This window comes from Nipponia nippon, unplaced genomic scaffold (assembly GCF_047370975.1).
Source record: "Nipponia nippon isolate SJK-2023a ecotype South Korea unplaced genomic scaffold, ASM4737097v1 scaffold_5, whole genome shotgun sequence".
Classification (NCBI taxonomy): domain Eukaryota; kingdom Metazoa; phylum Chordata; class Aves; order Pelecaniformes; family Threskiornithidae; genus Nipponia; species Nipponia nippon.
The window spans coordinates 21,428,627-21,716,984 of NW_028262369.1; the positions used below are offsets into that span (position 1 = coordinate 21,428,627).

The following is a 288,358-nucleotide window of genomic DNA, read 5'->3' on the forward strand; positions in this document are numbered from 1 at the left end:
GAAAAGCTACTGGAAGAATAAGTAGGGTGATGGCATAGGTCTGAATTCCTTAAATTAATCTAGAAGCCTCGTTTTTTGGCCATTTGAAGCAAGACGATCAGAACATACACTGAAACAAAACACAGACTGTGCTAAAAATCATGTGATCTTATGTTAATCAAACACCGTGCTGTTGCTATGAGGTCTCTCTCTCCCTTCCTTCCTTCTCACTGCCTCCTTCCTGACGCTCCGGCACTTGAGACTCATTTGTCAACCAATTCAACACACTGAGCCGTCAGAGAACTTATTTTTGTGCTGTCTGCATCAAGCTAACACAATAGTTCACAGAAGGATCAGATGTTCCAGAGCCAGCATAAAAGCAGCAGCAAGAGCATGTAGTCAAGAGCAAGGGAGCAGAACCTTCCACTTTTTGACAACGAGTTTTTCAGTTAGCTGATCTCTTGGAACTGTATAGGCTTCTCCCTGCAGTCTCAAAAGAAAAAGCCACATTCCCACACACTGATTTTGTGAATATAAACTACAGCTCTAATTGTTTTTACTGAGTTAGATGTCCAACTCCCAGTAACAGTCAAAAGGAGCTACACAACAAGCTTTCAAGATGTGTTTGAAAAAAAATGACCATCCACCACACTTTTCCATAAAATGAATGTGTTAAATTCTACCATTAAGTGGATTGGGAGTAGGCTGGGATTCAGAGTCACAGAACCAAAATTAAGGTGGTTCACCAACCATTTTCAGGAATTAATATACATAGTTTTTGCTGAAAGAAATCTTTAAGACGGTATTTGTTTCTTCCATCCCTTTCCTTGAGTTTCAAGTTAAACTTTAGACTTTTCCCTGTATGTATGGTTAAAGACCTTCTGAACAACTTAATGGCAAGTATATCTTACATGCAATCAGAAATCATAACAGAAGCTACACAAAGAAGAGCTAAAGCACAAGCTGCAGAAGTAGATTTGGGAACTGCAGAATTAATGAAGCTTTATTCTTATTAACTTGCCTCTTTTACTTTGAGTCTCTGTACTCTAATAAGAGATGTGCTCTGACTGAAACTCCTCCCACAGTGTATTATTCTTACTGCTCACCTTCCACACGAATTTTTGTGTATTTAGATAACGAGCAAATACAGGCTACAATTTTTTCCCCTCAGAGTATTAATGGAAGGTATCTCCACAGCATGTCAACTCCTTGAACTTCACAACTTGAAAATCTATGAGATCTCTACTGCTTGTCAAATATGTCCGTAAGCGTACAATGGATAGGAGAGGGATGAGAGAGAGATATAAACACAGAGCCCCTGAGATACCAGAAGCATCATATTAAGGAAATACAAGTATCCCATCTAGCAACTTATCACCGTTTTGCCACAGTTCATATCAGATAGCTGTAACAATCCATCAAGGTATACAAACTAAAACACTCCAGGAAGCAGCATTAGCTTATCAGCCTTTGTCCTGAAAACATCAACAGAAAGTAAGTTAGAACCTAACAGAATACATCTAATCGTTTCCCTTGACTTCAGTCTGACTGGAAAGCCTACCTGAGAAAGTGGGTTGGGAGTAGGCAGGAGTCCACCTCCAGGCAGCAGACCTGCCACAGCATTAGCTGGTGCCAAGAGAGACAAAGCCTTAGTCTCATCAGGAATAACTCCTGCAGAGAAATAGCCTTGCATTAGAATGCATTCCATTTCAAAGGCAGAAAATACACAAATACACCCAGAAAATGTCTCCCTGATACACCACCTGAGTTTGTTGAAAGTACTTATGTTGGCTAAAATACAAAGCTTGATGTCTATTAATATTTATCATTAATTTTTTTGTCAGAATGAAACTTCAATGTGTGAAAATTTGACTGTTCCTTTTTCTCTACAAATGGTTAAGTTTCTAGAGCAAAAAAATAGCACAATACACACTACTTTTTTGTTAACACTGCCAAGATTTCATCACCTGTACTCGATTTTTAAGTCATGAACCAAACGTAAGCAAGCACAGTCGGTTCTCCAGGGGTGTGCTCTCAACTTTCAAAAGCTGTTTTATGAACAACGACTCGTGTCGGCTGCTTCACTATAAAGCACACAGAAAAATCAAGATACACAAGACAAAAAAAGTTTGATTTAGGGGTTAATAATATGGTACAGTTCACTATGTTTTCTTTTACACCTACCATATAAATTTTGTAAAACTTAAGAGAAGGTATGGAAATATTTTTTGTTGAATCAAGCGTAGGGCTTTTGCTGACTTGTCAAATGAAAATGAAAGTCTCTGCAGATCTTCAAATACACGCTGTGTATGTGTGTCTGTGGGTGAATGGGTGCATACATACAGTATATTGTGGCACATTCCTTACCTGTGCAGTAAAATGCATTTGTTCCAATATGTGCCATGCTTATTGTACCAAGAATGCTGCTACATACTGCCATTTCAGAAGAAACTTCTGGCCCAAAATCTTGCAGCCAACTAAGACAAGTGTCTTATTTTACTGCCTGCTCTGCACATATAATTTTAAGGGTCCTACTATGAAACAAGTAATTATGTAGGTATTTTTATTCTATCCAACAGCAAAAGCCCTATACAGATGGATTAATTTGTTAATGTGCCCAAGCCCCCAAAATGAGAGTTCAATAAAACAATTTTACTATATATTTGCAAATACCAGTAGTGTTTCTGTAATACATATTAAGAAACTGCATCTCATCATAAAACATACAATATGTACAGGGCACTTAAGAGAAACTGGATAAGCTGCAGAAGAAAACTGTTGGGTGGTATTTTCAGCAGGGCCTGGTATATAGTTCAGGCTGAACCAGGGAAAAGAACTGTAAAACACAACAACAAAAAAGAAAAACCACTGTTAAATAAAGGTAATGGTTCCTTCCACCTATACTGAGAAGTGCCGATAATATAAACAAATGTATAATACACAGCACTGTTATCTTGCTTGTGTCATTGAGCTGTCATCAATTTAGATACCAAAAGTTATGGAGGGAGAGGGGGGAAAAAGGTCATTTAGATAAAGGGCATTAATGCATAAATATATTAACATACCTACAGAGAGATTATGGGGTAATTTTGCATGCAAAATTATGTCTCAGAGGATATTTATAAATTATATCTAAACATTTCAAATTAGTGCAACTACAACATTTCTGGCATCTAAATACAAATCCTCAGACTTATCTTGAGACACCTCATAGAAGATCTGCATCCATTAAAAAAATCATGCATCTGATCCTCTAATTGTTTTTTAAAAAAGTATTTAAGAAATAAATAAACTACAATTTTAAAAAAAGCAATGAGGCCCCTCACCAGTTAATTTTCATGCTTCAAGAGTTTTTTTTACTGCTGCTTTGTTAGAACCATGAAATACTGCATGAATGTGTAGAAATGAAAGAAAAAGAAACAGACAAAAGAAACAAACATTAACCAAAGAACCTAAATACCCCCCCCAGCCATCTTTAATCTTAGAGCTCCTTCCAAATCTAGGAATATCACAGTGAAAATTACAAATACTAAACCTTACCGTAGACTTTGTGTATAGTTCTATAACACAAAGCAACAGCCAACACCAAAATGTCTGTGTATGCTAAAACTGGAGTGCGCTTGTGATATAGGGGATAATTATTGCACTAAACAGATAATAAACATTTACTTTAGTGACAGGCAATATTAATACAATATTATCACAACAGAAAATAAAAGATAAAAGGGCCCAGTTCAGCACAGTAGTTAAGCATATGCCTGGCTTTAAGCACATGAGCAATTTCAGTATGGTTTTAAGAATCTTGCTGTATCGTGCTTAAACAGCTTGTTGAATTGGGACCCTGGCAGTATGCATTTGCAGGGAAAACTATACTCCAGTACAGGGACAAAAGCATATCATTACAAAACCAGGGGGCATAACTTTATTGGCTGAACATATCTCTTGTGATACGCCACATCATTATGCCAAAACCATCAACATTCTGAACTGCTAGAACACCACAAGGAACAGCCCATGAGGAACTCCTTGATTTAAACAGGCCCATTAAAATATTCTACTTTATTAATTTTATTTTCTTTACACAATCTGAACCAAAACTAGTGGGCAGATTTCTCTATGTGCCAGATTTATCCACCATCAAGCACAATGGACAAAGTCAGACTGACAAAGAGAAAAATGTTTTTATCCTTACTGGAAAAGTTAAACACTAACATTCTTCACCATGGGCCTTGGAGAATATTTCAGTACTAACTCAGATGGACTGTTGCTATATCATGCTTTAACACAAAGACGAAAACAAGATGCCTTTCAACTATACTATTATACCTAAACTAGTGAAAGCAGAAGCAGTAACTCAATGGCAATTTCAGAATGCGTTCTGTACTCTCAAAAAGCAGCACATCTCAATCAAAGGTCATGCTGCAGATTCCTACATTCCAGAAACCAAGTTTTCATATCTTTTAAGTTTAAGGAATACAGAGATAAGACAGCTCCCCAGGCCTCAAAAGACAGCCTACACATTACAATGTCTTGATTATAAGTCTGAACCCAGGCTGTGTACCAAATTTATTACTGTAGTATGACTTAATCTGCAGAGGTTTTATTTAATTCAAGCGATCTGGGAAAATTCATTATTTCAGAAGTAAATCAAGAAACAGTACAATGGAAATCAATTACTTCTAAAGCAAGTCTAGAAGAGTTTAATAAGACTTCTGTAAGAAGAGGTGTCTTCTCAGCACTTTGTTTTTAAGGTAAGTTCCAAAAACCCTGCTCATTGCCTTTCAAATTACTGTAACACCCTAAAATGTAAAAATAAAAAGAAGAAGAGAAAATGTAGTTAACAAGTGGTTACACCAGGAAAACACTTGGGGACTTGAGTGCTTGCTGGCCTTTAGTTAATGTCTAGAATCCCCTGTAGCTGCAGAGGACCCACTGTTTTTCAGTCATCTGGAAGGGCTTTGCATTTGCCTTCTCCACTACAAAAATCACACACACAAATAACAGAGAGAAGAGTTTATTATTTAGTGAAATTCTATAAAATATATCAAGGATGAACAAGAAAACTTGGAATAAAAAACTAGAACCAGTGCCCATTTGGCACCTCTTGGAAGATCTCACTTTCAAATTAAACCATAATTATTCAAACCCTTGGTATACTGGACTTCACAATGAGAGTGAGTGCCTTTTCAGGGAAGTTCCCAACTAAATGCAGTGGCAGCATATCTCAAAGAAATGTTAATCTACTCTCCCATGCACTCTCAGGGAGGGAGAAACCATTCTCATGAAGAGATTTACACCTATATGAAAGTGGCAGACACTTAATTATTAAGGCAAAATTTCATTAAAATGTTGACCTGTTTGCATAAGTCTGTTTAGGAAAATGTCTCATGGAGAGTGATAAAGAGCAAAATTTGCAAATAATTCTGCCTAAAACGTTAATATTCTAAACTTAAAGACACACAAAACCAGTAAGAGGTAAACTTTCCACTTTCAGTCAGTGTCACTAGATTAAAAAAATTCTTTAATCCATGGGCCAATGGCAATATACCAAGGGTTTCAAAATGTTAATATCTTATATATTTGACATTTTACTAATATTCATTTTTGTGAACTATACTGGAATAAAATGCCATCATACGGTGGCTTCATAGGCCATTAAACAATTCACAAACCTTCTGCATATGGTACGACTATCAACGCTCTGTCAACGAATACAGTGTTTGTCAGATGCTGGGCCACAACTGCCGAGTCAGGATCATGGAACTTTACAAAACAGACACGCGATGAAACAGGCAAAGGAGAATCACTGAAAAAGAAAGAAATAAATTACTTGGATGGAAGCAAGTCTGACAGTATGAAACTGTTATCTCCCCATTTCACCAAACTAGGAAGTCATAAAGGACTTCTCTACGCAAGAACACGATTTCAGGTTTTGTATCAAACATCATTTTGCATGACCACAGATACAAAATTACACAGAATGAAGCCAATTCACCGTAAAATTGCAGGAATAGTTTTATTACCTCATTTACAGCCGGACTTTAATTCTACTATGCACAATATATCTATGACCAGTCACCCAAATGTAAATTAGTTTTCATGACCTGTCTGTGAGAAGGGAAGGAGATGAAGAAAAACTTTGCTCAAGAAAGATAAAAAAGTTACCTACTACGTATACTGCGTAAGTTAACAAAACCAGTAGTTTTACACTCTCTGCTTCAGGCCCCAAATTAGTTATTAAGGTAAATTATGAAACGAAGTGGGTAATGATTAAGAGACCACTATGATTTTACTTATCAACACAATTTCATAAAAGCTTCTAGACCAAACTTCATCATGCTTCTTCTCACACATACAGAAACTGCCAAGTTCATTCTGATGGGATGTACACTGCTAAACATGTCTATCATTCAGTCGTAACAGAATTAAACACAAAGAAATTCAAGAAGCTCAGGTAGGCAACACTACAGTTGAAATCTCACTAATAGGTGAAAAGTTCCTAAACAACCGATCAGTAAACACAGACCTCTTTACAAGATAGGTCTGTACCTACTCCACAGCTCAAAATGGGCATCTGTCAGCAGAGCTGCGTAAAAAATCCCAGACATGGAAAATCCAAAAGAGAATACAGAACTGTTGAGTCACTTGAAAAAAAAAAAAACAGAAATATCTACTTCCTAAAACAACAGGAAAGAATTGTAGGCCATACAACTGTGTCCCCTTCCCTGAAACAAAACAAAACCCTCCAAAACCAGAGGCAGAATCAACCCGGTAAAGGTCCAGAATGGGTTTTGAAAGTCCATATATCCTGAAAATGGTGCAGATTTTACTTTAATCAGACATATAAACTAAAGACAGCAAGAAAAAATGGTATGCAGACACAACTGTGCAGCAGATGAGTTAAAAGCTGCCTCCAGAAGGCACAGGGCAGGTACGGAAAGTAATAGCAAGTCCTAAAACCCTAGTTCCTAAACAAGGCCAGGGTACATGTGCTGTTCAGTTCTGCCCTCAAGTACCAGAGGTACAAATTAGCCTAAAGAGGTAGCTCTGAAAAATATTCATTAATTCTTCATGACAAAGATCTGCCTCTACCTCTACTAACCAGATTCCCCAAAACAGGTATAAGACTAGCTCTTCAAAATGCATCCCACTGCCAAAACAATTTTATCTGCGTTGAAGAACATTGATCAAGTCTTCAAGCACTGAAAGCGCAGAGAGTTGTCAGAATTCAGAAGAACGGAGAATGACTTTGACATCAACAAGAAAGACATCCAAGATCTATTTTTGTTACTGCAAATGCCAAAAACTATCTAACCTTCACCACCAATGAGCATAATCTCAGCCCAACATGCAAGTTATGCAAATTCAAGAACTGCCCTAAACGTCTATTAGATCACACTTCAGTACACTTTAAATTTAACCTGATGTTAAAAACTAGATTGGAGCCAGCGCACTGCAGCTTTTAAAATATTAAAATTAGAAACATCTACTTCAGCCACCACCTTGCAGATTTAATAAACTGGAAAGTAACATTGTAGCGATAAGCTGCACAGAGATAGAAAAATTGAAACTATTAGCTCTTTTGTATCTATGAATACACAGTAGCTTGCCAAAATGGTGCCTTTTCTTAACCCATGTGCATAAAACCATCAAAGAAGCATTAGCAGTGTTTAACAAAATGACAGTAGTAAAATTTTAAAGAAAAGTAAATCAAGGAGTTATGGCACACCTGAATGGTATACTAATCTAAGTTCTAAAAAAAAAAAAAAAAGAAACAATTTATTACATAAATGCAGTACAGTATTTTCAAACATTCCTAAAATGTCTGTGATAACATGGGAACATGAAACAGAGTAGATACTGTTTACATACATGAGTACCACTAGGTACTAAATGGTACAGCTAGCTGAATCTACAAAACCAACTGAAAACATATAAGGCTATGCTTATGCAACCTGACATTTAATATAAATCAGTGTATTTCTTTTTGCAAAATGTATTTCCAGTCACTCTAAAATCCAAGCTGTGGCTGAGCAAAATTCATCAAGAACAGAATGTTCTCAACAGTTACCAAAAAAAGGCCATCATTATTCTAATTCACCAGAGATCGAAAAAATTAGTAATTCTCTCTCAGACATCATGCCAATGAATGCTGAGACACACGACAATTTACTGTGGTTGGTGTCTGAACAATGTACCCATTCTGAAGTACAGTAGATTCTGAAATACAGCAGATAAACAAGAAAACCCAACCTTCATATCGTAACCTCTAACTACTCACTCCACCAAAGTTCCCTCATATTGCAACCAACATACTAAATCTGATCTTTTTAAGGGATATTTCTGCCACTTACATAAACATTATTACTGATGTAAAATCAGGCTAGAATCAGGCTAGAGTGAATAGATGGACCATGCAAGAGATGTTCTTCAACATTACCATGTTCATTGGGTGGGAAGAAACAAGAGTTTTTTTTTAAAAAAAAAAACAACCAAAACTAAAAAAAAAACCCTACTCAATACCCCAAAAAAAGAACCAATGCATGTGCTTCACTTTGAAGCAGAAGCTGTCATCCTTTTCTCAGCAGACCAGTGGCAATTACAAGGTGTTTCGATAGAGTCCTTGTATAGCTTTCATCGGTGGTTATTACAGATGGCAAGAGATTTTGCCAATTACTACGCCATCCAACATACGAAATTATTATTAAGTATGCTCCTAATTTTATCAAGCTTCAACTCTGTAGACTGTATATTCCATCAGATGTGCTTTTTTTCTTGGTAAAATTCTCTGTCCACAAAAATTTGACTGGATCATTCTTATCTAAAGAGCAAGACCAGAGAACACATTGGTTTCTCTATCAAACACCACTGGCATAAGACCCTTTATGTCCAAGTTTCAGAGCAGAAACTTAAGTTTTGATGGAAAGGCAGTTTTCATATGCTAAACAGAATATGCTGAAATCAGCTTATATATATATATATATGTATACACACACACCCCCCTTTGGGGGGGAAAAAAAAAAAAGAAGAGGAAAAGGAAAAAAAAAAAAAGCACTCTCAAATCCATTTCCTCCCCTTTTCAGTTTTGCCTATCATGGAGGATGAAGCTATATGGAATACAATAAAGATAAGAACCAGGCAATGGAGTTGGGGAAAAGCAGAAGGAGGGAAGAAAGGGCTTGGGCAGGAAAAATGGAAGAAGTCACAGAGCTGGTTGTGGATTAAAGATGTAATATGAAGCTGAGGTATACATAAAACATGCAATAGGTGATTAAATAAACTGGGATAAGGAGATGGATGAGGGGAAAGAAAGATAAACAGAAAAGTAGAGAAGCTCAGGAAGTTATATCTGGTCTGGAAGGCTGGGAGAATAAGGAACTTCTACAGAGGACAGCAGAATCAGAGTAACCAAGAGAAAGACCAAATAAGGAGGTAGAGCAGTGGAAATGGGACTTAGAAATACTATATGGAAGAAAGTATCCCAGTATAATCTAGGACATAAAGAGATTTAGATTATGGAGAGAATTTATGGATTATAATTTATGTCCTGCACCCCCCCAAAAATGTATGAATACCATGGGCAGGGAAAAGTCAAGACCTGAAGTTTAAAGGAGAAGGAATGGAGAAGGCTTTAGAAGAAACAGATGAAAGAACCTGCCACTATTAGAAAATACACCCCTCTTTGGTGTGAAATGACATCAGAGACTCTAAAGCATCCCGAGATCAGACCCCTGAGCACCCCAGCAGAGACCTGCAGTGGGTCTAGAGGTGCCAGAGCCCTTGGCATCTCTGTATGGACAGCAACATAAAGGAAATGACATAAAACCTCCTTAAAATAGTAAGGTTAAAAATTAACCCCAGTCCAAAAAATTGCCTGGTCTAGTATCAACTGCGCAACCTTTTTATATAGAGTTTTCAAAAATGCTTTTTTCCATTCCAGAATGAAAATATATGATAATGTTCACTTCAACACCTATTCAATATTTTCCTACATCTTCTGCACAAGGCCTATTTAGTTACGCTATGTTTCCTGTTCCATATTAATTTCTTCAGTAGCTTTTCTATAGTTATAACTTTTTTATAAATACTAAGAAATCTTCACAATATCCCTACAAGATGAAAAAATATTATCCTCCTCTTTTTCATTTAGGGCACTGAAATAGAGAAGAAATTGAGGCCAAATGTTTTAAGTAACTTCCGGTCATCCAACTCGAGATATCTGGCACCTGGCTTACTGGAGCCATTTGCATCTTGTTGCCTTTTCTCCCTCGGTGCACAGCCTTCATCAACACACCTGTGAAGGCAGCCAACTCGGTATTTTTCTATACCAAAAAATGACCCAGCTGAAGTGACAAGAACACCAGTGCCAGAACAAAGGAGGTAGAAGTCAGCAATCAAATGCAGGAGCCCAGCCTTTTTGCAGAAACAAACTTACACCAGGATACAAACCAGTAAGTTTGCCCTAAAGACTGGTATCTACTAGTATCTAAGTAGTATCAAACATTACAGACACAAGGGTACAACACAAATCTCCCTGAAGCCATCTCTTCTCTTCCCACAGCCCAGCTCTACAACGTATCCATCACAGACTTCTCTCCAGCGCACAACCCCAAGATAGATCCAAGGCTTGTACCAAGTAGGGTCCTGTGGGGCCAGTATTTCACTACACATTTCTGTAAAGGAGCCAAATTAAGATTGTATAGACAGTCTGGGGTACAGTAAAAGGAGAGTTGCTGGGCTGGGCTTTGGATTTTGGGATTTCTTTGTAGAGCACTTCATGCTGATACCAGAAAAGTAATCTTTTAACAGATTAGTTAATACATATCTAAAATTACAAAGTTTCAGAAACAGAGTTCACCACTGATAATCTTCCTTAAAAACTGGGCAAAATATTAAAATACAGAGCAGTACACCAAATAACCGCATCTGTTTAAAGGTGAGTTACTTTGCTGCCTGCCAAACATTAATGGTTCTGCCATTTACATATAGTTATCCCAGCTATTAACAATGCAACTCTCATGTCTGGAACTGTCCGTCAATTTCAGTTACATACACATTCCACTTCCTTCTATGCTTCAGTTTCCAACATGAAACTGCCAAAATGCAACCCAAAGTAAGAAACTGCAAGAACACCAGAAATACTGCTTCTGAAATTGCATATATAACCAGCTGGCAGGATGGGGGAATTTTCCTGTTTTTGTGCTAGCAGGGATTGAAGCCTGAATGACGGAAAAAAAGAACGCTTTGTGACAGCGTTTTTTTCCTAAAATAAAAAATCCAAATAGTCTTGTATATTAAAAATAATTGACTGTGTTCTTGTTTGATTTTTCTCCAGTCAAAGCACCCTCATTCTTCATGGCAAAAAGAAACATTTTTACTTACATAATACACAGGCAAAAGATGAACATATAATATGACATTAGGTTATGTAAAACAAATGAAATTGACGTGGCCAAAAATCAGTGTTATCACCTAACTACGATAATAAACGTGTGTTATTTGTATATTAGTGATTACCTGCCCATTTCGCACAGAATTCTCTGCAAGGAATGCATATTTATATAAAAATTTTAGTTTTACGGCCAACTGTCCATAAACTGCTTACAGTTCTGGAGGTTTGCTAGACAGCAGAGGTTAGCTAGACAGCCCGGGAACAAACAGCTCCTAGGCAAAAATGCGCATTTGACGGGAGGAATCTCGCGTGGAGCTGCATGCCGTAAATTACTGCCTTTTCCCCACACATGTGCGTGACGTAATTATATGAATAATTACAAGTGTAATAAGCACGTAAACTCTTACAGCAGCTCTATCCGAGAAGAAAGACGGCTGCAGAGGCACAGAAAGCAGCTCGCTCGGACTCGACTCGCTGAGATTCCCCGCCGGTGCTGACCGACGTGGGCTAGCGGGGATCTCGCCGCCTCACGATCGGGCGAGCTCCTCAGCGAGTCGGCGCCGAGCCGGAGGCGGGGGCAGCCCGAGGCCGGGCCGTCTCGCCGCGGCGGGAGCCCGCCGCCGGCCGCCATGGAGGCAGGAGGCGGGCCGCTGGCCTGCGCTGGGGGAGGGGAGGGGAAGGCGGAGGCGGCGGCCGGGCCGCGGAGAGGCGGAGGAAGGGGCCCTCTCCTCGCGGGGGAGGGGAGCGGAGGGGAGGGGAGCGGAGAGGGCCGCCACTCACTCGGGGGGGAAGAGGCGCAGCTCCTCGATCTTTCCGAGGAAGCCGAAGAGCGTCCGCATCTGCTCGGAGCTGGCGCTGGGGGAGACGTTGGTGACCTGGATCACGTCGGTGCCGCTGCTTGAAGCCATTGCGCTGCCGCCCGCTCCGGTGCTACAAACACATCGGGGAGAGGAAGAGCGCGTTAGGCCCGAGCAGCTCCTCGCTGCAGCTCCTCCCTGCGCCTCCTGCCGCCTCCGGCCCGGCCCGGCCCAGCCGCCGCCGCGCACAAACCGCCGCCCGCCTCACCAGCCTGCCCGGGCCGCAGTATCCCACAATCCCCCGCCGCCGCCCCCCGCGCAGGCGCGCTGCGCGCAGCGCGCGGCCCCACGCAGGCTCACAGCCCGGGGCCCGCGCCCAGCCGCCGCGCCTGCGCATGCGCGTGTCCCCGGCCTCTCCCGGGAACGCGCGGGGACGGCGCGTGCGCAGCCAGCCCGCCCCCCCCCCCACCGCGAGGAGGGAAGGGGCACGGCTCCGCCTCCCTCACGCGTGCCGCCCGCGCCGCGCATGCGCAGGGCGGGGGCGGCGGGAGGCGGCTGCGGGCGCTGCCGTGGTTCCCCGGCCGCTCGGCTCGGGGGCCGGGGCGCTCTGGTGCTAACGGGGAGCGTTGCGCCCCAGCTGTCCTTCGTGCCGGTAGCGCCAGAGCTCGTCAGATGGCGGCTGGGGTTCCAGAGTGCTTCTGGTCCGTCTTCAGAGGGGAGGGCGGGCCTCGGAGGCCTCAGCGCGTGGCTAACAGTGCCCTGCCCGAGGCGTTCCGGGTGGGCTTGGTCATGGTGCTTGTCCTTCGGAGCTGTGAGCTTAAAATTGCCGCATTCTAGACAGGCTAGGTCAATTGGTACCTGAATCAGTGGCATTCACGTAGGGATGAGTGGAGTAGGTGTTTTGTTGCCTGGGTTCACCGAGATGAACGTACTTTGAGTGCTCTCTACATTTTCTGCTCTATCGTTCCTGGCATCAGATTGTAAATAAAGCAATCGGTTATTTCCAAAGTCCATAAAAGCAATTTTTGAGTGGTGGATATTAATCATTTCAGGGAGTTCAGCCCTACCCCCAGCCCTTCCCATCCATTGTCATGATTTCTGCCTGTTATCAACCCACGTCAGCTTGCTTAACTCCTGCCCTTCCAAACACATCTTCCTCTTACAGGAACAAACAGAACCTTAACTTGAAGAGTTCACACAAAACTCTGGGATTCCCAGCTCTGTTTTTTTAATACTCCGTTGAAATACTCAGCATTTTCTTACGGAGTGCTGCCTGGCGACTCCCAAAGAGAGAGGAGACAGAAAAAAAGGGGAATTAAAGAACAGTGGTAAAAAACCAATGAGGCCAAAACCCTTAGTCAAGAGCTAGTGCCTGAAGTATCTTGAAGTTTCTTGAATCACATGCTTATTTACCCAACATAGTATTTGGTCCTTAACCAATTACTTTTAAGTTCAATGGAGCTACTAGGAGGAGCTTTTTTTCGAAAAGGGTACTGTTTGAAACACAAACGTGGTGTTTGAAAATGAAAAGAGCTACAGCTAAAAGGAAGCGCCCCATTTTCATCATTTACTTCTCACCAGGAACTGCTGGAAGGATGGGGCAGACATCCGTCTGACTCACAGATTAAATGGTCGAAGCGGTGACTGGTCCCTGTTCAACTCAAGTATTGGTAGGCAGACAGAATTTTGCAGTCTGCAATATTTTTATTTAGTTTGCAAACTCTGCACTAAAGGGAAAAGGAAAAGCAGTAAGTTGATGTAAAAGTGCCTTTTTATTTGGTATACCTCGTGCATATGTATAAGATATTCCCAGGTTATTTGGTCTGGATTCACACTTGTGACAAAGGTGCAGACCGCGGCAAAAAAAAAAAAAAATGGAGGGGAGGAAGGGCGGGAAGCAAGATCTGCATAATATGGTGTGCGCGGCTGCAGCTGATTTGTTGCTGAGCCTCCTTTCTAATAATTAGTAAGAATTTGATGTCGTCAGTTGTGTCGTCCACTGCAGTTCCTAGGCTTGCTTCGTGCACAGGCTGTGTGGGTTTGTACCAGATGTTGGGACTGCTCTTCAGGGCAGCGCTGCTTGCGGGGACGGGACTTCTCCTTTGTCCTCCCGTTGGTTGGAGGGAGTTACGGCCGAAACGGCAAGCTGATCTGGATGATGAAAACCATACGCGGTCCAGCTGTGAGCTGAGATCAGCATGGAAATGGCAGCTTTATTCTTGCACAAAGGTGACAGTCCGGCTGTTAGGTTTTGCAGGCTCGTACCCCAACATCCCCCTCCCCCGGGAGATGCAAACGGCCCCTCTGGGCCTGCAGCCCCAGGCGCTGGGGCGACCCCCCTCCGGGGCGGGGGGCAGGGTTTGCCGGCCGGCCCCGCTCCCACTTCGGGCCACCGTTTCGCCGTCGTGGTGTCCACCCCGCGCCGCCGGGCGGGAAACGGCCGGGGTCGGGGTCGGGGCCGTGGCCTCGCCGCCGCGCCCAGCGCTCCGCGGGGCGGCTGCCAGAACCGCGTCCCCGCCCGAGGGGCCCCGCCAGGCCCCGCCTGCTCGGCGGGCGGCGGGGCGGCGCCGGCCCGGCTCCGGCGAGGGATGGCGGCGGCGCGGAGGGCGCGGGCGGGGGACCCCCGCGCTGGCTTCAGGCGGCCGGCGGCGGAGCCGGGCCCCGCCGTGCCGCAGGGGCTGATCCGGGCGGCTCGGAAGAGCGGGCAGTTAAACCTGTCGGGCCGGAGCCTCACGGAGGGTGAGCGCGGGGCGGCGGAGACCCCGCCGCGGCTGCTGCCGCCCCGGGGCGGCGTGGGCGAGCTCGGGGCCGGCGGGGACGCGCTGCTCCTTGCCCTCCCCTGTAGCTCGCGGCTACACCCGTTCTTCCCCGCACCTCGGCCACGCTAAGCCGGGCTCGCTGCCTCGCTGGAAGCGGCGGCGCTGCCGCGGAGGGCCGGGGCGGCGCTGGGCCTGCCGCCCGCGCCTTTCTGCGGCGGGGTGGGAGCGCGGGGAAGGCGGCTGCGCTGGTGCCGGGCCCTCGGCTCTCCCGAGAACCTCACGACTGCAGCTGAGGAGCGGGCGCCGCGTCGGCAGGCGGTTGGTGGCCGGTTCCGCGGGCTTCAGTTCCTCCTGTGCCTCGGGCTTATGCTTGGCAACGCCGTCCGGGCGGGACGGGAATAATACAGAGAGAGCAACGACCACGAGTATTTCCTGCCATCTGTTTGCAGCTCAACTTACTTTTGGCTGTTGCTGGCAGGTTTCCATCAGCTTGTTATTGTCGGCTCTAGAAAAATGCCTCTAGAAAAACAGTGGACTATATGTGTGTATGTATATATGAAAAGCACTATGATAGCGAAAGTTTGAGAGTAAACATCGGAAGAATTTAGTTGATGCGTGTATGTTTGTGTATGTAGTGCCTCAACATGTGTGGCGGATAAATTTGGATACTCCAGAGGAAGCTCATCAAAATCTCTCTTTTGGCGCGGCGGATCGCTGGTGGGAGCAAACAGATCTGACCAAGCTGATACTCGCCTCAAACAAACTGCAGTGTCTTTCAGAAGATGTCAGACTTCTGCCTGCACTCACTGTTCTGGATGTAAGTACAGTGATCCTGTTATGGTAGGACTGTACTCTCTCTGTAGGAGGTGGGAAAACATGGTCTTAGATCTTTGGTTTTGATTTCCCTGGCATGGTGGATGTGTAGAAGTGGCGTTGGTGTACTCTCAGGATAAAAGATTGTTACAGATCACTGATAGTATACCAATTTATATGCTGGTAGTGGGTACTGTGCTGTAGGAAGATCTAGGAAGCTTTATTATGGACACTGAAGGAAGAGCTGTTACTGGATGCAGCCACCTTTCCTGCACACCCCCCCCCCCCTCATATCTAATCTCTTTACTGTCAATTCAGTAGAATTTTGACAGATTGGCAGTTGCAATGCTGCTATTGGTAATTGCATTGAGGCATGTGTATAGCTGTTAGTTTTATACAAAATTGTTCTGTGTATTAGGTTAGCTTGATTTGTTTTTGGGGTAGGGAAAGAAAACCTGCAAGGTACAAACTAGTAACTGTATTCTAAACCCTTTATTTTCCAGGTGCATGATAATCAACTGACATTGCTTCCTTCTGCTTTAGGACAATTAGAAAATCTTCAGAAACTTGATGTCAGGTAAGTACATGTTACAGAACTCAAACTTGAGAAATATTGCAGTGACTTTCACAGTGCGAAGAGATTGCAGTATATCCATTTTTATCAATTTGTAACTAGAGAATATTAATATATTGAGAATTGTAAGTTTTGGATCAAAACTGAGGATCTTAGGTTTGTTAAAATTATTTTCACTGATACTCAAAGTCAGTGTCTCACTTGGGAGGTGAAAACAGTGGTATTTTGAATAATCACACAAAAGCAATATCTGCATTCGTGTGCCTCAGTCTGGCAATTTTGTTTTAAAGGAACAAAAATGCTTTTTGTCATGAATAATGTACATTGGAAATAATTGTATAGATCTTGTTCATGCTGGAAAATTCATATTCTTCAGTTTACTGGGGTAATTTTGTTAATTTGTGCGCAAGGAGAAAGAGGGTATGCTGCCACTGTGTGTGTGAACTACATAAAAGAATGTAAGATCCAGCTGGAATATTGTAAATTCAGATGAGGACTAAAAGTATTCTTGAACAAATAAACAAACATAATTAGTTTCTCCTAGGAAACTAATCCATTGTAGAGGGCTGCAACAGTTGTAGGAGACAGATTTTTCTTAAAGGTGACGGTATCCTGAACAGGAAGCATATGTGCATGCTGCAGTGTGAGGATGTTTTGCAGAAGCCTGTGTCACTGCAGGTGTAATTAACAGTTAGTCTGTGCCAGCACGGAATATCCAGTGTATCTGGTGCTGGGTGTGCTTTGTACTTGCTCTAGGGTCTGAAGCGTTTGTGTTTCAACAGGCCATGTGTGACTAAGATAATCCGGCTGACACAAGTGGTGCAACTCTAGTTTGGGTAGCATCATATGTAACAGAAGTGTTCTTCATGTGGTTATGTTCTTAAAACTACTTAGTGATTGCTTTTTCCCTTTGTGTTCCGTGTTTTAATACTAGCCACAACAAACTGAAAAGTATCCCAGAAGAGTTGGTGCAGTTGTCACATTTGAAGAGCCTTCTTCTTCATCACAATGAGCTCAGTCACCTGCCGGATGGATTTGGACAGCTTGTCAATTTAGAAGAATTAGTAAATTACAACTTTTTGAAAAATATTTATTTGCAGAAAGGCTGATATATTCATGTTTTGCTACTGCTAATTAAAATAAAACATAGCGTAGATGGCAGAACTTTGTGAGTATTCTAATGACTTATGTAGGTTGTCAGTTATTACATGGCTTTTTTTTTTTTTTTTTGTTTGAAACCAAGTTTTGCTCTTGATTTGCCAAATATTTTAAGAAAAATCAAATCTCTTGTGATCTGTCAGTCATGGGAGACTTGTTTCTTCCATTCACATTTCTACCAGGGAGATCCTCAAGATGTCAGCCACCTAATTTTAATGTTCTGCCAGTAATTAACTTTGCAGTAGCAGTACTCTTGGGATATTTTAAACATCTCTATTTCTAACCTCTCTCTCTCTCTCTCTCTTCCTCTCTCTCTCTCTTCCCCTCTCTCTTTCTTTTTTTAATCTTCAGGATCTGTCCAACAACCATCTCACAGACATTCCATCAAGTTTTGCTTTGCTAATTAACCTAGTGCGACTCAATTTGGCTTGTAATCAACTCAAGAACCTGCCTGCAGATATCAGTGCAATGAAAAGTAAATCAGTTTCCTCAGATTATTAAATGCCATACAGCCAGTTCTGTAGTTATGTTCAGAAATGTTGTGCATATTATTCAGGATTTTAAAAATAGCTTATTAAAGAGTTACAGTATTCTCAGGAATATTAGTTCAGAATTATTTTAAAAAATGAGCTACAGCTACTGTATATCAAACTTGAGTCCTCTTATGGTTCATATTTCTTTATAAATGGGACACAGAATGATCAGAAAAGTGTGAGGTTAAATATTGTTCTGCTTAGAAGTTGTTAGCCTTAAGACTGCAATAAGCAATTTGACTTTTTTTTTTTTTCTTTATTGCATATTTTGAGTGGCAAATAAAGCATAAATGAGAGAGAGTTGAAATTGTTGGAGTGAAAAACCTCATAAATTAGAGGGTGATAACATTGAATTGTAATATTTGAATGTTAAATATCAAGCTGACTAGTAGTTGATATGAAACGCATATTTTAATAGCCATGGCAGATCTACAGGAACAGGTGGTAGACTGCTAGCTTTTATAAATGCTATAAAAATTACCTGCAGATCTTTCTGAGATGGTCTACAATCTTTGTAGACCAATCAATGTTGTTATATTTATTTTAAAAACCAGGATATTTATGCTTCTGTAGAAAACTACTTTTATTTTCTCTTTCTTTTCTGTTTGTCACTTGCGCGCTTACTTCTCCAGGCTTAAGACAACTGGATTGTACCAAAAACTACCTGGAAACTGTACCTTCTAAATTAGCGACTATGGCATCTTTGGAACAACTTTATCTGAGAAAAAATAAATTACGTTCCTTACCAGAATTTCCCTCATGCAAATTACTGAAGGTAGGGTTTGAAATGGTTGATATACTGTAAATGTATTTGCTGTAAACTTTTAAAATAATAGCTGTTACTTTAAACACAAATTTTTGTGAATTGCTGTGATCAAAAGTTTATAATTCTGTGTGTAGAACTCTATTTAATACATCCAGATTTGCAGTTACTCTTACTGTCCACATTGGTCAATCTTAAGGTCATTTGGAAGACAGATTTGCAGCAGTACTCTTCAGATTTGGAAAATAAAAGAAATATTTAGAAGAGGAATGACTGAAAAACTAGATCTAATATTGCCTGCAACAGTTATTTTTTATCTCTCGGCACATTTTCTGGATAAATTTGCTTTGTTCACTATAATTTTTTCCTTTGTAACTGCAGAGAAAGTATACTTTTTTTTTCCTTTTGGAAAACATCAGAAATTTGTTACTCAACTGATAGAAAAATGTTTGGGCCAATTGAAGGCCTATATCACTGTGTTGTTTCCAATGACCAAATCCATCAAAGAATACAGATACCTTCATAGTTCTGTGTAACTCTGAACTCAGCAGTTAAAATCCCAAGCTATTTCAGCATTTTCTAACAAAATTCATGTTGATATATGGAGTTCAGTGTCTTAATGTGACCAGCAGCACGTGTACACTCTTTTTTGGTCTAAAGAAGCATTCAATTTTTCCATTGTAAGTGAAACATTGCCCTCTCTACTTCCTATAACTTGGAATTTAAGAAACTTCTTGAGCAAAGAAGTCGTTGACAAGTTAAATGCAGAGCAAGTTTATTCCTAGCTTGGAAATGGAACTCAAAGCTGAGGGTTCTGTGATGGTTGCAAAAAAGCTAAGTTCAGACTTGTGTCTCTGGATCTTTGGAGGCTTTGATGTTTCATGTGCAGATGAAAGGGAATCAAGATCTGTGTTTTCTCCATGTCACCATATGTTCTTGCCAGTGCCATGATTTAGGAGACTAGTGTAATTTTACTAGAGTAACATAATTGTAGGTGATCTTTGTTTCCGTAGGAATTACATGCCGGTGAAAATCAGATTGAAATATTAAATGCAGAGAATCTGAAGCATCTGAATTCCCTCTCTGTATTGGAACTTAGAGACAACAAAATAAAATCAGTTCCTGATGAAATTACTCTGCTTCAGAAGCTGGAGCGACTTGACCTCGCCAACAATGATATCAGTAGGTAATACTAAAAACTGCATTATGTCTGTGATGAGGCTAATGATATCTAATTCTATAGCTGATGTATTTCACTTTGTAAAATGAAATTAAAAAAAGACTCAATCATAAAATGAAGGAACCCTTTCTATATTGTGTAAATGCTATGATCAAACTGTGCCTTTCTTAAATGGGCTATATTCTGTATCTTTTTATTTGAACCTGAGCTTTGGAATACCAGGCCATCTGACAAACTATTGCAAATTCTTCAGAATTTGTTTTGAAGCTGCTTTGAAATGAGTTGCTTCCATTTGCAGATTGCCTTATACATTGGGGAACCTTCCTCAGTTGAAATTCCTGGCATTAGAGGGAAATCCTTTGAGAACCATTCGAAGAGACCTTCTGCAAGTAAGCACTGTAGACAATACGTAAAGTTTGGTTATGTCACATATGTACGTTATCCAAATTGTGTAGACAAAACATTTAAAAAAAATTAGGAAACATCCAGATTTCAACTAGCCTGTGCAACTTTAATCCATCTCTTTTGTTTGGGTGTGTTGTTGTTCGGATACTCTTTCCACTGGAGTCTGATGCAGTGCATAAGATCATGAGGACTGTGAAATAAAGGAAGTTGTTACTTTATAGGACCTGTTTCTGATTTGCTACAGAAGTTATAATATATATTGCAAATGAAGCAATGGATATCTGGGAAAAAAAGGATAAGGCAGCTGTCTGCCGCCTAATCCTGTTGCAATCACAGTTCGTCGCAGTGCTAGGCGAGTACTTTACATCAGGCTTTTCCTAGATGAGCATGGATTTCTGTTTTTCATTTCCTACTTGCCTGAATTAAGGATCTAGGATTCAATTTCCAAAGCATATTTAATCACATTTTGAGTCATGGCAATCCGATGTACTACGTTTTCTTACGGATAGCCTATCCCTCAGATGAGCATTCTCTCTGTAGGTAACCGGCAAAGCGAAGGTGTGAATTGTGCATGAGAAAACAAGTACATAGGGCAGCAGGGAGGCTGGAGCGTGGGCACTACTGCTGCTATAAGAATTCCCTTTTATTTTTTCCCCAGCAGGCCCCTCTTCTCGTTGGTGGTATACATTACTTCTTCCTGTGCTTTTGCCAGTGTTATAAAATAAATGTTTACAAAGCACTGGGATTCTCTAAAAATAAGCAACATTGAAGACTCTCTGTTGAAATGAAATTTTGTAATATCTGTCAGAAGAGGGAAAACATTGTATATCTGATGAAGTGAGCATTGTATGCACTAAGTTAATGAGCAGGGATTCTGTGGATGGAAGTCATACATGATTCCAGAGCTCAAAGTTGGCTTAAAATGTACATGCAAAGGAGTCTGAGTTAGGGTTGCCTGGCTACTTCAGTTCTGGCATTCCCTAGCTTCTGACAATTTGCTGTCTTTCAAATGTAAGAAGAGCACAGATGGGTGTAATTTCTTGTGTGTATTCCAAATTTGTAGCAAACAACAGGTACAAGGATTCCATTATGACATTTTATACTTACATTGTCTTGATCCATTACCAACACTGCAAATTCATATAACTGGAATTTTATATGCCTATCTAGATTTTTTTACACTTGATTTGGAGGAGTAATTGGTAAAGCTTGTAGGGTTCCCCAGGCATTTCTTAGCAACTTGTGAATACTGAGATTAAGGATTGGCAAGGACTGGGGGGGTGAGCATAGTCTAGCAGGCACAGATACTTCTCTTGTCCATCCCTGCTCCATCTCATCTTTTCCTTTTCCTCAGACCTCTCATTCAAGTCCCAAACCCATTCTTGCTTCTTGATAAATTTCCAGTCGCCTTCTGTTAAATCCTAGTCTCCCCTTTTTGCGTAACATAGCAACCCGGCTGTTGAGCTTTGTCTTAGTGTCTGCTTTCCTCTCCACACAAGCCACGTGACTGTTACTCAGCTTTTTGTTTGACCTTCACCTTTTCCTTAAAAGTTTTCAGGTTCTTCCATATTGGCTCCTCTTGTCTTGCTCAGCTCAGCACATGCCATGCCTAGCCGTGCCCGCAGTCAGTCCCAGTCTCCTCCGGTCTCTCTTAGTCTTTTGTCTTCTGTTTATAGTTTTGGACATCATAAGTTATCAGAATACTGAATAGTCAGCTTCCTTGACAAATTTTAAATCTCTTCTCCAAAGCGTAACTGGTTTAGACCTTTTTAAAGAGAAGGCTAAGTTGATTGGAACATTTTTTCATTGCTCTTGGAGCTGGCTAACTACTTCAGATAAAAAGCTAAAAATGTGAAGCCTGAAGTAGTGACATGGGATTGGAAATTTTCAACTGGAATAAATTTAAAAAATTGCAAATAAGCAAGTTCATAAGCTGCTGCAAAGAGAGTTTTTCTACGGGAAGCGTCAGGTGGCTTTTATAGTCGGCAGTGCTATGGGCTCCACCTGTGTGACTGTAACGGTCATTCTTCATTGTCAAACAGCTATATAAATACTGGCTGGCAAACGCTCATTGACTTTTTTTTTTTTTAAAGAAAGGCACCCAGGAACTTCTGAAATATCTAAGAAGCAGAATGCAAGGTATGTTGCTCTATTGCATTGCATTTTAAAGAGAATTTTTCTAAGGAATTAAAATAAAGTAGAACCTATGGAGGGTAGCTGTTTCAATCCAGTTTCCTTCAGTTATCCTGCGATAATAGAGTTTTCTTTACTCAACAGTTTGCTCTTGTATTTCAGTGCTGTTTCTTATTCTGTTAGATAATACCAAATAACAAACATTACTGAGGATAATAATTTAGAAAACAATTTTAAGTATTTTTCTCCTGGTCCCTTTATGCATTTTGCATGAGGAATTCCAGTAGCTTTTTTATTTTTCCCCTGAACGTCATGGGAAGTTTACATAAGGGGTTCATTTTTTTAAGCTCACCACCTGTCTGCTGGCTTGATCGCAGTATAGAAGAGTAGGTGAGATTTTGCAAAGGTATTGTGTGTTATTCATTCATGTAATAACATGGTCAGTACAGTCCTGTGATTCCCAGAAAGTACGTGCATAAAAAAAGTCTGCTTTAAAGTCTTGGTGATGCCATGAAGTCTACCACATAGCTGATCAAGAATATAAAAAGTTTTGGGGGAGAAAGTAACCATTTATTTTAAACATCATTCTAATCCTGGCCTGTTAGAATTCATCTTTCTCCTATCTAATAGTCTTGATCCCAGCATTCCCTATAGAAATAATTAAAAAGTCATAAAGCAGAAAATCAGATTAAATATTTCAAGGGAATTACTTCTCTGCACAAATGCTTTATGTTTTTCGCAGAATCCTGTCTTGGTTTCAAAGCTCCGCCTCTGTGGATTAAAAAGCACCTAGATGATTCTGTATCACATTTCTCTAACAGATACAGTACTTTGTAAAAGTGAATGGATAGTATTAAAAAAGCAGACAAAAAGTTGCTAGCTGCTTCTGTGCACTCAAGTCACTTTCCAGATTCATACCTGGGCTTCTAGATCACTGAGATATTTTGGCGGTTGTGTTTTTTTTTCTTTTTGTTCTGTGTTTTTTAAACAAAATAGTGGAGATGACAGTTTATTCTATAGGAAACAGGCTGTCAGAGTCTTTAAATAACTTGCATGCTGAGAAGATTAAATCCTTTCAAAACAGGACTTCAGTTTACCATCTTCAGAAATCTTCATCTTTTTAAGTTTTAAAACATAAAGTAGGCAAAATGACCGAGTTCATTGGTCATGTTAAATATAATATAGAAAGGATTATGCTGCACTTAAATGGCAAAAAATGCTTGACCTCTTAATTTAGGAGAGGCCCTGATAATACATGCAAGCAACTTTTATTGAAAATGGTATGTGTGAATTTTCCTTTTTGTTAAGTGGGTTTTCTCTCTGTCTGCCAGAGGATGGCAGTATTTATTTGGTTACTGCAGCATATGATATTGCTTCAAAACGTCAGGTTCTATGCAAATCTGACATATTATTAACTTGACAAAAATTAATTGGATGCTAGAGTGCATACTCAGAAGCTTATCTGGTGAACTCTAACAGATAATATAATTGTGGATAATAAAACTAGCTAATGTCTTGCAAGTACAGCAATGCTTATGATTTTACTCTACCTGTTCTAGCATCTAAGTTGGAGCTGAACCATTAGCAGTCCTATTTCTGTAGAGGTTTAAACTGGAAAAAGTCCTTTTCTTTTTTTTAAACTCGTTTTTGACCCTTTTGACCTTTCTTAATGAAAGGATAACTAGTTGTGGTTAGGTGCAATTGTTAGTAGACTTTTATTTATGAATGCTGCTGAATTTCCATAGAGTTTTGTTCAATTTCTTTTAGTGGAAGTTGGATTTATTATATGTTTGGACTTCTAGCTAAGCTCCACCGTACTTACATGCATGTGAATCCCTAGGGTGTGATGCCACGCCTCATATGTGCAGAATAATGCTTTTAATCTGCGTTTCTTAAACGTTCAAAATAGCCATGCAACACCAATAGCTTTTTCGTGTGGATTGTAGATAGTAATCAGAAGGAACTCTACAGAGGAGGGTACGATGAATGTTTATAAATATTAACGTTTTAACTAAAATTGTGGTCAGATTTGCTGTTCTGGATATAGGTGATCTGGATCATCACTCCTAGCCCCAATTCCCTGTTTATCATTGTTTCTAGCTCCCCACCCCTTGGAGGCTACTGCCTAACATAACAGCTAGCTGCTGCTAGCGTAACATCTCTAAAGCTTCCTGACCTATTTTTTTCAAAATCCAAGTCAACTCCTCTACCCAGCCTAAAAAAAACAACCCAGAAACCCAAGATTACAAAAAAACTTTACTAGACAATTCTTGAAATAATCTGAATCAGAGTATATTCAATTGAGCCAGAATACAGGAAGAATTAAAAAGGGTGATGGCACGTGACTAGGGACACTAAACATCTCCATCTAGGTCATTCAGAACACCGCATCTGACTGCAGCCTGTAGTTTGTGTGACTACATATGTTTGTTATCTCTAGATGATGTAACTAGCTCAAGTGAAGAGCCTCCTGTGACAGCCATGACTCTTCCAAGTGAGTCAAGGATTAACATGCATGCCATAACTTCACTAAAATTATTGGAATATAGGTATGTGTTTTGAAATATTACCCATTTCTAAAGCTGTAAGAACACTTTCCTATTTTTTGCCTTTTTTTTTTCTTTTTTCCTTCATGATATATACCAAACTGTCTGCAAATCCTGCTGCATTTGTGCATTTTTCACTTTAATTCGTGTGCTCAGGAGTAGGCAGATTTGAATTGCATTTTTTTTTTTAATTATTTCTTTGTATTATCAAATGTTCTGCAGTAACATTCCTTTTACCTCACTGAAATGCTTAATATCTTCAGGTGCTTTTAGTACATTTTAAACTTCTTTAGCAATTTCCATTAAGTCGCAGAACATCTTGTAGTAGGTGAGTATCTCTTCAGGTATTTCTTAAATGTAACCAACAATGTAACTTGTTAGGTTGGGAAAGGGGAAGAAAACCCTGTTTGCTGAGAACTGCCAGGTGAAATACATAGTCCTGCCGAGAGCTGGACCGTGGAAAGGACCTTGCTGTGGTGAAAGGGCTGGGATGGCTTTGGTCACCACAAATGTTCAGGAGCTCCAAACTGAGTCGTTACCCGAGTTACACATCACTGTGCTGGGGATGTTTTCTGAGCCGAGTGGGGAAAATCTGTTTAATGCCAATCTTGCTACACTTTCTGGCCCAGTAATGCAGCATTCAGGTGTTTGTTGAGGTAGTGACACAACTCAGCTCTTACTGGTTTTTCTTAAGCAAGATAACAGATCAGGGTGCCAGTGTGAAATTACATTTTCATCCAGATGATGTGTAGTATGGTGCAGTGATTGGTAGCTTTTTGATTAACAGTCCTTCAAGGACTTCAAATTGTAGATATTTATATACCTATTATCATCTTTTTCTAATTAGAAGATGAAAATGTCTTGTTAATAAATAGAAAATGATGAACTTGTTCGTGTTACTCAGCTAAATGCTTTCCTTTGTTTAGTGAGAAACAGGCAGCTGTGATTCCTGATGAAATGTTCAACGCAGTCAGAAGCAATCCTGTCACCACTGTCAACTTCAGCAAAAATCAGCTGAATGAAATTCCTCCAAGGTACTTTTGTGAAGGTCATTCTCTATTTGTTACTTTCTTTTCTACTTTTGTTCTTCAGCATCTTGTGTTTTTCCTAATCAAGTATGTTGACACTTTATGCTAGGTATGTGTATGTATGCACTCACACACACAAACGGAAGTATAATTGAGGTGCTGAATAATACACTTGCATTTCTAGTATGAGTAGCATGCAAGTGGGTTCATTGATTAGCAGGAAGACTGCAGTAAAAAGAAGCCTGGCTATACTCAATGGTGCTTTCATTACATGTTATTTTTCGTCTTGCTTTGCTAAGCATTGTTGAAATGAATGAGGGGAGACTGATGTGACTTTTCATAATAATGAAGTGCTGTTCTTAACTACAGTGTAGTATTGTTTTCTCTCCAAAGCGGTCTTTTTCCCATATGAAGATAATCTGTGTGGATTCACCACTTTATTGGGTAATAGCTTTGTATTATAGCTGAGGTTCTATTTAAATTCAGTCTCCTCAGATAGCATAATTATTTCTGTTTTTTTTTTTAAGGAAGCCTGAACAATTTCCTTGCCTCTTCTCTTGATAGATTTTGTGCCCCATCGCATAGCATTTGATATTGTTGCACTTGTTACTTCATCCACAGTCAAGGAAAAGCTTTCTGTTGACACTAATGGGAATAAATAGTCTTTTTGTGTAAGGAGGAAGGTTACTGGTAGCCCAAGAAAATCCTGAAAGCTAATTTTTAAGGATACCACCACATATGTGGGGGTAACTTATTTCCATTCTTAGACCCAAGTGTGCTGAACATTTAACTTTTAGCACATAGAACTTGAAGAGGCGTGATCTCTTTCTCATAGGAAAACATCTCTTTTTCAGTACAATTTATAGAAAATCAATTTAGTGAGATAATGCTTGTGCCTCCCATGCTTTTTTACTGTATTAGAGGCTGTTGCATTCACTGAGGAGGAAGGTGTAGGTGTGCAGCTGCTAGGTGCCAGAGAATTTGGTGGCAATCCAGATAGGAGAGATGAGTATTTAGCTCCTTTAAATTGCCTTTTGTTTTTAGGGCTAAAACAGAGATTCTGTTATAGGGATTCAACAGCTAACTTTTTGAGCTCTTAAATATTTTACACCAAAACATCTTAATATCATACCTTCTTACAAGCAGCAGCAAACGCTGTGTTTCCTGGAATTTGTAATAGCAGAACAGTGGAACAGAAATGAAACATGGAAATAAAATAACAATCTCTTTCTGTTTGTTTGACTGCTCAAGAAGATGCATAGTCTTTTTTGTTAAAACATTTACAGGGCAGGAGATGGCAGTGGTGGTCATCTGTGCCATAGTTTCTGAAATACCTCTTAACTGCATTTAAGTGAGTAGGCTTTTGTAGTAAAATTTACTCTCCTAATCAGTGAGAGAAAATTTACTCTCCTAATAACTTTAGAAAAATGATTCTGAGCTTTGTCTTTACATCAAGCGTAAGACTCCAAGACAGGCAGCTTTCACAGGTGAAGTGTCCATTATCTTCACTCCACAAAATGGCTTCTGCAATGTCCAGAAACACAGTGTATCCTTAATTTGTAGAATTAAGCAGGTTTTTTTCAATGACTTAGAATGCAAACATGACCTTACATAATAAAAGTATATTCCTGTTGGGTTTCAGGATTGTGGAGCTGAAAGACTCGGTTTGTGACGTCAACCTTGGCTTCAATAAAATCTCATCTATTTCCTTGGAGCTTTGCAGGCTCCATAAATTGACACATTTGGATATCAGGTTTGTGACGTGTGTTGGACTTGCTTTCTCGGTAACTTATTTTCCTGCCTTTTTAAACCAGCCATCTGTTACAGTGGAATAGCAGTACTGAAATAATTTTTCATTTCCCAAAATGCCTCCCTGACAGCTGAATGACCGGCAGATCTGAAATAGCAAGTGGCCTAGATTTAGGCATTGGTTAAAGAAAAACACAAAAAACAAGTGGACAAGCTCTGAGACTTGCTGTGACGAAAGGTCTTGTCTCAGGCGTAAAAGGGTCTCGGAGTTGTTAAGCTGCTATCTAAACCCAGCCCTTCTTCCTCCCCCAAAAAAACCCAAACCCCCACACCAAAAAATCCTGGAGGATAGCTGGGAAGTAGTACAGTGAAGGTACAAACCCTTTTGTGCTGCCTGAAACTGAAGCTGTCTGTAGGTATTTTACTTGCAACAGATAGTTACTTACTGTCATTTTACCTTCTCTACTTCTGAAAAATGCTCATTGCATTTGTTTAGACATCAGGATCAGCTCGCTGGCATTTATTTTGGTGTTCCACAAAACGAAAAGTAGCAAAGCACAGTTGCAGAGACAGGTTTTTACTTTGGTTTGAAGTAATCTGCCTGTGCCTGCAGGGAGTCCAGCAAGGGGCCACTGGGATGCTGAAAAGTCTGGAGCATCTCCGCTATGAGGAGAGGCTGGGAGAGCTGGGACTGCTGAGCCTGGAGCAGAGCAGGCTCAGGGGATCTCACCCACGTGTATAAACACCTGCAGGGAGGGTGCAGAGGGGAGGGAGCCAGGCTCTTCCCAGTGGTGCCCAGTGCCAGGACCAGAGGCCATGGGGACACACTGACACACGGGAGGGTCCCTCTGGACATCAGGAAACACTTTCTCACTGTGAGGGTGACGGAGCGCTGGCACAGGTTGCCCAGGGAAGCGGTGGTACCCCCATCCATGGAGATGTTCAGAATGCAACTGGACATGGTCCTGGGCCACCTGCTCTAGGAGACTGGACCAGATGATCTCCAGAGGTCCCTGCTAACCTCAGCCAGTCTGTGACGCAGTGACATATGTGCTGCAGGTGGAAGAGTTAGGCTGAAGACTGCAGAAATGGATGGTAATAGGAGATTGATAAGGGCACAATGTGGAATATCTTGGTGATTAAGAATTTAGGTCTGAGACTGGGCATCTTTTAGTGAGTGGTCTTTATTTTCCTGTAATGGCTTTTTGTGTCACACTCAGGACATACCTTCTTTGTCCTTACAAACCCCCGTCTTCCTTGTATTTAAGAAGCTTCTGAATGGGTCCCTGTTGTGGGAAACACTAGAGTAACAGTAGCCATAAAGCAACTTTGTTACAGCAATTGGATACCAGGCTAAATGAATTTTGAAGAGGTTCAGAGTTATCCTGCTGATTCACTTTGGCACCAAGATCTGGGCAGTTTCATAAGCTTTCCTCTGAAACCCAAGGAGCTGAATCGCCAAGCGGGTTTGTGGAGTTGTTAGATGCTTTGAAACACTTGGGAATCTTTAGAGGACAGACTTTAAATCTCCTACTGGCAGAAATGAGAATGCAAACTTGGCTTGCATTAGCAAGCGTCTGTACTTGAGCATGGTCTTGACCCATTTATGAAGCAATTAATTGGTTTAAGACGGCATGTTAGCACTGATAAATGTGCATGTTCTGTCTCTGCTGATTCTTAACTAAAACTTCGTAGAAGTTAGTGATTATTGTTTGTCTTCATTTGATACACAGAAATAATTTTTTGACATCTTTACCTGAGGAAATGGAGGCACTCACGAGACTGCAAATAATAAATCTTTCTTTTAATAGGTGAGTTACTATTTATATTTTTTTTTATATACAATAATAAAAAGAACTGGGCTGAATTCGATACGATTTTCCTGTGATGTAAGAATGAGGAGGGACTTGATCAACTAGCTGTGAGCTTAAAACAGATGAAGTGCATGTACTTCTTTACACAACGGCTAGTGTATTTTTGGAACTTTCTGCCACAAAAGTTTTGGAGAGAGACAGTAGCAGTTGGTTAAAAAAGGGATTAAACAATCTTGTGAACAATATATCAAAAAACGGATACCCACAGGACTACCCTTTGGCATCCAGAACACAGCAGTTCTGAATGGTGGAAGAGCACGAGGGGAATGGCCGGCAGGAGCAGCCGGGCGGTGTCCCTGAAGAGCACCTGCTATTGCTGCTGTTGCTCGCAGCAGGGACGCAGCGCTGGGCTGGAAGCACCGTTCCTCTGACTCAGCAGGGCATTTCTTAAGTGCACAGAGAACAACTGGCCGTTGTTCTCCTTTACACCGGCGAGTCACATTCCGCGTGACAGCCAGCCTGCTTGGCCTGTTAGAGGTGCGGAGCCGTCACGGAGCACGTTTTGTTCACCTTGGTCGCTGTGTGCAAGGTAAAACAAGGGATGCTTTCTCCTGTCAGAGCAGCAGGTTTAAACATTTACCTTAAATAAACAAAGCTAAAATGCTGTCCGATTTTAAAGGCTGCTAAATTTTTTGAATGCCCTTTTTCTGACTCTCATTGGTTTGCCTCCTTTTTCTTGCTGAAGATTTAAAGAATTTCCCAGCGTCCTGTATCACATCGTAGCACTGGAGACTATCCTGCTCAGTAACAACCAGGTTGGGTCCATAGACCCTCTGCAGCTAAAGAAGATGGACAAGCTTGGAACACTGGACCTTCAGAACAACGACCTCCTCCAGGTCCCACCAGAACTTGGAAACTGTGAAACTCTGAGGTGTGTGTTTGAAGGTGTACCTGTTTTATAAAAATGCATTCTGACTGATGTCGCCAGGGCATGTTTTGTCAGAGGAAAAATTACTAATCGGCAGTATATTTGCTTGTAGGTCTCGATGCACAAAAAGGGTCCCTCTTACCATTTGTAAAACAATGCAATTTCTTCCCTATTTCCTCAATCCTGTAGAGAATTGGGGGAGTTGTTTCACGATTTTGTAAAAAAATGGAAAGGTGACATTGGTTGTGTAAATCTAATGTTAGAGCCTCAGTGAGTTACCTTGTCTGTATGTACATACGTGCTGCGGGTGCACCTATAGCCAAGCCAGGTAGGCGAGCCATAGCGCTGTCGGTCAGTTAACACCTTGAGCTCCCTACCTGTGTCGGTAACGCACGTTGCTGCAGAAGAGACAGGGTGACATTCTCTAAATAATGCATGAAGGGACGTGACTGTGCATATCCTTACATAATACACCTCAGAGAAGACACTGATGCGTAAGTGGTCTGCCGTGTCAAAGACGACAAATTCCTGGTCCCTGTGGTTTTCCTCGTTAAGGACGCTTTCCAGAGGGGCTTCAAAAATACAAAAAAAACCCCGCCACCGCCACCCCCCCAAGCAAAAACCTCCACAGAGGTTTATGCGCACCAAAGAAGAGTGGGCTAGCAGCTAAGCTAGAAAGTGGCGGGTTATGATTTAACATAGTTTTTTCCCTTTTATTGTGCCATTTCTATATTTCAGACATTCTTTTTCTTCTGGGAGAGGCTTGCTGAAGAAGTCGGGTGCGTGTGTATTGTGTGTCCACAATAATATACCGCCACTGATTTATTAGCATAAATTAAAATTCAGATGTCTCTAAAGAAGATAAGTTAGTGTGAACTAAGGAAGCAGAAATTAAAATTCTTTTAGTAGAACAGAAGAGGCATTACTTATGAATTTCAAAAGATTCAAAAAATCTATATGCAGTGTATGAATGTGTTGGTACAAGGGAAAGTCTTTATCCAAGTAACTCAGCATGGCTCTGTTTTTCTAGGACACTTCTGTTAGAAGGAAATCCATTCCGCACTCCCCGAGCAGCCATTTTAGCAAAAGGAACAGCTGTGGTGCTGGAGTATCTGAGAAGCCGAATTCCTACTTGACACAATAGCCTGTGTCCTTGGCAGACTCGGGAAGCAAAGTAGAAGCAAAGTCTTACCCCGCCCGACCAACTGCTGTATGGTTTTACTGCCTTCCTCCTCCTTCGCCAACTGTTTGTGAGCCGTGCCCGTGCCATAAAGCACTTACAACACCGGTTGTAGTTTGCATGTTAAGAAAGAACTCACCTATGAAGTGTTTTCCCCTCGAGGCTGCATGTTTCAAGAGTGCATTTTAAAATACCACAACGTGTGTTTACACTTTTTGTAATAAAGAATGCCATTGAAAGCTGCCTTCAGTAATAGTGACAGTGTTTTTCCTACAATTAAGCTAATTTTTAAAAGAACTGTCAGCATTGAAGTATTGGAGCAAAAGGCAGAAGTAAACACTTTGCTTTTTGCATGCCTGTTTTATAATCTAGTCTCTCTTCACTGCTGCCACAAAAATCGGTTACTGATCCGTATATGATAAAATGCGTGAACCCTTAAACTGTGCAGGGCCGATAAGGCCGCGGTGGGAGATGTACTGCAGACGTAAAAGTAAGCAAAGTGTGGTTGATGTTGGTAGCTGCGCTGGAACAATAAATGTTTCCTGTTGGATGTATGTTTTGAGTTGTTTAAGACTACGCTATAATTAAGTTTTCTAGCCAGCAACATTTAGATACTTTTCATTTTTTATTTAAACACACTTCCACGTCCTGAAAGCGATACCTTTATTAATAATAGTAATGCACCAGGGGTATTAATAATCGAAAAGGAAAGGCTGCTTGATGCTGCTTACCCTGTGCCTGCAGAGCCACGGCTTCTCTGTCAGACTGCTCCAGGCCTATGAATTGGAAACGGAATTGGAGCAGAAACCAGCTGGGTTCCCGCTGGTAAGGAGTCGTGTGGTGGGGTTTGGCTTTTGTGTTTTTTCAAACTGCACCGAGTCCTGCTGTGAGCGCACCGAGAAGTGGCAGCCGACTGTTCTTGCGGCCGCGTCGCTGTGCGTGCTGTGTAGGTGCTGTGTGCGGGTGGGTACGCGCAGGGCCCGCAGCAGTGCCGCGAGCGGCACGGTACGTGTGGCCGGGCACAGGGCCTGGCTGGGGGAGCGGCGCTGCTTCTGGTACCTGAGCAGCGACATCTCATTCTTCCCAGGACTGCACTGTCCTCTCCTGCCAGCAAACAAAATGTCATGCTGTCCCTATGTACGACGACTGCTTCTAACTGCAAACTGCTGACTTCCTTGCAATCTACAATTTGAATAAAGAAAAAGCTTTCAAGTAAAAGACATCCTTGCTAAGCTTTAGGAACAGAAATATGCCTCGCTCTTCCATTCAGCCTCCATATGGAGGCTGCCAGGCTGACATCAAACAGGTATCCTTCCTATGGTATGTGTTTATAAGGAAAAGTACGTGTAATGAAAGCATTTTCCTTTCTCCACCTGCCATTTCTGCAACACAGCAAAATTTAATATGGTTCAAAGTTAAACTTTCCAGGTTTTCACGTGTCCAGAATTAACATAAAATGCACTTACTCAACCTCAGGGTCTTCAGATGTAGCGAGCACCTTCCAGCACGAGCGAGGCCGTGTCGTGCACTTACGCGCCGCTGCACTGTGACCCCATTAGAGAAGGCCTGGAACTGGCCAGCGTGGCTGGAGACACCAGGGACCCAGCGCCTGGCGTTAACCTGCTCTAGAAAGAAAGGGACTGGGGGGGCGGCAGGGGAAGGGGAAGGGGCAGGGGCAGGACCTTTCCTGTTAAAAAATATGTGATGGCGTCCTTGTACAGAAAGACCAATGGCTTGTTTGTGCTTGAGCAAGTCAAGAGCTGTTCTGTAGTTACTGGGATGATGGAACTGCTGCTGCTCTCACCTCCCGACCCTCTCTTTTGTTTCCCTGTCTTCTATAATGCATTTGTACCCAAAAAGCAGCAAATGCTAAGCTTTTCTTCGCAGGCTTGCAGTCGCTCCGTGTCCATATCTGATGTCTCACCAGTAGCTACGGCTGAACAAGGGGAGTTGCTCAATTTTCAAGTCTCTTTCTGATGTATCTGGCAATTAAAAGGAGTCTTTCCCTCCAGCACTGCTTGCTGTGCTGGTAGATGCCGTGAATGTTTCTGAAGCTGTAAGTTACATGACCAAGAAGAGAGGTGTAGTTACTAGAGAGCTGCACCAGTTTCAAAGAGATGGGTCGCTAACAACCACCTCGCTTCCCGGACCTTGCAGAACAGTGTTTTTGGACAGCTCAGATCCTTTCCAATAGTAAAAGATGACAAAAATTAATTACAATAAGGTGACATTTTTATTATTTATACAATAAAGAGACTTTTTAATGTTATTCAAAACACTTTTTTAAATACTGAAAAAGTTGGGTACACCAAAGCCGAAAAATGGCTCTGCTATACACTGCACAGCATTGTTTTAGTCCCTGTATTTGTTTTATGTACAGAAGCATCTGCAAAATGCATTCTAAACACAATATGCACCTTACGGATAAGTGTCATACATGAAAGAAAACTGGAAGGATACAACCTGCATGTGCAAATGAACTAACAATATAATTGATTGCACTGAATCAATAGATTTAAAATATAATTTTGAAGTACCTTTTTGCACATAAAATGAAGCAGCTTTCAAGTTCAGTAAGTCTTTATACTGCAAAAAACATTAAGTACATTCACAATCTATGTTAATAAAGTAGTAAATATTTCTTCATTCAGCTTTATTTACATTAATACTGTAATTAAACTGAAAAGTACAGTTAGTCATTTGTAATATAGCAATCTTTTAACACATACAAAAATGACCATTTTCTGTATATAATTTAAGCTCAAAATCACAATTATCTCAAAATATTAATTACAATACAGCCATCTCCATCATAATTAAACATGTCTTTTATAAAATGGTAAAATTTTTAATAAAGTAAGCTGTTGGTTCTGAACTGGATACAGTACTCACAAGTAGAAAACTGAACTGATGAGAGCATTTGTTCTGCCCGGGGGTCGGGGCAAAGCCACACGTGCGAGCAAAGAGACAGAGAAGGCCCCAATTGACAGAGATGAAGCCTCTTGTGCTGCAGGGCTGTGGCTGGGTTGGTGGTGCTGCAGAAAACGCCTACAAGGGCCGTGGAAATTCTTATGCAATGCAATGATGTCATTCACTTCCAGAATATTTGCTGGAATTGTCCAGGAAGAGGATTGGCAAAAGGCTTTTTTTTGTTTGTTTTCTTTAAGAGAAACTATTGAAATTCTACGATTCGCAAATACTGTCTTTTGAAATTTGCTTTTCCATGAACGCTGACGTTGGCCACCCCGCACGCCCTCCGCGGGGCAGAGCGCGGGCGCCCTTGCCTGGCCTCTGGGTGCCACTGCTGTGCCGCACACGTGGCTTGATGCCCGCCATCACACATACCCAAACCCAAGGTGTTCAAAACAAAACCAAACCACCGATTAATTCATATCCTATCCAAACTACTGGCCTGAAAGTTGTATCGTTACGTTGTATTCCACTCACACTGGCAAGACTGACAAGTGAAATAAATCCTTACATCTGATTGCCTGAAGATGAACGGTACATCTTTGTGCGCTTGCTTAAAATGAAACTTTTGAAGGCAGAAGACTGGGGGAAGAGCGCTGAGACAGGATGGGGAGCTGGTACACACTAGCCCGTGGGTAGGGAGCTCAAACCGCAGATAAAATTTTATTCTCATTTGGGACTTCTAAATGTAAAATCCCACCAGTTAAAAATACTGCTAAGGTAGGTGGTGAATCCACAGCTGACTGAGGCTGATCATCCCCTGTGCCCATTTGTGAATTTTAGGAAACGGATACCTGCGTCAAATCCTGTCTCTCTGTTACAGGGCTTGCCTGGCCGTGCGGGAGGGGTAGCACTGCAGGGACGCACAGACCCCCACGCGCTCATGAGCTTAGCTCCCCTTGAGGAGGCTGGGCAGCACAGTCCCCAGGCGCTCACCCTGCTCCCTGTTAGCCGTTAGTTCCCCGGGAATAAACACCCCTGACGCCCAGTCATCCCAGTATTGACGCCTGGGTCTTCTCTTGAGACCAGATCCGGCGGGTGAGCAGATTGAAATGTAGGGTTTTTCATTTAATACCATCTTTGCATTTACTGTTGCATATATCTCTATCAGATATATACATATATATACACAGCTATCTATAAATAAGCATTTTTTTTGATTGCATAAGATAATTAAATGCTATATTACAAGCCAGAAAGGTTTAACCAAGGACCGTCTTTACATTCAAAGTGCTTACTAGCAACAGCAAACCCATCTCCTGACCATTTCATACTGTAATTTTTAGTTGGATTTTTGGCTCATGAAGATTAGTGGTACTCTACAAGATCAGTGATTTCACTTTTCAGGTGTTCCTATATGAGCTAAAAATATGCTACTACAGCGATGTTTCCAAGGTCCTTTCATTCCTGTTCAGAAAAAGGCCACCCTATAAAAGCCTCAGCAGTCTTTCAGGCTGAGTGCTGCCAACGAACCCCTGGAAATTGTTGCATTTGCTGTCCCGCGGCTGCACTGCACTCAGCGTTAGGAACTTACCCTCGGCTTAGCTCTCGGCTGCCACTGGCACGCTCAGCTTTGTCCTGCCCGGGTGCCCCCGCTGAGACACGGCCAGGCACAGCTGTCCCTGGCTGGCACGCCCTGTCCCCACCTCAGGAGCTAGCATCGTGCCATGAAACATAGACGCAGGCATGGACATGCTAGAAAACGTCTTGGAAAACACCAAAACAGATTTGGAGATGTTAAATGATCACTATTATGAACAACTGGCTTCTAAACATCATAGTTTATCAACACCCAGATAAAAACTGCAAGCTGTGAATGGAAAAATGGGTAAATTATTAAGACTGGAGAGTCCCGCAGGCTTCCTGGGGTCTGGGCTTAACTATTTTTTCAAAATAAGAAAAGCATTTTGGAAGCAGCTTTTTTTCCTTTTTTTTTTTTTTTTTTCTTTTTCCCCCCTTTCTTTTTCCCCTTAAGAGCTGCCTTGTAACAAGACTGAAGAAAAGCAAATGAGTTCCTACCAGCGTGGCCACTGGTTTTTCAGCATACCGTGTACTCGGCGGAGGAGGCCCCGCAGTTGGTTACAGGGTACGAGGGGTAGCACAGGAATGGGAGCTCTGGCACCAGCCACCGAGCTCCTTAAAACTTGGTGCAAAATGAGGATAAGGGAATTACATCGCAGGCTTCCTTTTTTAAATGTAGCCCTTCCCTGAGGATCATTAGTGAAGTGTTTTTATTGCATGGAAAAATCTAAAAAAGCCGAACTGCGCGTTGCTATTGCCATGGGAACGCGCGTGTGCTGCAGCACTACAGCGAAAACCTGGCGGGGAGAGCTGCCGGCCGCATGCTGGACTTCCCCATGGTATTTCTAACACAGCCTGTCTCAGACAGTATGAAAATTTCCATTAGCAGCTTTAGAAAGATACTGAGTTTGAATGCTTGTATAGTCAGTGTGGGAGAACATACGGTGTATTTGGGAGTGGTGAACCACCTAAAGAAAGGAAACCATCTGCATTCTGAGGCTGTGCTTGCCTGGATCAAAATTCATTCACACACATGAAAGCGGACCCACATGTGGAATTCACCTCAGTGTGACCTGTCACCTGCCTCCAGCACTTGCCATATAATAATATTTAGTAAAAAAAAAAAAATAATCATAATTATGTGCAAAGCATGCACATAACCTGGTACCTGACCTGCAAACCGGGTTGTACGTGATTGTGTCTGTGAGGTTACGGGACACCTTCCAGGAAAGACAAAAGGTGCAAGTTATTTTGAAGGACTAATCTACAAATCCTAAGTAGTCCCATTAAAGTAATTTTAATTGCTCATAATACTAGTGCTAGCAAAACACCATTTCAGCCAATTCGAATAAAAATAATGCCAAAAAGAAAATATTTGGTATTTTTTGGGCAGTGGGGGTTGATGTTAAAGCTTCGCTACTGTATGTTTCAGCTGGGAGTCCAAACCCTCCCCCCCAAGCCCCTTCCTAGGGTCGGTGGGAGTTTTGGCTAAGTTAAGGATTTAAATGTGACATTCCACTGCACTAGCTTAATTTTATTGTAATTTCCTTTTCATTATAACCCATTAATGAAAGCACTCAGCAATCTTGAAATACAGTTCTGCACACAGCCCCGACTGATTATGCCACTGTGCTTTAGGTTTAATAAACTCAGCATGCAGAAAAACAACTGAGCACAAAATGTGGTATTAACGAGCACTAAAGCTCACGTGCTTTTTTCAGTTTACCAATTTTTGCCTGCAAGTTGTTATCTTGGTTCTAGATAGAGCCCTTTATCTGCAACTCCCTATCGGATTTTTTCACGCTATGTACGTAATAGGTATATTTAATGCTGGCACACGTCTCAGGAGTCTGTCTTGTCATTTTGCTTGCAGGGGGCAGATGGGTGCATCATGTTCTGTATGATGACATCAGACAGCATTACAGCATGATTCAAAGCTGCCGTAGTCATTTACTCCGTTTTCCTGCCCAAAGCAGAGTCACAGGAAGGCTTTCTGGGCTGGGGAGCTGTGCTGTCATGAAATGCCTACAGGGTGTGTAACAACAGACGTGCTGGTATATGCTGCATCGCCGTGTAGGCGTGTGTGTGGTCACATTCAGAAGAGTGATTTTCTGCATGAAAAGACAAAGGCAGCTCCACAGAGGAATTTAGGTGCATGCATGCCTATTAAGGGACCTAATTCCCATTCAACATAATGAACTAAAAGCTACGTAGGTGTCTACAATTTTCTGAACGTGATGTTGAATAACCCCTTATTTCTTTTTTTAAATGGCAATGAGGACTTAGGAATGGAAATTTTGGCCTATGAAATGCCATGAATGTTAGAGAAGTTTTAGATGGGCTCTGCCAGAGCCTGTGTGATTTGATGGCACATTATGAAGTTACATCCATGAAATGGAAAACTGAAAGCTGAAAAAAATTGAGCAAATAACAATCCAAAACCAAATCATGTAAATTCAGCAAGCTTTTTCAGCTTGTGGTATCAAGAAGATTTTAATTTAATTTAAAAGTATTAATTATTTAAATTTACATTCTCAATATCATAAAATCATTTATTCAAATTGTAAATTTTAGGATTAGCATCAGCTATGGCTCACTGTGGCACCTGGCGGTGCGTTGCCACTCCGGTGGTACAGAAGCTCTTCCAGTAGGAATGCTTGCGGGGATAAAGTAAAATTCACGTGATGTGGGAAACTGCTCAGTCAGCTCGGAATTCATGTTTCATTAATATTTATACTAATAAACTTAATCATTCCTGTTGATTGAGGAGAAAAAGGGAGAAGCAAACAATGAGAGAACAGGGAACTTACATGCAAATGTAGAAGTGTCACTTTCCAAACGATTGCTAAAGAAATCCCTTAGCGCAGCCGAGCCCAGGGCTGCAGCTCTGCACTGACCCAGCACGGGTCTGGGCCTGGCCAGACTCTACTTCTCAACAGCTGCCATGCAGTTAAAAAAAAAAAAAAAAAGGAAAAAAATCCAAACACTTTAAAAGCTGGTGCTTCATAATAACATTAGGGGATAGGTCCTACAGTTCTAAGTTGTAATTTAATTTTTATGTATGGGGTACTTTTATCTCTTCTTTCCTATGTGCACAGGTGGTCTTCCTAATACCACCCTGTCCTAACACCTGAACCCAAACCGATTGCTAGGCATTTAGTAACCTCAGCAGATTTCTCTGCCATGAATTTGTCTGGTTTGCCGTGAGCCTGGCGTAAGCCCCTCGCACACCAAACCGCCTGTGCAGGAACTCCGTGTAATGGTGTGTTTCAGTGACGTCAGGGACACATCGGCTAACAGGAATGCTGACAGCACCTTTCGTAGCTCAGGCCTTCCACTTACTGTATGCAGGACTGCAGCAAAACTCCACAAAGTATATTTATACCTCTGTAGGAGGAATACTAGGTCCAAATAGCAGACAGGGCTTTATACATAATGGCAGTTTATATGTATATACATAACTTCCTTTGAAGTTTAGTTTAATTTGAAGTATAATTACCTCAGTCAGCATGCGCTTGATGGGAAGAGAAGAAAGGTTTAAGACTTTCTAGAGGCTCTTGCAAGCAGAAAAGCAAAATGTTCCTAGCCTTGCCCATGCGCTATAGGTACACTCCTCTGACTTTGGTTTTTCAGGGTGTTGCTAATCCAGCTGGACAAGGTGCAAGTGAGCCCAGCCCTCCCGGAGCAGGTTCCGGCTCTCCCTGCAGTCCCTTGCCATCAGTGTCATTCAGGTCAATGGAAACTGCATCCCCTGAAAAAATCTCATGGGAGGTTTTATGTTTTTCTGTCTTGCTGTCAGTTATAAACACGATGGACACCTGAACTGCTGAACCAACAGCAGTTTTGCAAAGCCCTGTGCTGTCAGTATTCTCTGTTGGGAACAGCACCAGGACTTTTACCTTAAGGGTTTTCAAACTGCGTACTTCAGTGGGAAAGCTTTTCCCAGGCTCACTCAGTGTCATTTGCTGCTCCCCCTGTGATGCATTGTATCTTAGATTAAATCTGCTCCCACTCATTTTAAAGAGACTATTACTCAAATAGAGGATTGTATAAAGGTTAAAGCCTCACTGACAGTGAATACAGCAAGCAGGGGCTAGCACAGCCTGGACCAGAGTAAAAATGCAGAACAATGTAAGACTGGAGGAATGAGGAATATAAGTAAAGGGCCTGTAATTTTAAATTGAAAACTTAAATAATAAAATTAGCAGCAACAGAAGAAGTTTTACTGCCACCTATCACAACCTTCTTCCATTTATGAACCATACCTGTCTAAACCCGCTGTTCGTCCATTTAGTGTGTTCACATGGAATCAACTAGAAGTGTCAAACCAAAGGAAGTTAACCAATTTTCATGTAGGTTATTTATATCTAGGTCCCAGAGTTGACAGTATAATTTATTAAGTATCTCACCCTGTATAGTGACATTTTTACTAATTAATATGGAGCCAGCTATACACACTGCATATGTACAGGTATTTTCATAAGGCATATAATATCTTTGCATTGAAAATAAATGAACATTATTAAATTTAATTTAATATATACTTTCTTTGAGGTGTTTATGAAAATATTTTTTCTCTATATTTTTGTATGTGACATGATAGAAATATTTCATGGGAAGTACAGGTTAATATATTTTATCTTTATAAAGGCATATACAACTTTGAGGCAGTGTTTCTGATGGACAGCAGAATTCCTAAAGGATTTGTATGTGCTTCTGTGTTTTGAAATCATATGAAATTGACCTTAAGAAGTAACTTGATTAAAAAAACGCACCAATGCACAGCCAGAGGCTGACAATTAAAACTAATACATAGCCACATGAACAATATATTTATATAGTTAATATATTTTTTTCAAGATGATTGGTACTAACATATAGTATTATACATTTGGCACTACTGTTTGCCATTGGTCCAGCAATTGGCAAAAAATTTGTTTCCTATGTATAAATCTGTTTGAACATTAGATCTGGCTAGACATATTTACTATTTATAAAAAAATATTTAGACAGTAAGCTCACGTTGAATAACTAGGTCTACTGTATTCTGGAAACTCTTCAGTAATAATACAGCTTTCTCATGTTCCATATGTACAAAACTGTGTCCATTCGCCTGTAACACAAAAACAAGAAGAAGGAAAATCAAATGAGATTCTATTTAGTGTCTTCATTTTGGGGGAGCAACGGGATACATGAAAATTAAAAACAAGGCTAAAATAAATAATAATCATATAACTATTTCCCGCAAACAGGAGTTTGACTGTACCACTGAGAGAACACATTTTTCTCTTCCTCCATTGGACAGATACTGCACCCCCCTGCTTCAAGCAGGGGCTGGACTAGATGACCTCTGGGACTCCTTTCCAACTTAAATTATTCTGTGACTCTAGGATATTCCACGTATTTTCTGAAGAAACAATAACTCCGGGATGTAAGAGTTTCAAATACTGTGAAGCCCAAAGAAAGTTAATGCTGCCAGAATGCATTGCTGACTACAAAGGAGGCTCCGGCTCAGATCAGATGCAGATATACTGCATATACAAAAAGGGAAAAAATTACTGAATACTTCTGATTTAGTGCTAATTAAATCTTTCTATAACTTGTCTGTTACAACGCTATTTAAAATAGTCAGATTTTAAACATAATTACCAACAGTTTACAAAGTGTGATCAATAAGCCAAGTAGAAGATCCACCATACTACAGAATAAAGCCAGCCTGTGAAGGTGATCAGGTACCAAACAAAGATAACACTCGCTGCAGACACCTGCCATTTAGCCACCCGTGAAAGCCCTCAGACTCCCATGGCCCTACTGCAGGGCTTGCACACAACTGGGTAAATGGTCAACTGGTTCAAAGCTCCCCTTTCCCTCCCCAAAGACAACAGCAGAAACCTCCACTGTCCTTTACCCGTGAAACCCATTGCTAAAGGCACAGCAAGACGACATGCGGGAACGTGCGGGTGTACAGCTGGGACTGTGGTTATGGAGGCTGCCAGGGCTGAGAAGGTAATCAAGAGACAGGCTACAGGGCTGTCCGTGGCAGAACCTGGTCTCTCCAGCTTTTAGCAATTCTATAAACATACTGCACTTTAACAATGTGTATATATATATGTATTTTAACTAACATTTAAAAATAGGTTAGTGAAGCCTTCATGCTTTGGTTAATAAACCGCTGCTGTGAAATTACATCCCCATAGCAGAACTACCAGACATCTGTTGCACATATCGATACCGTTGCACTTATCCATACCATTGCACATTGGTATCTTCTTGGCCACAACAAAACCATACTACGCCACGTTATATATGGAAGGCAAACTTCAAGAGCCACCCCTTGCCAGCTGTCAGCACGGCTGAGGGATTGGACAAGCAGCACAAAGCGGCTGCCAGAGCTCCCCAGGGTGCTCACATCTCCCCAGCTCACCCGTGCCCACGGCCAGTTGTCTCCTCGCAGAAGTTAAGATCTCCCCCCGGACGAGGCACTTGCTGAAAGGATGCCCCATGCCCTCTTGCAGTATTAAAGGATGCCCAGACCAGAACGATAATTAAAAGAAGTGCTGCGCACACGTCTCTACAGGAACAGGAAGCCCATGAGTGTGGTGATGCTTTCTTGACACTTGAAGGCTTCTGTTCAAAGGTATCAGCTGCTGCGAGTTCTAGCACAGACAACTGCACAGGAATGGCAACGGGCAGGCACAAAGCACAAAGAAAAGGCAGCATCCAAGCAATAGCGAAAAGTAGTTCACTTTCATTCAGCTTAATACAAGAAAATATATTTGCTCTGAGAAACAGGAATACAGATTTCAGGTAGGAAAAGTTTGAAAGACATTCACTTATGTGCCAAAATTATGCAGCCATTTGGCATTCAGTGTGAGGTCAGCTCAGACTCTGATGTAATTCAGAGGGAAACTGAAGAAGTTTCAGTTTATTCACCACACAGCTCACTGGGATCTGTACTGCTCATTCGGAAAAAAAATTAATAAAAGAACCTGAAAAGAAACCTGAGAGCAGGCCAGCTCTGCCTACTCCCCTTCTCATTTTCAAGCTGCGCAGTGAGGGGTACAGGAAAATGTTGTGCAGGTTCAGCTCTAGGTAGTGGAAAAACCTCCTTTCTGCAAGAAAAGTTTCTCAGTGGAAGAGGGCTGTAGGAGATACACATCCAAAAATACCTAAGCAGGCCACACCCAGAGGGATTTGTTATTTAACATATAAATAAATGATAACCGGAATTTACTTCTTTCATTCCTGCTGTGGTCTCACATTCCCCACAAAATATGCTATGAAATCTGCATGCATTTTTACACATTGAGTTATTATTTAGTTCTAATTATTAGACAGAAAGAATGGTTTTAGCTGAATCATGGAGCCACCAAAACAAGATTTGTTAGAACTGAAGGGCAGCCTTTAACGTACGGTAGCAAAATTTTACAACATGGCTGATAGAGCTGCTCTCTCCTTGCTGACAGACTTAGCATCCGTACAACTGTGTTCCTCCTTAAAAGTCATCTAGTAAAACTGCTGCTAATTTTTTAACAGAAAAATCATTCTTACTTATCAAATAAATAACTTAAGAGCTTATGACACAGAAACAACAATTTTGCTCCCCCCAGGATCCCAGTGGGGCTGTGGGCTCCTGGAATTGTAAGGACCAGAATTTGTTCACTGCAGAAGACACACATACACTCTTGTATCAAAAACAGGCAATAGGCAAAACCATGTTTAAGAATGACAGTTTCTCAGTGAGCTGGGCAACTCCACCCAGGGAATGTCAAGCCTTTTAATTTTTAAAGCTTCCCTTCCTCTTTTACCAAAACTGCTTGGGGACACACATAAATGCATGACAGAAACATGACTGCTTCTCCTGAAAACATCTTGCTAAGCAAATTCTTCCATGTAAATATTTAGAAAATTTCCCCTTGGAGTCTTGGTCTGATAATATCTTCTTGTGTATCATCTCAAGTAAACTGAATTCCCTGCATGGGAGCACAAAAGGTGCACAGGCATCGAGGTGCTCCAGTAATGGTGACACTGGGGTTACCTGACATGATAAAACATAAAGGCACCAGCCAGTAACGCTGGGGGGAAAAGTGTCAGACAGATGTGACGAGAGTGAGAGCCCACAGCATGGAAGATTTAGATGATACTAAAAGCAGATAACGGGGCAGACAGCATGAGGACAGAGTGGGCTAAGGCTGAGGAAACACAGGAAGATGGTTCCTCCCTTGGAAGTCCCAGCAGCAACTGGTCTCACAACCAGTACACGTGTGGAAGACAATGAGTGGCGCAGATAGCTACAGACACCAAAGAAGAGAGACTATGGGTGAAGAGGAACCTCCTTCTACATAGTAACTGGTATTACAAAGGCCTAGCCTCTGGCAGGGGATTGTCTCATGACATAAATGCAAACAGAGGTGATGGTAACAGTGGAAAATGGGGGTGGAGGTGAAGTGATTGCCAGTGAGTATTAATAATTTCAAGTTCTTACTGCCTAGGGATCTGAATACTTTTAGCTAAAGGCATTGCTTATATTTGAGAAGTAAAATAACCTTCATCACACTTATGGTTTTTTTCTGTTAATTAATTCCTTCATGAGATTAATGACTGCCCTTTTACTTGCCACAATATAAATCAACACCTGGTAACAGGTATTATGCATGGGTAGAAGTAATTGCAAATAAAAGGAAAATGTTCTTGCCAGAAAATTTGAAATGATATACTGACAGTGACAAATGAGAAACACTGCTGAGACTGATCCACAATCCTACAAGAATGACTGAGAGTGCAAAAAGTCAAACAAACTTCATCAACATAAGTGATGAATAAATCCGGAGAGTGAAATTTACTACCTAAAAAAATGCAGCAGTACCTTAAATGCAATTATATAAATATACATAAATGCTCCTGTTTTAGGAACACATGCTGAAACATGAGAAACCCCAGCTCCTGAAGGCCTGGGCCCATCAGGAGAAATCATTTGACATAACAATAGCTACAAAATAAATGCAGGTTAAAAGTGTACATCTTTGATGAAGACACGCTAGGTACACACAAGCAACAGACCTTTCCCTGCACAGAACAATACAGCTGTCGCACGACTCCCTTAAGACGACTCCCACGGCATATGCCCACTGCTTGCCCCCGCAGGCAACCTTCTCACCTTAGTTTGCTGTTACTTTTTAACACATTTTGCTCTTACGTATTTTTGTTTCTGTTGCTAAGCTCAGCTTTCAGTACAGCGCTTTGATTATTCTAAGTATCTCTAGCTAATTTTGTACTACATTTAGCTTCGCTATTTTCTTTGTTTCATTGTTTTTTGAACATACTAGCAATTAAACATGAGTTGCCCATTGTAGACTGCAGAGCTGATAACTCCTGCAGTGCCCGTGCTGGGTAGGAGGGGCAGGGGGGAGCGAAGGAGAGAGGGAGAGAGGCTACCGAAGACATTTCAAACATCCTTGGTTTGCTAACTTCCTTCATGTAACTGATTAAAACACAGTTAACGTCTTAGCCTTGATCAGTGTGAATGGCTTTAAAAACTGTTATAAGCCTTTCAGACAGCTATAATGACTCTCTTCCTTTTGTCAAAAGTAATACTATTTGCTGCCAGTGGTAACACATTTTCCAGGCTTAACAAAAACAGAAACAACCTTGCAGGTTGGTAGAAAACCTTGCAGGTTTGGTAGAAAACCCTCTCCTACATGGACAGCCGTTACGAATGAGGAATTTTTGAAAGGTATGTTCAGGAATAGCCTGCCTTTCTTTTTAAAAAGTTCACTGGAATACAGGAAATATTTGTTGCAGAAACAAAAAAGAAAACAAAAAGCTGAGATTTCTCTGTAAATTATGCAGATGCTTCCATGATCCAGTAGTGGATCCAGTAGTGGCTGTTTTTCATGTGAGTGCATTCAAAAATGCTGAGGCAGCGAAAGAGAGGCAAAAATATTGCCAGTTACAATTCTGTCAAAAAATGTGACTATATAGCTCCTTACACCAGTGCCACATCAGCTGCAAAGATGAAAATTATAAACGTCTTGCTTTGTCATATACTTACGCTTGTGAAACTGATTGTAAAGTTCCTTTCTCCCTGCACCTTCTTGTGCTGTTAGTGTGGAAAAGCTGGATAGGATGTAAGGATTATTTTTATTTTAGAGTTTAAATTGTGGCACCTGGATCATTCCTGTAACAGACTGTAAGCATTAACCCTTTCCTGCAGTGCCATTCCCTCCCAGAAGGCTGGTGCTGGCATCCACGTGCCTTATTCAGTATCCCTGGGGAGGGAGCAGAAACTGCCAGGCAAAATGAAGGACAGTCCGGCTCCTTGCTGTGCTATGGTCCCTCTGCTCTCAGTGCGTTCCCTGGGTTTAATTCAGCTCCCCGCCAGTGGCAGGGGGGTTGTTGGACAGCACACCCCAGTGCCTCTTTTTCACATCCTCAGTTTGTTTTCAAACAGCTTTATTCCTTCCTTCTGAGACCAGCTTTCAAAAGAACTGCAAGTAACACTGTTCTAAATCAATATTAAAGTACCATAACAACAAAACTAGCAGTTAGCTTGTACTGAAAACAATATCATTGTACTTGTAAGAGGCAAAGACTCAGTTCAGTTACAAAGCAGTTAAATCCATCCATACCTGGAGGATCTTATCGCCAGGCTGGAGCAGGCTGGATGCTGGTCCGTCAGGCTGAACCCTAGTAACAAAGATACCCTATAAGTCAGAAGTAACAGAGGTTAGGATGCTATTACCGAGAACTAGTTCCCAAAATACAGGTGTCTCCCTAACTGGTGTCTCGGGGTTTTATATACTCTGGCAATGATCTAAATACTAAACTCTTTCTTTAATCTGTTTGTAATCAAACAGTAGTACGGGTTTGTAGCAGCTCTCTGTGACCTTCGGCTTGTTATCACCCGATACAAATATAATTGCGGGTCATTTGAAACTAAGATGCCACGTCACAAAATAATGTCCAATTTGAATAGGGCAAGAGTAACAGGGTTACCAGGAGAATAAGTAAAATGGAGCAAGCATTAATTTATTAGAATAATGTGTACCATAATGTATACAGTAATCTTTGTTTACTTCTTCCAGGAAAAAAAAAAGTTTAAAACAATTTCTAAAAAGCAGTCTTGATATTCAGCCCTTAAGATATTCAGTACAATGGTCTGTAGAACTGTCACTTAATCCAGTGTCTGAGGAGCGAATGACTTTGAAAGGGGAAAAATTATTAAGTAACAAAGGATATTTTTAAATTTGTTATCAGAATTTCAGTAAAATATGTTCATAAAATCCAAAACCAAAGATTGAGTTCCTAGATGATGAACACATTTCAAATATTTCCCATACAGCTCATGCAGTCCTGTACTGCTGTACCCTTAGTCTCACTTTTTCCCTGCTGTGCTCACCCTGCTGCCGAGGGTGAATACCTTTAAACAGACTCTAGAACTGGGCATAGACTAAATTTTAGCCATTTACATTGCTCCCAGAGACACCAGAGAAACTCCCTGCTTGGTATCGTCATGCAAATCATGTGCGTCCTTTAGGGATTTTATAGCCTTCTGGAGCAAGGCACTGTCCAGTATTTCTGTTAACCTTATAAAAACCTCAGCTCCTTGAGAGCAGAGTGATGGGCTGCTTCTATTTCATCCACGTGCCATTAACTTGTGACACAAGCCTGCCATTCAAAATGACTGATTGCTTCTGTGCTTTCTACCGCTTTTCCTGTCCTTTCCTCTCACCACAGTACCGTCAGCGTGTCAGGACAAGGGTATATCACTATGCAGAAGAGTGCTCACTGCCATCCCCACTGATTTCATCTTATAGACAGAATGGTACCATATGCGTGACTTAAAACCATCACAAATGACTGGCATGTATGATGAGAGACAATATCACCCCTCTTATCACTTCTGTGATATTTAAAACATGATAAATCTGATTTAACAGTGTGGGAAGCAATGTTTCAGAGTAACAAGACATAAAAAAACTTTGAACTATTAATTCCTTCAATATAACCACCCTATCACTCCCTTAGTACATAATTTTGCATTTCTCTTATTGGTAAAATTAAGTCTATCTACAGCTGTTATTGCACTGCATGTCTAACTGGTGCAGACACATTCACAGTGGGATATAGACTCTTCTTTAATAATTTCAGGCAAGTGATAGACAGTGGAAGTATAGCTTAATTCTAACATCATCAAACTGTGGAAAAAAAGACCATGATGGTATAAAGTGTAATCCCAGTGTGCAGTCTCAAAGAAGGACACCATAAATGAGTATGTTTGAAGGGGTAGTCGTTAAAATGCCTGACGGTTATGTACATTTAATGGAACTATTCTTGAAGTTCAAAACAGGGATTATCAATGAGAAAATTGAAAGGAATTAAATTGTGTTAGATTGCTATTTCCAATCATATTTTACATTTCCAATTAGCTTTCCGTTGTAATTCAGAGTGGTGGGGAAATTATTTTTTTAATTTGCACGCAGATCTCAAATTTTTGAGAAGAGATTAAAAGATAGTTTTAATTTCATCTTTTGCCAAACACTCTCAATATTTATGGAAGTTATGACTGCTGCTTAAAGCTGAATCCAGTATTATCAAAGAATAGAAGAATATGTTTAACAAAGAGGTACCTATAGTACTTGTTTTTCAACAAACTCCAGTCAGTTTTACCGCACAGAACAGATAGTCTAAGAGTCCATTTCCTAATCCTAAAGCCCCAGTGTAGCTAATAATTACCAGATGTTGTATTTTTACTAGGCTTCCTTTTACGGTAAAGAGATTTATCAACCTCTTAAATGTGTAATTCCCAGAATGAATACTGATTCTCCCTGACCATCATGTACCATAATGGTGTGATTTTTAATTAGCATTACAGAACAGAAGACTGCTTGCCATGGTGTTTGTAAGGCACTGCTGATCTCCAGACCAGTTTGCAGGCCAAGCCAATTTTATCTGATACAGCTGCTATAAACCCTGGCATTTCAGCTACCTAGTGATGCTATTACTGGTTTAATATTCCCTCTAATAACTTCAGTGAAAGTTTAATCAGGGCCTATATTGACTCTTAAAGAAAAAAGTGAGAGAGATGATTCTCCAGAAAACAGTCTCAAAAAATATCTTATACATGGAATATAAGGCAGACACCTGCATGATTTCTGTTTTGATTCTCTCGTCTTCATTAACCAGAAAAAAGAAGCAAACAACACTCCCCTAACAAAAAAAAAGCCAAGTATGGGAAAAATTATTTCCATTATCACAACAGAACCACATAAAAGTTTCAATGATATTATCTATGTCTCCACTATATGCCACTCTAAAATAAGGACCATTTAGAGAGAAATTTATAACTTACCTTATCAGAAGGTTTGAATGGATTTCCTTGCCCACTTATTCCACCACTGATACTAAAACCAAGGCCAGGATTCTTCTCTATTCTCACACAAAACTAGGTTAAAAAGAAATGGCAAGATAAGTCAATGCCAACATTAAAGCCTAACTAAACAATGGCATCTTCTTCTCATATATCCCATTTCACCAATAACGAGATGAGTTGACCCTCTCAAAAGCTGTATTGAACAATACAATAAAAGTAGTAGAATATGGTTATAAACTGAAAGTATATTCATGATTTTAGCATGCTGCAATGATACCATAATATTCACAGTGCAGCATGTATTTTGCATATATATTAAAATTTTATTTTCAAGGAGGGAAAAAAACCCCACTCTTTAGACATGTGAGAGAGCAGTTCACCTTGGCCAAATTTTTCACTTAAACTTTGTGATAAAACTGTCAGTGAGGCTTCATCTTGTGCACTTTTATTTTTCCAGAAGGTGTCACACGTGCAGCATCCCCAGGTGCTATGCTCAGGACAAACCCAAGGAATAAGTACTCTGAAGCTCAGAGATCTTCAGACCATTGTCAGTACCAGGGCCACAGCCCTGATAGCCTGCACTGAACACCAACCACTTTTACAAGTGCCTTACTGCAGGAAACAGTGCTGAATCTTATCTTTTAGTCAGGATGACTCTAAATGGCATTGGGTAATTGAATATAAAATAAAAATGATTTCAGTGTAGCTTAATGACTGCTCATTGAGCCAGTCTGAGCATCTACTGTGAGCCACACAAGCAATTGCTTCTGAATCTCAATGCTATACTCGGGGACTTAATTCAGGCAGCTACTTGTGTGGGTCGTCCAACACTTTACACAAGAGAAAGGTTTATTAATGATTCTGAACCTTATTCTGCAAGTCAGGTGCCTCAAACAGTTACTGCAGTCATTAAGGCCAAATATAACGAGGATAGGACCACTTAATGAAGAAACTCATCAGCACCCATTTTGTTAGACTGGGGGCACTGGAGCTATAGCTGGCCTTTCACAGGGCTAAACTGGAGCAGCCGAAACAAACCTGAGAAAATCAGCATCATGTCAAAGATGCTGCACTGTTAGCACTGAACTAGGTTACTGGGGAATTGTCAGAAATTGCTAATTAATGCAGTATGACCCAGTGATGTCAGCTCTGTTCAGGAATTTCAATGCCAAATTGTGTTGCTTGGTCAATCCAAGAAAAAAATGGTATCAGTCCCTGGTGCTGGGGAAGAGGACAGACCTGCTCACCTGCCTCCAGCTCAACCATACCTCCCCCATGCTGTCTGGCTCAGCTGCCCTCTGTTATTGCCCTAGGCTCAAGGCAGAAAAAAACAGAAAGTTTTTGTTAAAGTGTTATTTTATAGACACACTTTCTCACCTGCTCCTGATATGCATCCGTACTTCTCTGACCCTTGGTTTGGATTAAACATCGCCCTGTCTGAGGTGCTCGAGAGCTCTGCGAAGAGGGAATCTGAATGGGGAGTGGTGGCTGAAACTGCTGAATGGTGACTTTATTCATGTTTCCTTCATATTGCTGCTCGCGGCTCCGATGCTGCAGGCTTTGTGATCCCATTAAAGTCTGGATATGGCTACCTGCCTGTGGGTAACGTAACCCGTTAGGCCAGAAATTCAGGAAGCTGAAAAGAAGCAATTATTACAACTTACAGAGTCAAGTAAAAGCAAACCTCTTAAATCATATCAGAGGTTTGCCTTTTGACCACAGCTGGAAACAACCGTGATTAAAAGCAGCAAGGATATGCCTACTGCATTTAGTGACCTTAGGAGGTTTAAGGTAAATTAGCCGTATACAGTAGGTTTTATAAACAGAAAATATTTTTTTCCTCATGTCATGATATATGCTTCTGCTCCAAATGTTTTGTGAACTGAAAACATTTAATAAATTGAAGTAGGGTGGATTATTCATCACAGCACACTCTGAAGATACTGGAATGTTGTTTTTTTTTTTTCTGAGGGTAGTTTGGAATAAGATTTGTAACCCAAATACAGCTATTGGCCAGTATTGTACACTGTGTACGGAAAGCATAATCAATTAAATCCTATTTATGCCTTGTCCTAGGAACCAATGTGGTTTTTACAAAATGTAACTAATCAAATTATCACGTGTCTATGACAATATCTACTGATTTGAAGCTTTAATATTTTGTAAATATAAGTGAAATAGTGCATTTACATTGAATTGGCCTTTTGATATTTTCAGAAAAAAAAGGATGACTGCTATCATTCTTCTATGCCATCCATCCCCATTGCCTTTCACGTTTGCAGGTGAGGTTTGCTTTCTGTATTCTGTTCTTGACATGGTAAAGTTGCATACTTGCTTACTCTTCAATATACAGTCTCTATTTAGGCACATGAATTACATAAACATTTGAGGCAAATCTTCGCAAAATAAATGCAGCTGAGATAATTTTATACTTTTCATATTTACAGGATTCAGACGTTGTTGCTTATAAATAATCACATGCAGCTTAGCAGTAAGGGAACAAGCAAAATTCATGCTCCATTGTATGATCAAATATTATTACCTCCACGAAATCCCACACCATTGCTACTGAGAGTTTTCAGATTATATGCACCCATCAACCAGTGCTATTATCTGAACAGCCCGAATATGAAAGAGCATTATGATTGCATGTTGCAATATCTACAAGTCTCTATGGGCAAAATAGACCTATTTAAACGACATTTCACATTAAATTTACACCAGCCAACAACACAATCACATCTCGTCATGAAGGTCTAATCCTCAGTACTACTGAACATTTATGATCCTGGTGGAAGAGTCACCAATTGTGATACTGTGTTTTAGACAAGATTAAATTTAATACAGCAAAAGATCAAAACATTTCTTACCCGTTGGCCAATCACCTGGCCTCGGAAGTTACAGCAGCCAGGACATTAGAAATAATTGCTTGTTGCCACAGCAAAAATACACCTTAACGGATTTCCAAGATTTGTCTGCACAACATATCATTAATACAGATGCAGTTGGAGCTACTCATGTCACTGAACACAGAATCCCAGCAAGACATGCAGTGACTGTGAGCAAAACTGATCTGCTCTGTCTTATTTTTTTGCTGACTACATTTGAAGAAAGACACTAGGTAGAATACATGTCTGACAGTTCTTCGTTTTAGTACAAGAGGGATAGTCTCAAGGTGAGTAATGACAGAGAAATCTCTTGCTCCTTGTGCCCAAATCTTCAGTCCCCAAACTCTTCTTAAAACACAGCTCACCTGTGTATGTAAAAGCACTTTCCAAGAATTCCAATAGCCTGGTGAAGTCAGTTTGTACTGTGAACATCCCACTTTACAGGTCAGAGAGATCTTTAATTCATCCAAGATCAGAAGGGAAAGAAACGCTCAAGACAGACTTTTTAGCTATTCATTAACTCCCTAGCAGCAACAAGCCATGCCTGCAGCGGATTGCTGAATCCGTGCCACCTTGCACTGCGGAGATGCAAGGTGAGCAGGTGACCATGTGCAGCACAGTTCTGTACTCCATGTCATGTCAGATACTCATCACAGGAGGATCCAAAAAAAGCAGAATATCATAAATTCTGCTATTTGCCCCAGATATAATCCCATAGCCACCACAGCAGTCCACACCAGGTGCGCTGTCTGCCTCAGAGGAAGATGTCTATTTCAAACACAAAAAAAAAATTGCGCTTCTTCACTGAAAAGCCTCAAATCTTTATCAGGTTAAAAGAAAGACCTCTGTATTGAAGAGCAGATGCTGGCAATGAAACAGAAAGAGCCTCCAACCTCTCAGTTGTGGCTAACGGAACTACTCCCAAGTCAGAAACGGAAAGAAATGGTGACTCAGACACTTTTGTACGTCCCAGTTCTGGGGCAGCTGCCTGCTCCAGTTCCATAGCATATGCTCCTTCCACATCCACCAAGACCATTACAGTCCACACAGGGATCTCCAAGAGTTTGCATGGCTTCAGCCGTCATGTGGGCTGCTGCAATCCTGCAGCAGAAGAGGCCAACTAACATAGTCCTACGCATTCCCAAATCTGTGTAGCTCATCCTCTTAGAGGGTCATCACCCTGCACCCAGGTTGCCTGATGTCTGTTCATTTTCCATCTTCATTCTCACTCTTCAACCTCTCTTTTTCATAAGGAGTGATTTCCAGGTTCCCTTTTGATGATGCCCTGCCACACTTCTACCCCTTCCCTTTTTATGGAGGAGCAGTTAACTCAGAATACAACTGATTTAATCAGTCATGTAGCTGACTTGTTGACATGTGTCCTGGGTTTGGCTGGGATAGAGTTAATTTTCTTCCTAGTAGCTGGTATAGTGCTGTTTTTTGGATTTAGGATGACAATAATGTTGGTAACACCCTGATGTTTTAGTTGTTGCTAAGTAGTGCTTACACTGGTCAGGGACTTTTCCGCTTCCCATGCTCTGCCAGGTGCCCAAGAGGCTGGGAGGGGGCACAGCCAGGACAGCTGACTCCGACTGGCCCCAGGGCTATTCCATGCCGTATGACATCACGCTCAGCTGTAAACTGGGGGGAGTTGGCTGGGGCGCAGTGATCACTGCTCAGGGACTGGCTGGGCATCGGTCAGCGGGTGGTGAGCAATTGCATTGTGCGTCACTTGTTTTGTGTATTCTTTTATTATTATTTTCTCTTCCTCTGCTGTCCTATTAAACTGTCTTTATCTCAACGCATGGGATTTACTTTTTTTTTTCCCCCCGATTCTCTCCCTCATCCCACCAGGGGGTGGGAGAGGGTGAGTGAGCAGCTGTGTGGTGCTTAGCTGCCGACTGGGGTTAAACCACAACAACATGACAGAAAAAGTCATCTTCCAGGAAGCATAAATACTGTAGTCTTTTAATAAATCAGTGGATTATTCAATTTGAAGATTAAAATACCCAAGTTTTCCATAAGAGAAATAGCCCATAAATTATGGAATGACCACATAAATGATCATACTTAAAATAAAATTAGCATTTAATCTGTATTCTGAACAGCAAAAAGGACAGAAACCACCACTCATACACCACATAATTATGTAGTGATTACTGTGTAGTATTCCCACCCTACCTAACATACATAAATAGCCATCACTACACGTATAGTAGCTCTCTATGTGTGGACAATTTAGGAACACATATTACTGTGTCCATATATGTACTACATCGGCCTGAGTACACAGTCCATCCATCTATAATACACGCTCTTCCCCTTGGAAGAACAAGTTCCAAGTCTTCTTCCAGTGATTTCCCAAGTATAGCTCTACCATGTAGTGACTCTGCTCTGCAGGAGCCCATTCACACTTGTGAATGTGTTAGTGGAAAAACAAAACATATACTATAGTTTATATTTACATCATTTAATTGTTTGTTATGTTGGAGTTTAATTCTATAGAAGATTTTCTGAGTCTGACTTCAAACAGTTGCTGTATTTTAATCCCCAGATGCTGGGAAACCAAGACACTCTAGGTCACTTTCAATGGAGAAGAGATTAGCATTGTCGTAACGGCACATTGCAAACCACCTCCTGAGGATGGTGGGTAAACAATTTTCAGAATTCATTTTCTCACTCCTGTTAATAGACTTTGAAGAGATCATATCACTACTTCTTGTGCATTCACACTGTGGCTCTTGCTGGAGGCGGATAAGCTGCCTTTCTTGGAAAAGGGAATTATTTATTCTGCAGAAACAAATCTCTGTTATGCAGACTGCTTTCCCAATTTCATTTGTATTCTTTACTTTATTTAACATCCACCACAAAGTTAATTATTTTCAGCTCAGTGTCCAATATTTACAGTATAATTAAAGTAGCTGACAACGGATGTAACAATGGATTGCTCCACTGAGTTAAGCAGATTTCAGTGCGGTTATGCAATGTTTGTACTTACCACATCTGAGCAGCGAGATACTGAAATATTCAGAACGAAACAGAATCTGCAGTTTCTTATTATAGTAACACTGATGATGCACTGATTGTGCGACTGGATAAACGCAGGTTTCATCCGAATATGCCAGTGAAGATAAGCAGTGACTCCTCTTAAATTTCTTATCCTAGTTTCTTGCATATCAGAGGATAAAGAAACCCTTCGAATAACTTGGCTGTCAGAGCCAACTCCATCAAACAATGCCAGGGCACCCTCCTCCTCACCCTCCTGTGCCTGGGAAGGAGTCTCTGGGCTGCTCTAGGTACAACGGCTTTCGTCGCCGATCTTCAAGCAATTCTCTTGTACATGTGTATCTCTTGTCACTACTTTTGTATGAAGGCAAGGGCTACTGCTTCTGAAACTATCTTGGATAAAAAGATGTGAAGCCAGTAGGGAGATACTTGCCTCATCAGTGCTGACAGTTAATTACACTACAGAAGTTATTAGTGTGCACATTATGACTTTCACACCAGTTTTATTCACTCATAAGACATATTACTTCAGGAATAAGCAGGACCAATCTCCATATAGGTAACAATCAATGTAACTATCACTGCTTAGATGTGCAGTTCCACTGTCTAAAGCTGACTGCAAACACAGTTTGGTTTGTCAAGATCCTCTATTCTCCAGCTTTATGATTAGAGCATCTAAAAATGGCAGTTTCTCAGTCGACGAGCAGAGCCAAGTTGGGGCTGGGAGAGAGCAGCCAGTGTTTTCATAGAAACAGGCCAGATCCAAGCACTGTAATTTAATGCCTACCGCCACAAGGTACTAGAAATTAGACCCCTTTCTAGTGAGTCTATCAGCAAATGATGTGTGCCTAGGATGTCTCTGCGAAAATGTCTGTGACTGCCCAGACACTGGGCTGGCCTCCATCTCAACACATTTATTTTTTGTTGTGAACTGAAGAATGTAATTGAAATGAAACATTTGAATGAAGACTTTTCAGGACAAGAGGGAGCTGACGGCTGTCTGATACATGCAGAAATACATCTGCCAAGCCCACTGTGCCCATTTCACACACTATAGATGTAACTACTAGCATCTGCATAAGTAAATACAAAAACAGGTAGCAGGCATGAAAACACCATCCTTAATTCATAATGATTATTACTATAAACTTTGAAACAAAAATATGTGTTCGCCAAACCTGTCCTCATTAACCTGTTCTCCTTCCAGTGATTTGCTGGGAAAAGAAGACAACCATAGCTATGTCAGCAGCTTTGCTCGTGCTGCTTACCTTCTTTGTGACGGTGTCCGGCGGCACGTCCCGCCGCCCCAGCGGGTAGGGGTTCCACTGGCTGCTCACAGACACCTCCTCCTGCCCGTTGTCCAGAATGCTGCTCTGCTGCGATGGGGTCTGTTGCAGAAATGGTAGGGCAGCCTTTAGTCACTGGACACACCATGACAGAAAATTCTCTCTTCATATTTATTTTAATCAACCCAGTTAAACTGTAGCACACTATTGCTAAAATGGAAATCCTTTTAGATTTCTACGGTATTTCATTAAAGTGTAATCATATTGCTGTGGGACTCTCTGCAAGCAGGCGATCTTGAAAGATATATAAGAGAAATAATGAGAATAATGAATGATGAGAGAAAAGAGAAAATTAATTTAACGTAACATTATTTTCAGAGAAACAAATTTTGGCAAAGTTCCATATTTAAACATGCAATCTGCCATTAATCATTTGAGTTAGAACTTTCTTACCGGTCATTGAAGCATCAAAATTTTTTTAATTAAGTATTTGACAACAGGATAAACGATATGCTTATATTTTCTTCAGAAAATATTCCTTAATGGCAATATTGAACTTGAGACTACTGTTACCTCATGCTATGCTCTGTGTATCACTGCGTGTGGTGTGCTTCTCACAGAACGCTCTCTAGGCTACGGCTGGTTTTGTTCTAAGTTAACAGGATATCATATGTACAATATTAGCCAGTAATTAAATACTTCCCTGGATATGAATGGATATAACACACATTTAACGTTTCCTAAATGAGCTTGATACTTTTGTTATCACTTTCCACTTTTCTCTCCTTTTATACATGTTTCTTTGTCATTTTTTCCCCCTGGTTATTTTACTCCTGTTTTCAGTACTTTTGAGGACATGTGTACCTTTTCTGTCCCATCCTGATTTTCTGTTACCTGTCTCTGCATTTCTTTACCATAGGTGGAAATTTTGCTAACACGGGTGTGGCTTTTTGTGTCAGACTTTCCAAAATGCCAACATTGTACTACCACTGACAGCACTTTTAGCATTTTGTAGTGCTTATTCAGTAAACTGCTTATTCAGTTCTGATTAATGGCAATCTGCAAAGAAAAAAAAAAAGTCTGTTCTTCCCCCCTGTCACTCAAGCAATTTCTTCTTTAGCTTAGATTAAAAAAAATCCTGAAACACTTCTTTAGATGACTGATGAACGAATGAAACTGTTGCTTTGAAATATTAAAGCTGGTAACTGGTCAATTAAGAACTTTTTTATGCAAGCTTTAAAATCTTTTAAAAGTAAATAGAAGTAAATTGTGATTTAAATCATACTCCTCACAGGCTAAGTAAAAAAATTCAATGCTAAGTATTTAAAATCCAAGAAAACTTTCATTACAATTCTCTCATCATTCAAGAAGTCTTCCGGAAAAATCAGGAAACGTGTTTTCCTTATATTAAAAACCACTAGAAAAACATTTCCCCTGTTGAAACTACAAGACCTCCCTGTAGAGCTTTCTTTACACACATGAAAAATGGAAAAATGAGACCAGCCTCAGCACTTTTTCCATAGGTTATCCCTGACAGCTCAATAGACACTGGTCCCAGTGCCTGATGCAGCAGTGCTGCTGCTCTCTCAGATAGCACAAGATTCTCGAACGCTGGCAAATTTGGGCCCAGAGCTGTACGCTGGTGTATGGACATGCATGAAACCTGACAGTATGGCTCTAAAAGTCCCTCACACACAGCTAACCCTTTGTGTCCGGACAGGCGTCCAGGACTGTGAGCAGCCTGCCTGAACACGATGCCAGGGGTTAGCCTCTGCCTGAGGCTTCCCAGCCCAGGACACACTGAGCCCTGTTTGTCCAAGGATCAGAATTTGGGTCCCAGTTTGGTCCCAGGTAGGGCTCTTTTTGCCTATGTAAACTCATGAATCAGCCATTGTGTCCTGTTTGCTGCACGTCCCCACATAATCCTCATCCAAACAGGAGGTACCTCATCTGAGACCCGGGGAGCAAACAACTTCTGAAATGAAAAAGTACAATTGCAAAAATTTCTGCTCTGAGTAGTAGTAAAAAACAACGAAAAAGAAAGGCCATCATCTTCGTGATGTGAGTCATCCCTTCCAGAGTCACCCACAGACCGAGGTGCCCAAGGCTGTGCTGGAAATCTGCTCACCTCCCTGTGAGATGAGTTTATAGAACATGCTATGTGCCCTCACCAGGCAGAGACAGAGGGGATTAGTGAGGCAGCTTCCTAAGGGAACGTCTGTTTTTCCTCCTAAGTGATGCATGTGAATATGCTGATTATTCCTAAAGGGAGGTGGTACTGTACACTTCTGAGAATGAAGTGCACAAACCCATAAACTTTTAAAAGAACTGTGAGACGGATGCCAAAAATTGAAAGCATTCTTCTGAAAAATGTTTCTGTTTTGTCACTGCAGACAACATTGTGCCATTTTTGTAAGCGAACGACTAATCTGCAGAGATGAGTTTGCACTCAAAATGGAAAAAGAAAAAATACAAAGGGTGCTTTCTGCTTTCTCAATAAATAGGAAAATTCTGTGATAACAGGTTTTTCTTTTCATTTTCTGCAGTAAAATGAATTTGTCTATTTGCAATATTATTCATTTACAGAGCTTGGACAGACTGCAAACAAACTACATATCTATTAAGTCTAGGTAAAAAATGAAAAGCAGCAGTTAAAACATTTTATACATGGAGTAGAATCGATGTAATAAACTTTCTCGAAATAAGTAATTGCTATACTTGATTTCCTGATCTTCCACTGGACAATTTGACCTCACTCATTACTCTCTTGAATCTAGGCCACAAGAAAAAGAAGAAGAGGTAAACATTAAGCTGCTGTGGCCTGGATTCATTAAGAAATGCAAATTCTTTAGAACATGTGAAGGAATAAAATTAAACAATATTAAGGATTCATGTTATTTGTTCAACAATAATTTTTCACTGCTTTCCAAACAGTACAGTAAAAGAATACACCCCTTTCATGCAGTTCAGCATCACATTTTATATGGGTATGTAGCAATGAAATGCTGGTGAAATATAAAGCAGAATAATTCACGTAAGATCACACCCCAAAACATGTCACTCTAAACAGTTTCATGAATTTCCTCAGACATCTGTATATTAGTATCCATATTCATCTACAGCCTACAATTCTTAAAGTGATATATAATACCTTATTCCTAAATGTGTGTAGAAAAATAGTACCATTATTTGGAGTTGATGTCAAATGGACTTCTTTCAAGGACTTGTGACAAGAATTAGTATATACCCAAGTAGACAAACAAATTCTTTGAAAGAAAAAAACAGTATGACCAACACTGGAAAGATGTCTGTGTCCAAACACACACACACATCTATGGTTAGGATTTGACCTAGATGTCATCAACTGAACAACAGAGAAGCACACACTAAACATTAGGACTTGTTTAAATCCAGGGACAGCTGAATGGGAGGTGTAAATGAAGTTAACAGTGTATGGAAAGTAAGTTACAGCAGAAGAAACCTGACAATGATATGCATCTTTGCGTGTGTGTGCGTGTGTGTGTGTGTGTGTTGTTAACCTATCACAGCTTTGCTTGGAAATCCAGTGTATGATGCATATGCCTGTATTAGCAAGCTGAGCACTGCTAAGGCCTGTCCTCCAGCCAACCAGCACAATCTGGTCATGTTGCCGCCATTAAATTATCTTATTCTTCTAAATAGGCTTGGATCTAAACTCTTAAATCAGGCATTGGAACCCTCCTTTGGGAATTTCTGGCCGGTGCTGACTCCAGCCAGGGATTGTCTGGGAGGGTGCCAGCTGGCCTGGACCAAACCACGCCTGAGGCCAGTCCAGCAATTAACAGCGCAGATGATCACATTTCAGTGCCTGGATCTGTGCTCTGTTACCCTTTAATTACTCACAGAGATGTTGCTAATTTGTACCAACAGCTACCGATGCTAACGCAGTAAGACACTTCACGATGCTCGTCACTTCTAGCACTGCAGTAGCCCCCTGCCATTACACACAATCCCAACGGTGCAACTGCTTGCAAGTGTCTGGCAACTGGCTCCTGCTGGGACTCCAGTGTGGCCACAGGTGACACAGAGTAAGGTCTCAGCACCTCCTCTCTGCTACTCTGAAAATACTTCAGCAATGTCCCTCTCTGGCTTGTCATATGTGCTTTTCCCATCAAATGTTTGTATATAATTGTGTATGTATGTATTTATCAACAATATATCACTAATAGCTGTAAAATAAACAGTAAAAAAATGACAAAATTATTTTCTTTCTATAAGCATTACTCAACAAAAGTTTAAAATTAATTTAGGTGTGGTACGCATGTACTCAAAACTCATCAACCATTACAGCATACCCAACTAATGTCCATATGTTAAAATCCCTGTCTCTTGGAGCCTATTTAAATGCATATTAAACATTTCTACATTAATTTTTCTAAGATCAAACAGTCACAAAACAAAACATGTTCTCCATTTCTGTGCACAGATTAAGTCATTGAGAAAATGATCGCATCAGTCTGTAACACGAGAGCAGAAAGCAGTAATGACAGCCACGTGAGCTACTTAATCCAAAAAGCAAGATTATTGAGTAGGAAAACTGTATTACTATCATCTTTGCTTTTTGGATTGTGTATAGTATAAGCATGAATAATAGGCAAAAGCTAAACCAGGAAAAAGCAAGAAGTATTATTAATTTATTTTGTAATGCTGGTATATGCTGGCTATCCCATACTTACATTCGGTAGAGGTAGCTCTTGAAGCATTTGGTTTTCAAATTTAGATTTAGTCTGCAAGTTTAAAGTCATGCTTCTGCCGGCATGCATTGCTGAAAAACCTCCAGAGTGCAGCATGCCAAGGCTAACTGTGTTGTGTTTGTAAGCAGCGGTCTGAGTAGAGGAAACAACCACGTGACAGGATATGAACACACATGCTCATTGAATTAAGTATCACACATATATGGTTAATTTCACAAAGTTTTAGTTTAAGCAAACAAACAGTACCAAGAAATAAATAGCTTCTTGATGCATGCACTGGGTCACACAGAAGCAAATACATTGCTAGTTATACATAAAATGGATACCATAAAAGACTTCAACGCTGACAGCAGATGAAATATGTCGTTATCTGTAGTTTGAAAATTGCAGTATATAACACGGTAAAAGTCTTTATTTTGCAAATATGGCCAAATTTTGGTACGCCTGCGCAACCATGGATGGGCCAGAAAACATGTATCTAGCATAAAAGAGCATCAAAGGCAGAGGAAAAATCGCTATACAAGAAGGCTCTGCACCATCTTACGAGCTTTGCGACTGCTCCCTGGCTAGCAGCTGCCCACAAGGGACAAGCTTTGGCTGGGCCCAGCACAGCGGGTACGCAGGTCCTGCACAGACCGGCATCTCGCCGGCCGTGGGCAGATGGGCAGCATCTCCTGGAGCAGCTGCTGCACTGCAGTGCCCAAGCGTTCTCATTGGCAATACCTCCACCAGACAGCCCAGCTTCTTAGAGCTTTGCTTATCGTATGTCGCAAACAACTAGAAACTAGCTCGCTGGCACCTGCAGGGATTACTATGAACTCAGTTTAACTAGATAAAATCACCAGTGTCAGCCTTCCATGAGATAAAGTATTTCTTAAGCAAATGCACATTGTAAACTAAGTGTAAAGATATTTCTGAAACAAACAACATCTGGGAAGTGTTTATTTCCACCAGAAAGGTCTCTACTTGGGGTGCACTGTTTTGCCTAGGTATTATGTATTTTCCAATCAGCTTTACACAACACAAGGAAAATAGCTGAAGTAAGGAAAAGGCTTCAGCCTTCAAGCCAGTTTTTAAAGTTTACCCATTTGATCCTTAATGATATTTTAATATGCATCACATCCAAGCAACTGGAAGGTAATGAATATATTAACACCAAACTCATGAGTATCTAGCGTAAAATAGGTATATGGACATATTTTGCAACTAACTTATGCATTTGATGACAGTAATTTTTCACAACCACTTCAGATTATGAAGTAAATCCGATTCATGAAGTAGGTCATTAAATAGTCAAGATCATTATCAAAATCATGCACTATAGTACTGTTTTGTATAGAAGGTAAATAAGCATAACTTCCTACCGCTAAAAGAGTAATAATCATATTCCTTGTTAAAAACAGTGGCAGTGTATATCCAGTGATATTTTTCAGAGTTAAGAGTTACCTTTAAATCCCCTCCACTAACAGTGATATGAAAGCTAAAATACATTATTTTACTTTTTGTCTGTGATGTTTTCCTTTATTCCCTTTTACTGCAAAGATGTATCCAGCATCTTTTAAAGCTCTCAAATCATTACTGAAGTGGTGGACTTCAGCAGCACGTTCACATCTGTTGATAAGGAGAGATTTTTGTGTTTTTTTGTTATTTCAGACAGTGCTGCAGCAGTTTTTACATTAGTAACGTGCACCATGGTGCGTTACTTGTGCAGAGACTCTTTATCACTCATTTACCCCTCACTCCAGCTGCTTTGGAGCACCCCCAAGCCCCTTTGCGGGCCGGTTCCTCTGACACCAATGCAAGAATTTCATTACTGGGAATTCTGGTGGTTACCACTGTACGTGCAAATAGTTTGAAATACCGAAACACACAACTAAAGGCATTAATTGCAGAGAAATGCCAAACATACCCTGTCTAACCTTCTAGCTTCTATATGTCTAAGTAGCTGTTGTCTCCAGTCAGCGGGCATTTTAGCACAGCTCTCATTTCCCTTCACAGGGGTAGGCCTTGTCTTTATATCACTGTTATCGGAAGGCTTGTCGCCATAGTTACCCAAGTTATAGTCTGACGGTATCTTTTCCAGCAGAGCTGCCATTGTAGGCCTCGCTGAAACCGGCCTGGTTTGGGATGTGCCATAACTCTCTGTACTGTAGCTTCTTGCAGACAATGGCCTCCTTTGTGTAAGGTTTTTAACTGGAAAGCTTCCAGTATGGGCTTTCACTTCTTGGTAGGAAGGATGCTCGTCTTCATACCTGCCGTTCCTCTTGAGGAACTGAGACTCAGAGACCGAGATACTGCCTTGGCGCTCCACAGCTCCTCGGTACGGAGGCCTGCCATACCTATCGCTTGGGGGCAGCTCATGGGGTTCACTGACTCTCCTGAACATGGACATCTCGGTGGAGCTGGCCAACGAATCCGCCCTCCTCAAGAACCCCGGACGAGACCCCTGGCTCGCAAAGGGGGCACTGACCGCCTCCTCGTTCACCGAAGGCTGGGAGAAGGAGAACATGTGCTCCACGGGGGGGTAGCCGCGGTAGGCCCTTGGGCTGACCAGATCCTGGGGCAGGTTTTTACTCTGCTGGGGAATGTACTCGGGGTTGAGCTGGAAAGGCGGTGGTAGCCTCTTCTCTGCTGTGACCTCCACTGCTCCCTGCGGGTTGAAGCTTTGGTCGAACTGGTAGACCTTCTTCGTGACGGACGACTTCTGCTGCGGCTGCACCTTGACGCTGCCGTAGGTCAGCAGCTCATCGTCCAGCATGGGGACCGACTGGCTGCGGGACATGCTCAGCATGCCGTGCTCCGGGCCCAGGAGCTTGTCCACCCTCTCATGGGTTCCTACAGTATCATTACCAGATGCATAGTTTTCTAAGGGTATATTATACACTTTGTATGTACCAATGTCTATCTCATCGATACTTTGTGACTTCTTAAATTTGTTAGTTTTTAAATCCCTCATCATTGGAGAAAGCCGTTCTGTACTCTTGCTGATTGAAATAACGCTTTTGGAAGGATCTGGGCGACAGTGGATATGGGAAAAGACATTTGTGAGGCTTCTGTTAGCATTTGAATCGTGATATTCCCATGCTATTCCTGGAGTGAAAGTGCTAGTCATTTCAGGAGACTCTTTGACATGATTTTTCCGCTCAGGCAAAGGGCTGGTGGTGGGGGTGCTTTCCAGTTTGGAAGGAAAAGCTGTCCTGTCTTCAAAAGGACTAGGGGTTCTGGTCCAATTTTGCCAAGGATTGGGAGGAGGCACTTCAGATTCGTGTGTGTTTCTGAGCGTCGGCTGCTCCAGCTCCAGGGGAATGCCAACTATCCTGTCTTGTCTAATCAACGGCCTGCGTCCATGTGCAGATGTGCTTCTGGATTTCGTGCTCAGGAGGGGGTTAGCACTAGGATTCTCCACCGTGCCCTCCTCTGCAACGAACCCTGTGTTATCATAGTGCGAGCTGTCGTTCCAGCTGTCAGCGAAGGTGTCGCTCAGTGGGCGCCTGTCGGTGCGCTGTGGCAGGTTCCCCGCCGCAGCGGATTCCCGCTGGCTCAGCAATGGCTTTGTTTCAAGGGGCTGTGGAAATGACTGTGCCAGCCTGCAAAACCAAAACAAAATGAAAGAAGATAAAATGCCCTCTACTAGAGCACGTAAGCAGTCATCAGAAAGACGCAATTATAAAGTAATTTAATATTCTCCCATCTATACTCTGGCTTTAGGATCATACTATGAGATGTGCAGCTTGTGCCACTGTTTTGGCATGAATGGCTGCAGCAGTTTTTTGCACTGGAGTAGAGATTCTGTAAGTGCATACACAGAGAAACTAAGAAGTCAGTCAAAAGTCCTGGGTGGCTCAATGCCATGTTCATATAAATCCAGCTGAACATATTTTCCTGCTTTAAAAATAATCTTCTATGAGTGCAGGGGAAGATTTTTTACATTTACATTATTCTTTTTTTAAACAAAAATACCAGATTCAGTTTGTGCATATTCTCACCACCAAGATTTTATGCATCTCCAGTGAGCAGGCTCCAGCCGCTCTTTAATGGGGAAGAGCCTGTGGATGGTACTATATTTAGGATGGAACTACATTAGGTGATTTATGGCAGGAATAGACACAGCAGGGTGTTCCTGGTATGGTATGAGAGTGTTTTGAGGTTGCTGATGGCCAGTGCAAATTACAGCTTTCAAAGAACTGTGTTGTTCTTGGAGGTCCAGGGCAGAGTGAGGCTCAGGACAGCAATAATATGAGACATACACTCTGCTATCTATGCTAAACTACAGCCAGCTGCAGCTCAGGACCACACAGAGCAGAATAATTGCAGCTCAATTACTAGGCGCTTTTAATGCATGGTTATAGCACATAGTTGAAAAACCAGCTGTAGAATTACTGACATTTATAGAGCATGAATGGGTGGCCAACTCTGCAGAGCCTGGGCTTTGAATAGCTATGTACACCTCTGCAAAACTGGGGTAAAAACATTGTATTTTTTTAATTGAATGGCTTAAGAGATAGCATACGATCACTTTGAATGCATATGAGAACGTAAGACGGAAGGCAACCAGAAGCTGTGTTAAGAAAGATGATCACACCTGTTCCCCCACAAAGAGTTATTCACTGCTTCTTTAGCCGTTGTCTGCAAGGACCCCATTTTTACATGCGCGTTGGAGGACCCTGAGGAAGCCTGGGAAGGGGAATAGTCTGAGTAAGTGCCTGAGGAAACGCTGTTATTCAGACAATGGATCTTATCTGCTTCAGACTCATCTGTCGATTCTGAAACAAAACACAGCAAACCTTTTCAGGAGGTGGCATTTAAAAACTAAACTCCAGAAAAATATATTTTTTAATCGATACTATGGAGATACATATACATGTGCACAAATATGTATGTAATATGTTTTAAAATCAGAGTGAAGTGTACAACATCTTAAGTAATGTGCCTATCTGTATACGTTACATACGCTTTCATCTAAAAGGTTTTAAGTCAAGTTAGTACCTTTCTTGTCTTTACCCAGAAGAACAAGTTTGGGTGGGTACAACGGAGTCTCTGGCATGGAAGGACGAAGTTCCCCTATCCTCATCTCACTGGCAGGATGTCCAAAGGCATCCTGAGGAATAGAATAATGTACAGTAAACACAGGAAACAGAACCCACTTCGAACTGCAACGAACAAACATTTCACAGCCTTCTTTTCATGAATGTGACAACACACCAAAACCCCACCATACGGGTAGTGTCTAATCATGCTGATTTGTCAGCTGAAAATTCTAATTAGTCCTACATAAATACTTGTAAAAATTATGGTGATGTGTTCATTCTGAAAATGTGGACAAAACAGATGGAACTTGCAAGATACATCAAGGCCATGTAAACATTTTTGATGAAGTAAAGGTCACAAAAATGCAAGCTGCCAGTAGAAATAAATAAAAATCTAGAATAAACAATTACTTCTTATTTCAGGAGTAAGTATTCCTCATTCATTTATTCGTGGCACAAGTCCTTCCATAAATTCAACTGTCCCTATAGCTATATTTAATTAAAATAACTTTGTCTCTAAGGAGTTTTTTGCTAAATGAAAATTATTCAGATTTCATAAACTTCTCATTGAGAGTTCAGCAAATCTTGACCTTCAAAGACTGCCCTGCACAACTGTTTTGCTGTTCTAGCCAGCAACAGGATCTATACTGAAAATAACATGAGTTAAAAAAAAAACCTGGAAAGTGAGATGTAGTCTTAGAAAGAGATATTTTAAATTAGGACATTTAAATTAGGCTCAAAGGATAGCTAGAAGGGAATGAAGACACAAACAGGGAATCTGTGGCATTTCTTATCCCTGGAAGAAAGTTCAGAAATGAGAAAGACGCTGACCTGAAGACAGGTGTCTTGGGGAAACAGGGTAGGTGATGACACTTACTGGAGGAATGATACTGGTAACCCTGCCCTCAGGAGGGGACTTAAGGAAAGGGAGTCAGAAGAATGAGCAATATGGGAAACCCACTTTGTGGGTGTTGGTGCATGGGCTCAGGGAAATGTAATGGAAAGCGACATGATGGAGATGGGCATGGCTTTTCCAACACTGGAAAGTCATGCCAATGCCAATCAAGATCCTTGTGGGGAGGGGTACGAGAAACATGCATCATCTCAGAAGTGAGAGGATGATCTATGATTTTGTAAAGAGGATGGAAGTTGGAGAAGGAGAGTACCTAGTAAAAAAGAGGAAGTTTTAGAGAGATACTAGGAGAAAATCAATAATTAGTAGTATAAATGAGGAAGGGAATGGTTAGGAGAAATATATTTAGGAGGGAACTTACACTAATGGAGACACTATGAGGATCTCTGTACCCTGACATTTTGTTAAAGGTACTCCAGTGATTTTGCAGAGTGAAGTCAATAAAGGAAAGAGATCTAATATTTAGAGAAACAATTTAAAATGGAGTACCAAAACCAAAACCACATTATTAAAATGTAAAATGCTACAATATTTTTAAAATTTACTTGCTTTTACTCATAAGGAGAAAACTTTCAGAGTTTTACTCTCCTTTAACTACTTTTTGTAGCAACAGTGGAAACAGAGATTTGTAGAAGCATTTGCCATGTGTTTTATCCTTGAAGAATATAATTATGTTTACACAACAGATATTTTAATCCTTCTGCATTTGGTGTTCCACTGGAAGTAGTACCATACCAAAACAGCAGAGAACTGGTATCTTCACAGCCCATTTAATTAACCCCCTCAGTGCTAACATTTGAGCAAATGTAGCTACATACTGATTCTTACATGGTGTAATATATTCAAGACTTTAAACTACTTTCACATGCAGAGATCCCTTGTTGTGTATGGTATTTCTTATATAACAGTAGTGAGGTACGTACAACTTAAAGCTAACAATAATGCAACAGCATTTTTCCAGTGCAGCACAATCACTTTCTAGTGCAGTGTAACAAACCATTTTTTGAGAAATAAAAAAGTGCATAGCATTCGCAGAGTGTGAAATTCTCCACCTTTGAAGCATGGTGCATGTTAAGTTTCTTGTTGTACCTCTGAGCTTTTTGTATGCTCTTCTTTCTCCTTCCTGTCTGGGATTTCCAGAGTCGACTTACGAGTGTTGTCTGTATCAGACAGGTGACTCTTTTGGAATTCTTTACTTTCTCTATCTTCAACCTAGAATCCCAGTATTGTGCCATGAAAACTCCGAAAGTTATAAGCTTCAAATAAAACTACTTGCTGTAAGATAGGAAGAACCAGCCATTCTATTTTCGACATAATGATGAACACAGGTTTTTATTTCAGGTGCATGATTTTATGAAGTTTTCTAGGTTATATTCTTTTTTTTTTTTTTTTTTTTCTTTTTAGCCCCTAGTCCAGCTATTCCAACAAAAGTCAATACACTTTTGAGAGAACTAGTCTGGCACTTGTGAATATGTCATGAAAGTGAAATATGTTCTAAAAAAACCAAAATCATATTCCCTTTAAATCTACTCTGTTTAAGAGGACCTTTTTTCTTACAAGCCCAAGAACAAAAAGGTCACTAATAGGAAAAAAAAGTATTATTATAATAGGACCAATTGCAAGAACAAAGGGAAGAGGTAAATGCAATTGTGTTGTGTTGGAACTTGTTCCTCAGGACTAACCAAAGATATAGGTAGAGGACAGAAAAACATGGTGAGCTGTTTCCCAAGAGAAAGTGCATGGTAAAAAACATTAAAATAACTGAGAAAGAGAAATATCACCAATTATTCATGCTGACAACATAAGAACATTACATTATCATCTGGAGAGATGGAATTTTTAAAACAACCTAACTGTTAGAGTCTGCTTGCAAAGAATATAATGCCTCCGAATAGACCAGACTGGGGCTCTGGGCAGATGCCACACGCACGAGGCAGAGGAATGCAGAACCATTAATGATGGATTTATTCCAAAGGAACAATTAAATATACGTAGAGGGTTGGCAGCACTTCTAAACTGGAGAAGGCTAGGTCAATCTGAAGAATGACAAGCTGGCTATAAAGAAATGGAGAAGCAAAGAAATAAACGGATTAAGGCAAATGTTACTTGGTCCAGATTTTACTAAAACTTTAATGAAAGAATAAAGAAGATCACAGAAAGTGTAGGAACAAATGCAACCAAATAGCTGTCAGGATATCCCGAGATACAAACAAGACTAACTGAGGCATAGGCATCTTTCCTGAGCATCACAGTTAGTGCTGCGGTTTCGTAACAAAGCCTCACTGAGCCACTTACCCACATTAGGGTCTCTGCACAGAAAAATGGCAGTACTTCCACCGCTCAGCCCTTTATGTCAATAGTTTCAAAGTCCCACTAAATGGTCTTCTCCTGACAAAATCACAAAACGAATTCTATCTGAAGCTCAGCATGTGAAAGGCAGTCACAGTTCTGGACATTTTGCTGTCTAAGCTAGCAATTATCAGACTGATCCAGGAATCCAAGAGTGCACTGAGAGTCACCTCAAAAATACGGGATTATCCCAGAAGAAAGCAGGGTGGAGGATCTTCCACCTGCTCCTAAATCTCTCCCACTCTTCTGGCTGCAGTGGCAGCTGCCAGAAAGGCCAGTTTCAGTAGCCATTCGATCCGAAGGTTGTCTCAAACAGGATGTTAATACCAGATACAACTGAATTGGTGGAAGGAAAACTTGTGAATGTGGATATGGAATCTGAAAGTGGGAGAACGAAGGAATTCCAACACACTTCCTACCTGCAGAGGTGATACAGCAGCCAGAACAATGTTACAGCACTGATGCAATGAATTCTCACCTTTTCAACTCCAGCAGGCAATCTCAGACATATGATAGAGCTTTAAAAGGAGACATAAGTATATGAGGAACAGACTGGGACAGAGGTAGTTTTTGGGACTCCACATGGAAAGACATAGTAGATCCTGGAAAAAAGTTGTTATCTGCAGGTAGGGCATAATGATTGTTTCTGCCATGTGTCTCTTTGCCTTGCAGTCCGGTGGACGGGCAAGCAGTTGGAGGAACGCACATATTAACCTTGCCTATTCAGGTGATTAGAAATACAGCCAAGGGGATGCATCCAAGAACTGGACCAGAACTGCCTATCACCAAAGAAATCACAGACAGAGATCCCCAGTCTACAAAGATGTATTTTAGAATGAAAATTTCCACTTCCAGTAGTTTAATCTCATATGGCTAAGCCTACTAGCTGGCATGGTCAGGATTCTGCAAAGATAAATTGCAGATGCTTATTCAACCAGTCATCAGTCATGTACTGCAGAGGATGGGAGACCTTCTAACATCATCCTCAGTTATAAATCATGGAGAGGCTCTTGTCCTGCTCTGTATGTGGCCTTCAGTGTGAGGACAGAAGTCTCAGTACTGCCCTGAGTTACAACACCCTGATATGTGAAATGCACTCTCCATGCTCTCCTATCTCTGGAGGAAACAAGCTTCTGTAGCTCTTTATCTAATGGAAGTGCATCCAATTGCATATATCTCACCGAGGTTGCTGCCAATAGAGAGAGTCTCAGGCCTTTTGCAAAAAAGCTACTTCATGGTCCATCAAACATAAACCAGGCCTACATGCCCTGGGTATACAAGTTTGTACAGAGTGCCACATCCAGACACGTAATACTGCACCTCTTGAGTACTCATCCAGGTGGGGACAGACAGAGCAGTGGCCTCAGGGGGTCAAGTGATGTCTTGGACCAATTTTATGGAAGGTAGGCTTTATCTTGGAGGCAGCCCTGAATAATGCCCCTCCAATCCAGACACTTAGATAAGGTCAAACAGAAGTCAAAGTAACTAAAAATGAACTTTAAGACATTTGACATCCTATCTGAAGAAAGGTCTTTTGTGAGTCAGACCTCCAGATGAGTAAATCATTACCTCCTTTCCCCTTTGACAAGAAGGCACCAAGGTCATAACCTCAGTAAAGATCTTTTGTACCATGGAGAAACCAAAAACTCTATAATGAACATATTTCTGACTCCTGGTAAAATATAGGTAATTCTGTTGCAAAGAGCTTATCAAGGTATGGGCTTAAAGCAGATATAAACCAAAAATCTTTAGCATATATTCCTCTCCCAAACAGGAGAGACTGTCACTGTGCATCTTATTAGATGAAAACAGCTCCTGCAATAGACACTTCAACTGAATCAATAGAAGGCAGGCATCCTGGGGGAAATAAAAGTGTGTAAGTCTTCCTGGAAAGGCCCAATGATCTTTTAAGACAGTCTCTGAAACCTTCCCTAAAACCAAAGCAAAAAGAACACTCTTCTCCACCCCCACCCACCCCAAAAAACCCCACAACCCAAACCCACACAGTAACAAAGTCAGAAGTTAAAAGGATTCAGGTCTTATGTTGACTGAGATGAGATGAGATGAGATGAAGGTCTCAGAAGATCCAGTACAGCTGAGGCAGTATTTTTCTAGCTATTAGCACTAGCATCTGCATCAGATCACTCAAAGAATAACTATCTCTCCTTTTTACACAGTATTAATAAACCTGCTAGGAATTAACACAAAGGATGAAATGCTGTAGGTTGAACTAGAAAAGACTTTTTTTTAATCCAAAGCTGAGAGTTATATAGAAGTATTTCCAGTTTATTTGTCAGTCCATACATATCAAGAATATTAACTATAAAGACCTTAATTGCTGATTTGTGTAATTTCTCATTGTTTCTCATGGAAAGGCTACACAATGCACTAAGTTATCACAGACTTCTTTTTGTCCAAAATGCACATCTTTCAAAATGACTTAGGACAACGAAGAGGTTTATTTTAATTGATGATTAATTAAGAAATTGTTTGCTTATTATAAATGAAGGTGGAGGATGATACATGGGACTTGAAATGTAGCTTGTTACTCATTTCAGATGCTCCCTTTAATTATTTAGAAACAGTTTTGTGAAGAGACACGTGTAAATTAATTGCAAGAAAAGCCAAAAGAGATCAGAAAAGAAACCAGCTTATCTGGCCTCTGAGGATGAAAAAGCGAGTATTGCACCTGAAATTAAATTACCATGTTACTAGAAACTGTCTTCAGTCTAAATCTATATCAGAAAACACCTGCATTTTCAAACTGTATTTTAACTTGAGGCTTGAGATCATGTCTCCTAATTATCTGAAAAGCAAATGGAGCTTAATTATGTTTTATTTCATGTGTTACAACTGAAACCATGCTAATATTATTCACAAAATCATTCACACTTTTTCTACAGTTTCCCATGCCTCTTTATCTTCGTGCAGGAAGCCAAAGAGAGTAAAATGTATACATCATCCTGCTTTACAGCCATAAAATCTTCCCAACGCCACTATTTGTATGAATGACAAGAATACTTTTTTCTTTTCTTTAGTTGACAAGATAGTTGTTACTAGTCTTGACTAAGTACTAGGGAAACTAAAATCTGAAAAAGTTCCACCATCTTCACTGTTATAATAATAGAAGATGAAAAATACATCTTCACTGATATGATGGCAATAGCCATGCACTCACATCAGTTGCTTGTGGTAGAAAATTAACTAGGAAATTGCAATCACATTATTTAATTGCACTTCAGGAATTACCACAGGTTCTTCAGCAATTCAACTATTTTTATAGACTGCTTTTTGTGATACTCATGCAATTAACAGTTCATGTACATTCACAGAAAAACTAGATATGATTATTCTTCTGTTGCAAAAGTGAATGCATTTTTACCAAAGAATGAAATGTAAGAATGAAATTTGCCTTAATCTTTTTCTGTGTTAGAACATAGCATTTCAGAGTAACTTGTAGTATTTTACAGTGTTGCTGCCATTTACTCTTTCCTTACACCTCCATAATGGAAGCTTCATTGGGCTCTGCACACTCACGGGACTCTCTGCTGTGGTGCAGTTAACTGGGATGTTAACATTTTAGTTTGACAAATTAACATTTTAACAATTTAGCAACTAAACCAGTACAGCCACCTATTTCTGAAGCCTGCGTCACGAGACACAGCCACAAGACCAAACACCTAATGTCTTTGTCAGAAACCTTGATTCAAATTCCAGATAGGGATAAATAGAGATAATTAAAACCCGCAGAAAGCTATTAAGAATATTCACGTTCAAAAGCCAGATGATACAAAATAAATTGTATGTATTCAGCAACAACTGTAGAACATGTCAATACTCATACCACAAGACATAAGTTGGTTCAAAGGCCAGATTTACACAGTAAGAAAGAATTTAATGAGTAAAAAGGAATCATGGTGGAATTTCAGAGTTAGATAAAAAAATTGAATTATTTAAGTTAAATATTCTAGTTTGAAGTACTAATCGAAACTGACTAGATTTGAAGAAAGTTTTCTGAAGCTATCTTCGGAGAAAACTTCTGGGTCTTTTTTTTAAGGAATGAAAATGTTTAAATTAAACACACAGTACTGACAGAGCAGCGACAGTGACTGTTGAATATGTAAGAACAGCCAATCTGTGTTAAGGATATGGAAAACTGAGGAAGAAAAATTCATGCATACACAACTAGTCAGAGACGGGGATATTTCAAGGACAATGAATTTATCATAATGTTTAAATAACAAAGAAGTGAAAAGATAATGTGATTTTTTTTTTTGTCATTTATTTCTTTTGAACATTAAGACTTCGTAAAGATTTTCAAGAATGCTGGTATTCTTGTAGACCTGTCCAAGCCTATAAACTATCAGTACATACAGCCAGGGTAAGAGATTTCCTTTATTTATAAATTGTGCCTGCACAAAGTCAGTCATTAGTGTGAATGTTAATGAGTAGATGCCCTCTGAGATCAAGCTTCAGCTATTCGTAACAGCTTTGCACAAGACTGCAGTATTTAGCAATTTACCTTTCAGTGACTGTATTCATGTTAGAATAGAAGACTTTGTCACTATGCATACTGATCCACTTCTGGCAAACATATTCAGGGCTAGATTCTGCAGCTCATTGTAAGTCGCTATTCAGGGGGTGCCTGATCTAAAGTTCCCTGCAGTCGAAGAAGCACTCCTGCTGACTTCATTAACTTTTGACAAGGTTAATTGGCTATATCTACTACATGTAATGTGAATAGAAGAAGCAGAACCTAATGGCATAGTAGGGTCAGACAGAACAAACTGATTTGTCATTAACATATTTGATGCAGAAATACACTCACATAAGTCTGAGATGTAAATCGTGATCAGGTCCATTCTCCTGCTAATATGCAAGTTTCTCATATCATTAAAATTTAGGAGAGTGCTTGTATATATTAGTATCAAAATTCAGATCTAGGTAGATTTAAAACCAAAAATTCAGTCTGATAAACTCAGTAGTATTGGAAAAAACAGCAACTCAATATAAAACTAAATTAACTTTACAGAATGAAACTAGAAACTATTAGGTATGAGTTCACAGCAGATGCAGAATATCATTTGACGGAGTTATGTTAAAACCCCATCTCGAACTCTTGAGAGGAACAATGATCCTTTTACATTACCTCCACTGAAATCTCCTTTGGTGCCATGGGCCACTTGTGCTCATACTTTTCTTTCACAGTTTGTTCACTGTTCGCAGTTGGTGTTGAGTTCTCAGGCCGTACTCCATGGCTTGTTTTGCCCACCAGATTTTGAACTGATTTTACCATATTCTTTAAATCCTCCGGGTATGGAGTGGGGTAACGTTTTAGATTTATTTCAACCTGAACATTCATAAAAAGAATTAAAGCACAAATACAAAATGAAAACAGCATGCAAACTAAAACCATGGTTACAGTACTATGGCTAAGTGCAAATTCCTCAAATTTTTAATTAATCTATTTGAGGTAATGTGTTACATACAGCTATCTTCATGGATTTTTGGACTGAAATTTGCTCTCAGTTACACTATGTCAACCTATAATGGAATTTCAGTGACATAAAATAATGGATGGGAATGGTTCCCTATAAGCCTATCTTTTACCCTGTGAGAGTACTGTATTCTAATTCTACACTTTGCTTGAGAGTACTGACATATTAAATCACACTTTTTCAAAACAATACTGGTGTAAATGCAGAATTAATTTAGCTATGTTCAGTGTACTGAATTAATCTGAATTATCTATGTCAGCTGAGAACAGAATCTGATCTACTGGGAGCTATTTGCTCTTTGAGATGTATAATGTACGTACATGTACTCAAGCGTATCTTACTCTTTTCTTATACAGAAAATACAGGAAAACAGACTCAAACCACTACAGAAAAGTCACCCTAAGTCACACTGAACAGTACTTTAACTGACTGATGGACCTACAGATTTTCTAGAAAATTCCACATTTTAAGTTTATAATTTTTATCACTCAGAAGTAGAGAAACGTTGTATTTCCCAAGTCCAAAGCAATCCTAATTTGAAGACAATTCTACAAAATCTCAGGGTTGAGAGTGGCTGAGAAGGCTCATGGATGACATCACCCCCCGTCATCTGGGAAGACATTACACTATCAGCAAATTGCTCTGAGGAGACAGTGCAGCAAATGACCACGTCAGGAATGATCCAAGCAGGAAAGACGACACGCATGATGCTGACCTCTCCTTATACCTCCCCCACTGTGTTACAGACATATTTTGTCTGATGACCATCACACCAGATCATGAGAAGAGATGCTGAGGAAGCTGAAGTGTGCATCCAAACAAAGCATGACCTCAGCCAGGCTGCTTGGGCTGTGTGGAGAGTGTGGGCAGCTTGTATGTCTGTCCCTTGAGCCAAGCCTGCAGCAGATCCTTCCCTCTCAGCAGAGGGCCCTCTCCTCCACAGAGCATCTCCTGCCCTCCCTGCTCTGTCCTTCACGCTGCAAACCTGCCCTGTCTCCACTGGCTTTTTCCAAGCTGTGAAAGATGTTTGTGGCTTAAGCACCAAATTTGATATTCATAAGGTGAACCAGAGAGCACAGCCTGTGGAGTGGCAAGCCCACTGCTGAGTGCACGTAACAGCCACCAAACATAGTCAGCTGAAATGCAGAAGGTGCTGGCTGAGCCTGCCACCCTCTTTGGGCCTGAATTTGGGGTGGAAATGCAATAAAATCCTTCAATGGAGTAAAATTACAGCTCCCAGAGCAAGCTGTGTGTGTCAGGATAACTGTTCCTGATTATGAGGCTGCAAAATTTGAAATTACTCCACATTTACTATGTGGTAAGTATTTGGAGACATTTACCACAAAGAAGCTTTTACCTCGTTGTGTACATGAGGTAAGCAAAGAGAGCTTACTTTTAACAGCTCTCTATTACAGCTGTTGGATTTTAAATTCCTAACGAGTAGGAAAAACACAATTTTGGATTCAAATGAATATGGTCTGTTGATAGGAATATTTTAGAAGCAAAAGCATGATCGATTTGGAAAATAAAACTATATGAAATACTAGCATACAATTCTGAACCACAATAGAATAAACGTTACAGATAATAGATTCTGACATGACTTTAACATAAAACATTAAAATGTATGACTATGATGTCATATGTTAATAAAGAATTTCAACAGAAAAAATAAATTAAGTCTGTAAAGCATTACTTAAGCTCTGGTTGATTTACGGTTGAAAGAAATCGTATTTAGATGTGGCCTAATTAGGCAATTGCTTTTTCACAAAATTCAGTCCACGATTTAAGTGTAAGGTCTACAGAATAACATAGCTAAAAATCAAGTCATAGAGCAAATCCTCAATAAGTACTAGTCAAGGCAAAATTAACTGAAAGGCTTTCATGAGAGAAAGAAGTCATAGACAGGGATTTCAGCAAGAGTTTCATATCACTGTGAGTATTAATATTAAACAGTAAAAATACTGGCAGCTGTGGTAGGTGATATCCACTAAAATGCAGATATTTTCATCACTGATTTACACATATCATTACAGAGGAAATCTGTGCTCCCTGTCAATACAATTCTTGTATGTTTAATACTACATCAAAAGTAGGATGAACCTGAAAAGAGAATTTTTGAAGTTCAAAATTCTTGATGGAAGAAGTTATTGAACAATTTCAATTACCACATCTATTTTAACATATAGTTGGCTGCGAGTTCAGTTTTAACCACGAAAGATAAAAAGCGTATGCTTTTATAAAACGCTACCAATGTTTGCAGTTACTGCTTATTGATAATTTAAGTTAACCTTCAAATTCATCCCATGAAGGTCTGGTGCTACAAACAAATACGTTAAAACCTCCCTAAGACCTATTGCAACACATGGATGGAGTAACACACACTAAGTTCTCAAAAGGTTCCAGCAATTAGCTTTCAGTTCATGTGCATGCATCTAAACACAGGCTGGTGAACAGTTCAGTCGAATAACACTTTACAACACTTTTATGGTCATTCATATATAGAGATGAATTTGCATTACTGGGAAAGAGCACAGACATACCAGAAGGATGCAAATAAGCATTTCTATCTTATTAATAGTAATTGAATTTGAGTTAATTTTTTTTCATGGCTTGGGCAAAAACGCTGTTTTCCATGATAGGGAAAAAACCCACACACACCTTCAGTGGGAAATCTTTTCCTTTCACAGCCTGGCAAGACTTTCCAGGTTTGAACAGTATTATTTCTCTACTTTCAGTTGTCACAAACTACAGGTATTTATGAGTATCTGGTGTACACACAGTGAGATACCAGAGAGGAGAGATGCTCTCTTCAAAGTACACAGATAGGAGGAAATATCTGATCAGCTCCTAGCTCCCTGCTTAGCTTTTCATTTAATAATTCTTCTCTATATAAGCAATAACAATAGCATCAGCTGCAAAATTTAGTGTTTTGATCTGATGAGAAAACGTTAGGATCATTATGGAGGAGAGGAACATTGGACTGTATATGGGAATAGAGGAATCATGCAGAAACAGACTCACGTACTACAACACTGGTTTATACCCACTCTCTATGGATGAGAGGGAAAACAGGTAAGAAAGAATTCCAGGAAATATATTTTAGTGTTGGACTCTTCCACAACTAAGGAGCAGTGACACAAATGGTAAAGACTGTCTTGACCTTTGGACGGCCAAGTCAAAACGTTACTGAGAGGTGCAGCCTTGTGGGACACGGATCACCCACATGATACAAACCACTCCTTCCGCTGGCAGCACGACGGGCCACAGGCTGCCCTTCTTGTGTTCTGCTGCAACCGGGGTGAGACTGCAGCTGACCAATGTACCCCTCTGGGAACGCAAACTCTGCTCCACAGACCACGACTTTGGCAGCAGCTGCCAGGGATGAGCAAACAGCCCAGGTAAGAAGCACTGCAACAAGAGCATCCATTGCATCCTGAACAGCTCTGGTACTGCGTGCCTGGGCCTGGGATCACACCACGCAGAGACATCTGCTCACAGCATGGGCACAGGCCAGCTGTTTTTGTTAAGTGCTGTTTCTAGGAAACCTGAAAATGTGGTACTGTGTCTTGGCTGTGTTTGCCTCCTCATTTTCCAAACAGCAGATGGCAGCATTTGAACTGAAGTACAGGTACAGCATTCAGTGGATGAACAGTTTACTCAAAGGAAATATTTGTTTCAGTCATTCATAGTGTTCTAAATATATTAAAAACAAAATGGCTATCTAAGTGATATAATTCATGTAATACATTTCAATAGTTAAAATAATGCTTGCAAATAAGAATAAATTAAATTCTATGATCTTGGAAATTGATATCTATTTCTCTCTTAATATTTTAATTGTTTTGCACATTTGGACAGCCATATTACCCACAGTTAAAATTCTGATAACAAGTGGTGGAATAAATAAAACTCTCCCAGATGCTCTGTCTTCCATATATGACCCATAAATCTGCAGTTCATCTGGGGTAAAATTTCAGTTTATTTATTGTGAGGCAAAGGTTGCTTTTTGACTTAATTTTCTGTTTTACTAAAGCAGCAGAGTCCATCACCTCTGGTTACAAGAGTTAGATGAAAATTCCTAATTGGGAGAAATATTAAGAAGAAAAATCCAAAATTTCCAAAAAGATCTAAATGGAATGTTAAATAGCTATTAATAATAGCATTGTTAATTTTAAAATTAAAATATGATTTAAATCTCCTCATATGATTTTTGTCTCTGGCAATATATTTTATGTTGGGTATCCTACCGCAGTGAAAAATTTGCAATATTTATGTGTTTGATCTGGGATAATTCCTTTATATTATTCAAGAAATAGAAATTTTCATGCCACGTAAACGCAGATGGTCCTGACAATATCCTTCTAAAAATATAACTGATTAAAAGCTGAACTGAAAACTCTGAAATTGTATTAATTTCAGATAAATGGGGGAGGATATTCATGTTTTGATCTTCATTTTTGGTAGGTTACAAAACTGACGAGAGATACCCTCTCCACTGCACATTCCTATGTCAATCCATGAAGTTGCAAAGCTCTCATCGACTTCCACTTTGAGAGGAATATGGAATCCCCTACGTGATGTAAATATTTCTAAAGAACTAAGTGGTTGGACATTAATTCTAAGTCTCCAAACATTTTCTGTTAATTTTGTCTTCATGACAAAACACCTCTCACAGTAGGAACCCAACATTAGGGTTATGGGCCTGAACTGACTTATGAAATCAAAGTTGCTGACTAGACAACAATAGCAAAAGCAGAAATTGGTAATGTGTACTTCAGGGAACAGGTATGTTATGCTTCCTCAACTGCTGTACTTGAAACATGGTGACGAGTATTTTCCGGGTATTTAGAACACAGAAATAGTTCAGCTCAAGATCTGTAAATTGGAGCCTGTCCATAATATGTAAATTCCAGAATAAATCAAATAGAACTTACCTTAACTTTCCCTGCATTTTCCTCCTCTTCCTTTTTTTCTTCAAATTCAAAGGCAACAGTCATACGTTGCTGTCTCTGCTCCTCCCATAACGTAGGGTTAAAACTATCACTGTCTGACTGGAAATCTACAGTTAAATTGCAAACAGCAATGCACAAGAACAAGTAATTAGTGCACCCAACAGAGGACTGGAAGTGATCTAAAAAGACATGTTCATAGTTGATTCTGTAATCTTGGGTTATTGTTTTAAAACTGTTGAGGGGGCAATGAGAGTAGGAACTGACAAAGCATTACAAATAGAGTTTAATATTAAAACTGACATGAGAGTGATGGGAAGCAACAGGGTTTCAGGGCAGATCTGGAGCTGAGGGGCAAACTCTCTAACTTAACGTGGGTATGTTAGGAGCCAAACCCTCAATTCTGCCAAGCTCAGAGCTCTGAACACGGATGTCTAGGAGGTGGCCCACTCCCCAGCTCTCTCAGAAGGGTCCAGCGTCTGCAGGTTGAGCTGGCTCTGGCCAACAGCCTGTCTGCATGGCAGCAAGGCATATCCTAGAATTTCTCTCCCATGCACGCTCAACTCCCAGGTTCAAACTGTTTATACAAGGCCATTCTTCTGAAAATAAAAGTGTTTAAGAAAATGTAAATCTGATGGCCTGAGAATAATGGATTTGCAAACAGGATTCCTTTGTGTATGACAAAATACAGACTGTTATCTGTGCACCACTGGCTTTATGTGTCAGAAGAGACACTCACACACAGAACCACATCTGAAACCCCTTCCTCTCCCTCCCTCTGTTTTTTTCTCCACTATTTGAACAAGCGCTATTCCTGCCTTTGTAGGAATTGCTGATGGCGTTTTACCTTCATCACTGCGGGGTTGCTGGGGAAACATGTAGTTAGTCAGTACTCTCTGCTTTGTTTCTGGGTGAGCCTCAGTTTGCAGTGGAATGAGAGCCTTGGACTATACAGGAAGGTCAAAACAAAGAACTGTTAACTCAGAGCATGTGTGTTAACCGAGATGGGATTTTAGCATTTGATAAATAGAAAATACAAGATTAACTAAAATTCTGTATGAAAATAAACTTCTCTATGGACTAAAACAAGTATTAATCTGGTGGAAATGCCTCCTCTCCCATTCCTCACTTCTGTAATTCCTGTAATTCCTACTGGGATCAATAGAAGAACACTAAATATCAGAAATACTGACTGCATGTTCAGAGTGACACCAGTGAGGAAGCTAAAAGATCACCAGAACAGAGCTGCAACTACACAGTTAAAACACCCACATTATGGCTGTGATCTGTTTTAAGCTAGGGCTAATGAGGAGTAAATTCGTGATAGTTATTAGTTCATCTGAGGGTAAACCTGGTGCAAGATACTGAAGAATTTAAATGGAGGTACTCTGAATATTCAGATGTTACTGTTGTGTTTTACTTCAATTGATTATTTTTTATTATTGCTTTGCTCTAATGTAGCATCTAGGAGTGACTGTCATAGTTCATAGAATAGAAATTCATCTATGCTATACCATAGAAAAGTCAAAATGCTGAAAAAAGGAAGTGAATGTTCTGTGGCTGGGCTGAGGAGTCATGCAATGTTATTTTTTTAATGGAAATTACAGTGAAAAAAATGAGAATGCTGATTTGAGACATTAAAATTTACTTATGATTTTCTATTATCCCTCCCACTTAGCCTTCCCTCCCTTCAGCTTTAAAATTTTTTGATTAGCTATAAGAGTAAAAAGTACATTTAAGGAGCAGTGAAATAAGCATGTACCAATGTATATCTATTGACTGCATTGCTTTTGGCTTTGCTATGATTTGAGGGCATGGCTCAATGGTACACACTGGGCAAGAGTCAGCAGGAATTTCATCTGATATCTTGACAAAGAAACGACCCCGTCTGCTGGGCTGTTCCCTGTGGACAGGCACGGGCTCTCCTCTGAGTGGTTCTGCAACCAGCAGTGCTCAGCACAGGCGTACGCACACGATCTGCTGCAAACAGGCAGCTGCAGGACCTGAGTCCCTGTGGCTTTTTCATATGGATAAAAGGATGTATTAATTTCCAGTAGCACGATAATTGGCCCCTGAAGAATTATCCTCATCAACTTCAGTTAAAGAGGTATAATATCTGACCATAAGCGTTATTGCAAAGTGAGAAAGATGAGATTATGAGAATTTATTGAGATTATTGAAAACTGTTAGGTATGTCACACATTCCTAACATTGTACAAAACGAGTTTCTCTCCATTTAGAGTTAAATTATGGAACTCCAAAGTTACTCTATCCACCAATCCTGGAAAGTATTGAGACTTATTTTAGTACTCAGATGCTGGTTGAACTGTTACATTTCTCAGTGTTCATGTTACACAATTTATTTTAAAACAGAATCCTAAAGAATATATAGTAGTGAAACTGAACCCCTTGGAACAAAGAAAGGCATACGTAAATTTAAAAGGAACTTAAATTTAAAAGGAACTCCAAAACAAGAATGAGTTCTGGTGCACCTTTTACATGTTTAAACTCCCACTGACTTTAATGGAGTTAAAAATATGCAGAAATAAAAGCATGGACAGGAAAAGGGAAAAGGAAGATGACAAGAAAGGAGGCACAGATGGAGTAAAGGATGGGACAAACTAGTAACAAGTTTGATAACAAAGTCTAACCTCTTGAATTTCTATTTACAAAATATTCTCCTGATACTTTTGGCCTTTGTTTATTACTTTTGCAAGGATATAGAAGCTTAGTTAGATGCAAGTAATAAATCCTGCAAAGGTGATCTTTCCAAGTTAATAAATGACAGCCAGAAGAATCTATAGCTCAATATGAAAGTATAAAGCTGGACTGGGAGCAAACACTTCTAAAGCTCTATTACAATCATGTATTAAATTACAAGTTTCATTTATGGCCCTTGCTAAGACCCCTAGTACTTTACTAAAGAAATATGAATATTGAAAGTCATTACCTGGTTGTCAGAAAGCCACAAAGCTGCAAGTTCTTTAAGTTTAGTAAAAGTGAATGGTAAATTCTTCAGTCTGTAAATGATAATATTGGAACAACATGAATCCTTCATTTTCAAATAGTTTCTTTTAAAGATTTGTATGTAGCATGTTTATTTTGATCATACTGAAATTGGTGTAATTTCATATCTTTATTTTCTCTCACATTTTACTAAAATATAATATTTTATTAAGGGCATTCCACAATAAGAGTGACATTTGGAATCTAAAACTACTGACATCATACCCTAAAGGAACTAAGGAGATACCAATATTTTGCCTTGGCTATAATGTAACCAAAGTTACAGCTTATGACACAGAAAACAGAAAAAATCTTGGTCCCAGGGAGCCTTACAGGAAAGACCTAGCAGGTTTCAGTGTAGCTAACAGAAATTCTTCTATTGGACATTTAATTTTGGAACACAAATACTCTAAGATTATTGAAAATTCACTTTTGCAGAAATGTTAGGAAAAAGATTAAAATAACATAATTATTCATAGTGAACCTAAATGACAAAATTAAATGAAACAGTAAAAACCCCAGCATTTTACTTATACAGGTAAGCGCATTTCCTGTAAGTGATCTGAATGTGGGAATGGGGAAATGATGACCAGATACTTGTGGAAACTTCATTCATGTTTTTCCCACTAACTAATACTGCACATATTATTTTTACTTTTCGGTCTGTACCAACATGAGAGGGCTGTCCTAACCACATACTGAAATTCTCCCACAGAAGGTTAAGGAGGTGGAGGATTGCAGGAAGAAATGGACTGACCAAAGGACTGTCTACAAAGACAAAAGATAAATGTGATTTAACAAAAAGAACAGAGGAAAAGCCCTTTTCTGAGAGACTCAGACAATCCCATTCTGCAGAAAGAAAGGCTCTTACAGATATGGTCACTCACACCTCAGGTAAAGACAGGCAATCCACTGTCAGGTACTCCACCTGCATGGCATCATCAGGAGAATCCTTTGCCCCTCTACCAGCAAATAACCAACAATACTTGTATAGCCTTCTTCATATTAAATATCTATCCGTATTTCTGGGAGATAAGCACCCCACAAGCTTTTGTACCACTTCCTCTATGCAGTGCTTTGAAAGTGTATCCATTATGGAATTACTTTAGATGTATTTTTGCCACAAAGTCATTACCATTAAAAATTGTGTTATTTCAGAAAGCAGTGTGTACTTACTGCAAGTAATGCATTTTAAAGATTTTAATAAGAATACCTTATACTAAGAATGACTTATCTATAAAAATGAAACAAATTGACATTAATGTATACATATACATAGTGTGCTATAAAATAATCTCCAATTAAATACCTGTATAGATTAGAGCAGTTTTACATGTGTGTGCATGTTTAAACCTAGAGTTAATGCCATAAGAAAGTAAGGAGTGCCTAAACTACCTGAAATTTAGTTTTCATTCCTGTCTTATCATCAAATGAATACTGCAATGTGGAATAGTGCAGTATGTGACATTCTTTATAAATTAAGGTTACACACTTAAGCTTTAATAGTTAACATAAAGATTCTTAAATAGTGTTTCTCCAGATGTTTTACTCAGAGCTTTTTTTCTGTATAGAAAAAGAACTTTTGCTTTTCAAGTGATACTTTTATTTCTTTACACTTTAGGATTCAGTAGCTGTGATGTAAGTTTCAAAGCTATACAGAAACTTTTGTCTGCAGAGGGTTACTGGTGATGTTTCCAGTACACTCAAGTTGAAAAGTGTTTATCAAAGGGAGAAGCAAAATTGGTAAGCATGCTTCAGAAATGATGTGTGGCAAGGGGATCTCCAAGCTGGTTTTCTATTTCCATGTTCAAACACAACCCAGAATTTTTTATTTTTAATTCTTCTTTGCCAATAAGCCTGGATACCTGTTTTTAAACATCTGAAAAGGTCTGATTTTAAGGAGTCTTTAAAAGAAAAAACCTCAAGTTAGAGATCAAAGAATGGAGGTACTCAAAACCATTACTGTTTTTTGAAATTTTTCAACCTCAAGCCTCTTTTTCTAATTGCAATTTCCTTTTGCTAGTTTAAGACTGCTTTTCAAACTGTGTACTGTAGGAACATTTCTCCTTCATCTGTACTAAGAATGCACATGTAAACACTCTGACTTTCATGAACAACTTAATTACCAAGTGATTTTGCATGATACCCACTTTCAAAACAAGGCCCATGGTAATTGTCACTTACGCTATATTAGTTTAACCATGAAAGGTAAATATATAAATTTTTTTTAGTTTCATCAGTCAAAATAACGGTATACTACAGCTACAAAGGATCTCAAAGAGTAGTTATGCATGGATGTAGGTTGATTACTTTCTACATACTATAGGCCAGATCCTACTTGGTATAAATCAGCGTACCTGCTGATTTCAAAGAACTAACTCACATCATCCTCAGTAAAGGATTTGGCCTCCTCTGAAGACAAAACTGTTCATCAGTAATTGAAAAAAGTGATTAATCTGCACTGCTTCCACTGATCTAATACATGACTGCAATCAGGTATCAGTACAAAGAACTGTGAAGTTTATGGCTGTGCTATTCAACAGAGAGCTTTTCTTTTATGTTTAAATGCTGAAACTTCTCACTAGACAGTTTGGAAAATTAGATATGTAATTGTTTTTATAAATCTAAGGGAAAATAGATTCACAATACTAGATGGAACTTCAACTGGTGCATAGATAGTTAATTAAGGAGATGGCCAAATTAAATTAACTTACAATTCAAAGGCAAACTATGCTGTACCAAAATGACTTATTCTTACTACGGATGGCATTTTACTCAGCGTGAATAAATAACCTTGGCATGAGGCCATTTACCTACTGGAAGATGCTGTTTGACTGTTTCAGAGCAACTTTAGCCCAGCAGTCAGGACTGGGAACAAGGCTAACAGAAATATAGCCATAGACCCTGCACCCATTCCCTCAGGCATCAGCTGAATGGCATCGAGACATGAAGTCTGTGAGAAAACAGTATCTCTGAATCTTCAGAATAATTACACTAGTTCTTACACTTGGCAGCCACCCGCTGTGCATGCCTTCTTGCATGAGCAACAGTTTCATTCCTGTGCAATTTTTTAATCACTAATAACTTCAATTTACAATCTTTTAAACTGATTTGCAAAAAGAGCTGAAAATGTGATAGCCAAATTAAAGAAATCTCTTAGTCCTATAGAGATTATCGATATTCATATTGATTAGGTTAAATAACAAGTAAAATCATGTATGCCATTGGTAAATATAACAGTTTGAAAGTTATTACTAAAATTTTTCTTTTAAGGTAAATCCTGAAGCACCAACTGATTTTTCAGGAAAACAACTATCCGCAGTAACAGTTTGGAAAAGCGTGAAATACATATGTTATTTTTATAGTGTTTAATTTTCACATAGAAAATGTTTCTTATGAGGAAAAAGGAGAAGAAATTTCCCTTGAAGTTCCTCAGGTGAATAAAAACAAACTAAACAAAAAACAGCACGCTTTTTGACATTACACCCCTAAACATTAAATCATTGTACCATATGACTTCACAACCTCAAAGAAGCTACATGTCAGTGTGTTACACCATTCTGGAATGAGGACTTTAGAGTAATTCCTTCATTATTAATCCTAGATTACATCTTTCGCATAATTTGTTAAGTTCTTAAGGGCTAGATACTTTAAGAGTAAGCTAATGAATATTTTTCATGGAACACAAGAAAAGCAAAGAAAATGTAATTGATACTGTTTAAATATAAAAAAATAACAAATGTCAATATTTGAGGGGTCTTATGGGGCAAAGGTAGTCTTTGCTTTTATTGTAAGCCTACTGACAGACATAATTTTAACTTTTTTTTCCTGATAGTAATTGTTTTTCTCATAATTTTGTAAAATAACCTACTACATATTTGCACCCACTACTAAATTTTGGTTTTGTTATGCCCTAAGTAAGCAAGCTCAGAGTATGAGAAGTGTTTCCACTGATTATTAATTTGAGTAATACAACATATGAAGAGCTTACCAAACACCTACGGGAATACTTTCTAGATTCATCGATGCATATATTATACTTTGGTGACATTCAGAAAGAATTTTCAAATAATACTCCAAACATGAAAAATTTAGGTCAAAAATATGTTGAAAGTTAATCGTTACAAGCAGCATTACCAGTCAGTTGGTCAAGCCCAGATATAGTTATTATTTGTGACAGTTCTCCAAGGTAACTCTCAGCAAATTGATAATGACAGGGTTTTCAGAGTGTGAAAGTTTAAAAGAACGTGATTCATATTAACCCATCAGCATACTGTTCACAAAACCACTTGTGGATATACATGGCCAGAAGTAATTACCTCTTTGGCAATGAGGAATATTGTATAATTAAAAAACTAAACAGAAAAAGAAAAGGTACACCAGGGAACAGTCTTTTTTTTAAATGGATCATGTAATCTTAGGACCTTTTTTCATCTAATTTCTGTGGGTGAGATTCAGAGCAGTAAATGAGTTCTGACCCCAAGACAGAAGCAGAAGCAGTGCAAATACAGAAAGGTGATGATTCTTTCAGCTCTTCTTTAAGAACAATCTAAAACTAAAAGAAAGGTTACTTACCAGTAACCGATGCTCTTTGAGAAGTGTAGCCCAAATGTACATTCTAACAATTCTACCTCTCAATCACAGGACTCATACCTGGAAGGACTCTGAGGAGAGAGGAGAAGCAGATGGAAGACAAATGTATATGTGGACTACACATTGTGAAGAACACCGGTTACTGGTAAGACATCTTTTTTTCTTTGAATGAATCCCATGTGCACTCTTAACAGTGACTGAATCCAAGCAGCTACCCCCAATGACTCATTATGTGGTGGAGGTCTTGATATCTTTCATGCAAGTAGTAACTGCACAACTACTTTATCAAATGCTGCATTGGTTCTTGAAGTACTGGAGACAGTGTTATGCCTGGCAAAGGCAAGGATGAATCTCCAGGCAGCTGCATTGCAAGTATCTGGAATCAAAACTTTCCTGACTGCAGAGGATGAAGCCACCTAAACTCTCATCAGATGCACACTAGCCCTCATTAGACTCCACCTTTGCCATCTGATAGCAAGTCAGGATTCAACCCATCATTGCCTTTTATTGTGTAGAGACAACCGAATACTGCATTTCCCAGGGATGAAGAGCCTCTAACAGGGTTGAAAAGGTTTGGACCTGTAAAGATAAAAGGAGAGAGGACTCCCAACTATGGAGATGAGAAGTATATAGTCTTAGAGTGTATGGCATGGGAAAGAAAAGCTGGAGTCTAATTCCCTGGTCGAAGTGGAATTCTAACAAGAATATTTGAAGAAAGTCCTGGAACTAAACCAGCTTCTGATCAATTAAGATCAGCAAAGTCCATCTTAGAGCAATGAGGGCCGTCAGAAGATATGGAACAAGAGCAAAAGCCTGTAGTAGCTGAAACCATAGTATTAAAATTGCACTAGAGAGGGACTCCAAACACTGACCCATCTTTGAGCAAAATGTGTCAACTCACAAAAATTTGAGATTCCTGTTGGTCTGAGTGGCAAAGAGGTCTATGTCAGGTTTGGATGTCTTTCAGGAAGGAGTCAATCAGGATTTTACACCAAATCTCCCAAAATATTTCTGGCTTTCATACCCAGATAAGCTCCTCCCAAAGAGGGAGAGCTCCTCTTTTCCTCTTTACATGCTACATCACAGTTGTCCGTCACTCCATATGCGAGTGACCATTCAGAGAGTAGACTGCAAATTTTCCATGCACTCTGGCAAGGCAAGTTCAAAGCCACCAATATCCCTGTACTCTACATGCCTTGAGCCAGAGTGCACTCCCCATGCCATGAGGAACATGTCCAGAATGAAGATTTTTGGTGGCAAAAGGGCATCTCTCAATAAACACTTGAGTAGTCCACCTACTAGCAGAGAAAGTCACTAGGATAAAGGCAATGATGTAAGAGGCTAATGGATACACAAGTGCACCATTTACAGTCACAGTTGTAGACACCGGAGGTGAAATCTGGCATATGACAAAGTAGAAGGAGATGACCCTGAGGTATCGTTGACTGGGATGAACCTGCAGTGGACAGATCCCCAATGGAAGACTGTTTTCCCTTTGTAAAACTATACATCCATGATGATCAGTATGGATTGACAGTCATGGTGATGGAGTCTGTTCCCTCCACAAGGAAAGTAACATGCAAAGATGCATGAGCGACTGGACACCTGCCAGAATGGACATGGAATCCTCCCTGGTGTCAGGAGGAGAAAGGTATCAAGGACTGACCAGAAAAATTCTGAAAGAATATGCGATCATATGCACAGTCCATCCCCATTTGTTATTCAGTACAGGGAGTAACAGCTGCTCTTCAGAAGATTTGTGCAAAGGTTGGAGCTTTCATGCCAAAAAGGCTGCATCAGCAGTGTTTGGTGCGAATGGGTCTGCCTTAGCAGCGGAGCCCATAGAGGCCAGGGCTCAGGAGGTCTCATAACAAGCTGACAGGGAAAAGGCTGACCACATCCCAGGACCCAGGAGCCCATCACCATAGGGTGAAGCACATGCACTGACCCCTTGGCTCTAGAATTGCCTTTCTGCTCTGCTTGCATATCTGTGTCTCTTCTTCCAATGGCTTGAAAGGGTATCCAGGAAAAGAGTTGGTGTGCTCTACCTTCTCTGTCATATCTGAAGCAGGACGAGTAGAGGGGCAAAATTGTTGTGGCAACATGGAAAGGTTCCTAGCAACAAGCGGAGCCCAAGTACACTCCTGATCAACATGTACATGTGGACTCATTCAAAGAAAGAATGGATATTGCCTTAATGTTAATATGAATGCGAAAATGGGAAAACAGAAAAGTAAAAAAAAAAAAAAAATTCAACATTAGGATGGTATCTGAACTTTGTCCAAACTCGTTGGTATCAAAACGTTGAAACTTTTTAGTTTCATTAAGGTGGGAAGTTCCATAACAAAAGCATTATCACAATGTCTCAGCAGGGCAACATTTAACCTCAGCTGGAACTGATATCAACAAAGGAAGAAAAATTTATTCCCCAACCCCCTCAAGAAAAGTACATGACACAATTCCACCAGGTTTAAAGGTTGAAGGTCTACAGTCTGAGTCAGTTCCTATCTCTCCCAGTCTAGACTGTGCTCTCCCACTAGTTCTATAATGCTTATAACTCACTCTACAGTTTTTCAGGTGGACTTGAGAGAACAGCTTCCCACCCCAACAGGCAAAGGTCCTGTTCTCCTGCCCTCCTCACACCTGCTTTGATGCACAGCCACTGTTTACCGTTAGCTGGCTTTGGTGTTTGCCAGAAACCACGGTGAGCAAATGAACCATGAGGAGTGTCATAAAATGAACACAACAAGAAGAACAATAGCTTCTTCCATTTTCAGTGAGATAAATCAGTTCAGTGACTTGTCCAGTGAGCCCTGAGCAAGCATAAGGGCAGATGCAGGGCTACAACCCAGCACTGAAGGGGGAGTGGGAAGGAGAGCAGACGACATCCTACCCCAAGGAACATCACATCACTGGGATGCTGGTCCCGTAATTACCTTCCTCCACAATGGAAAACCCAATCCTCTCTTATACCTGGGCACCTGGGGAAAAAGGAAGGTGGGGCAGGACTGCTGTTCTGGTGGCATCCAGCTGTCAGGTCAGCTTGGTCAGGAAACCTGGCCTTCTCTTACCACCTCCACTGCCTCCTCCCAGCAGTGAGCCACCTCCTCCCTCTCTTACCCCAGAAACAGCACTCACAATCAGTAATTACACATGAAGTCATGTGCCTGAAATCAGCAGTTGACCTGACTGAAAAGTTACTTGGCAAAAAGCAGGGGGGGAGGTAGACTAGTTTTCTGCTTCCTCAACGCAAACTCATGGCACAATTACAGGTTTGAAAAGAGGGCAGAGTGATCCAGCTCAGATTGGTTTAATGTGCCAGGGAAGGCACCCTGCAGTTGCAGCTCCTTGGACTCCCAAGAGACCCTGAACCAGCACTGTCCTGTTGCCTCCCCACTCCTATGCCCACTCCGTGCCTCCTCCTGCATGCCACTACAGCTGGCTGTGCAGCAACAAGGTGGACCAGCCACTGGAAACGTCCATCTGAAAACTCACCATATTCCTGATAGGCTGCTTTCATCTATATCGCCTACGTATTCAAGATCACCATACGCCTGGACAAAATTGCACTGGGACAGGACAGGGTATGTGGATGCAGGAACAGTGAGGGGAAGCTGGACTGCCTTTGTTGGCAAGAATGCCAGCCTAGGGAGTTTAAAGTGTTGCCTGAAATAGTTTCAGACTCTAGCTGTACAGATAAAAGCACAACCATAGACTGCTGTGGTGACATACTGATGGGAGTGTACTCCCTGTCCCTGGGAAAGCACTGGAATCTGAAACCCAAAATCGAGAGACCCAAGATTTGACTCTGGGACTTGGACAGTTTCAATACAAACTAGAGTTAAGTTTAACTTTACGTTCGGTTTCATACATAATGTATTTTATGATACACAATTGTAATGCGGAAATCATCTAACAGAATTAAGTGAATAATTTTAAATAAATATATTACAGGGATTTCTACATTACTTCATTTTATATTTTATGGTCAACCTTAATTTCAACAACGAAACTGCTGAGTAAACAGTAAATCAGACACAGATGTATAAAGTCCTTCCTCTAATTTTTACTGAGTATGGATGATAATTACTGGAAACAAAATGGTATTCACACATCATTTGTTGCACTACTGAGCAAACTTGTATTTCTGTGGTTATACTGAAAATTAACATATTCTTGGCACATATGTATGTAAAAATTTCAAGGAAAAGTCAGTCTTTTCTGATGCCTATGGCAGCATGGGATAGGTGTCAAGAAAGGCTCATTTTAAACATTCTGTTTCTCATAGGAATAGTCATGTGCATAAGAACAGAAGAATCTGGTTTTTTGACAAAACCTTTGCTCTGCTGAAGGAAATAGAAAATTTTCTTTTGATTTCAGTGGAGTCAGGATAACATGCTAGTGTGCTTCCATTTAATGATTTCCTATATATCAGCTTGTCTCAATTTTTTAATCATTAAATATTACAAAGTTATCTACAATTTTAAAGCCAAATATCACACTTTCACATGAAAACACCAGGAGATAAAAGAAGTAAACAGGTTTTAATCTATTAAAACACACTGAGACCCAGATCTCAGCCCCATTCAAGTTTTTCTTTGGATGTCAGTGGAACTAAGACCAAACCATAAAGACTTAAAAAAAAAAAGGGATTTTTTCCCATGTAAATAGTTTAAGTAATTCTAAATATAATTTTTATATTTTTAAATGTATTTTATATACATGTATTTTTACAAATACCTAAAAAGAATAGTTTAAATTTTTTTAAAATAAATTCTTATAACGGGTTAGAAAAATTATGTGAACTATACCTGTTATCGCTCAGATTTAACACTCTCAGCTTCTGCATCTGACCAATTTCATCAGGAAGAAATTCTAGCTTGTTAGAGCGCAGAGACATCACTGTTACATTTTTACAGCTTCCAATCTATAGGAATGAAAAAACCAAAGATGTTAGGATACCTACTTTGATAAAGTTTTTTATCACTAACTTTTTATGTCAGGAGGTGGCCAAATCGTGTTTTCACTGTAACTGACAAAAAGCAGAAAATACAGAATCTAAAGTCAGAAAATAATGCCCTCCTGTTGTCAGTAACACCAGGGAAATGCCTAGGGTTACTTGCAATACTCTTCTGAGTATTGCAATACTCTTCTTCCCTCATCTTTACATCAATTTACTAATTTACTGGTTTTACTATTTTACTGTTGAGTATGTAAGAAAGATTTGGTCTTCCACATTGTGCAGAAACAACTGGTTTAACAGATAGTTTGTCTGAGTAGGGATGAAATCTTGGGCCTACCACAAAACATTTCAATCTGTAATTTAAAAACACAATCAGCTTCTCACTTCTCTGGGCAGTTCAGGAAGGAAATTCTCATCCACAGCCAACGTCCTCAGGTTATGAAGGTAGCCAATGGTAGAAGGTAAGGACTCCAACTCATTACAGCTGCAGTCAAATTCTTCTAATAAAGATAAACTGAAATTGTAAATACACTTGTTTTAGATGCTATACAAGGACTAGACAACAAAAATTAAGAATCTAAAACCTTTGAAAGCTTTAAAGCATCACACTGCTACAGACACCATGCCCTGAAGAGGGAACCTTTATTGCAGATTTCCCTAGGAGAAGTCTATAATAATATGATTTTAGGAACTATTAGGGACACTGTTAATCAATCTTATCCAGGAAGGCAGTTTAAGAAAGACCACTTAGTTTCCCCACATTATCATTCTTAACTTTTGTAGTGAGGAAGTATTCCAAGTACTTCAAACAGACAGTGATCAGGGCAATTCATACTAAGCTGCAGAATCAAACCACAAAGTTTATAATCTTGACACACAAAGACAGACAACAGGTAAAGAAATAGCACTGGTGAGAGCAAAGGAAAGGGAAGCAGAAATTGCCTCCAGGGTATATTCCAATTGATGCACTCGACATCATTTCTAATACAGATCAGTAGAGAAAAAAGATGAACTTGGATCCAAACTCTGCAAAGTAATCTCAGCCTGCTGTAGTGAGACATAGCTTTTGTAAAAGTGCTTATGTTTCACATGTTGAGAAAACTGGCTAAAAAGTGATCTTGAAAGGGTATCTGTATGGCAAGGACCGAAACAAAGCAGACCAAAGTAAGTAATCTTCTGACACTCAAGGCCTCTCTTTAAAGAAAATTAAATAATCTCCATTTCTGTCTTGTACCCCTTTTCCTAGATTGTTGTATTGTGTCAAACTGTGGAAAGAAAGAGACCTGACCTTTCTTTCACGTAATCATGTTTTCAGGAAAGAGGATGAAATAGAGGCAGCTGACAGAAGCTCCCCTGTTGAACTGAAGTCCAGGTTAGCCATAGCCCACAGTACCAGAGTGCAGTACGTATAGAGAAAGCACACCTTTCTAGGGCACGGAATTGGCATTCAGTATATTCCTGCATTTTATTATCCATGAAGAGGTTGTGAAATGAGTTGGAGGTTTTGTACTGAGTCCTAAACGAAAGGGGCTCACATCATAAAAGCCACGACCTTCTCTGACAGCAGCTGGCACCTATGCAGAATGAAAGCCAAGAAAATGCCAAGAGAGCTGACCCAACGCAGAGCACTGACAGTCAGCACTTGAACCTCTCCACCCACCACCGCTCCAGTATGAAATGGCCTTCAGAGGCATTCTTCTGCTCTTCAGGACCCTGTCCTAGCCAGTCACACAATCCTCAGGACTTTTTTCAGTGTTTGCTTTTCCCTGAAGACAGCAGGTGGTATCAGGCAACACTTAAACATCAATCTTACTTTGGTGGTTGAGAATCAACAATTTGACCTTTGCTAATGCAAATAACACAAACAGGAATATATATGTAATACATATTATATATATATATAGATATATAAAAATATATACACGTTACATATATATTATGCACATACACACACACATATATAAAAATATTCTGAAGAAATATCTACTGAATCTCTTAAAAAATTAGGCTGGATATAAAAATTCCTGAAATGAATGCTGTACTGCACTGCTTATTCAGCTCATGGAATAAAAATTTTGGCATTACAAATTAAAATTTTTGGCATTACAAATGTCATTGTTCCCTGCTTCTGCTGCCTCTTTTTTGCTCCACATGTACTACCTTTTTCTCTCAGGTGCTTTAATTAATAGTAAGGTTAAATGGTAAGCAATTATTTCTTCCTCAATGTTTGCCATCTCCCTGTCCACTGACGGAAGGGACTAGGTGCCCAGAAGATTGTCTTTTTTTTTTTCCCAAATGTTTTGGTAGATCTGATAAAAAGTTTACCTCTGCTACAAACCTTGCTCCTTAGTATTTACATGAGTCACAGCTGCAGGACTGAACCTTCACTGTATGTCTAACTTACCTTTATTCCAGTTTCTTAATCAAAAAAAGGTCTTTCAGCCTTCAAATTTTATGAAACATGAAACCAGAAATAGCTATTCCTAACATGGAATTCTCAGAACTTTCCTGTAATTGCTGTATTTCAGTAGACTGAAAAGCCAAAGTGAATCATACAGTGATTAGTGAAAGAGATGCATGGCATATATCCAAAAGCTCTTCCAGGTTTGGTTATAGCTTTTCGTTAATACAAGCTTTGTATCCACCACAATTTATTTCAAACTAGATACAAAACAATTTCAGTAAAGGCATAATTCAGTCATGTTTACCTGCTTCATACAGAATATGTGCTTGACAGAGTGAAGTCCAACTGGAAAGCTTGTTAAATTGCAAGATGCACACATTCTTCCTTTTACTGATGATAACACAACCAGAAAAGCTTGAAAATAGATAAGCTAATTGAAAACTACTATGTTTCCAATGCCAATCAAAAATCTGATACTCTGATCTGTAACTGTGGAAGTTTCCCTGATAGTGAAGAATGACTTTATCAGACAACAGAATTTTATTTGAAAGGTATTGTCTGGCACAGACATTCTTAGCTTCTTTCCTTCCTGATGACATCAGCAGCAGACAAATGAAGATGGCCACAATAAAAACAACAAAGTCAGCATGAAACTATATTTTATCTCTATAACTACCACAGTTAAAAGAATACGCACTTCGGAAAGTGACTTTTCATTCATCATGGATTGTGCATGAAAGTAAGTTGACAATAACAGCTATAAATGCAACAATGCTAATTTAGTTAAAATATCATTAACCTTACTGCCTTCTTGGGCTAAATTCAGATCACTCTTGATAGGTTTAAAGAAAGGCAGACAAAAATCAGGTATGCACCTGCTGTTCAGTTTGGCACCCACTGAAATGAAGCAGTTCACAGTACATGTCCTAAGGTAGATGAAGAATATTTTTAGACAGATTAGTAGAGAGCGATTCATGGAGAATGAAGACTGCCATGAATAAGAGTAGTTCCAACCCATCTCAGCCCCATTTCATACAGTCACAGCCCTTTTCTCCCAACAGCCACAGCACCCAGATAACTGCCAAAGCAACCTAAATCCTCAGAGTTAGCTACACCCACTATTTGGCAAAAGGAATTTTGCAGACCCAGGGATACAAGTTTACACTTTCCTTTGCAGCATCTTGTACTGTCAGATATGGCATAGACTAGACACATGCACAAAACACTCATCTAACATAATACACTGGCTCTTGAGCTACTGCACCATTACCTATGTATGGGTCACGACTTCCCTCATGACACCCTCCTAACCACAAAGTAGGAGCATGGGCATTCACTGAGGTCCTACAGATAAAATCTCCAGTCTTTGGGTCTGACATGGTACTTTTAATCAACGTGAATCCACTGATTTTATGAGGAATGTTTTATTAAGCTGGGTCTACTGTCCATAGTATCTTGCAGGGTCAAACTCTCAATGCCACTGACAGGCTTGCCCTTTGAACAAGACTGCCAAAAATGAGGGTGGCGGTTCACTATTAGCAACATGAACTCAGACAGCGTTGAAGTGCTCTGTGTCTCATCATGAAATTGGTCCCTGGAGGGAGAGTTCCCTCCTCCACATTGCTAATCTTTGTATGACAATAATATACTCTGCAGTGGGTACTACGACTATCATTTTGGAGAAAGAGACCCAGTAGGAAACTATCCAAATGGATGAGTCAGAGAAAGGAAGTTCATTCTGATGTGGGAGACACTGTCCTCATTAAATGAGAGAAAGTACTTCATTTAAAAAGCACAACCAATCACTCAAAAATAATGTGATAATATTAGGTGATTAGCATATACACCTTTTAGAGTTGCAGTATGCGTCTTTAAAAATGTAATCAAGGCTCAATGCCAAACAATACGGAACAGATATTTATTAAAAACAAGAGGGGTTCCCCTTCAATTTGAACAATTCACTAAATAAGAAAGCACCTTCATGACAGGTTTTAAAAATTGACCCCAAAAGTTGTTAATGTTGGACATTATATCAACCTTTTTGCAGTGTCCAGTACAGCTTTGAGCCTTACAAGCTTTCACTGCCTATCAGAATTTACTGCTACAGAATATTTATAAGATTTCCCCTTTTGTGATTCATATAACCAACTTTTAATACTCTCCATGAATATCACATAAATGTAAAGATACTGCAAGAAGTACAGCGTGGTAAGCCAAACCTGAGCTTTCAGTTGCTACAGTTGCAATAGTTCACAAATCTGGATTTTTTTTCCTGACTGGCACACCAGTAAGTAAATTATTATTGAAATTATTACTATAAAACAGGTGCAGAAGTAGTAAAGCACTGGCTGTGCAGGTTAGAGATTATTTCTATTCTAGAGACCTCACTGTACTATCATATTTCATAGAATCATAGGATCATTTAGGTTGGAAGGGACCTTTAAGATCATCAAGTCCAACTGTTAACCTAGCACTGCCAAGTCCACCACTAAACCATGTCCCTAAGCACCATATCTACCCATCTTTTAAATACCTCCAGGGATGGGGACTCAACCACTTCCCTGGGCAGCCTGTTCCAGTGCCTGACTACCCTTTCGGTGAAGAAATTTTTCCTAATATCCAATCTAAACCTCCCCTGGAGCAACTTGAGCCCATTTCCTCTCATCCTATCGCTTGTTACTTGGGAGAAGAGACCGACCCCCACCTCAATACAGCCTCCTTTCAGGTGGTTGTAGAGAGCGATAAGGTCTCCCCTCAGCCTCCTTTTCTCCAGGCTAAACAACCCCCGTTCCCTCAGCTGCTTCTCATAAGGCTTGTGCTCTAGACCCTTCACCAGCCTCACTGCCCTTCTTTGGACACGCTCCAGCACCTCACCGTCCTACTTGTAGTGAGGGGCCCAAAACTGAACACAGTATTCGAGGTGCAGCCTCACCAGCACCAAAAAAATTTGCAGACAAGTCTAAACGAAGCCTTCTAGGCTTTAATTTTGCAATGGCTCTGGCTTAAGAAAACTACTTCTAATGAAATAGTTTGTTGAGCTACAACCTGCTGAAGAGAGAACAGGTTTTGCACTGAGAGAAAAGGCACAGAGTCTGAGTGCAACTCTGCTCACAGATGCCCCATTCCTAATGTTTCATGCTGACAGCACAGAATTGGTATAAATGGTATAACCATGTGTTCAGTCACACCAGACAGACAATCATTTCTTAGGCTGAACTCTCTTTCTTCTGCATGAATACTACTCCTGGTGCAAGGACGATGATGAAAACACTAGAGCTATAGCTGTAGAAGGCAGCCAGGGACCATGTATTCTGAATTTTTTTCCAAATATCAGTTTATATAGCATTTCAGAAGTAAAATATGTAGAGGAAGAGGCATGCTACAAAAATATTAAAGATATGTTCTGCTAGAAAGGGATATGTGTACTGTGAAACAATGTAAAGAATCACCTGTTTCCGTATCTGGAGACAGGCTTGCATCTGTCTTGAATTTTACAATAAATTGCAGATTTCATTTAGCAATAAGCTCCAAGACACACAGCAGTACAAGACAGAATTTTGCACCAGTGATCATGTAATATCTGACAAAATGATAGCTAAAGGGCGTCATTAGTGGTTTTCATAATAAGATTACTTATACAATACTTTCACATTTTGATGTATGCACCTATGAAATTGTCATGACTTTTTCATTTCTGCTACTTCAATATTTTAAGACATCTTCATACATATGAGGTTTACAGCCATTTTCGTTTCAGCATCAAGTACTGGCTGTTGCTATGGAAACAGACGTATTCCCCCAAACACTTCTATTTCTTCTACTTTTGCTGCTCTAATCATCTAAATTGCAAGTGATTCATACAGAAAAATACCTTTGTTCTTCTTGGAAAATGTGATATATTTCATCTTTTTATCACTTACGCCAGTATAAGCCCACAGAAGTAAGAGTGTTGCTCCAAATTTAAATGTTATAAGCTGGGTGTTAGGCACGTAATTTGAAATTATTTTATATTTCAGTACATCTTTGTCTTATTTTTTATTTTAAAAAACCCACATTCCGCAAGCAGAAGGGAAAACACATTTTACTTAATGTTGAAAATCACAAGACTTATACTCACTTTCCAATTGCATTTGGCAGAATTGTAAGCTGATTGTCATCTACTTTTAGAGTTGTAAGCCTTTTCAACAGTCCTACAAAACAGGTAAGGAAGAAGTAATAGAAAAATATTTCACATTAATCTTTTTTACTTTCTGTAATCTCCCATATCCTTAAATAAACAACGATTTCTAACACTGAATAACTTTGATCTAGATTTTAGAAAACATCTGTATATAGGACAGCACACAGACACATTCATGTCACATTGAAAATATGTTTCATCAAAACGAAGCACTGATAAAATGTTAAGCTGAACTGCAAGTAAAATATGAATTATATTTCTGGAGTCTTGAAAAAAGGTAAAAAAAGAGAATAGTATCTTATCTGTGTAGGAAGAGCAGTACTTCTACTTATGTATTAATGTTTCAATCAAATCCAAGTCCTGTTGCCTTGATTAAAATGTGCTCAGGTCATAATAGGACATTAGGCAAATTATCTAAAGTAAATGCTACATTTATAAAGCTTCACAATATGTAGGTATAGACAGAAAACCAGAATCAGACTGAAACCCAGAATCAATCCTGAATGCATTTGTATATGTGGTTAATTCTTATCATTGAAAGAATTATTATATATCTAAGTGTAAGCAGATGCCTAACTGGGCAACATTTACCAAGAAGGGAATGAAACTTCTGCTTTACCAATGCATAACAGCAGAAAACAATAGAAAAGTACAGACAGAAAAAATGGGAAAAATATTCCATTACAGTGCTAGAAACAGAGCTTGAAACAGATTTCCACCTTCTGGACGTTATTAACATTTCAAAATCTGTTTTTTCCCTGAAACAATTCTGGATATACTGAAATAGCATTTTTTAAATGATTATCTGTAATTAATGCTGGGAATAATATAAATTAATCACTAATATAGAGAAAAATGTTAAACTGTATGTGCCATAATATGAAAGCTGAAGCAAATGAAAAGTATAATTAAAAGTGATACTAGAAATACTACTCATTTCAATTGCAGAACATTTTTGTTAAAAACTTTTTCAAAATCAACATGTTCCAAGAAGAATCCAGGTTTCAACAAAATTTTCTTTTAAGAGGAAAAATGTTTCACCAAAATGAATTTCAGCAAGCTCTCACCTGAAAATGCAGTATTAAATTACTCTTTTTGCTTTGCTTCTGTTAAATCTATTACCATTCAGTAATAGGAATTTGGAAATGAGAACTGAATATATCTAATTGCAAAAATGTATAATTCAAAATGTAAACATTTATTCCTTTTGTACAGGAGCTAAATGCCCTCTAAAAATCAATCTGCATATGCATATCAGAAAACCACATAAAGCAAAAATTCTAGAATTTATGGTGAGATGTAGAAGACCAAAATGGAAAACAGCTGTAAAAGACATCTAGTAACATTCATGTAGTACAGGATTATTAATTAGCAATACATTCTGGAATCTTGACTAAGTTGATTAAAAATTGGGGAATTTAACTGTTCTATGTTCAAAGGGATGCACTTAGGAAAGTGAAAAAGCTGATGATGATATAGTGGGCTCATCAGCTGGAAAGAATAGAAGAGAGGAAAGACATCAAGTGTTTCCAGAGAAACTATAAGGGACCAAGACTGAAATGAAATATTCAGATGTATAGAGTGATATACCTACAACAACTTAGCTTCCAGAATTTCTGTATATTCTAAATAATTCAGAAATCCTATGCATTCAATATAGTCAAAAAAGAAAATGAATAGTTTGAACTATTTCTTTGTTTAATGCTCTCATATGGAATTGCACTACTGTAACTAAGAGTAGCAATTTCTTTCAAGAATTTCACACTGTTAACATAATCACTATTATACTTACTTTCAAATTTAGATCAGATCAATTATATATTTCTTTGCTTATTTTCTTTAAAATAGTGTATCGGAATAATCAATATCTACTAACCATGGATTTTTTCCCTGACTTCACATACTGGTCTTCATGGACTGTCCAGACACAGATGTTTCAAACTCCTTTGGAATTTAATAGCAGTTCTTGTTCCAGCTATTATAAAGTCTCATCATTACCAAAAGAAGATATAAATGGAATCCTCAACGGTAAAAGATTACAAGAAATCCTAAGGTTTTCTCACCTATGGAGTCTGGCAGTTGCTGCAACATATTGGATGACAACAGGAGATCTTCCAGTCCTTCACATCCCGATATGTCCAAATCAACAGTTTCTATCCTGTTTTTTGACACATCCAGGTACACGAGCTGTTTTAACTTCCCTATAGACTTAATAGCATGTTACAAAGTGTTACTTGAACAGATACACACTGCATGCCAGTTTCTAAGTTTAATTAAAGACAAACAATAGTAATACAGGATTAAATTCAGTTATCTTAGCATCCTTTTTACAAGATTTATTTCACTGAAGCAATATCAGTCGTGGTCTAATGGCCTTCCTGTTCAGATAACTGCAAAAGGAACTGTACCAAACTAAATGACACATACCAAACTAATTAATGTGTTCCACGTTCATTAAATCTGCTGAAAGTTTGAGTTCTCAGTCATATAGCTGTATTATTTCTCCATTTGGACACAGATCCAAGGGGCATTTACTCACAGTTCACATCTACTCATAACAGCAGTCCTTAAGGACACTGAGGCTAGACATGCAGGTAAAGCTTTTCTGTGTCAAACTGATTCTCTGAATTTTATAAAATCTAAAATTAGACTTTAGATATTCATAGTTCAATTACGAGCGGTTAACCCTAATAGTACACTTTTGTGAATATAGTGTGTAACTGCAGCTATAACATCAATGAGCAACATGACAGGAATTCTTCCTTAATTGCCTTGAAAATCTATGTAGCATGTAAGGGTTTGAAGCCTGTAGAAGCAACCTGCTTCTTGATCCATAACCACAAGATGGTCACTTCTTTCTAGATGTGAAATTTCAGCAAGAAAATCAACAAAATAGATGTTGTTAGTTTCCTTAAACTAAAACCTACAGGTGGAACAGCAAAGTATCACTGCTGGATCTAGAGAAAATGAGCTGGATCTATGACCCAGTGGCAGAGCTATGACACAGACTGGAGGATTACACAGTAGGAGTGAGACAAGCACAGCACAATACTGTTACGGAGAGCTTCCATGTGGTTGCAATGCTGTGCATCCACAGAAATACTGTTTCCAACCAGATGAATAAACATTCACGGCCTATGTGGGAACTTCCTTTATGGATTTTGGGAAAGCCATGGGAATTGCTTGTGAAGTGTATGGATTCTATGAAAGTTCATTGGAGTGGGTTTTTTAGTTATTTACATATACTTTTAGTGGTTATTTACTGTACACATGAAAAAGGAAAATAGTTTCAGACAGCTTCATCTACGGGTACTTTCAAAACAATATGAATATAGCTTGCTTTTCATCTCTTACCTTGCTGAGATCTGCTCTCTGCTTCTAAGGAGGCAGTTTCATGTTATCTTTAATCATATCTGAGTTATTGCATAAAAGGAAAACCTCCCTTTCACCCCAACATTTGCCATTCTACCCATAGTAATAGTTGAATACAATCTTTGTTTCTAGCACAGACTACTTTTTTAAAAACTGAATTATCAACATGGGAAACCTGGCAAATCTCTAAACTTCAAAATCAATTACCAGTTGGTATTTCCTTTCTATTTTTAAAAGTCAAATTTTAAAGCTAATATTAACTGTTTTAAATCTCTTGTTTTGGAGAAGGTTTTCATAAAACATCATCTAGGGTCTACTAGGATCAGATTCAGGAAACATGAATTATTCACTGAAAATAATTACGCTCCTTGGGATTCAGTTCCACAATCTACTGAAGATCTTCAACTGTAAATATCCTCTCCAGGGATTATGATAGCTCAGCACGACTCTGTTTGGAACACATTTTAGCACTGGATATATTAACCAATTTCATTGTGGACAGAAAAGAAACAGAATAATGGTTAAAATGTTTGTGCTCACACTCTTTTGTATATCTGATATTTCTTCTACTCCGTTACACTGCAGCAACAATACCACAATATTTCTGTTCTTGATCTCCAGCTTGTTTCAGTATCAAGACATGGTTTTAACATCAGCTTTTCTTTTCACTAACAGAGCACTCAAAAAGTGGATATTTGGACAGTGACTGAAAATGATCATTTTCTGTGCAAACATCCCACTTAATACAAAATAAAAAATGAATGTAATCTATGTAAGACAAAAAACAGTCATCGCTTAATGCAAAAAATTGAATTTTGATTAACAGATGTTCAAAGCTGAAAGAGGAAGTACTTCTTCTTTCAACACCTAGACATGTTTGTGCTAGATCTAGTTCTACATTTTCCCTGCAGCAATGAAGAGCATTATTGTGTGAAACACATGATCTGTTACCTGTGCGATAAAACGCTAATAACAGGGATCCCTTTCTCAAGTCATAATCAGTGTAGGTATTTTAGAGTGATAATCTCAAATAGTTTATGGCAATAAAAATTGAAAATCAAAGTTCTACTGTGGGGTAGCAACAATTCAGAAACAGCACTAATATATAACCATGACCCTAATGTTTAGATTGTAAAATATTTTTTGTTTGGAGTGCTTTCTAGCGAAATACATTCCACTGCCTCAGAATTGCTTTTAGTATAGTTGAATCTGTACATACCATCTGTTATTTTTAAGTTTATTTAGATTACTTAATGTTTCCTCTTCCTTTTTAAAACTCTTGTGGGTTTTTATAAAACTGCTAGTTAATACATGGTGACCAAGAAGACATTAGGAAACAATTTCCCCTCACAATGAAAACTATGCAAGGCTTAAATAAAACAGACACATCCCCATTTAGACACTATCATGTAAAAACACAACATTTAAAAGGTTTTTATATGAATGGCTATGCTGAGACTTTTATTTCTTGATAATAATTAATGACTATATGAACTAGGAATATGTACCCATTCAAGAAAATGCACATGCATTTATTTACTGCGAAGTAAATAGTTCACTATATCACACAATAATTTAATTACATAAAATAAATGTTCATACCCCAGGTAGTATTTGCAAAGAATTATTGTCCATCCACAATTCCTTTAGATTCTGTATTTGTTCGAGAACCTCAGGCTGAGGAAAAGAATATAGTATTATGGACAGTTAAATAAATCAGTATTTTTTTAGTTAAATACAAATCAATATTTTCTTAAAAAAAAGATTCCCTCTTTACCTTCTTTTTTTTCTTTTTATAACCCACATCAGACTTTCAGATAGTTAATGACATGAACAGTATGCTCATTTCATTTAATTTAACCACTGTTGCTCTTTTTCAAAACTTGTAAAATTTAAGAACCCTTTGGAAAAGAATGAATACAAAGAAGAACTTCTTAGAAGTTCTTGTTCTAAATAGTGTATTGGCAGTATGCAATTTATGAACAAGGCAAATAAGAGAAGTGGAGCTTCAGAAACAATGCACTGAAAAGAAAGTCCAAATCTCATCTTGCAGCACATCCAAAACTCTGCCTTTTGCATGATTTGTAGTCTTAAAAGTAGCTTAACAGAGTCATATTGCTGAACATTTTCCTGGATATACTGCATTTATGTATGATGTAATGTTTGCAATTGTCATATTCAGTAGTTAAAAATAGCAGTATGCAATGATAAAGCGTTAAAATTACAATCTTAAATCTAAGATGTTCTATTCTTTTCAACATTATAGGATATTAGTGAGAAAAACTGAAAAAGACAATTCCCCAAATCATTTCTCATTCCTTACAGCTGCCAAAATCAAGAATTATCAAGTCACAAATATTTCCATGTTTCAGCATAAGCAGTATTTTTCTTTTTCATGAAACACTCTTTTCACAGGTAAAACAAGACTTTCAATTTGCCCTAGCTCAGTAAAGTTGTAGAGATTTTTTTTCAGTCTGCCAGAAACTGATATTAAATGTTTCATTTGGTTCTGACTAAATTGGATTCTAGCATTTTAAAAGTCTGTAGTACTACTTCACTGGAATTACTTCAGCACATCTAGAAACAAATGTATCTGTCTAGCATACAGGAGCTTAAGAGAGACCTCCAATTATCTCCTGTGGCCTAAATTCTTTGGAATGTTGTAATTCCCATAAGAAATATAATTTTCCAGTTGATCAGGTCACATGGTACATTATGGGAGAAGCTCCTGGTGCATCATCAGATAAGAAAGAACATGCTAATCTGGAGAGCTCAATCCCTCAATTTTGCATGTTGCCACATAATGTGTTTCTATTAAAAAATGATTAGTCAATATTTTAAAGATAATTTATTTTGCCTTGGCTAATTCTATTGAAATTTTATTGTCCTTCAACGGTTTAAAACCACTTCTAATTTCCAGGCTAAATTGGTTAATGGTCATTTTATACTATTTGTTCTTGTGATGATTAATGTTTCTTATTCCTCCAGAGTGTTCATTGACTAAGGTTATTACAGATAATTTCCCCTTTTGATGTTAACTTTCTTTTAAATTCCTCTCATGAGACAGACACCCTTCTCAAAGGCAACAGACTACTCCTATGTTGTAAATATTACAGTTTGATTTGAAATTTCTTGAGCATGGATTATGGTATACCATGATGAGACCTCACTAATGTTTTGATAAGTGGTATTAAAAACTTATTTGTCTCTGTTAGAAATGCTTCTCCTGAGGCATTTTTGGAGAATATTTTCGTTTTCCATGTAGATTGCCACAATTAGAACAGAATAGAATAGCATAGCATAGCATAGCATAGAGTAGACTAGACTAGACTATTTCAGTCGGAAGGGACGTACAACAATCACCCAGTCCAAATGCCTGACCAATTCAGGGCTGACCAAAAGTTAAAGCATGTTATTAAGGGCAATGTCCAAATGCCTCTTAAACACTGACAGGCTTGCAGCATTGACCACCTCTCTAGGAAGTCTGTTCCAGTGTTTGACCACCCTCTTGGTAAAGAAATGCTTCCTAGTATCAAGTCTGAATTGAAGACTGACAGTCTTTGGTAAAAGTATTTATTTACATTTAAAAATATTATTTACATTTTATCCTCTTTCCTTTTCCTTTTCTCCCTACCTTTAACCATTTTCTTTCAAAATTTCTTTGAAGGCCTTGCTGCTGACAGCAGACTCCTGAAACTCTGGAAAGAACTACACCAGCCTTCCCCCTCCGTTCAGGCAGAGGTACTACAATTGCTGTTTATCATTTGTCCAGTGCCAGTTTTTGACACTTCAAAGATTGGGAAATTTCAAACCATTGACCCATACCTTGTGATTCAATGCTCCAGTTTTCCCAGAGACCTGTGACAGATTACCTATTCCCTTCCTTGATTACATTAAGTAACTTGAATACGGCTGCTATTTAGGAAGTGGCAATTTCTATTTTAGGAACACATACCTAACTCATGATTTGTATAATCTTGTTTCCAGAAAATGAATGAATGGAATTACTTCATTTTTGCAACTACCTTTATTCTTAACCCCATGCCTATTGCTCCAGTTTGTCTGTATGAAGAGCACAGTCTCCCAGTGCAAAGGGAGGGACTTCAATAGTCCAGGGATGGACTGTCAAAGAAATTAAGCTTTTCCACTCCACCACAGTTCTAGGTAGTATTTTTCTCCAATAAGAAGGAAGTTTCTATTGAAACCCAAATCAGTTTTTCAGAATCCATGAAAACAGAACCTTTCGATCTTTTTTTCCAGGTGATCTTGATTTAAACTAGTACCACTTTTCCTATGCTGTTTCTACAGATGCATGCTGTTCCCTTGCCTCTTGGCCCATTTTGCTTCTGGCATCTGATTCTAGTTCATACATTTTTGGACCAGCTTCCTGAAAAACCAGTCAACTCAGGCAGTCTGGTCCTAATAGCATTATGAGGCCACCGAACTCCTGGTTTATCATTCTTAGGGGACAACATGCTACAATGCAAAACCATAGAATGATGTTGAAGTCATTTAAAACAAACACTACAAAACCAAACCACCCCCAACTCCTCACCCCCCAAAAAAGACACACTCTGAATTTAGGAAGCATATATATATTTCTTTTGACCAAAATTCCAAATACCACTTCTGAAAATTTTATTCTATTTATCTATGCAAAAGATTTCTAGTTTTAATTAAAAATCTGAGTTAAAACCATCTATTTTCTACTACATAGCAGTATAAATTAGCAATCATTAACAGGGTTATAACCATAATGGTAGAAGATAGAGCACTGTCTACAAACCAAATGTAGACTCTTTGCTACATCTTTCTACTACTAGATGACATTTCAAAATTTGTTTAAAGTGAAATTAACTTAATTTTAATTAAAGCTAGACGAAATATCACCCTCATAAAATTGTACGCCCTGATTCAGCAGCACTATTTTCACAGATTGTTCTTCTATGACTCTGGAGGAAAGGGGGTTCTGCTCACAGGGTTCAAGTGTCACTGGACAGACTGTTGGTGGATAAGGCACACGCAGACATTTATTTCACCATCAGTGCAACACTGAGTGCCACAATATTAATTTGTTGTCCTACAAAAGTACAGGCCCTTCCAAATAGCCCTAGCAGGGATAGTCTCAAAAAGGATGAGGCAGCAGTTTTTCTAAGTTTTGCTTCTCTTAACGTATTTACAGTTCCCACAGGATGAAGTCAGTGAGCTCTCCTTAAAAACAGGCCCATTTTAAAACACAGTTTAAACACCCACATATTGTTTCTGAGAAGTGTCAATTGCTATAGATGTAGTAGAAACATACCTAAAGGGCACCAGCAACTTGATTATTTTCTATACTAAGACTACAGAAAAGTCCTGAAAGCTATTAAATCTCATGGAACCTAATTCTCATCTTAGGAACAGAAACTGCTTTTGGAGTCTAAAATTTACTTCTGCTAATAGCAATTTCTAATATTTGCAGAATATAGTGATAGACATTAAGAAATTGATACATAATTGACCTAAGTATTTATACTGAGATCACCAATTCATCCCACATTGAAGTACTGCAGCAGTAGCAACCAGCTCACAGTGAGAATCATCCGTGACCTTGATCAGAACCGCAGAAGCCTGATGTAGATGAAGCATGTTGTTTTATCAGCATTCACCTCATGAACTATGATAAATCTTCTATTCTACAAGGAAATGTGACCATAGCATCTGGCCACAATACAATAATGCCTTTTAAGTAAATGTTTAATGCCCCATACACAGAGCATGCAAAACACACAGGCTTTTTATTAAAAAATGGTGCATTTCTTACCAGTTCAGAGAATTCATTATTGCCCAGATCAAGTCTTTCCAGTTGAGTCAGTTTGTGCATTGACCTGTAACAGATTAGGAGATACTGAAGATGAAATTTTTACTTGCAAAATGTCGGTCAAATTTTGTTCAGATTAAAAACAAAGCTCAAATGATACTGTTATTGCAAAAAGAATTACATCAGACTGATGCTGATGCAAACGAGAACAATATACTCCACCTTTAAGACACAAGCTGAAGTTCTTGAACTACAAAGCTAGCAACAACTACTTTAGTAATCTTGGTATGATTTTGCACAGTTGCTCAAGGAAAATTACCTCTATTTATAAGCATTTGAAAGCAATATAAATTGTGACATTTTTGATACAGATTTATAAATTTGTTATCAACTTCTTTACAAACCACTAGAAAGTGTTTTGGCTCCTCACAGCAAAAGTACAAAGTATGGTTGTTACCTCCCTAAAACTGTACCTAACTACAGGCACGATGCAAAAGCACTTTTGTGTCACAGGTCAGCACAAAGCTTGCATGCTAAACGAGTTAAACTTAGATAAGGGTTGTTTTGAGTACTTGTGTTGGTTTAACAGAATGCACTGAGCTGATGGGGTCCCCTTCTCTTTGGGTTGTAGTACAGGTGACCTGAAACATGGCTTCCATTTCAGGAATAAACAGTCACACTGATAAGCAGTGGTATTTAGTGACACTTGCTGTCTACCAGTAGCTTACGAAAACTCTATCACTATAAACAGATAAGCAACAGAATACAGATTTTTAATTAAATGACCAATCTGAGTTTCAATCTTTTGATCTGCCGCAAAGCACATCTAGGCAAGTATTCCTCTCTCTGTGCAGTTCATGGCACAAGAGCATGGCAGGGAGATGGCGTGATTCACAACACCGCGTGTGGATGGGAGCAAGGTGTCGTACTTTGCTGGTGGGTGTCTCCCTGAGAGCCCCTTTTTGGGCAGCAGCTTCTCTGAGGGCAAGAAAGGCTTCACACCACCTCTGTTGCAAAAGACTGTGTGCCAATGACAGCAAAATCAACCAAAGTAGCTTATCCTTCTTCACAGCATTATAAAAGAAAGAGTTAAATAAGAACAAATAATAAGAAAGAGAACCAAAAGTTAATATCAACGATGCTTTATGCAGTAAAGGGCTTTAAATGAGGAATAATCTGGATTTATGTCTGTGACTGATCACTACACAACAGCAAAAAAGGCACTTTTACTGCTCGGGCTCAGGTGACTGAAACAGTAAAATAAGAGGAAAAGTGAGAAATGGCTAAAAATGAAGTGATTAAATTCTTCATTTACTGAAGTCAATGGGATAAATCTCCCAGGTTTATCTCTGAATTTGTGCTGTAAGAAAAAACTGGTTATCTCAAGTATAGCTTAAACTGACAAAGGCACAGATCACAGCATATGTGGACTGACTGTTAAAAGCATTTAAAATCTATCAATTTTGAATATAGGCAAACTTTTTAAAAGCACGCAGAGTAAGATTAGACTTACTTATCCACAATTTACCAGTTGCTGTTTTGGAAATCAAAGTATTTTTCCTTAAAACAAAACAGTTGGATCCCTTTGAAGACTAGCCACTTGTTAGACAGTCAGGCAGTGCACACACTCTCAGCCTGAATGATAAAGTCATGAAAAGCATTTAAATATCACCAAAATTCCTTTAACAAATCCTGACGGCAGTTTCACTCCTTAGTACCACACAAAGGTTTTACACCACAGGAAACACATTTCAGCATGTGAGCATTGCAGGTTTATAGTTCTTTACATCTGGAGACGTTACAAGTTTTTCAGTTATAATATTAACTGTATAGACACAAGCATTATGTAGTACAATGCTTTCAAAATTAAAAAAAAAATAGGAAACGTGACATACATTTTTAATTGCACAAAGTTTTCTCTCACAGGCAGTATTACTGGTGACTTTATCATTCTGCATTAAAGTCAATAAAAGTTTCTAGTGATTATGACTCCCCATGCCCATGTTAAAGTGCTCAAAAAAACCCAGCCACAAGAATGAAACTAGCTGCTAACTGGAATTGGAAACTGAACAGCAGTATTCCTTTGTTATTCACATATATACTTACTGTTCATACATGTACAGAATTATATATTTTGAAATGTGAAACTCTGAAACTCTTCAAAGATGAAATCAATGGTAATCTAAGTTACAAACAAGCTGGTAAAAACTTGTGTATTTCATACCGTATTCTACCTTTGAACAACACTTTTACCTTAAAAGGTTTGGTTTGTACTACTGCAAATTCATCATAAAAGGCAACTTTTAAACATTACTTTGTGTCATTTCTGCAGTCAGATACATAGTTTCAGAAACTGTAACATTTATATAGGGGCAGATTAATTTCAGTTAGCTGGTACTATATCAAAAGATGAAGCACACTGCCAAATGTACCCAATGGAATATTATATGAGATTTTTCATTAGCTTGTGATATTTTTATCTCTTTCATGTAATTACTTGTATTTTTCCTATGAAAAGATTCATTATATTTTTTTATGTGGGGTCATTTTATAAAGGTGGAATAGGAAAGGCGCAATTATGAGTAATGCTCAGTTAAATATTCATTGCTTAAATGATGTAATGTAATATAATTAATGTGCTAATAAAACTTGCAGCCAAAAATTTCACATAAATCTTTATCCATATTGCATTTGGACCTATTCTTCCATTCATAAGTAACTGCAGGAGTTATATGGAGAAGATCTGATTCTTGGCTATGGAAGTGGACCTCACGGTAGGTTCAGAATAAGATGAATCTTTTTTTAAATTCTTTTTAAACACAATAATGGAACATGGTTCTCAAAAAAACTACAAATGCATGAAAACTAGCATAGAGAGTATCTTAGAGAGATTACTGAATACTTGGTGAAACATTAACATTGCTTGCAATAGTTTTAAAAGTCACACTCCATAAATTATAACTCACATTATACAGTTCAGTGGTATTAATTATAATTCATGGTAATCATGTATATTGCCTAATATAACTTTCTTATATTTTTGCATGTTTGTTTTTGCTGCTTTATTTAGAAGATACTTATCTACACATTGTAAACACTTCAAATAACCAGGAAAATGCATTGCATTTACAGTTTCTGGCAAAACAAATGAGTCGCCTGCCATAAATTATTTTAACAAAATCACAGTATTCTCATCAAAATCCTGGTCAGCTTTCTGACAGATAGGAGATGGTGATTACATGAAGGTATATCCAAACTTTCAGTCACAAACTTCTAATTACATCTGAATTATTCCCACATATGAAGAACTGTATTCATAAATAACAAAAGTATCTCTAATAGGTAAAAATTCATGAGTGAAAAACAATTGTGTCAGAGACACAATCAAATTTACACAATGATAAATACAATGAAAGAGGCAATAGAATGCTGCTACATAATTAATGCATGCTTTTTGTTGGTCACACTTCTACAAAGATAGGACTGAGGAAGTTATAATGTTACATACTCTATTTCCTTGTGCAACAACATACAGAATTCTATTTTCATTTGAGTTTATGATAAATGGATACCATTATTTTCTGAAGAAATACAAAGCAAGTAAGTTGCCATTACTGGATTATCTGCTGTATTAATTTCAAATAATATTTTCTCACACTTTTGTTATACACAGTAACCTTTATTTCAAAGTTGTTAAAATGTCACATTCAACAGTCTCTTCCAGTTTCAGTATTTTAGACATTGCAATGTAACTTTAAATTCATTAATGAATCATTTTGGAAGTTACATTGTAAAATTAATACTCAATAGTTTACCTGTTGCAGAGCAGAGTAGCTAAATCTTAACCAGGGCTAAAGCATTACATGATACAACCACAAAGAGCTATTTACTTATACATCAGTTAATGGATTACAAAGAGAACTCAGTCTTAGTTTTCATTGAATCTCAAGATAATTTATACCATTTCTAGAATACAAAACATGTATGGTGTAAAGCAAGGGACCAAAAATATAAATTAGCCTGTCATAAAGTATTGAATCTATATATTATTCAGGCTCCACAATAACAGAGTATGTTTAAAAGTTGATTTTGAGGATACAAAATATTGTTACACATGGACTGAAATATATAACAGAGAAATTATCTAAAATAATACACATAATATCTATAATAATGTCTATTTCATCATTAACTATCAAAAATAATATCCATTTCAACTTTTAATTATATTGAAGAACTTAAGGATTTTACAATCTGCAGTATCAATCCACAATTTGGAGAATATAGCAGAGACCATGGGATGATGCCTAAAGCAATTAAGTCTCTGAAGATTAAATACCTCCAGAAACTCTCAGTCAGTTGTGGCAGCGTTCTTTGTTACTTTTATATGGTCTCGTTATTAACACAAAGAGAAGTTAAGAGCAGACAATTCACAAGGCACACTGTTGCCTTCGCTGTGTGGCTATCAGAAATGCTGCTGTGCAAAATGCAGGGCTGTACACAACATTACTTGGGTTAAGCATATGGGAAAACCAGCCAACATGGGATTAAACATTCTGGACTAAGAGGCAGCCTCCATCAGCCTTTGTATACCAGAATTGTTTGGTTTCATAATATAGTTTGGGAGAACTACCTCAACACAGTCTACTCGTGCTGATGCTCCTGATGCTGCCATTTCTGGTGCCTGAAAATCTGCTGACTCCACATCCTCTGCTTTTCGAGCCACTGTACACTCTCAGGCGATGGGCAAGGGCACTCTCCATCTTCAAATGCTAAGATGAGAAAAATCAATTTCAATGCCCAAAAGATGGAACTGCTGGTGCAGAAGGTGTCTAAACACAACCAATGCATCTATGGCATTGAAGACTTGTCAGACTTTACCTAATTCTGCATAAAAGGCCTAAAATAAAAAGCACCACAAAGACAAAAGTGCTACACACAGAAACTGGAAACCAAGCTCTTTCATGATTCAGTCATAATAAAAACACATGGACAACCAATTTCAGGAAAAACGTTTGCGTGCAAAAGGTAAGGATTTTAAAAACACACTACTCAAAATATTGCCTTCCACATAGAATCCTAAATTCCCATCAGTTTTGTTTATGGTGGAAATGGATCAGATCTCTAAAATTAATCCCTTAGTTCAGGACTCAGTTATGAATCACTCTACAACTGGAAAGGTTTACTCAACTGAGTGTAGAGAAAGGTGACATCTTCACAGTTTTGACCTTCACTCACACACAAATTTCTTTCCCAACACAGCTTTCAAATTGTTGGGGAAGGGCATTCTAAATTTCAGTTCAGATCCACTTCTGCTTAACTGATTACATAAATAAACAGCATGCAGAGTAAATGTCATTAGCCAGGGCAAAGCTCCTGGCAATATCGAGACTTTATGAATACATTTTTTTATGCCCTTTTTTTTTTAAAAACTTCCTTTTTTCTCTTTTTATTTTGTGTCTGCTTTCTGGATTCCTCTACCTTCTTCCTGATAACTAGCTTTGCTGGGTTAAAAACAAGGTTAATGTATGTTTCCACCTTTTGGACTAAATTACATGAAAGTCCACCTTACCTTGTGCACAAATTTTCTTACGATATACCCTACGGCACATAATTAGATATTCTTCGTAGATCCCCATTTGTGCATTCTTGCCCACCACACTTATGGAACATGCTGCATTTTGGAGCAGCAGCTGCTCTGTCAGAATTGCCTGCTGAACAGGACCTACTTGCAGAGTAAGCAACTATTACCTACTGCTCTGTAACAGCAGGAAAATGGGTTGGGATGGGGTCAGTGGTGTGACTACAAGGAAAGGATACGTGTGGTACTTCTATACAGCATCTTAAGACTGCTTTCCTGAATGTTGGAGCCAAATAACCCCTAATGTATACATTTACAGCATGACACTGAAATGATGCATTTTGCTTAAGAATCACCACTACTTGAAGGATCCTTTGATATAGAAAACTGAAAATTTAACTCAACATTTGGTATTTTCTACTTCACGCTGTTTATCTCAGAAAAATCTGGAGGAGTGCTATCCAGAAGATATGAGAAAATATGTGCCCACTTGCAGGATTAAATGGACTCAATTAAACTATTGTCCCTTTTCCAGAAAGTAATGTGTGTTTCTTAACCTTGTATCTATGTTAAAATGCTGATTTCAATGGACAATGTGAACATGTAAATTCACATTTGCAAAATTTCAAAGTATATCTAGTTTCAAAGTATACCTAGTTAAAACCATTCAAAATACAAGTAACAGCAAACATACAGCTATTCTGTCAGTGAATTTCAGAATTAATATTCCTTGAGGGAAGTATGAGCTTCGGCACATTAGAGTTACAGGGTAAATACACCCTAACAGTCACTAAACCTTGGAGCCAAATTCACATCTAGTAAACTATACGTGGCTCTGATGAGTTCAACGATTTTGCTATAAGATGTCTGCATTTGGACAAAGAAACACAATATATCGGTAACACAGATGACATAATGACAATAAAAATTGCTCCATGTTCTGGGACAAATACACCTGTCTAACAACGATGAACCCAGGACCCACTGCATTTATCTAAATTCAAAATCACTGAAACTGAGCAAGATTGACTGTATCATTCACGGCCACAAAGGTCACCTTACTGTTTTTGCTTAAAAGGTTCGGTATTTGGTAAATAATGTATTTGACAATTTATATTTTGTTTACAGTGTAATAATACAGTAGAAAATAACAACTGGTTTGTAAACACTGCAGTACTGATCAACTTGAACATATTATTAGATTAATATAAAATGACTAGTAGTTGGGATCTGGGTCTCCACCGTCTTGAAGACAGACAAGAAGCAGGCTCTAGGTTTCCTCCTACTAAAATTTGACTAAAAATAACCTGTTTCATCAGGATATACAATACATTATTCAAATCTCTAAAGAATTCAGCACATGCTTTATACCCTTATGTACTAATTTTGCATGGAATGAATGAACATAAATTAAAGAGAGACCTCGTTTTAGCCTGCAAGACTGAAAATGCAGTTTTGGCCCTGTTTTCCCATTTACTTTGCCAAAGAACAGGAAGAAGATCTAACTTAAGATGCTGAATAATTAACAGGGATGAACTAAATTCAAAGGGTGTTAATGAATATCTGATGACTAAAAGTTAACTGAATCAGCTAACCCAAAACACAAGAGTAAAAGAATTTTACTCTCAACACAGGTTTCTTACTTAGTAGTCCTTCTGATTCCTATTTCTACTGAAATAGGGCCTAAAGACAGCAAGAACACGTATGAAAACCAGGATTATTTCTAAAAGGAAAGCCAGAGAAATAAAATGGGGATCTGCTAGAAAAAGGCAAGGATGAATTTGAGATTAAAAATGTCATGACTCAATAACTACATACATATTAATTGAGGAAGAAGGATGGAAGTAGTCAGAGATGGCAAGGAGCACCTCAGAAAATGAAAAAGCAGAAGGACAATCCCTGTTGTCATACATGAAATATCTGTATATAGTTATAGTTATGGCCCCTCAGAAGAACAGTTGATTTCTTCATAGGTGATCTCTGGTAGTTTTAACTGTAGAAGCACAGTTTATAAGATCTGGAAGATCTCTACTGACCAGCTCTCCAATATTTTACCACACTATTAATAATGTGGTTGCAGTGGCTGTTTGCCAGCTGGGCTAGAGAGAACATCACAAGCAAATTAACCCCATCTGATACACACTGCACTCTGGGGAATGGGTGCCAGAGGAGGCTGATGGAAGACTTCCATCTAAGAGATATCGCTTTAAAAGGAAAAAAACAAAGCAACTGCAGGCCATAATGCAATCTTCTTATTCAGTTATTATAGAACTGTTAAAGGTAGGCAGAAAGATGATATGCCATTATGAAGTATGACAAATATGGGCAAAATTTGTTTCATAATCCAGTGACAAGAAGCAAGCTGCAACACAGAGCTTGTGAGGTTTAACTGAACCAGTCCATTGGAGACACTGAAATGGAAGCAGCATGGAACGGTGAATTTTTCAAGGCTTGAGGGAAACAGTAGCACAAGGTAACCTTTTGCACACCACAGAGCTGATCACAGGTTAGGCGCTGTCTGCTTGCTGGCCTTTAGGAAACTTCCAATGTGCTGCAAGAACACAGGTCACAGCATATCCCTTCCCTCTCATGTGGAGAGACAAATGGCCATTGCTGAAGTTCACAGCCCACAGCATGTGCAGGTACAGTTTCTACACTTCGATATGGCTAAGGATGGCAACAACTAAAAATGCCATTCTACATGTGTTTAGCTCAGAACCATCCATCTTTAATCCAACAACCTATTAAATGACAGAAACACACTGTCCCAGGGCATCAGGTTGAGCCATTACTCAAAAATAACACAGGAGAGTGACATACAGTGCAGTGCATACAGACACTCAGAGGAGGCGTGTGTTACCTGCAAGTCAACACTGCATCAGTGCTGCAGCTGAGAAACATATGCTTCTAGTAGTCTCCTATTCCAGCTGGGAAAAAGAAAAGGTCTCCGATGGTCATGGCAGGTAAAAACCCCATCCTGTTCTCAATGCATTCCAGCAGTCATCTTCTCTCTATTTAATTCTCTATATTAATGCAGGCATTTTTACTCTGTAGATTTTTTTTTTTTTTAATCAAGTAAAATTAAAAGGATACTGACTTAAGGTATTCTGAGTATAATGAGCAATTTCCTTGCATACCATAAAACAACCATACATGGGAAAGCAGAGCACAGAGTCTAAGCGTAACGAAATTAGATCTCATTAGTAACAGTCAGAGTGAACTCTGTGTGTGTTTAGCTCCCAGTTTTTCTGGAAGGAGCTCAGGGTTCTGGTATAATTAAGAACAAAATGAGTGTAAGGTGGGCTAGGGCGATTCTCCATGGTTAAAAATGTTCTCCCCTCCTACCACTTTCTGCTATGAAGTCTTTACCTGAAATTTAACCCTACTAATCAGATATAAACTCTTCTGAAAAAAGAAATTACTTTGCATCTGTTAAATGGAAGTTTTAAAGAATCAAATAAGTGATAAATAAAAAAAAAATGGTGTATGAAACAAACCTACATACAAGGCTCTAATTTCTGCTCTGCCTTTGCCCATTTGACAAATTATACAGCATGAACACCACCAGATAAGAACCACTAATTACAGTTTAAGTAATATCAGGATTATCGTAGATGGCAGAAGCGGTGCTGGTGTATCTTCAATGTAGTGAAGTTCTAGCTATATCTTCTCCCAGAGTGTCCCTTACAGGAGATAGGGGAAAAAAAATGCACTACTGCCTTCAGACAAGAATAATTAATGCAATTTTTCAGACAAGTTTGACCCACTATATATGTTGGAAAGCATTCTTACAATAAGAAAACAATATAATACATTTTTCTGCATCTTCTCTGAGCAGCAAATACATCTAGTTTGAAATGGCCTAAAGGGAAGATACATAGTAGTAGTTGCTTATTAAAATATTGGCAATACTTTAATAACGTAGTGCCAAAGTAGGAAGTCTTCTGGAATATGATTTATTAAACTCAGCCAGAGTTACTATTTGAAGAAAACAGGTCATCATGAATGATGAAAATATTTGTAATCTCAAAGTGTGGGAAACAGTTTACATCTTTATAATAAACTGGAAGAAAGTGGAACAGCATTTCAAAAAATAGCAGTCTAAAGCTAAGCTTTTAAGCCTATATTTAGATGCTGCTGGACAGATTCTCAGCTGATATAAATTGTTCCACTGACTTCAACACACTTAAGACAACCCGTGAATTTTGCAAATCTACTTCCTAAAACTGGATTTTGGAAGTGATAAGGATGTTAGGAATATAAATGTTATTGAAGTCAATGGGACTAATGGTCTTAAGTCACAAGAATGTTTCTTACAACTCCATTGTCAGGTTAATGGAAATAATAATCACTTTTATTCAACAAATCTCACATCTGAAAAAAGGTAACAGATTGTGATGTTTTCGATGTCTGAATATCTTTCTGAATCTTTATTGGCTCATTCCTTCTGAGATTAAACTAAAGAAACAAGCAAGGCCGTATCTACAGTTTTTCAATAATGCAAAAGCTGAGAAATATTTATACTTATCTTTAAAAGTCAAAGCAAAGTGGTATTGAAATAGGGAACAAGAATAAAATAACTTTACCTGACAGTGTTTCAAACAATATTTTGATAAATCACTAAAGATGCTTCGAAGTGATATATGCTAGTTTTTATACTAAAATGATTATTTAAGAGGAATGTCAGCGTTCAATACACACACTATAGTTATACAAGTAGTGATTCATCTGTATTATTCTGCTTACTTTCTCAATTTGGAATAAAGTCTTAGCTACAGAAGAGCATAAGAGTTATAACTCTCTACAGGTTTAGATACTTCCAATTTGCAAACTTAATCTCTGCAAAACACCTACTATTATTTTATATGTATTCTGTCAAGGAAGAATCCAGTCTACTTCACTTTACATTGTTTTAAAAACAAATTACTATGTGATTTTTATACAGTTTTTATGGTGCTGTTTAGAAACCTTGATCCTTTGAATCTCCTTATACGCAGTCTCACCAATTTTAAGAAATAACCAACATAAATAGGAGCTACAAGTAATTTCAACAAATAGGTATTTATGATCATTACAAGAGGAACAGGACAACCTCCACCACTTTGCCTTGTTCTTATCTGATTTGTTTGCTAGACATTTTGTAGTTGTGGATAACTGGCCCATTAATTTGGTGCAGATCTACATGGTAGTTTGGTAGTGGAATTAGTTAAAAGTTTGGCATTCCCGGTGCACATTTAGTATTCTGGCTTATTTTTCATGTGTGAAAGAGTTATAGTATTGCTAGGTGATTGGTAAGGGAATAAAAGAAATAACAACCCATGACTCATACAATTTTTGATTTAATCAGTTCGTAAAATAAAACAAACAAACAAATAAATAAATAATTTACCCAGGGCGGGGAAAAGGAACCTGTATACTCCCCACTACCACTTTATAGAGCTTCTACTTTCTATGGTTCTATGTCTAAATTTTAGGGGAAAGAAAGAAATGGAAAGAAAGAAATGGAAAGAAAGAAATGGAAAGAAAGAAATGGAAAGAAAGAAATGGAAAGAAAGAAATGGAAAGAAAGAATGTTAGAGAAAAATGTCAATTTTTCACATATTTACAGAAAAAATAAAAGTACACTTGGAATTCAAAGGATAGAAAAAATTCCATTTTATGAAATTTTATAAGAGTGACTTCTTCTGGGTGAAAAATGGGATTCTCTGTTCCCCTCCACCCCCCTAAGTTTTTGTTACAATATATATTTAATTGTGAAGCCAAAACAGATACTTTCATTATATATGCACAAAAATACTGTTTTCACACCTTCATTTGTTATCCAGAAGGAAAACCTTTACAGATGGCATCCTTCTTGTTTCCATTTCTCTTTGAAATATTTTTCATGGGAAATTTTAGATGAGACTGACCATCTCTGCTTTCAAATTTTTGGAAGAAAATGTATCCATTGCTCTTTATCAAGGAAGATATTCAAGCATTGATAGTAAAATATTATACAAAATATGAAGGATTATTTTTCACAGAATTTTTGAGAACCACTGTTTTGTGGAACTAGAATGCACAGAAGTACTGTTGTAAAGTAAATAGTTGCAGTTAAAACCCAGAGATTCATTACAACTTGAAACATTTGCAGAAAAAAGCAAAACAGAAGATTAGCAACTTGACATTATATTGCCATACAATAGGTAAGTCTAAACAATGATTTTTCAAGTAGAGTCTGAATTTTGACAGCAAACATAATTAGCAGCAATTCTCAGAAATAAGACCATATGGCTAAAACATATTGCCTGTATTTTCTCATATTTTATTACAATCAAAGACAAAAAATATGCAGTCAAGAATAAGAAACATTGGTTTACATTTTAAGACTGAAAACACATCAATATAAAACGGCTAATTTTAAAAAAAGGAAAAAAAAACAAACCCTATCATCATCATTATATCCATAAAGTCCTTTTATTCCTGACTCAAACCAGGAGCAAAATTACAGGTATGTAATATTTTGCCAATGCAGGAAGATTGCACTAAAACAATTGCAAACCAAGGGGACAGAGATAATTGGAAAATAAGTATCTTTCAGAAACGTACTGATTTAAAACAACAAAGAACAACAGCACAATGCATGCAAATGTCTTCAAAGGAATATCAAAGTGCCGATCAACACAAAGATCTTACAATGTAGTTATATCCTTTATAATAATAACTTACCATTTCTGGTTGATTTCAGCCAGTTTACTTAATAACCACCAAAATTTGCCTTATGTGGAGAGCAGATTTGATGTTGCAATGCACCAACACGTCCGAACTGTCAGGACTGCAACATGTGCCATTTAAGTTTAATCTTTCCACAATTTTCTGGTGAAAACTAAAAGTTTGTGACAGTAGCAGGTCAGACTGGCCAACCAGGGGCAGACTGAATGCACATCCCAGCGTGTCCTGCCTGTCATGACACCCACAGCCAGCTCCTCTGGCAGCTGTGGGACAGGGACCAGCCCAGGCGCTTCCCCCACCTCCTACCTCCACTAGTCTGCACTGAGGAGACCCACCCCCAAGCCAAAAGTGTTGCTTTTGCCTTTCAGCACAATGTAGAGTGATGTCTCTCAATCTTAAAAGGAGGAGAGAGAAGGTACAGATGACTCTGATACCCTGGAAGCTTCTCCTTCCTACCTCTCATGGCCAGCTTATCCCTATTTGTTACTCTGCTAACCACACACAACTCTGTCCCTTGCCCAGGCAGAAGAAATAGTTCTCTTCCAAGTTGCCTACCTTGACTGTGTGTGTAGAGACAAACACTAACATATCTCCTCTCAACTTCTGTTTTCTTAGATTAAGTAACACATTATTTTTAGGGCCCTTCCATACAATACACTCTGCATTCATTATTTTTCCCATCAGATTAGGACCTTCTTTAGCTCTTTCTCATCCTCATTTCATTTGGATCTTTTCCAAATGAGGTCTCCCTCATTTTTTATACAACGTCAGAAACGCCTCTTTGTCTCTACTGAAAATACTTTGACAAAGAACATTTGGCATTATCATGGCTCTATTAGATCAATGACTCATAGACATTTTACACCCTACTAATACACTTTTTTTTCCCCAATATGATTTCTGATTGAAGAACTCCTAATTGATAACATAAATTCCTATTAGTCCCTCGGTACACGACCTTGCCCACTGTACTATTAAATTTCACCCCGTTTTTAACTGCTCTCGTCTTCAAAATTAATTACATAGTTCTTCCAAGTTTAGAGGCTGTACTTAAGAACTTGATCTACAATTTTTACTCTTCACAAAGCAAATTAATTCTGAGCAATAGCTGAAGACCAAGAGAAATCCTGTTTTTCTCTAACATTAGCTGCTAGGGACCCAGCCCTTTGGTAACATCTCCATTGTACATTACTTCCTAACAGCACGGTATTGCAGAAAAACAATAGCTGTAATACCTACTGTCAAGAAAACCAAAGAAGAGATGAGAAGCCACAGGTTCAGTTGCGAAACGGTGAGTCATTAGGATGAGTACAACAAATTCAAGTATTTTCTCATCAATTACCAGCACCTACAGCTTCTCAGACACTACTGACTCACCATTTGCAAATACAGTTTCTACAATTTTTCAATTTTACAAATCTCTACTGAAAGAAATCCCACAAAGCCCTGAAAAAGTGTCTTCCTCAGCCCAAATATTTCTAAGACCAAAGATCATATTAACTACTTAATTTACTCAAAGATTTTTGAAAATATATATAGACAGGTTGCCTGGCTGCTTAGTGCAAGCAAAAGCATGGGTATAGTTTCCAGATTCTTTCCTGAGATATTAAATACTCTTGATTGCTCTCAGGAATTCAACAGGATGCTAGTGTCCCAAAACATTCAGTTTAGGAGTGGCAGGTCTGCTGACATTTCTTGCTGTGAAGAGCAATGAATATTTATGACAGAGCCTAATCTCAGAAAACATGAAGTTCGGTGCAAATTAATGAGCTTCCACTGGAGTAGTAACCAGACCAGGCTTAAATACAACTGTAAGATAAATTAAAAGCTTTTGTTGTTACATTTGAAATGTGCTCAGAACATCGCTTTCCCAACTAAGTTGTAAATTTAGCTACTAGATTTGTTTGAAGAATTGGTGATTTACTTCAATTACTGTAATAACTCTGGCACAACCACAGATCCTCAGCATGCAGACAAGCAACGTGATGAACGTTAGCGAGGGGAACCATCTTTGAGCTTTGTATATGTGCCATGGTTCCTAGAATGCTTGGCCAAAAAAATTAGAAAAATTGGTAATTTAGATTTGGGGTTGGGTTAAATTGTGGACTAGCTAGTCTAGGCCACGCTATTTTTTAAGAGCAGAAAGTCAGAATGCACTTTTCCTAGGGCAGGCCAAGTAAGGCTCTCTGACACCAGCAGTTACATTGCTCACGGGGTGTAAGTCCTCAGCAGCCAATATAATCTAAATCTTGATCCTAATGCCCCCTTCACTTTCTTGTCCCCCTCATACTCAGCACATTTCCCATCTTCTCTTCTAACACTGACACTCAGGCTATCCTACTACCTACTACTCCTTTTTTGGTTTTTGCTAGGTTGGTTCCCAATCTATAAAATGACTGACTACAAATATAGACATATTGCATATGTGTATATAGCATATGTATGTGGATGTACTTATAAGTGTATATATATACACATATATATCTGTATCTGTCTGTACATAAATACACACACATAAAATGCATAGTTATATATAGCCTCTACATATCTCTGCTTCTTAAATATGCTGGTGTAATTATACTGTAAGATATTTTAGGCTTTATTGATTTCCTCTTCTCTCCTATGAGGGTTCTTTCATCAGCCTGAATATCCTGGTTCCTTTGACCACCAATGCAATGGCACGGGTCTTTATTACTAATACACAAAAACTCCCAGAAAACAGTCAAGATGGAAATGAAAATATAGTCTGTACTAATGTGAAGTCTGCCTAATATAACTGCCTTATCACTTAGAAGGGAAAAAAAAAAAAAACTAGGAAAACAACGGAAGGATTTAACCAGCTGCCCTTTGGAAGAAGGGCAATAACAATATGCCCTTTTCGATATTCTGGATTTACATCCAATTGGAACACAAACTTTTGGGTTTCACTTATTTTGGGAGAATATCAGACTGTATTTGGAAAAATCTACTGCCTAACAGTACATTTATTACAACTAAACATCCAGAAAAAGGGCGCCATGCCTGGAACTGCAGTGAGAACTGAAGGAATCAAACCCAAAGGCTGACTGCAGAACACAGCTGCTGCATGATTTAAGGTTGACTCATCATAATGTAAAAGTTGTTTCCTACAGTGTAGGCAGCACAAACATGACTTCCGTATGTGTATCCACTGTGAACTTTCATTCAACTAGTTTGAAATAACTTTCAAGAAACAACTAATGGTTGGAAAAGCTTTACTTTCTATACCAACATATGTTAACACAAACAGAAGTGCTTAGTGCTTGAACTCTTGCATATTCAGTAAAATCCACTTATCAAACAGTGGGAAAACATAGTGGTACTTTATATCGTTTACATAACTCCTCAAAGAAAATTATTAACTATCCTGTGCATCAGAGTGGTTGATTAATCATACAAATTAGGAAGTAACTGTCAGACCATTCTGTGGTTCTTACAGGAGTGTCCAATATTCAGAGCCATTCATAAAGGGTAGCCTTATAATGAAGTATAGGCCTTGGAGTTCACAGCCCAAACACAAAAGGTGTTTGCTAAATGGCTTCAAAAACATCAACACTGCTAGCCTAATAATTATTTAACCACTAGGTAAAAAAAATGCCTCGTTGTACAATTGTACAGGAAAACAGCACTCCAATGTGTTTGTATCAGAGGTGAGACAAAGCCATATAAGCTGAAGCTACAATTAAGACGGTGAGAAACAGAGAAGATGGTAACAGTGGTTTGACAGCCGTTTATCTGGACTGAAATGGGAATACTGAGACAATAATGTGAACACCTAATTCAGCAAGCCAGGTGCATACACACATGCATGCACACACGCACACTCATACATTTCAGCACATTTATCAGAAAACTCATTAACTCCTGGTTCACCATCATGATTTTAAAATAGCAAAATACATTTGGTAAGTAGTTATGCTCTCAGTAACAGCCTCCTCCCTGTTCTTGAATTTTAGGCCTATGACAGTTTGAGGAACAAGAACAGTGCAGGCAGAAACGCTGGCTCCTGACAGCAGCCATGCGCTAGGCAGAGGCATTTTGGGGAAGGTGAGGCGCACCTACCACAGCATCCCCGGGCGGCGCCAGGGGAACAGCAGAAGCACTTCCACACAGTTACCGCTGCCCTGATCGGTGTGGGTGCCTTCAAATCGGTGGGGGACAGAAAAGGGTTATTGCATGGCGAGGTATGCACACTAACCCTTGTACTGCGAGCTGGTATTGACACAGCACCTCCAGAAACCAGGTGTGTTATGACATCTCTTCACTAATCATTTGTATGTATACATACGTATGTGCGTGTATGCATTGATGTATGTACGTAAATATACATGTGCTCTGATACATAACTGAAATGTGCAACTAATTTATATGTATTTTTTCTTAAACTTGAGAAAAAAAACTTTAAGGGGGGTGTTTTCTGTTTCACTAGACACAACAGATGAAAAGTGCAACTGTAATCACAGGTTGTTATAGCGCTGAACCCAGAGATGCTGACACATTCACTGACATTCACCGACAACACCTACACAGATAATACTAAACAACCCGCATTGATAATACTGAACAACTCTGACAAGCAAGCAGACCTCGTACTGTTGCGGAAGAGAAAGGAAAGGTGGAGGTGCTCACTGGGCGCACCTACCTTCCTGATTTTAGGCTCAAAACAATTTCTTTTTGGTTCAAGTTTGCCTTGTGCCATCTACACATGTGGACACTCAAGCGTGTCACGGGTGCTCTCACAGCAGTTTCCTTCCCGCTGAAGCCACGGTAGGAGCTGCCCTGTGCCCTGCCTCCTACACACGCTTGGCACACGTCGAGGCCACTGACCAGCATGGACTTCACTGTCATTAAAGATGCAATGTGGACATACAGTCCTGGGACTGCAATATGCTATGGCAGGCAGTCTGTCCCTCTCTGCACCAAACAGCAAGTAACGGACATGCATGGGGAGGGAAGGTCAGGACCCACATGAGGAGACCTTCAGGAGTAATGTCTGGCCTCTGAGTTTAGTAGCTCCAGCCTTTGTCAGGATGGCTCTGGACGGTAAGAGGAAAATAATCACAGTGAGAAGTCCTCCACATCAGCTAAGCAAGCTAAATCGCTGCTGGGAGAAGATCAAGACACTTAAAGCAATACAAAATCACCTGTCAAAAGGACTTGAGAAAATCCAAAACCAACGTGGCAAAGAAGAAAATATAGGAGACTTAGAAGACATCCTTTAAAAGATGAAAATATGTCCAAATAAGGAAAATAGAACAGAATGGTTAACTACAGAAGGCCAGAAAATATCTTCAGAAATATTTGCAAAAAGGTATAAAAAGTAATAATAAATCTTTCCTCAGGCCCCTCATGAGCAGGAAGCCTGCCAGAGTCTATGGAAAAGATCTAAAAGGAATGCTCAGAAAAAAAGAAGGTCAGAGCAGAAAAACTAAATTAATTTTCTGCATTTGTATACAGAGTTTGGGCAGGCTCCCATGCTGCAATGCTTACCCACAGTTAAGAGCTCAGACAGCATGCATGTATGACACACAAAACCTCTCACAAAGTGCTTCAGCGCTAGATGACTGGGCAGTGTGTAACTAATGTCACAACAATTTTTAAATCATTCCAGGATAAGCCTAGGAAACTACAGACCAGTGACTTTGACAACTTTACCAGACAAATTAACAGAAACTCTTTTAAACAATAGAATAAGGGGATATGCAGACAAATACAACACACTGGGGAAATTCAACACAGTTTTTGTGATGAGTAGGGATGACTCAAAATACTTCTGGAGTCTTTTGAAAGAGTCAAGTGTACAGAAGAGCTGGACAATAAAGTCTACCCTTATTTCCAAGAGATATATGCAAAGGTCCTTCACTGAAAGTTCTTAACCTAAGCAGCTATGTGACCACAGAGGGTCTTCACATGGATAAATAAATAACCAAAGACTGGAAAAAATACCAATTTTAAAGGAGTGGGTGGAGGAGGAGGAGCTGCCAATAGTCAGGCTCTGGGCTGGGGCACATGCTGGGTAGTTTACAAATGACATAGAAAAGGTTGTTAAAGAAAAGAGGTTTACAGTCACCAAGTTACTCAGATCCTCCAAGGTAAGTGTTGATCACTGCCATAAACAGGACTGAGGGCAAGATGGGCCCTTGGTGGGACCTGTGGGACTTGTCAGTCTCCTGCTGCAGTTCTCTAAGTGGTTCCTCCCTTGGCAGCCTCCTCTTTTCCCATATCTTCCCATCCAAGTTGAACTACAGCCTTATTCAGCAGCATAGAAAACTGGGAATTACATCTCTCCACTCCGAGAAATTACTCAAACACAGAATAATTAAACACTGAAGCACAAACTGCCTCATTCAAAACCCATTGAAGCTAATGGGAATCTGTCCACTGATTTTAATTGCTTCAGTTTGGGTGCAAAATGACTGAAAACATCACTAGCAATTGGAAAGCCTCGCCTGCAGCTTCAAATACACATTCAGTACGGTAGTATTATAAAACAGAACACTATGGAGCTATCGGGAGCCGTGGTCTATAAAACACCATCCCGAGCTATTACACAGTAATATTACATGTTGTTACAGCGAGTAATGATCAAGTACACTTTTATCCAAACAGAATAATAAAAATTATCTTAGTTGGTTCTTCACGCCAACAGACAACCCTGTGAACTAGGTGACAAAATTGTTCAAACGTATGAAACTTGGCCAGAATCTCACAAATGCTCTGAAACATTTAACAGAAATTCAAGAGAAAAAAAGAGATTCTTCTATTTTTGTTGCACAAATTAAAGCTTTAATAAAATATTAGAAATTATTTGCAATATGGGCCAGAGATTTCCAAATATTTCTCAATGCTCAAAAGATCCTGGAAATCAATAATAATCTTTAATCAAACCGTATAAGAGAGAAAACAAATTACTGATTTTATAAAACAGTATTGCGAATATCTATAGACTAAACATACAAATATTTTCAGCATGTTAAAAATATTTGTAAGCCTATTAGTGTTTTCTGAAGAGAAAGTACTGCTGACAGAAAATACGAACATCCTGCAACATTTTCATTTGAAGAGAAATGTATGTCTCCAGCCCAATATGATACAGCAAGACAGTGTTATTTTAAATGTTTGGTATGCTTGTCAGAAGAAATCACAAGAATCTTCAAAGCATTTTATGAACAATGCTTCACTAATTTTCTATCAGGAAAGTGTCTGTGAATACAGTGATATGTTTGGACATGTTTTAGATGCCGTAAAATTATGACAACAAATTCAGCAAATGGAAGCTCTCATTTTTTAATGCAAGTTGTATTAAAGAGGGAGACTTCGGAGATCTATGCTCTGGTTAGAGAGCTACTTTTCAGCCAACTATAGTTAGTATTTACTTAATCTGATATTTTTGTAAATAATTTGAGAACCTTTTGCATTCAGTTACTATGGATACATTTTACAACAATCTTGACTGTTGAGCTAGTATGAAATATAGCAAAATTAGAACTATGGTAAACACAAAGCACATTTAATTCCTGTTTATGCCAAAATGCTAAATTTTTCCTGTAAAAATTATTTATACATATATTTTACAGCACAGAACACATGAAAGAATATGATCTGCTTTTTGATAACATCTTTTAAGATGCATTTAACATAGTAATAGTACTGAGCAGAAGTTACTTAAAACAGTCTTACAATACATTTCACATCTATTGAAAAGCCAAATCACAGTATTAAAATTATTTATTTGCCTTCCTTTTCATGTCTTTTCTTACATTAGAGCTACTGGACAAACTACCAACATAATCAGGTCATTTTATTCACAATATATCTAATAAATTGTAGGATAAGAAAGAAAGTCTTTAAGTACATATCTGAAAGACCTGCATCACCATTTTTGCAACTAGATTGTAAAATACATTCTGATTTATATTACTGCATTTTTTTTCCCAGCTACAGATGGTTCTATTGTAGACACAGTTTTCTTGTCCCAATTTTCCTTCTCTTATTGGCTGAGAAAATAGAAGTCTGGTATTTAACATTTTCCTGTTTCCCTGTAAAGCCTAAACGACATACCAATACTGCTTTAGCTCTACTTGCGACACTATCGTGTCTGCAGTCGCCCATGGCCTCACCACTCTCCTCCTCCAACCTCCCACGCTCAACCCTGATCTTCCCAGGCCCACTCCGGTATGCAAAGAGATGCTGTTTTGGATGAGTAGTTACTGTCTTTGTATAAAAGAGGTCAAATTCACCCTAACTAGGAAGCAGGACGTATATCCTCTACATCAACACTCTGTAATATGTGTTAACTCCTGTCCATCTATTACACAGTGCACCTTTTTTTGCTTGCAGAGCAAAGCAATAATTATATATAATATTATATATTATAATAATTTTGTCTTCTAGAGAACAAAAGAAGCCCAGAAATGCATAGTTCTCCCATTTTTGTCCCAGTTGATGCAAAAATGACCTTGTCAGCTTTCTTCCTCTTACTCTTACTTTATTTCGTAACACAGCTGTCCCTTTTATCTAGCAGTTTTAAGGATAGCATTTGCATAAGCAAAACCTTTTATTTCCAGTCCATCTCAGTAGTATATAGCAAAGCCTTCTGCCATAGCAAAGAGCAGAGAGCAAACACATCTACAAATAATGTTTCCCTTGGTTACAAGAATCAAAGAACTTTCTTACTTTCAGAATCATAGGTAGTTAGATAACATGTATACACTACAGCATGTATATAGCCTTTCAGATGATAAAGACCTCAAAGGCTGCAAATCTGCTGTCCTGAACTCGTCTCATTTTTTAATGCAGATAAACACTTTGGTGGCAGATTGAAGCTTTGTTTTTCAAAATAGTAAATGTAACTCAGAACAGAGGAAATCAAATTTTATACAAAAAAGTGTTTTCAACTGATATAAAGAATATTACTTTTGACACAAAAAATAGCTTTCCTTTGGAAAGGAAAGTGCTGTGGATAAAAGCCCACAGGAAGTAGAGAAAATGTCACTATATCCCATTATAGGCAAAATGCCTGCATAGGAGATTTTGATAAATGCATGCTTGCTGAAAAGGGTGCCATTTTTAAATGAGCTAAATAATATGCAATTCAGTATTAGCAACGTTTCATAACCACAGTCTATTACCACCACCGTAAGTCTCACTTATAATGGGGATATACAACCCCGGTTTATAACAATCTCCAAATCCATGGATATTTTTTCATTGGTTAGGATCCCTGTTACAGAAAGCAATGATATAATGCTGGTCTGAATACGAAAACATATTCCTTGCTTTATACAGTGCAACTTCCTATATTTAGCATTGGAAGTGTATAATTTATTTTTCAGTTCTTTACTGTTTCCTTTTCAAAATATCATTTAAATGTTGGTCAAATTACAGCGACAAACTATAGCAACTTTCTTTTTTGGTAAACAGTAACAAGAAGCACTACCAAATTGACATTTCTTTAATATTCTGATGACAGAGGTTTCCAAATAGTATTGTAAACCATGAAATACATTTAACTTCTGTACAGATCATATGGGGAGATTGTTCTACTGAGGTTACATTGAGTATGTTTTCAGTACATCAGATTACTTCTTGATGAGGAAAATACTGTCACATAATCACTGGCCAGGGTTATCTCATATGTTGTTTTCCAGTTTTGTTCACATCTCTTATTTTAAAATGTCATGTTATAGATTTTTGGATATTGAGTTACAGTCAGCTAATGTACTAGTCTCCATCATCCATTGTATGTTTGCTTTTTGCTAAAAACATTCAGTAGAATTTCTTTAAACCATGGAAAAAATAACTCTTAACAGAAATGACACTATTGCATTGCCAACAATAAAAATATTTTGCACTTTCAGAAATTTCAGGTGAGACTTATGTAAATATTCAACCACTTACTTTGGTAGAGTTTTCAAGTGATTTTCTCTTAACTCCAAAATTCGCAATTTGACAAGTCTAGAAATATGATAGAAAATCATTAGTTCATTCAATGAATTAGTCCAGGAATTCAGAAGAATGATTTGAAACTACTTATTTCAACAAAAAAAGAGTCCGCTTAATGCACAGTAGTAAGATGTCCAGTCATTGTGGGGCTGAATACGATACAAAATGTATTCAGAACCAAATAGCTTAATGTAAGGATAGATAGCTTCAGATAAGGGCTTATCTGTTCTTACCTGAACTCTTCTGAAAAACTTTGACATATAGCAGTTTTTCATAGTAATTCTAAACTATTTTTATTAATTATTCAAACAAGGCAAACATAATAAAAGTTAATTTCTCTCAAACATTTCCAAACCTATTAAAGGATAAAAAGCAATTGCTATTTAGTTCACAACTTTCTTTTGCATTTTTTGAGCACTGAATTCTACAACTCCACACAGCAGACCAATACTACAGAACAGATCTCCATTGAATTTACTGTATTTTACAAAGAAGTAGGACATGTGCTTAACTGTTGGCATAAATTAGAACCTATACAAAACAGTACTTCATAATTCCATATCATTGTGCAAACTCTAACTGGCAATATTATTTAAGCCACAGCAATAAATTTCATGAAGTAGAATAATGGGAAGGAATGAGGACACATCAGGTAAGAGATGAAGAAACTAAGGTATTAGAGTTCCAGAATCTGGGGCATAATTGTCTAATTACCTATATTGTCTAGGAAGATAATTTCATAAACATGAAAGGATTTTGATTCATGTCACCCTTTTGCTGGTTCTTTAATCCCAGATTATAATCAACGTGGGGAGGAAAAGAGGATATAAAACCAAAAGGATGAACAAGGTCCTTTCCTCTTCATCTCAAATCGTACAACTCCACTCTCAGAAAATCTGGAGTATCAAATCAACTATTTTTGGAGGCACATTCAATGCATGAGCTGACTGTGCCCAGGATTGCTCAAGGCCTATGTGAAACTGAGCAGTTCTGCATAACTAATTTGTAATTGTATCATATCTAAACAGAGATGTCAGCCCAGAGTCATACTATTAAAGCTTTTAGGCTGATATCATCATTTCTAAATGTGAAGAAAGTTTATTGAGGAACTTTATGGTGACTTTCAATGATTTCATGAATGCTGCTTTGCATATTACTCTGTCTCTACAGTCCAGGTCCTTTAGAGCCATAAGTGTAAACATGTGAGAAAAGTTTTTTGAAAATACAGCAAAGCTTTAAATAGTTCTCTGTCCAGCACACCACCATTTTTCTGTTTCATGGAACCTCAGGCTTCCCAATATCATGCTTTTCTAGAAAACTATGGTTTTACCTTTTTCCTAAGAAATAAAGCAGAAAACATTTCAAGTCCTACAGTTGTGCTTAACCAGGACTAAAAAGAGCAACTTTAAATGCGAAATGTGTAGAAACATTTACGTGATGCTCAGGTAGACTCTGTTCCTGACTTTATTCACATGGCTAAATGAGACTACAACAGACTAACTGAATATTACTGTACCAGAAGATATTAAAAAAGAACTAAAATTTGGAGAAGAGCAATAAGGGAGATACAGTTGAAGAGCTACATGTGTCTAGTTAAAAAAAAAAAAAAAAGAGCAATGTCTCTATGCTAACGTGGGAAGCTTTGGAAACATGACAAGGATTTGTAAATGCAAGACACGAAACAGATAATATAGGAGCAGAATAATAATAAAGGAATAACAACCACAACTGGAACTAGTGTAATTTCATTTAGCTAAAATATGCATTTGTAAAAGAAAGAAAGAAAAAAGTTAGTGCTTTCTGCTAAAAGATTTAGAATAATAGACATGTCCTCAAGCAACAGATTATTAGACAAAGTACCAGCAAGGATTTAGAAGACCATAATGAATATAAACACTACACATCTGATAAATTGCAGGGTATTTAATACATTTATTTTTCCTTGACATTTGAACATAATGTCTGATTCCAAACTGCAGAAGCAGGCTGTCTTAGAATTTACTCTGATATTTCAAACACTCATCAAATGCAAACAATGACAATTTTTCTTCCTCTTTCTTCAACTAGGCATTTTCTAAAAGTATTCCAGCATAAAGCCCAGACTCAGCTCTGCGTCAGTGACAGGCCCATCCAGTGAATGCTGATAAAGCAGCACTTTCTAGTTCTCAATGCCTGAGCATACCAATGTCATTTCCAACACAAATTATGTCACCTCAGTATTAATTTTGGAGTGCTGAGTTGATGTTCCCAGTAGAACAATAAAACACACATACGGTTAGCTGGATGGATCAAGAAAAAATTAATACAAGGTGTATGCTGTAACACCACCATATATTTTCTCTGTTAATCCTTTGTCTGCTGAGCTGTTCGCCGAACTGGACAAGCCAAGGGCAGAAAGGTTGACCATTCCCTCACCACTGTAACAGAGGGGGAATAAACTTGACATTTCTGCCAGACCTGTGCAGTGTAAGGATCCACTGGCTTCCACTGCCCTCTTAAATGGCCATGGCAAATTGTGTTAATTTTGATTACCCCTGCCCCCGCTGCTTTGTCCTTATCTAACACTTTTTGGCTCAGTTTCTGCTGCATTTATTTTTACTCTCATTCTACATCCTTTCTGCTCTGTTGTCTTTTGAATCTTCTCTCTTGTTCTTGTATTCACAATTTTCCTTTGGTTACTCCACCACGCTTAGTCATTTCTTTCTTCCTTTCTGACGCACAACACTTCTTTCTTTCCATTTTTCAATAGGCACAGACCATATTGTTGTTTTCTGCCCTTGCTACAATTTAATAAAACATTTGATCAAGGACAGGCCTCTTCTTCAATTTCTATTTCTTCTCACCTTTTCCCTAAACCACCAAACTGCATCACTTCATCATAAAATTCTTGCTGACATAACACACTCTCTAGCAACAATCATTCATCAAAATAGGGCTGAAAAGCCAAAATCTCTTTGGTTTTTTGTTTTGCTTTGTTTTGTTTTTAAAGAGAATACAGCTTTAAAATGGTCCCTTAAAGCCTAAACTGGGTTCATATGAAAGAGCAATGTGCTTTGATGACTAATTCTTACCTTCCAAAGTTAGCTGGAAGAAACTCCAAAAAGGCATCATTTAGATAGAGCTGGGTCAAATTTAGAAGTTGTGTGAAGCCATCTGGCAGCCTAAAAAAAACAGTTAAAAGCTTAATGCTCACACCGAAGTTGCTATGGAGATAATAACAATGTATATTTAGAAAGAGAAAGATGACTTTCTCTCTCACCTTCTTTTTCTTCCCAAATTCTCAAGAAGAACTTACTTGTTACAGACAACATTTTTGCCCATTCTCATCTTTTCCACATTGCTATAACCACATGAAATTCAAATGCCTGGCACATTGAAGTCACATCAGCCTTTTCTCCCTTCCTAGCTAAGGGTTTTAAGCCAAAGGTGTTTTCTTTCTTTCTTTCTTTTTCTTTCTTTTTTCTCTCTCTTTTTTTTTTTTTTGAACTGAAATAGTAAAATTTCATCCTTTCATCTGCTTTGCTCCATCTTATAAATCACGGGATTACAACACAGATTTTTTTTGTGTCTATTATTACAAGTTTTTGGAAGGAATAAGGGTTGCCAAAGTCCCAAGAGATTACGGTATGTGAGGACGCAGCGTGACTTACCTCCCAAATACATAAAGTATCAGCCCCCTGTGGACTGCTTTGCCAATACTTTCTTTACTATGTGGAAAGACACCACATTTGTTACATAGCACACAAATCTTTTCATAGATACATCAACCCTGGATTTCAAACAATTAAAAAGCAATTTAGATTAATCCTGCAATGAACTTGATACAATGCCTTTAAATTTTAGTTCACTTTGTGTAAATTTTCTGCACTTGCAGTAAACGAACACCAGCTACTGATACTCACTTAGAGACTGGATTGACACTGGCTTCAATAATTGTTAAACACTTACAACATTTAATATTTTCTGGAAAATCTTGAATTCCTAAAAAAATATTGAAAGAATTATTATACACATGTTAAAAACTGTTCAATTTTGTTCATAAATGAGTCCATTTGGCATTTTCAGATCAGACTTAAACTACAACAGGAAGAATACATATATTTTAGTATTATAGTCTAAAAGATGATACTTAAGCACTAAATAAATATACCAGAACAGATAATATGCCTTGTAGTAAAACTATTATGCTAATGCTTGATTTATATAATTTTCTAGAGTTAAATAGTGACATCATTTGTACTGATATTTGTGCCTTTTATGTCTTTCTGAACTGCTTATCTTTTTCTTCTTTGCCTCCTTCTCTTCTCAGGAGAACATGCATATAATCCTAAGAGTCTCTAGGCCTGTATTAATAATACATTTTTCAAAATTTTCAAGAGTGCCTAAGCCTTGTTTTCAAAACAGACACTTAAGTTCAGACATGCAAAGGTTTTTACGCACATAAATATGTAGATGCATAATTTGGAAATGCACATCAGCAAATTAGTCACTGGCTATATAAATCCTGGTAGTTGTTTACATGCAGCATATAAGTATGCTTAAACACATTACACAAGAGCCCAGTAAGTACTAAGCCACTTTGGAAAGTGGAATGGTTCATAAGTGCACTGAAAAATGGTCTCCCACACCTATTTCTAATGTTTATCAGTCACAATGCTAAAGCAACCTTTTTTTTTTTTTTTTTTTTTTTTTTTAACAGAAAAGTAAATAAGGTGGATATCTACCCAGACTTCTCAAAAAAGCCAGACAGGAAAATAGTACATAATCTAGAAAAAGAGCCAGTTTTCTAGAACACAAGTTTGTTAATCATTAGGAATTAAAACATTATTGTTCATATTAATTACAGTTCTTTAAAATACTTATACTTTTGATCTCTTACCGTTTTTACTGATATCAAGTTCTTTGAGATTAACTAAGCTAGCAATAGTGGTTGGCAGACTTGAAAGGTCATTGTCTGGTATACTCAGTTTGCGTAAAGCTTGACAGTTGAACAGTTGCTGTAACATAAAAAGACACTTTACAGCGTTTCAGGAAAAAGATCAGTTTGGGATCATTATTCATACACAGAAGCAACAAATACCACAAAACTACATTTGCTATGTAAGAATTCAATAATCAAAAAATATTTTTAAAAGCCATTATTTGAGAAAACATTTTACAGGCTGCTCACATCATAAACACAGCTTATACACAGTTGACAAGAATAATCAGAACAGTTGATTGATAGCAGGAATGTTCAAAAAGAGCTTTCTGTCAAAAACTGCATACTTATTGCAATCAACATTTTGTAGGTACATAATATTTCATGTGTCACATCAATTGAAATTTTTTGTGGCTGGTGATAAATTTAAATATTTGATTTTGTAATTTAATTTCATGCTAGATTTTTAGATATTTTGACTGCATGCAGAGGAAATTTGCTATCTTCAAGAAACAAAATGCTTTGACATTATGAGAATGATATGTTCCTTAAGTCCCCCCCAAAATTCAGGACTTGATTCTAATTTTTAGTTCAACTTCAAATTTTATAAAATGTCAGAATTTCTACTGCACAAACAATCCTCATTTCAACTTGAAGTGATCAATAAATCATGTTGAAAGCACCTATTTAACATGGCTGCTTTCCTCAAGAAATATCACTACCTCATACAACACCTTATACACGTAAAAATTAATAAAACAACCATACTAAGAGAAAGCAATCATGAAAAGTGATTTCACATTTAGGTACATTGCATTGCAAGGTTAGAGGTGCCTTATGTGAAGAATGACCAGGTGCATTTTTTAGATAGAGTAGCTTATAGCTTCTTCAAGCCCAGTGTGCTAGCAGATATAAGAGGAGAATCCAATATAATTGCTTGGCTTATTTATTGCCGTGCTCCACATTCCGCAGCGACAGTACTGGGGAAAATTGACTCCTAAGAGTAACAGGGAAGGGTCATGCATGGCTATTCGCTTTGGTGGTACAAACCCTGTTTGCGGACCCAGCACAGTGTCATTGCAGCTGGCCTCCAATCCCCGGTACCAACCACTCCTGTGCTACCCATCACACCAGACTGCAGGAAAGACCTACTTCACGTTACCCACTTTGTGGCTGCAGGATCCTTTCAAGAGTTAAGTTACCAAACCCCATAGGACTTTCTCTGAATACACATTCACCAAATGGCACCAGAAAATTCAGTGGGTTCCACAGAAGAACAACTTCTCTTTGCAGGCATCTCAAAAGTGTTCTTCAAATATTACTGCTATGTTTACAACAGATTTAGTCTTTCTTTCAGACTTCTATATCAGAATAAAGTCTATATACTCATCTACAGGCTATTTGAGAATGCATAATAATTTGATTGCCTAGATGAAAAACTCAGCCAAGTATCCGGAGAGGCGAAAATTAACACACAAACAGTGTGCAAATGCCAACCTGGTACATCATTTGAAGTAAATTTTAGATCATTTTGAAACTGCATTTTTCTGCCATAACTCATAATCCTTTAGAAAAATCCTGCTTTTCTTCAAGGTAATCTATTCTCAGAAAACTGAGAGGGAATCACATGAATAAAAAATGAGAAGCACCACACCAATCACTATCAATTGGCACTAAATATGAAAAGGCCTTTTTACTAAAAGGCACGTTTCAAAATGCCTTTGTATTGACAGGTTTTTCAGATTTCCTCTTACATGAAACATACTTGTTCATTCTCAAGACTGTACAACAGCCTCCTCCCCACTGCTCAGCAGCTAATGCCAATGGCGGGCAAAGAAGCACAATGCACTGCTACAGCCCAGCAGCATCGCAGGAGTAACAAAGAGAACCGTTTCCATGCTGGGGCCTGCGGGTCCCAATCTAATTTACAGGAACAGCCAGAACATTTACTGTACACCCTGGAAACCAAACTGGGTTACACATTTCTGCTTGCAGACAATGTTAATAAAGGGAACTGTATCTCTCCACAGAATGAGGAATTCCTTTGCAATGCATCTGAGAGCACCCACTTTTCCTCTTTTTCAAGAAAGCACATCATTTTAGACAAGACTGGAAAGTAATGAAATTAAGAGGCTCTAGGGTTTGCTCTTAAAATTTCTAGCCACATTACTGTGTGAGAACAGCTGTAGACATTAGTAACGTTCAGCATAGGGAACCTGCAGAAATTTAGTACATCTACAAACTATACCATGCTATTATACTTGGAAAATTAAATTCCCAGTGCATGTTGGCAGCCATTCTCCTGGAGAAGTCTTCTTTTAAAAGCCAAGGAAGGCTAGGAACTTAAAGTTTTGACAATATCTGAACAGATACTAGGCTTTTGAACTGGTGAATGAAGAAGTGTAATAAAAAAATATTCCCTCTGGAGTAATTTTATGATGTATTGTTGTATCAGAAATAATACAAGAGTGTGAAATACAGGTATGTAGGCCCAAAATTGCCCACTTTTTTTTTTACCCACTGGATTTTCAAAAGGTGTCTTTCTCAGTTTCTAGTGCTTTCTGGCCTTGCCATCACGACCTTGATGTAATTGTCATTCTGTATGTCCATATACTATTTTTATTCCTTTCAGACTGGAAACCAAGTGGTGCTAAAAGCGCTGTAATTTGAGTTATAACAATGGGCTATTATTCTGCATATCTCAAGTTCGTGACTACACAGCAATAGAGGTTGTTGGCTTCCAGGGCCATTAGAGAACAATATGAAATTTCTGCTCTTTACTTTCCATAGGCATAACTGTGAAATAGATTGGCTAACATATTGGCGGAATTTGATGTCAGGATTACAAAGGAATAACACTTTCTAGCTTTGCAGAACAGAAACATGATTTCTTATCAACAGATTTAGAAAAAGTATTCAATGCCTTTAATGGAAACTATAAATTATATAGCAAATGCCATGCAAAAGAAAAATATAGTTAATTTATAGTAGCTACCCATCTATGTGAGCTATACATTAGTGATTACCTCGACACTGTTTATATATTGGTTGTATTGTTTGTTCTCAGTGAGACAATTAAGCATTAAGATGTAGCCTCTGACTTCAGTAGCGTATTTAGCATTACTGGTATCTATCTTACCAACACGTGAGATGGCGAAACACAGTGGTGGCTATTTCTAGAATTCATTGTTAGAGACAGATGAATTTTTCCTAAGTCATTAACAAGTAAACTAATTTTGCCCGTTACAAATTAGTCCGAATTTTACTTTATAAGAGAAAGCTGCTGGGGAGAATTTTCATCTCATTCATGTTTTTCTGGATACTGATTGCCAGTGACTCCACCTTCATTAAAATCAATATTCTTTTTTATTAGTCATTGATTCATTGACATACTTGCAGCAGCGGCTCATGATAATGAAGTCAAAGGCAAATAAAATAAAAGACTTGGCTAGATTTAGGGGAAAATAAAGAATAAGAATTATACAACAATCCTATAAATCCTTAAACGAAGAGAAAAACATTAGAAATTAGGAACTAGAATCCATTTCTAATGAAGACAGCAGGAAAAAAAAGGATAATTATGATGCATAAAATGTAAGGTAATTTTTTTAAAAAAAACAGGCAGAATAAGTTTAATACATCAGTTTAATGCAAAATAATCTATTGGTTTCTAGTGTATCATGTATCTAGGTAGATAAGGACTTAACAGAGTTTTTACCTATGCATTTTTCATTAAATTTTTAAACATGATAAAGCATCCTGATGAGAGAAAATTTCAAAAGAATATTATAACTTCAGATGCACATAACATTTGGTAAATAACAGAAAATTGACCAAACACATTTTCTCCGGAAGAAGTTATTTGAATTCACATTTACAGAGAGAGGAAAGTTCTGCCTCTGGTAGATCATAACATATAATACAAAAGTTAATGCTAAGTAATATGGTGCCATTTTAAGAAAAAAAAATGGCATTTTCTCTCCTATAATATTAAGTCAATAGTGAAAAAAGTTCAGACTTGCAGGCAGCAAAAAATATTTGAAGCAGAGAATTTGATAAAGAAATTATTTGGACTGTTTAATTTACAGTACTGATTAATAAAGGCTTAAGACAAAAAATTATGAATGGTATCAAGAAAGTAAATTAACACTCCCATTAATCTTCTCTTATACAAGGCCAAGACTATGTGAAATGATGCGTTTACCCAAACTTAAGACCAATTAAAAGGATTTCTTCAATCCATAGTATTTACTTCAAAATATTATTTATAACATACCAAAAATGAGAAAAGGGTGCAAAAATAGTGTCTTATTTAAATCTCTCCAAGGCATGTATTTATCTGATGTTTTGTTTCACATATAACAAATACAAAATAGATGATACCACAACACAGTGCAAAGGTTTCATTAGCATGCACATTTCAATTGTGACCGACACTAACAACTATCGCCTTCATCCCAATTTCATAATTTTGGACCCCTTACCTTTGGCCCTCAGTTTTTCCATATAGAATTGTGGCATATTGCGCTTGTTCTATGCCCTGATATATTTGCCTTCCATTATATACTGCAATTTAGTTTGAATATCATGGTGATGCATACTTTCAAGAGACCCAAAACAAATATTCCAAAAATCCCTAGCTAAATTAGACACTTTATATATTCTTCAGTATGATTCTTCAGTAGCGTAATCAAAATATACAAAGTTAACCATATATTATTGTTAAAAGAGAAATAGTCCTGAAGGTATTCATTAGCAATAAAATGGCCTCCACCACACTCCATTTCATATTTATGGGGACAGAAAAAATATCTGGTTGTCTGCTGTCCTTTCTAGTAGCAGGAGAGTTAAGGCAGTTCTCTGTATCATTTTTCTATGACACTTAGAAGATTGTAGCTACCCTGTCTTACCATCTGTAAAGAATTTCTTGACTGAGTGAGCAATCTTAAGCAATGAACCATCATATCCGAATAAAAGAACTCCATGTAATGGAAAAAGTACGTTTTCTACATTTGTAAATAGAATTTATATAAAGTCTCTAAGCAGTGTAAGAAAGAAATATGTTGAGAGATGATGAAGAATGGATTACAGTGGAACAATGTTTAATTAAAGACTTGTAAGCATCTTTCATTATTGTTGAGAAAAATTCAATTAAGGAATGGATTACATTACTTCATGCTTCATTATGTAGCTAGCACCTAGTATTAATTGGTTTTTCCACTACCTTGCTCTCTTTTGTTTCCAGAACACTTAAGTTACAGTAACTTTTAATTCCTTATAGTAAACATTAATCAACAGAAGAACAGATTTAAAGATTCTATAAAGGAAGTTTTACACAAGAAGGATAACTTAAGTAATCTTATTGCAGGACCTCATTTGCACTTATAAAAATATTAGTCAGGCAGTACTGGCATTTCTCCCACAAGGATAAACGGCTTATCCTGACAAAGAGCCTGCTTTTAAAAGCAGTGCTACAGAGGATCCAACTGTGAGATCATCGACCCCATATATTAGGATACTCCTGGTCAAGGTATCATATCAAAAGCCGTATTAATTACTTGTTGTGCAAGAAGTACTTCTTTTGAACAATTGTTAATTTCCCAACTTAAGACCTCATTGGCTGCCCCTTGTTCTTGTGCTGTGCAGCAAGGAGAAGTAAGTGGCCCTACTCCTCCCCATGCAGTACCGTCTCCAGGAACAGCGTCTCAGCTGTTAGGGCTCTTCAGAGAGGGCAGAAAAAAACATTTGTAAAAATTTAACTGAATCTCTAGAGTTAATAGCGATGACTTCCCACAGTAAGCAGCTCTCCTGGTCAAGAGCCAGCCCTATTTCAGAGTTGAAGCACATGTTGAATACAAATTTAAGAACACAACTTTGACATCCATATTACAGGCAGAACACTGATTACCTTAGGTAGCTCTTCAATTTGATTGGCATCTAGGTAAAGCTCCTCTAATGTCCGTTCAAAATTAAAAACTTCCTTTGGCACCTGCTGTAGGCCACAGTGAGAGTAATCTAACACTGAGACGATTTCTTCTTCACCACGAAAACACCGGCAGGGCACCAAGCGGCCGATAATTTTCCTTTTGGTTGTCATCTCCAAACAGCATACTGAAGGAAAAGGGGAAAAAACAGTTTTCTGAAACTATCAACATTTTGGGGACTATTTCTTCAGAATTATTATCAAGATTGCAGTCCATTAAATACAGCTTTTCCTGAGGGATATCTGTAGTCTGCATTCTGCATTTCTTATTCTACCTTTCTACAAAACATGAAAAAGTGAGATTTACCAGCGGAATCACAAAAAGCAATCTCAACACATCATCTGTGCCCCTACACTGGGACAGAAGAAAACAAGCCAAGACCATCCACAACTGTTGCTTTCTTTAATGATGAAAATTAGCTATGTAAATCCTACATGTATGAACATGCTCATCAGACTAAGTACAAAATGACAACATTTGAACTCCATGTTTTAGTCCCTTGCTCAGTTTGGACTGCGAGTCACTGAAGTGAATCAGAGTCGTCTGGTTCTGATTCGCCCTGACAAATGCCCCATTGTATTACACCTGATTTCTCTGAAATTAACAGAGTTCCTTAGCTTTCCACAGTTACTGCTGGAGTATATTCACTGTCTTTTCAACCATATGAATAAAGAAAAGTATATGTAAACTTAATTGGTTATAAAACTAGAACAAAAGTTACCCAAAACCAGACAGTTTGTTTACCTGTCATTCCTGCTTCTCTTATATAACCTTGCTCTGCTGAAAACTCAGATAAAGGACTTAGTAGAAATACCGTTTATTTTCTGAAGTAAAATAAACATCTGGGAAATTTCACCACAGTCTTTTTCCCAACTTCTTCTAATCTAGATGCCAAGTTCTGCAGATCTTCCTTGCATACAGAGTTTGTATGAGTGCCTCTAACTCATATGAGTAACAGTTTACACAATTGTATCTTACTATTTTTCAGTGAAATAAAAATACTTTAACTCGCTACTCTTGAACTGAGAGAACACTCAATAAACAGATTTTATACATGTGAAGCAGTCTCTAAATCTGGAACAGATATTGACATTTTTAGAAGTTATTTTAACATGATTATAGATAAATCAGGCTGTTCTGAAACATATTGCCACAAAGCCAAAAAGCGCTAAACCTTCAACTCCCATTTTCTAAACCACTTACAAGGTTTTGAGTTACATTTATGAAAAAAAAATGCACAGTATCAGTCCAAGTAAACCAAAATAAGGCTCATCAGGATCCTCTTTCACAGGATGCCAATGAAAAAGCAACTGTATATTCATGCAAAGTATCAGTGGAGATAATTCATATTGCTTAAGCCATTATTTATCTCAAATGTAAGATTAAAAAAAAATTAATTGGTCAGATAATGCTCCATACATGGATCTCTGTGACTATTTTCTCATGTAATACATTGATATAAATAAAATAAAATGCATAAAATGCTCAAATATTTTATTTCCTTGTTTGAATTTTATTAGCACCTAATCTGCCTCTAGCAATCCCAATGAGATGAGCACATGAACGCTGTCAGAACAAATACTGGTTTTTCATGTTCTCAAGATGACTGAGATGTTGAAACAAACAACAGTAAAACCAGAGTGCAGCTGGTCATTCATTTGGCAGTGCCAATGACAGGCTTTCTGTTGGCCGATTCTGGCTTAAGGGTAAAGCTTAAAACAGAGAAAAGGGTATAGTAATTTTGTAATTCAGCTTGACCAGATGCCAAGTTTGTGGGTATAATGTAAAAGTTGTATCTTAATTACAGTCAGCTGATGCAATGAAAACATCTGCATAATACAGCATACGCCAACTTCTGAAAATGTAAAAAAAGAACACTTACAGGTATGAAAAAAGAAGCCATTTATTTACAAGCTAATAAGTCACAAAATCTGAAAGTTTTATTTCATTTCAACAGTATAGTCCACTGCCACACAGCTAAAATTTAAGGATGTCACGTCACTCAAATTTACTCTGTGAACTTCGATTTAAATGTGCTTCATTTAAATTCCTTACACCAAGAACACTAGATCCCCAGTCAGAGTTCATACTCAACACCACGGCTAGACCTGGTTTCTTGACTGGCACTCAAAATTTCCTGAGATGAAGAAATGTTTATTTTAACATTGCCTCTAATCTCCCTCTGGAAATAAGACTACTGCCTTTGCAGCTTAAAACCGTTGGTCAATTTCAAACCCATTTGGGAGCAAATGACTTTTATAGTTTTCTCAACTTCAAAAAATTTTGTATTTGTGACTTTTTACTTAAGGCAGGAAAAATCCCAAAGCTCTGCTCTAAAGCAAGTCCAGTAGGAGAAGGGCCCATCACACCAGAAGTGCTCCCAGTTCTCTCTCAGATCAGGCTTTCTTCTAATTGCCGTGTTATCTGTTCTCTCCAAATCTTTTTCACTGTATCTGCTGCCACCTTCATAGGACATGACATGCAATCAGCTCGTCTGGTCTCGGAAAGTCTGTATTTGGACGTTGAAAGTGGCTTTGGCCATCGCTACTTAAAGTTAGTCACCTTGTACCTGACTTCAGGATCATCTGCAGTTGCAGCAACTCCTGACTTCAGCAAACCTTCACACCTGGGAAGCAGCAAGGAAAAGAGGCAGAGCAATGACAAGAGGGAAAGCTATCGACATGAGCAGGGCTGCAGAAGGCGCCAAGGGATAAGGAAGTGAAGCAGGCAGCCTTCAGCCATGTTCCTGGGACACCCAGCTGAGGAGCCTGTCCTGTCCCTCCCCTCCTGAAGGATGCCCTGTATGTAGCAGGGCAAATGTCCCTGCTGGAAATGAGGCAGCTGCAGGACTCAGCCACAGGGAAGGCAGCATAATCACCTCACGACCTCCCAACCTCTCTGCCTTGCCAGTGTTCCCAGAATCAGCAGCGCAACCACTGACACCAATCTGCACTGCATCTTTAAATCTCCCCCAGTAGCTCATTTGAGTGTACAACATCAAAACAGATGAAAACTGTAAAAGTGCTGGTCACAGAATATGTATTTCACAAGAAAAATGAAATTAGCTATCAAGCTGCACAGCCTCTTTGTATTAAAGCATAAGAAGCAACATTTGCGACTGCATATTTCAAACCTTGACACAATAAAAATAAATGCATGTGGAATATCAAATTATTTGTACCTTTTCAATTCATTTGAAGATAATGAACAATTGAACAGTGACATGTACTTCAAAAACTACTCAGAAAAACATTCTTCCCATAGGCATTACAAAGCACTTAGCTTTGCATTATTCTCCTCTACTGTAGGCATACACATTAAACAAATGTCGCGTTTCATTTTAATAGAAACCCAGAACAATAACAGTATAATAGAACAGTTAGAAAGTGTACAAATAGTGAAGTGATACAACTGTACTAAAAATAGCAATTACAACAGCAAAAACATTTAAAAAATATTTTTTTCTTTTGCTTATGTAAACAAAAGTGTTTCAATTATTGCAGTTCATAAAAAATCTATAATTTCTTATTCAATAGAAAATTGTTTTAAAAATTAGAAAGAAAAAATGCAGAGGATAAACAAAAGTGATGTAATTACTTTGCTTTCCTCAAAAGCTATAGTAAGACCCGATTGTCATGATAAATTAGGTTGGTGGGATTAATTGGTTATCTATTGGAACTGTCCTCTTCAGGAAGAAAAAAACCCAAAACCAAACCAGAATCTGATTTGGATAGACGAGCAATCTGTATTTAAGAAAAGATCAATACTGGAATAAGAAAGGTACTTGAACCTGAATTATGGTGCACTGCCAAGATTTTGTGAGAAAAATCAGTATGAAGTAACTCCACTGCAGAAACTGCTGCTGATAGAATATGTGCTGGAAGAAGGGCCATGGGAAAGTAGAAACTTAAATGTATTTTGATAAGAAGTGGGTTTGCATGTGTCCATAGTCCGCTCCATTATCTACCCTTTGTAATTAAAAAGAAAACAAACAAAAATGCTGAAAAACGTGTAAAAAAGTCCCCTGGGATTTATATCGTTCTTTGCATTCATTTCAGAAAGCACCAGTACAGAATTAAAGGACCTATGGTACAATTGAAAGGAGTAAAATTTCACGCCCTGTGCACTAATGGTAATTAAACTCTTTATTAATTTCAGTATTATTAATTCCTACCCTGGACTAATTCCAGCTTTGGTAATTACACTTTTCTTACCTACACTTTATTCCTTCATAATTTTCATAAAGCTTTTCTTTTGTTCTGATGGTTACTTACTGTAAGAGGATTGCTACTTGAGATCCTTGGGAACAAAATTTAAGTCAAATAGAGTCAACAGAAAGCCAACCTCCCAACTTTATAAAATTCCTTAATCCCTGTGAGTGATATAGAAAGTCTTCCTACTTCCTCATAGAAACACGAGTGCTTAGTACTTTTCCCCATTTAAACTAATGAAAGAAATATAATTCTCCATAGCTGAGTATTAGAGGTTAATGCTCACCATATGCTATACATTGAAGACTATATACTCTAAAAGATTTATATATCAGTCAAAAAATCAAGAAATTTCAGGTTGTCTATTCAGTCTCACATGTAAGAACACCAAATTTTCAAAATTCATCAGACCACACATAGAAATGCTCAGCAACTTGGAAAGCTATGAAGACTGTCCTGCAGAGGCAGTGGGAACACTTTTTTTTTTTTTTTTTTTGGCGATTCTGCTTAAGGAAATTTATTAACATCTTAACTAATAACTAATTCTATACAACTGCAATCATAACAAATTGTAGTGTACTATTTTTCAACAATTCAGAAAAACAAAAATAAATACAAACACATTTTTCCCCACAAAAGTTTAACAATGTTATGACTTGTTTTCTGAACGCTTTTTTAAAAATATATTCTTTCTTGAATTAAAGAAACTATGAAAGAAGTATAAATATAAACTGCTCTTTATCAGCTTCATGCAAGCACCTCATTATCATTATCTGCAGTTTATTCCCTTATAAAGAAAATTCTTATTCTAAGAAAAACAGTAGTTTTATGGAAATTAATTACAATCAAATCTAATCTCTTCCCAATTAATGGATCTTTTGTGCAGTAAAACCACTAATCCCTGTTTCTCAGTAATCACAACAGAAGATGTTCTCCTTACCTATTATAAAAGACAGAGGCAAAGAAAATTGCTGTACAGCTCACAAAACTCTGATTTAAAGATGCAACGAAATAGCTCAACAAACTTCAAAACTTCAAGTATCTTGAAAGAACAGGAGAGGCAGCAATTTTTTTCAAAAGACAAGATAGAAGAATTTATTTTTTCATCTCAGAAGCTTTTTCCTCTGCAATGGGCCTACACATCATCAGATATAGCCATTTTCCTTTTTTTTCCCCCCACAAAGTAATTACAAATTTGCTTAAAAAAACACAACTAAAAAAAGCCATATCTCTCTCAAAATATTTTTATCTAATCAGTTTAGTTTTATCCTAAAATGTGCAAAGTATTATCTTCAATGTGCTTTACTTTTCCATTAACAGTGTTAAATAACCAGCAACAACAAGTAGAAAGTGGCAATTATTGGGCAATCAATTTGAAAGAGTTGTAACGTAAAAACTAGTTTCAAATTGCCTTTGGAATCCACTCAATTTCTTGTTGATAGTGCATTTAAAATAAGAATTCCCAAATATTGTAATTATGAAGTCAACTCTCTTGCTCATCTTGGACCTGCAAAACTTTGAATGCATACATTTATATACACGCTAAAAAAAACCCAAACAACAAAAAAAACCCCAAAAAACCAAAACGAACACCAAAAAAACAGGGTAGAAAGCATTGGTAAGACTATTAAAAAAAGCTTTGTGATTCACAGCAGCTTTGGTTTATATCAGGCTGACTGGCTTATATCAAGCAGTACAAGAATCATCCCATTTCCATAAAGAAACCAGCTCCTAAAATGACGGGTACTATTGAATTCTATGCAGCTCATTCTTTAAATGAATGCTATATTACCCTTCATTTAAAAAATAGTCTAGTCTTTACAATAATCAAATCAAACATAATTTTTAAAAATGGTTGCCTGTAGAAGATAGAGATTTTCCCTGACAAAGAAGTACCAGGTGTAATTTTTCCAGCATATTCTGCTGAAAGAACAACCTGAATGAAAACAGATGAGAAATAACAGTGACACTAATGTTATACATTTTTATTCCGCTACACAGCCAGGACTGATTATCTTGACACAGCCTTAAGGCTACTCTCCTGTTAAAAGTTCCACAGGATTGCTGTGTGTTAACATGACCAGCACTACAGAGCAGCTGCTCCATACATACGTGTTCTTCAAGCCCTTGAAAGTCTTCACTAAAAACAATTTTAAATCTTTGTAGGCAATTTTAATTCTTAGAAGTAAACAATAGCTTTCTGACCTCTTTTTCTAAAGTGTCAAGTAGATATATGAAGAAAAGAGGTACTTAAAATGCTACTGTAAAAAACTCCAGAATTTGCCTCTGTATAATTGGTAGTATAAATCAGCTTTTCATTTTCTGTTTTTCAGTATAGATTAATTGTGGATTTAATTTTTCTACCAAACAAGTTTTTGATGTAACACTTCATTTAAGTATTCTTATCTCAGGGAGGTCTTAGTTCCCCAATGCACTGCCATAGTCAATGGCCTGAGTCAAAATTCAAACAGGAAGAAAAACAACGGGTAGTAAGTACTGTAGGACCAGCCTGTGTTGTCTGACAAGGTATCAAACATAAAATCGTTCATACTCTTGAAATTTCATTCAGAAAACTGCAAGAAATTGCAAAGTTTAAGTGATCTGGTAGTGCTAGGAAGTTACTGAGAAATCCTGAAAATAAAGACCTTAGAAGTCTGAATGAGAGCATTACAAGGCTGAAATGAGTAATAATGGTAACATTTGCCAGAGGGCTCAGAAAATATTAATTATATTCAAAGCAGCAGACAATTCGCTTCACTGATTTCTTTGTCATACATCACAGATAAGTGATGATTTTTCTGTTCCTTTTTTCTTTCTCTTATTATCAGCATAATCAACAACATTAATATGCTAATATGTTGGCTCTTTGCAGCGAGTTATACTATCAAGCTTAGAAATCACAAATATACCAATCACTAAACCAATCACAGTTTCCATCATCCCCTTCTATTTCTCCCAGAGGTCTTTCATCACTCTAGAAGGGATGAAAGCGGAGAGTACTTCCTTGAGAGACCCAACCAGCCAGTCCCCAGCGTCCCCAGAGACCCATCCCACTTGAAGTCCCCGAAGCGGACACACTCAACCCGCCCTCGCAACCCAGCCGAGGCTGCTCATCACTGACAACTCCCCTTGCTGCGATCCAGCTCTCTTGGGGCACAGCGCACAGCGCTAGCCTGAACACTGGCACAGCACAGGTGACTGATCACAAGAGGAAGCTGGAGACCAAACTCTTCAGCTACTATTTCTTTTCCTGATATCATATCCTTCTTTAAACCACATCTTGTTGATGGTAGTGGCACTTTTTTCTTCAAATCCCATAAAACACTCGTTCTGTGAATCAGAAGCCTTTTCTGAACCAATTAGCATGATCTGTGATTCTACAAGTGCTGAAGGTACAGAAGGTATCCCTCCTCTGACCTTAGGAAGGCATTGGGATTTTTCCAGTTTGTTCCAATAGGCCAGAATTTATGTTATATTTTCTCTGCTGAAAGATTTGACAATAGGGACTATGCATATGAAACGGAACAAAGCTGAGCACAAGTTTGTAATTAAAAAAAAACAACCACAAAAGAACCCTGAAATTTCCTTCAGTCAAAAACCTTTTTCTCACTGATATTCTCCTAGCACTGGCCAGACATCCAGTTTTGTTTTCTTTCTTACCTTTTAATTAATTATGTGTGCTGTTTAGATGATTTACATTGTGTCCGTTTTTAGTCTGGGTCACTGAAACAATTAGGGAACTTCAAAGCTCTCAGAGTCATCTTAATTTTCAGCACAACTTTTCAATTAGAAACACAGGACTATTAATAATTTAGATATTTTTAAAAAATGTAGGAAGATTATATCTGCATATACGCCCTGTGCTCTCTTCATCCAGCTTTTAGTGTTTAAATGTGCTGCTCACTTTTCTATTATATGCATCTTTGTGGGCATCATCTTAGTGCTGTCTTGCGTGAAACTCTGTGTGAGTTTTTACTCATTTCTTTCTTTGCTTAGTCAGATGTATAACTCAATACCTCCATTTTGTAGTTTTTATTCTAGTCAAGACATACTTGTGACATGAGAATTATGGTTATGCAACCTCTCACATCAGTAATGACTGGCATTTTTCATATTCTCACAAATTTCCAATTCAAAAAGAAGTTCTGATGAAATGTAATCTGCTTATTCTTTGCCTGAAAATCAGCATCCCTCTTCCTTAAAACTGTATATCACCTATAAAATTTGCTTTTTCCCCCCTGAAGATATCAAAATGGGAAGGTGTATTAATGCCTTTGCAGAAGACATTACAATGCTTCATTGGAAACAAATACACAACTTTGCTTATCCATGTCTAGAAAAAATTAACTTAAATTGGAAGAGATCCAAGGAAGGACTAGAACAAATATAAAGAGCGTATGACAGCAGGAAACAGACAGCCCATTCACATGGCCCACTGCCAAGCAGGCTGCAAAGGGGCAGCAAGGGGCGCTGGGACATGGCTGGCAGGAGCCACCATCGTTGCTGCAGCTCAGAGCACCTCTGCTTACTGAAGCCCTCGCTGGGGCTTGACTGCTCCTGTTACCCAGCTGCTGAAGTTGGGGATTTCTCTAGCGATGTGCTGCGGACACATCAGTCCTATTCAGCTTCCCTTATGGAAGGGCATAGTGCTTTCTCCATGCACTCCAGCAAAGGAGAGCCATGTACATGTAAGGAAAATGCTCACACAAGAATGAGTGTGCTTGAATGGGTCTTGAAGGCTGGAGACTAGAAAATTTTTGAGAGTCAAAGCAATGAGTCTTTTGCCACCCTGCTTTCAGTGAGAGTACGAGGTAAAAAGCCCTGGGTACCTTTAAGACAAGACCAATTCATTTCTGACTGTACCTGTCTGTATGACACCTGCACGGCAGTGTATGACACGGATGTCTGGTGAATGGGATTGGACTTCACAGTGGTGGAGTCCCAGCCACGTATGTTTTCATCCACACATACAGACAAGTGAGTGTTCGGGAGGCAGTGCAGGGGATGTGCGTGAACAGGTTGGTCATGTCATCCACAGCCAAGGCCTGACTGGCCAGCCATCCTCCCTGTCACATTCAAAAACATCCACCGGTTTTGTTTGAATATACTCTTCTGAACACAGGACAAGACTTCAAACCCATCTTTGCTCTTAGTTATTATGAGCTGCTAAAGAGAAACCAAGTGAAACTCTATTGGTGATTCTTTTTCCAACATTTCTGCTAAAGTAAATACAATTGTGGACTGAAAGTATCTTTCCCTGTAGGGAAAGAAAAAAGAAAGAAAGAGGGAAAAAAGGCAATTTAGTCTCTGTATTAGACCTATGCAGGAAGGGAAGGAAAAACAGGGGCAATATTAGAAGACTTACAGGAGGAAACAGCTGCAAGCAAGGCTCTGAGGGAGCGTGCTATGGAATTTCAGAGAAAGGCTCCACTCTGCACACATTTGACTCTCATCGTGGCTGGCCAGGGAGAACACAATTTCAGAAAAACAATGTAAAATTTCAGCACTTGCCGATTAAGGTCAAATCTTTTACAAGGTTCCAATTAGTATATTTTAAAAAGGAGAAAGTATACTGCTTGGTTTGACCAGATCTCTTTCCTTTTTACCTTACTTTCTTCATCGGAAATCACCATCTATTTTTCTAAGTTACAGTTTTACATATCCTGTTTAGAAGCAAGAAGCATGTTCTATTGAAATTTCACACTTGAGCCAGGTGAAGGAGTCAGGCATGTCGCTTTTATGTTCTAATTGGCAACTCAAATTTAGGAATTTAGATATTCAGTTTGTATAAGCCATTTGTAATAGTTTTCATTAATCATCCTGAAAAGATTAAGAAACTATGGTTCTAAAGGTGAAGTCACAATAGCAGAATTATTAGAATGCTTCCAAAGGGGAACTTGTCTTATCAAAAAGAGGGGTGTGAAATATTACCTGAATTGTTTTCTTGCACAGAAGTACCAAGATAACCAGCATATCTTACCCAGAAATGTCATTTAATGCATGATAATTGAATTCTCTTCATTATATTTCCATTCTAATATTCTGCATTCAAGTTCGTATTTAGATTTTGCTAATCCTAAAATAAAATAACCAAGCATGAATAGTCAGATTTCAACTTCACCTTTTGTCTCCCAAGAACATTAATGACAGAAAGTTTCTCTATCTTTGCTACAAGATCTGGGATGTCACTTATGACTTGACCATTGTGAGATTTGGGAAATTTGCAAAAAGAGTAAAGTAAAATTTAATAAATAATTATTTCTACAAAATATCAGTCAGTTTTGAATTACCAGACATTTAACTGCCCTCCATGATGCAGGACCCAATCTTTACCTTTTCTGATAAAATATTAATTTATTTCAATTAAAGTTTACTATTGGTCTTGCCTTGAAATTCCTAAGTGAGATTTTTCTGAGTAAATGTTTTTTGGATGATCTTAATCATAGATGATGATGACTCCAAGAACAAAGACAGTTTAGTGACAGCAAAAAAAGTTGTTGGGGTTGTTTTTTTTTAAAAAAACCTGTATCCGATTCTCCCAAAAGACAGTTTTTGCATAACTGTCATATTTTGCATATCTGTCAGAATTTCAATGATTTGTTGCATATTAGTAGCACATGCTGAAAACTGATAATTATGCTCTTAATTTCTAGAAATTAGAATCAGTTTGATGGCCCACCCTGCAGACATTTAAGTAGGAGAGAATCCCAATAAACTAAGACGAGAAATAGCCTTCTTTGGAAAGTGTGCTTTCTGGAAACCGGGAAATTTACATTTGAACTTAGATCTTTGATGTGTTTCAGCTTTTACTGGAGGTAATCCTTTAGTTTAAAAGATTATCTAGCATGAAATTTAGTATGAAATATGCTTTATTTCTTGCTTTATGGTATAATGGGTTTTGCTGCCCATATGATGGCTAGAACTGCTATCCAAAGGAACAGTATAGGAAACATAATTTACCTGCTAAATACATCAGCCAAACAAATTGGTATTTAAATATAAGCTATATAACTTTCATTAAGTCTGAGTTTCTTCCTCATAAAGGAAAACGATCATATAGAACACTCAATTACTTTTCAGTGGTTTACAGCACAATCCGTCTGCATTATTCCTGACATATTAATCAGCTTAGCAGGAGCTTACTACAGGAGAACTGTACGCATTTTGCTGAGTTTGCACAATGAAAGTTCCAGATATAACAATGTGCAACTACAAACTGTAGCTAGAAAAGAAAGTTTTAATTAAAGTGACAACTGTGTCTCACAATGAAAGCTGATCTTCTGAAAGAACCCAGGCAGAGATGTGGTGGGACAAGGGACCTTTCTCTTCCTTCTTATTACTGCTACCTTGCTCAGCATGTGATACAGTCACACTGGAGCAGATATTACTGAAGTCCAAAATATGAGATTAAGTTCATTTTCAACATGTCATAACACCTATTTGTTTAACATCTGTATTTCCAAAACACAGTTACATTTGAAATTCATATAACAAACTGCCTAGAAAATGCAAGTTGCTCGCTCACCGTGGTAAATGTTCACATCCAGTCACAAACCTTTTTCAAAAACCTTTCCCTTTTTGAAGAATAGAAATTTTTTAATCATTAAACAAAATACAGTTCTGATTCCATATGAGTTTTTTTGCCAGCCTTCTCCACCACTCATAACCTACCTTGAGACCGTTTCTGTCCCTTAAGGTCACCACTCCTGTGAATATTTCTTCTATTCCTTGTATTTTTCATGAGGTCCAGTCTAGCCCACAGGACCGTAGCCATGCTTCAGGATGCAGACCACATCCCAGTTCCACACCAGAATGAAATCTGCTTGTGTACCACACCCTCTCATCTGCAGCTTCTTTGCTTGCACCAAAGAAAACTGGGCCATGCAGGCCAGACATAAACTGAGTAATTTGGCACTGCCACAATAATGTAGATCCCTTCACTTCAACAGTCCCTGGCAGTTGTTACAGGGCCCAGTTCAACACACGCTCCATGTCGCATTACAGCACCGGCAGGCAGCTCTGGGCTTCTCCCTTCCAATCTGCAATGCTCCCAGGCGCCTCCACTTGACCTTTTACCAAACCGTTCCTCTTTGAACAGCTCCATAACAGACACTTTTTTTCCTATCACCCTCCACTTTATTGTCAGGTATACTCCATCCAAAGCCTTTTTTGATCCCTGATTGTCTTTTTCACCACACTCTCCTTGTACAGGAAGTATTTCAACTTCACCATCACCTAGTTCAACTCTTCCACTTCCCAAGTGACTGAAGTGTCAGAAGTACTACTTACTCTCTGATCTCTGTTGCTTATTTTCTCTCTTCTTTCAGTATCTCCTGGTATCCTTCTATATTTTGCATAACCTATTCCCCAGCAGTCACCTACCTTTTTTAGCCTTTTCTGGTCTTCCAATTGTCTACCAGCAATAACTTTTCATTTGCTCCATCCTCTCCTTCCTTCCTGATCCTAATACAGTTCTTGATTCACTCTCTTTCATAGATCCCCTTTTGCCCTTCACATCCCAACCACAGGTCTTACCTCCAGACCCCTCTTCTGGCTCACATCCTCCTTCCTTCACCTCCCCAACCTGCTGCATCTGGCTTTTAAGTTATGCACTACCACAACTATTTCCAATAATCAGGCTGGCTTTCTTTACTACATAATTATCCTCTCTTCTATGAGTTCCTACATGAACATTCAAATTCTCCAACTGAATTGCACAAACACATAAGTTAGTTATTATTATTGTTCACTCACAACTAAACACTTCCCCCCCCCCCGCTTATTCTCCCTTCTCTCTATAGAAGATCTTAAATTTTGCCACAAAAAATAGAAAACCTTTTATTGTCCATTGTTCTTCTTTCTTCCGTTATTCTATCCTCCTTCCTGGCTATGGATGCATTTTTTTTTCAGTGCTCTCCATTTGTTTCACCATACCCATTAATGCTATGCATCCGTGCTGTCACATGCTTGCATGTATGTTCATAAATCGGATTAGCAAAATAAAAAAGCCTATGTCTGTATACCAAAATGTCAGCACAAGTGACATCTTAAAAACATAATTCCCACAAGTATCCATGAAAATTGGTTGCTTGAATATGAGAATACAATTTTACATCTAAACATGTATCTCTATAAATACCTTACTACCCATGAATACCTGAGTACATCTCCTCTGTATTTCAATGTATATAGGAGCTGCCACATTTCTCTCTCGCACATTTTTAGCCAGAATCAAGTAATAAAATCTGAATTTTTCCCTTTCCCCTCAACACCAACCGGTCCCATCACTAGCCTTGAGCTGTGAAGTATTAAGCACATGGACACCCTTGATTAAAACCCTCCAGAAGCCAGGGGGATTGCGTATTTCACCTCCAGAGTTTAAATTATATTTATACTAGAAGAAGTTCACTTCATTTCAGTAAAGACTATATTATGCAATTGCAGAACTATGCATCTTTTATATGAATTCACAGGAACGATCTGCACAGAGTATTCTCTTTCAGTCCAACCATACTGACTTCTCCTTAAAATCCTGCAAGGTTCAAATTCTATGGCAGGAGGAAATCTTGGGAAACTAATGGCAGTCATAACAAGAAATATCATAAGAGAAGAAAAGACGCGGACCAATGCAAAAATGATATATCACTCTTGGAAAAAGTTAATTGTGCCATGGCAAACGAGCCTAGTTCTTTACTGATTTTTCATGAGTAAATATTACAGTTTATTAAACACATAAAAAGACTACTGAAGACTTGGAAAGGACACCACTAGTAACTGGAAAAGGGAGACTTCCAACATTATAGCTGTCTACACAGCTGTCGGAGATCACAAGAATGATCTTTTTGTTAACGTTATCATCATATAATGTATTACTGGTAAACGGTTTCTTAAAATTTGATTTCACTTCCCTAAGGAAATCTGTGGGTAGCATATTCTCACTTTCTTTCAGTAGCCCAGTTCTTTACACTTAAATGCATTTTGCAGTTTTCTCCATTTGTGGTTTAAACATGTTTTGCCAGTGTCAGTTGCCCCATCATCTTGAGATGAATTCAGAACAGCCTCACTGGCAGAAATGATATCATCTTCTTCCTTTGTGGAAAGTGGCGGGGGGGGGGGGCTTTCTCTGCCAATACTGCAATTACCAACCCACTGCAGAACCAGTGCAACCAACCCAGCCCACAGTGGCGTCCACTTCAGCCCCAGAGCAAAGCTGCAGAACTGCCACAGCCTGTTAGCTGTGCCCTGCTCTGGGTGTACTTGTTTGGCAAGGCTGAGAGTAACTGCCACTTGTACAAGAAAACAGCAGATTTAAGGGCAACTTTAGGACAGCTCCTCTCTTTTCCAAGTAAATGACTGTGCCAGAAAGCCTTGGCTTTATAAATCTGAAAAAAGCCCTACCAGACCCCTTTTTGCTTCAAATGTTTCCAAAGAACAAGAAATAAGGCCTTTGATTGCCTGACACAAACCCAGTTCCTGTTTTTAACAATAAATTAAAAAAAAAAAAAATCCATTCAACAGTTTGTGGATGTAAACTCCATATCAAAGTCCAGGGAGTCTTATCAGTTTAGATCAATCACTCTCAAAATGGTGCAGACAATGGTTAGTCTAATATTTTAGATACTGGAACACCTCAGAAGTCGGGTTTACTATGCAGTAGGGATAATGAATATGTTTAGGGGCATCATGGAAAATAAAGATGTTTATTTGGTTTATTCCATCCTCCTATATCGCCACTAAAACCAATCCCAGCAATAAGGCATGCCGTGCTGTAAGGGTCTTGTGTTTAACCAATAACATTGAAAAGCAAAAAAAGGAAGGCAGGCCACAAAATACTGCTTTGATGTTTGTGGGGAAGGTACATGCTGTTAGTATATATTCTCTGCTGGTTAATTTTCTAGCTCATGTCTATTCTCTCTACTTTTTCAATGCATAAATCAATAGTACTCAGCCATTTTATGATCTTCTTTTTGCAGAATACATAACTTTCATTACCATCACAGCCACTGCTGAATGAGAATTGCCATGCTTGCAAAATTCCCATGCTAATCATACGCCTGGAGACACACCTGCTAGCACTGAGCAGCACATGCACCTCATCTCATCTTTGGCCACATGGAAGTTCAGGATCTGCAGAAAGCTAGCCCTTTAGGCTCCTTCATGGTCAGCACCACAAGAAAGCCACCTTAGTGTGCAGATTTATTCCATAAGTTAGGGGTCTGAAATGGATGGGATGAATAACCCAGGCCATTCAAAAAAGGGTATTTGAAAAGCACTGTATTTATAAAGGTTTTCATCAGCAGAGGGCTCTAGAACTGCATTCTCTTAAGTATCGTGTTCCCTACCATGATTAATCTGTCCCAGTTTTTTTTAGTCAATTAACATGCTGTTCTTATGGTACAAATGTTCTCTAAAAAAATTCTCACAGCTGAGCTGTCAAACACTGAAATTCAGTACATTGGAATGTCAGGTTTTTAACAAAGTCCTGGAGTTTGTAAAGTATAATCAGAACTTTAATGCCCAATTATGCAATCTTAGCAATGACTTTCTGAAGAGAATTTTATCACTTTCATTGTAAACTGGGATCATCAACCAGAACTGTACCAAACTGTTCCACTCAAGAAATACAAGGGCTTGATTCTTAATGGAGGGCTTTGGAAGCTCTGGAAGATTCAAGCACTTTGGCACATTCTTTCCACTCAGCAACAATGATTTTCTTTTGGTCTTTTTTTTTAGTATTTCCCTTGCTTATGCATGCTTTTGTCTGGTGGTCATAATTAAATTATTAACTGTTTGCTCTTACAAAACATAATGTCTTTCCTTGTCTCAGCTCATTTAGTTCAGCAGACATTCTTCAAGGGCTAAGATACCTCCCCTGAGTAAGCACAATGAATGCTAAAAGTCCAATGTAATTTCTCACAGCCTGAAACAAGATTAAAAAAATGTGGACAAAGAACTAAGCAATATTTTAGCATCCACCCACCTGCTGAATTAAGTCTTAGCTGTATATAAACAGTGATAGCCTTTTGGCAGCAACTTATAAATAGATATACAACTTCCATTGTACAATCTGCTCTGGTGACAAGAAGTCTAAAAAGGAGTGCAAGCTTGGCCTAGAGGCATGTTGTTGTAAGCTAGAGAGAACTGAAATACAGAATTTCCTGTCCTTGACTGAATCAGCAAAACTATGGTATTTTAACGGACACGCTTTCTGTACCAGGTATCAAGTATTATAATCATTTGGACAACTACAAGCCAAAGCAAAAATTCCATTGAAGCAGGTACTAAGCTAATACCAAATAAAACTGAAAAGATATACCCAGATCTGACTGAATTACAGCTACACCATAATAGTCATACTAATATTTGTAAAAATGCATCTCAAGCAGATGCATTTCATAAAGATTTAACTAGTTTTTCTGAGTTGCATCCATGTAATATTTGACATATCTTTTTCCATCATCAAACTGAATAATCCCTATTTTGTCATTCTCGCAGTGTAAGGAAAAGAATCAAGGATTTTTCGGAAGGTTTTACACATTTAACTAGATAGTTTATGATTTCATCAGTTTATTTCAAATTAAATTATTCCAGCAACATTTCTACTGATAATTAAGAAAATCATGTATTGATAAATTTCTCCACATGAGCAGCATAGCAGAACATGGTCCACAATATCTACTCAAGTGTTCTTTTGCATTTGACATTTCTCTTGCTATTGCCTGACTCATCAAAACACTTTAATGCTAATTTATATTGAAATATTTATAACATATTTGTAATTCAACAGTTGAAAGATGCTTTGTCACTTTTCAGTCTCTATAGGGATTCTCTTTATGAGAATACAATGGAAAGGGCTGCTGTATGGATGTGGATGTCCACATTAAAAAACAATACAAAACAACCCATACACTTGAATTATGTACATTAAAGTCCTTAGTTCTGGGTGATTACCAAACAAGAATGCACATACAGAAAAGAAATTAGGAATGATACATTTACTATTTACTATAGATAGTCGGCTCTTATAACTTGGAGATGATTCTGCTAACATCTAATTAGACACATTCTTTCTTTGAGTTCTATAACAGCAAAATAAAAATTCAATCCTTCCATAGCCTAAAAAAGGCAAAAAAACATCCTATCAGGGCTTAATTTAAAAGAAACAAAAGTATTTTGATAACAGTCTAGGTATATAATTCCATCTATTGACTCTTTAAACTGCCATCAGAAGACATAAGGGAATGAGACACCACCAAGAGAGTTGTTATTGCTTATGGCGTGAGTGGCTACGCACATGAAGAACGGGATTTAACTGTAACTGCTGCAAGGACTTTCAATATACAATATTTCCAACTCTCAGCTACATTGGTTTTGACAGTTTTACACAGTGTTGTCATGCAAGAGAGGGACTTGCAGAAAACTCTTCTGCAGAAGACATTGCAAAAGCCAGGAAAAAGTTCTGAAGAGTACTTTTCAGGCTTAAGCTTCAGAGCCAGTTTCTCAGCCTCAGCCTTTTGGTGAGGTTCACTGATTTGAAGGCATATAACTGCAGACTGAAGGGAAAAAAAAAAAAAAAGAATATCACTGTGCTCAGACTGTTGAAAAAAAATTGCTCTAAAAATGAGGACAGGCAAGATGATGGCTGCGTGAACAAGATCAGGACACTGTCCATTATTTTAATGGAGGGGAAAATAAAGAGAACTTGGAGTGAGACATGAAAGAATCTGGAAATGCATGAAAAATCACCAGTAGTCAAGATGATTACAGAGAAGACATGTAGGAACAGATAGAGGTAGTACAGAATTGGAACAAAAGCTGAACAAAAGCTTAGGGGAAAGCATTTAGTCAATACACAAGAAAGAGTAAATTGTAAATCCAGCAAAGGAATGCAATGATAGCTTCACTGATGAACCACTGTCCTTTGATTTCATAGCAACTGTCTCAGACCTTTTTATCTCTATAAAGAGGCGATTACAGCTTTGCTGGGTCAAGTGACATATGGATCAGGACTGCCCAGAGTACAGTACTCTAAGTGCCACTGAACCGCATTAGAAACTGAACATGAACATCTGAATTTCAGCCTGAATGAGGAAAAAACATTTGAAACAGCTTGGAATGAATCCCATTTCTCCCTCCCACCAAGGAAAACAGATGGTATCAGAAAGATGAACAACATCCTAACAGTCTATGCTACTGTTCTTAAAGAATAAAAACAGAGAGGCAGAGGAGTATAGGATGGGAAGGAACTTTTCTGGTGAATTATGATGCCCTACTATGGCTTACAATCACGTCATTTAACCTCCTCCCTAAACTCTTCTAACTCCATCTCCAATCAAATGTTTTCTTCCCCCTGGCTAGTCCTACTGGAATGCTCTTGTAGAACTTCACTTCTTCTGAGTTTCATACTACTATTAATAACTGGCCTAAATTCATTCAGAGGCTATTTATACACACTTACTCCTTTGCCAACATGCTCATTCATAGGTATGAACGTGATAGAATAGACTCAAGTCTAACATAATAAGGAAATTCAGAAGAAGCAATAGAAACTGTTACAAAGTCATCAAAACCAGATTCATACTTATAGCATCTTTTTTGACCTTATTTGGTTATGTAAGATATAAACAAAACAAATGTTATGTTAATGTTAAACAAAACAAATACTGTTATTTAAACTAACTTTTTTGTTTCTTTTACCTTAATTAAAAGGGAAATACAGTGATAAAAAGTGATGCATGAAATGGCTTCTCTATCAGCAACATGTCATCATATAAAGCATTCTTGGGCTCCCCCAAGCTAGAAAGACAAGGTGGTCAGGGGTCTGGAGCACGACATAAAGGAGAAGCTGAGTGAGATGGATTTGCTTAGCTCCAAGAAGAGAAGGCACAGAGTGATTTAGCTGCTCTCTTCATCTACATACTGGGGGATTGCAGAGAGGACAGACCTAGACTCTTCTCAGAGGTACACAGGAAAAGGCCAAGGTAACAGGCACAGGGAATTCTGACTAAATATAAAGAAAAAAGTCTCCACAATGAATGTGGTCAAGTACTAGAACAGTGGGGCCAGAGAGCTTGAGGAATGTTTACTCCAGAGATACTCAAGAGGATGAGCAGCCTAATCTAAATCAAAGCCAGACTTGTTCCGAGCAAGAGTTGGACCACAGGCTCTCTACTTCTCAACTTCAATAACTCTAAGGTTCTATGATTTGGTTTATCCATAGGTTTACTTTCAGAAGTTCAGTTCATACACTGACTGGGAAAAAGAATTTAGATGAAGGTCATGTTAAGCTCTCCTTTTTATCAGGTGTCCACTTTCATTACATAATGCAGCAGCATGGGAAAAGTTTTCTTGGAGTAAAAACACATTCCACTTTTTCCAAAAGATGTAAAAAATATCAGCATTTTTATGCTTCTCAGAAATGGAACAGAAAGACATTAGCAATCATGGTTATGGTGTCTTGTAGAATATTAAAGATATATAAACAATACATTAACAGGCTTGTTGCGTGTTCATTGTCAGAAACCTGACAACTCCTACCTTTCGAATTTGGAATGTTCAGTTGGTTTAAACCATATTTGTAGATAGTTATTTACAACACGTGATGTAGTTACTGTCTTTACTCTCCAAACTAAAGCTTTGAAACAAAGAAAAACAAAAAAAAAAGAAGAAAAACTGTACACATATTTTACATTTTTGTCCTTCCTAGTTATGAAATTTGGCCTACTGGCTTTGAAATTTAGTCCTATTAGTTATTAAATTGGTCCTATTCTGTGGTTCAGATGCTCTCAGGTTTCATCCTGCTCATCTGCCAGTTAATTTTTCAAAACATTTTGAGATTCAAACTATTGGTTATTGACAACTGCCAAAATCAGGCTGGAACTGCTTTTACTTCACAACATTTAAAATTTTAGAGATATTCTGAAAATAGAAAATACGTTTGGTAAATATGCTGATATTCCACAGTTCAAAAAAAAGTTCATCAATTATTTAGTAAGGGAGAGTCGATCTGAGATCTGTGCCTCTTCAACATATTCAATGACATTCACTTCATGAAATGCCTTCAACAAATACTGTTCATCCTAAATATAATAATGCCTTCAAATATACATTCAGCTCTGTTCTCAGCAAAACCATTTCTTCATATCAGTAGAGAGACATTTTGATGAAAGTAATTAAATTAAATTTAAATAAAATTTAAAATTAGACAGAAATTTTTAATTAAATTCTTGTCTCTTTTTGTTCAAAGTAATCTCTGACACATTTCTCCATTTGTTTTAATCCTATCAAAAGAAGACACCAATCACTTATTAGTCCTGTTTTCAGGTTGAAGTTATCTGCTGTGATGAAATTAGAGATCAACAACAAAATTCAACAAGTCCTTCCCTTTATCATCTCCCTGCTATATGGACCACATCCAGCTCTAAATGTTCTGTATATCACAGGAACAATTCCAGTTAAGTTCCTTAGGTTACCTTAAATTGGCATTGGTATTAAGGAAAGAGCAAGTACAAGTATGCTAATTCTAATATTCTGAAATCTTTTGCCAAATTCTACAAAATAGATATTTCTGCTTGTGCATCTGGCCTTATTTCTTTATTTACCATTAAAAAAAGAAGGGTTTTTTCTTCCTAATTTGTTTGCTGCAGATAAAGCTATCTAAAAAAATAACAAAAAATAACAGGAGAAAGTTTGCAGCTGTGCCATCAGTTTCTGATAAAAATGGAGACAAGTTACTTGCTTCCCTAACTTTATATCCTGCCATTCAAAAATTCAGGAACAAGACAAGTATTCTATCAAAGCTTGCATAACTGTTAGGACTGCCCTGTGTTTCTGGCTAACACTCAGAGGTCTCAGTCAAATTGTGCTGTCCCATTCTAAAAGTTCTGCAACCTGATTTCATAGCACAGGTAAACAAATAAGCAAAACACAAATGAAGGGGCTGGTAGAAACAAGATATTCCAGTAACATACTGGTATGATTATTTCCATTAGCAGAAATGTGCAACACATTACATCTCTGACCACTTCCTGGCTTTAAACAAACTGTTTGGCAGATTTAAAAAGAACTGCCTTAATTACTCAAACCAGACAAGTCAAATGTCATTGGCTATTCACTGTGAATACAATAGATTGGAAGGGATTTGGGGGGAAAATGACATGAAAACAGTTTTACAAACAGTGTGCAGAAATTATTCTGTGTAAAGGGCTAGTCTGTAAGAATGGATAAAAATATTTAAGTGAAAAGTGGAGAACAGACCCTGTAAAATGAAATCTCACAGGAGTTCCTTACCCACAGTATTTTAAGCACTATTTCTCCCCATTCACTCGTCAGGTCGAAGAAAACGTATTTGTGAGCCAGGGGAACCTGACAGCACTCCTTCAGGGCCACACTAGCACTACAGAGCTGATCGAAGCTCCTTGGTGTAGGTACTAGAGAAATACAGTGGTGAATCAGGGCTATTAAATTTTTATGTAGGGTTTACTGTTTATTTCTAGTTCAGATTAGCTGCAAGCTAAGTCAAGAATATATACACATAAATATGCACCAAAAAAGAGAGAAGCCTGTTAAGTTTGAAAATTTCTAGAGAGATGAGGATGGAAGCTGCTGAACCAGTACTGTGAGATTTGTGAGCATCAATTTATAACAGACAGAATTATAAGAAAAGGATTTAATTTTGTCACTTTCTATGATGGAAAAAACATATTATTTAGCTGACAAAGAACCTGTCTTCTGGATTTAGAAGATTATAATAGATGTCAGTCTGCCAGAGAAAGAAGTTCCTACTGGTTTAAAACAAGTTTTTTCTTGAAATTTTCTTGAGTTACTTTTTTTCTTTTAGGGAATTTTTCTTAAAAAGAACCATCAGTTTACAGACACATACCTGAAATTTGAAAGCTTGTTGAAAGATCTGCAGTATGGCGTAACTAATGTACTATGGCTCCCTTGCATTTTCATGAAGGGTATCAAATATTTTCCCTGGTTTATATACATGGGCAGCAGCCAAATTTTAAGCCATAGTTTTACCATCTTTCAAGCTGTTGCATTTGTACACAAGTAGCAGAGTGTATGTTTTATACGTGAAGTGGATATACCTATAAAAAAGTCTGGCCTGGCCCTTATTTCTAGAAAAAACATGCCAGCCTGGCTTTATATGTTACTTCGTGAGATTGTGATATTAAACAGAGATAAGGGAGGAGGTAAACAGGAGATGTTCACTTCTTCCTCTCCTCCACTTCTGAAACACTCCATCAGTCAATAAAAAAATATAAATTGGCCAAATTCCTCCACCTAAGTGTACAGTATTTGCCCTTTCTAAATAGAAATGTCACACTCTGCTATGACTAAAGATGACTCACAACCAAAATCTCAGTTCTTAACACTCAAATGAAATCAAGGTTGGAATTTTGCACGTAAACATTTACTTTCAAAAGTACATAAACATATACTTTTAAAAGTACATTTAATATTAATATGTAACCATAAACATTAAAATGCAAGCATTCTAAATAAATTCCCCCCCCCTCATATTTAGTCATGTTTAATTTGTTTGCTATCCTTGTTTGTATAATTAATAGTTCACAACTTTTTCATGTGTCACAGGAGGTGATTCTTCCCCTCAGCACTGTTGAGGCCACATCTGGAGTGCTGTACCCAGTTCCAAGCTCCCCAGAGCTTGGAAGACAAGACAGACATGGGCTTACTGGAGTGAACCCAGTGAAGGGCCAGCAAGATGATTAAGGGACCAGAGCATCTGACATACTACACATGAAATGCCATCTGAATGTAAGAAAATACTTTTTTAGCATGACTGTAATTGAACACTGGCACAGGTTGCCCCAGCAGGTTGTGGAGTCTTCGTCCATGGAGATATTCAAACCTGATAGGACACAGTCCTGGGCAACCCGCTCTAGGTGACTCTGCTTCAGTAGGGTGTTGGACTAGATGATCTCAAGAGGTCCTGCCGACCTCAACCATTCTGTGATTCGACAATTCTATGAACTTTTCTAGTTAGAATTATAGAATCGCTTAGGTTGGAAAAGATCTTTAAGATCATCAAGTCCAACTGTTAACCTAGCACTGCCAAGTCCACCACTAAACCATGTCCCTAAGCACCACATTTACGCATCTTTTAAATACCTCCAGGGATGGGGACTCAACCACTTCCCTGGGCAGCCTGTTCCAGTGCCTGACTACCCTTTCGGTGAAGAAGTTTTTCCTAATATCCAACCTAAACCTCCCCTGGTGCAACTTCAGGCCATTTCCTCTCGTCCTATAGCTTGTTACTTGGGAGAAGAGACCGACCCCCACCTCACTACAGCCTCCTTTCAGGTAGTTGTAGAGTGCAATAAGGTCTCCCCTCAACCTCCTCTTCTCCAGACTAAACAACCCCAGCTCCCTCAGCTGCTCCTCATATGACCTGTTCTCTAGACCCTTCACCAGCTTCGTTAAAACGTGTTATATGTGAATTTCCAACATCATAAAGAGATGCAGAAGCTCTCTCATCTTTAAAGAAACAGAAGGGAAAAGTTACACAAAACCCAAGTCTGTCTTTCATAAGTAAAGAAAAGAAGAATTTAAGACAAAGCTACCTGTCACGCAGGCCCCATTTCCGGTTAAAAGCAATTGATCATTTTCTATTAAGGAAAAAGGGAAACTAAAACTTCCTATAATCTAACCTGAAATTAATAATTCCAACAATGGTGTTTTAAACATTTTGTATTTTACAGAAAATAGTGATGTGCATGTATCTGTGTTCCCAAATACAGACAACTGTCATAAATATAATACTCTGCACACACAAAAAAAAAAAAATCAGACTAAGCACTAATTCGTATCTCAGATGCCATTAAGTTTCATGAAAGTGAACACAGAATATTAGATTTGTCCCCACTGAAAACATTGTTTGAATGTTTTGAAGACATTGTTTGAGGTCACTGAAACTCAGTACTTCTGTTTCGAAATAAAATTTAAAAGTTTCAAGACCAATGTCAGAATCAAGTCTTTGTTTAAAAATGCATTTAGTACATTTTATATTATTTCATGTTGTTTCAATTGTAACAGTGCACAGTTTGGCATGTCTTATCATTTCAAGTCATGTAGAAAAATGAAATACTCAGTGAACTAATTAGAGGTGCAGCTGTTTTTAACACCCATGTGTTAGACTGTGATAACATTTCTAGACTACTGAAAATAGCTGCTCCTCCAATTTACTCGCTAGGTAATATTTTCTGATTCAAACTGTCAAGATGTTTCATTATAACACAAACAGGAGAAACTTTGACCAAGAAAATAATGCAAAATGTATCAATTTGTCTGTACTGGTTTAAAAATAAAATAAAATTAAACAAAGATTATATTTTGACTTTCATATCTATGACTTCCATATGACATGTCAAATAATCTCAGATGACGTCAGATGTTATTATGAACTTTTAGTGACAAGTAATGAACTAATTGAAACAAAAATCAATATATTTCGCAGAAAAAAAAAATTAAATCCTGCAATTTTCCAAATAACCTAGGAAAATACGGTCATTTCAGAATTAGCTGTCCAACTTCCAATTTTGACAACTTTAGGAATTTCCACAAAAGTGTGTATGCATTTCTGCTCTCTTTGAAACAGATTGAGAGATCCTGGTCAGGAAGGGATCCAAGTATTACTAACTGTGAGACAGTAAAAGTGGTTTTGATTAGTTCTCTTTCTTATGGTGGATATGCTGTTATTAATGCTTTAGGAGATGGGCTTTGTGCATGTTGATCTAAAGACACAGAACTGAAATCACTTAACACTTTTCAGAAAGATGTATGAGCATTTTTAAGTAGCCCCGATTGACAGCTTTCATAATCTTAAGTATCAACACATTAATTTCTGTGATGACAAATCTTTCTTGTCCTAGCAAGATTTTCTTGCATCTCCACAATAGCAAGAATAAAGGAGTTGGAAACTAAACCCAGATCTACCTTATAAGGTGGTGCCATAAAATTGAGCACAACGTATGAGAAGATGAGGTCTTCTGCTTTTATTGTGTTTCATTCATGACGATGAACCAGCAAATGTATGGTTTAGTATCACGGGCACATTAACTATGGACTTTGCAATAGTGATCACTCAGTCTGCTAGCAACGGTAAAATGCATCAGTGAAATCCAATCCGAAATGCTCTAACTTTGGGAAACTCAACAAACACCAAGTTTTTAGCTTTTCAGCATTGCTCTACATCAAACTTATGATAGAGTTCTGTGATTTTTCCTCTGCGTGTGTTGTATGAGACACAGACAATGCTCCTTTGAGACAAAATTACTTTTGTAGGAAACACCTCAAGAACACTTAGCCAATTAATGCCACAAGTTAAAAGGCATTATCAGTAGTATGGAGGCAGATAACCTATATGAATCTACCTCAAAAATATAAATGAAATTTGTGACTAATCTTCTAACACTTAAATAATATAGAACAAGATTTTTTTAAAGGAACATACCTCTGTGTTTTTGTACATATAGCACTGTGAAAACTAGACAAGATGAACCAAGAGGGCTGGCTCAAAAATGCCATGAGCTCTTCAATACCTTTAGACTACTTTTCAAATCAACTCACATAGAAGCCCTTAGATTTAAATTTAAATCTGGCAGTTCATGCCAGAATATTATCTTATTCCTTAGCAGTTTCATGCCTCCTGATTATAAGTTTCTTTACTACGTATTTTTAGCCTAGAAAAGTAAAACTGTCATTCCTGCATTCATAGCCAAATCCAAAGGAGTGGAAAAGCTGACAGAAGTCAGAATCACTGAATGGTTGAGGTTGGTAAGGACCTCTCAAGATGATTTGGTCCAATCCCCTGCAGGGCATCAAGCAGGGACAGCTGGAGGAGGTTACCCAGGACCATGTCCAGTCGGGTTTGGATATCTGCACGGATGAGACTTCCCAGCCTCTCTGGGCAACCTGTTGCAGTTACCCTCACAGCAAAAAATTGTTTTCTTATGTTCAGATGGAATTTTATGTGTTTCCGTTTTTGCTCATTGCCTCTGGTCCCATCTCTGGCACCACTGAGAAGGGTGTTAAACTTCTTCATTCCCTCCCATCAGGCATTTATATATTTATTTAGATGTATTTATTATATTTATTTAGATCCCCTCTGAGCCTTCTCTTTTCCAGACTGAACAGCCCCAGCTCTCTCAGCCTCTCCTCACATGAAAGATGCTCCAGGCTCTTAATCATCTTAGGGGCCCTTCACCAGACTCACTCCAGTTAGTTTCTACATTCAGTGTCTATGCGATAAAAACAACCAGGCTCTTAGCTGGCCTAAACTGGCATCGCTGTATTGATTTCAGTGGGAACTTAGATCTCTTTAGATAGGAGATGGCTCCATTTAACAATAGCAAAGGCAACCAGTGTGATGGTAAACATAAAAACATTCACAGTAAAGGTAAGTATTATATATCCAGTGGTAAAAGTTTATGCTAATTAAATAGCATTATCAATGCTGAGTAAGAGGTAGTTGCTAAAAAAAAAAAAAAAATCTCTTGATCTTCAGTTCAAATTCTTCATAATTATAACGAAAGAAAGATTTTGTAGTAGAGAGAATCCCCTTCAGGGACACGTGTTTTGTAGCTGTTTGGGGTCTGTAATGCAATTTTTCCCCTTTTTGTTCTCCAAATTATAAATGAGTTAATCTCAACCCATCAAATAAAATATATTTTGTACTGTTAAAAGTAATCACAGATATATAGTTAACTATGAAATATATTGCTGCAATTTGATTTTGTTTTCAATTTTAATACATAGATCAGAGAATAAGTTTATACCAAAACTCTTACAAGCCAGATCAACTTGATATCATTTTGATAAAGTACATATAGGTATAGTATTTTGCAGGCTCTGTGGTCATGAACTAGAGTGTAATATTTGCTTTGAACAGCTTTGAACTATTTTGCATTAATCACTTTTTCCTTGTGAAAAATTATGCAAAGGAAGTACAAGAACTAACACAGAGGAGTGGAAGGGGTTTTTTTACATTCACTTGGCCTAACTACAAAAGACAGCTCACAGCTGATTCATCACTGCACTGGTCAAGTATTAGGGTCACGGTGACCCCAAGGTGGAACACTGCATTGATCTGTCAAGCATCAGACACAAGACAATCGAAAACATGCTTACTGTCTTGATGCCACTCTCAGCTCCATCCTGAGAGCAAAAGCCAGTGTCAGTGCAAAGCACGGTCAGATTCCCTTCCCACTTTGAGAAGTGCAACAGGAGTAAGCAGGAGGCTAGTCACTCACTTTTCTGAATTCACTAGAGCTGGTAGAAAAAACAAAAAAACACTCATGAAAGTATCTTCATCACATTTTAAATGAGCTTTGTGTTATGGAAGAAATCCTACTTTTGCTGAATTCACCTAGAGTTTTGCCAGTGAATTCCTCCTAACATGGAAGCAGGACTCGGAGAAAACCTGATTAATGCAACAGACATTCTCTCAGAGGAGGAGATTTTTATATTCGATCCTGCTTACTGCAAAAATCTGCTTCCTCATCATGATCAAAGAAAAAAAATCCAGCCACAGCAGTCTAAGAACTTTTTTACTCCTAAAATATAGCAAACTCCTCATTCTGCAAGGATTTGACAGTCTTAGTTAAATCTCTTGGTCATAACACGGGTTTCCTCCCTTCTGTAAACCAGCAGAAATTCCTTAACTGAAGGTCACGTATTCATTTCCACTACTGGGGAATCTACTCTGCTGCTTTAATATATAAACATTTATACATTTATGCTAAAAAGATTATTTTATAAAAAAATTTTATCTTATCATCAGGAATCAGTTTTTGAATCTTGAAGAAAAGTTTGCGGAAAAACAATTATATATTCCCAAAGAGCAAAACGACATTGTAAAACAAAGATTCCAGACCTGCATTTTGCTATGATATTTTCATTCATTCATTGCTCACATGCCAAAGCACAGACAGAAGTTCAGAGTGTTCCAAGTGCTACTCCCACTGTACTCGCCTTGACATATTTTGACATCTGTTCCTGGTTCTCTTCCTTTATCAAGTTTTTACACAAGTATAAAATCATACTGGATTTTCTCAAATCACTCCCTTTGTCAAGCACTTTAGAGACATTAACCAAACTCATTTGGGCTGAATTTCACAAATAGTAAAAATGAGGAAAATAGAAAATCTTTCAAAACAAAGTTAAAAAAAAAATTCAAAGAAAGCCTCCAGTTTCTACTGATATAACCCTACCAGTAAATAAATTATGTTTTTAAAGAAAAAAGTTTCTTACTACAAAGAAGCAACAGACTATTCAAAGGTTGTTCCAACACTGCTACTTACTGCTTATTGTTCATTTTGTACTTTCCTAATTCACGTTCATTTGAATGCCTGCTTTGCAAATAATCTCTTTTACTTCACTTCAGTATACCCCTGGAGAGACTGTGGCTCATAGATAAGGCTCCACTTGGAGCAGGTATGCCCCTAAGGGACTATAGTCTGTGGATAAATCCAAGCCAGAGCAGGGACAAGGGGAGGAGTTCATTGCAATGTTAAACCCTATGGTCTGGTCCAAAGGGAGCAGGGGTGGGGAATGTAATGGAAATACCTTTAAATTGTTGTAACCCATGATTTGAGTTGCATGTTATAGGAATTACTATAGCAGGAACCACCTGAACCAATGGAGGATAAGTCTTACAAGAAGCTGTGCAACTGCAGCAGTGACTGGACCTGAGCTGGCTTTGGTGCCCAGTAACTCCATGCAACACACCACCTCTCCTGTCCTGAGTGACCACCATCACAGATGGAGCCCAAAGTCATGGACTAAATGAACTCAGTGGACTTTTTGTGGACATTTCTGGACATTTTATGGGCATTTTATGGGCATTTCACAGGGTTGGTCCATAGACTAAGGGAATGATATCTATGCATTATTTCAAAGGATGGTAAGGGAAGTGGTGGTTAATGAGGATGTATTGGATAGAGTGGTACCTGAGCATGACATAAATGGTACAGAATAAGGGGTGGAGAATGTGCTGGTTTTGACTAGGATAGAGTTAATTTTTCCCATAGTAGCTAGCATGGGGCTATGTTTTGGATTTGTGCTGAAAACAGTGTTGGTAATACAGGGTTGGTTTAGTTACTGCTGAGCAGTGCTTACACAGAGTCAAGGCCTTTTCTGCTTCTCACACCACCCCACCAGCGAGCAGGCGGGGGGGGCACAAGAAGTTGAGAGGGGACACAGCTGGGACAGCTGACCCCAGCTGACCAAAGGGATATTCCATGCCATATGATGTCACGCTCAGCATATAAAGCTGGGGGAAGAAGAAAGAATGGGGGGACATTCGGAGTTATGGCGTTTGTCTTCCCAAGTAACCATTGCGCGTGATGGAGCCCTGCTTTGCTGGAGATGGCTGAACACCTGCCTGCCGATGGGAAGTATTGAATGAATTCCCGGTTTTGCTTTGCTTGCGTGTGCGGCTTTTGCTTTACCTATTAAACTGTCTTTATCTCAACCCACGAGTTTTCTCACTTTTACTCTTCCAATTCTCTCCCCCATCCTACTGTGCAGGGAGTGAGCGAGCGGCTGGGTAGGGCTTAGTTGCCAGCTGGGGTTAAACCACGACAACTTCAAAATGCCATAACAACAAAAACATAGTAAACCCTTTTGACAGAGTTAGATTGCTGTTCATTGTTTGCTTGCATTTTAATTAATTGCAATATAACCTTTTCAAGTAGATTTAAAGCCTATTAAACAAGACAAAACCTTCAATTTCAAGATGGAAACAATTCAGTGAAAGGTACGTTTTCACTGACATTTCAAAGCTGATCCTGTACACTTAAGACCTTAAAGATACTGGTATTTCTCCCTCATTAACAGAGCGTGCCTCGTGATATCTGAGCTATTAGATGATAGTCAGTGGGTAGCCGGAACCTACTCACTGCTGTACTTCTGTAAATCTGTAATAGTGCCATTTATTTCAGTGGATTTCATCTGACATAACTAAGAGCAACATTTGTTTTAAAATGAATGGGGAAGTCTTAAAAGTACTTGAAATTTAGCACTCTCCAGACTACACATAGTCTGTATGCTACTAAGTAATATACTGTCAGTTAATTCAGTCAAATGATTCTTTAATGTTTTCCTCCTTTTTCTTTAGACATTATAATGAAAAGTGAGTGCTGCTGAGCACCCTTCCAGGATTACAAATGTACACGTGTGCATCTACTAAACAGCTCTGATTATAAGAATATAAATATTTATTGAAGAAAAAATGGAGTATCTACTTGCTAGTTATTCCTATAGCTGTAGATTTCTAGGTAGTGACCATTTTGAGTCACAAGTTTTTCATGTAGTGGATTCCTTAAAAAAAAAAAAAAAAGAAAAAAAAAGAAAAAAAAGAATGAATTTTACTTAACTATGGTTAAAGAGGACTCAATTTAAAGCAAGTAGGTCAGCACCTGCTTTGAAAAGACTGCTTTGAATGAAGTCATTACAGCAATGCTTGTGCTGAGCTGTGTACCTTTTAATTTACACTTTCTACTCTTAACATAGGCCCAGCCTAAGCAGTTCACTTTAACATGCATGAAGCAAAATGAAAATAACTTAAAAACGAAAAAAAGATGGGCTAAATTGTGTCTCCAGAATGGGAGCTTTCTGCTGTCAATCAGCTAACACAATCATACCCTTTTTGTGAAAGGTTGATAATCTCATAAAATCAGATTTATCTTTATAGTAGGCCAGTTCTGATATCTTGACACTTACCATGGATTACAATGGGGAGAAGTTATTATAACAGACATTTGAGACTGAAAGATAAATTTATTGATTTCCTTTTAGTGGTGCAATAGAAATATAAAAATAAAAAAACTACCGTACACAAATTTGCCAGTAACACAATTTAGGATGAAACGAAATGACTGAGGAAGGGGCTGGGGGGGAGTCATTCTGCATCTTATGAAAAGTTCTCCAGTAATTAATTTTCAGAAACTCTATATATACTCTTCATCACAATTTAATATTAGTACCAGCACAATGTCAAAGAAGTGCCAAACATCACTCTACATCCCCTTCACTCAAGCTTGTAAGCAGATATGAAGAAAGCAGATCACGAAGCTCAAGAAATAAAGAAAATCTCTTTTGCATCAGGTCCATCTTGTGCTCAACAGAGCACAATTTCTGGTATTTTGATCCAACTACTATCAAATATGCCAGTATATAAAACACCCCAGGCTGAAAGTACTGCTTCTGTACAGACTTCTGACCAGCCTTTAAAAGCAGGGGAGACACATCCATGTGCATCAGACACTCCAACAGAACAGCAAGATTTCCTAAGCCAATTGGAAAGTCTGTTTAGTGCTACACCAGGTTGCTTTGTGTCACTGTGAGGGTGATGGGCTTGGGAGCTCCCTACCACACCCCAGCACCTGCAACTTTCACAGATATCCTGCAGCATTCACAAAGAACAGAGGTGGAGAGAAGCCTTCCCCAGGCCACAGCAGCAGGCTGTCTGATACCATCACATAATGCATTCCTCTCTCCTATATGCTTGTTCTCATCTTCTCTACATGGCAGCTGACAGGACAGAGTATTTCTCAAATTTTAGACTTTAAAGAAAGAGGGGAGAAATATGCAATGCTCCTGAGTTGAAAAAATAATGGGCAAGGATTAAAAAGTCACTGAACTGGCTTAAGCATGAACAGAAAGCCAAAAGTTGGACTTAGAGAAACTAAAAAAATTCCAGCTGAACATTTTTTTCCATCGAGAATAATATCTCACCAAAAATGAAGCCTGCCATACAAACATTTTCCTACAAGAGCTTTGTTTTCCAAATAGGAGGTGTAAAAGTGTTTTGATAAGTTCAGGATGACCCATTTTAACCTTTCTAGAACAGAATATCAAAATAACTTCTCATGTAAATGTTCTATATCCTCTACCAGACGTTAAATTAAGCATCTGGATTATATTGCAATGAAATGTCTCAATTGACCACTTCTTGGTGATTTTATAAGAAATTCTGCAGTCTTTGTTCCAACTCAAAACAAAAAAAAAGAAAGCCCAAAATTCCTCTGGAACTGAAACTCCACAGTTTGACCAGCTGTAGTTTCCAGGCAACCAAATGTCTCCTCAAAGTAGGATGCTTAAAGTAGGCTGTGGCTTGAATGCAACCTCCCCAGAGAAATACAGTATACTTAGCTGTACCTCTGATGAGTACCTACTCTCTTTTGGAGAAAAAAAAGAGGCATATGGGAATGAGAAGGTGTCTCAAGCAGCCATAAACACAGTCTGGACAACTCTGACACTAAAAATAGAGATGAAATTGAAAGACAAATATAGAAATCTCCCCATCAAACTAAACACCTCACTAAACAGTGAGGCCTGTTCATTTATTGTCTTGCATGATTTAATCTTACCACTTGGCAGCTGCATGACATACAGCTAGCCAGTATCAGTCACCCACATCCACAGTTAGACATGATCCAGGACAAGAAAATATCTCAGAGGGGGGAAAAAAGCACACGTCAGAAATGTTTTTCTTCAGTATTTTTAGAATAAAGACAGTAAGAAAAGTAACAATATTTAAAAGCCTTGTATTAAGGCTGTCTACATTCTACTACAGGACATTGTTGCTTTGTACAGCACCCCCAAGGGAAAACTGCTTTCCATAAAGGCTTTTAAACAATATTTATAGGTTCAGTAACAATAATATTTGAAAGCCTTTGAAAACCAGCCTTATAGCTCTTGGCTAGTCTCCCTCGTTATTTTCCCATTGTGCACGGCAAAATGGCAGCATGTGATTGTACTTCTATAAGGTCCCCCACAAAAACTATTTCAAAAGAAGCCGGAAAATCAAGCACTTCAAAGCTAAGAAATGCCCCAAATAGGATGCCCTTACAACCTTAATTTTACCCATTTTTATGACTATAATGTGACCCAGTCTTTTATTGTAGGGTATTATCAATTTGGTCTGGGCTCTCTATGAGGTGGGAGTACTCTGAAAATCAAGGTGAACGTGTAATAAAGTCTACCAAGTATACAAAAGAGCTGTACATTACAGTTATGAATCCTTCTTCATAAACATGGAAAGAGGAACAATTTCATTTCAGAATTACTCACTGACAGATTTCCACCTTCTTCACCAGATACCTGAAGTGCCAGAATGTTCAAAACTAGTATAACCATGTTTAAGAACAATAAGTCAGCTATTTTTCGTTGGTCCTCAGAAGGTCCTCTGATAGTTATTAAAACCTGAAACTTTAAAGAAAAAAAAAACAAATCAAGAACAAAAAAATTTTAGCCAGAAACGAGCCTGGAAAAAAAAAAAAAAAAACAATCAAATGCTTCATCCAGCCAACTTACAAGCAACTAAAAGTGGTGGATATCCTGGAAATTATTCAGCCTGCTCAATTATGCTATTGATACTGTTCTGTCTATAAAGCAGAGAGGAACAGATGTAGCATTAGAAATTCAGCCTCAGACAAGTAAACACCAGTTTCAATATAACAGTAAAGTAGTTCTCTTTTGCATTTAACTTTTCATTAGATTTTAATGAGGAAAAGGATAAAACAAGAAACAAGAAAACAGTCTAATAAATTTCTCCACTAAAGGTGGTATAGTGCGATAAATGATTGAGAACCTGTTTCTGCAAGGAGCAACTATATTTAAACATAAAAGCCTGATTTCTAGATATTCTCAGCTATAAATATGTCTGAACATGGTCTAAGACATATCAATATTGCCTTCCAAATACATAGTTTTTATCCCTCTTATGCAGTTCAGCCTGCACCTAGCTAACACATGAGTACTTCACTGATTTCCACTTTAAAGCTTTGCAGAGACCTGAACTTACTAAGGCTACTCTTACTTAGGTAGAATCCATCCTCTGGATATCATAAATGCATATTTGGAGAAATAATTCCAATGGCATCACAAGTAAATCTTTTCTCTTCTTCAGAACATATAATACCTGGAGGCAGGTATACACAACCTGAAAACACAGTACATCACAACCAGTTTCTTACAAAAAGCATGTATTTTGTTAGAAAAGCTGTTCCAAAGGGCCAAATTCTTCAGCCACTCAAAAACACTTTTCCTCCAGAATAAATTGTTTGCTTTTTGGTGTCTAACCTTGATTTATAGCCTTTAAAATAAGAGAGCCAGGCTATGAGCATGACAGCAATTTTCTTATGATGCTGTGCCCTTCCCAAACAGGATGTAACAGAAGTAGCTCTGTTTGCACATTACTGGTCAGAATGCAAAGATTTCCAATGCACTTACAAAATGTTTTATACTGCAAAAAAAAAATCTCTTATGGATTAAGTGAGGAATACAGATGGGTATCACTTGAAAGCATCATAAATTGCTTCAGATTTATAAATGTGGCAAGGTCTCATTCTTTCATAACCAAGTACTTATTACATAATTGGATTACTAATAATTGTGAAACTCTTTTTTTTCTCACCTCTTGATACAGCTTACTCACAACTTGTAAATAATTTCTCCCCCCTTTCCCTCACACAGTAAGAAATGAAAGGAAAGACTGTTGCGCTAAGCACTCAGTGCTGTGGATTTGACACTCCCAGAGGCAGCCTTTCATGGCTGGATCTCTAGACTTGAATAGGCTGACTAGAAAAGCTTCAGCTAAAACCATCTTTCAGTATACATAACTAGCAAGCAGCATGGAGGAAAAGTATATTCCTGACTAACTTCCAGTAGCTAAGCCCTAATGATTTGCCAAGAACTTACAGGTATACAGTGAAGGGCAATTCATACAGTAGCGTTATTATCTCTAGTTATCAATAAAACTGTCAGAACATTCCTGTACAAACTAGAGAAGGGTCTGGATATGCATTTATGCCCCAGATACTAGAGTTCACCAGACTCCCATTGTCTTAAATCAGGTAAGGATCTGATTTCCACATATACAGTTTGTAAAATTTCTTTTTCTCCTTGAATATTTTTGCTATCAATCAACAGTGTTCCTCTCTTTTTCTCCATCCTGCCTCCTGTTCTAGAAAACCACCTTTACGACAATTACCTTCTGGAACCAAGGGCTCATACTTATCAACGGACTATGACAATTACAAGGTTGACTATGGTTTTAGAAAGTATCAAACCCATTTTTCATTATTTCACTGCTGTTTTAGGAAAGAAACTTTGTATGAAAGACAGCCAGTCCTATTAGAGGAACAGAACGTTATTCCCTATAAGCATCAATAAGATAAATGTTCTATTTTAGGTATTGTGACTTTCCAAAAGGAGATAGAAAACTGTATATAATGTAATAGAACGGATTTCAAAAAACAGTCTGATACTTTGGTTTTCCTAGTAAATCAAATACAAACTATTGGAAAGCCATTCTCAAAATGGATATATCACACTTCATTTCCAATACGAACATTCAAAAAATTGGGGGAAATATGAAGAACTGTAGCAAAGCATTACAATCTCAGATGACCGTGGAAACAATAGAGAATGAAACACTACCAAACGTCATTCTGTATACAAGAGACGGTATTTGTTTAATATATCGTTTAATCTCAAAGGTGAAAAATCAGATGCATCTATAAAGAGTACCCAAGAGAGGACTCTAGCCTGAGGGAGAGTACCTAGCTTATTCCTTTAAAATCAGAAACTATCTTCCATTACCAGAATGTTTATTTGCTATTTCTACACAATGAGTTTGGAAACTAATTATGTCACACACACAGAATGGAATTTATCTGAAAACAATCAATACCACAGTTCAGCAGAACCAATTCCACTTTTTCAGGTGAACAGCTTTCCTTGCCACATTAAAAAAAAAGTCATCTTGAAATGGTGATTATTTTCTAAAATTTCAAATGGAAGCTTCTAATTAAAGAAAAGACAAACGTTAAAATGAGCAAGTGAAACCAAGTTTCCTGTCAATGCGCATGCCCCATTCTTCACAGGATTCAGACTTGGAAAAATAAGTAATTCCATGATTCTTAGTAGTAGCAAAGCCTGCTTTCCACTGGACATATATGCTTTTTGTTAAATTTCCTTCTGGTCAGCTGAAACTTTTTCTGCAGTAGGGATAGTTACAAAGTCTGTTTGCTTTGGCGTTCTCTCCTATATGAGTTCCCTTTACAACTTTCCTCTTCAGTGGGACACCTGTGAGGCCACTTAAAAGTTTTCTTTTCCTTCTGTCCCCAAATGTGTAAATACTTTAGTATACTGGAGAACTCTCTCAAATTTTACTGAAATCAGTCAACAGGATCACAGAGCAAGACAGAAATAAATATATACACATACACTCACAAAGTATGACTCAATGAATCTAAGGTCAGCTGAGTAATAAAGTCCGTAACCTGAAGCCACGCCTTGCCCAGCTGTACAGTGCCACTGAAGCCAGAGCTCTGACCTAGAGCAAACTGAATCCCAGGAGGTCGCTAACAGCACCATGGAGAGCTCTGGGTCTCCAGGCGCTTCTGACCAATATCTTACTTCAAGGTACTTAAAAGTCTAGAAAAGTTGGCAAAGCTAGAACCCATATGAAAACTCACACAGGAGCCAGTGCCATGTCTGGAGGTACATTTCAGAAACCTCGAGTATTTTTATTGCGACCTTCAAACTGGATGTTCCTGAGATTATCTTCCTAAAACTAATTTATGGCCCTACTAGGTTTGCACTGGAAAATCAGAATCATGGTAAGTAATCTAAATATATATGTAATATGAATCGTACCAGCATGAGTTCATTTCAAGCAAATGTAAGCAACTGCTATATACATCTTTAAAAAGAGGACTGGAAGCCAGTTCAGCCAGCCAGTCTCATTCACTATTAGTAGGATCTTAAGTTCCATGAGAAGGAATCCAGGACGGCACCTTCTGTAGCACTCTGTGCATCTCATTGAAGTAGCAATCACAGAAAAAGTACTTATTTTCCAGCTGTTACACACCTTGCCTATGCCATGCTTTCAGTAGATTTTTCTCATGCAATAGAAGTGTTCATAAAAGCAAAACAAAACAAAAAACTGAAATGTGGCAAGCCACAAAATTTTAAACTGTTCTTAATTAAGGCAAATAATAATACATCTTGTTGTACTGACTTATATGCAAGCATCAAGAAAGTTAAGGTAACCATAAGCATTTGTAATACCAAAGTGGTCTCAAATGTCAGAGCATGATATCAAATTAATTTTCAGAGTCTGAATTATATAAGCACCTGGCAATATCCATCATCTTCTGAAGTCATAGAAGGCAGTTTTGAAAAAAAAAGAATGCAACATGAATGATATATGCATAATTCTGGGCTATGTTGTCATCCACTACACTGTAAATCAGCTTTACAGCTAACTCAACTGACTCTTGCAGCCTTTCTTCTCAGTAGAAAAATCCTCCAGAGCACACTTCTCCCTTAGCAGTACATGTTCCATTTTTTTCAGCTGGCTTTTAATATTAGCATTGTGATGACAAAAAGGAATAAAGGCCTCCTTAAATGCAGGAGTCACTGTCTTTAAGGGCAGCTAAGCATACAACCACCAGTTGGGTGAATGTATGACACATTTAAGGACAGGTGGAACTGCCAACACCACAAAAACCCCCTAGACTATGTATCCCAGGGTTGAAATACATTTTAGATTAAAATGAAGCTTCTCTCGTTGTCTTAGCTTGCCACAGAATCTCTGCAGGGAATATGAGGGATAATTGAAAACGGGAACCTTCCCATTCATAGGTTAGTACATCTGGCTTTATCCATTGGACAGATTTCTGAAATAACTAAGATGAAGTTGCTTTTATTCAGACTGATCTTTTACATGTATCAGGTCAGTTTAAGTTTTATGTGCAATCCTATAAACCAAACAACACTGCCACTTTTTAGGCAAAACTTTCAGTATCTTTGAAAGTCCCACATGCCATTGCTTGGAAGCAATGAACGATGAGTTAGCACAAGTCATCTGTATATCCAGCTGATTAATATTGCCATGAGCTATCAAGAAACTAAGTTGCTCACAAGTCCCTGGTAAAGAGACAAGCTGATCGCTTAAAGACCAAAAGCTGATCACAAGCTAAATCACTTCCATTCAGCCCAAATCTGTGAGTGTCTTTCACTAAAAAGATCAGAAAATAGGGACTTCATATCAGTGATATTTCCAGCAATTGAAATAATTCAATTATAATTTTAAGAGATTAAAAACAGCACATCATTTCCACAGAAATGGATTAGCTGGGACATGCCTATCAAATGTTAGATAGATGTGTAGTGGATAAAACAAGATCATTTCTGCATTGCTGCAGACTTGCTCTGGCTTGGTTCCTTCTCTTCTGGATACCTGGCAAAACATATTTTCAAGGGATTTACCATCCAGTTATTTTTAAGGCAAACAAGTTATTTCAGACTCTATATCAAGCTTGCAAATAGCTCTCTAGAATGAAGCCTCTAAACTTTGCTTCTTTTTCTGTGCAGAAAACATTATTTTCACTTGAGAAAGGGTGATTAAATTCTTAATTACCCAACTTGCACGTAAAAATGTCTTTCAGTAGAAGTAAATGTGGTTTTTATAGATAGAGGTTAAAGCCCAGTTTGAAAATATGTCCCTTGGTGTCTATATAGTAACTACCAAGCTGCTAAAAACTTGGAAAAGTGCACATACATACTTAAATGAGACTCCCTCTGGACATTCAGTGAGGTGCATCACACCTCTGTATTTGCCAGCAAATACAGAACATGTCTACGCTGCAGTCAGAACGCAGCAAGGAGTACCACACTCTGCAACCAGGCCTCAGCCCCGGATGAAAATCAGGGATCTCTGCTAATGTGAGACGCATATTTATGTGCACTGTAAAAATAAAAGTTTAAATAGCTTTAATTTCACTTAGGAAAACAATTTTAGCGAGTGTAAACGCAATTGTACTCTGTAACGTTCTAATTATATTGTGGCATCTCTCCTAAAAGGAATTAAAAAAAAGGATATTCATGTCAGATAGTTCATTGGCACAGTATTTACTGTCAAAGGATACTTGCTACAATATGCAGTAGGTATCCCCATAAGACATTCAATTACATTTTAACCACAAACTTTGAATACGCTAGAAAAAATGTTTGGATGCGCTGCTTTGAGAACTGTAAGAAAGCTGACTATATGGCTAATAAATTAAATTTAATGGTTAAAGATGGTCACATCTTTAATAATAAATATTAGTCAGTGTGTTGTATAATTCCTATGATTTAGTATCTCATTCAAAGATCTGTTTCTCAGTACAGCTAATTTCAAGTGTTAAAAACTACACAAAGATAACTGATTTTATCCTGTGCATGAGAGCAACACAGAAAAAAAATGGAGATGAGTAATTTTTCTTTAACTCCTTGGAACAGAACTGTATACACGCCAAAGTTATAAACAGATTTTAAAAAGCATTCAGACACGTGTGAGGGAAAAAAGCCAATGAAGACCGAGTCATACACAAACATAATGCCGGGTTCAGGAAGTCCTTAAGGGGCTTCATATTATTAGGATTTAGGAATGTACACCAGGGAAGCATGATCTTATGTGGTATTACTACAAACATCATATGTTTACAATAAGAGAGACTTAAATGCCAGTATACCCACTTCGGTTTCTACTTCTCCCTGCCATTAACAGCCTACTGGCAAACTAACGACCACACATCACAGGAAATACGCACTGCCATCAAACCTTTTCAGAAAAATAACAGGACAGGAAAGGGTAAGACTGTATGAACTCATGGTAGGAAATTATTTACTTGTGCTGTTTGCACAAGCAGAGACAAATAAAGCTTTCCTGAAAGCTAGTTGTAAAACACTCTGGCTTTTGAAGACCTGGACTTCCCCTCTCCCTGCACATTCCTTTCACACGCACAAAAAAACCCCAACCCCCCAAAAGCACAAAACCCCAGAGATTAGTGCTGTATGAAGGACGGAAAAATAAATTTGAAAGGGTTCGTTTGAATAGGTTATAAAGGTATATCTAAGAGGTTCCTTCATGGCACTGCACAGACAGGACAAAAGAAAGTAAAACAGACATTCATACGCCGAGTCAGGAACGCTTTTTCTTTTTTAATAAGCAGGGAGTACATGCAAATGTCTACTGACAAAAACAGCTGATTAGTGGAATACTAAATCCAAGCGGAAAAAGGAGCAAATACTTCCCAAATGTGTAAGACTATAAAAAAAGACAGAAGGCCTTATGAAAGAAAGCTGAAGTGCACATGAAAGAAACGAAAGCTAAAAATTACAACGGGACAACTGCCCACCATACGTATGAAAATAATACAAGAGTAGTAAGGGTAGATAAGCACCTGGAGAGTAGGGAAATAAGCTATGTCATGAAATAAATTATTTGCTTTGAGCAAGGGAAGGCAACTTTTTCTGTTGTCCCTAGAGCAACACATTATAGAGGCTGTAATTAACTCCGCACCTCAGTATCTACTCCAGCGTCTTTGCACACAGGAGGAAGAAATAAACTTCCTGCAGAAAATATTGCAGCCCAGGTCCGTGTACACACGTAAGTGCCTTTACTGCCAAGAAATGAGTGAGCAGAGTCAAGACCTTGCTGTCTTCTATTTCGCTTCCCATCACCTTGCAGAAAGATGAAGACACTAGTAGCAAAACTTGGCTCTAAAAGAGCTGGGAATCGTTGACGTAAAACATCGAAGAAAGAGTGAAAGGGACTCAAATAAGGGGAAAAGTGAGGTGGAACATTGCATTTTTCTCCAGTGGTCATGAGGGAAATCAGAAATGGAGAAAAAAAACTTCCTCCAAAAATTAACAGTTAACCACAAGTCTAATGTGAGAGAAAATTACTACAAAAAACTGAGATGGAAGAGATTATACCCACTAATGATTCACTCCAAATTAAAGGGAGAGAGGAGAAATAAAGAGAAAAAAAAGCCTAGCCTAGATCTCTAGGAAGGGCTCTTACTCTGGAAAATTAGAGAACTTAGAGGAATATGTATTGAGCAAAATTAATCAGCAGTTTTTCCAGATGACAGATGATACCCAAGCCATCTGATAATGAGAGTATAAAAAAGGCATGAGAAAGGAAAGAAGCATGAACAAAAGGAAAATTTGTTGTGGCTGCAAATCTGAATAGTGATTAAAGACAAAGCACAGAAGTCAGAAAAACACATTTCATGATTATTGACGAATACACCACTTAAAACCATCTTGCCACCTTCATGGTGTCATGATATTCATCAATAAATTTTAGAAATGGAGGAAAACACAGAAAATTATGTTGGGATAATTCCTGAAAAGAAGATTACATGGAAATGAAATCTTCTTTTGCATAAATGATGATGATGTAAAAAAGATGATGACATAAAAACAAAGCAACAACAACTGGTTATTTTAAAGAGTAAATGGTACCTAAACAAAGCTTATATGGTATTGGCAAGTACCCCAAAGTTAACCTGAAAAATCTCATGTTCCTATAATAAGATGGCACCCTGCCTGCCTTGGATTTTCATTTTCTGCTAAAGAAATTGGGTTTAGCATCCAGCAACGTGGCAACAGTAAGGAATCCCAGAACGCCCTAAGTGCTTCCTGCAAAAGTCTGCAGGCAGAACACCACCACAAGCACTGCGTTTTGTGAGAATACAGTAAAGCAAAAGATATAACAAAAGTTCTAAATAAAATAAGAAAAACAAGGCAGAGACAAAACAAGTTTGAGAGACTCTGGACTAAAGAAGAAGATACTGACACAATGGACAACATTAAATTTTCACTTCACCCATTATATTTTATATATTTTCTTCAAACAGTCTACTGGTTTTACTCTGAGAAGTTCTGAGCAAATGTGTTGGTAACATCTAGTTTGCAAAAACAAAGTCTAAGCCCTTAACTATGTGAGCTATCAGCCTTTTCCTAAATCACTGACTAACTACATCAGGAATTTGTGTTTTAAGGCCATAAATAATGATTTCCAGATTAGAAAAAAATTAGACATGATACCTGGAGGAGGTGCTTAGAATGACAGAGTTTCAAAGGACTGTAATTACGTCAACCGAGAGCTGACAAACCAGTCTATTGGTTACAATGTTCCCAAGACAGAAAATTAAAAAGGAAGAGGTATTGGAACAATGGTAAACATCAAAGCCATAACGTGCAATAAATTATGGTGTCAGCTGTATAGCTGACTATATAGCTATAGGAATATTTGCCTGTAATGTAGACTAGCAAACTCCGTTCTCAGAAATACTCATGCCACGTCACTTCAATAACTTGAAAAATGAATCAAATATAGCTAGACCTTAACATGGGACGCAGTTCAAGCTTTTACCACACCTGTTACCTAGTATTTGGCTTCAGCTGTATGTTTCAGAATATTAAAAAATTTAAAAGCACATTTGGGGAGTTATTTTTACGTTTCTTAAATTTGAAAGTAACATAAATTAAGATTCCAGTTGCTGCAACAACGTGTAAATGTAAGTATGCTAAGAGTACATATTGCAAGGAAGCATGCTTTTTAAATCCTGTGCATATTTTTAATCTTTTAAAAAAAAAAAATTAAAAAGTAAAAGCAAGAGATAAGAAAGTGAAAGGAACAGATGACAAAATGGCTTTGGGACTATAAAGTAAGTCCCTCTGAAGCTCATGGAAATATACTGGGAAACTGCAGATAAACACTTGGCAGCCCGCTAGGAGAAATTCTGCCTACTACTGTATTTACTGTATTAACAAGGAAGAGCCACTAAGGAATTCTCGGGTTTCAGGCTACCATCTTACCAGCAGTAAGATGTAAGCCATGATTTTACCTTTCATGCTCAACTTAGAAATCCAAGAATTTACCAAACATGCTCGCTGCTTTGCAAATCTCTGCCTGACTGGATGGATCAGTGATCCCCTGCAGCACCCTCTATTCCCCTGGGACTGGGTAAGGGCAGGAATGGGAGAAGGAGATCTAATAGCCTTTTTATTCTACAGCCAGTTAGCTTTTTTTTATTTTACGTATAGGTGAATAGAAAGAAAAGAATAAGTACATATAATGTTAAAAGAATCCCAAATCATTGCAGTATTAGTATTTTAGTTGTTTTATGTTGTCATATCAGCATGGTACATTTCTCGTCATCTTCACCTCAAGATACTCTCAGGGCTTATTCTGTGTTAAGTAACTTAACTGAAAAACATTCAAAGTAGAATTGTCTGTAGAAAACCATAACTTACCAAACCTCACTGAAGTGAAGGAAAGGGGAAAATATAGACCTCAAGTCATTCCTAGACAGTTACTCCTTTTCTCTTTTTTCCTGCTCTCCTTTTTTTTTTCCTTTCTTGCTAGAAAGCAAGAAACATGCACCTCTGCTATGACCAGCGTGCTTTCTTTCATTATTCAAGGGTTGCTCCCAAGGCAGCAGAGCTCAGTGGCTCTCCAGAGAGTGTTCAACCTGTAGTTAAGCAGCAGTGAGCAACACACTGCTGCTCTGCCATGTTTTCTTCTTGGACCTGCAGGGAGGTATTTATCACTGCATAGACGGATGTAGCTTTCGCTGGAATCGCTCATGTTTCATCTTGGTAATTTCATTTCATTAGCTTCCATTTCCAAAGCGCATACATTTTTTCCCATTGTACAGATGTTCACACTGACATAGGCAATACATCACTCTAAGTTTAACAGTGCTCCATTGTTTCTGCCACCAAGTCCTCTATGGGCTAATGAAACCTGATGAAACCACTTGTGTGTATAGCTAAAACTTACAGCTTAGGTTTCAAAAGCATAGAGAGAAGTCATCTAAGAAAAATAAGTTTAATAAAATTTGCCTTTCTTGTGCATGCCAAAAATGAGGGTAATTAGCCTGAATGGGAGTTACAAACCAACCATGCTTCGGGTGCATGAAATAATTGGACTCCCATTTTAACCCTAAATTTCACATGCTTGTGTCCAGAAAAACAATGAATAAACTGTGCTTTCATTTGAAGAACCTATTTCTGAGCCCACTTATGACTTCCCAGTGAGAGGCTTTGAAATTTGTTTGTGGTTTTATTCCAGGACCAGCCCATCAGTCCTGTCTGGTACCAAGATGCAAACATGGGTCTGCAACTCAGAGTTCCCAACCAAGGGAGGGACAATCTGTGGACTCCTACAGTGACGGACTTAACTCACAGCCTACAGCTCTAAAGCTCCATATAGCACTGTCCTGATGCACCAGATGCTCTTTCTCTCCTCAAAATGTAACAGCAATTTAGAAGAAAAATACAGACATACAAGCAGACACATTCAGGCAGTCATATCCACACATTCAAATAAGCCCAGTGGGTATCTGTGCTGGAAGCAAACCAAGGACAGATTTATGCTTCCAGTTTTGCCCATTAGATTTTGATTCCAATATTTTCTTCACCAGAAATGCCAATGCCCCTACTGCCTTCACTCAAAGAGTAAATGCAGCAACATCATGAGTGTCCAGCAACAGAGCAGCCTCATGTTCATATGCACTACGTCAATATATTTGCTGAGATTCCGGTGTTTATAGGATTGCATATCTGCATGTATCTGACCATACACTTCCCTCACAAACTTGGTCAGACCAGAAGAGGAAAAGGATTGAAAAAGCTACTGCTACACTGCTGCTTCAGCACTGCATCTCATCAGCAGTCGTGCATTGCTGAGGAGGACTTCTACAACAGAGCATTCCACCAGCTTCCCACCTCCAACCTTCCAAACAGCACTGAGGTCACCCTGAAGGCTTGGGTGGGTTCCCTTATAGCTGGTATGATCATGTCAGATGATCACAGATCAGGAAAACATAGTTAATTTGTAGTACACAGCTGTCTGATTAAACTTTTGCTATGAAATGACTAAAATAATCTGTCCATGCTTTCATTTTTATGAGAAGTACATTACTTTTCAGCAGAATAAGCAACTTAGCTTCCTAGTCACACAGACAGCATTGCTTTTTTTTTTTTTTGCCTTTTTTTTTTTTATTTATATAATGATCTTCTGGCCCTTTTCATCTCTGGCACAATGACAAAATAGCAATCCTTTTATATTAAGAGGTTGTTTATTGAAGCAAAACACACCTGAATAGCTTAAATCAGATTAGGAGAGGAAACACAATCTCATGGCCAAAGCATCTGGTTGAGCGTCTGGAGATGTGCATCATTTTTTGGCTCTGCCGCAGGTGACACATGACAGCGGGCAGCTGACGCTCCCCGAGAAGTTGGCTCCAGCGCCGCTGCCCAGCGCACCCCGCAGCACGCCCCACTCACCGCACACACAGACGGCTTCCCCCTTCGCTCATGCTGTTCGGTGCCCATCAGTGCAGCTGCTGCAGAGGTGCGCATATCTCACAGCCTCACTAGTCCCAGGCTGGCTGAGGCCATGGGACAGCCTGACTATAGAGAACTGCTCAAGGGAAAAAAAACTGGGGTTTGACCCCTAAGCCTTTGCCTCTAGCTGCCATCAGGGAAATACTGATGTGAGCATACCATCAGGTTCATGCCAGTGATCAAATTCCACTCTTGCTATTGGCATTGTACCACTAATTAATTCGATACATATTTATTTCATATTTTGTATGCGTATGTGGCATTTGGAAACAGGCTGTTTTGGTCCCTGACTGATTTCCTCAGACGAAATGACTTGTGCATTGCCCACAGAGGGCTGGAGCAATGCCAAATGACCACAGTTACTGGCAGATCCACTAAGTGCAGAGAGCGAGACACCCAGGGAGCTAGGGCATGCGAGAGCGTGAGGACCCTCAAAGACAGCTCCTAATTAACTTTCCAGGACTGACTGACTCTGCTTACATAGAGTAAACAGAAGCCTAAATTCACCCTCACAATGACCTGGATTTTCATAAAATTCCAAGTAATATATTTTCCTTTCACAGAGAGTTCTTGTGCTACTGGGAGGCGTTCTGGATAGTCAGACTAGCTGGCTCATAAAAAGCAAACTCTGAAAAGTGAACTGAAAAAAGAACTGAAAAAGTCACGAGTCAGCTCCACCACAAGGCAACTGCTTTAAAAATGTTGATAAAAGTACTAGATCTTACATTCTTTTTTATTCAAGCCTGACATTTGAGTCCTTACAGACCATCCCTTTAAGCTGTTCTCTTCAACAATAAAGGTGAGCAACTTACTTTGCAGAAGAAAGCTGACGTGATCTTACAGCTCCAGGGCCTGGCATTTTAATCCAGCACCGGGCAGTGAGGACTGGGCACCTCCTCAGGGGAGGCGGCGGCCGGGCTGCGAGGGGCCACACACCACCTGGCGCCAGCCCGAACTGGTTCCAGCCCGCGCTGACAGAGCCCCCTTCCCACCAAAACCGGCCGCTCAGAGCCCCCCACACCGCCCGCCACAGGGGGCTGGAGATGGAGGCCAGAAGTTTGGGTCATCAGAAGTTTGTGTTAATTGGCAATAAGGAATAACTGGCCAAGCTGAGGCTTTTTGCCACATGACGATACAGAATAAAGAGTACTTTCCCCTCACACAGCTACTGCGTGAAGGCAGGCCCATCTCCACACTTGGAGCAAACACAACCAGCTGGGAAGAGAGAGACTAAGCACACCTTTCTCACATGCAAGTTTCCCATACAGGCAACAGCACTTGCTCCACAAAATTAAAGCCTTCTGGGTGGACAAAGCCTCTCAGCACTTACTATATGTCACATGCATAACCCAGCCCGTGGTGTCTCAGTGCAGTAACTAGGAATGCTGCAAGGAGTACTTCAGGAGAGGTATAAACTAAAATGTACCAGGGGGAGAGGAAGAATTTAGCTTTGTGCAGCGAATTCTCGTGGAAACAGGTCTCTTTATACATGCCCATGAGTTTGTCACATCCAGACCACGCTGCTGCAATGGACTCCTCTGCCCTCTCCTCCCAAGCTGACCTGCAGCCTACAGTCACTACAGAGCAGCTCACTTCCCGGGGCAAGTCAGTCAGGAGAGCTGCGCTCACTCATCATCCATCGTCTCCTCCTCTGCTTCCAGGGGATCGAAGAGAAAACCTATGTAATACAGTATCAGAAACTAGGCAAGTATTTGAAAAGAAAGCACGCTAAAAAATATAAGCAGAAGACTTATATTTATGTTTGCATGTTTACATATTTATATTTCTCTGTTTATATTTTATATATGTATGTTTGCATGTTTACATATTTAAATTTCTGTTTATATTTTATATATGTATGTTTGCATGTTTACGTATTTAAATTTCTCTGTTTATATTTTATATATGTATGTTTGCATGTTTACATATTTAAATTTCTCTGTTTATATTTTATATATGTATGTTTGCATGTTTACATATTTAAATTTCTCTGTTTATATTTTATATATGTATGTTTGCATGTTTACATATTTAAATTTCTCTGTTTATATTTTATATATGTATGTTTGCATGTTTACATATTTAAATTTCTCTGTTTATATTTTATATATGTATGTTTGCATGTTTACATATTTAAATTTCTCTGTTTATATTTTATATATGTATGTTTGCATGTTTACATATTTAAATTTCTCTGTTTATATTTTATATATGTATGTTTGCATGTTTACATATTTAAATTTCTCTGTTTATATTTTATATATGTATGTTTGCATGTTTACATATTTAAATTTCTCTGTTTATATTTTATATATGTATGTTTGCATGTTTACATATTTAAATTTCTCTGTTTATATTTTATATATTTATGTATGGATTGGATGTTTACATATTTATACACCTGTATTTATATTTATAAATGTATGCGTTTATATTTACATATTTAAATATAAATATTTAAAAGAATTCACATTGTAACTAGAGAAACATTGGAAAGAACAAAAATTATTTTTGTAACTGATCACGTCTGATATTTATTGCTTAAGAATTAAAAGATCAATAACTTTATATTCATTTTTATATTAAAAATGTTATTTTTCTTACGTTCTAGAATTTCTTTCCTGTGCATCCTCTATACATAACTCCAAGTGACAGTAATGGGAATTATATGAGCCGTTTTTAAAGAACAGAATGAACCTTTCAGCTGTAAAACCTTTAGATTTATTTGGGGGTTTTTAGCCCCTGGTGATACCTGAAGATAACAGCTCTCAGGTCAAAAAGGAGATCTACATTTTACAAAATGCAGGGAAAGAAAGCTTGATTGCCACAGGAGGCAGTCATCTTTCATATTAAAGGTCAAACTTTACGTGGTGTAAGTCAGGTTACTCCTTTGACTGGGACAAAGTTACTCCGGTTTGTAGCAGCTGGGGATTTGGCTACTTGTGTCGAGGTCCACCATTCTACCTTCTACACTTAAACCCTACAAAATGTTTTGTGGTGTATCAAATACAATCCAGGCAAAATATATGATGCAGCATAGTAGCACTGCAATGTATTACATGAAGTATTCCTGAAAACGACTGTGGCTTTTTCCTGTCTACTTCCAAACTACAGAGTATCTTCTTATTCACATACAAAAAGTTTGGGAAAATTATGGTAAGATAATACAGGCTTTAACCTAACTACCTGTTAATTGTTACACCAGACAAGGATATTTTAATATGAGAAATACGAGGCCAATTCAATATGCAATTTGCTTGTCATCTATTTAAATTATATTAAAAATGTATGTCATGATCAATAGCCATCAGTAGAGATTTGATCTTAGAAATGTTGCAGCATGTCCTCAGCTTTCCTCTTCTCAGTGGCACTGTCAGGTCGTATTGTCTCTCTTCCAGGCTGGCTACTTAAGGCAAACTTTTACAGGAGTGAGATGTACAGTATGGTCAATTCAACCAACTGAACAAGAAGTCACCCCCAACATGTACAGCAGAGAGATTTTCAGCATACCGTGGTATACTCCAAATTTCTAAAGGAAATTACTGAGTATTATATCAAGCCCGCACAGTCCATTTTTACTCACTGATGCAAAATACCAACTGAACATTAGTCACTGCCTAAGGCTATGCATCTCTGCATCACTGCTTCTGCTCATATCAGCTTCATTCAGTCACTCCTCCGATACGGAATAATGGCAAGTTCGTTCTGTAAGTGCTCAGCTTTGGTTTCTCCTTTCTCCTTCCATCCCAGCAACAGATCACAAAACTGAAAAACTGCAAATATTTTTTCTTTATTACAAAAGCATTGGCCAATATTCTCCAACTGGCAATAAAAAAAAGTAACTTTTTTTTTTTTTAATTCCAACAGTCAGTCAAAAAAAGATCGGGCTCAACGTTAAATATTAATGATTCATTTTGTTTCCATTACAGGACAGCTAAAAGGCAGCTGTTCCAGACTGTTTAAGAGCCCTCCATAACTTTAAACACACTAAGGCTGTGGATGTGCATGTGTGTCTGTCACAAGTGATTTTGCTCCAACTTACTGACATTCTCCTTATGTATATCACAAGGCACCAACTAGAATTTTTGGGTCAGATCCAAAAAAAGAATTACTTTGCTCTCCCAGACGCACATGGTGTCTAACGTTATTTAATATTCACGGCTGCTAGCAATAATTAAACACTCAGTGGATCTGTAAAGGATGTGCCTGGTACTTAAAGAGGAGGACAGAGCACGAAAAGGAGATGGAGAAAGGAATAGGTTACCAGCTCGGGGCTGGCCATCCTCAGTCAGTCTGAAGAACCAGGACTTCTTCGAAAGAGCTCCTCTCAGCTTCCCATCTCAAGCACGTTTACTAGAGAGCACATTGCCTGCAGCCTCCACGGCACGCAGCACTGACCCGCACGCCTCAGCTGCTGCTGCACGCCAGCAAGCTCTCCAGGCCCCGCCGAGAAGGGCTGCGTGTGCCAGCGCCCGTCTGGCACCGCAGGGCTGCCAGCAATCCCGGGCAGCTGGCATGGAGCGACCCAAGGCAGCTCCAGATCATCCCCTTCCTTGTGCCACCTCACATTCTCTCCCTGCAGCGCGAAGACATCCTTACATCACATTCTTAAATACAGATTTGTTTACTGTGAGTTAATTTGTGCTACCTAGTACCTATAGAAATACAACTGCAGAAAGGACTGCTGTGGGACCCCCAAGGTTTGTGGTTTATCCTCCGTCTGGCAGAAAAAGAAACAGACTGCAATCCAGAAACAAAACCAGAGGAGTCTAACCTGTTCCTGAGGAGGAACCAGCACTTCTGAGAAGAAATCAAAATGCAGAAGTTACAGGTATGAAGAACACCGGCCCTCCTCCTCCCAGTAGACAGCGGAGTGGTGCTGAGCACATGCTTTGTGAGCACATACTGAGCCAGGAGGACGTGGACACAGACCACTGGTAAAATGATGGTACTTAACATACATGTAAGTTACCTCATTGGAGACACAACTCACCGTCCTTGAGCACCTTTTTTGTTTCCTTTCTGCCATGCAGTTTTGTGTAATTGCCTTTTCCTTTCCTGTTACCATAGCAACATCACTTTTTTTTAATCACTGTCCAATGAATAAGGCAAGTCACTTCATTAGCAGAATCCAAAGGATAGCAGACTTTCTGAATGTTTGACAAGCATTAACACAACAGCATAAAAGATCGCAAACAAATCTGAATTTTAGAGGCATTAGGAAGTTCAGAATAGAAATTTCGTCTTTTAGATGAAAGATGTCACATGGATATGGCAACTTTGGGGTTTTTTTTTGGCTTTTGCAACACTTTACAGCTGGGCCTTCTATCAGAGGACATCCAGGAATGATTTAACCACTTACCAGTTCATCCTCACACCTCAGAGAGTGCCTAGCACAAAAATAGCATCTGAGCATCCCAGATTTGTTTGATAAATCAGAATTCCACTTAAAACTTAGTTCACATTGTCAGCTTGATTAATATTTATTTAAGCAGAGCTGAATAGCAAAACTTGAAGCAAAGGATAAAAAGATTAAAATAAGCCAGACAAAGTGTCCATATAAATTACATTTAACCAAAATATTTATTCTTAATTATTCCAATTAATATTGGGGATCCGGAAACCAATGACCCAGCCCTTCCCCCAGGGCTATATAACTTGTAGGGGCATTCTGAGGTTAGCTTCTCTTTGGGCAAGGGGACAAATAAATAAATAATTCCTTCTTTTCGCTCTTACTTTGCTTCCTCTAGGAATCTCTTCCTTCTTGTATCTTACAGAAATGCCAGCAATGAGCTTTCATTTCCAAACACGATGGCAATAAGAGACTAGTTTTCTCTCGTGTGTTGTCTGAGATTGAGTTTCTTCCCCTCTTCCTTTGTTCTCAGCTGCACAGTTACAAAACGCAAAGGTAGAAAGAACACATTTCCCTTTCCCTGGAGCTTCTGTGAGAATACATTCCTATCATAGTCTTTAATTAGCAAACTTTTCTGTAGCTTAAACAGTGTTCTTGCTCCCCACAGCACTGCAAGACTCTCAGAGCACTACAGAAATATGCCAAGAACCCCCGAACGCACAGTTCAGTAAACTTCATAGAATCATAGAATCATTTAGGTTGGAAAAGACCTTTAAGATCATCATGTCCAAGTGTTAACCTAAACTTCTAATCTCTAGTCCTTCAAAGACATCATCTGTGATGATCAACAGATGACCGCTCTGGAATTCAGAGCGATTTCTCTACCTCCACATTCCCTGCACTAGCCCCTACACCACAGCTTTTGTCGGTTTAGTGGTTTATTCTGCTACAAAAAAATCTGTTGAGAAACATCCCTCTTCTGGAGGCGTCCCATTTATCAAGCCTGCACTGCGGTGCCACCCATGGCCTTCAGCGAACCGAGAGCAGAGGCACAGCACTGCAAGTCTTTCCATCCCGAGACTGCAGCGGAGAGGCGATGTGTTACGAGCCACCAGCCTGCACAGCCCACGCTCACCCCCAGACCTTCTCACTGCTACTCAGAACAAGCCGCACTGCAGCTCTCACAGCAGCGTTCAGACCCAGCAATATCTGTATGCAAAATCGAAGAGTCTACTGATACATAACTGTAAGGCAACTATAAAGCATTAAAGCAGAAGTACCTCCATGCATCTGCATTTTCTGAGCCTATTCTAGGGCTGGCAGATTTCTGCCACCCAGCTCAGAGGAGGCGGAGGATAGCTTTGTTGAACTCCTACTTCAGATTCATTCCCAAATAATACAGTTCTTTGCTATGGTAGTCTCCAACTGCTTGAAAGGCTTTTTTGAACAAGAGCAGTTGGGATAAGAAAAGAGTCCAAAACTAAATTATTCCAGTGGACCAACCCAGAGCGTCAGCTTTACATCATCTTCCTTCTCAGTTTCACCAGACATCTGAAGAAAGGTAGAAAATTTTGCCCTGGTGAATAAAGAACACCTCAGCACAGTCTCGCATTAGCTGGAAGACATTTTCATAGTCTCTAAACAGCAGTGGGGATTTCTCTTCTTTTCTTAAAATAGATTTTCTCATTTTGGAAATCTGGCAATGGCTCAGGGGATAAGAAAGAGAGCCATAAACAGCTGAGAAAGTATGAATTTCCCTACTGTACAAGGCCAGTGTATACAATCAGCCAAAAAAGCCATTTTATTACCCAGTAGTTCATAATCAGAAAAAATCATATTTTACAGTAATATTTTCCTGACAAATAAATTATCAACGAAAAATATTAAGAATCAAATGGTAGCTCAATAGCTATTACCCCTTCCTTTTACTTCTGAGTTTTGATGAATTACTTTTCTTGTAAATAAGCAAACAGAATGACATTGCCCGTCTAAATTTGTAAATAACATTACATTTTTTTATATATTGCCATGAGATATTGTCCCATTTTACTACTCGTATGTATATCCTGCAAGTGATCTGTGGTGCGTTAAATCATCCCAAGAAAAGCAGCCTTCTGCAGTGAAATCTAAGCCTCAGCAATGAGTGATGGCCATGCAGCAGGTGAGCAGACAGCCTGAGTCTGGGGTGGTTTCCAGCACGTCTGACAAAAGCTGTTCTGGCTGTGATTACGCACTGGGTAAGTGCAGTTTTCCACATATCGCAGGAGTTAGCTTGCCTTCCAAAGAGGATTCAAAAGTGGTCAGGCCAAATGGCTGTCCTGCTGTTCACTGCCAATATTTTAGGAAGAAATCTAGAAGTAAAATAAACTGATGACTTATTGGAGCAGTGAATATATTGATGCCTCTGTAGGCCACTCTAGCATTGGTTTAACAAGAATTTACAGGAACCTCTGGGGGTTTATTTCAGCAAGAACCACCAGGACAGTGCAGGCCGATCTTCTCTGCACATTTCTTCTTTATATTGGGCCTTCTTTTCTAAAAGCAGTGTCTTTAGAGATGTTGTCTGTATATATCTGGAGCCTTTGGCATGTGTTCTAAGACTATCAGTAAGTTGGTCACAGGTATAATTACAATAACCTCTTTTGTGACATATTGCACGTCCTTGGCAGGGAGAATTAGAATGGACCAGGCAGCTGCTGTACCAAATAATTAATAGAGAAAATGTGATAATCTGAATAGTTACAGGCCTGTCAGCCTGACATCGATCCTGCACAATGTAATGGAATAAGCAATACACAACATTATTTATAAAGAATTACAGCAGCTTAATAAAATTAATGCCAGTACACGTATGTATAAAAAAAATGCAGTGTCAAAATAGCCTAACAAATTTCTTCTGATGGGATTACAGGTATGAGGGATAACAGTACCAGTGGTAAAGCAACATAATTCATCAGGCATTGGATTTACTACTGTACAACTTTTGACTGAGAAACCAGAATGTTATAAATCAGTACATTACACTAAATAGCCTTGAAACTCACAAAAGAAAAAATTAGAAAAGAACCTTAATTGTAAATGGGGAACCACCACAGAAGGAATGTGTTTTTAACCCAGGTCCCAGCTTTGGGCTTTTGTTACTTTACCTCTTCTCCAGTGACTTGAGAAGACATGAAATCATTTCTGTGCAAGTGAATTAAAAACAGCTGACCTGAAAACCGACTGAGAGAGCAGGCAACAGCCTTGGTTGGACAAGAGGGAACAAGCAAACAACATACATTACAACATGGCCAAACGCTGTCCTATCTGTGGGAAAAAAAATGCCAGTATCCAACTGGACCTGGCAGAGTAAAGGACTCCAGGATGGGAAGCAGTGAGAAAGAACTGTGGACTATGCAGAACTGCTGGGTACAGCACAAGCAACGTGAGGGAACGGGCTAACGTAGTCAAAGACATCAGAGAAAGTCAAAGGGAGGAGTCCCAGCCGCTGCCTGGACCACTGGGCTGCAGTATGATTCTGGGACAGCAGGAAGCAATATTTGTTTGGGGTATTATAACATTTGGAATAAAAATAGAATATAAATTTAAGAGTAAAACCATCAGCCTGTTCTGTCTGCGCTCCCTGCAGCTGATACATCTTCTGCAGGAAGAGGCTGCTCTCGTGAACCAGACTGTGCAGGGTATATTAATGAGACCCGCACTCCAAAGCACCAGCCGCAACAGCAATGTTCTTCTGAATAAGGATAAGATCCAAATATCCATTTTCCACAGCTCAGTTCTTGTAGAAGCTAATTTCTTCCTAATAAAGCTGCAAGAGATTAAACCTCAAATGTGAAATGTTAGCAGAAAAAAGAAATGTTCAAAGGGCAGGGACGAAAGGAAAGCCATCCAAGTCCATTAAGTCACACTAGATGCTGGATAAGTCAATTAAAAGCAGTGAAAAATGCTCAGATGTGCTGAACAGGGCTATAGGTTTTTCATTAATTGTGACTATACGGAGGATAAGACGCATCCACTTAGCTTGAGAGGAACATGAATAAGAATATTCAAAGAAGCTTCGATATCACCCCCAGGCTGATTATCACAGTCTTTCCCCTGAAGAAGAGTTTTCCTTTCAGTGTGCTTTTTGTCCAGAAGGATGAAGGACACACTTATTGATGTCTTCCCTTCTATAATTCTTTTTACCTACATGTGTTTTCCTTTCACAGAGCCAGAGGAGATGCCGACACATCTCCAACCTTTTTCTTGGAGATCCATCAGCTAAAATAAATCCTGTATGAGTGAACAGGAAGTGTAATTAATTCACACTCCTATGATTAACAAATGTAAAAAGTTAAAATAAAAACATTTAACTCATAAGACTTAATAACATGTTTTTTATGGTGATTTCACTTTTCCTACAAGAAAGTTTCCTTCTACCAAAACTGGGAAGTATGTTTTTAAAAACTGGGAAACTGGAAGTAATGCTGTAAATTATCAAAATCAGCAAAGCCTTTCAGGGAAAATTACAATGGCTCAGGATTATTTCTAAAGTTGTTTAAATGCTTACATTACCAAATGTTTAAATTCCTAGGAAATTATGAAGAACGCTACATTCCAATAGTAAACTATATTAGTCCAAAAGCTGGCATTTCAAGTGTGCTTAAATATTATACCGTTAATTTTCAACCACTCCTCCCCCCATCCTCTTGACTGCTGAGTTGCAGTAGAAGGTACAACAGTCATTTTAGGTTGAAAGGTCTCAGAATATGTAAAATGACTGGCCTTAAGCTTCATCTTACCCTTACAGCATCATCCACTTCGAAGGACTAATAAAACTCTCATTCAGCTACCAAGCACAAAGAAACATATGCTCAACTTCCAATAAACGAAGGTCATTCTGACCAAACTGGAAAGGCTCCAGCTGGTGGAAAGAATATCAAATAATTTTATAGGAAAGCGCCTGCTGATGCCAATGTATACTCAAAAAAAAAACCTCCACAAAAAAAAAACAACCAAAAACCAACTGCTGAAGGCACATGGTCTCAGTTTTCTAAAATATTTAGTCATTGCACTCCCAGTTTTGAAATAAGCTCTGACTTATGCAAGAGCTTAAGACATGCTTTTGAAAAGCATGCCTTAACGCTTCTCCACCACCAACTCAGACAAGACAGACAGGAGTGCCAGCCTAAGATGAGTTACATAAATGAGCATATATCAGGATGAAGAACAGGGGAATGCAGGTCTGAATTGCTAATCAAGAAATGAATACAACATTTAAAAATACTGAAAAGATTTAACTACCATCTATTAAAATTTATTGGCAAAACTTCAAGGGTTTCCCACAACTGCCATTTCTCATGGCTCACAGCGCTTCCCCATTGAAGAAGGAAGAGACAAAAGGTCAGGGGAATGTATATGACTGTGCAACGGTGTAGGCAAGATGACAACTGTCACTCCATGGCTGTATTCCACAAGAGTTGACAGAACATGCCAGCTTTGCCTTATCTTTCTTTTCTCTGAAGAGGAGCAAGAACAGACACTGCCTACCTGGTGCATGGTCCTGCATCACAAGCATTAACCCACCAAGCAAGCAGATATCTTTCCAGATCACTCTGCACTCATTGCATGGAAACCTTCACAATCCATAGAGATGAAATCAGGCTCTGATGTTTACCTTTTTATGTTTTAATGCTGCTACAACCTACAGTGACATATCAAGGTGAGGTCCCCTACCTTGTTAAATGCCATTAATGTCTAAACTAATGTTATTTTTTAAGATCTCAGTGTTTCTGAAGAAAGATGAATTTTTATTCTCACAGTAAAATGAGCCAGCTAGCTGAGGGTAAACATGTTAGAGGACTCTTCGAAGAACTTTACAGGCATTACTGATGACATCGCTGATTACGTTAATTTTAAAATCTGTATTTGTCCAAATGGAAAAAGACAAATTTGTTTTAAATGAAATCCCCCTTTAAGCTTTCCAAGGGCAATCATCTATAAGGCAAAGTATAGAGAGAAGACTGTCTATAAATAAATAATATATACGCATAGGCAATAAAATATTTATTAATAAAAACATATAATTACCCTAACACAAACAAATTTGGGCTAATACAGAATAGCAATCATATTGTGTAAAATATGCAGTCACAAGCTGCAGTCACAAAGTTGATAACCTCTGTAAGAGGGTTATAAACTGCAGTGAAAACAAAAACTTGCTACTTTACATTAAGTTCAAAAGAAGCAATTTGATGGTTAGATACATGGCTTCATGGGAGACACGGAATATACAACATGGAGGAAAAATACCAATATTTGTTCTCTGCCACGGTCTCTCCCACCATTTCATTTATAGAATACTGCATCAATTGAACAGAAAAAGCAGGAAGAAAAAAACCACCAAAAAAACATTAGTGTAAAAATTGAAATATTTGTACTGGATCCATAGCACTGGCAGCTTGCAAACTGAGTGCCGCTCTTCGACAGGCTATGGGATTCCTGGGCTTTATGGTCTGCCTGCTGTTCCCAGTCAGGAGAGTCTACTGAAACCACTAAAATAATCTATCAAAGACTGGCAAATGGTAAAGATGAATGATCACATCATAATGCCTGCTTTCTTGGCCTAGAGATGCTACCATTATTTAATCATTTTCATAAGTTACTTATTATCTCATCCATAAGTCTCCTCTGCTCCAGGAACCTGACTGGGGCTGATCTAGGCACTGTCCCAGGTGAAATGAAGCTGCAAATTAGAGCAGCGTGAACCTTGGTTGAGCCTGAGCTGTTATTATGCCTGAAGAGGGGACTGGCTCAAATCAGTGAACAATCTGGCTCATAATTAGTATTAAAAGGGAAACCAAAAGGAGACAGGTCACCTTACGCAGACAGGCTTATGGCCACCAAGCCATAAACATTTGTTGTGTCACATAGAGGACCAGCATTTGTCACTCAAAGGGAGGAGAGATGTCGGCTAGGACACAGCATGTTAAGGTATGCAGTTGCGTGGATGCCTATTTTCCAGGCATGGTCTTATAGACAGAGACTACTCAAACCGAGGACAGATATCACAGCTGATTCCTGATTCTTATGGAGAGTGTCTAATCCAAGTATTTCTATGTAAATGGGTGCTTTTAATTTTCAGCTTCTAAGGATGCCATACAGTAAAACGATAAGATTATTACTAATATGAACATATACCTGTCTAAAATTAAGATTTTTGAACTTTTACATGTGTTTTAAGACATTTCTTCATAATGGCAGATTTAGCAAGTATTTCTTTTGGTAGGTAAGGCAATTACTAAACTATTATGCCCTACTCCATAACTCACTGTGGGTCATACTCTAAGAATCTAATAGGGTACACAGTGCTAACAATAACTAATGTTATTTTTGTTTGGGTGGGAAATGTTAATTGCTTTCAATGTTTTGTTTTTTTTATTTTATTTTACATTTTTCCTTTCAAAAGGCACAAAAAACCCAGTTGTTACATAGACTTTGGAGTTTCAGAGACAGGAACTGTGACGCTGGCTGTGAGACTGAGCATAGCTAAAGCAAGACCACCGGATCTAGTTTATTAAAGCTAAGGTCCTTACCAATACATTTCAGATGCTTTTCCTGCTAATCTTTTAAAAAGAGATACAGTTAAAATGCTTTTCACTCTCACAATTAAAAAAAAAAAAAAAGAAAATACTGGAAGAAAACGAATTCTTCTTCAGACACACCATGGAAGACACTCACCAAAAGTGAGTATTTCAGGTTACAAGTTAAGAAAACAAGCAATTAGAATGCACTCTTTCACAGTTTTACCTGTTACAGTGGTGCCAGTCCATTATTACTGATGCCGACCTGCTACGGACACATCGCAGTAAAACCAAACACAGCCCTACAGCACTATTAGCTATCCCAGTATATCTGCCATACAGATGAGGCATGCCTCTGTCTGGCTCTTCTCCCAACCTCCACAACATGCCTTTGCCAACCCTATTCTGCAAGGAGAATTGGAAAAGCCAAGCTGACATTCATAGAACATAAACAAAAAACAGGGACAGAAAGGTATCCTGCAGCCCACCCCATATTTATGGATATATTATGGATCAGCCACATTATGGATCAACCATATTAATGCCACTTCTGACAAAAATGTTTAACATTGCCACAGAGCCCTTTATAGTTTAAGATGACAGCTGAAAACATCTTTATTTTAATGTACCTAAAGATCTCAGCCAGTATTTTTTCTTCTATGAAAACCTAGTTATGCCAACAAAAACTTGCAAGCCTGCATGCTAAATAGCAGCCGTCAGTCAAGTAAACTTGTCTTTGAAGCTACACTCAAAAGCAAGCTATGGGAAGGCCACGGACTGAGCACATGGCACTCAAGCAGCAAAGCGCTATGGGACGATGCTTGGGGACAATTTACTATCTACATTTAATTGGCCTGAGACGCTATTTTGATCAGTTCTGGTCAGTGCTTGCAAATAACACAACTCCGTATTCGGTGCATAAAATGACTCGTGTCGCTATTTAAAGACCACAAAAAAAAAAAAATCCAATGATGAAGCTTTTAGATCTGTTCTATACCAGTAAGCATTAACAAACAAGCTAATTTATGCAAACCTAACGCAAAGACAGTGGGTGTGTACGTAACTTGAATGGTGCAGAAACTCTTTGCAAGCACCACGGGTGCGGATTCTTCCCACCTGAGGGGATGCTCGCCTGGGAGCTCCATCCCAGCAGCAGAGCTGCCCTGCCTCTTCGGTCATCTGCCCCTGGTTTCCTTGCCTCTCCAAAATGAGTGCACTCATCGTTTTGGGTTTTTTTTTCCCCTTTTACTGTCATTTTTTCTGAAGATGAATATAATCGAGCTAATCTCTGGTTAAGAAAACACAACCTTCCCTTTCACCACGCACAACTTGCAAACCAGACTGGATTTTCCTCTAACAGGCACTTGATTTAATCACACTGAGCTGTTCTAACTAGTGTTTCCAAACAAAATTTTGCAGCAAAAATGAAATATTATCAGGGCATGACAGTGTGCAGAACAGTTTCTGAAACAGTGAACGGCATCTCAGAATGATCTCTTACCAGTATTTTTATACTTTCATTGCACTATGCACTATTTAAAGTACAAATACTGGCTTTGTCAAAAAAACGTATTTAGCTCCATGCGGAATAAAACCTCTGATAAAGCTGTGCTAAATACATCAGTTTTGGCAGCCTGATTCATATCTCATGCAAGTTAATGCAAGTTTTAATGATCTCAGGGAACCTTTGGATCAGGATCCAGTTTGTGTCCATGATTCTGAAAGCATGAAGTGACTCATAATTTCCTATCTTTTCCTCAGTGGTTTTAGAAAAAGAATTAACTTATCTGGAAGTTCTTTTACAACTTTCAAGAATCGAGACATCGTACGCACTTGCAAAAACAAAGCAAAAAGCCCAGAAAACCAGCAATAGCAAAATGGAAGACATTATTTATCTTGTATTGACATGCTGTACACAGCTAATAGAAACTTGACAGAGGAAGAGGTGATCAAAAAGTCACCTATGCATTCTTCACATAGCACATCTCAATGCCTTAAATGACTCTTGATCTTCAAAGCTTTACAATGGTGTTACAGGCACTGCTGCAGACACCAGCTCAGGTTAAACCACACAGGACCGCTGTCTGTCCTGTATTGCTGGGTCATTCGTGTGCCTGCATAACAGCCGGAACGTCTGTGAGATTTGTCTTCCAGTCTTGTCACCATACGTGAGACACCAAGTTTGCTCAAGCTAATAAAGGATAGACTGTAAAGCATCTGGACCTGCAGGTCCTTTTCTGGTGCTTCTCAGAGCCAAACCTCTCTGGGTGATCCTGGGACTTTCACCTGACCTGAATGCTCAACAGCTTAATACATGTGAAAGCAGAGGATTCAGTTCCCCTTTCCGTGCCACGTCGAGTGAGCGACTCCTAGTTTACATTACCATCAAGGAAAGCAGAGCGGGCTCCTCATTCTGTGCAACTCATGGGCTGCCTGCACATTGCTTTGCGCTCACTACGGGTTCCCATACACCCCCTTCATCGTGAGTTACAGAGCTGCAACTATGTGGTAACCCCAAAGAAATAATTGGATTTACACTAGTGAAAGGGAAAGGAGAGACACAGCAGTTCCTAAATGCAATCAATCCAGCAACACTCCGTACAAAATATAACAATAAACATACTCAATAATATGCCCTTACAATACAGAGTCTGTAGAAGACATTTCAGTGACTTAACTGAGCTCCCTATATAATTCCATTAACGTTGTGTAGTATAAACCATGGCTGAAGTTGGCTTTCCATCCATTACACTTCATTAAATATACTTTCCTACAGGACTCAAATACAACAAAAAAAACAACTCAAACACAGCTACTACAAATAAATATGCCTTTTGCTCATCTCACTGACAAATACATCACAAATATATAGGACACTAGAATATCATAAAATTAAAATTTTTTCTCCAGGAAATCAATTACAAAATAACTATTGATATTGCAAAAGACCTGGATTCCTTTCTTGGCATGCTTTTCTTTAAGGGTTGGTGTTTGTAAGTTATTGCACTGTGTAACCACCGAGGTTACTGTCTCATTCTGTCCCTGCTTGGCTGCCGTTAGTGTGTGTAGGAGAAGCTGTGAGGATGCAGCACAGCACCCTTCAGCTCTATTTTCTTCCCTGAGAAGAATGCGACACAGATACTGACACAGGGTATTTTTGTAGGGTGGGTGTGAAACCAGCCAAAATGACTCCTCAAATGCTGCCAGGCCAGAGCAGGCACAACACAGGCAAAACCAGGGGTGGTTTGACCACGGTGTGTGAGCTCACTCCCTCATCTTACACCGACGTACTTGCCCAGGGTCTGCTGGACCCTCATGGGGCTCCCACTCCACTCCCAGCGGTACCCACAGCGATGCTGATTTTCCGAAGCAGCAATTTTCAGGTAGGGCTTTAAACTGGTGCAGTCCTGAAGGCCAGCGTGACCCATCAGCTCCCTCTTCCCTGCACACTCGTAAAGTCATAATGTAACACAGTATATATTTAAAATAAAGAGTAAAATAGACAAGATCGCATATCCACACAAAACACACAAGAACATCTTCTAAAAGGAGGAAAGAAAATGTAAAAAACCTCTGGTTTGGCTAGCAAGACACGGTAAGCTGGGCAAGGCAGCAGCCACGGCCTGCCGCAGAGAGCTAACACCGGCACAGCCGATGCCCAGGCTGGCACGGGACAAACCTCTGTTTTGCACACACAAACTTAGCACCAACTTACAATAAGTCAAAGCAGAATTTGTCCCATCACAATTTGGAAAGATAAGCAAAAAGAGCACAAAACTAGAGAGGCAAAATGTGGGAGAACAACCTTAAATTATGTTTAGCTGTGGACTATCTTTGCTTTCAAAGTAATTTTAATAACAAAACACTCATCTCCAGAACAATGTCATGATGTAGTCTGCTGACAAGCTTTTTTCACTCACTAATTAATAATAAGCATTCATGTTATATCCCCAGTTAAATGGTGTCAGTAGTCACTACTCTGTATTTTAATTCTATTTAAATTTAAAATCCCTATTTTAATTCCATTAGCTAAATAGTAGCTGCTCCAGCTGAAAGGTTGGAAGCTTTAATAAGACAAACATCGTCGGATGACTTTCTCAATAGACTAGCAGCCAATTCATTCACGCGCCAGCACCTTTACGTGAAATTCAGTACCCTCCCATACTGCACCGGGACCTAATGAGTATACTTTCATTTGTACCTATGGAGCTCTCTTGACTTCAATTAAATTATGAAGATAGAAAGGAGCAGAATTTGACCTTCTGGGTATATCCAGATAGAAAGAACAAGCTGCATGGTATCTCGGAGTCAAATCTCACGCATCTGGTCATAAACTCCTTTCCAAAGATGAATTAAATTAGCCAGCGTAACAGACATCAGAGCAAAAAGCTTAATGTGTTTTGATGTTGAGATGAACTACACACAATTTATTAGGAAACAAATAATCATAGTAAATTACAGTTCACAGTTGAAAACAAGAGAAAGTGCCTTAATATTAATAGCTTTTTCCACCATACAATTTCCAAGTACTCTTTCTGTTCCTCTCTGGCTCAAGCAGTGAAATGCAGTGTGTGACTGCAGCATCCTCACCACAGCAGCAGACAGAAATCTGCTTTACCTCCTGAAACTCATGGGCAGATCACCTCTCTTTTGTATGCAGTTCACCTCAAAAAGCGTTCTGCACCACAGTCTCGTACCTGGGATGGTAAAGGAGTTTGTAGTTGGTCCCTTCTGCTATTGCTTGGCAACTTCACTCGTGCAACGTGCTCCACAGACCTGCGATGTGGCATGCAATGCCTGCACTCAGGTCTCACTGCAAGGTTTTGGTTGATCTCTGCTCTCAGCTACAAATATGTAGTCCTCAATGGTCAGTAAATAATGCAGAGGGTGTCTTCAAAGTCATAGGAAAAAAAAGGGGTTTCAACTTTTCTCTGTGTTTACTTAGAGCACAGTTGGTTGAAATGAAATCACAACAAAAGTAGAAAAGAACTATTAAAAGATCTTACAGCAAATCTGGTTTACCTGTTAAAGCTCAACTGGTAGTTTACAACTAAGGGCCACATGACTAAAATGAAATACATGAAGTATTAAATGCATTACAGAACTGTAATATGTGTTTTTAGAAGACAGCAGCAGATGCTATATATGAGAAAATAATACTGACATTCTACATTTCCACACATGAAAAGTCTGTGTTACAAGATCAGAATGGCAAGTCAAGCTTTACGACAGCACAGAATTAATGCTGCTTTGGCATTAAGGCAGTTCTGCTGTGTGTTTTCATGACATCACCTTTAACCACACCATCTCGCACTAATTTTTCCACAGAACAGCTGTTTCAGTCCACATAGGGATGATACTTTATGGACAGCTATTCTTATCTTTGTTGTCTCATCCTTGCTCAAAGAACAGTTTTATTTACTGAATACTATTTAAAGCCTCAGAAACCAGAAGGACCCTCCATACGACTCTCCATGTTTCTACGGGTATCACACAGCTGCTGCAGACCCTCCTCTTGCAGGTGCCATGCCAGTCCTTGCTCTCCTGCCCAAAAACGTTTGTTCTCACCCCTGGGACACTGAGCAGCTCCGTGATGAGCATCCCAGCCACTCAGGGTGATGTGGCTCCCAAAAGCCGAGGGAATCCCCCACTACAGGATGGGCTACACTTTTCCAAAGGCTGACGTGTTGGGCAAATCCACCTGGATTCTGGCAAGGGTGGGAAAAACCTCCCCGGTGAAAGAATGGCTACCCCACACCAAACCACAGCATGCTCTTCTTCTAAAAGGGTGAGAATGTTTCAAAATGGAAGGCCATCAGAAGTTACTATCCTAGGCGGAGAACTGTGGTTTTCCCCCCTCTAGTCTTAACAGTCTCAAGAAGAAAATATTTATCAGGGAAGCAATTATAAACTGGAAAAATTGAATTCAGGAGCTAAAGCCTGGTGGATGTGCAAGGTTTTTCATGAGACTGAAGAAGCAAAGAGCAGGTCTGAAAAAGTCCTTGTGTGCCTGAAAAGACCCATTTTTTCATGTAGATGTTTCAGAAATTCTGCATAAACTTGAGAAAGAAAAAAATCACCCCTAAGCAGCTTTCTAAAGAGCCAGTATCCATCTTTGCAGCTCTTCCACAGGGAACAGCTTTGCCCTTTGGTCTTCACGAAGCTCACCCCTAAGGCATGAGGTCGGTCCCTCCGCACAACAGAGCGTCCCAGCTGGACTCGGAGATCCCACCTGTGGGACCAGCCCTGCTGAGACGGCGCTGGGGCTGCTCTAGGCCACTGCAGGTCTGCAGACACTGCCCTCAACATCCAGCCCCGCGCTCTGCATGCAGAGCCCTCTGCCAGAGTCAGCCGAGGGCTGTACCAGCAGTCATTTCCCTTTTGTCTCTAGAGAAAGCTTTCAGTGGTCAGTGCTGATCACCGTCTCAAGGTTAACAGGCCAGTACGGCACAGCTAAGGAGGAAAAGCACCGCTCAGAGTACGCCGTTGTTCAAAGTGCAGCCTGCCCGAGCTGCGGGCTGCCGCAGGTTTCTGCTGCAGCAGCATGTGGGACGGGAGCCTGACCACGAGCTGCCCGGGGCTGTCACCCGGCTGCTGCGCTCCAGGCACGGCAGGAGCAGTACGGGCCTCTGCAGCAGCCTCTGTGCACTAAGGGCTTCTGCGAAAAATCAAGCTGCTTATTAAAAAATCCTGAAATGGCAACAAAGCCGCTACGAAAACGTGACTCAACGGGGTCATTAGGACATGGAGGATTTAGGTGCAACCTCCCCCTTTCGCGGGGAGTCTGAGGGCACTATCTGCTGAACCCAGCCCCAAGAAGGCCCATATGCAAACAGTCTGCAGTTCTTTTTCTGTAATAAGATAACAAGGAACACTAATGCTCTTCGGACTTTGAGGAGAAAACAATTCAGCTCCAAGATTTCTTTATTGTGCCGTTTGCTTTCACGCTGCTTCACGGAGTCCCTGCCTTCAGCCATTGCCTCCTGCCAAATACACGTGAGTATCGTGACACTTCCTAAACACACACACATCACCTGAAACATGCTCTGCTCACTCATTTCCCGTTTAATCTGTTCCAGCGCAAATTATTCCACTGCACATCCTTCAGAGGGAACTGAGAAGCCATAGGAGGTAAAAATGAAGCCCTGGCACCACCACATGCCAAAGGTTTTGAAAAGTCATAAAACTCCTTAATGCTTTGCATTTTACTTGCTGACAGTTTCCAGGTCCTCTACTATTGTGAGAATGGAGCAATCTCTATGATCAGCATTAATTCAAATTTTTATACATGTATTAACGTAAATCTATATTTTTATATATATACACATATACATTTATACATGCACACACACATATTGTGTGTTAGAGACAAGGGCCGATAACATGTTTTGTACTCAATCCTAAAGTGCTTTTTCTTAACCCCAAAGAAAGAAGCAGCCAAGTTCTCTATTGTAAAGTAGATGGAGTAAAAGGATGGAGAGAAGCTAAGAGGTAGCTTCTATAGATGATTTAATATTCAGACTTATCAGTTCATTAGAAAGATAATGACCACTCTTTTTTCTTTCTTGTCAACTATGAACATTCCTCTTAAAGGGTATTGTATTTTAGGTAATCATTTATTAAGAAGAACAAACTCATTGTATTCTGTTAATCTTATATTTCTGATAATACTGGTTCTGTTTTTTCAGGCTGTTCACCCCATGCTGCCAAAGTCAGTGCATTCAGACTAATGGACTAGAAAAATGCAAAGTATTTCAGAAAGGACACAATTTCTTTTGCTTTCAGGTTTCCCAGAGCTATTCTAAAGCTATAAAAAATGGTCCCCTCATTGAAATACAAGGGAAGGACATACTAGGTATGGAAAATGCTCAAAATAGGATGAAAAGGACGGGCAAAGGTATCGACTTCTCTGTGAAGAGCCACTAAGTAGGTCAGTTTATAAAAGAGATGAGTTGGGGGAAACATGACAGATATGTACCAAATCCCAAGTGGCATGGAGAAGATGGATCGGGAGCAGCTCATCATGATCTCCAGTGCAAAAATGAGAGCTCCAAATAAACCTGGTATCAGAGAATAATTTCTGATAACACAGTACATTAACCCTACCTCTCAGTTTCTCCCTAAGTGACCCTGTAACTTATTATAATGAGTTTAGTGTGACTAGTCAGAATCAAATCTAGCAAAAGTAATTAAGATTTATCTAATCTCAGGCTAATCTGACAGCCAACACTGATGAGTTTTTTTCTGCTTTAACCAAATTTACGGATGATGTCCCAGTTGCAGGAGCTGCCTAGAGGAGATGCAAGTCCTGAGAAATGCCAGTCTCCTGCCTCCTTACCGGTCCTGATTTCATTCCCTGGGGTAAGGCAGTGCCTGAGCAGGTAGCGGGGCTGGTGGGGCATCAGAGCAGAGAACAAAGATGACCATAGAAGAGTCTCTCTGCTGAGACGCAATATGCAATATTGAAAGTGGGGAAAATTAACACCAACAACAAACCAAAATACCAAAACACTACTGTATAATGGAATAAAGAAACCTTAGGAGTACGTTAAAGTACCATACTCTGAATAAGAGATGTAGACCTCAGTGTTTCCAAAAAGACAGCTATGGACCAGAGCCAAAACCAGTGACAACCAATGTAATCCCTTTTAGCTCCATGTGCTTTGAATTTGCCACCAGTTAAGCAGCCCTTTAAGTTACTGAACAAAATACATACCTCACAAGGAAGGTCATCACTGTATTGGAAATTATTTTCTTTATTGTATTTCACACAAAGTCAGTTAAACTGAAGAAAAACAGGGAGCGGGGCGGGGGGGAGTGGGAGGGGAAGAAACAAAACCTACTTGTACAAAACCTACTTGCGTAATTTGCAGTCCCCCACTGCTCCCCATGGATAAAGATTGACTTTCTTGATTAATTTTATACGAAGAGAACCATTCCAAAACTAAGATGTCTTGGACAAGGACTAAATATGGTATGACACTTTGCATCACACCTATTTATGCTAAATCTGTCCACACAAAAATAGCAGTGATGATTAAAGAATGCCAGCAGCCCTTGCACTCTGACTGGCAGTTCCAGGATCTTAATTTTTAACTTGTCGAAGTTAACATATTATTGCCATTATAAATGGAAATAATCATTCAGCAGCAGTGTTAATGACATCCCATTAAAAAGAGTGCCTTTCCCTGGCAGAATGAAGACACAGACACCACTTAGCCTTGGAAAATGCACAGAAATACTTACTTTAAAGGAGGTTCTGTGCACAGATTTGAAAGCTGATAGGCTAGCAGAGGCAAGCATGTCAGTGTTCATTTGTTAGTGTGGCCTCTTTCACAAATACTTCTGCAGTAACCCTGAAATGTGGCTTTACTAGGAAAAAAAAACTTAGAAAAATACCACAGCATCTGCAACCATGGAACAACAAATAAAGAAAAGTGTATTTTATGGCACTAAGAAAAATTCCTACAAATACATGCATATTAACTGAGGTTTGTTCTCAAATTTCAGAGAGACCATTGTTCCCAAAATGGCACATCAGGCAGAAGCCCCTGGTGGGGTCCAAGTTTGTGACAGTCCATGAAGATTGTCTTTGTCCTGGAGACAGTTCTGAGACAAATCCTCTCTTCTAGGTGACATTTATAAACCATGAACCACATTGTTATATAGACCATATCAGTATGTGGCTACAAATACAATATATCTATGTTCTAGCATTTCTCACATGAACTGTTATTCTGTTAAGTATTTTGTAAAAAATATTGTTCAAATAATGTTAGATTTTGTCTCAAAACTCCCATTGCTTCTTCCTTTCAGAAAGCAAGAGACGGTTCTACTTAACTGCCACTCCAAGAAGATACTAAAAATCATACAGACATTCATGGCATTTCTGATTCAATTTGTTTTGATACTTAAACTCCACCTTAAAAATGAGAACAGTCACCTGTGTAAATAAATAAGTTTTGCTCAATAGTAGAACTTTCAAGAAAAGTATTAATGTTGGAATGTTGCTAATATCGATCATAACTAAATTTCTGTACTATAATGATTCATCTTCTTGCTCTTACACAGGATTACAACAAAGTATCTATGAAACAACAGTAGCATCTCTGCTATGCTCAGACCCCAGAGGGGACCACGTGCTTCCACGCAGGTGGCACAGCGTGGCTCCCTCGGGCACCAGAGGCAGGTACAACCCTGTGCTATGCATCAGACATAAACACGTCCTGCCCACGGAGCCGGAGATGGGACCTGGTAGACCCTCCAGTCCTACAACATAAGTCACCCCAGGCACCCGGTGCTATCCTACAAGGATGCAGAGGTGCAGGTCATTCTGCAAGACAAGCCTTTGAAGCAATACTTTCTAATCTGTCACAGGACAAAGCATGGATGAAAAAAGGAAGAAGGTACCCAAGGACCACCAAGGAAATAAAGAATGTGACCATCAACCCAGGAGTCCAAGAGGATCCTGGATCCCCTCTTCAGGCTGCACGTCCAGCTGCTTTCCCAGCACCTGCCTGACCCTCTCCTCTCCCCATGGATCCCTGCAGATCCCCATGGATCCCCACAGATCCCCACTCCTCCATGCCTCCACAGTAGGCCATCTCCTTCCCTTCTTGCCATGTGCCCAAGCAGGAGGGGACCAACACACATAGCTCCTCAAAACAAGGACAGTTATGAAAGCTCACAAGATGACATTGCTTACCCATGGATAACAGCATCCACGTTCATGTCATTACTCTTCCCTTTCTCCCATGAATTCTAACTGGGTGCCCTTTACATCAGGTGACTGCCCTCCAGATTGGGTGACCACACAGGCCTTGCACCAAAACATCTGTACAGCAAGGAGCCTCCAAACGCAGGCGGCACCATGCCACACCACTGAGCTACCACGGCAGGGCTCCTGCCAGCTCCAGCTGCAGCACATCCATCCTCCCCTCCAGCCTCAACCTCCGGCTTTCCCAACAACCGGCATGGACGAAGCCTCACACCTCCTCCTCCTGCATATGACCATGAGCATTGCAAAGCCTTCCTGTTACAAACCAAAATGATTTTGGGGTGTTATGCCACTGGGCAGGAATATGTAATGCAAAAATGAGTATTCCTCAACAAAATCCATTTGAGGGTAATTCGGTTCTTCCATCATCCTAAAGAACTCTTCACCCTTTATTTCACATGTTCATGAACTTGTAACCAGCCTCTCACCAACCTTCATTCCGAACAGCACAAGGTACTCTTTTAACTCATGTATTTCACAACTCTCACTGCATAATATGGCAAGATACCTCCTGGCACACAACTGAAAAGCATGGCACATCGCTGTCACGTCACATGCACATATGTCACTGTGCCGTGACATGCAGAAATCTTAGCTTCTTCTACGGCACTTGGCTGTAGGAGACTGCAACTCTGCTGTCAAAATGGCTGAACACGAGGAGAAGCATGTAAACTCACGGTGAAGATGAAGAAGAGATGCACAATGCCAGGCAGAAATAAATACTAACAAACACCCTTGCTGCTCTCAGGTACTTAATTTATTAGTTTGGCATCTATACATTGATTAGCTGTTGAAAACCATCAGCGATTTCTAGAAACAATTTCTGAATGGTTTACAAGACAGAGCAGGTTACACTGCAGGATACTGCCAGGAAAAAAGGAAGACCATTTCATATTTCTGGTTCATAATCAATATCCAGCCTACAAAGCGCCAGGAAGATAAAACTGCGTTATTACTGCAGGAGAAAGCACTGATGGATTTAGGAAAAAATCCCTCACCATATAAGGGCTGTGAACATTTTCCCACTTAAGACAACGTGTGGGATCATATTCACAGACACAGAAATATGTTCTGTTCCCTGACACCCACAGTCCTAGAACACCGGGCTGAAGTGCTGGCAAGAATAAGAACCATTTGTTAAGTACAAAAAACGTCTCACATAATTAGAGAACTGCTGAAAGCTACCAATTTAGTACTCAGGCTTTAAAATTTAAGAATTTTGATTGTAACAACAGCTAAAGCTTCAGTATGCCTAGAGGTGGAAACGCCTAACACATGCACCATACGGTTTGATCAGTGTATCAAATACCTGAGGCAAAATTAAACACAAGGTACAAAGAGATTTCGACACCACTCAAACAACACCTTTAGCAGATTTTATGCTAATTATGAAGTGAAGCTGCCCACCAGGTACCAAGAGGCCCCTTCCTGCTGGAGTGACGCGTTCCCTTCCCCAGCCTCATCCATTTCACCGCCAGCTCCCCCAGCCTCCAGGCACCGCTCCGTAACCATCCCCACGTTTCCCTCTTGTCAGGGTGGTGCTCCAGCCTGTCAAACTGCCCTTTGGTCAAGCGTAATGAGGACCAGAAACATCTCACAAAGCATCTACCAGGGATGAAGAGCCTCTGCCCAAAAGACTCTTCAATGGTCACACTGAGAACAGCAACAGCAAAGACAAGATGGGAACATGGTGTTGAAAACAGAACATATGGTGTTTAAATGGAGGGGTTTTTTACATTTGAGAATAAAGTGATGCAAGAGAAGCAGACAGTGGGAGGGACTGGTGAGGTTTGACCTGGGAAGAGCTGGAGACAGAGCTCCTGGCCCTGCCAGAGCAGCCGCTGCTGCCACCAGGACCTGCCAGCCACAGCTCCGCTCCTCGGCCACCAAAGGCACGAAGGCCTCCCCGCTGACAGCTCCTCTCATCTCCTTACAGGGCTTCCTCAGCCTCACAGCTCAGCTCCCACCAAGGCTTGTTCACCTCTGACCACAACCAAGACCCAACACCTACTACAGATGAAATAATGCATGCTGAAGAAAGGAGAGACAGCACTGATGATGGCCTCGCACGTAACTCCTGACATAACACAAGTAAGGTATAAATCCGTTACGACAGTGGGTTCCCCTCAGAGCAGTCTCTGGCATGCCATCTTTCTCCTGGCATGCCACCATCTTTCTTCCACAATCTTCTCTAAGCCAATGGCAGTAAAAATTTTAAAAGTACAAAAAAAGACAACAACAAAGCAGTATTTTAAAATCAGCAGCTGAAAAACAATCCAACTCAACCAAAGTTTTAAATTCCACTCGATTCTTCACTTCAGAGCAGCACCCTCCAGGGAGTAGAGCATCAGCTACGTGATGGAGGTCAGCGCCCGCAGCCCGCCGACTCCTACCGTCAATGAGCAAACAGGCATGCTCTGCTCTGCTACACCGCTCGCGATGGCACACAACATGAACTTCTGAGCTCACATGGATTCCTGTTTATCAAAATGCTCTTTAAGTGCGTATTTTGTACCTGGAAGATTGCTTTATTGATTGGTCTATTTATAGTCCATGTCATATCTTCCAAGCATCAAACGTCAGTGATAAACTAAGCATCAAAGATTTCACAAGTACGTCTTTACATCTCAAGCACATCATTGAAAAGACAGTAATGACTGACAATTTACGTGACATAAAGCCAAGTGTTTGTTTCCCATCCATGGGAACTTGCACCAGCAAGCGCAGACCCACAGGAGTCCCAACTGTTTCACACATCTTGATTATTGGATCTGAATAAACTGTATTGCCGTCCTTCACCCAATCGAGACAGACCCAGATTTTTTCTGCCCACTGTCTCCTATGCTTATAGGAGGCTAATCAACTTCTCCTCAGATTTTCTTTCCACCAGTTCCCATATTCATTTCTTTCCCCCAGCAAAATATTCGGGGGGTGGGGGGGGAGCATTTTCCTCCAATAAGCTTAAACTCCTGTAGCTATATATTCGTTCACTCTGGATACGAGTGAACTAAAGGATGAAGAATGTTCTCCTCCTTATAAATAAAAAAAAGAGCAGCCTTCCTGAGCTTATGGCTTCCTTTCCTTCTTTATTCACCGTAACTTGATCCATTAACATTTTACTTGCTCCAACTCACCAGAGCACCTCTCGAGCTGTACGGATTTTATGCTCCTTTACTTCCCTAATTTTGCACATTGCTACAAAACTGCCAGTGGCAGCCTCTCCTCTGGGCTGTCAGACCTCTCGCACGAAGTTGCACCCAGCCTAATTCACAGCTCCTTCCGTGCGTTCCTCCTCCTGACCATTACATCTCTCCACCTTTGACTCTTCCATAACTTCTAAGCAGGTCACGCTGAAAGGTGTCTATCTGCCCAGTGAAGACGCACAGTAAAACATGTAGGATTTCTCTGCCATCAACAAATTGCTGCATTCCCAGAAAAAAAGATCTGACAAAAAGCTAACAGTTCTGAAAGACTTGTCCTAGGATTCGATGGTAATCTGCCGTGCTGGCAAATTAAAGCCTACAGAAACCACGCTAAAATTAGAGAGAGCCGAGATGAAACCCAAAGACACATGGTGGCTCTTACAAATCTTTAAATAGGGCTTAACACAACATTTAGGTGCTCGGTCCATGCTCAGCTGAGATCTACCAAGATCATTAATTTATATTATAAAGTAGCACTGACTATTTCTAGGACAGTTTTCTACACTGCCCTTTACAGGGTAATCGGTGTGGGCTTTCAGACACCGATCTAGCGGACCAGCCTATTTTCAAAGTGCCTGTGATCAGTCTGATGGATTCATACACCCTTATTTAAAGGGAAATATTTCCTCCTACAGCCACTTACAGAAGGTCTGACTCTCAGGTCAGCAGTCCCAGCCCTGCCCAAGCGGGGCGAGCCAGGGCCGGCTGCCCAGGACCACGGCCAGGGCTTCCACGCAGCGCCAGGGACGGAGCCACTGCTCACACACGGCCCTCCAGCAGCTCAGGGTAGGGGCTGGGTTAGTCAGAGGTCTAGTAGGCTAAAATTCCCCATTTCTGAAGCACTGGGAAACCTTTGCTGCACATCGGTCCCTCACTCCTATTCATCCCAGGCACCCGATGGCCCCTCCTGGGCAGCAGCTCCCGGCGTTTGCCGGAGGACCGAGCGGCACCGCGGTGGCTGGGCACAGGCGCAGGGGACAGCGCGGAGCCCGGGGGTGGCCCAGCAGGCGCAGGGGCTCGGGGAGGGCTCTGGGGCTGCCACCACGCCGCTGCAGCCTGCTCTCCCTCAACAGCATCTGCTGGCCACGTTCAGAAGTGGGTTAATCCCTTTTTTGTGGGTCTATGATGAAGTTTGATGCTCTGCTGTATTTTGCATCACTGGCGTCTCTGCTTTAAGATCAATGCACACAGCCGAAGCTTTGTATAGATACAAATACCTCAGGAGCTATTAATTCCTCATTAATCTGAAGTTCTGTGGCTTTAACAGCGTGCACGCACTGCCGTCTTGAAATATTCCAGAGATAATGGACAACCTTCCTTTTAAAATCCCATTTTGTAAGCAACTATGACTTAAACAAATTTTTAATGAATGATTAAGAAGCATGTATAAATTCCTGTGGGACCGAGGAGTGAAGGATTTGCTCATGACCATGCACCACTCCTCCTTTCGATGGACTCCCACAAGCGGAGCGAGAACCGGTCGCCTCCAGCCAGGCTCTCCGCAGCGAGCAGCGTTTGCTTCCGAACTGCTGCTCCCTACTTGTTAAGCATCCAGTGTACAGTGGGCAAGTAGCGATGACTGCTGTTACTTCAGCAACTGCAAAAATGGGTTTAATGTAAAACCATTTTTTTGGAAGTATTTCATATTATTTGTATAACAGAAACACACAGAAAAGCTCCTCCTGTGTGAGATAATTTAAAAAAATGTAAAAATACTGTTTTATCAAAGAAAAAGTTTTACACATCAAATACTGGCAAAGGTTAAAGTTCACATGGACACCAAGCTAACAGGACACGTCAAGAAATTTGATTATAACGTCATTAAATTAATACGGTTTTGAAATAAATTTCAGTAATTAATACTGTTTGAAAAATGAAGAAACCTTCCTTCACTGCAGTTACATGAAAAGAAAAATACATGACCTCCTCAGGAGGCTGATTCCCTTTCCTTCCCCATACCTGTGAACTGAAGCAACATTAATATTCTCCAGAAAGAGGTCATGTTTTCCAAGATGCACAATGTACTTCTAATTATGTAGATTCTGAAATCAGCTGTTCCTATTTCTTTAACAAGTCTTGCTACTTCCAAAAAAGTGGCTGCACTATGCGACGTGGAGGTTGCCATGGCAAGCATACATCCTCTGTCGAGTATCTGAGCGAACAGATGCGTAACGGCAAAACCCACCCGATTAAGTCACTTCTCTTGTCATGTAATGATGAGGACAATGCTTTATATTTCATCTGTTCCCAAGGATTATAATTACTCAGAACACCTGAGGTTAAAACCAAGAACGGCACGCGGCCAGAGTTTTTAGCTGAAAATCACAGATGTACAAAAGCAAAATGAAGGGATCTAATTGGAGTGATAGGCATACCAAAAATATCCAGGATACGGAGCATTTTTATTTCCCCCAAATCAAGGAACTTTCAAAAGTGCTTCCACGGACACAACCCTTCCCCAGTCCAGCCTCACAGAAATAACGAGCAAACCCGGCCATTCCCTCGGGCCCCTCGGCACACGCTGTCCCCTCTGCCCTCGGCAGGGAGATGGGAGTGCCGCAGCTGGAGATGGGCCTGGGGGAGACGCAGGCCCCAAGACCCCGCGCCTGCGGCCCAGCCCTCTGCCCAGGAGTCGGGGAGGTTCTTCTAAATTCCCCAGGAACAGGTATGAGCTCACAGCTATTGCCCTGAGGTTCCCCAAACCCTAGGCAACCAACTTCCAGCACACGCTAGCCTTCTTCAAAGTGGCCAGGATTTAAAAATTGGATTGTGTTAGCGGAGGGGTGACAGCATCTAAGCCACATGGGACCGCGAGAAGCCGCGGGTTCTGGAAAGGCAGCGATTTCCCTGCCTCGGAGGCACTGCTGTATCTCACCGCGTCTCCCCGAGGCGCCGGTGCTTCGGGAGGAAGGTACAGAAACTGGAAAGGGCGCAGAATTTTCCAGGAGCTGTGCCAAGCCCGATGCCTTATTTCAGGCAGGTTGAAGGGAACGACGGCGACGATACACCAGGAATGTCACGTCGCTGCGGGAGCCCTGCGGGGAGCCGGGGGCGGCGGCGCCGAGCGCGGTCCGTGCCCGAGGGCTGCGCACCGAGGGGAGCCCCGGCGCCGGGCCGCGCTGCCCCGCCGCTCCCGACCGGTCCTTTGTCCTCGGCGGAGGCTTCGCGGCGCCCGGGCGCTCCCTCCCCGCGCTCCGCGGACCCGCAGCCCGGCCCGGCCCCGGGGACGCCCCGCGCCGCGGCAGCGCCCCGCACCGGGGGCGTGGGCGGCGGCATCCCTGCGCCGGGGAGCCGCTGTCGCCCCGCGGGACCCCCGGGCCCCCCTCCCCGGCCGCGGCCGCGGCTCGGCGGTACTCACGGTGCAGGCGGGAGCGCGCGTCCATGCGCGGCCGAGCCGCGGTCCGGGGCGCGGAGCCTGCGGGGGCGCCGCCGAGGGCTGCCCGCGCCCGCGGCTCGCCGCCCGCCGGCCCCGCCGCGCAGGGCCCGCCTCCCCGCGCGGGGCGGCGCCCAGACACAAAGGCGGCGGCGGCGGTGGCGGTGGCGGCGGCGGGGCGGGTCTCGCTGCGCGGCCGCGCTGCGCGGCGCAGGGGCGGAGCGGCGCGGCGCGGCGCGGAGGGGCTCCGGGAGGGCGGGGCGGAGGGGGCGTGCCGCGGCCGCGCCCTCCCCGCGGTGCAGGTGCGGAGCGGAGCGGTGCGGTGCGGTGCGGTGGGACGCGCAGCAATGCGCGCAGGCGGTGCCGCCCGTTCGCGCCCGACGGGGCGCCCCGCGGCCAGAGCATCACCGGCGGGGCCGAGGCGTCCCCGCGGTGCGGGGACGGGGGAGATGCCAAAAAGCCATCGGTCCTGTTCCCCCCGGCCTCCCCCGGCTGTCTTACAGCGCCCTGCCTGCCCTTGGTCTCCCTCCTTTCCGTAAGGCAGGAGCCATTTTCTGCACTTTTAATAAGTTGCAGGGGCCGGGGGCCAGCGCGGAGGGGCTCGCAGCCTCCTGGGAGCGGTGCGGGAAAGCCATGGGAGATGGCTCAGCATCCCGGCCACGGGACAGGGATGCCGCAGGCCACGGGCTGAAACAGCGTGGGTGATGGGGAAGACCTTGCAGGGGCATCCTGCCCGTGGGTGGAGGCTGTCCTCCATCACCGGAGCATCCAGCCACTGTGGGAGAGAAAGGGACAAGCGCATGGGTGTCAGACCTCCGCTCCCATTAGCTAACCTGCCGTTGTATTTGTGCGCTACCTGGGAGCGATGCTGAGGACCTGTCGGTTGTTGGGTTTTCTGCAGCTTCTCCTGGTGTTCTGCAGAGCAGTTGTTGCAGCTGGCAAGTGCAGGTGCTGCTCTGCTTGTTTGTTTTCACTCTTTGTTTCCAAATACAGCAGAACTTGCAGCAGCAGCCATGGCCCCTGGCATGTCCCCTTTGCGGGCCACCTCTGCCTCTCCCCCATGCAGAGCTGTGCTTGCTGGGGCAGCCGCTGCCAAGCCTGGCTCCTGGGCAGGCTGTGATGATGGCATGTGATTTCCTTGGTGACGGGGTGGCTTTACAGCCTGCCTGCTCTGTGCTGTGTAAGGTCATCACCTTGGTCTTCCAGCACCGCGGGATCTGCCCGGCATCAGAGAGGGAAAGCATTTAGTAGGAGCTGGAAGAGGATCACAGGAGGGTTTATACCAGCAGTGAGTTCTCCACCCCTGTTCCATGCGGCTAATCCCTCAGTGCAGATAACCTCTCCCCATCGCTGATGCAGAAACGCCTGCTCTGGGGACGGGCCAGCGCAGGCAGCTCCCAGACTCTCGTGCTCTCGCCATCTCCAGAGTGGGAACTGAAATTTGGCCCAGAAAACTTTTGCTCCACCAACATTTTTGTACTGGTTGGAGTGGGTATTCACTAGTTCGATTTCAACAGTGAAATGGGGAGGGGTCTTCAATGTTAGCATCTCCCCATCCACCACAGCTGGCCAGAGAGCACCCACAGCCTCCTCGGCTTCTGGCACGGCACCAGCCTGACTCCTGCCTGTGGCACCCTTGGAGCTACCTGCCTCCAGCAGGGAATAACCGTGAAATAAAATATTCTTTCAGTAGAAACACATCAAAGAAAAGAAGCCTTTGCTGTTATAACCAGTTGCACGTAAACCCGGTGCCAGTTGAATGCAGGTATATACATCAGGTGCTGCGCACACCAGAGAAAGCAAACTGCAGTCTGCACTGGAGCAATGGGTACGGCAGGGACTAAAAATTTGTCTCCCAGGAGATCCACTGTAGCATGAGGTATGGGGTTTTTTGTTATAACGGGGAGTTCTCCCTTCCTGTATGTTCCTGATGATAAACATCTCCAAGATTTTGCAGGGGAAAAGGACTTGCGATTGAAAAAACCCTGGCAGAGTCTAGTCCGTACCTACAAAATACAGACAGATCTTTCTCCCCAGTAGAGACAAGTGCGGAGTGGGAGAAATGCACGGCTGTGCCATGGGGGAGCTGCAGAAGGACAGGGGTAGGTGGGAACCTTCTCTGGGGGGCAAAACCGCTGCAAGCCGGGGCCTGGGAAGGAGATGGCCGGGGCACGGTTGTGGGAGGGAGGTTCAGCTCTGGGCTGGGCTTTGTTTCCTGCCTAACGTTACTGAGATTCCCACCTGTGTCACCAGCCTGTCCCCTTACAGATACCCTCCTTAAATTCCTGTCTTTTCAGCAGCATATGTTGGAGATCTTCCTGAGCCTCCTCTGCATGTGGCCTTGGCAATGGTGGAATTAGGAGTACAGAGGGTTTCCTCTTCTCCCAGCTTCCACCTTGTCTGTGACTCATCATTGAAATGGGCTACTGGGTTGGTTTTGTCGATGTAGAGATGGGGCCACCTGGGGTGATGCTGCAGAGGTGGCAGCAGTGCAGGACCACGGGAGTGCAGTGAGAGGTGGGACCCAGCCCACCCCTGCCTGTGGCAGCGCAGGGGAAGCAGCTCTGCTTCGGAAGCCTGGGGCTGCGACGTGGGACCTGCTTATCCCTCCCCACAGCGAGATGGCCTGGGAGCAGAAGGGAGCGACAGTTTCCTAACGGCAGCGGTACCTGTAGCCCCAGCCATCCCAGCGCCTTTCCCTATGTGCTCCTCACAGAGAACAAAAAATGCAGACACTTTCATATGGCTGGGGACGGCTCGTGGTGCGGTTTGCTCCGCAAGACGGCGGGAGTTGCTCTCCGCACCTCCCTGCACTGCTGTCGCTGGCACACTGAGCCACAATGGGTAGCTGCATCCAAACAAGCAAGAGCTGATTTGCTGTAGTCTTATATTTTTGCAAGGCTTTGCTGAGTGCCAGCAGCTGCTGTGCTGCCCGGTGCTGCGGGGCGAAGTGGCCGTGTGAGCAGTGAAACCTCCTCCAGAATCTGGCAATCGCTGGTGAAGCAGCACCTGGTCAGGCTGGGCTATGGCGTCCCTCTGCAGGGGGACACAGGGGTGTGGGAGGGAAGCCCTGTTGTTAACCAGTTATCGGTGCGTATGTGTTATTGCTCCTCTTTGTGGATAACATTGATGCGGTTGAATATCGTACAAAGAGCATCAGGGATCCTGAATTACTGAACTTACACTCCTGATTCCCTTGCTTATACATGACTTTCATAGTGGTTTCACTTCCACTGACTTCAGTGGAGACATGAAAACCAAGGCAAACAAAAAGCAGGCCAAAATACTCGCTTTCTGAAAAAATGTGGATCCCAGGCATATCTCTAAATGCTGCTTAATGCAGAACTAAAGTTGATTAGCTGAACAAGTCCATAGCCTGGGCTTCACCATGTGTACCTAAACGTATTTCCACAGACATGCACATATAAATAACCCCCCTCCATACTGATTTCTATTCATCTGTAAACCTGGCTAAGGAAAATTTTAAAATCATAAAATTCCTTTAGCAAATTTTATAGGAAAGCTGGATGCATTCCTTAAGGGGGTTCTGCAGGTTTGGGCTCACTAGTGTCTGTTGGAGTCACACTAGCTGGGAAGACGGCGTGGTAAATAAGAGCACATCCTTAAGACTAATAACCCTGAAATAAAGTTACTTTTTTTTTCTCGTTTTTAAAAAGTCTCTAATATATAAAGGCGGAACATTTATTAAGGACACAATTCCTTATATTTAATAAATGGGGGTGCTACACAGCTTTGAAAATTTTCCCTGTAGAAGTCCCAATGTATTTTTTTTTCCTTCTGGTTGTTCTAAGTCTCCTCAAGTGCTACTTTATATATTCCCAGACAATGACAATCTCCATTTCTGGAAGCTTTAATTTTAAGATTGAGAAGAGTGGATGAGTCATGGGATGTTGTGGTATAGATGGATGCTGATTTTTACGTCACCTTGTAAGTAGGCCATGACGGACGGTAACTAAAAGTCCAGTTGGGTGTTGTGAAGCGGTAACGGTGGTTCCAGGTTGGGTGTGTAAGGGACTTGTCAGTGCAGTATCTGGCAAAAATCATCAATAACTTCAGAAAAAACATAAACTATCAATACCAGGCCTTCTTCTTGGAAGTCTTGGGGGAAGAAGCAGAGCTGGGAGGGACAGGATGGGATGGGACAAGATGGGACAGGTGGGAGCATCCCTGCCTGGGTCAGGAGTCGGCGCATCACTACACCGCCACCGCCACTGCCGCTCCTGGCCTTCCCGTGAAAGGGAAGGCAGACGTGTGCGGCTGGGAGGCAGCAGGCGCTTGCCCGTTTTCTGGCATTTTGAAGAAAAAGGCTCTGAGATCTCTCTGCCCATGGAAAAAAATGGTGGGCAGAATGATGGGGCTATGGCACGGAGGACAGAAGAAGGAGCAGGTCTCAGGAACAGACTTCACCTGAACTGTCCTTTGCACTCTCCTGATTGTCACAGAACTTGAGAGACTGTGTAGAGGTGTGAAAAAGTGTTATTGAAAGGAAGAAAAAATCTTAATGGAAACTCAAAAAGCAGTTTACTACCAGACTCAGTCCCAAGTTTGCCTTGCCCAGTGCAGCTCCTCCCTCCGAAGAGCAGGCTGCCACCCGGGTGCCACCCTCTCTCTTGATCTCCAGTATGCGGCTGGGTTTTAGCATTATCAATGAGACACTGCAAAAGCTCTTGCATCAGGAGGATGACAAGAACTGTGTCAACACTTGAGCTTTCCTCTCTTGCAGTGAGCTCTGATGGCAGGCTGCAGGTATGACAGCCTCGAGAGTTACATGAGACTTTGGCAAGGGTTGATGTTAAAAATGGGTTGCAAGCCGAGAGAAGGAGCGAGGGACGATCGGTGCTGAGGGGCTGGGGAACTCGCTGGAATAGCTTTGGATATTTGCATCCCTGCTGCCTGTAGTAGGTCAAAAAATTGATATTACACTGGGTCAGGTAAGGGGGAAAGTTAACTTTGCTGAGGTGTATGACATCAGCAGGTTATAACGTCAAAAGTTATAACCCTTTTTCAAAATGGAACAACTCATTTCTTCTCCTTAATTGTGAAATTATTTAATCTGTATTATCTGGAAGCACTTTAGAAACCTGTTATAAAATACAACGACCAGGCATCTTAAACTGCCCATCTTCCCTACTGGGAAAATTAAAACACCTCCGTGGGTCCCTGGAGGATGGCGCTCCTGGATTCAGCCCGCCACCCTCTCCACGGCGTTTGCTGCCCGGGGGCCGCAGGCGGGACACCACGGGGCAGACCTGGCTGGTGGAGCTCCTGCAGAGCTGCAGCGGCTGCCCCAGGTGGGGGGACAGCCAACGGCCGCTCCCCGCAGGAATTAATTGCGCCCTCGCACCCTTGGTCATTTCCTAGGTTATTTTCACTGCAAGCAGCTGAACCTCCATCCAACTTGATATTTGTTAGGAGGGGAGGCACAGCTGTGTATTAATGATAAAGCAACAAAGTTCACGTGGGTTTTCTCATCAGAAAGACAAAAGAAGCCGAGAGGAGCTGGGACAAGCCTGCATCTCCCGCTCTGTCACTCTACCCACAGGAGCCCGCAGCCGTGCCGGGGGGCTCGGTGGGCTCAGCGGGCTTGTTTGGGGGGCTCAGGGTGGGCTCAGGGGACCCAGGGCTGTGCCCCTCCCCAGCAGAAGGGGATGCAGAGGCTGCTACAACAGGGCTGGGGTGAAGCCGCACTTGGGCTGGCTCGCAGCCACCCTGAACTTCCAGGCCAGAACAGTGCCAAGGTGAGCCCAGACACATTCATCTCCTGATGTTGCAATTGCTTTCAGATTATATTTTTTTTAAATGTTAATATTGCAGGCAACACATGGGGGCTGCCGGGATGTTCAGTGCTGGCCACAGGGGTCAGGGCTGTGGTCAGAAGAGTCACCAATCCTCTCACTTCCATTTTGTTTCCCTCCGAACTGTGTACCTGTCTCCCAAGATCTGTTGTTCAGGTGGTGCACAAAAGCCTTTGCTACCATTTAAATTCCACCCTGGAGAAGGCTGAGCTCTCTAGGTTGCTCCAGCAAAAAGTATTTAAATGGCTGCTTCAAACCTAATTACAGCTGTCTCTCAAATCCATAATTTCATCTAAATTTGCCACAATTCATGCATGACTTTCCCTGTCAGAGCTGCCTATATGAAGAGCAGATGAAGGTCATTCCTAACTCCGCTGCTAACATGGGGAAATTAGAATTGCTTTGATGCAGAGGCTTCCCACTAGTGTTTTCTGTCAGTGCTGGCGAAGTTGTTGGCTATTACATTTTTGCTGTACCTCTCATCAAAGCACACACACAGCGCTTTCCACCGAGCGCAGAGGGAAGAAAATTCGACTTCCCTCCTTTGCTGCAGTGGGCTGCACTCTGCAGCAAGCGTGTGTCAAAAATACATTGCAGATACTGCAGCAGTAACAAATACTCACCATGTGCTCCATTATATTTTCACAGAAACAGTCTGTGTTTATTCCCTGTTTCATATCCTTCTGACCTTTAAGATACTTGAATTCTTTCTACCTCTAAAATTAAAATATACGCCGTGTAGGCGAGGTGCTTGGGAGGGAGAGCTGCCAGTAGGCGCCCGCGCCGAGACCCCCGGCAGCAACTGCCCCCACTGCGGACGGGCTTCCAGCCCCAAAATGCTGCGGATCCCAATGGGCAAGATAAAAGTGATAAATAATAATCCTGCGCCAGATGCGGACTGACACGGCAATAGGAGGGGAGATGGTGCCAGCTGTCTGGAGGATGCGGCGTGGAGCCACGCTGCCCCACCAGCGGGAGCATGGCTCGCTTGCAGAGCCTGTGGCACACTCTGCTTTGGGATGCCGGGTGTTTCGTGCCACTCACAAGCAAGTACGTGGCGATGCACAGCTACATGGTGGTGTGCATGCTAGCATGTGTGCATGTGTGTGGAAGGAGGACTCATAAAAGCTGGACTGAAAGAAATGCTGCAAAGGAGGACTCGATGGTAAGACCACCGCGAGTGGCAGAATACGTCCAACAGCAAATATTTCTTCGTAGCCATGAGCAACGTAAACCATCTACCAGGTGATCCAGTTTAGTCTTCCATAAAGGTTCACCGTTACAATCACTCTGGCTTCAAATGTCCCAGGAAAGTGCTATTTTCACACTTGGGACCCTGTTCATAACATATCTTTCATCATTCTTAAAAAAACACGTTTTCCTGACATCCTCTTATTATTCACAGCTATCAAAAACACTCTAAATCATTTCTGGGATTCTGGGTATTTGGTAACTCACCCTACTTTTCTATCTGTAGATGGTTTTTGAGTAGTTGCTGTGCACAGGTTTCCCCTTCCCAGCAGGGCACTGCGCTTGCAGGGACCCTCCGCGGGCAGGGAGGAGAGGAACCGGCAGCAGAAGGCAGCTGCAGCCTGGCAGGGCTCCCAAAACAGCATCACTGGGATATCTCAAAAAATAAAGCAGCCATTTATGTTCTGGTTTATTACTTTCTTATTATGATCATTTTGCAGTAGGAATGATATTCGTGGCAATCAAATGTACACATAGTAAATGGCTTTGCAGTTACCAAAACCCTGAGCCTTGTTTTGGCATTTAATCAACCACAAAACAGTTGATTTTTTGAATATATTTAATACCATATCCCTTATATAAATATATTGAAAACACAACAATAGGCGATGGTGGCACAAGACTTTAGGGACAACCTGTTAGCAGAAATACCAGCTCTTCACTGGCACTGGGCTCTGCCTTGCCCAAGCATATTTATGTCCCCAAGGGATTTCAATGGGTTTATCAGCTGTATCCATGAGAAAGGAAAATCACTAATAAACGCTGATCATTAGTCCTGGATGGAGGGAAATATGCTGTCCGCTGCAAATCCCAGGGAAGTGAATTAACTTTCCATGACCTTCAGTGGATCGGGCACAGGGATTAGTCCAAAACTCATCCCATTTATCTCAACATTTTTAATGAGGGAAGATCATGCGCGTGGGACCATCCCGGTACTGCTGTGGGGCCACGTGGGGGGAGCGGGGCAGCCGGACGGAGGGGCTGTGCCCCCATCTCCATGGGACTTGCAAAAGTGGTTTCCCAAATCGGATGCTCAGGACAGCATTTCAGGAGATTTAGATACTCCTGAAAATATATTTTAGCAGAAGCTGTAAGAGATTTCTTTCTAAAGTGATGCTGGGGAGGAGGCAGATCACCCAGGGAAGGAGGGCAGCCGGTGGCTGCCCCCAAAGAGCCCCTACTCCTGCTTCCCCAGCTCAGCTATCTGCGTCCACACTCTCCTGCCTCATCAGCCCACCTCTAGCTGCGCTAGGGAAGTCCCATCACTCATTTCAACAGGTTTTATCTGCCTGCTCCGGGAGGTCACCATGAGCTAACGACACTGATGAGTGCACAGATTTTATTGATTTTTTTTAAAACTCTGCTGGAAGAGTGGAAGGTTGGTGGGGACAGCTCTTAGCACCGACAGCCCCCCGGCCCGCCAGCACAGGGCTCACTGTGTCCACAGCCCGCTGCCCAGGTCAGCTCCCCCGAGACCAGCGGCCACGTCCCCATTGAGTTGAACTTGCGTTAAATTGGAGATTGAGTAAACTTTCTTTTTTTTTGGTCTAATACCCTCTTAGCATTTAAAAATAGAGCTGTTACTAAGCAATGGCAGTCAGTAGAAAGCAAAGCCTACTGAGGATGGTTTCTGTGTCGTTTCTGTGAACAGGTATTTTTCCCAGCCTAAGTACTGTAAACATTGTGGGTTGGCAAATTATGAATCAGAGCCCTCCCTCCCCAGCCCGCGCTGCCTCTCTCCCATTATCCCTGAGAACAATAGCAGCAACCATCAGGAGCTGTTTATTTTCACTCTGGCTTTGAACATCGTGGTTTGCAGGTCAGATTTTCAAGCCTTTCCACACATTTTAACATCTTTAAAAAAGAGAAAAAAAAAAAGGGATGTTTTTAGCATATAGTGGTGTAACCACGGGGGGCAAGAGCTGGAGAAACATCCATGGTCCTCAGGTTTGAAGGCAAAGTGCCGGCCTGAGCAGCCACCTCTGTGCGCCCACCGTCTGCCACCCCAAGCATGTCCGTGAGTCCTGGCAGCCCCACCTCCTCGTCTGGGATGGGAACTCTCTTAGATGATGGCCAGTAGGAGAAGGGAGGTGACTCCAGCTTGATGTTGGCATTGCTGCGGGAATTTTACAGTCTGCATTAAAATTATGGATTAGGAGAAGAGCGAGAATCGCAGCTTCCCAGGATGAGCTCACCAGGATGCAGGCTGAGCGTGCAGGGGCAGGAGGACACAGACTGACGTTAAACCCAGTAACCAGCAGTAGGGCAGGGAGAGAAATCACATCATGAGATGCAGAAGAGAAGTCCATTACTGCCAGGAGTTTCACGGACTCAGCTGAATATTTTTCATTGCTGTTTGATCTCTTTTTTTCAGCTGCCCTTTCTATTCCCTCTTTAAGGAGATGGACCAGGTGGGGATATTGAGCCAGAAGGAGAGGCAGTGGGAGGTGAGCAGCACTCAGGAACTGCTGCACAGGCTGCACTTTTGCAGCACTTACTGTCCCATGTGGGCCCAAAACTAACTTCAGGATAGAAACTGAATTTTTTAATCTTTAAGATTACTTTCCTCATTACTGTCTTGTGGTTATTGGCTCAAGAGATTGTATTTGTTTTAGAACCTCCTTTATGAGAAGTTCAGCGAGATTGGGTCCACCTTTGATGGTGGCAGGGTGACTCTGGGCAGCCCCTGCCCCTTCTGAGAAGTGTGCTGCATACACAACTGGTCACAGTGATGCTTTGCCTCCACTGGGATATGTTTGGAGATGTATCTCCTGGGGATAGATTCTGCTCTCAGATCTAATCATGGGGATCAAAATTATCTTTACGGATCTCAGCAGGGCTACTTCAGCTGTAAGCTCTAATTCAGGGCAGTACTTAATGGCTTAACTTTCCCAACATGCCAGAGGTTACTCGCCATCGGCAGGCGTTTTTGTTGGGCTCAGACAGAGGGAAGCCCAACACGCCAGTGGTCCGGGGCACCGCTATGCCCACCCCGAGGGGTCCCCGGTGCAGCACCGGCACCCACCTGCCACCCAGCCCTCCCGGAGCATTCACTCGGACACCTGCTCCCAATGGCAGCTCAGCTTGCAGGACCTCAAAAATGAGAGACGGTCGTTTGTGATCAGAAACCCAGTCAATTCATGTGCACGTACTTGAAAAACAAAATGCATCCATGATGCTCTTTTGCTCAGGCACCCAGGAATGAGCACCGGCCAAGGAGCAGCTCCACTCTCCTTTATGGCTGCATGCTCCTATGCAAGCACTGCCCAAAATCCTGGAGCCCCACTGCTGCATCACAGGGGCTGCCGCAGTCCCCATCTGATGCGGGCGACGGGGAGGGCTGCGCCATCGTCGGCACCCAATGCGGCTGGAGCATCAGCACCCGCAACCCGACCCACCCTGTGTGATCCCCCTTGCTATTCAGGAGAGCGCACACGGCGTGTTCTCACTGCAGTTGCAGAATGGGCAAGGAAAAGGCAGTTTTTCAGCCCAATTGTTTCCCTGTATGAAATCAGTCTAAATTTCCATCATTCAGACGGTGCCATTGAATAAGAAAAATAAGGAGGAAAGGGAAAAATCATCATAGGACAAGAGCTTGCAGAAAGGCACAGGTGCCTGCAACTGACTGAATTTTGTGAACAATCCCTGGCCACTCTCCTCAAGCCCCCAGGCTCCTCGGTGGCCCCAGCTGGAGTGGGGATGGGGAGGAGAAATGGGATGTGAGCCCCAGTGTCAGCACAACTCTGGTCGAACACTGGCGCCTTGGTGACCTTTTCCTTCCTATGTAACGTTGCAATCAAGTGTATTTAATGACTAACAGTGATGGCTAAATAAAGCAGAAGCATTCAGGTTGTATTAAAATTTTAAACAAAATCTTTATAATTACTGTGGTCAGTAAAGAAGTGACTTGCTGTGAGAAGCAGGAAAATCCTTAACAGCATGTGTGTGAGCTATCTACATGGGACCACTGCCCGCGGACAGGGATCTCCTTACAAGCAGGAGTGACATCTATTCCAGCGTCACACACCTTCTGCCCTGGTGGGCTCCTCGCAGTCGTGCCCGCGCTGCTGCCAGCTGTTCCAACGCCCATTTAAAAATTCAACACAGTTGTATCACTTTTCTGAAATACAGTTATACCAGGATTTCTCGGGACACTAAAACTTTCTGTGTATTACAAATACTATTTTAATGCAACATGAACTGCTCTAAAAACTGCTTCGAAATGAAAACATGTGACCTCCAGCATTGAGGTTGAACTGTGAGCAGAGTATCTGTCCTGGATGGGGACTTTAAAGCCACTGACTGCAGACAGATGCTTCAAGAGCTCCCCAGCATCGCACTGCCGCTGGGAGCTGCAATTTCTTATGGCAGTTTCCCCGTGCTGGAGTTGTGTTTGTGCTTTTACAGGCATTCAAAGGTAGCAAGCATTTTTATCCAGCTTTTGCAGTTCTTATACCTATTTACTGTTAAGGGCTCTTTGATGTGAATTCATCAATACCTCTATTCAGATTGGATGCAACTCCCCCCAATTTTCTCAAAAGGAGAATGGCAGATTAAACAAACTAAAGACCCATCGTTACTACGCCGAGTGCTTTCATCCTAGTTAAGCAACATCTTCATGGCACTGAACCACGGATGGTACCTGCCCTGGGAGAGGGATTATGAGGGAAGGGATGTCTGTGCCGTGGGGCTGGGACAGGCTCGGTTGGCACCAGATGCTGGGTGCTTGGTGTGTCCTGCTCCCGCTGCAGAGGGGCAGTGCCTGGGGCCACCACGACTCAGCCGGTGGGGATGTGCCTCGCGTGCTGGCTGTGCCCACATCGAGGGCTCGGTGTGACTTTTGGCAGTGCCTTTTGCTGATGCGCCAGCTAGCCGTCCTGACCTTGGAGGCTGTTGCAAAGAAATAACCTCTTTCCTTTTTCCCAGGGATTGGAATAATCCATGGTTTCAGACTGTCCGGTGGCATGGTCACTGCTGGCGCTGCTTCACCTGCACAGAGCAAACCACCGCAGGGATGTGCTCGGCCAGCTCGGCACACCGGCAGCGGGGAGGGCAGGGGAGTTCCCCATGCAGGGCTGGGGATCGGCAGCTCCTCCTTGCCAGGGGGGCCGAGCAGCAGGATGGGGCAGAACTTGATTTACTCACAGTGCTGAACAAAGGATTAAAAGCGTGGTGAGATGTCCACGTTTTAACAAATTATCTACAGTTATACTATTTTATTTCTTACCGTGGGGAAAAATTGTAAGATTCATTATTGCGTACACTAATTACTTTGGTTAAGTGTCAAACCTGCACAATGTAATGCTGTGTTTTCATATATTAAAGACATTAATTGCCAGGAAACAGTATGCCATGACTAATTCATTTTTTTTAAAAGAAAGAAGAAGAAATCAATATTAAGTATTTTGACTATTAGGAGCTGAAGCAGCACCACATATCTGAAGTCAATGTTTCCCTACTGAGCTGTACTGGTTAAGGACTCAGGCTTAGCAATTGCATTATTGTTATCAAAAACTGTTATTGGCTCTGTGAATCATGTTACTGTCAGGTTCCCATGTATGAATTAACACGATAATAACACCCAGAGCCCAGGAGAGCGCAGCCGGAGCTGCGGCGGGCTGGATGCAGGTTGCAGCCGTGCCCGCAGCCGAGGGGCTGAGCCCCCGGACGCCTGCCCAGGCTCCAGCAATGCGGGGCCGGGGGGCAGGGGCAGAGGCAACCACAGCAGCAAACACACGTGGAAGCAATGCCCCTGCTTCTCCTTTGCTTCTCTTTGCTTTTCAACAAGTAAGATTATTGAAATCAGTAAGTGACTGCTAAATGAAAAGCAAGTGGCAAGCTTGATTGCAGTCACTGAGAGTAAGGCAAAAGACAAAAGCAGTTACTTATTTTGTTCTTCCTTGACCTACAGGTTCCCCTAATTCTTGACGACTCGTACTTCTCTTGGCAACACATTAAAATAAAGCTTTTGTGCCAGTATGCTGACCTGGTCATTTCGGGAATTTAATTGCGTATTTCAAGTGTCACTGCGAATTTCTGAACAACTCAAGTAAAAACTAATGGAGAGAAAACCAGCCTTTGCCCTGCAAAGCCTCGGGCCCGGCATGCCCAGCCTGACCCGGCCCCTCGGTCAGAGCCAAGGGGAAACCCTGCAGGAACCGAGTTCGCTTTAATAAAGGCACTGCAAACGGGAGCGATATTTTTCTGCTACATTAGAATAAGTTATAATGTTTGTTACAAGAAAAGCAGCCGCCTGGGTACAGAATATATTCATAATAAAATAAAGTATCTCATTGGATCAAATCTCTTGCCAACATCGGATATTCAAATTGTACTTAACGATGTTTCTGTGCAAGCTCCACAAACCCTATGTCCCCCTGTGCCGCCCCGTCCCTGTCCTTGCAGGCAGCTGCCCGTGCCCACTGGGCAGCACGAGCTCCCCTCCTGCCCTCCCGGCTCTCAGCATGGTGCCACATTTTTTCCTCTGCTTGTAATAAACGCAATATTTCTTCACACGTGGTCAGCCTGTGGCTGTGCAGACAGCCCCCCCGGGCTGCTCTTCCCCAGCACACAGCCCAGTCCCGCCTCTGAACCGAGCCTGGCATCGCTGCCTGGGCCTGTTGGATACAGCTCGAATCAGAATTTCCATTTCGTTCATGAAATACTTTGTGCTTAGCAAGAACCTGCCATAGGCAGTGGCCAAGCCATTTTATTTTCTTCCCTCAAAGCTTCTCCTGAAACATTTTTGCTGTGCTATGTGGGAGCTATTTCAGATGAGCTCTGTTGCCCCCGTACCCTGAGACCACCCGCTCTCCCCCTGACCGCTTGTCCCCGTGCCATCCTGCCTGTCCCTTGCTGCCCTGTGTCCGTCTGACCCTTCAGCCGCCAGGCAGGACCCACCACATCAGGTCTCGCTTGTACAGCAGTTGAGGTAATGCAAGGTGGGTTTCTGGACACTGCATGAACACATATATTGTTCATAATATTATGTATAATAATAATAATTACATAATCACAGAGCATCTCCAAAGCCTGTGCAAATCTGCCGGAGGAGCCCGGGCAGACATGAGGATGCTTTTCCTCTCCAGCGACACAGAGGAGTACGAGCTCTTCGCTTCCGACTGCTTTTTCAGCAGTTCCCTCTTTGCAGGTCCACAGCCAGCCGGGTGCTCCTGGGGAGCAGAGCGGGTGCTGCCTGCTGGCAGCACGTCCCCAAACTGGGGAAAATAACCATACATCCAGTTTTCACCCAAGCTTCTTGTGCAAATAACTGCTTAATGATCATCTCCATTGAAGGCTGCAGTATGTAAGTAGCATTTCATACCCCATAAAATCAAAGTCTCACTTCATTTAGTAGTGTCATTTTTTATAAGCCATAAACCACTGTACTTGCTGCAGACTCCTGCCTCAGCAGCGTGCCGTACAGCCCACCCACGGCCAGCCCCGCAGTCACCTGCCGCCAAGAGACAGGCAGCTCTGAACGGGAAAACCCCAGTTCTGCAGTGGGTGGCATTTTCGAGACACCATAAGCACATAAATTTCCTGGGAAGTGGCTGGGTTTAAGTCACTGAAGTACTTTTGGAAGCTCACGGCTATAGACAGTAAAGAGGAGTATCAGCTAATAAAGGGATGTCAGCTGAGAACAGACAGGTCGGCACCAAAAGGTGCTGAGACTCAAAGGATTCCCATTCCACAACCAAAGCGGAATAACAATTTCTGTGTTGAGTGCAGAGCTGTTCTCCTGGTGCTCATTTCCCCTCCTTATTCATTTTTCTTTTCTATACCCATTCTTTGCTAGCCAGGTGGTGAAGGACAGTCAGATAAATGTAAGAAAAAGTGCATATTTGAGGATAATCTTGTGCCTTGTCATCCTCTTTCATGATGATTAGGAAGGAGGTTTGGACAAGATGCAGAGTGAGTTATGTCTGCAGCCAGAGAATAAAAATGATACCGCAGGTAGACTTTTCTTTCGATGATGATGAGAGGGTCATTGTTCTTCCAGGAAAGAGTGGTTCGCAGGTCCTTGCTCCAATTCAATTGCACATTTTCTTCTGCCTTAATTTTCTGCTGCTGATTAAGCTGAACATTGCCTGAAAGTCTGGAATAATAGAGAGAGTCTTACACTTCCTGATAACTCACTCATCTTCCCAATGCAGCAGTGAAAGCAGCATTTTTAGGGTTTTCAGATCTTAAAGGAAATAAGCTGCAATTGTCACCTTTTTTTTTTCTACAGTTTCTCTATACAATCCCCCACATTGGACTTTCCAAAAGGATCACATTTTAATTCTTAATCATAACAGCCTGGATAATTGACCCAGACAGCTCTTCTATTGCTTCCCCCATTGCTACCGTCTGCTCCTACTGCGCTGGTGCTTCCCAACCTTCGACTCGTTTTCCGAAACTTAGCTGCTAAAATGAGAAAACTAAAGTGGTTTTTTCCGTCTTTGACTTGTGTTTGGATTTTTTAGGAAGCTGGGAAGGGACTCGCCTCCCCAAACTTTAACCATCTAGAAGCCAAACATCTAGCAAACTACCCTCTACAATAAAGGAGCAAACATCTCCAGGGAATTCTGCCCAACCTGGAACAAGGGTCTGTCGTCTCCCTGGGGCCCCGTTCCTCCCTGCTGACCGCAGGGCAGACTGGGTGGCTTGGGCAGACTGGGTGGCTTGGGCAACCTGCCTGGCTTTGACAGCTACGTTGAGTGGAGCTGAATCTTCTCCCTGGCTGTTTCCAGGCTCCTCTGATACCTTTGAGTGTGGATCCCCAGCACTCGATGCTTTAATGCAGCTGCTGCAAGCGGCACATGTGCTGTTTCATCAGACTTCTTTAATTTCATGGGTCTCAATATCTCTGTAAGAAGCCAAGAGCAGCACTGGTAGAGGTGTAGAATATATGAAACTAAAAACAAGACTAAGAGAAATTGGAAAAATATCTGTACTTTTCCTACAAAGTATTAGATATATGAGAACTGGGGTTTAAATCCTTGTTAGCTGAAGTAGCTCTCCTGAATCCCTTATTGATTTATGGCAGCTCAGACTTTTGCACTGTGTCTTTATGACTAGATTTAGGATAAAGTCTCTTCTCACAACAATCACTATCACAGCCAGAGTTAGAATAGGGGAGAAAATATCATCAAATACAATAACTGACATTTTCAATTAACCAAGACTTTGCAGAGGAATAAAGCGGCTTAAAATTGATAGGTCTGCTAGAGAAAATGGGAAAAAAAAGTACAGCTCATGGTAATAAAAATTGTAAGATGCAGCTGGAGAAGCCCAAGTATTAAAAATAAAAGTCATACATTAAAATGATCAAAAGGAATGATAGATTTGTCCATACTCTGTGCTCTTTTGTGTCAAAATAATCATGCACAGAAGAGAAAAGCAGACGCTTTCCCTAGCACGTGTAGCTTCCTATAGTGAAACAGCCATGCACAGCCACAGCCTCGGTGGTATAAAATGGTGCAGCTCAGCCGGTCTTAATGGCTCTTTGGAAGTGAATAACACCTTGGTCTCTTTTCATTTTTAGCAGCAGGATTTCTGGCACTCAGTTAAATTGAGGTATTCAGATCTGCGACCATAATTAGGTAACTTCAGGAACCATATGTGCAAGGCTATATGCCAGCTAAATGTAATCACTTTACTGTTCTGAAAGAGCAATATATAACTTGTATTAGGTTACTAAATTATTAAATATAGTATACTGAGCCAGTTTAGTGCAGGTAAAGGGGTAAAGAAAAATGAAAGGGTGAGCAAATGATTCACCTATCAGATTCTTCCATCTCCGTTTTTTGCAAACAAGACGGGCTTCTTTGGCATCTAAAAAGTCCCTGAGTTCAACTTATGGGCTGCAAAAATTACATGGGATGACTCTAATTCATTAACCCTCTTAACCCCTGCTGCTTCATTACAAAAAAGTTCATAATTTGAGAAAAGGGAACAGGCTCAAAACACAGCAGGGAAATCTCTGTGGGATGAAAGCCAGAGCCATTGCCACCTCCAGCCCAAGGGTGGCACAGGAGCACAGGAGTCACCGGAGGGGGGATTCGTGGCCGGCCAAGCAGGAGAAGGGTCTGCTGCCTCACAAGGAGGGGTCATCAGACTGCAAAGATGGTGTCCCACAGGCAACCATCAGAAAAAACAGTTCCTGGCTGGAGACTGCCAGCCATGACCTGTGTAAAGAGTAGAGTTGAAACAAGTGATGTCTTGAAAGCAGACTTATTTTTTTGAAAAGTTGCACTGTGCTCTGGTCTCCTTGCAGTCCCTGTTTGATGAATTTCTCTTCAAGTAGAAAACCGAGCAATAAAAGAATTCAAAACGTCCATTAAAGTTTGCTGCCGGATACATAATTTAGCACACCAGCTCACAGGGTGCACACGTGCCCGCAGTGGATTTAACATGCCCCTACAAAGCAGACTTTCTTCCTCCCAAACTACAGTTTCCCCATGACAGGTTAAATTTATCACAAAGCTGACCCCAAAGTGCTGAAATACTTGAAGACCATAGAGTGTCTGTCTGTCCCCGGGACCACTAATGTCTGCTGATGGACCACACATCCTCCTTTAATCCCAGCGCTCACGAGGAGTTCACACTTGTTTGGGATTCAGGTTGCTGCTCTGAATTACGGATTCAGTGTGAAACAGCTGAAAGGCAGCAAGCCCAGCATGATGCGCATCCTCTGCTTTCTGAACCATAGTTTAACGGCAGACAGCCTTTACACTGCCCACAATAGGGAAGAGGATGGTGAGGGCAACTTTGCTGCAGTCAGCCCTGCCCCAGCAGTGCGTCAAGACTCCCTGATTTTCTGTGTCTATTTTTATATCCTGATTTTCTGTGTTTCCAAAGCCCTGGGCAGCTTGCTGCATGTGACCCTGCTTTGAGCAGGGGCTTGGGCTGGACCATTCACAGAGGTCCCTGCCCCCTCAGCCATCCAGCGATGCTGTGATTGCTGCAACATGGCTCACAACATGTTTCTTGTGACAAAGCCATAGGAAGAGTAGGCAGGGGAGTGTCTTTCTCCCAAACAGACCTTTTCACTGAAAAACCTTGTCACTTAAACAGAAAAAAAAAAATCTTTAAAAAAGTTGGATTTTTCCCAATGCTGTATGATACAAGGCTAAAAAGTCAACTGTGTGTGAGAAACCACATGCTGAAGAAATTATTAGCTGTTAGGAGACAAACACATTTTAGTCTTTCTTAAAGGATTAATAATGTTGTGATATAGCCATGAAGGACAACTCAGGGAAGTTAAATGCCCTGGTACTGAATGCTAGGTCAGGCAGAGAATCAAAAAGTTGTTCACTTAAAAATAAGCAGTGTAATACATGTCTTTTGTTGCAGAGCATCGTGCATCATTACAATCTCTAAACCACCACCAACATATTCCTCTAGTGTTTAACTGTATGGAAACCAGCAATCCAACATAGCCATCCCATGGGCCAAAAATTCCTAGAAGATGCTTTACTTGGGACCTAAAACCCCACCAAGCTGTGGCGAAAGGAGGCTATGGTGTGGGCAATAGAGGACTGAAGAGAGCTGAGCCTACATGGGGAGTGAGATGGAAAAGCATGGGTATCTCAAGAAGCCCCTGCCAGGCCTCCTGCACCAGCTCCCAAGCATCACACATGTGCAGCAAGGAAGTACTGCCATCTTCTCACTGACCAAAGTGTCCTCTGATGAATTGTTGCTGACTTTGACAAGTTATTCAGGAGATCCTTGTTTATTTTCTGAATAACTTCATGATCAGCATAATACTCAGTATATAATTAACTGAACAACAGTTTCCATCAATGAAACTGTTGGTGCTGGATCCCAAATGCATGTGTCACATTTCAGCTTCCCATCCCAGGGCAGGTGACATTCCCGAAGAGCAGCCACTCTGTGCTGAGAGCCGGCAGCCCCGCGCACCACTGGTCCTGCAGGAGAGTGGCTTTCCAGGGTGTGGCTCAAAGCAGGAGGCAGGCGCTGACTGGGCTGCTGAGGCACCACAGCTTCCTAATTGTCCGTCTTACTCTGTTTGCCCACACGTCTTCTGAAGCCTGTACTCCATGCAACATCTGCGGCAGTTTTCTTCCTCCCCTGCCTTCTTTCCTGGATGAAGCTCATCTTGCAGCCCATCACCAAAAGCTCATTTTCTCCATCAATGAGGTGTCGTCCCTCTCGCGTTGCCTGAGGAGTGACTGATCTTCTGCACAGGGGGACAAAAGGACAAAACAAAGCAAGGAAACCTGGGAAGGGGTGGAAGGCTACAGCTCCAGGACTCCTGTGTGGCTTGCACTACTTGGTTGCCCAAGGATGAATTACCAAGTGCTCAGAAGTCAGTTGTCCACCTCCCCAAGTGAGGGCATTGCGTCAACAGGCTGTCCTGAGGTGGGAGCGCAGTGGGGTGATGGCTCATCCCTGGGCTTTTCCCAGTGTGTTGATGCAGGGGTGGGAGGGAGCACGCAGGCAGCACGTGCATGCAGTGAGGACATGGGGGTGATGCACGATGCTGGCCAGGCAGCAGCTACGTCAGTCCTCTGTCATGCACCAAAAAATTGGCTGAATTGATTAAAAAGCTAGATGGAAGATGACACCTTCCTCTTTGGGCTCATCTTCCAGTAGTTTCCAGAGCACAGCCCAATTAAGTGTTTCTGTGCTCAGATGCTGCTTTGATCCAGCTGCCTTTGCTGCATTTTTCATTGCCACGATAAGCCTCCAGAGCTGCTGTCGGGATCAGGGTTGGCTTGTGCAAACGTGGCTGCTCGCTGCCTGGCCGGAGGCCCACAGGCAGCTCTCCCCATGGGCAGGAGAAGGGCTTTGGTGGCCTGGTGGGATCCCCATCTCCCTTGGCTCATCCCCATCTATTGAGGATGCTGCTGTGTTTCTCTTTATGAGGCTCCCTCTATTTTCCTTCCCCTCAATAGGGGATGCAGCTCTACATTATTTATAACTAACCTTTCTTGTCCATGCTCTAGGACAGACACTGTGAAAAACTTAACTTAAAAAATTTATTTTCTTCAGGAAAAAATAGCAAGTGAATATGAAAAGAGATCGTCTCTTGCACTAGCTGCTCCGTGTTCCCAGCCCGTCATGGGGGACATGCTATGCACGTATCCTAACCAAGGTGGGGGACATGGCCAGGGAGTACAAAGAGTATGAAGCCTCATTTTTCATCTCCTTTTACATTTATACAGTCCTTATTACATAGTTCCACCTTGGGGCACTGCAACCTCTGTAAGTGAGGGTCTGAATTTGCCAGTGCTCTGGCAAAGCTCTCCCCATCCTGCCTTGAGAAGGAGGGAGGCTCGAGCCTGGTCCCTTGGGGTGACGCCTCCATTGTAAGAGTGAAACGGTGTTTTCAGGAGGGTTGATCTGTGCTCACCTGTGATGCCCACCCGCAAGACTCAGGGTTCACAGAGAAGGTCCTGGTGGCTCACAGCACATCAAAACACCAGGCTCCAGGTACACCCACCCATCGGGACACGCAGGTGATTTCTGAAGACCAAGCTTCCGCCAGGAGGTTGCAGGTGTAAAGCTGCCTACACCTGCAGCAGATTTTGTGCTTGCTGCCAACAGTTTTTAGTTGAATGGCACCAAGTTTTCCATCTCCTTCCTGCCCCACAGCTCCTCCCGTGCTCTCCTGCCCTCCCACTCCATCAGCTGGGGTGCTGTGTAGAGCATAACCTTCACCAAGAGTGAGGGTGGGCTCCTAAAATTTCATTTCCACTCTAGATGTGACAGGTAGCTCCACTGCAGTGCAGTGCTGAGTACTGCAGGTATTCATCACTTCTACAGCTTTCCCAAACACAACTCCATTTCATGAGGCAAAACAAGTACAAGCTTGTACCCCCAGGCCAGGCAGCTGACGTGAGCCTTTCAGTGTATTTGGGACCATTGAGATCATGACTGTTTGGTGGGGAAGTGCTGGTGCAGTCAGACACGTGTCTTGCCTGGAGGTTGTTAGCAGTGTCTCCATGGGCTGTTGCAAGCAGATGTAAGATCCCGTGTCACCTGCAGGTGAGAAGCCACAAGTCCTGTTAGTGCATTGCATCATGTTGAGCAGGCCTTCACTGTCCTCTTCTTGGCGGAGGTGGGAGTGGTGGCAGCTCTTCAGTGCTCCTGTGAACATGCCCACATACATCGCCTTCCCCTTAGGTCTGGGAAACGTGAAAGGGCTGTTTACAGAGGCGTATCTCTAGAACCTCTCCTGATTATACTGGCCTAGGTGACCGTGTTTCGGGTCAGCCTCAACAGGAGCAATGTCACCTGTAGCTCCAGAACTGCTCCTGGATGTCTTCCAATTCAATTTTTTCCCCTTATTTTTGACACAAAACACTTGTTCTTCATCTCCAAATGATCAAGGTGGTCTCTGTCCCTCCCTGCTCATATAAGGACAGCCCAGAAAGTTCCCCTGTTATAAATCTGAGCTTTCTTACACAAGAGATAACCTAAAATCCTACTGCTGTTTATAGAGCAAAATAATCCAATCAGCACATGCTGGCAGCTCAGAATATTTACTTGTCACCTAGTTTCATATCCATGAGCATCTTTGGAAGAGCCCTGGTAACTCTTCTCCCCTCCTAGCTGTTTGCCCGGTGCTCCCCTGCATGGCTTCAGCCAGGCTGGGACAACAGCTGGGACGGATTAAATCTTATGGCAGGAGAATGTGGTCAGATCCCCCAAAAGAGACACCCATAGCTGCACAGTGAAAGGATGGCTCCATGAGACTCCCTCCAAGCAACAGTTCTCCTCAGTGAAATTCTGGAGATCTATGGTGGACATGCTGTGAGCACACACTGTGGAGCTGGAGGAGGTGCTCACAGTTGTCCACGGCAGCATGGGCAGAGCTCGGGGCCGGCACAAGCAGTAGGAAGAAGAAACACTCACAAAAATGTCCAAGCAAAATATATTCTCCTGGACTTGCCCCTTACTTTGATACCAAGCCCATGGAGAGAGAGATCATGCACACTTAATGCCTTTGTATGCATACAATCTAAGATCCTACTCCTAGGACTTTTTGAGTTCTTACATGGAATCAGAGTGAGCAGCAAGGTTTTGGCTAGAACTAGGCTATATCTCCCAGAACGAACCTATGAATAGGACATCACTGATCCTATGTTTTCATCACATCAAAGCAGCATCCCCACACATCTACGGCAAAAAGAGCCTCCAGAACAGCCACAGCAGGACTGCGCCATGGGAACAGGGCAATTCCCTTCTCGTCTAATGCACGCTGTGATAACTTTGGCTGAGCTAGATGGGAGCAACTAGCAAGGTATTTTGCTGTATTAAGTCTTACTTTTTCCTTATAATGTTGTTTCTAGTATCTGGAAAGTGAAACTTAATATACTACTTCAGTCCTTTGGTAAATTACTAAAGGCTTCATTTTTCTAATGAAGCATAAGGTAAACCCAGAGAAAGCAGCCAGGCTCTGAGCACAGTGCTCACAGAAAGGTGGTCGGTGGAAACCAGAGCATGCCGGCGGTCGGGGAGCTGACATGGGTGGTGTGTGTGAGACCTGGGGACATCCCCGGGTCTGTAGGTGCCTGTGCCAGCACTTGCCCTGCCGGCTCATGGAGCATAAGGACCAAAGAGTCAACTATTTCCAACTTAGGTTTGCTTTTGCATTACATAAATACTTGGAGGGAAAAACCCATACTGGGTTTCAGAGCAGACAAACTCCCAACCCCACAGCCCCAGGGAGCACCCAGGAGCAGGCAGGCTCCTTTTCTCCTCCCCTGTCTTTCCCCAGCTTTTGGCGACCCAGCAAGAGTATTTTAATGTTTACCATAATCTTTGCAATGGCAGTGAATTAACCATATGTCTTCTGATGCTCAGACTTGAAGCAGCAAATGAAACAGCTTTGTTAAGTCAAGCTCCTGCAAAGGCAAACATTGGTGTCAAGACAGCAGATGAAACTCCCTCGGAGAGGGGGATCACTACAGAGACTGGTGCTCACAACAACCGGGACAGAAACCTAAGCCTAGAAGGCCAGACTAAGAAAAGCACCACCCATTAACAAGTAAAAATACGTTTTGCTTCTTGCTGGAGAACTACAGTGTTGGTTCCCCTCTCACGCCAGCTGTGCAGGATTTCCTGGACTCATGTGGAGTTATCCCTAGTTTGTACCACGCCACTACACATCAGCATCACCTTTCTGTAGCCTGTTTGTACAAATAACGTGAAGCCACTGTAGACTTTGAAATCGTAAACTGTGTATTATGTAGCAGGGCAACAGCATTAAAATCAGACTGTGAAAAATAAAATGAAAAATATAACTAATGTAGAATAACAGCAGCAAAATCATACGGGATTGTATCAGACTGTAATTATGGTATTTGATATTTACTGTATTTAATATTGCAAAATAACCGTGTTATCAGTAGCATACGACCAGCAGCGAAATAACAGTCATGAAGGCAGTAAATGAGAGCACTAAGGTTTCAGCCATAGAGCCAGGCAAGCACCAGTGCACTCAGTAACTCTGTTTATTCACATTTGAAATGAACTGTTTGCAAGCTGCAGAACAGTGAAGTTAGCAATGGAAACTGGAGCAGAGCCGAGCCGCAGCACACCCATGCGGGTGGCGTGACCAGACCTGCGCTTCCTAGGAGGTTTTACAGCACCTGGACCTCGGACAGCCGGAGGTCTGCATAAGGAGTTGCACTCCTTAAAAGCAAAAGCATGCAAGTAATTAAAAAATGCAAAGTACTGCCAGAGTACTAGGAAAGCAACGCTAGAGTCTTGTTTCACAGTGAAACAGCCTGAAGGCACTTCCATGCACACACGACCAGAGTTACGCTCCACTCTCCATCGAGGAAGCTCAGGGGCTTCTTCTCTCACTTACTGACAGCAAATTTCCTGAAGCACCTTGCGTAATCTTTTTTTTTTTCAAGCTGGGCTCGTACCAACTTATATTTCTGACCAAAGAAGGAAGATCTTGAAAATACTCTGCTTAGACTTGTCAGGGACCTCAATCTGTTTGTTCCTGGCTTTGCGTTAGGGCCTCTGCAGAGCCGTATGCTTTTGTAAGCTCTAAGTCTTTAATTGAAAAGTAAAACAAAGCCCAGTTTCAGGGGGAGCAGATGATATGCCCCTCTCCCCACCTCCGCAGCTTAGTGTACGGCATTACTGACATGCCATTTCCAGGCTTCCTGGGCAGCTCCCAACAGCCTCAGACCACATGAAAATTGAAATGCCCCAACAAAACAAGACAAACCCAAAACCCAGACCCAAGAACTTGCACAGCAAAGGCCCTACATCAGGTTCTGTCTCTTACAGCCCATGCGTGAGGGCTGGTCCTGTCAGCAGAGCATCACGGCACAGCATTTGCAGACTGAGCTCCTGCCAGCACCTCTCATGACTTGCTGGCCCCTTTGGGACAATTTCATGGGGACAGAAAGGACCCAGCCCCTACCATCCCTGCTCCTGCACCCCTGGTACCAAACCAGGGTGAGGAGCTGCTCCCTCACCCTTCCCCCAAGGCTGGTGCTCACCGATTGCACCTCCGTCCCCTTGCACACCCCAGCAAGATTTGCAGCAAAACTAGGTCTCCCTAAACCTCTTGTGCCCTTCAAGGCACCCCGGCACCAGCATTTGGCTTACCACAGGCAGAAAGTGCATCTCTTCCCTCCCAAGGAGAAGCCCCGTCCACCTCCTCTCTTAACGGCAGCTCCTTGATGCTGGGCAGCAAAGCATCCTTTGGGCAGCAGCTCCCCCAGCACGGGGTCTGGCGACGGCAAGCTGTCACGCCCCTGTTTCAGCATGGAGCCTGGCTTTTGGGGAGCGGAGATGGCCCCCGCTGCTGGCTGGGCTGGGGAACGGGGTTTGCAAGGAGCACCTGCAACAAGCAAGCTCCTCCAGCCACCCAGAAGCGAGAGCGGCTTGAAAAGCTGCCTGGAAATGATTGTGGTACACAAAACATTTCAATAAGGGCTGTGAAAGCCTGGTGCCATATCTTCTGCCCTCCGCTGGGAATGCATGACAGATTTTAACATAAACCAGCATACAAAAATAAGCAGATGACAACACTCCAGAGATCTCTAGTCTCCCTTAATTACAGTTATAAAGGTAAAATCAAGTAGACATCGAGCTCATGCTTGATTTAAACATAACATCAAAAGTGGAGAACAAAGGAAAATGCTCTCTTAGTTTACTGCATTTATCCATTTATTGACAGCTTTAACACATTCCTGTATTTGCTTTGCCTTTGTGCCAATGGTGACACATTTCCACTCCTCCAGGATTGCTTTAGCCCTATGGACATAACCACGAGGTCTTCAGGGAGTGTTTTGCCTCTCTCTGCAGCCCCAAAGCCAGGGGCTGCAAATACATCAGGGCTCCATGCTGGGGTACCCATCATTTGAGCTCATGTCAAGGCACCCCGTGGGGATTCTCAAGGGCCTGAGGAGGCACGTTCCGGGGGCCGGTGCTGCCGTGTCCCAGTGGGATGGTTGGGGTAGGAGGCACAGGGGGCACCCTGGCCCCGCAGTGGGGCTGGGGTGCCTCTGTGCTGCAGACTGGGATGTGCTGGGTTGCGCAGTCCCGATTGCTCTGGGGAAGGTGGTAGTCATGGGAACACAGCGAGTTTAGATGCCAGCTGGGCTTTGCTTTATTACCACCCCGGTCCTCCGCTGCTGCTCGAGGAACTGCTCTTCCCTGCTTCAAGCGGCTCATCACACTTTCAGCAAAACGTCAGGTGGGAGGATGCTGTAGCCCTGCGCAGCAGGATGGACACACAGACACAACAGAAAGGACAGGTAGACATGGTGGGATGGACACACAAAGCCCAAATCCTCTGTCTGTGCACCCATTGCGCCCACTGCCTGTAGCTGCCTTCACCAACTCTTGGGATCCTACAACCTCCCAGCCTTTGGCCGGCAGAGAGGCAATGTCCTAAGGTCCCTTGGCTCTGGCCAAGGGAGGGTCCCCGAGGGAACAGGAGGGGCCAGCAGAGAGGAAAGCAGACAGACACGCACAAACCAAGGCTGAAAACGTAGCACCCATCAGCATCTAGCAGAGCCTGAACCTCCCGGATGTGCTGCTTGATGCACGTTTGGCGCTTTAATGGGGTCCGACAGCAGAATTGTTAGCATGAAGATAAGGTGAGAGAAGGAAAAAGCTAGAGGAGCGGAAAGGGAAAGCACAGGGAAAGAAAAAAAGAGAAGTAGCTATGGAGATGATGTGCAGCCGGGATGCCTGAGGGGACACAGGAGTTGATAACTAAGGTCTATATAGAAACTCTCAAGGGAGCTGGCTTACGATTTCTGGACAGTATCCTTCACCACGAGATGTCCTCGAGCTTTATCACTCCTAAACTCAGCCAAGCACAGATGACCTCTGCAAAAGGATCAGTTCTGAGCAGCACCCACTGCTGCACGGGCCGTTGCCCTGAAGAGACAGGGCTTTGGTCTTCCCAGAGACACAGAAAAGTTCTTTTATAGGATGAGTCCCTGCTAAGCCAAACAAACCTTTACCTCTCCTATATGAAAGGGCCTTTGGAGCTGCCACCCCTGCCCTGCAAAGGGGTGGGAGTGGGATGGGGCAGACAGCTCTCCCCAACCCAGGCGGTCACCACCCTCCAGTGATTATCGTTGCAAAATGTTCCCTGCAATGAAAGGAATATTTTCTTCACCTCTACTTAAATTTGGTTGCAAGTTTTAAAAGCACTAAGTGGCCCCAACAGAGCCTTAATTTGTTATTTTGATGAGCTAGCTTGGTGCAGTTTCCCCCGAGACTGTCTACCAGCTGGTGGATGCTTGTGCTTGAGATACAGAAAGCTCTGGGTATAGAATTCATGTCCTATGGAGAGAAGTCTACTTATTCACAATAAATGTGGGTACTGCCTCAAAAAACAGCTCTTCACCTTGGCATTGCTGAAAAATGAGAGATGTGAGCTCAGATACAAGGTGTAGCAAACGTGTTCCTTAGAAAACCCACAGCTGGAGAGATGACAGTGTCCTTCAAAACTTGCTCCCTACCATGTTGCTGCCTTGGAAAACCATGGGCGCTGACATCTAATCACAATTGAACCCCTCCATTTGAGTTTCTTTTCTTTAAGTATTGTCTCCTCTTACGCTGCCAGATGACAGCCACTGCCTTCCCAGAGCAGAGTCAGACCTTCAAGGTTCCCAAAGAACAAAAAAGCTCCAAAGCGAAGGTATCCAGGATGCATTTGGATGGGAGGAGGAGTGTTTCCAAACACATGAAAGAGCAAAATATGCCTTTTTTACCTCTTTTTTTTTACATTGAGTGAGCGGGAGTTGTCCACTCTGTTGGACCCACAGATGATCTCTGTTGGTAGCTGAAGACCCAGAGGTCCACAACAGCAGCAGCATCTTCTTCACAAGACATGACTATGGGCAGTGGGGTGTGATTTGTGTTCAGGCTGTTTCAAACTCTCCATTTATTTTTTTCCACTGATACTGAAGGAGCTGGCAGGAAAGCAGGTTTGTTAAAATTCAACTCAGACCATCCTCCCTGACAACTGAGGGAGAAAAGTTAGGCTGGAAAACCTCCACGCCACTGAATCATTCGCCTCCCTGAGTCGCAGAAGGGATTCTCCTGCAGGAGAAATGTCTTTCCTTAAATGAGCAGAGAACAGGCAGAAAAAAAATCACAGACAACCTTCATAATAAATATCATAACAACAGGAGAAAGGCATGAACTCCTTGCTTTTCCCTTTATAGGTCCCATTAAAGGCATGCAGCTGCACCGGTTCCTTCCCTTTTCAGATGCTCAGTGCTAGGAGAGGTCAAGTGCATGGGCTTGGCTCCAAACCCCACAGAATTAATTGCAACACTAATTTCCTTCAACAGACCATGGATGTGAGGTACATGGGAAGGTCAATGGTGGGAAGGACACAATGCACACACAAACAGGGATAAAAATGTATCCCGCCCCTTGGTTATGTGGGTCTGCTCCAGTGCAGGGGCCTCTAACTCCATATCCCACCAGCATGAGCTCCCCACCGGTGGGGACCAGCCCTCCTTGGATGCTCTCCTGCTCGCCTCTCCTTGCATTCTGCACTAGCCACCCTGCAGGCTCTGTCTGCCCTCACTAGGCTGCTCTTCTTTCTTAGACTTTTTTTTTAAAAAATATTATTATTATTATTATTATTATTATTATTATTATTATTATTATTATTATTATTATTATTATTATTATTACACTTTCACTCTAAGCCCTATTTTCAGTTTCTTACAGCTTCCCAAGGTAATTATTTTGGGGGCTGGAATGTTTCATGTTTTCAGAGTTGAATATGTGAAGAGTTTTTTAATTTCAGCTGGTTTTGTTTGTGTGTGAACATTTAAAGAAAAGCCATGGATTAGCAAACAAACATATATAAAGAAGGTTTTGGAGAGGTTTTTCATGTTAAATTATATTTACTAGTTTTACTTTACAGCCTATCTGGTTTCATTACGAATTCAAAAGGATGCTGATGAAGCAGAAAGCCTTGAGAAAGGAGCAGTGGAAAGTATACAAGCTCTTGTTGTTTCTTCCTATAATGAAGGAAGGACGAAGCCCCAGGGAGTGTGGTCCAGGGACCCATCAGTGATGATGTGCACCAGGGCTGCTTTGCAACCCAAAGCCATTAAGGGCCAGGAATAGGATTAAGTACCTGGCCCTTGGCTCCGTCACAATGTTAACGGCTTGGTGTAAATCAATTATCTCATGCTGGCCTAAAAATAAGCATTTGAAATTATTCAGAGCACTGAACAGGATTTCGCTTCCTCCTCACACTTAGTCATAAAATTCTTTAATCAATATTAATGTTATAAACCCAGGCACGTTTCTGCCTTGTGCAAAACAGCGAAGCGTGGACCTATTCTACACAGGGAATGTGGCTCTTGGTGGGTACCTGCTGTGGGGTGGAGGACATGCAGTGCTGTACATTGCGTTAGTTGCCATGGTAAGAGTTCCTTTTTTTTTTTTCTTCAATTGCAGACTAAGTTGTTTCTAAACCCCACATTAATTGTTGCCATGCACTGCAAGGCGCTGAGCCATCCTCCCAACGTGGAGCTGCTCTGGCTGCCGGCCCCTGAACTTGCGAGAGAGAAGAAGCCAGCACGTTTGCTTTCAGACTGGACCAAGTTGTGTAGAGTTTGTTTAGATCTCTGGCAAAGTCTGGGGCTCCTTTCTACGAAGCACAACGTGGCAGTTGTATCTTGCCATGTATGTGTTAGGTCAGATTTTTAATGCATGCACGATAAGTGCAGTAACCAGCTTATATATATATTCATTCTTAATTTCCAACTCTAAATAAAAACCTGTTACCTGCTCTACAATACTGATACACTACTAATAGTTGAATACCACTATAAATCATTATTAATTATTCATTGAGTGGTTGTGCACTTAAAAAAAATAATGGCCCGGGACTGAGTGGCGGTGTTGGATTTACAGTGCGTTTTCTGCCAATTAATTGGAAGATACTTTCAGTGCAGAAAAGCAAAGACTGTATCACATTAATTTTTGACGGGGAAAAATTCCACAGATCAATTTAACATTAATATTAAACTTGCTGTGAATAAACATTTCATTAAAATGAAACTTGATTTTTCATGTTCGCACATCTATTTACTTTTCTGCCAGTCTGTGATAACAAAAACATGGAAATCCATTCCTCACTGAACAGCACTTTACTAACGACTTGCTATGGAGCTGTTCTCCCTCATGCTGGTCCAGCTCCTGTAAATCCCTACTTCAGTGGGGCTGCAGGAAGACAGTCTATTCTGCCGGAATCCACAATGGACATGTAATACAAATATGAAACAAATACATTTTTGGTCAAGTTCAGGCTTCATGTGTGCTTGGCAATCCCCAGCATCCAACAGGCTTGTCACAACTGAAAATGTTACTATAATTTTTCAGTGCTGGATGCAGTGAGCATACCTGGGGATGTGCATGGGGGCTGCATGCCACCACCAGGTGCTCAGCAGGGCTCAGGCTACACCAAAGGCTCACTGCCCATCTATTCATCACCAAATGGCAAACCACTGCTGCCCTTTGGCTGCAGAGAAGTGAGGTTATTTGTGACACCAGCAGCACCTACGTACAGTTCCAGTAGTGTCACACTGCTTCCCATTGCACTTCCCTTGCTAATGCTGCAATCCAAGCTGGCTATCCTATGTTTTGACTTCCTGAAGACTCAAGCCAGTACGAGACATGTTTGCTCAGCTGCAAAGATGTGCTGAGCCACCTTCGGATAGTGCTCATCCACATGGATGCAGGGATGTATTCTCAAATCTTACTCACTATCCATCACCCCTCACATCCCAGAGCACACAGAGGTGGGCAGAAGAAAGGCTCAGCCCTGGGCTCCCTGCCGTGCTCAAAAAATCCTTCAGGTTTCCAAAGGCAGCATCCATGTGCCATTAACTTCTGCTGGGCAGGGCCCACAGGCATCAAGTGCTTGCTCCTGGGCTTCAGCTCATACAATTTTTTATGGGAAACACTAATGGGAGAAAGGAAACCAACAAAAGATGGCACATTTAGAAACGCAGGCTCAGCATCAGCCGGTTTCAACTCAGAAATGAAAAAGAATCAAAAATACAACTTATTCATATGAGTGCAGCTTTGAGCTGGAGAAAAATGAGGACACTGAAAGCTTGTATGTGTGTAGCAAATTTTCAGATATAATTCCCTATATCTGCATGTATGCAGAGTGCCATCCGACCCCTCCTGTGCGGCCCCAAGCTGTTGGCACAGCCTTGCCGGGGCTGGAAGTTTTGCCCCACAATGCTCACAGAGATGCTTTTAGGCATAAGCCACATACAGGAAATAGTCCTGTGGAAACCTGCTGCACTATTCATAAAATTAGAAATATATTTTCAGTTTTACAACATCAAAGCTTCAGCCTTGTGTTTTCACCTCTAGTTTCTGTATAAATATAGAAGCTGTTTTCCTCCAAATTTTTTCAGCTTAATTTAACTTTTATTGAATTGAGTAAGGAACTAGCCTCATTCTCTCTAATAGGGAATGCAGACCATGAAATGAGTTCCAAGGGGCTTTCCAGATGGAGAGAGGAAAAAATATATATATTATAAAAAATGCATGTTACGTAGTTTCCACAGTTTTAAAAATAAAGCCTGGCAAATATATTTAGTGTAAAAAAGGGGGAAACAGAATCAGAACATGTTATTAAAATTATCTCTAAAAGGGGGGACTAAAGGGTGAGATTTTGTATTTCAGCAGTAACTGCATCCAAGGCACTGGGGAACACTGCTCAGTTTTCACACTCCGGAGGAAGGCAGGGAAAACCGAGCTGCGGGCAGAGGAGGGGCTGCAGGAGCTTTTGCAGGCACCGCCCAGGACACTTCCCTTTGGGGGTCCCCTAGCATCATATTAACCTCCCAGGGGTCGATTATTCTCCCTTGAGCTACCCAGAAAGATGCTGCGTTTTCCCAGTTCATGTTTTGAAATGATCCTGTGTAAGGACTTCCTTGCCTTGCCAGTGTTATCTTCATTATTTCCAGCTCATCTTCCACTGGAAATCTTGAAATCTTGCTATTACAGTCAATTTTGTGGGTGTAGAAAGAGCCTTTAAGACACTCTAAAAGCTATGCAATTCCAGAATAACATATTCCTTATGTCTAATAAAAAACTAGATAAATGTCTTGCGCAGCTCTCTGCATTTTAGCTGATTTTAGACTACTTAACTGAATTTTCTCATTTTTTTTGCTTCTTTGCTTCAGAAGCACAGCAGCATGGGGACCTGGGGAGGCTGGGGGCCGCGCCTCCATGAGTGGCTCATGTCTGCTTGCCTGGGCATTTTATTATTTGATGTCTTAACCTACTTTCAAAAACTTCCACACATCAAAAGTTCAGCCAAACCATCTGAAACGTCCCACAATCTCTCCGTCCCTCCGTCCCCCTTTGCTAACACCTTGCTCGCAGCAGAGGCTGCAGAAACGCCCTGATCTCAGCCCTGGGGGGTCAGTGACACTGTGGCCTTTGCTCTCTTGCCTCATTCACATGTTTCTGTACCTATACATAGCTCTATAAAAGTATTTTTAGCTCTACAGACTTCCGCAGCAGTTTCTCTATTTCTGTCCATAACATCAAGTTTTGATCCAGGTCTTCGCTTTCTATTTAATACCTTTAATTTTTTTTTTCCAATCCCTGCCATTACAGCTGCTCTTTCAAAGAGAGGATTTTGTTCACCATCTCATCTTGCACATTGTGAATAAATACATATCTGCTTATTTTGAATGCTTGACATTATTTTAATTTTTCACATTTATTCAAAGCAACTTGCTGTAGCACAATATGAAAGATGAGTGGTGGTTTCCCAGTTTCGAGCCGTGCCCCAGCCACGAGCACTCCAGTTGGGATGCAGAGGGAGGGATGCTGCGGATGCAACTCCCCCCGCTTAGTGCCTGGCCTCGGCGCTGCTGGCAGTACGGGGCTGTCTGGGGGGCACCAGTAACCCCCAGTTTTGACAGGCTTCTGACCACCAGCCCATGGCCTGCCGCTCCCCTTGCTTTTAAGTTTCTTTTTGTTTGTTACTGGGGGGACTGTGTCCGTGTTATACATTAATCCAATCCTCCCTGCCTGCTAAAGCCAGTATTTTAGGCTATTCCTGGCTTCACATGTAATAGTATTCCTCATCCACATTGTACCAACTCCTCCCACCTCATGGACCGTCTCCTTTATGGGCTTCAGCCCAGCACTTTGGCGTCTCACTCATCATCATGATTTAGACAAATTTCAGCTGCTCGATGATCCATCTCTGCACTCCTGACACCCTGCTGCTTATCTGTCCTGCCTTGGCAAAGGAGGGCAAGCAAGAGCTTCGCTATCTTATTATTTAGGTTTTTCTATGCTAACAGTATTTCCCCTTCATTCCCCTCCCATTTATCATTTCTGGTCAGCCTTCACCTGCAGCAACTTTCTGATTATCTATCAGCGTCTCCTGCACCCTCCTGCGCTACTCTTTATTGCTTAATTATTTTGGAGATGTTTAATGGTGGTAGCTCTTGTCTCTAATTTTCTAATTATTATGCAGAACACCATATATAGTTCACAAAAGAAATGCCAAGGGAACAGACTGGACACTAATTGCATCTTTCTCGCTTGTGCTCCTCATTGCACTGGTTTTCAGCAAGTCACTCACAGCATCTGCCCGAAAAAAAGTCAGGAAACCCAGACGTTCAACCGTGGAAGAAGAGGGCTGAGTCTGGGACTGAGCGGTGGCACTGACACCCATTTGCACCCCAGGTCACACATGGGTGCCCATTCCTGGTGTCCCCATCCCTGCATGCCTGAACCTTCCCGCAGCCCCCAGCCTCCTTCAGGTTCCTGCCTGGCCATGAGGCAGCGATGGCGATTGCAGGGCCAGGTGACTAGCAGAGAAACTATTCTACTGAAGAGGAAAGAAAAATAACCAAAAAATAATAAAATTAAAGTGGCAGCATTGATTAGCTTTACACAGGTGTACTTTGTCCCCTCTTGCAGGGTGAGCTGGCCTCCTCCGGCACACAGCAGTGGACAATCCTCTCCTCCTGATCTCCAACAGCGGTTCCTACCCCACATTTCTATGCCACCACCACTGAAATGTCTCCTCTTGCTCAAAGAGGAGCTCGGTTTGCTCTGGGCAGGGCCCTCAGGCCAGGTTACCAAGCTGCTGGAAAATCTTTTGGGAGAACATTTTTAGAAGGTAAAGTTGCCTTTATCATAACATCCCACATTGAACTGTATCAACAGCTCTTTTTCCCTAATTACAATCCACAGCACAACGCCCGGAGTCCTAAATGTCACTGGATTTCCCTTGCCTCTGCCTCCGTTACTGAAATTGCTGTAGCTGTACCCATTTGGGTCCCGCTGGTGGGCCAGCTCTGCCTGGGGCCGGTGAGGCTCCTCTACCTGTCCCACACGCCAGTGCGGGGAGGACACACTGGTCTCCTCTGCCTCCTCCTGCCCACTCTGCCATCACCAAGCCCAGCTGATACGCCCTCCTGCCCACGTACTTTCGGAGATGCTCCTTGGTGCCTTCAGCCCCTCCGCTCACCACTGGCCAAACCCTGCAAACCGGGACTTTTGCCCAGCCTTACCCACGCTGCAGCAGCAAGAGCGGGACAGGGAGAAAGGGGAGGAGACAACACGCTGTAAAAAAGTATCCATGGAGAAAGAAAGCACATTTGCTTATCTGAAAGATAAGGAGTCTTTTTGCCATTGAAATTTCTTATCAGAACATGTCTTGTTTTGCAGTAGCACACAACTGCCTCTCACACCAAGGATAAATACCATGTTAAATAGGATGCTATGACCTACATTTTATGTATATTATGTCTCTTATGCTGATAATAAGCAGAGAAACCTTGATATATTATCACTTACTAAGCAATATTTTTCCCTGCTTCCCTCCTTAGGATGTTATATAGCATTTCTGGAACAAGATGTATTTTCTTTAGTTTATGTGAAATATTGAACCTTCTGCAAGCATTACCATTTTAAAAACTACCAAGGAATACTCTTTGATAAGAATCTTTCCCTTTTTTAGTTTGAAAGTGCTCATGAATTCGCAGACAGAAATACAGATTGCAAAAAACAATGGCAGCTACATTGTCCTTCTTCACATTATTTCTGTTCCAGCCCCAGAAGCCCCAGGACCGAATGGTGCTGTGCCATGTACAAGCCCTGAGCTGCAGCGTGGACAGCTGTGGAAAGCTGGAGAAATCCTGGATGTCTGCTCCGAAACTCTTGTGCTTTCTCCTGGATTGCCTATTTTTTTTCACCCGACAGCCAGCTCTCACATTCCCCTCCATGGGGAGCACCAAGCAGCAAAAAACCCATTTGAAAGTTGGGATTGAGCAGTGTGCCCAATCCCTACAGCAACGGTACTGCCTGCCGCCGCTCATCGGGACGAGGCTCACAGCACAGCCGTGCCACCAGGCAAACGCATGTGCTGCCTGTGCACACCGGACGGGGACTCAAGCCAGGTGAGGCAGAAGCTGCAGGAAAGAAATGGGAGCAGATGCATGAGCACCGCTGTCGTCATCCTAACACAGAGGCAGTAAGGACTGGCATCCTCCCCAGCACACGCCAGCCTCCAGGCACGGCCCCCCGGCTGCCTCTCCAGCACCGGCCAGAGCACCCAGTTTCCACCGCAATGTTCCCCAGTCCCCACACAGCCCAACACAGTGCACATCACAGCTGCTCCCCAGCCTTACCCCTGAACTCCTTTAGTTGGGACTTAGCTGAGACTATTGATATATTTTGATTTATATTGTGCTTCTGGTCTCTTTCCAGCACTTGAATAGCTGTCCTCCGTACACAGATGAACGTGCTTGACGCTGAGATCTGAGCAGTGCCCCAGCTCTCTGTGCCCATCCACTTTCTGCAGGATGGCAGCAGGATGAAACACAAATGATCACAACTCTTGAAGGGTACAGAAGACCCACCCAAAGACCAGGCCGGTGTCTCCAGGCAGGCAGAAGCCAGGAGTGAGAGCAGACCGTTGGTGAGGTCTCCATAGCTGGTACTCCCTGTCCTGTGTGTCCCCACACGTGGTCTTGGCCAGCCCAGCTGGTGACACATATCTCGATGCTTGTGAGTGCAAAGAACAGGTGAGCAAGAATGATGGAAATCAGCCTTCCCTGCTCCGAGGTCTCACGCTGCGTGTTGTTAGTCTCGGTGAAGCTTTAATCAGGCTCTTGCTGAGCTGCGGTTCATTAGCTGCAGGCGCCTGAGCTACAGCTCTTCCCGCAACTAGAAAGAAAGTTCTGTCTGCTCAGCTGCTCTGATTCCCAGGCCAAACCATCATCTATGTAGAGGTCAATACCTTCTACAGCATCAAATACAGCATTCTTTTTTCCTGGAAACGTGAAAGATAGATGCACTGGCAAATATGATGAACACATTCACACATTGAAAAAGGCTCCCAGCAACTGCAGCCCATGGAGAAATCACGTACGCTTCAAGCTGGTGGAGCTTTATGAAGGAAGCCATGGTCAGTCCTCAAAAGCAGCAATCACTTATGATCCTACATACACATGACTGCATGGACGTGGAAGTTCCTTATCTCATGCAATAACCAGTGATGGTCAGAGACCAGGTTTGGGAACTGAGGCTGGCTTGTGCCTGGGCACCCGTCCTGTGTGTGGGAAAGGAGAGGAGGGGTGAGTCCTTCTGCAAGAGGCAGCCTGCAGCCAGCAAGGGGAGCATCATCACGTCCCTCATTGGCTGCAAAACGAGCTTTGTTAAAAGGAGCCTTTTCAGTGTGACGTCTCTCCATAGACAACATTTCTTTGGTCAAGATGGAGAGAGAAACCACCTGTGGAGCATTTTATAAAGTTTGCTTTGTGTAAGAAACATTCCTGATAAATAAACCGTTCCCTGTTGCGCTCTCACTGCTCCACCTTGGTTCCTTTCCCCAGACGTTACAAACTTGCCAAGCATACTCTTCATGTGGATTATTACAGACTCTGTTCACTATTTCATTTTCTCTCTCTTTCTCTAATATAGAGAGGTCACTATGACTGGCATCGAATTTTCCCAGTTTGCCACCCATGGATCCTCCTTGCTTTTCTCTTGCGGCCAATGGAGCACTGTGGCACATCCCGCGCAGGTTCTTGCACTGGCACCCAGACTGGGCTTCATAAACGGCCATGCCCTTCCCAGCCAACAGTCCATATCCCTTGCAATTATGCCCACATTTCCCTGAGTAATTCACGTGAACCCTTGGTGCTGTCCAGCTTAGTATTTATCCTCTGATTTCATATGACATAATCCATCGCAGTTCTTGTGTTTTCTTCCGAACCCTGGGATTTTCTCTGTTTTGACTGGCTTCTCACAGCACGTGGTTCTTTTTGATGTAACCCCCCATCCTTTTCTGCCTGTCTTGTTTTAACATTTTTTATTCCAAGTCATGTCCAAAGCACCATGTTACCTCCCAAAACTCCATGGCTCCTGTTGCCTGGCACATGGTAGTTGCCATCAAGATTGTTCTTCTGGATCCCCCCAGGATCTGTCCCTGATGTTGCTGTCACAACGTGTTGTCCTACCTGAGGCTCCATCAGCCCTTTGGGATGGCAGAGATGCTCTTAGCTGGGATTGCTACGGGTTCAATTTCCTTTCAGATCCTCAGGTCTCATACCCAACTGAAGCACAATACCTCTCAAATTCCCCCAGTACCATTGCACAGTTTGGTGCATCTGCCTGAACGAACAGAAAACTCTTGAATCCAGGAGCTGCAGAGGGGCTGGCAGAGGCAGCTGGCTGCCCCTGCCCTTGGCTCCATGCCGAAGGAGAGGCACCACTCCAGCACATGCCGGGCTTTTTCCTCCTATTCCTGCTCAAGAACTTAGCTTCTGCCTCCTTCCACTGGAGGCTTTTACTTCATGTCCTGTCATTCCTTGCACAGTGGTCAACCGGGACTCGAGGGGCTGCAGGGAGGGTCCCAGCAGCCCAAGCAGCAGTTCTGAACTCTCATGGTTGCACAACGTCTCCCCTAAACTGCCTTTACTTGGAACGTAAAGCCTTTACGGGACAAGTTCCAGCGTCAGAAGATCAAGTGCAACAGAAGTGGGTTTGTACAGTGCAGATGTCTATTCCTGTCCATTCTCACTCCTGTGCAATTTTGAGTGGTGTATAATTAATATCAGCAGTGCCCCAAACATCAACTCCTTATTCATTTCTAGATAGACCAAAACTGATAGCTCAGCATAAAAATGTGAATGTCCTAATGAAATGCTCCTTTTTCTGTTAATGACTTGTCAGAGTCCCACAGATGTTTTCAGTGGAGAATTTTTAAATCTGCCACGTTACTGAAACACCAGCTATGCTAAACCAAAAAGGAAGATATTCCTCGAGGATAAGAAGTTCGTACGCCTGGTGAAGCCCAATGCTGCAGGCACTTTCTGTTCAAAATATTCAGTGCCATGAAGAGTCTTCGCATTTGAATTAGAAACAACTGTAATCTGACCATCCTCCTTCTTTCTCTTTTTCACTCTGCTCTTGGTGAGGGAACAGGGGAATATTTTTCAATGGATGAAACAGTACTCACACACTGGAATTATGATATCTTTTTCCCAGCAGACTGATTATAAGAACTCTATTATTCTCCCCACCACACCTATGCCTGCTCAGATGAATGTTAATTAATGTGATAGGTTACGTAAAATGAGCAGTACATTTTAGAACAGCACCTTGGTGATTACATTTATTTCCCTGACAAAAGGAAAAGAGAAAATACTTTGAAGAGCCAGAGCTGAGCATAAGTAGGCAATTTGCAAAAGCAGAATTTGGAAGTCCCTCCTGAAATGCCAGTGATTGCTACCCCATCTCTAGTTCTCAGCATGGATGGCCCCACCATGAGATACCACATCATCTTCCACGCTAAAAATAAAGGTGTACGAACACTGAGTCCCCTAAGTGCTCAGAAAGGCCCAACAAACCTAGAGCTGAGAACGGACAGACCGTGACATGTAACCAAGCCCCACGGTCACCAGTATTTACCCAGGTAGCGCAGGATCAGTGCAGCACTAGTAGGGTGGACATGGACTTTAAGAATGAAAAAGCAGCATCGTAGCAGAGGGATGGTTGGCTGCAGAGGGATCACTAATGACGTTCCTCAAAGACCTCTGGTCTTGGCTTCCATTTAACTCAGCATTGCAATTTATGGCCCTGGCACAGAAAGAAGAGCATGTGGATGGCTGAACACTGGCAGGCTGCATCCAATGCAAAGATGGAAGAATTGGGATGTCCTTAAGGACTGGGTAGAGCATGCACTTCGGGATTAAAAAAAAAAAAAAAAAAAGAAGTAACTCTGCTGTAAGCACTGAATTTTGCATTTGGAAAGGCAGGAGGGATGCCTCCCAGCTCCACCATCCCCCGTACCCTGAGATTGGGAACAGCCGCTTCCAGCCAGACTTCACCAGAGCCAGGCAGTAAGGACAGAGGTTACCTGTGCTGGTACATGCAATACCAGGAGTAACCTTTTAAAATCATCATTTAAAACTGGCAGCAACTCAGATCTTTCAGGATGGGAAGATGGAAATGGGCTGCAATTGCTGGCTCCCCGCTCTGGACAGCACGAGCTGCTGCCAGCAGTTAAAAGCAGGAAGTGTTCCCTGCTCAGGACAAGCTGTCACCGCTAGCAATCGAAGCTGCTTCCTAATCCCCCTGCCCTTACGCAACCAGGCTGCTCTCTAAATATGCAAATTCTTTTTTATTACAAATAAGATCTTTTTTTAAAAAATAATTTATTAAAATTTATAAAGAATAATTATAATTTCCTTAAAGTCTTTTCAAGTCTCACATCTCTAATTATTTGTCACCTGCTTAAACCAACTCATCATTCCTTTGGGGTGTCGTGTGCCCTGGTTTGAGGATACTGAGCTGTCTCAACAGAATTAGACCCTTTGCTTATTACCTACTCAAATTTAATAAGAGTGTAGCATAGGTGCAAGGCTGACTTAAACGTATGGGTGTTGTTGTTATTTGTTTATTTCTTTCAGAAAGGATGTTTGAGTCAAGGTGGGGCTGGGTATCCTCTGCAACCCCTCTCCCCTGCAGCTCACCAGGCAGCTCCACTTTCTCATTTTACAGCAAGGCAGGACCTGTCGCAGAAGGCTCATTCTCAAGAAACCTCAGGTGCTTCAAATGACTGAAGTGATGCAAAAAATGTTCAACATTTACTAAAATTTTCCAGTTCTTCTTGTCTCTTCCCTTTCTTGAATGTCTTAAGCATCTACGACAAGTATTTCTTCAAGCCTCTTCTCGATTGTGGGCTTAATCCAAGAGCAAGAGATGAAAAAGAGATTTGGGTCAAGCCCTGCAAGTATTACGCTCATTCAATCAAAGCACAAAAATCAGCATCGTGACACAGTTCAGCTAATTCGTCCCTAACCAAAGCAGGGGAGGTTTTCTGAAAATTAAATATCACATATATAAACTATATACAATCAATCCATAAAATAAACCTGAGATTCAAAGCCTCACTCAGCTTAATTGAACAAATTCAAACAACAAACACAGCTGAAGTAATCTTTTCCATTTTACAGGCAAGCCTCAAGTAGAAAAGAAACTACATTGTCTGCATAAATTATTGGTTGTGAATTATTCACTCACTTTCCTCTTGGATCCTTTCCAGGGATTCGATTTAATTCTCATTGACGTCAAAGAGAGCCTTTCCTTCTCCTTCAATGAGAGCCGGCTCCGGCCCCCTCTCAATAAAAGGAGTTGTGAAGAGTGGCACTCACAGTTCAATCATTGAAGCCAAATCTGGAGCCTGGCATGGGCAGCAGGTTCAGTGCGAGGGGAGCCCTACATACCACTGCTATTTCTCTCCAGGTTTCCTGGAAGGAAAATCCATTTTGACTATACCAGCCCTATCTGGAGAGATTTTCACTGGCTTCCAGGAAAACTGTAGGTTTTAGGCAGAAGCATTCCTTTTTTAATCACTCACTGTTATATTACCTGTGCTGCCTATATGCTCTGAAACTTAGAAAACAGATTTGTTGTTTCCTGTCTTACGCTTTGCTTAGGGAGTCTTGAAGGATGGCAGCGTGTGCCCTTGCTGAACTCTTCATGTCAGCTATTCCCTCCCAGAGGGGATGATGCTCTGTACATTAGTTAACAGCACCAAAGTCAGACCTAAGGATTTATTTAGTATCCCATTTTTAGACCACACTTTGGTCTATGCCACTTGGTTCTGCTTTTGGAAAACTCTCAGACGCTCTTAGCAAAGGTGCTGGCAAAGCTTGAGGGAGTGACGGCATCAGCCTGGCGGAGGGGCTCACTCCTGCCCGGCTGCTGCGTGCAACCTGACGGCACCTACATGATTTTCCTGTACCCAGCAAACACAAGAGCTACACGAAATCCAGAAGCTGTTACTCATTTTTACTTATCTCTTGCTCTGACACAGGTCTTCCTTTTCCTCAGGAAATCAGAGATACTGGATCCTGACTTGTGCAAACAAAACCAGAGAGCTCCAGCATTTAACTGGGGTTTATGAAACACACCTGAGTTTCTCACCCTCACACAACTTAGGGTGAGATCTTCTGGGCCCCAGTGCCCCAATGCAGCCTCAGCCTCTTATATATAATTTCAGAATATAATTTTCCACAGACACGTACAACTCTTGCTTGGGGAAATGCATGCACACATACACACACACTTGTGCATCTGGACACAGAAAAGGTCGGAGAACTCTAAATCTTGGGGTTTCCTGCCTGTAACCTCCTGCCTCATCTCCGCTCTGTGATGTGCTTTCATTAACATTACACCTTTTTCTTTCACCTCCCTCCCCAATGAATCTGAAGCTAGACACCTGCATTTGTACATGCACATCGTGTTATCTAATTCCCACATATGGAAATACCTGGCAGCAGTGGTTCCAGTTATTCACACTGCCTGGAGCCAAATCCACCCCATAAAATATCGCAGCACCTTTGGGAGCACATTACTCATTTCAGTGACTGATGTGGGCTTAGGAGCCAGGTTTGGGTCCACAAGCCTGGAGCAGTGGGCTGCCACACCATGCTGGCCTCGTAAAGCAATCAGCAGTCACTGCCACCTGATAGTCCCCCCCATGATTTAGGTCTGTTCAGCAAGGGCTTTTTCCCCTGCAAACACAGGAATTGATCCATGTCTTGGGGCTAATGCAATGAGCCAGTTTCAGCAGAAGAGAATCCACTTGTTGCAATACCATTTCTAATTGGCTCTTGGTGTCCCAAAATTACCCCTGGGCAAGCAGAAGATCCTAATAGTCCAACCAGATAAATTAAAAGCAACACCTTAGAGGCTTGTGGGCAGACTCTGAGCAGTCTACATGTAATTAGCCCTAAACTGAGCTGTGGGAGATATTGAACCCAATTGAGTCCGAGTGCTTCAGCTCTTACACCTTTAGCATCTTCAGCAGTCACATCAATACCCCGCATTGCTGCCGGGCTTTGCTTCAAGGTTTCATCTCCTCTCCTCTGTTTTTCATAAGACTGAGTGTCCAAGCTGGAATTATATTCTCTCATATTTATTTCTTCCTCCAGCTCAGTCGCACCACTGCAGCACCCTCCCAGAGCCTCAGCACCCAGGGCCATGTGCCCTTGCAGCAGGAGGTAAAATATTGATCCACTTTGGTCCTTTCTTCTTCACACTTGTATTTTTGGCCATTTTTTTTCTGCCTTTATCAGCTCCTGCTCTCATACCTCTAGGAGGGCTCTTCTGCACCGTTATTTACTGTCATGAGGAGCAGCAGAAAAAGTAAAGGAAGCAATTTTCACTTTCTAATTACTTTTCACTGTCGTGGACATAAACCTTGACTCCTTTTTGAAGACTAGGGGACAAATTATTGGTTGACACAGGATCACAAACTTGTATGGTCTTCAGAGAAGTTGCAGCAATTCACACTGGCTGAAAATCCACCTGGAAATCTTTGTAGCTAATTTGGTGAAAAACAGAGGTTTCAGCAAATGAGAAATGGCAGACATTGCAGACCAAAATTGTTATTGCTCTTTACTACTGTTGGCTACCAACTCACAGCTTTCTGCTTTGAGTCCTCACATGCTGTAAGAAACGACCTGAAATCGGTGTCTTTTTGAACTCCCCTGGGTGCACGCCTGGTGCAGATCAATGCTCTCTGCCCGGTGCACGCAACCGCCTCGGTGCATGGTGCTGCACGGCAGGGCTGCCGCAGCCCCACCACGGCAGCGGCACTGGGGGTGTATTGGGTGTCACACAAAGACTGAAGCCATCTGGGTTCTCCTGGTGTTTCACCCTGCCTGGGGGCACCGGCACCAGCAGCCCCCGCCCCGAGCCCAGCTCAGCCATGTGCTCATGGCCAAGCAGAGGTGGGGATGGGAGCAGAGCAATGCTGCACTGATGAGGCCACCCCAAAGTGCCCCCTCTGCCTGCAGTAGCTGCCTGAGCTCACCTGGAGCCAACAGAGCAACTGCAGCCGTGGTGCTGCCAACGGCACTGAGTGTGTGGAGCAGAGAGCTTGCCTCCCGGCTCAATCCCCCGACTGGCCCCACAGCCAATACTGCACCCTAACTAATCCTGGGAGAACACCGTCTTTACTGTAAACTGATTGTGTTTCTTCTGAACTCTGTTGATGAGCAATTAACATGCAACTCTTCCATGCCCTTTTTCAATTCCACACTTTAAGGTTTGTCTTTGAATATGTTTTTTCAATAAGAGAAATAGCCAGATCTCTTCAGGCAGAACAACGGTGCCTGGGATGTGTGGATGTCAAAGCTGTAAATAAATAAAAATGGCAAATATCTAATGAAAGGAATGAGGGATATTGGGGATAGGTATGTCTTTCATTTGTGATGTTATAAGTGCTGGAGGATGGCGTTAGCAAAATGTTGGGTGGACTGCCAGGCTGCAGCCAGCACATGCAATCTGTGATATTCAAGTGCTCAGACAATTTAAACCTGAAATTAAGAAGAACTTTCTAAGTTTGTTCACTAAGACTGCCACATCCACAGCCATTGCTTCTTTCTGATTACATTACATAACTGGAGAAAATGAGAAGTAAAAGGCATAATTCCTGTCTTCCACAAACCTGAAACATTTAATGGGTGACAATCTCTCTGGTAAGGTCCACAACTCTCGCTCCCTGCTGAAACCCACTCCCTCTGCAGCACCTTTCTCTATTTGTTACTGCCAAGGGAAGTCACTGGTCACCCAGCATTTGGCAGTCAGCTCTCCTCCACAGGCATCATCTGACTTCTCTGGGGCTTTATAGCTGGAATTGCAGTTTTCAAACACTGCGTTAGCTCTAGGAAAACGTTCTGTGGATTTCTATTGTGAACATGTTTCTAAGGAAAGTATTTGTTAAGCTCCTACCTAAACCAATCCTTAGCTTTATCATGGTCCTCAAAACACCTTGCAAGCTATTCACGTTAATTTTGAAGTTTCATTACATTTTGCTGGACACTTGGGATCTGGAAGAGGTTTCTATTCCAGGTTTCTCGTCCAGGTGCACCATTTCCATTCCCACAGGTGGCTCAGAAAAGCCATGAGTAAGCAGGGACCCCAGGCCAGGGGACAATGCACAACCCGATGGGCTGCATCCTGCTGGGCGACTCGCTTCACAGTCATATGCTTCTTCAGGGAATTTTCTAGCAAGCATAAAGCATACCTTCTTTCCCAATTTCACAAACAAACTAAACCAAACAAAGCCATACTTTGCTCGATATATATCTGGCTTGTAGTGAGTAACCTCTAAGACAACTAGAAAATAACCCATTAGCAGAGGATCTGATTACATGTAACAGAGGATCTGATCTCCTTGTTTTAAACACATACCTACACACGAGCACCCAGAAAAGCTCAAAGTGATAGTTTTTATCTCGGCAGTAGGGACACAAAGAAAAGAGGATAAAGAAGCATAAAGGAAAAAGAAGATAAAGTCTCTTTCCCCCTTTCTGCTCTTGACCTGCTGAGCAGAAGCAGCAAAGGTGGTGCTAGCACTTCAAGAAGTGTTGGGTTCACCAGGAGCTTTGGGGGCTCCTCAGCTCTCCCCCGAGCACCTCTGCAGTGGGCAGCTTTGTACCATCCAGCTCCACTTGCTAACGTTGCTGATATCTGACTGTGTATCCTTGGTATCTTTACAGCACAAGTAAAAAAGACAATGGATGAGTGACAGCTTTGCACTTAATGCATCATTTCCTGGTGCACGTCGCAGCTCATGATTGTAAGGACATGACGCTTAGCACTAGCTTTTGGGGCTGGTGGAATGCAGATCAGACTCTGTTGTGGTTCACACCTTGCCAAGGGGTTGCATGTGCTGTCTTTAATTACGCAGTCTGCAGAGCCCCAGCAGAGGCTGGGGGTGGGAAGGTGGAAAGGCAGGAAAGACGCAGCTCCTGTGCCTCTGCACTTGTCATGGTGCATGAGTCACATCAGCCTCTTCTAGGGAGCAAGTTGAGTTTCCATGGCTGGCAGCTAGAAATAAATGCTTTTTTAACTGATGAACTAAACAAATGCGTGTAGCAGTTATTTGGGACAAATGTGGACCTGCACTATTGCCCTGCAAAGCCTGCTCTGGTACTCAAAGTACATCGAGAAATAACTCCAGAAACCAGAATTCTGAGTTTCTGTTGTCATTTCTTATTACAAAGAATTCAAACCACTTTAAAACTACTGGCAGGGAACTACTAAGATCAATGACTCACCAGCAGCTGCTCAGCGGTCAAGCTGTTTATCTGGGAGGTGAGAGGCTGCTCAAGTCCGTCCTGAACTGAGAGCTTCAGCATCCAGCCTGGAGAAGCACCGTGCCCATCAGCTACCGGCTCAGCCCATCCATTTGGACATCAGCCTCACACATGCTGTGATTGCCATCCCAAGATGGGCTGACCTGCAAGCCCAGAACCGACCAACCTCTGGAGTGATGGAGCTGAAGGAGCCGCTCGCCCTGAGTGGGTCCCAAAGACGCTCTCAAGCCCTTCACTCCTGGGCCAGGGCAGAGCGAGAACATCCAGGTTGCATCCTCCCAAATGACGGTCCAGCCTGCACCATGGTTTATTTTAAACAACGGTTTCAACATGAACCGTGCTGTAAAACAGAGCAGCTGGATTTGCACAGAGCTGAACATTAAAATATAAACATCTTGCTGTGGAGGCCTGAAATAATTAAATAGACCTTAATGCCGAACATGTATTAGCTAAGAGAGGGAGCACAGTGTCTTCCTCTCACAATCCACCAGGTCAAATTCCGGCTTTCCATAGAAAGACAAAGTTCCTTTACTCCATTTTTCTGAGTGACAATCAATAAGTCTATTATTATCTGGCCAAGGGGAAGGCTGACAAGTCAGGCTTAGAAACATTGACGTTCTTGCTTCAAAATAAGGGAACTGCCAATTTAACCCCATGGAAATATTGATGCTTGCAAAAAAAGCACATATTTATTCTGTCTCATTTTGAGAAAATGTAATTACTGTGAGATGATAATACCAGGCTGAACAGGGGAAAGCAGGCAGATGCTTTGTACCAACGCACACAGCAATCTCAAAAACATCATCAAATGGCCAGAAGTCAGGCATTCAGTCTGCCCTGGGGAAGAAAACTGTGCTGTCGTGTAGTCATTGCGGCTTTTGCCTTAGTCTAATACCTTAATCTTCTTTTCTGAAGTCCAGCTCCTAATTTTTAATTATGTCTCCATTTTTTGTCCTCATTTTCTCTGCCCCACAGTCTTGCCAAAGAGCCTCTCCGTTGGGAGCATTTGAGCTGTGGTTTCAGCAGTGGTGAGGCTCAGGAGGAAGGTCGCAGAGGGCAGCATCTCTCCCATGACTGCTGTTGTGCTGGGGAAAGCACTGTCAGACCCTTCAGCTGCGCTATCCCTTGGCTTCTCTGGCTCAAGCCCTAGTCTTCTCTGTCTGTACAAATAAAAGGTGCTTCTCACATAAAACATCAGCAGGTCTCTCACACCGGCTGCTTTCCATAGTTGTTCATGGCACCTCAACCACCTTGGCTTGATGTCCATCTGTGCCTCAACGTTGCTAGCCCCTCCGTTCTTCAGAACTGAATCTGCAATAAGAAAGAGCAACCTTAGCATCAAAGCGTTACATTGACTCCAGTCCATTCACAATACTGCTGTTTACAAGAGTAAAAATACAAATCCAAATAAACAAATAAAAGAAGAAACCCAAACAAGCGGTCCCACACAAACAGAGCTGCAGCTGCAGCTCTACCGGAGCCTGGGGCAACGAGGGACCCCTCCCCTTCTTCAGAGCCCCTGAAACAGCTTCTCTTTCAAGAAACTCATGAAACCAAAATAATTTGTATCTTCCTTGATAAGTTTGTCCAGGTAAGAAAGAGAATATCAGAAAGGCCCACAGGCAGCATGGTAAGAGGGCACTGTATCATATATAGCCATGTATCATATATAACAACCAGTATCATGTATAGCCCCACATGCTCATGGCAGAACACTTGCAGCCCTGTGTGACATGGACTCACTGCCTCTTTGTAACTGTTAGAGGACTGCTAACAGCGGGGTCATGTCTGTCCCTGCATGGCACTGGCGGAAGAGCAGCTGCAGGCATCCTGCCCCTGCCCTGCTCCGCCTGGGGCTGGCCACAGGGACCGGCGCTGCCAGCAGCAGCTCTGCGTGCAGCCCTTGGCACCAGCATCCCATGGGATGTGGGTCTCTCTGCCGCCATCGGAACCAAACTTGCCGTTTAGCACAACGGGTGGGCACAGTTGTCCACGCTCTGACATCAGCTTTGTACGCTCACACAAAAATTCATACCGGCACCAGCTGTTGCAGCAGAGCAAAGAGTCAGGTGGGTGCACAGGCAGCTCTCAGCCACATCCCTCTCCCAGGGAGACAAGCAAAAACAGGCAGGCTGTGACTACACGGCCCTGAACCCGCTCTTGGTTCCCACAGAGACCGGGCAGGCGGCCAAGGATCCACAAAGCTCCTCCATGGCAGGACCAGAGCATCCGGCACAACATAACCAGCGGAGCACCTTCTTCACCGATTAATACTTATTAACTATCTTCACTATGGGCTTTTCGGGCTGCACACAATTCCTTTTTTGAGTTTTATTAATGATGAAACACCAACACGTAGACTATTTTTATCATACAGAATATACAGTACGTTTCCATCCCTCTATAGAGCAAATTAAGTATTTGATGACAAAGTCACCAGTTAAGTGGTAGCAACTCAATTGACTTCAGTGGAGTTCCACTGACTTACTGCCACTAATTCCATTAAGCAGGCCTTAGACGACATTTATATAGACAGACTTCGGCCTCCCTCCCTTAATCTGAATATATAAGTAGTCCCAAGAAGCCAGTGGATCATTTTGGGTGGAAAATACTGCCAGCTTTCTCTCCTTAGCAAACTTGGCACCTTATAAAGACCACTACTGTGTTGGAGGGTTGAAGTGTAGCAGTCAGGTCTATGGCTTATTTTAAACAGATTATTTAGCAGTAGAATATATGAACTTTGAGCTAACCGTCTTTTTCTTAAAAAAAAAAAAAGGATGGGAATACAGCTATTGCATTTTAAAGTAGACCTTTTAAGCTATAAGGCTGAGACAATAGAAGTCATAAGTTATTTTCACTTCAAAACTAATTACCTCCGCTAGCGAGGGCGGCTGTGTGACGCAGCATCCCAGTGTGGGGTGCCTGGGTACACGGAGCAATTTGGAGGAAATACCAAGCCTGGTCTGACCTTGCACCTGACATCAAAGATAAACCCCTGCACTGCATTGTTCTGTTTATTTGTATTTTTTTTCTCACTGTTGCACAGAGGCTCAATGGCTTTTTCAATTAAACCCCCAAGGCTTCACGGGTTGATTTTCCCTGCCAGGGATGGGGATGGGAGAGTTGTCCTCCCAGACAGCCACCCCGCAGCACCTGCACATGGCTCTGTTCACCTGTGACCCTCCTCAGCCCTTTGGCTGCAGGGTGCTGAAACAGTGATGAGAGAAATAGTGAATATTCATGGTGAAATGGTGCAAAGGGAAGGTTCACCGGAGCTGCACGTGCCAGGTCCCTGTGGCCGTCAGGGACCCCAAAGTGCATGAGAAACACATGGGGCCTCAGAGGCACCCATGGCTCTGCTGCTGCTGCTGCTGAGGGTTTAAAGGAGCTTTTGATATTAGGGAATATAGTTGGAGCATCACAGATAATTCATCACTTGACCCATTTATTTATGCACACAAGTTTTCAGACACGAATGCCCTCTGGGCATGAGCAGCACCGTAGGGGCTCCCTGGGGTTGGCACATAAGGCACACGGACTCACTGCATTTCTGTATATTTCTTGTATATATATAATACAATGTTTATATCTGTATTTATAAACATACCTCAGGGTGGGGTTTGCCTTACTTTATGCCAGGACAGCAAAGTCCCAGCGCTGCTGGAGGTGCTGGTTCCCAGCACAACACACAACTGAAATGCATTTTTCTCCCTCGCTGATATTGCCCATGCTGGAGTTCACAGCCCCCACCCGCTGCACCCCACTCAAACAACCTGCTGCGGTCTAACCAGGGCCCTCAGCATTTCTGATGTACACCCCTGGAGTCAGCAGTGAGCCAAATCCCACTTTCCCTGTTTCAGGAGGAAGAACTGGTGAGCAGGTACAGCAGCCACAGAACTCAGCCCCTGCCTTTGCAGGAAAGGCAAAATTCAAGAACAGGGTCTGTCCCTGCAGCCCTCCAGGCCCCCTTCCCTGGTACCTCTGTTAACTTTCCCATTGATGCCCCATGAGTTCTGCTTTATCATCTAAAGTGTGGTCTGCTGCACCCTTTAACTCCAGCTGCTTTTTTCCTAGTAAACTCCAAAACAGAATAAATGGATCTTTTTGTAATTTGCAATAAGACTTTATAACTTCATTAAGTAGAAACCAAATTATGTGGGTTTCACTTGAAATCAATTGGAACATATGAGGCTGCAGTATAAAGCATTTTAGATTCATCCTAAAAATTACTTTATTCCTAAAAATTATATTGAGATCTCTCTAAATTCAGTGATGACCTAAACTAAACAAATGCATTGAATACTTCATCCTGCTGTCTCGTGTTCTCAGATGGCAAAACCAGCATAACCTCTAAAATCAGATTCTCTAGCTGGAAGCTGAGCATCCTGTAGAGCAGGCAGTCCCACTTGAACCCACCTGGCATACAGGGCACGTTCAAGGTCAATTTAATCTCTTAGCAGTTTTGTATCCCAGAGACCAAGACTAAAGAAGCAAATCCATGGCCAGGCACAGCAGCTGCTGGTAGCCCAGCGAACAAACAAGCTGGCCATGCCACTGGCTGGGGGCCACTGGTGCTGGCTGCCTAGGCTTGCTGGAGTTTGCTTCCACTGGTCCGAAATCACAGTGCAGGCTCATGCTGTCCCCGCTCTGAAAATCCACGAAGGCTTTAATGCTCACACACGGAGGTGTTGCTGCCGCGGGTAAGTACTTCTCATGAACCTTAAAGGAACTGTATCTCTAGAAAAAAAAATTAACTTCTTCACCCCATAAGCATACAAGCATTCTTCATCCCATAACATATTTCACAGTTGGATAGTATCAGTTCATGGTTATGCTCACATTGGCTTCTCGGTCTGCCTTCTGCCAAGCCTCCTCTGCCCTGGCACCAAACGTCCCACTAACAACACACGTCATCCCGCTCGAGTAGCAAAGCTTTTCAGAGTTTGTTCCTCAAAGACTAATAAAACGTCTGCACCGTTCATGGAGCAAGGGGCCGTGCAATGCAGAGCTGGGTGGGATGCTTCAGCCAAGCCTCTCGGTGCAGCCACGACCGAACTGAAGTGTGATGGATTTCCATGGAGGCCATTTTCAGCTGGCCTGCTGCCTGCAGGAGTTCCTCACTCCTGAGATGAATTTTCCCCTTAAAATGAGGGAAGTGGAAGAGAAGAGAGCTGAATAGTAAATGCATACCAAAGTCTGTAAAGAAAGCTTTCAGCCTCACATGATGGGAAAAGCAAAGCTGTCCATTAGCAATTATAAACCACTTACAGCAGAAATAAAACCAGATCACAGAAAAATCAGATCACAGAAGAAAAATTCAGCTTTTCTAGCTGTATCCAGTCAACACAATAAAGGGGTATTAGGATGAATGAACTAATTTTACTGCTTTTCTGTAACACTGGTTCAAACGGCGGACCACGGAGAGCAGAATCCGACGGTCAGCACAGGCAGCGCCGGGCTCTGCAGTCAGCTACAGCAACTTGTAAGAACCCAAGAGAGCCCCAAAGCCTACAAATATTTCCATGAAGAGCAGCAAATCCGCACTGACCAGCCTGTGGGCATTGCGATCCACTGGCGCACAAATATCAGAAATCAGAACAATTACGAGTAGCAGCAACCAAAGGTTTCCATGGCCTCCCGCAGACACAGGCAGAGCCCAGGAACTGCCCCCAGCCGTGGCGGGTCCCAGCAGCACCAGTTCTAATTACTGGCAACTTCATCTGCTATTAACACCAGCTTGAATTTAGGGCAAGCAAAATACCTGGCCAATTTAACTCTAAACCTGGCATCATTCAAATGAAAAATCATATGAAAGAAGTTCTGCTGTTATTAATAACTTTTTTAGCATATTGAAGTGGAAACCGTGGAGACGTGCTGTTACCACAGAAACTGGAGGCACTGGCAGGGGCTGGAGGTGGGATTCTCCCGAGACCAAGCACGACCTCAGGCAGCTTTTCTGAGAGACCTGAGATGAAGAGCTGGCCTAAAAGCAACTTACCTTTACCTTTTATATTAATAAACAAAAATAAATTATTATCAGTCAAAACAAGGAGGTGAAGAAGGCAGAATTAAATGCTACTTACACTGAGAAAAGCCTTAAATGTTTTTATTGTGTGTTTAAATACAGAGATTACAGCTTCCAGCATCTCTAGTCTGAAAAAGGCTGATACCTGTGGGCTGCAGCTGGTGTCAGTGACAACTATGGAGCTGCACACAACTGCACTGCTGGGAAAGCAAACCCAGTCCCCGGCCCTGTGGTCAGAGGGATGAGAAGGATGGGGTGCTGGGATCCCCATCTTTGGGGAGCCAGGGGGCATGGTCCAGCTCTTCCCTTCTTTGTTATTGCTGTTTTTATAGATCTCAAGCAGTGCTTCACAAAGCATAATAAAAAGTTTTTACATTTCTTCCGTGGTATTGTAGTCTTGTTTAGCTTTTCATTGTCCAGCTGCACAATCCCTGTGTATTGGATTCAAACAGCTCCCAATGTCTGTAGTCTGCAAATACTTCAAAAGGAAGGGCAAGGCTGTCACCTCCAGCAAGGATGCTAAGGGAGTAAACAAGTAAGTGTACCAGATAGAAACAGCAGGTACTATTGTCTGTTTGTGAGGATAGGCATCTTACTAGCTTCATTTTTAACACTTTAGCTATTCTGTGTTTCACACTTATTTTTATATGTATATATAAACCCCATGAAGACAAGCAGCCGCAGGTCCTGGGGCTGGGACCAGGTAGATGGAGACCTGCAACTCTGAGGTGATGTCTGGCTGCTTTCCCTCCTGACACCCTTCCCCCGAATGGCACGGGAGGTGCAGCATCTCAGGATGCTGTAAAGTTTGGGGTAACTGCACGTATCTGCGCAACGGAGCTCTTCTCCCCACGAGAACGCGCTGCTGTGGTCACCAAAGAGAGGGGACGAAGTCCCTGCAGGGGCCTGGCGCTGCTGGGCTGGCATCTGTGCTCTCCCCAGCAGTGAGACAGCGATGGCCACTGCAGGGGAGAGATGTGTGTGAAACCATTACAAAGGACACGAGAATTAGCCCTTGGGCATTAATTTATTCAGGAAATGCACTTCTGGAGCCGCCTGGTATATTGAAATACAGCACAGTAAATTATTAGCAATATTGCTAATCACTTCCACTGGGAATTTAATTTTGTACAGAGCAGAGACAATCTCATTTTCAACGCTCAGCTCTGGTCACACTTGTTACCAATTAGTTTTTTTTAAATGGTTCTTATCTCTGTTATTTTCAGATTGTGTAAAGAAAGATGGACAGAGGTGACCTGCTGCTCTGCTGCCCCAGGGGAGGCAGGGTTCTCCCCAAAAGCTGCCAAGGGAGCCCCGCTGCTGGGGTGGGAGCAAGGCAGAGGGAAAGGCAGGAGCAGGACCAGGCTTCTGCCCTTCATTCCCTCCCAAACAACATCACTCAGCACGTGTATACTGAAGGAAGAACATGAAATATTGATTTCTATCTACAGGTCTTCCACATTCCTGGAATATTAAGTTTTACTACAGAAGCTACAAGCTTCTGGTTTATAACCTACAGCACAAGGGTCTTATTCTATTTTAATTGCATGCAAAGTGACAACAGAAGACTAATTTAAAAAAATACAGTGGCTGAAGCACCTCAGGACAAGGGTCAATCACATTTCTTTAGGGTAAATACCTGTTTGAATCCTGTAGGACCTGGGAAGTGATGGCTTCCCAGGGAAGATGGTGATGAATTCCCAATGCATTCCTGGAAAAGCCATGAAGGTGTCACCCACACACCCACACACCCACCACCCTCCTCACCCCTCACGCCGGATTAACCAGGACCGCTACTGCCACGGCCACGGCACAGCCTGCCTGCCAAACAACCGATGTGGCACAGCCCTCTGACAGCGCCGACGATGCTTAATGAACTACTGCCCATCCATGCCGGGGGTCTCATCCTGCACCACCACCTCCCGCAGCACCCACACCAGCACCGGCCTGGGGCACCGCTGCCACGTGAGCCATCAATAGCTCCTAACATGTTAACTGCTTCTTGGCAACATAATTACACAAATTAGGTTTCATCAGGGCACTGGAATGAGAACAAAACTTTTAGACAGACATATAGATTTTTATAATAGGGCCTGCTGAGGTTAACCAGAACATCAAATCCCAGCCAGCCCCATCATTACACTGATTACACGTGTTCAACTCTGACTCTTGGCTTTTTGTGCTACCAAACAGAAACAAACCCACTCTGCAACCCACAGGGAGAACAGCCATGACGGAGCCAAGGGACGAGGGAACTCATCCTTCCCACTTTGTTAGGACGGCAGCTCTCTCCAGAGGTGGCAAGGAAAATTGGAGCCCAATAGATTTAATGAAACAGGGGGGTAAAGCAACATTTGCTGGCACCTGGGAGCCACGCTGACACTCCCAGAGGCAGAGTCCCTGGTCTGAGCACAGCCGGGCACCAAGGGTTTGGTACCCCACGCTGCCAGGAGGGGATTTGGTTTCCCCTGTGCTGCTCTGCCCTGGGAGAACTTTGCTGGGGGGGGGCAGACAGAGGGGTGCAACGTGCCGGACAGATGCACTGGGGAAAGCGCGGGTGGGGAAAGCGCATCCTTTGCCAGCCGTGGTTAGGTTAGCCGTGCAGAGGTTACAGGGAGGAGCGAGGACCTGCTTAAAGCGGTTCCAGCAAAATCCAACAGATAAATATAGAGGCGTCCATTTTCCTAACGCTGTTTGTGTTGGGAGGATCTTCCTCCACGGACAGACTGGCTGGTACCACGAGGACCACGGGGCTGAAACCTGCATGGAGATCCCCACGCCTGGGGAGGGGACCGGGGTCTCTGGGCCACCACTGCTGGGAATGTCACCGGGAACTGGAAGGATGTATTTACCAAGTTTGCATGGGTTATATGAAGGGCACAGGAACATGTAATGACTCCCAAGATTTGGGCTGATATTCCACATAACACTGTACCTTTTTATTCAATAATAGTGAAAAACAATCCACATAGGATATTACATCTCCTGATGTATGGTTCCTGATGGAAGGGAGACTCCTACATAAAAGGCAGTTGGCTTGCTGCAGAGGAAGCCTCGTCTTCCCACAGCACATCTCCTACTGAGGAGCCCGTGAAAGGGAGACATTGAACTTGGGGAACGAAGAGACCATTGTACAGCAGAAGCAAGACAGTCTCCTCTTAATTTGTTGGTGCAATGTCTGGAATCCCACATTTTCCTGTTTTGCTTCACATAAATTTAACCACTCATGCAAAGAGGCTGAGAAGAGGAAAAGCAGCTCAGTAGCTGACTACTCAAATAGCAGGGGACATGAAAACTACAGCTAGTAAAGCCCAAGCAATGATAATTCAATTTTTAAAATGGACTCCAGTCATCACTCTTGTTGGGAAGAGAGAGGACAAACAGATCTGACCCACATTTATGGAGCATAACTATTCCCACATGCTGCTGCAGCAGCACCTGGGTGTAAATGAGCATCCTCCTGGCCTGACTCTGCAACCCCCTCCTGTGTTTCCCACCGGATGCCAGAGCCAGGCTCTCAATATTTTCCATTATATTAATGACTTCTTTAGCAGAAGGGTGTCATCTCTATGACTGTTTAAACAAATACCAAGAAGAATTTGTTCAATAGAGAAGGAATGCTTCTGCAATGTGAGTAAGGCATGCCAAAGCACGTGGCACTCTGCAGCACCTACGGGCAGCCCTCTGGGACGCAGCTTGTTTTGCAACAACATATGCTCTTCTGTGTTGTATTATATTAGTAAAATGAACAAAGTCAAATTCACTTAAGAGAAATATTCAAAACACTGGTGCTTTGAAGTGAGGCTTTGGCCGCAGAACAGCTTTTCTCATTAAAGCAGTAGCACAGAAAGCCTCACTGCTTGCAGAGCTGCTGCAGTTGGGCATCTGTTCTAGCAAAACTTCCCTCAAACTCTGGAATACTTCTGGGAAAAAGAATACCTTTGGGGGAAAAAATGTTGGCAAATCCATTTTGGCCCCCCTAGAGCACCCGTGAGGGGCAGGGCAGGACTGCAAGCGGGCCAGCCTCTGCATCCCAATCTCCTATTGGAAAAACTGATTTTGCTGCTGTCACTGACTGATCCTGCCAGGCAACCCCTCACTTGGCAGCTTTTAAATCTTTTATTTCAAATCCAGCTGGAAATACTTATCAGCTCCTATATGCCAGATGTAAAGGATGTTTGTCGTACACAGGAAAGCTCCTGTGATCAGGACATAGACGGAGGCAAGAGCGTTTGCATTTCACGCTTACAGAGCAGGACCAGATCACATCACCTCTCCGTGACTGTCCAACAGGGGTGGATGCATGTCCTCATCTGATCACAGTGTTACAAGGACAGGCCTCTCTCCACAAAGATATTTACATTTCAAACTCATCCTCATTCGTATTTTCAGTGCCAGTGACCAAGCCAACACAATATGATGCTTTGCTCATACAAAGCAACATAGCTGGGCTGGTCCGCATGTCCGGGGCAGCTCAAGCACCCCCAGACCTGGGCTGCTGCCCCAGCAAACCATCGGTGATGCGAAGGGAAAAGCTAGTGCAAAACCAGCTCCTGGTCCTGCTGAGGAGTGTTCCCAGAAGCCATTTGCCAGCCCAGGCCTCTGCAGAGTATGGGTGAATTTCATCTAAACTTTTATTACAGCAGGATGAATCTTTCCTCGCAAAATTGGCACCGATTATGTTAATTAAATTTGAAGAGTTCATTAGGTAAATGGTAATTGCAGTAACATGCTTTAAAGAAATGATGAAACACAAAACCTGCTTTCAGGAAAATCACTTATCCCCTTTCCAGATAACCTTCAAACAGCTGTGTCAAGATTAATAAGAGAAAACAGCATTTCTGAAATACTAGCTTTCCAGACCAGCTGCTAATTAATACATTGCGGCTTTCTTTCCCCATTTGTATGTTTTACTTTTGCACTCTCTTTGACTGACCGGCTGTTTTCTTCACTGCTGCAGGTTGCTCCCTGCCATGCATTGCCAGCACCAGGGTCTGGGGATGCAGCAGCTGCACTTACCCCCCATTGACCAGTACCTGCTACCAGTCATCACCCACAACAGGCAACGCTGACTCAGCAATACTGAGTCCCAGCCCTCCTCCTAGCAGCACCGCCGTTGTACCAACACCAGCCAGCTTTGGGTTTATTTTGCTCTTTAAAAAAAAGCAAAATCAGCAGCGAAAAAGGATGCCTGGTTCCAGATACCATTGTAGCAGGAATCACCTGTCAGTGCACAAGCTCTCACATAGTTTTCTTAGGAGACAAGCGCATTTTTCTCTTGTAAGCCCCACAGCTGTGGTGAAGATGTTTATTTGTACTGCAGTGGCACTACAAACTTCAGCTATATACTGGGATCCAATTATGTCAAGTACTTGCTGATTTAACGATGCATTATGGAGTGGGGGGAGAGCAGACGTCTGCAGAAAGCTGCTGTGCTCTTCGCAGAAGATCATGTTCTTGGGGGATTCGTGCTGGGTTGAGTTGGGGAATGGAAAGGATTGCAATTCCTCCTGCAAGTCAGGCAGGTGCCTCCCTCCCGCGTCTTCTGGGAAACGGCCTGGAAAGCCTCCTGGGTGCTGGCTCTCACTCAGCAAAGGGGGACGTATCCAGGAGCTAACAGTGTTTCTTCTTTCCTTCCAGAGATCTAACAACAGTTGGGAACAGAGCACTGGCAGCTGGAAAGGTCCGTGAATATTTAACGAGAATTGACTCCTGGGGAGGTGTTTCAGGAAAGAACCTTTAAAAATAATTGAGCAAAATCTCAAACTTGCAACTGTTTTTAAATTTGCTTTTGTTTGCTTTTCTATAAGAAAGTCATAGTCTGTGCACCTCTCCTGGCACATTCTGCATTGCACACCCTAGCAAACATCAACAGCTTCAGCTGTTAAAAGAGCAGGCTGCAGAAATGTATTTTCAATGCAAAATATTGACAGCGACTCTCAGGAAGCTGAACTAGGGACAACAGCCACTGGCATCACCACAGCTTCTGCTGCTGCTCCTGAGGGTTAATGGCTAGGTACCTCTGCAGGACAATTCATTTTTCAGCTGCCCAAAAAAGGGTGTGCAGGATACAGCCTCCCACCCTCCCCACTGCGGCGCCCCCCGGTACGTATAGCCAAATGCTCGGCATCAAACTTTTTGCAATGTTCACCTCCAGAAGATGCCAGTGATCTGCAAAGAGCAAAGGTGTTCCTTGGTGGCACCTCTGTTACGCAGAGGTCAGGTTTTATCCACAGTCTTTTTGCCCAAAAGATGAAGCTACCATTAGATCACGGTCACATAAGGGCTGCAGCGTTTGCGGCTCCCACGCTCCTAACATTGCTGACATTCTTCATCGAGCCCCCTCTAATTGTTGCCAGCACAGGTATGAAAACTGCGTCAACTGAAAGGACTTAGTTAGCACAAGGGCAAAAGAAACGCCAGGATGTGCGGTATGTTTTGATGCGTCTCATCATGTACGCCGGGTAGGTGGACGAATGCAGGCATTGGTGGCATCGGTAGCCAGAAGCAGGAAACAGATATCCAAAGGTATAAACCAATTATTAAAATGTAAAGACTTGAAACAAAAACTGATACTCTAAAAAAGAACAAAAACCTAAGACAGGACAAGTTACGGTAAAAACAACTCAGGAGAAAAGATGTCTTTGAAATGAAGTCCTGCATATTAAGACCTTAGAAAGCATTAAGAATATTCACCTTGCTTTCAGCAATTATTCGCAAGTTTAGAGACGAAGTTTCTTACTGTGAGCTCATCTTTCCTTCAGCACTTAATGAGATAATTCTAAGCTCTAAAAGCTGGCATAAAATAAGTATTAATGACTTTTCTCCTCTTTGGTTCACAAATACTCACAAAGGCAAAAAACTGGTTTTATAGCTGCTGCTGTATGTTGTTTCCCATTGCAAATGCCTGTGCACTCAGGGTTAATTAATTTACAAATTTACATCCCAGAACTGGTGCTCTGCTGTAAAGTGCAGGTATGGCTGTAAGCACGCAGCACTTTGCAGCTCGGGTTATTGTTCATGAAGGTGACATCTTTGTAAGTGCAGTCAAAATATAGTTGGGGGAAAAAAACCTATTAGATTATTTTAACCTCTCTTGCGTAAGTTGCCATTTGCTGCCACCACACTTACGCAAAATTGTTTCATCTAATCAATATAATAGTCGTGTCAAGAATGAGTTGAATTTCCTGTAATGAAACTGCTGCTTTTCCAATCTTTCTGAAATGTGTGGGGTGGAAATACTCCTGATTGTGGTGAAGTCCTCACAAGGAGCTATGACAAGGAGCCCACTCCTCATCTTATTGCAGCAAATGCAGATTTCTTTGCATAGCTAAAGGTTGAATACAAATAAAAATATAAATAAGAGCAATTTTCTGATCAAGTCAATCTGGAGTTATCTGGCCCTGTGTAATTGCGATAGTGAGCAACTCGCTGAATTCAAAACCCCTTTACAAGCTGTAGTGCAGCGATTCCTGGTCAGAGGTATGACCCGGGCCTCGCCAGGGTGGAGACAGCTTCCCAACAGAGCTGGTGAACACAGTCCTGTTTGAAAAGGGACTCAAAGGAACTGGATAAGAAAGAAATCACTGTGTGTTATATATACTACTGTATGCATAAAGATGTATGTATTGTCTCTTAAGAAAAAATATTGCCATGTTAGCAACCATCAGCTCGCCACCAGCTTCGAGTAGAGTCGAGGCAAACGTACAGAAGCAGATGACCCCAACCGAAGCCCCTCCCTCCGCACGCCCATGCTCACCACCAGTGCCAGCTAAACCTGGTGCTGCCTCAGCTGCTCCTGCCAGAAGCCAACTCGCTGCCGGAGGTGGTGGACCCAGGGGTGGCCGAGGTGGTTTGCTTGGTCAGGACACCTCACCAGGGATACCACGAGTCAGTGGGACTTGGCTCTTGGCCAGAGCAAGGTGGGGATGCAATCTCCATGTTTGGAACACGTTGTGGCACAGGGCACAGACGGGGACGTCTGTGTCTCTCCACGTCCCTGCTTTCCCTGCCATCAGCTACGGACTTTGCTGTGAATCTATCCCTATTCCTCAATACAACTGCTTCATAGGGCGTTGGAGCCTGCAGCACCAGGGCTCGCCTGCAGCCGGCCCCTGCCCCAGCCCTAGACGCGCAGGGAAGGGGGTCTCAGCTGGGGACAGACACATGCCTCCACCTGCCCCAGTGCTCCCAGGGAGTCTGCACAGGAGAAGGAAACACAAGGAAAAGCTCCTCCAGGACCAGCACATAGCAGCTCCTGTATTAAAAGTCAGCCAGACTGATACAATGGATCTCAGCTACAGAAAGCTTTGGATTTAGCCTTAATTCATCCCCTAACTGCAGCTAAAGTCCACAGCTATTTTATACAGTGGAAAGGGTAGCAGACAAGAAAAACAGTCATGGTCAGTAAAGAACAACACAAAGACAACTTGCTGGAGGTGTTTTTCCCCTTCACACGCTCCTGCAAAGTTGACTCTTCTTATGAAGCCCCAGGAAGCACATGTCTGAGCCTGCTCCTGGGAGACTTTCGGCTATTCTTAGCTAAGCGGAAGGAACAGCACTGTCACAACATGGAACGAGGAATAAAAGAGCTAAATAAGGAACTGTGGCTGACTTCATTCACATTTTGCCTAACAAGTTCACACTAATCTTACAAAAATATTTGTTTTCCTTCTCTGACAATCATGGTCTGACTTTCAAAAGAATCAAATCAATAATAAAAAGAATCAAATCAAATTAAACTTAATCAAATATCTGGAATCCAGGAAAGCGGTATTTCAGTGAAGACGGATGAAATCTATAGTTACTGGATTTTGCAGACTTGACATCCTAGTGCGAACAGAAGTTTGCAAATCTGGACACACAAAGATGTTTCTGTGTGTTTTCCCCGGAGAAGCAGCATCATGTAACGTGAGGACGGGGGACCACTGGGGCCACCGGCTCCATCCCTCTGCCTTCAGACAGGATACCTGCCTCACCAGCTCTGGCTAAAATGAGACTGCAGCTTTTTGTTTATATTTCCGAGGCTGATGCTGCGACAAAACACAGAGCAAAGACTTTCCTTGGTGTTCCCAAGAGCTTGTGGCCTGCGCTCTCGGCAGACCCCGCACATCAGCCCCAGCACCCGCTGCCCTGGCCTTGTACCAAAGCTGGAGGTAAAACTCCTCAAAGCTTTGCTGGAGGCAGGATGTCCCCCACCACGGCCAGATGCTTGCAGCCAGCTCGGGACAGTGGCTGTGTAGGAAGCCGCGAGTAAACACGTGTTGCTCCCATGACTGATAGCTGTTACGTCCCACCGGCATCTCCAAGCAGAACTGCAGAAGGTGCACAGGGTGCCAGTTTTCATTCATTTATTAGTGATACAGGCCAGTCAATAGTTGCTGTAGTTTAAGCCATCCTTCAACAGGAGGTCATTAAACATGTCTATTGATTTCCTCAAGATTTTCAACAATATTTAAATCTTTCGCTAACTAGAGGATGGATATCTTTGGCTGCCAACACCTCCACGCCATGGATTTCAGAAGTGTAGTGCACTGTGCACATCTACTGTTGTACTTCCAGGCTTCGCTGCAGGTTTTGAGCAGAGGAGAGCAGGAGCAGCCCTGGGGAAAAGACAGTGCTAATCTGGGCGGGTGCTCGCCTCTGCCCTCTTCCAGACGCAAAGCAAGCAGGGAGAGCAGGTCACCCCCTGCAGAAGGGCTTCGTGGGGCCACCATCCACGACCCCCTCCTGCCGCACACTGCTCGAGGCCCTTTGCCTTGTAAAAAAAAAAAAATTGAAATTAAAATACCGCAATCAATATCTAGAGCGCTTGAGCCTCACTGACCTCTGCACCATTAGCACAGACGTGCCAGAGGACCCTGGTCGTATAATGGCAACAAGCATTGACCCCACCAACACCGAACCACAGGCGTCTCCCAGCCCTCCCTGGGACAGCCTTGGCCAACACCCACCCAAGGCACAAGCCCCAGTTCTGCTGGTCCTGTTCCCAAATTTCCCCACATTTTCCAGTCCCAAATGATGGTGCTGACACGTGTACTTGTCCTCCCGGCCACACCGTTGGTACATAAAGTAGCCAAAATTGCAGCCCCCCCCCCGCCCCGCATCAATCAAAGCCATCGACCAGTTCTTAGAAAGGGACACTTAATTCTGCAGTGTGGGGCTTTCCGTACTCTGTCGATGTGGGGCCATCAGTCACAAATCAGGCCGAGGTGATCCATTGTGTTGTTTGGAAGGGGTGGGTCAAGGAAATCCTTAAGGTTTACAAGGGGAATTTTGGGTCAGGTTCTGCTTGGCTAAATAGATGAAAAGTAACAATCCTTTATTTTTCAAAAGACAGCAATATATTTGATATGTGCAAAGTCAAATACACCCTATACATGTGAGCTGCACAGGTAATTTGTCTTTTAATAAACACACCATCACAACTGAATTGCCACAATCTTGCAAAACGATCTCAGCTGTGGCACACATGAGCCTGTTTGGGAAAGTGTGCAATGGCAACATGCGGATGGACACAGTCCTACTGGCAATGGCTTGGCGGGGATGCAGCAGTGCACGTGGTGGCACATGTGGCAGAGCCCACAGCAGTGCAGCTCGAGAGCGCTGTGCATGCAGGTGTCAAACGCAGCCATGCTGCAGGGAGATGCCAGCAAGTTCAGACACTAAACTCTCCTGCCTGCCTGCACGGCTGTGATACCCAGCACTGGAGGATCATTTATAGGCACATGTGGGAGGAGGAACCCTCTCTGGCAATCTGCAGCGCTCAGACTCCCACTGACAGCCCAGGCCTGCCCAAGCACATCACAGCCATCCCCGAAACAAGAAAATGTCTTTGCACCAAAAACTGCCTGGCCTGATGAGCCTTCTCCTGCATTTTGAACCACACGGCACCCCATGGTGGGACAGCTGTCCTCTCCTCGCCACTGCCCTAAGCCTCGCTCCTCAGCCCCGCTTTGCAGCTGACCAACCGCTCGCCCTGGAAGTCAAAGTCCTAATGCCATGAAAAATGGCAGCCACTCTTCTATACAAATAACATTGTGTAAACTTTAAAACCATTGAAATTCTGTAACTGGACTTGTATGACATTTCTGACCAGGGCTACTGCAATTGGAAAAACTGACAGAAATGCAACAGTAGGTGAGAGCTGGTAATCCTGTCTGCAGAGCTTTCACAGAGCCGTGCGCGACCGCCAGCAGCAACCCCCTGGACCAGACACTCCTGCTGTTCCAGAAACTGTCAGGATTTACTGGGCAGCCACAGGTGCAAGAAACAAAACCGAAAGAAATCTCTGAAACATAGCCCTTAGAAGCAGATTTCCAGAAAGAACACAAAATGCCAAGATGTAATAAACCCAGAGCCAGCGACTCTGCTAATGCATGGCCTCTCACACCACCTCTTTCTGTGGAGTCACAGGCTGCCTGAACCCACAGAGCCGCCAGGCTGTACAGCTCTGCAAGCCTAACAGCCACTCCCATCCCAAACCACACCACCTGGTGCCTTTATTCAGCTCTTCCCAGCTTTGTTTGGATGATCATACGACGCTGCCACTTGATGCATCACCCCAAAAGCCTCACCTGGGCTGTCTCCCCGGTGCCGCCGTGCCAGCCCGTGCACTGGCCTCTTCCAGATCCCATGGAGTTTGCACCAAGGAAATTTTTTGACTTATTGGCTTTTCTCTGCCTCCTTCCACAAAGCCCTCGCCATTCATACCTCAACTGTGAGCAAAACACAGTCTTCATTAAAGCTCTTGAAAATGTCAGCTGTCTCATCCTCTTAAACCACAAAATCCTCTTGGTTTTGTTTTTATTTTCATATCTTGTTACCTCCACAGGCTCTTGCCACTTTCTGGGGAGAAGTTTGCCTGAAACTTCCCCACAGCAGCCCACTGCTCGTCCACCAGCAGCAGTCTGCTTCTGAGCAGAGGAGCACAGGAATTCAGCCCAACTATTAATAAACTCACAAAGCTATCACCGTGAGCAACAGCTAAAATTACTTGCTGCTTAAACAGAATTGGATAGACCGAGATTAATTAATCCTCACATATCCATTCTTAACTAATTTTCACCCTGATTTTGAAACAGAAGAATTAAAAAAGGGTTATTTAACGTGCAACATCCCAAATGCAGCAGAGCCAAGATGCCCTGCAGGACATGTGCAGCACTGCATGGCTGCGGAGCCCATGGATAGGGCCAGGGCAGCTTTAGCCCCTTGATGAGATGAGTTTGCTCAGTTTATTTGAGCAATGGAGCAATGCACGAGGCCTGCAATCCTTCATCCTCTGACAGCTCTCAATTCCTGTTAAGCTAACTGAAAGGGTTTTTATCCTTTACCCAATGAGGTCAAACCGAGCTACTGAACTCTTCACTACCGACTTAGGTCATTCTCTTCCCAGATTTCCCATCTCTGGTTTCTACAGCAAAATTAACCCCTTGGACAACTCCTGAGCAAGATACACACATTGAAAGAAGAGACATGATGAGACACTGGAGAGAAAATTATGTCTGTGGCTGATTCCCTAGGACGTCGCTGCCAGGAGCCAGGGCAGTGCTGCCCACCCTGCCTGTACTTTTCACACTCTGCAGAGAGTGACCTTAATGTGCACCAGCACACAGCATGTGTGACGAAGCTGTTGTCTGGAGGATCTTTGCCCTCTGATTTCTGACTCAGGAGCTCCCTGTCGGAGCTCACATTCCCTCAGCAGGTTGCAGATAATCTGTTCCAAGGGCAGCAGCTGCACGTGAACCACGATGCCAGGAGCACGCTGCAGCGGGCTCTGCCCCTGAACCTCACTGACGATCTCAATCGTAGAAATTATTTATTTGTTAGTTTAATATGAGTAATTAACAGAAAAGTAATTAATGGAAAAGTAATTCTCATGGATAACAAAAGAAAAAAGGTAAAAACAAGAAAGTATCAGTTTATACATCAAATAGTTATTTAAAATCCACACTAGCAAAAAATGGTGCTGTGTCAGCTGAGATGACCATGCTCTTTTCACAGAGCAGGTAAGCTGTAATCTTATCAGGTGGTAAAACCACGGGCTGAATTTAGTTCAGGATAAAAAATGAACGCTTTACCCTAGTAAAGGCCAGGTTAAGGCAGTATGTTCTCAGCTAACACTGCAGAATCCATCTCGACCCGATGCCACGAGGCAGCGAGTGCCCCAGCAGCCAGCAGGCACCCAGCTCCCAAACCCTGAGACTTCAGAAAGAAGCACTTCCCAGGTTTGACTGGCAAAGACTTTTGGCTGGATATATCAGACTTCCAGCCCGCTCTGCAAATGTTGGTGTAAGAGCTCTTAATTTCCCGTAGAGGTTTTGACCCCTCAACGGAGTCTGTAAGAGCGCTCAGGGAACCCAGTGTGCCAGGATCCAGCCAGGGCAGCTCCCGCTCCCCTGCAGTGGGTCCCCCAGGGGCAGCATCCAGCCCCAGCTGGGTGCAACAACAAGGCTGAACATCTTGAACATACTCACACAACAGATGGACAGGAAAAGAGTTTTAGTAATTCCCACCTAGCAAATTTTTCAGCAAAACAGTACAAAAAGTTTCTTATCAAAACAGAGATGCAATGAAGGACAGAGAGGTGCAACAGCGGAGACTTCCTAGACTTACCTGCTCGGCGAGATGTGTTAAGTGATGCACTTACCAAGAAACCCCACGTTCCCAAACCTACTTACCCCTTTCTTTAATGGAGGCACAAACTGGTTTCAGTAAAACGGGTTATAGGAATCTGCAGCCAAAAGTTGAAATTAACCCAGAACAAATATTGGGGATAATAAAAAAGCCTCCTTTAACATTTCCTACCTTTTCACATTTCATACATCCCCTCTCATGTTGGTGACAGCTCAGCTGATAACAGCCACTTCTAAATGAGGAAAAATAGGCCACACTTTGAACTGTGTTAGTTAATAGCAATTTAAACATGATTTTGCTCCTAGTGCAAATGCAATTTAATACTTTCAAAAATATGTTAACTGGTCATGAGTGACTCTGGGGAAGAGCTAACATTTTCAAATGTAACCTATTTTCCCAGTCTAGACAAGACAGATGTGTCCTGCCTTTAGTTCTTTGTTGAGTTGTTTTATGCTATTCAGACAACGTAATGATGTATTACAGCATTCATGACAAGCTACAATATATGAGATCAGTGAAATTTTTGGACTCTTCACGTGATTTATAGATATTAGCAAGGGCCTGTTAAGCGATTTACTCTCATCCAACCTTCTGCTACAGAGCTGGTCTCTGCAGCCCCAAAGATCTGTTTTTCAGGGAAAAGACTACTTTCCCCATCCCCGGGCTGTGGGGTGGCCCCACAGCATCCCCCAATACAAAAGGAATAAAACCAAAAGTAATATTCTGGGCACACAAGACCCCTGAACTTCTTCATGCAGAAATGTGATAGAGAAAGAGAAGACAAAGATGTGCGTACCACTATCAAACACAGAGATGATTTCGAATATTCCAAATGGTTTTCCCCAAACACTCCAATTAGAGGACAGAACTGCCATGAAACTGCACTGAGTTTGATGAAGTCCCAACTCAAAGATGTTTAATTATCAAGATGGGTAGGAAAAAATTATGCCAGGTTCTTTGCCTTTTGCTTTTTTTGAGGCTTTTGTTTTTCACAGCCTGTACAGCACAGCCGTCCATCCCATGCAGCCTCCCCCCGCCCAAGCCCCAGCCCTGTGTCATGCAGGCAGTGCCCTGAGAGGGCATTTGTGCTATGCCCAGCACAGAAATTTCTCCCTCTCTCAGAGATATGAGAAATCCAGAAATAGGTTTGACCAAAAAAAAAAACTCTGTACAAGCTTGGAAAGCAGGGACAATGCTCACATGGCTCCTGGCCCCGCACCACCTGCGGGCATCAAGCACCCTGGGGACTGCCAGCACCCACCAGAGCCTCTTCAAGCCCTGCATCCACCCCAGTTCCTGCTTTCAGGAAGTTTCCGTCCATCCTCCCCCAGGCACGTGTGTCAGAGGGGTCCAGAAAGACCAAACACAGCAAATGAGTTGGGCACCTCCTGGGGGAGGCTGCAAAGCAAGGCCAGGACCGCTCCGCAGTTCAGGGCTGTTACGCTCTGCCGTTGCAACAAAAACAACCCAAACACTCCAGAAAGTGTCAGCTGTAGAGCCCAGAGAAACACAGTTGTAACCGGGCAGACTCCCAGTTCCCTACCACCCATCACTGCCGTTCTTGCTGGCGGTGTACGAAATGCCAGCCTCATTGCCGGTAGCTGAATCTGCATCCTGACACTGAGCATTTTGAATCAATGAAGTTTTAAATCGGCATGTTCTGCTTCCAGGCTGAAAAAAATGTATCCAGGTCCATAAGCCACCTGACAGATAATGAAGCGTTCGGTTCTGATTACTGCCATTATCTCATTGTAATTGCCTCAGAAGTTGCGCTCTCATAATGAAGCAAGAAGGCAACAACTCAAGACGGGTTCAAAGGTATTTCACAGGTGAGAGGGTTGGGCAGTAACACAGCCGGCTGCATCCAAACGGGCACTGCCTCTGCCCAGTCCTGCTCCCTCACTTCCACAGCTGCAGACCAGCACAAAGACCAGCTGGAGCCACCTCTCATCCCCTTGCCAAAGGTTACAAGGCAGAAAGCCAGACTCTTCATGCACCTCTCCCTCTGATATCAATACAAGTTTCTATTTTCTTGGCAGTTGTAATAATTAGAAATTACATACTTGACTGGTCTTCCAGGACTACATTAGAAAAGTGATCTGTATTGTCAAGGAGAGGCAGCACAAAAAGGGGGCAGGGAGCTAAATCACTGCCTGCAAATGGGACACAGACAAAAGCACCATGTTTCTGCTTGCTTCGCTGCAGCCTCGTCGTGCCTGAAGATTCTCACCCAATACCCATCGATAAATTATTCTTAATGAGAAATTATTAAATAGACTGAACAGAATTTACAAGCATGAAATGCTGAAGATAAAACTAGGACAGAGGCTGCATACTAGTAAATTTGAGCACACAACCTGCCGAGAGCTCTTTGATTCCTGCAGCCCGACAAACCCTTGCAGGTGGCCGTGGCTGCCTGCGCTTTGCAGAACATCACACGAACGGCCCTTTGCTCCAACAGTACCCTTCAAGTTTTGGACAAGCGTCTGAGCTCAAGAAGGATTGCAAGAAGTTGCTCATAATTTGGGCACTACAGACAAAAGTACTGACTTGTGTGCTATAATTACACCTGTTTATATAATTCTATACACAAACTAATTGCAAGCAAAGGCCTCCAGCACTCTCCCTGTGTGCTGCAGGACAGGGCATGGGCTCGGGCTTCGGTTAGGACAATAACACGTTCAGAGGAAAAAATTATTCTGCCTTCATTTGCTTCAAAGACTTGTAAGAAAAACAGTAGATGTGTTACATGATTATTTCCTTTAGAAATCATTTTCCAACCAAAACGCCGAAAATAGAATAAAAAGGTGTTCCTCTTGTACAAAAGCAAGAAGGACAAACATGAGACAGCCTGAAAGTTATGGTATGGAGACATAAGGATATTTCCATGTGCCTAATGCAAGGTTTCTATTATTTTCTAATATTTTTTATTAAGGCGGGTCAAAACTATAATGGAAAATTATTTTTTTAAAGAAAAATTAAGTCTTTCAATTTATTGTTGCTATATAGGGCTTATCCCAAAGCTTGACCTTATCTAGGGAGTTCAGTGACTTCCCAGGGCCTGTCCCTGGTGTGTCTCGAGACCCCAGAGCAGCACTCAGGGACACTCTTGCTGCGTCATGCTCTTGCAGCACCTCACACAGTTTTGAAGTTAAACAAAGATGAAAAATAATAACATACAGCCACTTTAGTTTTATTTGCTAAAAATGTAGTACCATATTTCAATGCAGTATAAGCAGGCAGATACATTCTGCCCAGACAAATTTATATTTAATTACAGATGGTGAAGATCATAAATGAACCAGGATCCAGCTCAAGTCCTTAGCATGACTCTCCCGCTTTGCAGCACAGCAGGTTGGGACCTCATTTTCCTCTTTCTGTGATTACAAATAAATCCCCTTTTAAAAGACTGCCAGATCTGGTTTTGTTCTTATTTTTTAATCATCCTTTTAATCTCCCCAAGTATCTTGGAGCCTTTTTGGTGCAGAGCTGTTAGCCATGAATGGACGACGAGACCACAAAAGCCATGGCAGCAACATAGCGCATGATACAGCAACTTAATGCACAAAGGAAAACCACAGCCTTATCTGCAGTCTGGGTCCTTGTATAAAAAACAGATTTGCATTATTGCATCTGGATATTTGTGTAAAGGACAGACCCCCTGGCTACAGATAACGCTTCCTTCACTTCTCCATTGAATTTCCACTTAGCAGCTATAACTACACCTCCACAGCTCAGCCGTGCAAGCCCAGCTGCCAAGGGCAATCAGCAGAAAAGCGTGGGGCTCGGTGTATGTTTTCCTGCACTAAGCAATGCCCCATTAGTGGACACAAGGCTCCCGCACGCCCTGCGCTGCCCATGCATTTGGCATCCGAGTCAAAGGCTAAACACAGCTGAACAGTGGGAAGGCAGATTTCTACCTATATCTGTCGCACAGGAGCCTGGTACCAGGCCAGCATCACCACCCTTAGAGCTAAGTAAGAACAAGGCGAGGAGTGAAGGAGACAAGAAAACGACACCAGAGCCACAGAGCGTAAATAGAAACACTTCCCGTCCCCCCCCCCCCCCAAAAAGCCTTTTTAGAGCTAAGACAGAAATACTTTTGTTCGCTTTTTTCCTGCCTGTTCTGTAATCAAGAGCGCACACAGCAAGTGATGGCTTTAGGCAGGGAAGGCTACGAAAGGCACGATCATATCCACCAGTTCTTCTGCTGGGTGCCAAGTAGGGAATCTCCTGAGGAGAGTCCAAGCAGGAGAGTGGCCAGGGCCAATGCTGAGCTGCAAAACGCTGCCAGGGGCAGGAACTGAGGGACCTTGACCCGATGGGACAAAAAACTTGTCCCACTGCAGTCATTTGCAGTGGCACTCGGCCATGCATCACTCTGCAACCTGCTGAGCCCAACTGCTACAAGGCAAATGTTATAGGGTCTGCTCAAGGAAGGAAACAATTTCCCAAATTTACCAGCAAAAGCCATAACAGGAGTTACATGTCGGCTGAGATTCCCAGCGCTGCCCGTGGTACAACGGTGAGCCTGTCCTCGGTATTCATTTAGCATTAATATTTCAGGACTACACGGATTTGGTAAAATATTTCCTGTGATGCTGTCAGATCCTCTCTACTTGGAGTTTCTGAGAATAAAATCCTATTTGCTTATAAATTTGTGATGTGATGGAATTACAAAGCAGGTCAGCTAGAAGGTTTGAAGATACTGCCTAACATCTCCCTTTGAAATGTAACTGAGTGTATGAGCAAACAGCTTACTGGTTCACATTGCTTCTTACTGTGCTGAAAAGAGACGGAGAATACAACACAGCACTGCACCTTGATGGAGCAGTGAGTCTAAGCACAGCGTCCCAGGAAAGCCTTTGTCAGAAATCGTCATTCTCACTGCTTGTGTTTGTATTTCCCTTAGCGGTAAAGTACAGATAGATTATATATATTTCTTATAAAACAGTATTGCTGAACATTAAGAACACGTGAAAGTCAGCAAATACAACAGCTTAGGCTGTTCTAAGAGCTACATTTTCTAAGAGGTCAGAGCTAGATCCTAAATTTGTGCTGGGAATTACTTCAACTTGCAGTATTAAAAGTAAGCAGAGATGACAGAATGTGCACATTCAAGTGAAACCAGACTGTGCATGCAAACGTGCTTTGCATCCATCAGTGTGATCTACTGTAAGGGAAAACAATACTTCCTGTACAGACCTGCTGTAGAAAAAAGACCAGGCGTGGATAATTACTGCCAGTGAGATGGAAGCCCACGTACTTTTATTTTTATAAACCTGTAGGGGAAATGAAAGCCTTTGTACAACTGGGAGAAATCTAAAATACAGGTGACACTTCTCTTTGGTCTAAAGCGACAATCAAAATGCTCTCCATTAGGATTAAAAGCTGCTGGCCGGTGTTTCCAGGGACTTTACCACGCAGGCAGCTCGGAGATGCTTTGCAGACTGAGCGTCATCTCTGAAGGGGGATAATCAAACAATATCTGGACTTATTACCTGCAATCTTTTCAACACCCTTTGCAAAAAACAGATGTCAGAATTTAGTTATGACACAAGAACTATTACGCTGACAGTAGACAGAGAATAGGGAGCAATTTTGATATCCAAAAAGCATCTGAATGAGGCACATTGTCTGAGAGCCATCTTCTCCAGCTGTCATGTGCAGATGCCACACGTGGTTTACATCAACTACTGAAAACACAGGGGAGATGATATACTTAACAGATTGCAGGCAAAATTAACGCTTTTCACTACATAGACGTGCAATACTGCGAAGGTGAGCGGGGCTGAGGCTGACGCTGCCCGCAGCGGGGCACGGAGCAGGGCTAGCATGGCAGCGAAGCTAGATGAGCCCTCGGAGGAGTGGAGACCAGAAAGCACTGAAGAAAGAGGGGAAGAGGAATAACTCATTCAGAGATCAGCAGCTGTGTGTGAAAAATCAAGACGGTCAGCTCCAGAGCATTTTATTCTAAGGAAAGACACTGAAACAGCTGGGAAAGCACCTTGTGATTAGGAACTGCATTTTATAGGCATCTTATTTGTAGTCTCCT

At 41.1% G+C, this 288,358-nt stretch overlaps 3 protein-coding genes across 19 annotated transcripts in view; 1 reads left to right on the plus strand and 2 right to left on the minus strand.

Annotated features, from left to right (window-relative positions):
* Window positions 1–12,564, minus strand: part of SRSF11 (serine and arginine rich splicing factor 11) — a 22,315-nt gene extending 9,751 nt beyond the window's left edge. The window contains exons 1-6 of one of the 10 annotated variants that reach the window (XM_087734791.1): window positions 5,652–5,667; window positions 3,306–3,365; window positions 2,707–2,815; window positions 1,947–2,063; window positions 1,541–1,650; window positions 1,358–1,454 (exon numbers count right to left, since the gene is read on the minus strand). In XM_087734791.1, coding sequence (XP_087590917.1) covers window positions 1,358–1,375 — 18 coding nt within the window. In that variant the 5' untranslated portion in view covers window positions 1,376–1,454; window positions 1,541–1,650; window positions 1,947–2,063; ... (1 more) ...; window positions 3,306–3,365; window positions 5,652–5,667. The other 9 variants (XM_087734790.1, XM_087734788.1, XM_087734792.1 and 6 more) reach the window with 9 other exon arrangements.
* Window positions 12,565–14,719: 2,155 nt separating this feature from the next.
* Window positions 14,720–31,980, plus strand: LRRC40 (leucine rich repeat containing 40). Of its 2 annotated transcripts, none has more exons than XM_087733925.1 (15): window positions 14,720–14,907; window positions 15,563–15,744; window positions 16,244–16,317; window positions 17,249–17,378; window positions 17,824–17,947; window positions 18,638–18,780; window positions 19,782–19,954; window positions 20,247–20,337; window positions 22,447–22,492; window positions 24,927–25,035; window positions 25,959–26,066; window positions 27,703–27,813; window positions 29,543–29,620; window positions 30,369–30,554; window positions 31,582–31,980. In XM_087733925.1, the coding sequence occupies exons 1-15, from the start codon at window positions 14,757–14,759 to the stop codon at window positions 31,685–31,687; spliced, it is 1,812 nt and encodes a 603-aa protein (XP_087590051.1). In that variant the 5' UTR covers window positions 14,720–14,756; the 3' UTR covers window positions 31,688–31,980. The 2 variants fall into 2 exon arrangements, 1 of the variants encoding a protein (XP_087590051.1); XR_015699135.1 differs by lacking the exon at window positions 31,582–31,980 and adding an exon at window positions 29,892–30,212 and having other exon boundaries at window positions 14,736–14,907; window positions 30,369–30,502.
* Window positions 31,981–33,945: 1,965 nt separating this feature from the next.
* LRRC7 (leucine rich repeat containing 7) lies at window positions 33,946–217,512 on the minus strand. 7 transcript variants are annotated; one of them, XM_087731925.1, is made up of 25 exons: window positions 217,418–217,512; window positions 141,649–141,851; window positions 135,699–135,816; window positions 134,722–134,800; window positions 133,891–133,980; window positions 130,775–130,831; window positions 108,568–108,631; window positions 104,367–104,441; window positions 101,456–101,600; window positions 99,330–99,402; window positions 93,193–93,322; window positions 92,657–92,772; window positions 83,197–83,266; window positions 81,094–81,193; window positions 80,232–80,356; window positions 74,946–75,146; window positions 66,494–66,605; window positions 66,090–66,270; window positions 63,417–65,094; window positions 61,490–61,639; window positions 56,757–56,876; window positions 50,972–51,190; window positions 49,574–49,666; window positions 46,851–46,925; window positions 33,946–41,335 (listed from the first exon to the last, which is right to left on the minus strand). In XM_087731925.1, the coding sequence occupies exons 1-25, from the start codon at window positions 217,440–217,442 to the stop codon at window positions 41,228–41,230; spliced, it is 4,407 nt and encodes a 1,468-aa protein (XP_087588051.1). In that variant the 5' UTR covers window positions 217,443–217,512; the 3' UTR covers window positions 33,946–41,227. The 7 variants fall into 7 exon arrangements, 5 of the variants coding, with proteins under 5 accessions (XP_087588051.1, XP_087588054.1, XP_087588052.1 ...); XM_087731927.1 differs by having other exon boundaries at window positions 41,245–41,335; window positions 46,851–46,908; XM_087731928.1 differs by lacking the exon at window positions 74,946–75,146.
* Window positions 217,513–288,358: the final 70,846 nt, after the last annotated feature.

Coding starts and splice junctions, on each gene's coding strand:
- LRRC40 (XM_087733925.1), top strand. CDS start 14,757: ATGGCGGCGGCGCGGAGGGCGCGGGCGGGGGACCCCCGCGCTGGCTTC. Junction 15,745..16,243: donor CTGCACTCACTGTTCTGGAT/GTAAGTACAGTG, acceptor TTTATTTTCCAG/GTGCATGATAATCAACTGAC. Junction 18,781..19,781: donor CCTCATGCAAATTACTGAAG/GTAGGGTTTGAA, acceptor TTGTTTCCGTAG/GAATTACATGCCGGTGAAAA.
- LRRC7 (XM_087731925.1), bottom strand. CDS start 217,442: ATGGACGCGCGCTCCCGCCTGCACC. Junction 141,852..217,417: donor CGCGCGCTCCCGCCTGCACC/GTGAGTACCGCC, acceptor CTTTTCCTTCAG/TATGCTGTTTGGAGATGACA. Junction 93,323..99,329: donor CTGCCAAATGCAATTGGAAA/GTGAGTATAAGT, acceptor TTACAATTTCAG/TTTATCTTTATTAGAAGAAT.